The sequence below is a fragment of the Mytilus edulis genome, chromosome 8, assembly GCF_963676685.1.
Source record: "Mytilus edulis chromosome 8, xbMytEdul2.2, whole genome shotgun sequence".
In the NCBI taxonomy this organism is placed as follows: Eukaryota; Metazoa; Mollusca; class Bivalvia; order Mytilida; family Mytilidae; genus Mytilus; species Mytilus edulis.
Window position 1 is genome coordinate 70,711,057 of NC_092351.1, and position 271,195 is coordinate 70,982,251.

The 271,195-nt window shown below is 33.1% G+C and overlaps 6 protein-coding genes and 1 long non-coding RNA gene across 12 annotated transcripts in view; 3 read left to right on the forward strand and 4 right to left on the reverse strand.

The window, feature by feature from the left end:
• The first annotated feature begins 12,003 nt into the window (after positions 1–12,003).
• Positions 12,004–20,548, forward strand: LOC139486168 (uncharacterized). Its single transcript, XM_071270954.1, has 2 exons — positions 12,004–13,745; positions 20,178–20,548. The coding sequence occupies exons 1-2, from the start codon at positions 12,206–12,208 to the stop codon at positions 20,465–20,467; spliced, it is 1,830 nt and encodes a 609-aa protein (XP_071127055.1). The 5' UTR covers positions 12,004–12,205; the 3' UTR covers positions 20,468–20,548.
• Positions 20,549–23,902: 3,354 nt separating this feature from the next.
• Positions 23,903–74,602, reverse strand: LOC139486170 (uncharacterized). Its single transcript, XM_071270955.1, has 16 exons — positions 74,480–74,602; positions 73,197–73,244; positions 72,163–72,245; positions 69,542–69,613; positions 68,793–68,922; positions 67,564–67,646; positions 66,846–66,917; positions 65,956–66,085; positions 65,047–65,169; positions 64,534–64,653; positions 63,608–63,733; positions 60,121–60,240; positions 59,265–59,383; positions 57,439–57,535; positions 56,609–56,773; positions 23,903–24,180 (listed from the first exon to the last, which is right to left on the reverse strand). The coding sequence occupies exons 1-16, from the start codon at positions 74,496–74,498 to the stop codon at positions 23,963–23,965; spliced, it is 1,725 nt and encodes a 574-aa protein (XP_071127056.1). The 5' UTR covers positions 74,499–74,602; the 3' UTR covers positions 23,903–23,962.
• LOC139487095 (uncharacterized) lies at positions 24,631–38,727 on the forward strand. 2 transcript variants are annotated; one of them, XR_011655744.1, is made up of 3 exons: positions 24,631–24,899; positions 25,990–26,097; positions 38,568–38,727. It is a non-coding gene; the product is annotated as an uncharacterized lncRNA (long non-coding RNA). The 2 variants fall into 2 exon arrangements; XR_011655745.1 differs by having other exon boundaries at positions 24,631–24,760.
• Positions 74,603–78,031: 3,429 nt separating the features above from the next.
• Positions 78,032–182,000, reverse strand: LOC139486171 (muscle M-line assembly protein unc-89-like). 5 transcript variants are annotated; one of them, XM_071270961.1, is made up of 42 exons: positions 181,893–182,000; positions 173,159–173,244; positions 171,248–171,529; positions 170,311–170,622; positions 160,004–160,288; positions 158,775–159,086; positions 157,681–157,959; positions 154,015–154,290; positions 153,051–153,335; positions 151,856–152,167; positions 150,377–150,652; positions 149,693–149,977; positions 147,468–147,779; positions 146,038–146,313; positions 144,394–144,705; positions 142,621–142,947; positions 141,931–142,206; positions 138,610–138,885; positions 137,186–137,461; positions 133,628–133,903; positions 127,421–127,696; positions 125,655–125,930; positions 123,899–124,174; positions 122,919–123,194; positions 119,498–119,773; positions 117,434–117,709; positions 111,252–111,527; positions 109,003–109,278; positions 108,271–108,546; positions 106,754–107,731; positions 105,462–105,737; positions 102,081–102,353; positions 101,052–101,189; positions 94,968–95,248; positions 94,541–94,628; positions 91,455–91,907; positions 87,568–87,716; positions 86,396–86,470; positions 84,849–84,987; positions 82,054–82,553; positions 81,102–81,411; positions 78,032–78,217 (listed from the first exon to the last, which is right to left on the reverse strand). In XM_071270961.1, the coding sequence occupies exons 2-41, from the start codon at positions 173,238–173,240 to the stop codon at positions 81,139–81,141; spliced, it is 11,424 nt and encodes a 3,807-aa protein (XP_071127062.1). In that variant the 5' UTR covers positions 173,241–173,244; positions 181,893–182,000; the 3' UTR covers positions 78,032–78,217; positions 81,102–81,138. The 5 variants fall into 5 exon arrangements, with proteins under 5 accessions (XP_071127062.1, XP_071127058.1, XP_071127059.1 ...); XM_071270957.1 differs by having other exon boundaries at positions 81,102–82,553; positions 106,754–107,309; positions 107,355–107,731; positions 181,893–181,998; XM_071270958.1 differs by having other exon boundaries at positions 81,102–82,553; positions 106,754–107,195; positions 107,256–107,731; positions 181,893–181,998.
• Positions 182,001–189,764: 7,764 nt separating this feature from the next.
• Positions 189,765–238,153, forward strand: LOC139486172 (adhesion G protein-coupled receptor L4-like). The gene is made up of 26 exons (XM_071270962.1): positions 189,765–189,964; positions 194,494–194,738; positions 197,264–197,445; positions 198,602–198,708; positions 207,096–207,367; positions 208,899–209,060; positions 215,529–215,569; positions 215,970–216,169; positions 218,023–218,211; positions 218,471–218,542; positions 218,823–218,931; positions 219,063–219,182; positions 220,294–220,372; positions 221,100–221,202; positions 222,464–222,510; positions 222,854–222,977; positions 224,480–224,583; positions 225,379–225,481; positions 225,907–226,057; positions 226,844–226,913; positions 227,823–227,889; positions 229,351–229,436; positions 233,117–233,243; positions 235,552–235,593; positions 236,414–236,491; positions 237,883–238,153. Exons 1-26 carry the CDS (start codon positions 189,857–189,859, stop codon positions 238,033–238,035), a joined length of 3,141 nt encoding a protein of 1,046 aa, XP_071127063.1. The 5' UTR covers positions 189,765–189,856; the 3' UTR covers positions 238,036–238,153.
• Positions 238,154–241,285: 3,132 nt separating this feature from the next.
• On the reverse strand, positions 241,286–249,420 carry LOC139484305 (S-antigen protein-like). Its single transcript, XM_071268041.1, has 4 exons — positions 249,231–249,420; positions 245,584–245,751; positions 241,936–242,103; positions 241,286–241,290 (listed from the first exon to the last, which is right to left on the reverse strand). The coding sequence occupies exons 1-4, from the start codon at positions 249,418–249,420 to the stop codon at positions 241,286–241,288; spliced, it is 531 nt and encodes a 176-aa protein (XP_071124142.1).
• Positions 249,421–253,914: 4,494 nt separating this feature from the next.
• LOC139486173 (uncharacterized) overlaps positions 253,915–271,195 on the reverse strand; it is a 34,159-nt gene continuing 16,878 nt past the window's right edge. The window contains exons 5-7 of the mRNA XM_071270963.1: positions 269,862–270,189; positions 268,626–268,652; positions 253,915–267,178 (exon numbers count right to left, since the gene is read on the reverse strand). Of these exons, the coding sequence (XP_071127064.1) occupies positions 260,154–267,178; positions 268,626–268,652; positions 269,862–270,189 (7,380 nt within the window). The 3' untranslated portion in view covers positions 253,915–260,153. The remainder of the gene's footprint in view (positions 267,179–268,625; positions 268,653–269,861; positions 270,190–271,195) is intronic.

Consider the following 271,195-nt stretch of genomic DNA (forward strand, 5'->3'; position numbering starts at 1 on the left):
AAAAAAGGCAGGTTATTGCCATGGATACACCAAAAAGAAATATATTCAACTACTGGGTATCAGATCAATGGAAAATACTGATTACATGTACATACATATGCACATATGTGACACAAACAGTAGGCTTAATTTGTAATAAAGCAAGGAAAGGGGAGTTATATTTATGCATATTACAATCTAACATCAGTACTAATCTAGTTACAAATCTTATTTGTAGAAAAGAGCAGTAAAACTCACATAACAAATCAGCGTTATACTTTACTCGCAGGAAGTTTTTATTACCATTGGAGTCCTCTTTGTTCAGCTCCTGTGAGTCGCTCATACTTTTGATTATGCCATTTTATTTGGGACTTTCCGTTTTAAATTTTCCTCGCAGTTCAGTATTTTTGTGATTACTATTTATACTGCCCATACAGTGGTCGCCTTTTTAGCCACTGCATTATCTAGATTTATCGGCACCCTTTGCTGTCTACTCCTTTTTGTTTGTGTTGTACGCTCTCTTCATGCTCAGTCACAGCTATCAACCTGTCTATCTAATTTATAACCACCTTGCCAAACAATCCAACGGCTTTATTTCATGAAGATACTTTAAATGTATAATTTTACTCAGACATTATGTAAATTACTGAATTTAACCAAATAAACGGGGATCGTGTCCTTTGGACACAGATAATGCCAAGCTTGCATATAACGTTAAAAAGAGTGATTTCTCGAGAACGGCAAAGTGACACTACCCAAATTACCACTTGATCTGTGTTTTATGGTATTGCGTTTTATAAAATCTGGTTGAGGCGAAATACAATTAGAGAACGGAAACTAATTGCTTGGACGTACGTATACGTACTTACTTAAGGGAAACACTTAGTGCCTCCCCCGTTGCAGCGGGTGATATAAAAAAAATCAGATGTTTTTTATACTGAAATTGTACATATCCGACCAATGCCCGACTATCCCTACGACTCTATACGATCAAGTTGATCTGGTCTGGCAGAGATCAGGCTGAGATCGAGTATAGTTGATTTGGTCTTTCAAGTTGATCGTGTAGAGATCGTGAATTGGTCGGAATTATCGAATATGTATTCAATTAGTGGTCGGGTTTAAGTCGTAATGGAGTCATGAATGGTCGGGTTAAGGTCGTGTACAGTCGGAGAGCAGTCGGGTAGAAGTCATAGACATGCCCTGTCAAGAATTTGGTCACGCTTGGTCATGGAAATTGGAACAATCGGGATCATCGAGTTGATCTGATCGGCAGTGATAATCGTGTATGGTCGAATAGAAATCGAAGAGTGGTCAGCAGTGGTCGCCGCGTAGAGATCATGAATTGGTCTCGGATAAACAAAATACAGAAGTCTCGGCGGTGATCATAAGGCAATCTGACATGGGTCGAGTTAGTCTAAACCACATGTCAAACAGGTTGGCTTTGATCGGGAAATGATCGGATATTAGTATAGCAAAGGTCGAGATTTGGTCGAATACTGATCTGTAAAATATTTGTATTCCGAACAAACTCGATCTCTACACGACCCTTTCCCTATCAATTCGACCTCTACTCCACGGATTATCGATCTCTTCTCGAGTGACTGGCTTCTCGATCCTCACTCGATTTTTTTTTACATGTCAAAAACTCTCGGGTGTCAGATCGATGACGACCAAGGTAGACCAAGCCTAAAATTCTTGTCGATTGAGTCAGCCTGATTTCTTAATCTGAGAGTGATCGAGTTGGTCTGATCGGCACTGTGAACCTAGTAGCTAAAGCTAGGTTCACACTCTCGATCAGATCAACTCGATCAAGACAAATTACGTGATCGGGAGACTGGTCTGGCTCAATCGACAAGGATGTTCGGGATAGTCTACCTTACTCGTCATCGATCTGACTTTCTACCCGAGAGTTTTTGACATGCCAAAAACGATCGAGTAAGGACCGAGATGCAAGTCAATCGAGAAGAGATCGAGAATTCGTCGAGTAGCAGTCGAATTGATCGGAATACCAAAATTTTACCGATCAGTTCTCGCTCATTTCGACCTTTGCTCGACTAATGTCCAATCATTTCCAGATTAATTCGACCAATGTCCGATCGCTTCCAGATCACTGCGACTTCTGTATTTATTTTATCCCAGATCAACTCGACCAATACCCGATCTTTGCGACCACAATCGACCACTTTTCGATGTCTGCTCGCCCATACACGAGAACACAAGACTGCGTCACGATTCTCTAAAAGTGTGTGCAGATCTGATTAACTCCCATTACTCTGCCTCCGCAAAAATATGTTGGCAACATCATTTATAACTGTATAAAAATTCCTCTTTACTTTTGCAAGGTGAGGTAACATTTTAAAAGAGAGGCAAAAGACACCAAAGAAACAATCAAACTCAATGGTCGAACACAAAGCGACACAGCCATAGCAAAAACCGAAAACCGACGAGAAGACAAACAGCTGTCCACAAAACATAGATACTAACACATAACCCCTTATACAACACATAACCGAACAAAAACCTGAGATGAACTCATGTGTTCCGGAAGGGAAGAATATCTGGCGAATTTTTCAAATATGAAAGTAATTGTGCAATAACATTTATTATTTAACTGCTGAATACTAAGTTATCGTTCGTAGTTGGTTTATAAGAACATCGATCAAGTTTATATTGACCTGTTTTAGGGGCTATTTTCTGTTTTGTCTGTCCGTATTTTTCGTTTGTCAAGAAATGTTTGTTCTAGTATAAAAAAAAGTAGATGTAGTACAATTGCCAACGAGACAGCTCTGCACAGAAAACCAAATCATTGAATGACATTGAAATGATTAATAACAACTATAGTTCACATTGCTGCCTATTTTGTTATTCGAACTTTTTTACGTAATTTCACACAAAAAGGAGACGAAAGGCAAATATTGTTTTATTTGGAGCGAATTTCGTTCTTACACTAGCAATACAAACAGTTCAGCGTGCACACGTTTTGATCATTTGTTTCTAATATGCATACTTTTGCAAAGTTTGCATAAACTTTGACAAACTATATACACTCGCTGCTAAAGCGTCTTCTGTTTGTCGTTTTTCGTTTTGTTAGTTCAAACGATGCATTTCTTTCTATTTGTAACATTAAATCAATTATCTAACCGTCTTCTTGCTTGTCATAACTCACAATATTGTCTAAAATTACTCAAATTTAGGTACTATCCTCCTTTCTTTCATAAAATAACAGCTATGAAAAAAAGGAGGATAAATACACGTATCTAAATTTGAGTAATTTCAGACAATATTTTGAGTTATAAAGTTTTTTTTTTAAAAGGCTTTATCATCACTTTCTTCATACATTCATCTCATTCATCTGATTAAGATGAAAAACTGCAATAAAATTAAATATGCATAGATGAGCGATGTCTTCTGTGTCTATAACATTTTCATCGTTAGCTTTTTCCCCGCGTAAAAAGTTCAAATAACAACAAAATGTGCATGCGTTTTTGACAATTCAAACAGGGTCAGCAAACACATTTGTTTCTTCTACTGTAACGTTAAATAAGCTATAACAAATGGCACACAGCGTTTACTTAACTTTGGTTATAAATAAATGCACTCTTGATCTCTTGATAGATAAATTTGTAAACAGTTTCAGAAAAGGTATCACTCCAGGGGATTGAAATTCTACTTTGGGTCAAATTTTGGGGAAATATGTGACATCTTTGCCTCTTTTTGCAATATTTTTAAGCAAATACATGCAGGTTGTTACCATACAGCAAAAAGGAAATAAGTATCTTTAACCATTCAACTACTGGATATCAAATCTATGAAAAATACTGATAACATACTTATGAACATATATTACACAAACAGTATGCTTTATTTGTAAGAAAGCAAGGAAAAGGGGGATGGTAAAGTTTATGTATATTGCTATCTAACGTAAGTACTAATCCAGTGACAAGTCTCTTTCCAAAAAAGAGCAATACAACTACCATTACATATCAGTAAAATTGAGAATGGAAATGGGGAATGTGTCAAAGAGACAACAACCCGCCCAAATAAAAAACAACAGCAGAGGGTCACCAACAGGTCCCGGAGGCGTCCTTCAGCTGGCCCCTAAACAAATATATACTAGTCCAGGGATAATGAACGCCATACTAATTTCCAAATTGTACACAAGAAACTAAAATTAAAATAATACAAGACTAACAAAGGCCAGAGGCTCCTGACTTGGGACAGGCGCAAAAATGCGGCGGGGTTAAACATGTTTGTGAGATCTATGAGGAAGTTTTCATAAGCATTGGGTTTCTTTGTTAAGTTAATGTAAGTCTCTCATACTGCCCACATGTGGTCGGCGTGTCAGCCACTTCCTCACCTAGATTTCTCGGCACCCGTTGCTGTCTACACCTTCTTGTTCGTCTTCTTTTTGAGGCAAAATAAAATTGGAGAACGGAAACTAATATTGTTAGGACGTACGCACATACGTACGGACGGACAAGGGTAACACGTAATGCCCACTCCAAAGCGGATTGGTAATAAAAGTTTCGGACGTTTTTATACCAAAATTGTACATACCCGACCAATTCCTGATTATCCCTACGATCCATATACAATTAGGTCGATCTGGTCTGGTCGAGATCAGACTGAGATCGTGAAATAGTTGCTTTGGTCTAGCTAGTCGATTAAAGATCGTGTAAAGATCGTGAATTGATCGGAATTATCGAAAAAGTGTTCATTTTGTTGTCGTGATGGAGTCCTGATGGTGTCGCGAATTGTCGAGTTAAGGTCGTGTACAATCGGATGGCGGTCGGGTAGAAGTCGTAAACAGGCCCGATCAAGAATTTGATTGAGCTTGGTCGTAGAAATTTTGACAATTGGGTTCATCGAGTTGATCTGATCGGCAGTGTGAACCTAAGCTTTAAATTCGAGACCAAAGTTGAGTATAGTCAAGTTATGTTAAACCTGATAGAACAAGAGTATTATATTAAACTTTCTAGGGAGTGTATTTATTTTATTATAAGGTAATATTTTAATTTTGGATGTAACGTGTCTTCTGATTGGCTGACGTCGTTTTCTTTATCAGCCCATAGACATAATTTTGTCATGTGACCGTGACGTCATCAACGTTTTTTCATGATTTACTCCTGTTTAAAATGGAATTAAGAAATAAATTATAAGAAATTACTGCAATATTTTTTCTGCCTATTTGAAATAATATAAAAAAATGTGTTGCACACTTTAAACAACCTACGCGCGTCATTCAGTCTTCAACACATTTTTTATGTTATTTCTTCATAGACAGAAAAATTATAACAGTCATTCCTTAAAAACAGAGTTTAATTTCGTACCCAATGCGTAATTTGTATTAGTCACCTTAGATCTTCTTAAACATTAGAAACTAGAACACTGTTTAACAGCCAAGCAGATGCCTTGATAAAAGTATACTTCACTCTATAACTTTTCTTATATCGACAATACTTATTTACTCTGATTAACAATGTGGCCATTATTAGTTTAGTGCTTATTTGATGTCTTCTGTTTACAAATATCATGATCGTGTTGAGAAGTAAGTAACCAGTTAAAGTTAGTTATCTGCATTTTTTTATTCACGTTTTGCTTTTTGAATTGATAGAACTACTCCTAGAAGACTTGTTTGCAGTTGTATCAATTTTCAACCATGAGCACACAAAGATTATTTGAACTAAATTAGAATAGTATCTATTTATTCATACAAATCTTCAATGTTGAACAATGAACACGGTCATCTGCAATGAAACATAAAACAGTGAAAATATTTATAATCATAATTGGATAAATTGAATACAAGAGTGCACACGCTGAAATGTCTCTCCTTCTTTAATAATCATTGATATTATGTTGATAGTCCTAAATATAAAGCTTTACAACTTTAGACAATCAAACAAACTTAACATGATCCATGAAAATGAGTTTAAGGCTAGGTCATCATTTAAACCAAACAAGAAATACATGTACATCTTACAATCATTCAATACACTAAATATAGTTGACCTATTGCTTATAGTTTTTAAGAAACAAACTTAACCAAGAAAACTAAACATTGACCAATGAACCATAAAAAAAGGTCAAGGTCAGATGAACCAGGCTAGACATGTACAGCATACAATTCTTCCATACAACAAATATAGTTGACCTATTGCTTATAGTTTAAAAAAAACCAGACCAAACACAACCACTTAACACTGAGCAATGAACTGTGAAAATGAGGTCACGGTCAAATAGAACATGTGAGACTGACATGCACATCATAAAATATTTCCATAAACCAAACATAGTTAACTTATTGCATACAGTATAAGAAAAACTGACCAAAACACAAAAACTTAACTATAATCACTAAACCATAAAAATTAAGTCAAAGTCAGATGACATCTGCCAGTTGGACATGTACTCCTTTCAATCATTCCATACACCGAATATACTAAACCTATTGCTTATAGTATCTGAGATATGGACCACCAAAACTTTATCTTGTTCACTGATCAATGAAATGAGGTAAAGGTCAAGCGATAACCGTCTGACTGCCATAAGGACCTTGCAAGGTACGCACATACCAAATATAGTTATCCTATTACTAAAATCAACATAACAAAAAAAAATCAAGTAGTCACTGCACCATGAAAATGAAGAACACTGGACATATGACAGACAGAAACTTCGTAACATGAGGCATTTATATACAAATTATGAAGCATCTAGGTCTTCCACCTTTTAAATTTGAATCTTTTAAAAAGTTAGCCACCGCCGCCGGATCACTATCCTTATGTCGAGCTTTCCGCGACAATAGTCGCAGGCTCGATGAAAATGAAATAAATGTACAAACACTATGAATCTTAAACAAAATATAAAAATTTCCCATTGAAACCAATGGTTTCGTAATATATATCTAATGCAGGCTAAATTCAATTATCAGTTTATTGTCAACTGAATAAACCGTATATGCACGCGTACATAATATATTTGTTATAATTTGTATAGAAAATTTACTTGCAATATATAATATAACATATTGTATTTATATGACAAATATATGCTGTTCACGACCAATAATACCTTTTCGAACTCCCAGTCAGCTATTTAGTATTGTTTCGGTAAATTTATAATTACTATTCATTGAGACGAAAACTTTTTTCAACTATCTCCTATATGATTAGATATTTAAACATTATTACCAAGTGTAATTAGTGAAGGTATTTATTCTGACCCTATTCAGAAAATTACCAATAATTACTGAAATTATATTTCTCAATTTCTTTGCTTTGATCAGGTAGAAAAACAATAGCTATTCTACTTTGTGGTTTGAGCATGTGCTTCTTTATTAATACCACTGTACATGTGTAGGATAACAATAATAAACCAAATTTACTACCCAAGGAACTATTCTTACATATCTCTGTAACATTATCATTAACTCTACGATTTCGTGCCCTGCTAGGATTCTAACAATGGAGCAAACGGGAGCAGCAGGTGATTCGATCCTTAATGTAAGATCTCGGAAGCGAATATCTCAATTAAATGGAGATTATCTTATTAAGTTCAAAGATTTAAGAAAAACAGACATCACTCCAATAATGAAACACCGCAATAGATTTCACAAAGAATGTTGTGAAAGACAGGTTGTATTGTGGCGAAAAGAACGGAATATGAAAGTCAGGGATATAAATAAGACACAGGAATGTTTTAAGCAAAACTATTTTCGTCTCCAATCGGATAAACAAAAAATTCAACAAGAAAAACAGAAAGATGATATTGTTATAACGGAAAAGGAACAATTTGATGATTCAAAAAAGAAAGAAAAAGACAAACATTTGGATATTATAAGAATGATGAAACTATTGATGAAACAAGATAATGAAAATACTGAAAGCAAACCTGAAGAAGTAGTAGAAAAGGTTGTGAAAATTGATAGACGGAATGAAATACCATTAATACATTTCATGTGATATCGTGATACATTTTATGCGATATAGTGCATGAAACAAAATAAGTAAAGTAAAGTAAAAACGATTTCACTCCAAGCTTAATGTATGACTGACTTTGTTGAAACCGATTGTTAAATTGAAGAATCTATAAAATTAATGTTTTTACTTATTAATTTTGCTTAATTTGAGAAATAATGAGACTTTAATTAAAATTTGAATTTCAAAGTAGAATTTGATTGTTACTTCATTTATGCAAACCTTGGATTATTTAAATTACATCATTTTGATTAATATTCAAAATAACACATTTACATTTAAGGTAAATAAATGCACGACAAAGTGAAATTTTTGTTATCTCTTAAAAAATGAATGTAAATAATTGTCCTGTTTGTGTGTCACGTGGGGCCCTCATTGGCTGAGTGGTCTTCGTAATCAGAACTGCTGTGTCACTTGCCTGTCAATACTGTTTGTGTGTCACGTGGAGCCCTCATTGGTTGAGTGGTCTTCGTAATCAGAACTGTTGTGTCACTAGCCTATCAATACTGTTTGTGTGTCACGTGGGGCCCTCATTGGCTGAGTGGTCTTCGTAATCAGAACTGCTGTGTCACTAGCCTGTCAATACATAGGTTATGAGTTTGAATCCTGGTAAATTTTTTAAAAAATCCGATCTTTCATTTACGCCACAAGGTTATATTTCATTTGCGCCAAATTATGAAAACTTCATTTACGCCACTTCACAGATTATACAGGTAACATATAACACGGAAAAGTTAAATATTCATTGCTGTAACGTGGATACGATTTGTGTCTACAGTATTTCTCCTGGATATTTGGTCATACTCATTTCTTATACAAAACTGAGGTTTAGAATTATAAAGTGTTCAAATGTTTGAGGTGTAAAGGTGGACATTGTCAGTTCAGAGACAAACAGAGGAACTAAGTCTATTTTTGTATGACCCCACATAGCTTATCGTATTCATCATATTAAAAATCGTTAAGTGTACCATAAAACTTGCAAAGCCAGAATAACAACTGATATGGACAGCATTATAACGTATAATGCTTAGAACTTTCTTGCAATTTTACTCCTTTTTAGATATGTTCAAAGTAACAGAAGTTTTAACATACCTTTTTTTAGGTTGTATGATGACTGATTTTTTAGGAATATGTTTTATTATGCAAACAAAAACTGTTTTTTTTTTTTATTAAAACTCTTTTTTTGAAAGTCAATTTTTTATACTATTTACCTGTATTTCCTTGTATTATTGGAGCAAATGAAAGTTTTATTTATGGCGCAAATGAAAGATTGTTTGTGGCGCAAATGAAATGCCAATTGGCGCAAAAGCAAATCACCGAATCCCGCGCGTGGCAGGTGCGCTAAACTCCAATTAAAATTGACTATGATTGTTAGTTTCCCTATCAAAAGTCGGTGGTTTTCCCCGATCATTCCGATATTCTTCACCAATAAAAACTGACAGCTTGGTGAACGCTATAACTCCAGGAAATTTTGATGAAGCATAAGTCCGTTTCTGTGTGTGTGTGTGTGTGTGTGTGTGTGTGTGTGTGTGTGTGTGTGTGTGTGTTTGTGTGTTACATTTTAATGTTGTGTCGTTGTTCTCTTATATTTAATGCGTTTCCCTCAGTTTCAGTTTGTTACCCCGATTTTGTTTTTTGTCCATGGATTTATGAGTTTTGAACAGCGGTATACTACTGTTGCCTTTATTCATCCGGCTCAAGTGTTTCTCTAGCGTATACCTGTACGTTACACGCACGTAATATATACGCTACATGTACAAGCGCGTTGAAAATGCTACAGATAATTTGAGACACGTTTAGGGCACGTTGTTTACGCTTCAACATCGTTCGAATTTAACTAAAACGTATGTGGGTGTGTTTGTAACAAACATCCCATAATAAAACGTCCCAGACACGCCGGATTATCGTCCAAGATACGACCGGGACGCTTCTCAAATACGTTCAAGAGAATTTTGTTTCCTTCGTAGCGTGCATTCCATCAACGTTAGACAAACGCCAGGCATACGCCAACAAACGTTACTTGAATGTTTGATAAAAAAAAGTTTATTGTGGTCAAGCAGATGAAAAAAAAACCACCTTGATTTTGAATACCCAAACTGTCTTAAAAAAAAGATATCCAACATTAAAGATACTTGGAGCATGATCTGTCAATTTGACAACAGTAACAGTGGCGGATCCAGAAATTTTCATAAGTGGGGGACCACTGACTGACCTAAGAGGGGGCCCGCTCCAGTCACGGTTCAGTGATTCCCTATATAAGCAACCAAATTTTTTCTCAAAAAGGGGGAGGGGGCCGGGCCCCCTGCCCCCCCTAAATCCGCCTATGAGTAATCAATAAAAGTAAATATAAGATAAGATTAATTATTTTGTAGTTTTACAAAGAAAAGGGAGAACAGAACTTGAAGAGAATGTAATTAACTAGAAAAACAAGAAAAGCATATAAATGAAGCTTTCATATAGTATTGTGTGAAACTGTTACTAAACAATACAAAAAAAGGACTAAAAACTCTGAATCAAAAAGAAAATATTGGCATCAAAACGCTGCGGAAAATAAACAAGATAATTTATTAGCACTTGCCAATTGTATACTATGTTAGTATCGCGAGGACGCGTTAAAAAACAGAGCTTGTCATTTAAGATCCACAACGAAAATTTAGTGATTATTCTTAGTAACATATTATAAATATAATTGGGAGTTTAAAGCACTCAAGTTCATGCGTAATCGTTCATGTAGAATTTTTCAAATGCGGTTTCCACCACATAATAACTAAGCAAAGTCATAAAATATTGAAGGACATCTAGAGATCAACATACGATCTTCAATAACAAAGTATTAAAAAGGGGTTTTAAAAAAATCTTCTGTACGCCTATAAGTTTGAATAAATATATAAGGAATTATCAAAGATCTTATAAATGATAATTTTATTAAATACAAAATATATGTAACACAAATCAGATAAAAAAAGCACTACATGATCTCTACAATACCAATGATTTCGTACCAAAAGAAGGCAGGTATTACTGATAGCATAGACAAAAGCAACGACTGCTAATATATGATAAAAAAAAAACAACAAAAAAAAAACAAAAAAAAACATGCTGTCCCACATTCTGATATTAGCGACTGTACCATACTGCAAAGATATTACATTCATCATTTAAAATCTAAAATTGATTATACCGAAATGTTTATGACTTATGAATATTTTTTCTCATAAGATTTGTTAATAAAATGAGTCGATGAAGTGTTACTGCAAACACGAGCATAACGAACACACTGAAAAGGGGAATTTCATAACAGGGGGCAATTAGAATGCATAAGGGAAGTTGAACGGTATGGGCATGCATGTCCATAAAACACTTACTGGTCTTTGTTTTCGTTATTGACTGTGTTTGATCCATAGCCGAGTAATCGCAATTCATATTGCTTCCTTAGGACTAGTGGTTCAGTGGCCAGAAATATTCATTAAAAAAGGGGGAGGGTGGCACTTGACAGCCTAAGAGGTGACCTGCTTAAGCCATACTTCAGTGATTCCCTATATAATTTTCCCCACATTAGGGGAGGCCAGGGCACCCTGCTTCCACCTATATCCATCTCTGTGGTCGCTTTACTATTCTCCCATATCGATATTGAAAATTTATTTCAAATGATAATCTCACTTTACTTGCCCGTGATGTTGTTATTTACAAAAGAAGAGTGCATGTCCCTTTTACATTGTATAATAAAAATGTGATCATGGTGATGTTTACGCTTCATATTTATCCTTATTATTTAATTTCTTATAAATTAAAAATAACATTTTAACTTAAATTGATAATCTGGATGTTTATCTTACAAAGTGACGATATTTAATTTTCATAAAAAGTAAAAGATATCCACTTAACCTTTTAAATTGTACAGTAATGAAATATAACACCGTTTTAATTTTGAATTTAATGGCTGTTCCCTTCACTTGGAACTATTGTTTATATAGTTAAAAGTCTAAATGCTTTAATTAAATAGAATCACTCTTCCGAAGACGACAGGTGGAATATATTTTCCTTATAGTTAAAGATTATTAAATGTTGTCAAGTTTGTGTTTCACAGTTATCTTATTATTAACTCTATGAATACGTTTATTATTCAAAATAGAAATTGATCTTTCCGTTATCGATTTCAAGATTCTAAAGTTATCTTTTAATTAATATGTGATTTATAATATGTCGAGATTTATATCTGGAAAATTAATTTGAATAAGATAAAAAGCATGAGCAAAATGTCCCCAAATGAATCAATAATCCACAACTTAGACTTGGGTCATTCTAAAACCGGTAATTCTAAAACCGCAGATGATGATGATGACCAATTGATAATTATTATCGGAGATAAAAAGAAATCGAAAATTGTGACTGAAAGAAAACACCGAAAGAAGAAAAAGGTCAAGGACATGTGGGAGAATGAAGATTTCATACAAATAAAAGGAATACAAAAGGCACAGGAAGTAGTAAATAAAAATTTACGACAATTACAATTGGATAAAATGAGGATAAGCCGTAAAGAAGCGTCGGAGAATATTCGACGGCGTCGGGAGATGACTCAGCAAAAACAAGTTTTAAGAGAAGTCCTTCAAAAAATGAAAGGTAGGGGAGATTTGTTTAATTACGAGCGAAATTTAAATGAAGAAATCAGTTGCGACTCTGACAAAGAAAATAAATTAATAACTAACAAAAACACAACTAGCACGCAATCGAAAGAAAATAATAATGTTAGTTATTTGGACAAAAGATTTATTCATAACGACAACAATAAGACAAATATTTTACCGCCATTGGTCAGGACGACAGGAAAACCTAATTTGTCGATGGCTACAGAAAGGAAAAGTCCAGTTTCACCGTCGTCTGCAGATGAAATCATTCCATCAGATACTAAACAGAAGAATACCGTTTACGGTGCGTATAAACGTTCAATAGTTGTAACGATACCGGATGTGAATACCGACGCTAGTCTGTACACTCAAAGATCTGCAAGACGTTTTACCAAGAGTGCGAGCTCAGACAGGCGCAGTGTAAAATCAGATAGTGCAACTCAGTGTGATAAGGAAGAGGAGATAACTCTAAATAGAACAAATCATCCGTCATCTGCACGTTCAAGGTTAACGGATTTACCTCCCATAAAATTCACTCTTCAAGGACTTAACGGACCCCCGGTATCTTACTACGTGGAAAAGGGAAATATGGTAAGCTATCGACCTAGTTATGGTGTTCCAACATCAAAATTACCCGAAGAGAAAACGACTAACCCAACCATGGTTGTGTCTCCTCGGAACTCCTCGGTCAGTATTCCACTTGTCCGAAAAGAAGCTTGTCGACCAAAGGATAACCTATCAATCGTTGGTAAAAATCCTCAAATACCTCTATCACAGCATTTCTTCGATACGGAAGCACATCCAGCATTTGTAGGGAGGGTCTCGAGTTACGATATTAGGTCAAGCGTTTCTCCTGATTCTTCTGGTGGAAGTTCGAGAACCTCTCCACGACACAGTATGAGAGGATCAAAATTGCTTCGGAAAAAAACAAAAGAAACAGGTGTGAAAAAAGAACTTCAATACACTACTGCAACTGGATTTGTTATAAGTGAATTTTCAATGCAAGATCGTGTTCCAAAGAAACCGAGTGTTAAAGTAGAAAAACAGTCAGTCCACGAATTTCCCGTTCATGTCCGTGAACGCTATATTAAAAAGAAACTGTTGATAGCCCAAAGTGACAGACAAGATGCTGTTTCGTGGAAAGTACGAAAATATATAACAGGTGAGTGGCAATGGATCTTTTATAGGGTAGTTATGGCTCAGTATATTAACATAATGGTACACAGCTACTTTTGCATAGGTACTATTTCTGTACTAAAAATGTGTAGTACTGGAAACCTACTTTTAATATTCAGCACTATTTTGTTACTCTAAAATTATTGTAATATTCAGGTACCTGTATTTTACAGTACTTTATTTATACTTGAAATTTAGGTACCTGTATTTTAAAGTACTTAATTTGTACTTGAAATTTAGGTACTACAAATTTTTGGTTACTACTGTTACATTTTCAGCATTTTTAAAGTTTTTCGATTTCGAATCTCTTAAAGTTATGATTTTCAAACATGGAATATTGTATTATTTCTGTACCAAATATTTAGTACAAATCAAGTACTGTAAAATACAAGTACCTAAATAATACAATAGTTTTAAAGTAAAGAAATAGTACTAAATATTAAAAGTAAATTTCCAGTACTGCATTTTTTTAGTACAGACATAATACCTATGCAAAAGTAGCTGTGTAAATACTGAATTCGCCGGAATTTACCTAATAAATAAATATGAGACAGCAACCCATTGAAAGAACTTGAAAGCAAACAAATAACGAAACAACCAAACACACAGACCTAATCCCCCCTAAGAAACAAAGACATACACCTTCCATGTGCGTGGTTTGAATGTATAATAACCTCTGTGTTGACATGCCAGTGATACCTGTAGTGATTCATTGCATTTGCGACAATTTTTACAAAATCAAATCTAACATTTGCGTCATTTACAGGTAATAAATAACGGAACAGCTTACAATATTTATTGCTATATACATCGCGAATAAGATTTTAGTTTTAGAGTATTCACCATCGGGAACTATGTACATGTAGGTATATACTCATTTCTAATTTCAATTTTGAATTCTAGATTTATTTGATTTCACCCAAATACATTCTTGGAGTTATTATTAAACGTCTCTCTTTTGAATACAACTATTTTTATTATACTATAGTATTTATCTGTAATATTAACGCTATTGAAATGTTTTATTTTGGCGCGAAACAAGAAATATGTGTGTCGCTAATGAAAAAATATTCTGGCGTGAATGAAATGCCAATTGGTGCAAACGCAAAGCACTGAACTATCAAGTAGACAAACTGCTTAATTAGCTCGACTACCATCAGCATTGGTAACGTCATATACTTAATCCACTGGGTGTGTACTAATTGATACGTTGTCTTGGATGCATTATTTATTTAATTTGTTTTTGCTTCGAGTTAGCTTTAAGGAAATGCGAGTACGCTCAAGTCGTTAATCAGTGTCTATTTGTTGTGCCCCATTTATGGGCATTATGTTTTCTGATTTGTGCGTTCGTTCGTCCGTCTGTCTCGCTTCACGTTAAAGTTTTTGGTTGGGGGTAGTTTTTTGCCGTATATCATATTTTGGTTTTTTGTTTGTTTGTTGTTCTGTACATATATCAGACTTTTGGATTTCTCATTCAAATTGTATTACCTTTTGTTAGGATGGGGCTTTTCAGGGTTTGATAAGCGGTGTAGGTTTTGCTCATTGTTAAAGGTCGTACTGTGACTTTTAATCGTTGCTTACATTTACGTCATTTCGTTTCTAGTAGAAATTGGTCTCGTTGGCAATCATGTCGCATCTCCATATTTTATTATAGAACAATTAGAATAAATGCATATTGTCCAAACATATACCGGTATGTTGTGACCTTATCAAATTAGCATACCTGATCACAATTTCTGTGTCATATAATAGTATTCGTCTTAACCTACTACTTCTTAACATAAATTCAATAGATAGTCCTAGGTTTTTTTCGAAATATAAAATGTAAATGATAAAGAAACAAGACCAAGAAGGCTAAACTTAACTATATAAACTAAGATAAGTTCAATGTAAATTTTCTAACGAGCTTAGATGGAATTTACTGACGATTTATAAGCTTATAAAACTAACTGTAAATATTTTCTTTTCTTTTTATATTTATATAATATTGTTGACCTAATCGCCCATAATTATTGTCAACATTATTTGTATTTACTATGAAAATCTTACCATAATTAATAAAAAGTTTAAAATAAGTTTTCTTTGTTAAAATTTATACAACCCCAGATATATATTTTTCAATAGAACCGTTACATATTTGCATGAACAATAACCTCGACATTTTATTTTTAAATATTTTCTATAGAAGTGTAACAAAATACTTTTTTCATAATGAACTAATTTACTTTATTTAAGATATATATGATTGTATTCACAATCATATAGAACCATACTACTAAAAGAACAATGGTATTGTTGACGCGCTGTACAGTGTTTCAAATAATGAAATATGAGATGTAAAAGATATGTTTATCTGAAATAGGAGAAATTACAAAACCATGATATTATCTGTTGAAAATGACACTGTTACATGCCTGTATGAAAAAGTATTTGGAGACAGCAATCGAATAACTTATATGTTTGTGTTTTTCATTTTTAGCCATGGCATTTTCAGTTTATTTTCGATTTATGAGTATAACAATAAACGGAGATACTCACATATAAATAACGGAGAAACATATACCAATTAAAGAAACTAATTAATAGAGACAAAATTTCTGATAAAAGGAGCATGTTTCATGTAAAACAAAATGTCAAAGGAGAAATATGTTTAAACAATAATAATGTTAATCGCAATTTGCGACAGTCCCTTTGGTACAAAATGTATCTTTCGTCCTTCTTTTTTAATATCAAATCAAAAGACATAATAGTCCACAGACAAGTAGACAAGTTTATATGCAATATACTTCAAACTTGTATGTGTATCTAGTTTCAGAAAAAAATAGTTGTGCGATCGATGATGATCCTCCCTATAAAAAAAAGGCATTGGCATTAGAGTTATTACAACCATTGGCAATATTAAACTTATGAAACTTACTAACCCCATACGGTCTCATAGGGGGTCACCACGTGACGGCATTAAACCAATCACAACGTGATAATTCATCTGTGGTCCGATAATTGGCACTATTGAATACCATGGTACCTACTTTGTACATGTGCTGTCAACATTGATCAATTAAAATAATGTTCTGTCATTTCATAGAAATCAAAATATTGATAATAAAACAAGCTACATTCATTCACCATAAAACTTTCGGTATTTACACGGGTGCTGAGATTAGATTTGTGTTTGTACATGCGGGCAAAGGAGGAGGAGTTAAATTGAAATAGCACATTATGAAAATCAGTATATATAGTATATTACGTAATTACACCTTATGTAAGAATCCGGGGTTTTGATTGGTTAATAGCCAGTGTATTTTTCACCAATTTGCTGTTATCAAATGAATATCGTTCATTTTTAACGCCGCCGGGGTATTTGCTAAAAGGATATGCCTTTTTTACCCTCTCTGCCGTGGTATTTGCCAAAAAATACTCTATCCGACTGGACGCTTGTAATGTCACGATCATCAATGCGTTTTAGTACATTAACATTCGGTGTAATTAAACAGATATATCATGTTATTGAGGGGTATTTGCGAAAAATACCAGTCTTGAGAATGAATTTCCCTCGCCTTACGGCTCGTGAAATTTAACATTCTCTCGACTGGTATTTTTCGCAAATACCCCTCCTTAACATGATATATCTGTTCAGAAGTGTATTAGGGACATAGTCAAAATTTCGAATTTCGAAATTTCAAAATTTTAAAAAGTAGAAATTTCAAGTTTTAGTCAAAATATCGAGATTTGAAAAGTAGAAATTTCAAGTTTTAATCATAATATCGAGATTTGAAAAGTTAAAATATCGTCTTTGAAAAATAAGTTCACTGTCAATTTTATTTTTACTATGTCTCTAATACGCCTCCATAGTATACTGAAATGAAACAGAATTGGACTTGAAGGAGATAAGGTGTTTAAATGTTCGACGATGGATTTTTCTTTTAACTTCATTAAATTTAAAGACCTCTGGATAAATTTACTTGTCAAATTTCAATATAAAAACTGGAGGTACGTGACGGACCTTTTTTTCCGTTAAAACCGTGAAATTAATGAAATTACAGTTATGTTACATATGAGTTATATAACGTTAACGTGTTTTTTTTCCTAATTGAGGAAACATTACACGATAATTGGTTGAATTCATTGAGATATTTGTTTTTAATCAATACTTCCGAAACGAATGTAAACGGGGTTACGGACATTCTTTAAAAAAAAAAACCCACACAAGTTGTCCTTTCAACTGAATTCGTTATAATTATCTGCCCTTGATTAAAAATAATAATACCCACAGCGACACTTCATTTTTGACAATTCATCTTTAGAATTCAAAATCTTATCTTTTTGTATAAATATTTATTATATGTGTAAAATTGGTTTTAAAAAAAGAATTGTTTGCAACATGAACGAAAGGAATGCTCAGAATAAGGCACCTGATCTACCTTATATGTAACACCGACAGAAGTCAAAACAGCCTTAACAATTCTTAACCTAATTAAAATAAAATATAAAGTGATCATGAAACATGAAATTTCTTTTAAAGACATGCCATAAATATTAAGATACTTTATTTGGTTTTCGAGTTTGCTAACAGCAGTGAAATCGAAGATTAACGTCACTGCGGGCTCACGGTTTCTTTTAAAAGAATCTACGCTTATCCATTGTATCTATATCACGGATGTTATATATTGTTTATGCAGAACGTATAAACAGTTTTAAAACTGTCAATTATGGATTGTAGACATCTTGTGAGAAAAAAAAGAATCGTAATGGAACACTGACTCTGATATCTTTTTTTTTTAAGTACTATACAAGGTCAATAGGCTTATACAGTGTATATTGTAATGTCATTGAACTCGGTATGAAGGATTTACTGTTACAGAGAATTTTAATAATAAAAAAGATGCAAGCAACCATTTGATGACAATAAATTCGACGTCGAGCTTTCCTCACAAATTTTGAACTGTTTAATGTTTTCTGATGATGAAGTACTTATAAACTCCGCCCAGTCAAGTGAAATAAATTGAGTAATATTCGTCCTACGATAAAATACAAATATTGATTAGTGATTATTTTTATCAGGTTGATCCCTATATCAGTAAAACTATGGTAAAAAAAATGTTGAGTGAAAAATACTCTAAGAGATCATTGGTTTTGGAACCTAAACTTTAAATTTTATTTGTTTATGTAATAGTTTTTACGTTACTTTTAGTTTAGTTCATATTTTTATATTGTACATAATGGTTATTTCTCTTATGTAAGATGATGTCTTATTTTACAATAAATAAATTTGGTGTTTTTACTGTCTTCTGATTGGTTAAAATTATTAGTTTTATTCTCTACGCCTACTCTGACGTTGTGTATTCATACGCCAACATGTGTGTACGTTGTTATTGTTAATATAAATAATATAAAAAAAGTTCTTTGAGCCTTATTTTTGATAGAACTTTATTTATAATGAATGGCAATAATTTATTTTGAATTTATTGAACCATAAAACTAATTTTTGACTCTTCACATTTTACATAATCCGCTTCGCGGATTATTCAATGTGAAGAGTCAAAAATTAGTTTTATGGTTCAATAAATTCAAAATAGATAATAGCCATTCATTAAATGTACCAATTTTGAGTATGCAAATCTTATATGAATTATTGCCTGTATATATTCATAGCATATCTTAGGCCCGAGAACACAGTCATTTCGTAGTGAATTTCTTTTAGACAATAAATTCAAATTAAAAAAATCGAACCTGCTCTTTCTCGAAAAGATTTTTACAGTGTAGTGTACTTCTAGTGAGACAAATGATATCAAAATTATAGAAACTTCTGCCAGCTCTAACTCAAAATATATAATGCTTTTTCCTGGGTAGGAGCTCTGTTGTTTCGCTGCTTTCTGTAAGCAATGTGGTTTTCTAGCTGGATTCCTGACTGAATGCTCCGTGGTTACCTTACTGTGTTTTCCTTGCATGATTTGTGGTTTCCTAACTGCTTTTCTTACTACGGTCTCAGTGATTCTACTGCTGTGATCATCTTTATGACTCTCTTTTTGTAAGCTATGTAGTTTCAATACTGGATTCCCTTATGCGACCTGCATGATTTTTAAACAATGAAATATTTTAAAAACATGTACATGTATTTCTTAATTGCTGTGAGTTAAATGGTTTGCATCCTCTTAAAGTAATATCACATAAGGACATAAATTGAATTTATATCGAATTTATTTGCGTTTAAGAATTATTTTCTCCATAACACTAGTTTCCATACCATCGTACTTATGAAATAACCACTTTCAATTTACATACACTATCATACTATAGCGAGTTCTGCTGCTTTAAGAAATATGTTCATTGTCTATGTTTATGATGGTTTTGTCTATTGAATTGATGTTACATTTTTAATATTAAAATGCTGAATTCATATATTTTATTTCTATTTTAGACCCGGGATCGTTTTCTAGTTCCATATCTAAAGATTTTTCATCTCCAGCTGCCTTGCCTACTGAAAGTTACAGATCCTCAGTAGACAATGCAAATTCTGTACCTCAAAATAAGAGAGACATTTCAGACTTATTGTTGCGTTTGCTATTGAAACAGAATCCTCACAACCATGTACAAAGGGAGCGAACTGTGCCGTCCGATGACAAAATTTTATCAACGTTCAATTCAACGAAATCGAAACACGAACGAAGCCACGACAGAGTATCCGAAAAGATAAAGAAAACAAACTAAGCTAGTTGTTAAAATTAAACTTTTATTTTTTTGTTGATTATTTATTTAATTTAAGTTTATTAAAAAACCAACATCTTACAACGCTGTATTTTATAGACACTACGCCAACTATTATCATGAAACTATTGTTAATAACACTCTATAAATTGCGTGAGTCATTTGGTTCTTCTCTGGGTTTATCTTTATCAGGAATACTCAAACCCAATCGTTTGATTACTAGAGGCTCTTAAGGATGTTCGCTGCTCAGTTTCAAAATAAATAACTTTTCATAAAACTAGTATGTATTGATAGGATATAAATTGAGGAATCAAAAAAGCAAAAAAAATATTGGGGTCAATGTGCTTGTTTTCGAGATATTAGCCATTGGAAGTTTGGCGGGAAAATGTTCTCTCTTGATTTTTCATAGCTTTATCATTGACTAGTTAAGGTTCTCAAATACTATTAAAAAATGAATAAAATTTTATAAGACTTTTACAAATGGCTTATAATTATACATATAAAAGATTTATAAAAAGAAAAATGGGGGTTCATGGGGAAAATTTGTTAAGGCATTCAAATGGATAACACCAGAGGATTCCGAAAATCTTACAAAAATTCCAAAACATGACAAGTAGACATCCTTAAGAGCCTGTGTCGCTCACCTTGGTCTATGTGCATATTAAACAAAGGACACAGATGGATTCATAACAAAATTATCTCAATTTATAATGAACTTGACCCATTAGATACAGAGGAAAATATTTTGTTAAAATTTACAAAAATTTACAAAATTTACAAAATTATTAAAAATTTACTATAAAGGGCAATAACTCCTTAAGGGGTCAACTGACCTTTTTGGTATGTTGACTTATTTGTGGATCTTACTTTGCTGAACATTATTGCTGTTTACAGTTTATCTCTATCTATAATAATATTTAAGATAAAAACCAAAAAACAGCAAAATTTCCTTTAAAATTTCCAATTCATTGACAACAACCCAACAACCAGTTGTCGGATTCATCTGAAAATGTCAGGGCAGATAAATCTTGACTTGCAAAAAAAAAAAAAAAAAAAATTTACCCCCATGTTTGAATTACTCTTAATGCTTTGGTTTCAGAGTTATAAGCCAAAATCTACATTTTACCCCTATGTTCTATTTTTAGCCATGGCGGCCATCTTGGTTGGTTGGCAGGGTCACCGCACACATTTTTTAAACTAGATACCCCAATGATAATTATGGCCAAGTATGGTTAAATTTAAACCAGTAGTGTTAGAGGAGAAGATTTTTGTAAAAGCTAACGACGGACGACGACGACGACGGACGACGGACGACGAACGCAAAGTGATGAGAAAAGCTCACTTGACCCTTTGGGCAAGGTAAGCTAATAAAGGTGCAGAAACGTTCGGAGCTATATGACCAAAAGGAACATACAGAGTATAGCCAAATCATCTCGGAATTAACTTTGATTTAAAAAGTTTGAACCTTTGTATTCAGTTCCGTTTTCATATCATACACGTATCAGTGCAAATTTTGTTCTAGACATTTTATGTAATAGATTTAAGAAAGAAACAACTCGATTCAATCATTAATATATCGAGTGAATGTAATAGATTCAGATACAACTGTATGTAAATCAGGGATGTTGGAATTGTGTCGATGAAACGGTACAGAAAAAAACGAAACGCAATTAGTGGTTAATACATGTTCATAATAACGCCCTCTGAAAAGAGGATATTCAAAAGTGGAAACCCTGCTAATAGAGTTAATAGGGATGCCATTTTTGGATGTCTTAGAATTCAAAGGACCGTTACTATATCATTATATTGAAAAACAATTGGCGAAAAATAACAGAATTATTCGCCCACGGTGAATAATAGGATTCTACACGGGACGGGCACACTTTGTTTCAAGGGAATATTTTTTTATGCAATTTTCTTTATAAAGTATTTTGCCTTATTTGTGAGATTTAAAGCTTTCACGAACTTTGTCAAGCTTCGTCAGAAACTTCAGATCCTATACTAGAACGATATCTTTATTGAATTTTTTTTATATATCAACGGCAATCATTTTGTGTTTTGTGTCAATTGGCAAGAGAGTCAACAATGTTGTCGTTGTATGACGAAAGTAGTTCAGATAACGAAGGAGGTATCAAAAAGATTAGTTTTTCTTAAGACTGGTTCTTTTATTCATAATACTTTCATCAAACAGAATAAAGCTTATAAATAATTGTCAACAAAGACAACCTAAAAGCTTAGTAGTCGTACTTAACATTTCTTTATCATCAACTTGAATATTTGATGTAGGTCCAATGTTCAGAAATTCAGTACACAATTTCATGTCAAAACCATTCTTCATTTGTGCTGGATGTTGTTGGCACCATTACGAAACAATTCTTTAAAGGTGATTAAAATTAATGTTAGCCTGAATTATCAAATAACAAGAATGTGCCCAAAGTACACAGATGCCCCACTCGCACTATCATTTTCTATGTTCAGTGGACCGTGAAAGTTGGGTAAAAAAATTATTTTGGCATTAAAATTAGAAAGATTATATCATAGGAAACATGTGTATTAAGTTTCAAGTTCATTGGACTTCAAATTCTTCAAAATCTACCTTGACCAAAAACTTTAACCTGAAACTCGCACTATCATTTTCTATGTTCAGCACTCAACAGACCGTGAAATTGGGTCAAAAATCTAATTTAGCATTAAAATAAGAAAGATCATATCATAGGGAACATGTGTACTAAATTTCAAGTTTATTGGACTTCAACTTCATCAAAAAGTTAAACTACCTTGACCAAAAAACTCCAACCTGAAGCGGGACAGACGGACGGACGGACGAACGAACGGACGCACATACTAGAAAACATAATGCCCCGCTAATATCATAGGTGGGGCATAAAAATTCATTTGGAAGTGCAGGGGTACACTTTGTCATGGTACCATTTATTCATGTTCTGTGTGTCTGTCTGTCTGTCCGTCCATCCGCGGTGTATTACAAATAAAATGCGGGTTTATTTAAGACAAATTATTGTTGTCAAGTGATATGAGGCAGTGAGTCACTAGTTTTATGTTAGTATTGTAATCTTTTCGTCGGAAAAAAGCGAGCATTATTTCGTTTTGTTAATTTGATAGAATGCTTTTACTAATGATGTGTTAGCTGAGTATTATGCCGATATAAATGGAGTTTAATGTCTTCATGTACCTGTCCAAAGTCGGGAATAACTTTACCTCGTTAGTAAATGGCCTTTTTTAATTTTTACTTGAAAGTCGTTTAAATATAATGTTGACGGAAGACATTTTATAGTCTTAGATTTAATAATGCAATTTTTGTGTAGACTTTATTGCAAAAAGACGCTCGCCTATTTAAAAAAAATCCTATATTGACGATATTTCATTATACATGTTAACGTGTATCTGTTTTAATCCATTAATTTATGAAAAACTGTTAAATAAATCATATTTTTTCATATATCAAACGATGAATTCCTTGTACATTTGAACAGGATTTTACTATTTTCTTCTTATCATCATTGTAGTTTTCCGTATGTAATTTGAATATGTTCTCCAATTGATTAAGTTGTTGTCCTCCCTATTCAGGTTGGCATAGTAACAGTTTTTGTACCACCATCCACCTTTATATCGTGCTGCACAGTTGCGTCCTGCATCGACGTCATGGTCAGAATCCTTTGTACTAAACATAAGGCCGTTGTGATAGGTCATTGAATCACCTGCAAATATAAAACTATATTAAGTACAAGCTAGTATTTTGAAATAATAAAATCTTTTCCTCATTTGCAAAAGATGCTTAGCAAATCTGTGTTGTGTCATCCCCCCAAAAAAATAACAAAAAAACCCCCCAAAACCACACACATAAAATAAAAAACACAAAATAATAGTTAATAAAACAACGAAACATATTATTTGGACAGAGCTAGTAGGTGATTTCACGTAAGATTACTGAAAGTAATACGACGGTTGCCATATAACGAGGGTAGGCACTTAAAGTTAACCATCGAGAGACGTTAACCACCGAGAGTCGGTTTTTAGACCCGCCCAGTGCACCTAAGCATGCCTACTTTTGGAGCTCTTTAGTATGAAGATAAGAAAAATATACGAAATTACGGAACTGTATACTCTGTTTTATCCTTGTTGTTGGTGTTTCTTGTGCATGCGCACAAAGCACGGTGATAGTTACGGTTACTGACTCAGGAACCTTGTATATTATATACGTTTAATAAACTGGATCCTTGTTGTGTTCAGTTATCGATACACTACGATGGAATTACGGACCAGTTTAACATAAACATGGTAAATAGATAGACAGCTGATAATCATAATTGATTAAGAAATAACCTGGAAGAAGAAATGAGTTAACTATTGATTACAACAGAGACGAGAATGCTATCGTGTTTGTTTGCTAAAAAAAGCAGGAACATTGGAGTTTATGGTTAGATTTTAAATATTTATTGTCTCCAAACTGGGTAAATTTGATATAGTAACAACCCCCCCCTTTTTTTTTTAAATAACTCGAGAACCACATATCTCGCTCGCTTAACAAAGTAACAATAAGAAATAATTATTGTTAGTTTCAAGAATAATTAATCGTCAAAACTTATCCCCTCCCCGACATCAAAGATAAATGTATTATCCCAAAATTAGACCAAATTTTTATGATATAAGGACGTCTTGACAGGCTATTATTTTATTTTGTTTTGTTGGTTGTTTTTTTTTTTTGCTTTGACGCCCCCCCCCTTTTCCCCCATAATATAGCTTTTTAAGAAGTCATAATTATTTGGGCTACCCCTGAATATATTTCAGACAGACTCTTCTCTAAAAAAATGTAAACATGATTTGAGAGAAATCTTTGGAATAGTTTTTTAAATGATTTAATTATTATGTCATGTATATAATTGACATTACCATAGTTATAAACTGAGACTACTAGTATAACACATAAATGTAGTGTTATAGTAGTCTCAGCTATAAACTTTCCATTGTATTGACCAATATGACTAACTCATATGCTCTTTCCCATAAATGTCACAATATCAATATATTACAGTAAAACTGATAGTTTGATGACATTGTTTAAGACTATTGACCTCAGGTCAGCCTAAACTGAGTTTAAAACTGTAATTTATTCATTAAAACAGTTCAAGACATGTACCTTCTGAAATGTGATTGCATCAAAATTAAACCTAAGGCATAACATACTTAGTGTGCAGGAAGTGCCACCAAATAAATACTGATTTGTAAAATTAGATGATGATATTTGTGAAGTCAAAGATATTATAGCTAGTTATAACTGGTTTTAGATATAAATCTGAGTAAAAGGTTGATTTATATGTGCTCTTTCATGTTTAGATTATAATTTAAATTTAATCTTTTGAAGTTTTTTTTATAATATTAAGACATTAAAATCACAATTATTTATTTATACACAAAACAATAATTTTTGTCCTTTTTTAGTTGAATGACTGTACACAAACATTATACACACATAATTTTGATAATTCTGTAATGTTTTTTTTCTATAGCCCCAGAATGTGACAAAAGACTTATTAATCCTGATTTACAAAAAATAGAAATAGTTCAGCTACCATAAGACTGCTATGACAAAAATTTTGCAGTTTCCAGAATTTGAGGTAGAGTATAGTTAGGAATAGTTTGATTATGCAGATGCTTAGTTTGCCATAAACAATTATGCCCTTGATACAAAAGCAGAGGAAACAAAAAAGTATGAAAATAGTTGAAAAAAGTAATCATTATTACCTAGTCATATACTGTAAATAGAAGAAGAGAAAAGCACTGGTTATGATTTGGTATTTTTAATAGCATTATCATTTGTCCATAACTTGGAATATATACTGGATTGAGCTTGACATTTATTTAATATCATTGACACATGGTTGCAAGAAATGAAAGATGGTAATTTAAACCTAGCAATTTTATTAAGATTTAAAAAAAAGCTTTTGATTTGGTAGAATATGACTTTCTTTGTTTAAAGCTCGACATGTATGGATTTAGTGAGACTACTGTTAGTTTTTTTAAGTCGTACCTGAATAACAAAAGGTATACATTTGTAATGTTAACTCTGAACAACAACATGTAAAATTTGGTGTTCCCCAATGTTCTATACCTTGTCCTCTATTGTTTGTGCTATTTATAAATGACCTTCCCTTATGCATTAAAAATTGTGAAACAGACCCATATCGTTGTATATGCTGATGACACCACTATTCATAAACCAGGGGGAAACATCTAGAAAATATAAATGATGATGTTCAAGAAGATTTATACAGGGTTGAAGAGTGGTGTAAAATGAATAACATGTTCATAGATGCAAATGAAACAAAATGTTTGATTACTGGAACAAAGCAGAAACTATTCAGACTTTTCAACCAAACTTGATAATAAATTAAAGTATTACAAAATTCTTCATGTGAAAAAATATTAGTTTCAAAATTGGCAGCCCACTAAGTAACTGGAGAAATCAAATTGACCAAGGTTGTGCTAATATATATCATCCAGAATATACTGTTAAGAATTGCGCTAATATTAACGTACCTTTTTGCGGTACGGCCGCTATCTTTGTGACGTCGCGTAATTGTTATACTTTATGTTGTATTGAATAGAAACGTATAATGGCAGACGTAGTTATATCTTTATCGCCTTAGACTTAGTTAACTTACGATCAAATACACAACGCAACGCAATAATCTACATTGGTGCCGTGACTTCAAACGGAGAGAATGGACATCAGCCGACTAAAATCCTTGAGAGCGGGGAACAAAGCAGCAGTAACAAAAGTTTTTAAAAAACTGGAGGAAGCCATCGGAGATTCAGAAATAGACACGGAGGAAGTATCAACATTGCTCGAAGCAATTGAGAAGAAAAAGAAGACGTTAGCCTCAATAGACGAACAGATATTAAATGCAGTCGAATCAGAAGATATAACAAATGAAATTCTTGAAACAGATGAGTATTATTTAGATTTAGAGGGTAAAATTCGAAAATTTAAAAAGTTCTTAAAACCCGTACCAAAAGCAGCATCTTCGATACTAGATTCAAGCGCACCAGAGTTTGTTCCGTACACAAACCCATTTACTCACACAAGTCAGCAGTTATCTCAGTCAAGTTCGACCTCAAGTAATAACCATCGCCTACCAAAGCTATCTCTTCCCAATTTTAATGGAGACATTTTACAATGGCAATATTTCTGGGATTCATACGAAACCACGATTCATCACAATCACACATTAACTGACATTCAGAAATTTTCGTACTTGAACTCATTGCTTCAATTTGAAGCTGCAAACGTAATTTCAGGATTGACCATGACAAATCCAAACTATCACAAAGCAATTGAATTATTGAGAAACCGCTATGGACAACCACATAAAATCATTAATGCATATATGAGAGCACTACTTGATATACCCGCACCACATGATACACTAGAAAGTTTGAGAACATTTCATGACAAATCAGAAGCTTACATACGGGGTCTAGAGTCTCTCGGACAATGTCAGGACATGTACGGATCGCTATTGATACCAGTGATTCTCGGGAAGCTACCGCATGAAGTACGAAAAAATATAACACGAGAAAACGGGAGCGACAGTTGGAATATTCAATCGCTTAGAATCGCGATAGGTAAAGAGATTTCTATTCAAGAGTCCGGATACGCAGATTATACACAGACGTATGGCAGGTAATAGCTTTAGATATCGAGGAGGCTACCAAAATAGTATTTCCACGAATGTTAACGGAAGGAGTAATTAACGAGAAAACGTCGCTACATATTTTCACAGACGCCAGTCAGTTAGCATACGGAGCTTGTGCTTACTTAGTTACAGCAAATTCATCGGTCATCGTCATGGCTAAAAACAGAGTAGTACCCGTAAAACCGATTTCATTACCACGTTTAGAACTTATGGGCGCGCTTATCGGCGCCAGATTAGCAACGCATCTCCTTAAAGTCATAACAACAGAACATGTGTATATGTGGAGCGATAGTCAAATTGTTTTGAGTTGGATTAAATCGTCAAAAAACTTAAAACCGTTCGTAGCAAATCGACTTAAAGAAATAAGAAAATTAACAGAGAATGCTGAATGGAATTATTGTCCAACAGATGACAATCCAGCTGATTACCTAACTCGCGGAATTTACGCTAAACAACTTTATAACAACAGCTTATGGATGAACGGTCCACAATGGATTTTAAATCGTGAGAATTGGCCGACATGGACGAGGAAAATTGAAGAATGCAGCACGATGATAACTGTTAGCGATGAAAAAACAGACGATAAAAGTACAAATGCTTTAACACAGACAATTTCATGTATAGATATACAACGATACAGCTCTTTAGAAAAAGCAATTAGAGTAACAACATACGTCTTGCGTTTTATACAGAATTTACGGAATTTAAAAGATAAACGGTCAATCGGATTTATCAGTGTTGAGGAGCGATGTAAAGCATTAAAAGTTCTAATAGTAACAGTACAACAGGAAACTTTTAAGGATGAAATTGAAAGCTTGAATTCATCTTCACAGAAAAAAGTGCCACTTGTTCGACAACTTAAACTATATACAGACAAAAATGGATTACTACGTTGTACCGGGAGAATACAAAACGCACCTGTGAAGGAGAGTACTAAATATCCGTTGTTATTGCCAACACACCACAGTCTTACGTCCTTAATCGTAATGGATGCACACACAAAGACTTTACATGCCGGACTTAACAGTACAATCGCATATATTCAACAGAAATATTGGATACCGAGAATAAGGCAGTGCGTAAAATCACAAATTCGTAAATGCGTCCAATGCATTAAAATATCAGGAATGCCTTACAGCGCACCCGATCCGCCACCGCTACCTAAAGATCGAGTCAACTACGATTATCCTTTTTCAGTAACCGGCGTTGATTTCACAGGAGCTTTGTATACAAAAGGAAAACACAACGAATTAAGCAAAACATATATTTGTTTATTCACTTGCGCCGCTACACGAGCTTTACACTTGGAGATAGTCACAGATTTAACCGAGGAGTCTTTCATGCTTGCTTTTAAAAGATTTGTCGCTAGGAGATCTACACCAAGGATTATGTTGTCCGATAATGCAACAACCTTCAAGGCAGCCACCGAAAAGATTACAAGATCAAGCAAAGACAACCGAATACAAGAAAAACTTGCCGATCAAGGAACGGAGTGGAAATTCATACCCAACCGAGCACCGTGGTTTGGAGGCTTTTGGGAACGCCTAATTGGACTCACGAAAAAGTCAATTAAAGCAATACTAGGAAAGTCATGTGTCACTACGGAAATGTTGAATACAATTGTAATCGAAATCGAGGGAACTCTAAACAATCGTCCGATAACTCACATTTCTACTGATATTAAAGATCTCGAACCGCTGACGCCAGCGCACCTTTTATATGGTCGTCGACTTGACAACCAATCGGAACAGAATATTGACAGTGCTACTTCCGAAGATTTGCACGTGAAACTCAATAAAAATTTACAGAGAAATAATGAACTAATCAACCATTTTCGCTCAAGATGGAAACACGAATATCTGACGTCACTCCGTGAATTTCACCGTACATCTGGAAGAAACGAACAAACAATACAAATAGGTGACATTGTACAAGTACACAATGACACAAATCGTATAATGTGGAAATTAGCAGTTGTACAAGATTTAGTTCGTGGAAAGGATGGACTCATTCGATCAGCTGTTATCAAGACCGACACAGGAATCACCAACCGTCCGATTGTGAAGCTCTATCCGTTGGAAATACGCAGTACACATGATGACAGTGAATGAACTTTTCTGCCCTGGAGAACTTTTCTGCCCTGGAGAACTTTTCTGCCCTGGAGAAATTAGTGGATGTATAGACTGTTCAATTAACTCCAGTTATTATATAGACTTGTAAAAGTGTTAAATTATTCAGACGTGAACAGTTAAAATACTATTGAGAGACTTTAAATATGATTTTATTTCTTTTTATGTCACAATTTACGAATTTTTCATATTGTATTTCAAATTTAAGTTAAATATCATTTTCTGCGGCCCCAGAATGTTAAGAATTGCGCTAATATTAACGTACCTTTTTGCGGTACGGCCGCTATCTTTGTGACGTCGCGTAATTGTTATACTTTATGTTGTATTGAATAGAAACGTATAATGGCAGACGTAGTTATATCTTTATCGCCTTAGACTTAGTTAACTTACGATCAAATACACAACGCAACGCAATAATCTACATATACCATCTTTCTTAAATACATTTTTTTTATATAACTGCAAGAAAACATAATACAATGGGTGGTCTGCCCCTAATTGACTACTGTTGTATTATTTGGGATGAATGTAAAAATTGAGGGATAACAAGAATTTTAAAAATCCAAAAAAAGGGCAGCATGATAAATTCTAGATGCAGATCCATTATCCCTCTTGGTATATAGGAGCACTATATTCTATGTTAACCTCCGCCAGTAGGTATAAACAAATACTGTTGATAGACGGTATATAGGAGCACTATATTCCATGTTAACCACCGACGGTAGGTATAGACAAATACTGGTGATAGACGGTATATAGGAGCACTAAATTGTATGTTAACCACCGACGGTAGGTATAGACTAATACTGTTGATAGACGGTATATAGGAGCACTATATTGTATGTTAACTACCGACGGTAGGTATAGACAAATACTGTTGATAGACGGTATATAGGAGCACTATATTGTATGTTAACTACCGACACTAGGTATAGACAAATACTGTTGATAGATGGTATATGGGAGCACTATATTGTATGTTAACCACCGACGGTAGGTATAGACAAATACTGTTGATAGACGGTATATAGGAGCATTATATTGTATGTTAACCACCGACGGTAGGTATAGACAAATACTGTTGATAGACGGTATATAGAAGCATTATATTGTATGTTAACCACCGACGGTAGGTATAGACATATACTGTTGATAGATGGTATATAGGAGCACTATATTGTATGTTAACTACCGACAGTAGGTATAGACAAATACTGTTGATAGACGGTATATGGGAGCACTACATGTATATTGTATGTTAACCACCGACGGTAGGTATAGACAAATACTGGTGATAGACGGTATATAGGAGCACTATATTGTATGTTAACCACTGACGGTAGGTATAGCCAAATACTGTTGATAGACGGTATATAGGAGCACTATATCTTATGTTAACCACTGACGGTAGGTATATACAAATACTGGTGATAGACGGTATATAGGAGCCACTACCGACGGTAGGTATAGACAAATACTGTTGATAGACGGTATCAAAGAGCACTATATTGTATGTTAACCAGCGACGGTAGGTATAGACAAATACTGTTGATAAACGGTATATAGGAGCACTATATTGTATTTTAACTACCGACATTAGGTAAAGACAAATACTGTTGATAGACGGTTTATGGGAGCACTATATTGTATGTTAACCATCGACGGTAGATATAGACAAATACTGTTGATAGATAGTATATAGGAGCACTAAATTGTATGTAGGCTACCAACGGTAGGTATAGACAAATACTGTTGATAGACAGTATATAGGAGCACTATATTATATGTTAACTACCGACAGTAGGTATAGACACATACTGTTGATACACGGTATATAGGAGCACTATATTGTATGTTAACTACCGACGGTAGGTATAGACAAATACTGTTGATAGACGGTATATTGGAGCACTATATTGTATGTTAACCACCGACGGTAGGTATAGACATATACTGTTGATAGATGGTATATAGGAGCACTATATTGTATGTTAACTACGTACAGTAGGTATAGACAAATACTGTTGATAGACGGTTTATGGGAGCACTATATTGTATGTTAACCACCGACGGTAGGTATAGACAAATTCTGTTGATAGACGGTATATAGGAGCACTATATTGTATGTTAACCACCGACGGTAGGTATAGACAAATACTGTTGATAGACGGTATAAAGGAGCACTATATTGTATATTAACTACCGACGGTAGGTATAGACAAATACTGTTGATAGACAATATATAGGAACACTATATTGTATGTTAACTACCGACGGCAGGTATAGACAAATACTGTTGATAGACGGTATATAGGAGCACTATATTGTATGTTAACTACCGACAGTAGGTATAGACAAATACTGTTGATAGACTATATATAGGAGCACAATTGTATGTTAACTACCGACGGTAGGTATAGACAAATACTGTTGATAGACAGTATATAGGAGCACTATATTGTATGTTATCTACCGACAGTAGGTATAGACAAATACTGTTGATAGACGGTATATAGGAGCACTAAATTGTATGTTAACTACCGACGGTAGGTATAGACAAATACTGTTGATAGACAGTATATAGGAGCACAATATTGTATGTTAACCACCGACGGTAGGTATACACATACTGTTGATACACGGTATATAGGAGCACTATATTGTATGTTAACCACCGACGGTAGGTATAGACAAATACTGTTGATAGACGGTATATAGGAGCACTATATTGTATGTTAACTACCGACGGTAGGTATAGACAAATACTGTTGATAGACGGTATATAGGAGCACTATATTGTATGTTAACTACCGACGGTAGGTATAGACAAATACTGTTGATAGACGGTATATAGGAGCACTATATTGTATGTTAACTACCGACGGTAGGTATAGACAAATACTGTTGAAAGACGGTATATAGGAGCACTATATTGTATGTTAACTACCGACAGTAGGTATAGACAAATACTGTTGATAGACGGTATATAGGAGCACTATATTGTATGTTAACTACCGACAGTAGGTATAGACTAAAACTGTTGATAGACGGTATATAGGAGCACTATATTGTATGTTAACTACCGACGGTAGGTATAGACAAATACTGTTGATAGACGGTATATAGGAGCACTATATTGTATGTTAACTACCGACGGTAGGTATAGACACATACTGTTGATATACGGTATATAGGAGCACTATATTGTATGTTAACTACGGACGGTAGGTATAGACAAATACTGTTGATAGACGGTATATAGGAGCACTATATTGTATGTTAACTACCGACAGTAGGTATAGACTAAAACTGTTGATAGACGGTATATAGGAGCACTATATTGTATGTTAACTACCGACGGTAGGTATAGACAAATACTGTTGATAGACGGTATATAGGAGCACTATATTCTATGTTAACTACCGACGGTAGGTATAGACACATACTGTTGATATACGGTATATAGGAGCACTATATTGTATGTTAACTACGGACGGTAGGTATAGACAAATACTGTTGATAGACGGTATATAGGAGCACAATATTGTATGTTAACTACCGACAGTAGGTATAGACAAATACTGTTGATAGACGGTATATAGGAGCACTATATTGTATGTTAACTACCGACAGTAGGTATAGACAAATACTGTTGATAGACGGTATATAGGAGCACTATATTGTATGTTAACTACCGACAGTAGGTATAGACTAAAACTCTTGATAGACGGTATATAGGAGCACTATATTGTATGTTAACCACCGACGGTAGGTATAGACAAATACTGTCGATAGACGGTATATTGGAGCACTATATTGTATGTTAACCACCGACGGTAGGTATAGACATATACTGTTGAAAGATGGTATATAGGAGCACTATATTGTATGTTAACTACCGACAGTAGGTATAGACAAATACTGTTGATAGACGGTTTATGGGAGCACTATATTGTATGTTAACCACCGACGGTAAGTATAGACAAATTCTGTTGATAGACGGTATATAGGAGCACTATATTGTATGTTAACCACCGACGGTAGGTATAGACAAATACTGTTGATAGACGGTATATAAAAGCACTATATTGTATGTTAACCACCGACGGTAGGTATAGACAACTTCTGTTGATAGACGGTATATAGGAGCACTATATTGTATGTTAACCACCGACGGTAGGTATAATAAATACTGTTGATAGACGGTATATAGGAGCACTATATTGTATGTTAACTACCGACGGTAGGTATAGACAAATACTGTTGATAGACGGTATATAGGAGCACTATATTGTATGTTACCTACCGACGGTAGGTATAGACAAATACTGTTGATAGACGGTATATAGGAGCACTATATTGTAGGTTAACTACCAACAGTAGGTAAAGACTAAAACTCTTGATAGACGGTATATGTAATAGCACTATATCGTATGTTAATCACCGACGGTAGGTATAGACAAATACTGGCGATAGACGGTATATAGGAGCACTATATTGTATGTTAACTACCGACAGTAGGTATAGACAAATACTGTTGATAGACGGTATATAGGAGCACTATATTGTAGGTTAACTACCAACAGTAGGTAAAGACTAAAACTCTTGAAAGACGGTATATGTAATAGCACTATATCGTATGTTAATCACCGACGGTAGGTATAGACAAATACTGGCGATAGACGGTATATAGGAGCACTATATTGTATGTTAACTACCGACAGTAGGTATAGACAAATACTGTTGATAGACGGTATATAGGAGCACTATATTGTATGTTAACTACCGACGGTAGGTATAGACAAATACTGTTGATAGACGGTATATAGGAGCACTATATTGTATGTTAACCACTGACGGTAGATATAGACAAATACTGTTGATAGATAGTATATAGGAGCACTAAATTGTATGTTAGCTACCAACGGTAGGTATAGACAAATACTGTTGATAGACAGTATATAGGAGCACTATATTATATGTTAACTACCGACAGTAGGTATAGACACATACTGTTGATACACGGTATATAGGAGCACTATATTGTATGTTAACTACCGACGGTAGGTATAGACAAATACTGTTGATAGACGGTATATTGGAGCACTATATTGTATGTTAACCACCGACGGTAGGTATAGACATATACTGTTGATAGATGGTATATAGGAGCACTATATTGTATGTTAACTACCGACAGTAGGTATAGACAAATACTGTTGATAGACGGTTTATGGGAGCACTATAATGTATGTTAACCACCGACGGTAGGTATAGACAAATTCTGTTGATAGACGGTATATAGGAGCACTATATTGTATGTTAACCACCGACGGTAGGTATAGACAAATACTGTTGATAGACGGTATAAAGGAGCACTATATTGTATATTAACTACCGACGGTAGGTATAGACAAATACTGTTGATAGACAATATATAGGAACACTATATTGTATGTTAACTACCGACGGCAGGTATAGACAAATACTGTTGATAGACGGTATATAGGAGCACTATATTGTATGTTAACTACCGACGGTAGGTATAGACAAATACTGTTGATAGACGGTATATAGGAGCACTATATTGTATGTTAACTACCGACAGTAGGTATAGACAAATACTGTTGATAGACTGTATATAGGAGCACTAAATTGTATGTTAACTACCGACGGTAGGTATAGACGAATACTGTTGATAGACAGTATATAGGAGCACTATATTGTATGTTATCTACCGACAGTAGGTATAGACACATACTGTTAATACACGGTATATAGGAGCACTATATTGTATGTTAACCACCGACGGTAGGTATAGACAAATACTGTTGATAGACGGTATATAGGACCACTATATTGTATGTTAACTACCGACGGTAGGTATAGACAAATACTGTTGATAGACGGTATATAGGAGCACTATATTGTATGTTAACTACCGACAGTAGGTATAGACAAATACTGTTGATAGACAGTATATAGGAGCACTAAATTGTATGTTAACTACCGACGGTAGGTATAGACAAATACTGTTGATAGACAGTATATAGGAGCACAATATTGTATGTTAACTACCGACAGTAGGTATACACATACTGTTGATACACGGTATATAGGAGCACTATATTGTATGTTAACCACCGACGGTAGGTATAGACAAATACTGTTGATAGACGGTATATAGGAGCACTATATTGTATGTTAACTACCGACGGTAGGTATAGACAAATACTGTTGATAGACGGTATATAGGAGCACTATATTGTATGTTAACTACCGACGGTAGGTATAGACAAATACTGTTGATAGACGGTATATAGGAGCACTATATTGTATGTTAACTACCGACGGTAGGTATAGACAAATACTGTTGAAAGACGGTATATAGGAGCACTATATTGTATGTTAACTACCGACAGTAGGTATAGACAAATACTGTTGATAGACGGTATATAGGAGCACTATATTGTATGTTAACTACCGACAGTAGGTATAGACCAAAACTGTTGATAGACGGTATATAGGAGCACTATATTGTATGTTAACTACCGACAGTAGGTATAGACAAATACTGTTGATAGACGGTATATAGGAGCACTATATTGTAGGTTAACTACCAACAGTAGGTAAAGACTAAAACTCTTGATAGACGGTATATGTAATAGCACTATATCGTATGTTAATCACCGACGGTAGGTATAGACAAATACTGGCGATAGACGGTATATAGGAGCACTATATTGTATGTTAACTACCGACAGTAGGTATAGACAAATACTGTTGATAGACGGTATATAGGAGCACTATATTGTAGGTTAACTACCAACAGTAGGTAAAGACTAAAACTCTTGATAGACGGTATATGTAATAGCACTATATCGTATGTTAATCACCGACGGTAGGTATAGACAAATACTGGCGATAGACGGTATATAGGAGCACTATATTGTATGTTAACTACCGACAGTAGGTATAGACAAATACTGTTGATAGACGGTATATAGGAGCACTATATTGTATGTTAACTACCGACGGTAGGTATAGACAAATACTGTTGATAGACGGTATATAGGAGCACTATATTGTATGTTAACCACCGACGGTAGGTATAGACAAATACTGGTGATATACGGTGAATAGGAGTACTGTATTGCATGTTAGCCACCGACAGTAGGTATAGATAAATACTGTTGGTAGACGGTATATAGGAGCACTATATTGTATGTTAACTACCGACGGTAGGTATAGACAAATCCTGTGATAGACGGTATATAGGAGCACTATATTGTATGTTAACCACCGACGGTAGGTATAGACAAATACTGGTGATATACGGTGAATAGGAGTACTGTATTGCATGTTAGCCACCGACAGTAGGTATAGACACATACTGTTGATAGACGGTATATAGGAGCACTATATTGTATGTTAACTACCGACAGTAGGTATAGCCAAATACTGTTGATAGACGTTATATAGGAGCACTATATTGTATGTTAACCACCGACGTTTGGTATAGACAAATACTGTTGATAGATGGTATATAGGAGCACTATATTGTATGTTAACTACCAACGGTAGGTATAGACAAATACTGTTGATAGACAGTATATAGGAGCACTATATTGTATGTTAACTACCGACAGTAGGTATAGACAAATACTGTTGATAGACAGTTTATGGGAGCACTATATTGTATGTTAACCACCGACGGTAGGTATAGACAAATACTGTTGATAGACGGTATATAGGAACACTTTATTGCATGTTAACCACCGACGGTAGGTATAGACAAATACTGTTGATGGACGGTGCAAAGGAGTACTATATCGTATGTTAACCACTGACGGTAGGTATAGACAAATACTGTTGATAGACGGTATATAGGAGGACTGTATTGTATGTTAACCACCGACGGTAGGTATAGACAAATACTGTTGATATACGGTATATAGGAGTATTGTATTTTATGTCAAACATCGACGATAGGTATGGTCAAAATCCGACAAATACTGTATACAGACAGTGTATAGAAGTACTGTATTGTATGGTAAACACTGACGGTTGGTATGGACAATTTCTGTACTATGCATCAATTGTAAATAAAAGTATCATGTGAGTGACACAGGCTCATTGAAGCCTCTAGTTTTGATATTATTAATGTGGAGATCTGGTCTAATTTATCATTTTCTCTATTACATGCATGATAACTGCAACAATTGAATTGAAATAAAAGTGATAATATTTCTGTTGTAGGTTATCAAGATTTAGTGTTTCCATACAAGTGACAAAGATTGAACAACAAAAACATCTCAAACTTTACAGGACAGAGTAGACTTTTTTCACTGTGCTTAGTTTTGTCTTTATGTCTAAATTATGATACCTTTGAAAAAAACCAATAAAATATGGAATAACATTTATTTCTATCTTATAAAGTGGAGTGAAGAAATAAGGGGTCATTGAAAACATAAGAATATATTGCTATCATATATGCAGATCAGCAGCCCATACATTTGCTATAGCACATAAATATGGGACCAATAATTTCAAGTTGCCTTTTAAAAAAGACCTTATTAATGTTATGCGAGATACCACCAAAGACCACTAGGTGTTGATCAAATGATATTGTAAATAAGAGGGTTGTCCAAAATATTTCCAACAGCTGTTTGATATACACTACCATAATCAAACCACAATGGTAAAAAAACAGTTTTGGTCAGTCTTAAAAGAAGCAAATATAATTTAGAAAAAGTGCAAGCTGTTGATAAAAACTACAAATAACTGCCAGTCCTAAATGTGGGTGGAGATTACCATTTAGCACAAATGAGTTTCTGGACTAAAGAAAGTAATTTCGGCACAAACCGATTATACCCTTTCAAAAACTATGTGTAGTCCCTTTTATAAAAGTGCCAGATTATCTTTCTATCTAGAGTATCTATGACAACTAACTGCTGCTCCTAGTGACGTTAGTCTTTGGTTTTTAAAAAAGATTGGATATATTGTCACAATTCTTTTCTAAGGTACCGGTCTGATAAACAGGAAGTAGCCAGATTAGCTACTAAATATATGCACACTGAAATATAGTCCCTTAAAATTCCCATGGCTGTGTACATGTTCAGATACGAACTATGAAAATTTTGTTTATATCTTTAGAAAAGTAAAATCAAGTATGTATGTCTTTAGTTTTGTCAAATTGCTGTCTTGTTTTGTCCTGTTATTAGGTAACAGTACTGATACAATACTGTAAAAATACGGAGATGTGGTATGATTGCCAATGAGACGCCTACATGTATCCACTCAAGTTCAAATAGTGGATGTAAGCAGTTATATGCAACCATACAGCCTTCAACAATGAGAAAAATCATATCAAATAGACCCTTGTAAATAGGTGTTGATCAAATGATATTGTAAATAAGAGGGTTGTATATTTCATGACGGTATAATACTAAACCCCTAACAGGAGGGATTGTGCCTGATATTCATATGATGAAGACATAATCTTTCAATCAGTTTAATTAAGGTCTGGTTCTGGCATGTCAATAACTGCTAGTAGTCTGTTGTTATTTATGTATTATTGTCATTTTGTTTATTTTCTTTTGTTTCATATTCTGACATCGGACTCGGACTTCTCTTAAACTGGGATTTACTGTGCGTATTGTTTCGCGTTTGTTTTTTCTACATTGGCTACAGGTATAGGGGAGGGTTGAGATCTCAAAAAACATGTTTAATCCCGCCGCAATTTTGCGCCTGTCCCAAGTTAGGAGCCTCTGACCTTTGTTAGTCTTGTATGATTTATAATGTTAGTTTCTTGTGTATAATTCGGAGCTTAGTATGACGTCCATTATCACTGAACTAGTATACATATTTGTTTAGGGGCCAGCTGACGGACACCTCCGTGTGCGGGAGTTTCTCGCTACATTGAAGATCTATCGGTGGCCCTCGGCTGTTGTCTGCTCTATGGTCGGGTTGTTGTCTCCTTGACACATTCCCCATTTCCATACTCAATTTTATAGTATGATTTACATCTGCAATAATCACGAAACAATCAGAGACAAGTTTGGGTCTAAATCTGTATGTCCCACATAATCAAATTGACCGAAGAGAGAGGCGAAAGATACTAAAGGCTTATTCAAACACATAAGTCAATAATAAACTGACAAAACCACGGCAAAAAAAAAAAGAGAAAGATTAAAAAACAAACAACAGAATGCAAAACACAACAAAGAACATCACAGACTGAACAAAACGAACCTCGCCAAAAAACTGGTGTGACCAAATGACTAATTTATCTCAGCCTTACATTATTTAGCAGACCCTTTATTATACCAAACCAAACAAAGTTCTTTATGGTACAATGTTGTTGATCCATCCGTCTGTCAGTCCTGTTCTCGTTATTGCAACTCCTCTGAAACCACATAACAGAGTTTTATAAATCTTTGTAGATAATGAGGAAATTATGAAATTATCAATTCATTGATTTCCTATATACTCCTACAAAAGTTTGTCATAAAATCTGTCTAAAGACCACAACAGAGTTTCATGAATTTTTTAGATAGTTAGGACATGCTATGTAAATGTGCATATTGGCAGAAAATCATGATTAATTTTTTTATGCCCCACCTACGATAGTAAATGGGCATTAGTTTTCCGGTCTATGCGTCTGCTCCTTCGTCCGTTTTCTCGCTTTAGGTTAAATGTTTGGGTCAAGGTAGTTTTTGTTGAAGGTCAGGTCCAATAAACTTGAAACTTAGTACATGTTTCCAATAATATGTTTTTTTCTAAGCTTAATGCCAAAGAAGGTTTTTCTCCCCTATTTCACGGTCCACTGAACAAAGAAAATGATAGGGCAAGTGGGGAACGGTGTACGATGGACACATTCTTGCTTTTGTCGAGCCTGCGACTTTTGTCGCAGAAAGCTCGACATAGGAATGGTGATGCGGCGGCGACAGCGTTAGTTCACTTCTTAAAAGCTTTATATTTTAGACGGCGAACGACCTGGATGCTCCATACTTTAAATACAGATGCCTTAAGTTTGGAAGTTTCCGTCTGTCACATGTCCATTGTCCTTGAACTCATTTTCATGGTTCAGTGACTACTTGAAAAAAAGTTAAAAGTTTTTGTAATTTCTCTCATATTATGGGTAACTATTTTTAGTATTTGCGTACCTTGGTCAGCATGCCCACCAGACAGTTTGTACTTGACCTCGCCATCATTTCATGGATCAATGAAAAGGGTTAAGTTTTTGGTGGTCAAGTCTATATCTCAGATATTATATGAAATATGTCTTGTATATTTGGTGTATGGAAGGATTGTAAGGTGTACATGTCCAACTGACAGGTGTCATCTGATCTTGACCTCATTTCCTTGGTTCAATGGTCAAAGTGAAGCTTTTGAGTTTTGTTCGTTTTTTCAAATACTATATGCAATAGGTCAACTTTATTTGGTGTCTGGAAATATCTTATGATGTCAGCCTCGCAAGTCTCATTTGACCTTGACCTCATTTTCGAGGTTCATTGTTCAGTGTTTAGTTTTTGTGCCAAGTGTCATCTGACCTTGACCTGATTTGTATTGAATGATTGTAAGGTGTAAATGTATTCCTCATTTTGGTCATATGACCTTGATCTCATTTTCTTTGGTAATGTTATTAATAAGTTTATGTGATAATTGTAGTAAAACTTTATATTTAGGTCTATCAACATAAATAAGGCGAGAAATTTCAACGTGTGTACTCTTGTTAGGAATTAGGAACTATGCCTTCTGAACTTAGAATTTCGGCCTTAATATACTTCTGCATATCTTCTGAAATTACACAACAGAATTTCATGCGTGTTTGAACTAAATAATCACAAAGGTTCTTTGATTACACACAGTCAATGCATTGTCTGTGCTTCCCAGATACAGTCTGTATGCATTTTCTTTGTTGTAAATTAAATTAAGTTTATGTATTGTACGTCGTTCTTAGTCTTTATACATTGTTTATATGCTTTGACTATGAGTCTAAGATACTTTTATTGTCGGTATATCTTAGATTTAGTCGGTTAACACTGTCTATGGATCAGAGACACAGTATGTATGCATTGTAAGTTGTTCCAAGTTGAAATAAAAGTCTGTATGTTTTGCCTGTTACTGCAAGATAAAGTGTGTGCACTGCCTGTGGCTCTTATATACAGTCTGTATGCATTTTCTGTATGCTTTATCTATGGGTCTAATTTTTAGATACAGTCTGTATACAAACTGTATCTCTGACCCATATACAGTGTCCAAAAAAACTCTGTTTTAAGATCTCTAACCCATATACAGTGTGAAAATGATCTTTGGTTCTAAGATGCATTTTGTTTGATTGGCTGAATGCTTAGTATATATTGGTTTCGATATATGGTCTGTATGTATTGTATGGATCTTATATATTTGTATTTTTTTCCATCTGATTAGTAAGCCTTTTTCAACTGATTTTTATAGTTCGTTCTTATGTTGTACTGTTACACCAAAGTCCCAGGTTTTTGGAGGTTTGGGATCCCGCTAACATGTTTAACCCCGCCACATTCTGTATGTATGTGCCTGTCCCAAGTTAGGAGACTGTAATTCAGTGGTTGTCGTTTGTTTATATGTTACATATTTGTTTTTCGTTCATTTTTTGTATATAAATTAGGTCGTTAGTTTTTTCGTTTAAATTGTTTCACATTGTCATTTCGGGACTTGTTATAGGTGACTATGCGGTATGGGCTGTGCTCATTGTTGAAGGCCGTACGGTGACCTATAGTTGTTAATTTCTGTGCCATTTTGGTCTCTTGTGGAGAGTTGTCAGTAGTGTTTGTGGGACAGAATGAACCCATAAAGGTGGACGTCGGACGCTGACGCTATATTTGGACCTGGGTGTGAACGCCGACGCCATATTTGGGCCTTAACGCGGACGCCATGGTCGACCATGAAATCGGGACGCGAATTTGAGGTTGGACCGTATGATTCGGACATCGAGACACCGACGCCATATTTGGGCTTTAAACTTGGACGCTATACCTTAATGTTGCATCAGACTACCCTTTAAAGTGACGTCATACTCTTAAAAGTGGACGGTATATTCTCGAAAATGGACGAGAATTTGTCTTTGATAAACGCTTACCCAACCCCTAGGTAATAAGTCTGTGATAATTCTGAAAAGAATCTTCTACCTCTTAAATAATTAACTGCTTATACATGTTTATAACAACTGTAAGAATTATCCAAGATATACTATTTATATTAATCAGAAAAACTGTCACTCAATGCAGTAGGCGGAACTATTCCTGTGTAAAGAGAATTGGATTAAAATGTTTGATATCAATACATAAAATATTTGTCTTTATCTTTTTAATTTTTGGATTTCTTATCTTATTAACATGACAATCGTGAAACATTCAGTAGTATTGCTTTCTACGGAAGCCCATTTAGGACCTCCCAAAAATATAAAATTATTTGAATTCGAAATCACGAATTTAAATTGTTATCTCGAATTTTATAATTCGTTTTAACAGATTAAATTTGTGATAATGAATTGGTGAAAATCGTTATAACCTGATAACAGATCTTGTAATTCGTTATTAAGAATTAAATTCCTTATCACGATTTTTTGTAATTTGTGATAACGATAAATTCGTTATAACGATTTTATCGTTAAAACGAATTGTAGAATTTGTTTAAACTGATTAAATTTGTGATAACGTTTGTGGAATTCGTTACCACAGTTTTTATTGTAATTGGTAATTTCAGATTAAAATTCATTATCACAGATTTTTAGCTCACATGGCACACAGAATAAAGAGAGCTTTCTTCCTCACTCTGCACCCATCGCTGTTTATTACTTTTACAAAAATCTTCTTCATTAAAACCTTTTTGACAAAGTGAAACAAACTTGACCGCAATCAATTTAGTTTTAACGCATTTTACACTATACCTAGAAATTTTTGTCGTGTAAACGGGTGGGTTTATTAGCCAGTGACCCAGTTTACACACCGAAACTCTCCGGGGGAAAAATATGTCTAATTCTCATATTTCTTGACCGAAATATTTTTATTTTTTTATTTTCTACCAAAGTTTTTTTAAGCGGTGAATATCATTAGTGTGTGTACCTGGATACATTTTACACAGATGCAACGGAAATAGTTTCGCCAACATGGTTTATCGAAATGTAAACCTAGGGATGAAAATCTTAGGTTTTACACTTCGATTAACCATGTTGCCGAAACTAATTCTTTTGCTTCTGTGTAAAATATATTAATTGGCGATACACAAGCGCCTGTCTAAGAAGACTTTAAATTAAGAAAAAGGAATACAAATGTTACTGTCACGAATTATGGGTATCAAACACATTTTTTATGCCCCCGCCGCTAGGCGTGGGAGAAGTTTAGTCTAGCCCTTGTCCGTCAGTCCAGTCCGTTTGTCGGGTACGTTCCCAGAAATGGTTTCCGTTTGCCTCAACCAAATGTTATAAATTCAACTTATACACTATGCCAATTACTAAAACACACAGATAAAATTTGAAATTGAAGGGCGTCACTTTTATAGTTCGTGAGTTATGCCCCTTTACAAATGGTCAAAGACGTAGTGTTTATTCAGTAATTTCCGCTCTCTACATTTAGTTTGCCTCAACCAAATGTTATTGAATTAATACACAATGTTTATTAACACAAAACACAGAGTCTGATGATCAAGTTTGAAATTGGGTGACGTCACTTTTACCGTTCTGAACTTGTGCCCATTCAGCGCTAATTTACAAAAACAAAACAAAACCAACAAACAACCAAATTAAGTGTCCAATCAATTTTGCTAATTTTTAAAATAGAAATCGTTAAAACTAAATTGCTCGTGGTCAAGTTTGTTTAACTTTGACCAAAAGGTTTCAGTAAAGAGAAAAAAGCTAACTTAACCCTGTGTGCCAGGTGAGGTAGTTCAAATTTAGGTGAAAATGTTTTTAATCTGGAATCACAAATTACATTAAAATAAAATGTGATAACAAATTCCACAAATTCGTTATCACGAATTTAATCCGTAATAACCATTTATACAATTCGTTATAACGATTTTAATTCGGTATCACACATTACAAAAAATTGTGTTAACGAATTTAATTCGTAATAATTCGAATCGAATTACAAAATCTGATATAACGATTTCCAACAATTCGTTCTCACAAATTTAAGCTGTTATAACGAATTATAAAATTCGTAATAACGATTTAAATTCGTGATTTCGAATTCAAATTATATTTGTGGAAGGTCCTATGGGCGTCCGTAGCTTTCCGACTTATTTGAACCACTTAATTAATATCCTATGGTCCTGTTTAACATGACATCTCAAATAATTAGATTAAGAGATAAAGCACATCTGGTGATTAAAAATAAGTATCTTTATACACTTTCTTTCAATAACATGTTTACAGGTGTACACTTTTTTATTTGGTTCTAATTAACGGACACCAATTATAAAAATATAGTCTGTGACATTAAATAATTATCTTTATCTTTTAGATAAGCATGACAACCGTAAACATTGAGTAGTATTGCATTCCAACTCATTTCAACCACATATAATTACTATCATATGATTAGGATTTCAACCCAAATGATTAACTAAAACCACGTCTGGTCATTTAAAATTGTTTCTCATTTAACATAATCTTAACTATATATTTGAAAATTCCACGGTCGTAGTTGGTTTTTATCTTCAAAAATACACGGATAATATATTTAATCAATCAATATTTATATACAAGGAGTTTGGATTGCGTTTACAGAATAGAGAATAATGGACGAAAAAATAAATAAAGAATGATATGGGCGAAAAAAATAAAGAATAAAGAAATATGACCAAAATAAATATAAAGAATAGTGAAATAGGGACTGGTAAAATATATCGAATAGAGAAATATACGGCTGCTTAAATATAAGGAATTAAGAATTATGGGATGTTAAACTATAAAAAAAATTATAAAGGAATACAAACAAATACGACTGTTACAGTATATAATTGCAGTAGCATTTTTTGTTTGTTTGTGCACGTGCAAGAATTATGTCCGTGCAGAGAAACAAGAACCGGTTTGAACCGGTATAAATGAGATGATTCTGGCTCTGTAGGTGGCCGGCTCTTAGCATACGGTCCAATCAAACAAGTTGTATGTCTATATAGTCCTTAACATAAAATTATGATGAAGATTACTAAATGCTTAAGGAAGAAAGATGATCAGGAGGATTCATTAATTATACAGAAACACAAAAAATTGTATTGACTATAAAAATTATTTCAACCGTATAGAAGATAAATTAGTCTATTGTACTTATACACAACACATTTTAGCCTATTGCAAGGCAAAATTTATGTTCCTATCCAATATACTCTTTATCCCGCGGGGTGGCCTCTTTTACAAGACCTATACCTATTGTATTTATGGTTAACGTGTTCTAAACATTCATGAATTATTTGCCACTGGACGTTAAGCAATCAATTACTATTTCCGTTTATTTCCTTAAATACGGCTTTGAGTATAACAAAGCTGTAAGAGAGATACTAAAGGTTTCACTGGAATCAACGTTAACACTATGGACGAGTTTTGTTTATTTATTAATAGCGAAAACTCGCTTTCATCCATCGTTTGAAAATAACGTACGTGGCAATTTCAAAGTGCGCCTTGCAAAACGCTAAACCTTGGATGGATCGTGGGAATGTGCGGTCGTTCATACCGGAATTAGAAGCCTAAACGAGACGTATGTACTTCTGTTCCGATTTCGTGCACCAGTCGTACGTTAGGGAAAATCTCTCCATATTCTCCAGTCGATACGATTAAATGAAGATATCACGGGCGTGACGTTTGGGAAACCAGTCTATGGCCGACAGATGTATCCTTCTCGAGGGGACTTCTTTCTCCGGAAATTTGAAGAGGCAAAGAGGACACCTTTCGGGTACTTTCTTGTTAACCTAAAAGCTAGAACCCCAGAAGCCTCCAGATTGCACAGAGAGGGCTTGCAGGTCGGTCAAGGAGAGACACCAGACGGACAGAGGGATGACGACCGTCTCTCGAATACTTTTGAAGACGATAGTTCGGTCTCATCAGACGAAGATATTGCCGACGAGACAACACATATTTCGTCAGAGGATGCTGAAACACGGAAAGATCTCATCGCCTGTCAGGATTGCGGAGTACTTAGTGTTTGCTCACCTACGTGGATGAGAAGCCCAACGTCAGCAAGGTTGTGGGAATAAAAACGGCATTGCCCTTAACGATGACCGGGAAAGATGTAGAGGATGCTTTGAGTGGATTGCCCGTGACCGTTTGCTGTGCAGAAGACTTGTCTAGATATGTGAGCGACAGGCGTAGAAGGTTTGTGGTCAATACGGACAACTGTGATCAAAAGGGGAGTCATTGGGTTGCATTTCATTTCCCCGCATCGGGTCCATCAGAATTTTTCGACTCCTTAGGACGATTACCGGAAAAGTACCAAGTTGACGCTATTTCAGAAATGTACTCATCGTCAATGGACCGAAATACTGCGTGGTTTGCAATCAAATCCAACCCGATGATTCAGATACATGCGGCCTGTATTGCATTTATTACGTCAAATTGAGATGTCGGGACTCGAGATGAAGGACATTATCAACAACTTTTCATCCACTGACACGATTCAGAATGACAGTAAACTCGTAGCTCTATTTGGTTAAATGAAAAATAATGATACAAAAAAAAATAATGAAAAAAGAAAGAAAAAAAACAGAAGAAAAGAAAAAAAAATCTTAAAACACCTACATGGATGTATAGCAGGTCTCAAGTCTTGAAAAACTTTTTCTAGGGTCACTAAAAGTATTCACCCTGGAGGGTAGCCTGGTCAAACATTAAGATATAGCGTCCAGGATTTAAGCCCAAATATGGCGTCGGCGTCTCGATGTCCGAGTAACATGGTCCAACCCGAAGTTTGCGTCTTGATTTCAGGGTCGACTATGGCGTCCGCTTTAAGGCCCAATTATGGCGTCGGCGTCTGCGCCAACTTTCGAATATGGCGTCAGCGTCCGACGTCCACCTTAATGGGGGTCATTCTGTCCCACGAACACTACTGTTGTCTCATTGACAATCATACAACATCTACTTTTTTATATTATATATGTATTATCTATACGTATATATTTTCTATATACGAATTTTACATGTTTAGCTGATGCAATGAAAATTCAGAAGATATGTGGTAATATTGCCAATGGGAAACTTATCCACCAAAGACAAACGAATGTGAATCAGCCATGAGTTACACATATGTATTCATGTAAAATGCTATTAAAACCCATTCCTGACTAGATGTGACGAAAAACGAAAACTAACAGCCCGATTAATGCTGAAACGATAAACGTAAAACTAATATCAAAGACAGCAACCAATAACAATACAGTGCTCCTATATATCGTCTACCAACAGTATTTATCTATAACTACCGTCGGTGGTTAACATGCAATACAGTACTCCTATTTACCGTTTATCAACAGTATTTGTCTATACCTACCGTCAGTGGTTAACATACAATATAGTGCTCCTATATACCGTCTATCAACAGTATTAGTCTATACCTACCGTCGGTAGTTAAAATACAATATAGTGCTCCTATATACCGTCTATCAACAGTATTTGTTTATACCTACTGTCGGTAGTTAACATACAGTATAGTGCTCCTATACACCGTATATCAACAGTATTTGTCTGTACCTACCGTCGGTGGTTAACATACAATACAGTGCTCCATTACACAGTCTATTGGCAGTTGTCTATACTTACCGTCGGTGATTAACATGCAATATAGTGCTCCTATATACCGTCTATCAACATAATTTATCTATACCTACCGTCGGTGATTAACATGCAATAAAATGCTCCTATATACCGTCTATTATTATTTTTCTTCTAAATCTACCGTCGGTAGTTAACATGCGATATAGTGCTCCTATATTCCGTCTACCAACAGTATTTATCCATATCTATCGTCGGTGGTTAACATGCAATACAGTACTCCTATTCACCGTATATCAACAGTATTTGTCTATACCTACTGTCGGTGGTTAACATACAATATAATGCTCCTATATAACGTCTATCAACAGTATTTGTCTATACCTACTGTCGGTAGTTAACATACAATATAGTGCTCCTATATACCGTCCATCAACAGTATGTGTCTATACCTACTGTCGGTAGTTAACATACAATATAGTGCTCCTCTATACCGTCTATCAACAGTATTTGTCTATACCTACTGTAGGTAGTTAACATACAATATAGTGCTCCTATATACCGTGTATCAACAGTATTTGTCTATACCTACCGTCGGTGATTAACATACGATATAGTGCTATTACAAATACAGTCCATCAAAAGTTTTAGTCTTTACCTACTGTTGGTAGTTAACATACAATATAGTGCTCCTATATACCGTCTATCAACAGTATTTGTCTATACCTACTGTCGGTAGTTAACATGCGATATGGTGCTCCTATATACCGTCTACCAACAGTATTTATCTATACCTACTGTCGGTGGCTAACATACAATACAGTACTCCTATTCACCGTATATCAACAGTATTTGTCTATACCTACCGTCGGTGGTTAACATACAATATAGTGTTCCTATATAACGTCTATCAACAGGTTTTGTCTATACCTACTGTCGGTAGTTAACATACAATATAGTGCTCCTATATACCGTCTATGAACAGTATGTGTCTATACCTACTGTCTGTAGTTAACATACAATATACTGCGCCTATATACCGTCTATCAATAGTATTTGTCTATACTTACTGTAGGTAGTTAACATACAATATAGTGCTCCTATATACCGTCTATCAACAGTATTTGTCTATACCTACTGTCGGTAGTTAACGTACAATATAGCGCTCCTATATACCGTCTATCACCAGTATTTGTCTATACCTACCGTCGGTAGTTAACATACAATATAGTGCTCCTATATACAGTCTATCAACAGTATTTGTTTATACCTACTGTCGGTAGTTAACATACAATATAGTGCTCCTATATACCGTCTATCACCAGTATTTGTCTATATCTACTGTCGGTAGTTAACATACAATATAGTGCTCCTATATACCGTCTATCAACAGTATTTGTCTATACCTACCGTCGATGATTAACATACGATATAGTGCTATTATATATACCGTCTATCAAGAGTTTTAGTCAATACCTACTGTTGGTAGTTAACATACAATATAGTGCTCCTATATACCGTCTATCAACAGTATGTGTCTATACCTACTGTCGGTAGTTAAAATACAATATAGTGCTCCTATATACCGTCTATCAACAGTATTTGCTTATACCTACCGTCGGTGGTTAACATACAATATAGTGCTCCTATATACCGTCTATCAAGAGTTTTAGTCTATACCTACTGTTGGTAGTTAACGTACAATGTAGTGCTCCTATATACCGTCTATCAACAGTATTAGTCTATACCTACTGTCGGTAGTTAACATACAATATAGTGCTCCTATATACCGTCTATCAACAGTAATTGTCTATACCTACTGTTGGTGGTTAACATACAATATAGTGCTCCTATATACCGTCTATCAAGAGTTTTAGTCTATACCTACTGTTGGTAGTTAACGTACAATGTAGTGCTCCTATATACCGTCTATCAACAGTATTAGTCTATACCTACTGTCGGTAGTTAACATACAATATAGTGCTCCTATATACAGTCTATCAACAGTATTTGTCTATACCTACCGTCGGTGGTTAACATACAATATAGTGCTCCTATATACCGTCTATCAAGAGTTTTAGTCTATACCTACTGTCGGTAGTTAACATACAATATAGTGCTCCTATATACAGTCTATCACCAGTATTTGTCTATACATACTGTCGGTAGTTAACATACAATATTTTGTTCCTATATACCGTCTATCAACAGTATTTGTCTATACCTACTGTCGGAAGGTAACATACAATATAGTGCACCTTTATACTGTCTATCAACAGTATTTGTCTATACCTACCGTCGGTGGTTAACATACAATATAGTGCTCCTATATACCGTCTATCAAGAGTTTTAGTCTATACCTACTGTTGGTAGTTAACATACAATATAGTGCTCCTATATACCGTCATCAACAGTATTTGTCTATACCTACCGTCGGTGGTTAACATGCAATATAGTCCTCCTATATACTGTCTATCAACAGTATTTGTCTATACCTACCGTTGGTGGTTAACATGCCATACAGTACTCCTATATATCGTCTATCAACAGTATTTGTCTATACCTACCGTCGGTGGTTAACATGCCATACAGTACTCCTATATACCGTATATCAACAGTAATTGTCTATACCTACTGTCGGTGGTTAACATACAATATAGTGCTCCTATATACCGTCTATCAAGAGTTTTAGTCTATACCTACTGTTGGTAGTTAACGTACAATGTAGTGCTCCTATATACCGTCTATCAACAGTATTAGTCTATACCTACTGTCGGTAGTTAACATACAATATAGTGCTCCTATATACAGTCTATCAACAGTATTTGTCTATACCTACCGTCGGTGGTTAACATACAATATAGTGCTCCTATATACCGTCTATCAAGAGTTTTAGTCTATACCTACTGTCGGTAGTTAACATACAATATAGTGCTCCTATATACAGTCTATCACCAGTATTTGTCTATACATACAGTCGGTAGTTAACATACAATATTTTGTTCCTTTATACCGTCTATCAACAGTATTTGTCTATACCTACCTACTGTCGGAAGGTAACATACAATATAGTGCACCTTTATACTGTCTATCAACAGTATTTGTCTTTACCTACCGTCGGTGGTTAACATACAATATAGTGCTCCTATATACCGTCTATCAAGAGTTTTAGTCTATACCTACTGTTGGTAGTTAACATACAATATAGTGCTCCTATATACCGTCATTAACAGTATTTGTCTATACCTACCATCGGTGGTTAACAAGCATTACAGTACTCCTATATACCGTCTATCAATACTATTTTTCTCTACCTACCGTCGGTGGTTAACATATAATACAGTGCACCTATATACCGTCTATTATCAGTATTTTTCTAAACCTACCATAGATGGTTAATATGCAATATAGTGCTCCTATATACCGTCTATCAACACTATGTTTCTAACCTGTTTCTATACCCACCGTCGGTGGCTAGCATGCAATACAGTGCATCTATATACCGTATATCAACAGTATTTGTCTATACCTATCGTCGGTGGTTAACATGCAATATAGTCCTCCTATATACTGTCTATCAACAGTATTTAGTCTATACCTACCGTCGGTGGTTAACATGACATATAGTACTCCTATATACCGTATATCAACAGTACCTGTTTATACCTACCATCGGTGGTTAACAAGCAATACAGTACTCCTATATACCGTATATCAAAAGTATTGTCTATACCTACCGTCGGTGGTTAACGTAAAATATAGTGCTGTCTATTAAAATTATGTGTCTATACATACTGTCGGTGGTTAACATACAATAAAGTGCTCCTATAAACCGTCTATCAACAGTTTTCATTTATACCTACCGTCGATGGTCAATATAACGTATTATATGGTCCGTATATAGTGCTCATATATACCGTCTGTCAAAAGTATCTGAATTTACCTACCGTCGGTGGTTAACATACAATATAGTGCTCCTATATACCGTCTATTAACAGTATTTCTTTATACCTACCGTCGGTGGTTAACGTAAAATATAGTGCTCCTTTATATACCGTCTTTCAATAGTATTTCTTTATACCTACTGTCGGTGGTTAACATAGAATTTAGTGCTCCTATATACCGTCTATCAACCGTATTTGTCTATACCTACCAACGGTTGTTATCAAAACAAACTATTTTCAATCGACAGTCCAAAGTTTCGTATCTATACTTCACTCTGAATGACTGATGACATTTATTTGACCAGTAACATTCCCAATTGTATTCATTATTTAGTTTTCTCCCTGAACTTGTCTGAAATATTTGCGGCTGTACTGATGGCAAACAACAATCAATCAATTTCTTAAAGTACTTCTTAATCTAAATAATATATTATTTTTTAATCTAACCAGTAATATGTGATCGGTGAATGTACGTATGACAATTACGCCAATTTTGAAAAAGCATATTTTTTTTTCATTTGCGCACATTGACATTTTTTAATTTGCGCCAAATTGATTCGAAAGGTTAGGTCTGATAAATTTAGATGATAAAATTAAACTTGTTTAATCAAACGCAGCAATTCAATGAACACAAGCTACAATATAGATAAATGTGTGTATAGACACATGTTGAGCTCATGGGTATCATCATTTAATCACACTTCTGGTACCCGAACATTTACTTTCATATATGGAACCGATGCCATAAAGAAAAAAAACAGGCTTTAACTTATAAAAATTTTGATAAAAAAGGGGATGCTTTATTGTAGGGAAGATATCACAAGGTTGCAGTTCAACAGAAGTGTTGCATGACAATACTCAGTTAAAAAAGATTTGTGCATATGCAAATGTGCTTTTTATGTCAAACTGTTACAATCTTCTTTTATAAAGTGCTACTTCAAGTGTGATGTACACTTGCAATAAACTTATCCTGCTTTCAATCCCCCTCCTCCTCCTCGTCACGTGTGAGCAAGTGGCAGGTGGCAAAAGGCCAGAAGGAATATTTTTGTTATTATATAAATAAATTCTATACATCTTATATGCCTCATGACTTGTGTTTACCTGTTAATTTGTGCAAATGAAGAAAATAAATTTGGCGCAAAGAAATAAAAAAAATAGGCGCTAATTAAGTGCAGATTGGCGCAAATGGAAAAAGCCGAAGCAAATATAATCTTTTCTCGTATCAAGATTTCAAGATTTTATTCATAACCTCAGACACATACTTGTGTACAAGAGGACAATAATATATACAACCATATTAAGATAATACATAGCGAGACAGGACAAACGAAACACAAATACATAGTATATTTTAAAAGACAATTGGTATAATTAGATTAAGTATTTTATGATTTTCTTCACGAAAATTGATAATTTCCTTTGAACTTGTACGTTACATATAGACAACAAGCCAGTGAATTTCTTCTTGCTTGGATTCATTACATAGTAATTTGGTACAAACTTTGATCTAAGAGCAGAAACATCAGCATTTTTACAGGTGAACAATATATGAAACTCATCCCCTATTCCCTCATTACATAATGTACATATTCTATTTTCCCTCGCGATCCCCGCCCATCTACCCGTCTCAATAGGTAACTTCAAATTCGAGCATCGAAGTTTAGATATGTAATATCTGTCCTTGGGTAATAATCGCAATAGATACGGTTCCAAACCAAACTTGAGTTTGAATTAATAAAGAATAGAATTCACCCCTATCAGATCAAATTGGTGTTTTCTTTCTTTTTTTCGTTCAGTTTCATCTAGTCCATTTGTTCATCTGACTCTGTCTCCATCACGACTAGGATGCATTTTAATTTATAATGTAAAGTCGTTCAGGTTTTTGTTTTATTATATAAAAAAAAAGAAGATATAGCATGATTGCCAATGAGACAACTCTCTGAAAGAGACAAAGTGACACCGGAATTAACTATTAAAAAAAACCTTCAACAGATCACGGTACGCTGACGGTACAGATGTCTGTAAATTCAGAAATTAATGCGAGGTTTTTATTATTGCGACAATAATTAAGACTCGCATTTTGAAGTATGGCGTTTGAAGTAATCAGCATTTTTTCTTAATCGTTGTAATCAAAATCACATTTCAGGCTATAATGTCACTCATCGCATTGAATATTTAACAATTACACGCAACAAATTTACATTCAAAGACTATGAATTTGATGCATATTTGACAAGATTAGTTCGTTTAAGTAGCTAAAAATTCTATAATTAGTGTATTATTCTCCCAAGTTTATTTGAAAAGGTATAATTCCTCTATACAAATGGCAAAATCTTTCATAAAATATCCAGTAAGTTGGATAAACGTTTACCAAATCATCCCAATACAGTTTGATTTATATATTCACTTTGCTATTCCGTTCTTGCACAGTGATATAGTTCATTTTGCGTCATCACATATTCTAGCAAAGGGAGATTATCTCAGCATCACCGTTACATTAGTAATAGCTCTCGTACATAAAATAGTTAGCTCGAACTGTATGATCCTGTGTGAATCTGATCTTTATATTAAAAGTGCATAAATGGTTCACATATGGGTCTTATTTTTACATTAAACAGTATCAAAACAATTAGTGCATTATAATATAACCAAATAGGCATGCAAAAAAGAATCAATAGGCAAAATATGCTTGTCTACCGTCTAATTCTAATTGCTAATATTTACTGTATTGTACATAGCTCAATTCCATTCCATTCCATTCAATTTTATTTATTTTTTAATTTTCAGCAGAAAACAGTATTTCTAACAATTAAATTGAATTAATTTGATATGACGTTGACACACGGTAATCACTCTCATGTTTTTATTTACATCGCTGTCAATCATCCGGTAAATATGAATATTCATTACTACCCTCGGTAGTTAACGTCCCTCGATGGTTAACTTTAAGTGCCTACCTATAACGAGCAGGATGTACCTACCTTGATCACTTAATTCCAGGTTTTTGGTGGGGTTCGTTTGTTAAATCAGTAGTTTTCTATGTAGTGTGTGTTTTCGTAGTTTTCTTTTTCTTTTTTTTGTCATGGCGTTATATGTTTAGTTTTCGACTAATGAGTCTTAAATGTTTATTTTTGTACGTTCAACCTCTTTTGTGAGAAGTATTGAAGTAGCAGACAGCTAAAGAGTTCGGAGAATGAAACCCCGATGTTAACATATATTCTAGATTTCATTAAATATTTACGAAGACACCAGTATATTTTTTATTGGAATCCTGCCGAATATTGTATCAACCCTGCTGCAATTGTTACATAGTTTTTACGTACATGTATGAGTATGTTTTGACTAATATAGGTTAATAAATATATAACACATACATGAGACTTCGGATGGGATCAACATAGTAGGACATATAATTGGGAAAAGATGGTGAGGAAGGAATTGAGAAAATGGACAATAATATAATTACGGAACAATACGGTTTAAACAAGAACTACAAAAATGACCTAAAAATTAAAAAAAATTAAAAATACAAAAATAAAGACTACCCAATTCCCTATCCAGACCCTCAGCATACATATGCTGCATACTAAATTATAGTTCACCAATAGACTTACCTGCATTACCTCTATAACCTCCTATAGCTAAACTATATTTACTGCTTTCATCACCAAGTCTGAAGGTTGAATAGTTCGCATATCTGTAATTGCTAGGGGAGACTTCCAAATATATACTGATCTCATGCTGGGCCTCAGTTGACATGATATGGATATTCTCATTACCTGCAGGTGATAAGATTATAAAATAAAAAAAAAATATATATATCCAGGTCATATTGAAAATTTCTGAATTGAGGATGAAGTAAACTGCACAAAGTTACAACTAGGGACATATATGATTTATTAAAAAAGAGGGATGCATGTAAAAAATTGTAAGTCATGAGGAGCCTTCATCTCCAATCCCCCCCCCCCCCCCCCAAAAAAAAAAAAAAATAACTAAAAAAGAGCGAGGAGAAAAAGAATTATTGTTGCCTTCTGGCAAATTATATGATTAAATTGCAATCATGAAATACATCGTCCAATCATAAGCTTCTGAAGGAGAACTACATTGAAAACAGTAAATGGTAATGTACTATAATATTAACTAAGATCAATGTCAACGTGCCATTCTTAAAAATCTACTATTGAGGATAACAATTTTAGCATTGTTGATGTTCAATTAGCATATAGATTCCATTTGTTTCTTTCAAACGATTGGTCGGTTGATATTTGGTGTTATAAGTCGCTTTCAACACGCTTGGTTACATTGTAACATTTTAGAGGAGTAAGCAGGGAAATTCCCAATTTACCAATTTTTGGTTCATTTAAAACGAAACACGAACGTAACCTTATTGAAGTCAAGTGTGTACTCTAAAGTGTTGCTACTAACTGTGACACTATTAACTAACCTAACCAATAATCTCCACTAGCTATTCCGAATCCATATTTATATTCATTCCATCCTCTATCAAAATCTACAGAACCACTCTCTCGTCTTTGTATAACCTAAATATATAAAATATTCAGTATGGTCTAATGTTAAGGTGGTACCCAACACCTTGACTAAAATTAATTTGGCTCGTTTAATTTTTATAAATTTTTTACAAAATACTTACTTTGACCCTCAGATAAAAATATAGAAATTTCAAATATCTGAACCAAGCACTTTCTTGGAAATTTTTTATTTGATATATAGCAGTTTGACAAACTCTAATTTTGATCATTGAGAAGCTTAATATTTCCTTAACAATACAATGTGATTAAAACGTTTAGCGGATTTTATAGAGTTATCTCCCTGTAGTGTTAAGCACTACCTTAATTGGTCATTTACTGTTGAGTCAAGACGTTGAGTGTAAGGAATATTCTACATCTCTAAATCATGTCATAATAAAAGTGGATCATTGTTTTCTGAAATGTATTGATTGTACGAGTGTGATAGTTATATTTCTACATGCTTTTTACGTAACTGTAAATGTACATATCATTGTATAAGCCGTTCCCGCCACATTTTGTATGTGGCTGTCCCAGTCAGCAGCCTGTAGTTCAGTGGTTGTTGTATGCTGCAGTGTTACATATTTGTATTTCGTTCATTATTTTGTACATAAATTATGCCGTACGTTTTCCGTTTGCATTGTTTTACATTTATCAAATCGCGATCCTTTATACAGTAGCTGTCTATGCGGTATGGTCTGTGCTCATTGTTGAAAGCCCAATGATGACCTATAGTTGTTAATGTCTGTGTCTTTTTGGTGTTGTGGGGAGTTGTCTCATTGTCTCGTTGCTTCTTTTTATTATACTAGAACACACCCGTGATATCTCGGGTCCGTGACTGAATTAAAGTATATAACTATGCGCAAGCCTTATTTTAATATTAGTATTGTCATCTGATAAAGTCATGCCGATTATAAGATACGCAGTTTTCTCTGCTTTCAAATCTTTCTGTTTGAATCCGTCGAACTGGAACTTGTCAATTATTGGTAGTATTAATTAGTTGGAAAACAAAAGGTCCTGGAATGGAATATTTTTTAATCAACAGCATTGTCCTATATTAGTTATAAACTAAGTTGAATTCTTTGATTCGCTGTTTTACGTCATGCCCGCTAACAAAATTGAAAACTGGACTGCCTTATTTTAGTCCAGATTTTTAGTATTCGTATTGTTATCTTAGAAAGTTTTACTGATTAAAATGCTACAATAGGTAACAATTTGACAATCTAGTAGTGTCAACCCTGTGTATATGACCTGTGTATATAGCATATTAATCCTGAATACACCGTTTGGTGGTGCGCCTGTCAGATGCGGAACGTACAAGTAAAGTAATAGGTAACAGGTGAATATACTATTAGTATCGGTATCGGACTCAACCCGGAACTTCTTAATTATTGGCAATATTAATTACGTGGAAAACAAAAGGGCGTGGAGTGGTGTAATTTTTAATCTACACCTTTGAACTATATAAGTTATATATAAAGTTGAATTCTTTGATTCGTCGTTTTTACGTGATGACGGCTGACAAATTGGACCTCGTAATTTTAGTATTATAGATTATTTGTATGCTTTTTCATTATCTTCACGTAAATGTAAAGTTCGACGTAGTACAGCAGAAATACAATTGCTACGAACTGACACAAATGTAACAAAATGCAATATAATAAACTGTGCTTAAAATATACAATCGCCAAAGCTTTAATGAATCAAACGGGAGATGCATATTGTCTAAATATACTATACAAACCGTCCATATTTTGTTTGCTTCAACAACACAGTACACTTGAACTGCAAGGTTACCACCGCCGGGATAAATAGTATAAATTCCAGATATTGAAATGATTAAGTCTTCACACTCTCTGGGGCCTGAAACGATACTTTGATATATATATAAAAAAAAACATGCATAAATATAGTATGCATATGGCAAATTAAAGTCTTTCTACTATACATACAAAAGTCATACTTCTCATCAAATGCCTATACAGACTCTATATTACATGATTGTCGATTGTTGAATGTCCAGTGGCAAATTTTGCATACACGATTTTGTTATACTAATAGTTATTTTGAGTATTGCATATATTTACTGTACATAACAAAAATGAATGTTCCAAATGAATGCAGTCTGTAGTCATTGATGATAACTGTTAAGCATATACATTGTAGAGTGTTTTGATTCGAGCGTCACAAATTAGTAGTTTGAAGACGAACGCGCGTCTACCGTACACATGTATTTGAGGCCTATTAGAATATCGGTCATAGAACATTACTCAGTACTTTGAGTACACAATTTTTGCCCGAAACACCAAATACAGTATTCTGATTGGTTGATTTATAAGTCTGAGGAATTCTAATTGGTTGATGTCTTAGTCGGAGGAATTCTGATTGGTTGATGTCTAAGTCTGAGTACGGAAATTGTGTTGTTTTTTTTCTTGTTTAAAATTACTTTTTATGGTTTCACTACTGTGGGTGATATTTGGTTGTTTTTATGTAACAATATCTTTTTATACAAACTTTGTAAAGAAATAATGTTGATGCTCTTCCCTCCCCTCCCCCTCCCCGAGTTGATAAACTGTACAATTGAGTAACACCAGACCTACTGGGAACACATGCATGGCCATTCCATGATTCACTTGAGTTACATGTGCATTTTCCAAATGCACAAGATAAAGTAGTTCTGCAATCTGCTGCTGTTGTACAAGAACCGTTAAAAGAATGTCCTGGAAAATAAAAAATGATTTCATGGCTAGGAAAATTACATCTTTGAAGAAAGCGCAAGAAGGTATGATTGTATATATGTAGGACTCAAATCTATGGTGGGTTCCAAATCTATGGCAGATTCCTAATCTATGGCAAATGTGACGCCATGCCATTCCAAATCTATGGCAGATGTTTTACAATCCTAATCTATGGCAAGTTTTGTAATTTCCTAATATGGCGGATTTTTGTTGTTTCCAAATCTATGGCAAATGTTGTGCACAAAAAAAAAGTAAAATCACCAACATACTGCACTCAGAGGAAAATTTAATCGGAAAGTCCCTAATCACATGGCAAAATCAAATGACAAAACACATCAAACGAATGGACAACAACTGCCGTATTCCTGACTTGGTACAGGTATTTTCAAGTGTACAAAATGGTGGATTGAACCTGATGTTATAGCGCTAAGTTACCTCTCACTTTTACGACAGTCAAATGGAAAACAATGCAGTATATATACGACCATTGACTTGTCTTAAACAAGTGAACATGTACGACAACGGGAGCATGTTTTTACACATTTGTGAAATAAACATTCAACAATGGTCAACAAAATCGTGATGGCAACAAAAAACCATAAATGATGAATTCATATACCTTGATACAGACTTCAAGATTAAAATGATGTGCCCCGTAAAAATAAACATTTTCTAATCTGTGCATGGTACCTGTTTAACCAATTAATTAAACTAACTAGTAAGAAGGTAGTTTTTTTTTATAAAATAAAAATGATAAATAAAAATAAACGGTTTAAATTTTCAAATAATATTTATTTCAAAGCTAATACATTGTTTTTATTTGATGACGATTTATATCAAATGGAAATCTGGTAATTTTATCTTTCACTTTATAAACGTTGTCAGCCGTAGGCAGTAAACAATTACTATAATAGCTCCTAAAATATCCGGTACTGAAAAAATCGAACACACATTATGTCCCTCTTCTGGATAATAGGTCACATGTTGTTGTAAACCATCCGCAAATTGTTGTCGAGGGAAATTCCTATCTATCGGTTCTGCCATTGTTTGCGGCGGCGAAGATGTGATATGGCGTTGCTTAATTGTGACGTTATATGTTAGATCTGCCATAGATTTGGAGAAAACAAAAATCTGGCATAGATTTGACTTGTTCGACGTTTGTAACGTCACATTTTCCATAGATTAGGAATCTGCCATATATTTGGAACCCGTCATAGATTTGAGTCCTACATATATGATGAAAAGTATTTCTCCACATGTATTACAAGGTGGAAACGTTTAAAGGGTATTATTTTTAAAATGTAAGTTTCAACTATAAAACAGTTGATAAGATACATAGAGAAACAAGAGAAAAAACAACTTTTCTCTGCAGTCTTTACATTTTACCCGTTGAATATATGCTGACTCGTTTTAGTGTTGGAAATTAAAACCCTGGGATGACCTAGACTTTGCCGATGACATTGCATTGCTATCCCACAACCACCAACAAATGCAGGACAAACTAGAGCAGGTTGAAAAGAGAGCAGCAGAAACGGGCCTTTCCATCAATCATAACAAGACCAAAGTGTTAAAGTCAAACACAAAATCCCAAGCAGGTCTGATGGTTAACACCCAAGCATTAGAAGAAGTGGAATCCTTTACATACCTTGGAAGCGTAGTGGATAATCTTGGCGGATAAGATAAAGATGTAAAGATCAGAATTGGCAAAGCCAGAACTGCATTTAACATGATAGGGTCAATCTGGAAAGCACGAAATATCACGCTTAAGACCAAAATACGCCTGTTCAATTCAAACGTAAAAACCATACTCTTATATGAAGCTGAGGCTTGGAAAACAACAAAAAAACCTGCTTCATAAACTGTAAGTCTTCATTAACAAGTGCCTCAGGCGCATCCTTAACATCAGATGGCCTGAGAAGATACCAAACAAAGATAGCCAAAAACTAACATTACAAGGTAAGCTTTACAGTGGAACCCACAAGGAAAGCGTAGCAGGGGCAGACCAAGATACACCTGGCGAAGGAATGTTGCAGCCGAGATGGAGAAAGAAGGATACAAGTGGCACGATCTGGAGAGGCTAGAAAAGAACAGAAAACAGTGGAAAAATATCGTTAGTTGCTCAACCAAAGGGCAACAAGATTAAGCACGCAAGTAAACATAGCTAACAGTTATAAATCGGTGCCTTGTGTTCTGTTTTTTTAACACCACTATACATGGTCAGGGAAATGATTGGTTGCCCTAAGACTTTAAACTCTCTCGACCCAATAGCAAGTCTGGAGTCTGCAATGCATTGGTTGTCGTAGTCAGACCGAAAATCTTGGTTTATCTTTTAAACTGTTACAGAATTTGTCATGCCGAGATCTTTATAGAGAACAGGCGAAAGATACAAAAATAATTGAAAACTCACAAGTCGAAAATAAAGTGACAAAGCTATGGCAAAAATGACAAAGATACATGCAACCTTATACAAAACACAACATAGACACTAAAGACTGAGCAACACGAACCCCATAGGCGTAATCTCAGGTGCTTTGGGGTGGCAAACAGATTCTGCCCGATGTGTCGCACCCGTCATGTTGCTCGTGACAGTAAAAACCCGAGGATAATACTTATTTTGTAGACTTCGATTCGAGGAAAAAAGAAGATGTTTGTTGATACGACGATTAGAACACATCCGTCGTCATCTGTGAAACAGATATTCCATAACGGTCAACAAAGCAGTGACAGCATCCGTACAATTTTCGAAGGGATGATTTCAAATTTTACCATTTGCTCGGAATTTTGTGTTTGATTGGTTCCTTGTAAGCAACATTCCTCTATTTAGAAATAGTGATAGGAAACGCATGACCTGGAATAGGGTTTCAACTCGAAGACTTTAACTCCATATGAATGCGCTGATTACCACACATGTTGCTACACAGAAATTGTGAAGCTGGTTTTTCATGGAAATTCCCTAAAGTACATCCTCATTATTTGGTATAGGTATATATGTCACTAGTACTACATCTCCACATTAAAATATTTTACTTATGACATACATAAAGTAAATAAGAACAAATTATAGATCAAACAATCCAATAACGATACATTTAAAGTCACTATTCATTAAGCGCGATTCATGAAGAATTACATTAATTAATTGTCAATGCAGTACTGTATAGTAAGATGACTTACATATACATGTATCATTATGTTATTATATGAGCTGTGTAATAGTCTTTGTTTTCATTGACAACTGGTTTATATATCTTAAAAAAAGTTAAGACACCAACATGTCTCTTGGTTTATTTGTGTAAAAATATTGCTATCTTATTGGCGTATTAACCCTGCAGTATTTCTTCATATTTACCTGTTCCACATGAATACCCATCCCATGTTTCTCCAATATAGTAGTCACATCTACATATTGAGTGGACACAAAACAATGTGTCTCTACACTCCATAAGTGTGGCACAAGTACCATTCAACGATTTCCCTACATAATTAATAAAATATTTATTATTGCAAACAGGCTTTGAAATAATAAACCAAGTTTTTGAAATTGCATTGGAACATTTTTATAACCATGGTCTTTACTTTCTGTTCCACTTTGCACCGTTTGCAATTTACTTGTACACCCAAGGGTGACTGGGGTATAGAAATATGGTCACTTGGTCTTCTCCCGGCCGGCAGTAAAACACTTGCTGAAGTGGGGCGTCCGTTTGGCTGTGCGAGATGTATCAAGTTCGCAGTCACGTCCGGTCAGAAGGGGGACGTTAAATCCGATGCCTCGTGTAAAGAGAGTGCCACTCTTTTTGCACGTTAAGACCCCTTGCAACAACTCTTTGAGGGGTCCGTAGGTGGCCTGTTGCAAGGCAAAATTTCTGTCCCTATCCAATATACCTTCATTTTCCAGTGGCAGTCCAAATTTCCCCCGACCATTATCCTAGATGGCCTCTATTGCAACAACCTACCTATTGTATTTATTGTGAACTTGTTCTTCTCCTGAAAATGCATGACATATTTACCACTGGACGTTAAGCAACCAACAATCAATCAATCAATTTACTTGTCGAAAAACATCAATTGACAACTTGATTAAGGCATAATACGTGTCAATTAAAAAACTTTAAGTTACTTATGAAAAAAACTGTTAGCTCACGACAGGATGAAAGCAGCCTAACCACATTTGTGTTTGTACATGAACAAGTACAATAAGGCAAATATTTCAAGTATAATTATTTCCACAATAGTTGGCTGATTTCAAGTTAAACAAATAAAATTTGAATAACGTACGTTTAGCGCATGTGGATCCAGTCCAGTAGTTTGACTCTATACACTGGCACTTTTTGTTTCTGCATTGTAAGGACAATTTACATTGTCTCGATTCCTCGCATTCCTCATTTATGGATTTTCCTGTATTAAAAAACACAAAAAATATAACTAAATATATAAAGTTGAATGAAGAGTTGTGGTTAATCTGAAAACGAATGTCATGCATACATGTATGGATAAATATACACCAACGAGACTTCAATCAGACAACAATAGGAAGGACAACTTATTATCAACATATTGGCTTAGATTCTAAATCTAAACCAATTGATATAAATGGAGTTATCATTTTCAGAGCCTGTAATTAAAATTTCTATTTCAATATTTCAAATAATTTGAAACGCGTTATTTTTTAATTAAGACATATATACGATTTTTAAATGATTTATATGAATAATAGTATTTGGTATAAAGGCAGCAAAAACATAATGCAATATAATAGTAATATTGTTATCATAATTATTTATATAATACTTGTCATGCAAACAAATCCATTCCAGAAGTAGTCACTAGAGAGACACTGACATCGACCGGACAGACAGACAAGGTTGCTTTCACACTCGCTGTTCATGGTACACGCAGAGTTTGGTCCTTCTTCTGTAATATATTAAAGATGGAGCATTTACCATTGTATAAAAGTCATCTGGTTTTAGAGTACACATACCACATACTCACACTAGAGTATCAATGTAAGTTGGTAATGCGTGATATAAAAGATAGAAAATATAACAGAATTACCAACTCCTCAGACCTGCGTAAACAATCACTATGGCACAAAATCTTGTTCTATAAAGTTATATATATATCATACTCATGAAAGCTAACAAATGCTGTTAAATGCAGGAGAAAGATAGTTTTCAAGTTAAAAAGATGAATATAAACGAAGTCAGTGGTTGTCATTGGTCCGTGTCTGTCACATTTGTTTTCGAAAATAGTTTTGTTCTAACATAGGCCGTAAGTTTTCTCAATTGCATTGTTTTATATTTTTTCACATAAGAGCCTAGACGACTCGACAGTATGGGTTGTTTTTATTGTTGAAGGTTGAACGGTTGCCAATGGTGATGGAAGTTTTTAAAGAGCTTGACTTGCTATACAGCCCTCACACGGTTGCCTGTTATTGATTACATCCGCTTCATTTGATTTATGATGGGTAATTGTCTCACTCATTGGCAATCATACCACATCTTCTTTCTCTATATTAATTTAACATGAAGGAGTGTAAGCCTACATCACTTTCTCTATATGAGCCTTTGAATCAGCGACATACAAAAGGTACTTCGTACTTTTGGAATAATTGTACCCATTTCTGTCTTCTTAATGTTCTTTTTTCTTTTTTTTTCAATTTTTTCAATCAAACTCAACCGATACAATAGTATTACATACGCATATGATGTCCACACAGAAGATTTCGATTACACGAGTCTGAACCGCTACAACAGTTTTCACATACTAAATGTCGGCCAGGGCTTGATCGTCGGCCAAATCCATTACTAGTTGAAGCATGAAGACAAAGCTGTAACAAAATTGGCTCCATAAAGCTGTATTTAATGAATGGCTATTTTTTATTTTGAATTTATTGAACCATAAAATTAATTTTTGACTCTTCACATTGAATAATCCGCCATTCATTATAAATAAATTTCTATCAAAAATAACGCTCTAAGAACTTTCTATATTATTTATATTAACAATAACAACGTACACAGATGTTGGCGTATGAATACACAACGTCAGAGTGGGCGTGTCGCCATAAAAATTGACAACATTGAAAATAAAACTAATACTTTTAACCAATCAGAAAACAGTAAATACACCAAATTTATTTATTAAACAATCAACAGAGAAAAAGAAGCACCCAAAATTATCTCCTATTTTTAGACCCAATTTTATCTTTATATCAACAATAAGGATACTTATAGAGAAGCATGCAATATGTTATAGAAAATCAAGACTCATTTCATGAAAACATGCAGTATCATGTTCATGTAAGGTATACCACGACTGAAAGTAAGGCATACACCAACTAATCTTAAACCATATACTTGTTCTGTTGTCTTTGATGGATAGCATTCTCATTTGTTATTTTGCCACATCGCCTCATTCTGTTACAAATTCATTTGTAGACAGATGTAATTGGTACATATTAGCGCGACCACACGTCAGATTCGATGGCTCTGGTTCGCGATTTGCCTTTTGTCCGCTTTTGCTGACGATCGTTGCAATGATTTGTCTCTTAAAAATGTGTAAATTTGAATTTTCTTTAATATACTTACAGATTTGTCTTTGCAACCAAGATCAAAGTTTTCTTGATTATCTTCCGTCTTAAATTTATGGAGAAAACAAGCCTTTCAACAACAAAATATATAAAATTATAAAATTTGACTATTATACTGTAATTAATTTTTCACCTTACTGTTTATAGAAAGATAAGAAAAATGAATAGTACATTCAACATATTGTTATGATCTTCAGCAATGACTATAACACGTACAAGCTCGCACATTTTGTACAAACGAAAGGAATTGACAATCTGTAATTAAAATACGTCGTTTAGTCCTCATGGAGTCCAGTTTTATTAAATATACTTTTAATACTATTTTTTGTGCTGCAAGAAAGTGTTTATTATTATCCTTTATGTTGTTGTCGCAGTCCTCTGTCATACCAAATAATAGAAAAATACAATGAATGCTTTTAGTTTAGTGGAGCTGGATTGTTTACTCTTTCGGAGCACCGGATCAGATCGACCATACGTATTGGAATTGTTTTATGATCGGGTTATGATTTAGAGTAAGGGCTTGTGTATGGGTTATGTATTGATTTTGGGTTAAACATATATGAGTAGCGTCCCCTTGAGTAAAGGAAGTCCCAATCTTCAGTGATGAACAGGCCCAGAAAATATTATTTTATATGCGTGTATTCCTACAGTCATTCTATCACCATTGTAGATGTACATGTATGCTTAAAAGATGTGAAGTGTAAAATGAAAACTACCTCATGTTCATGGCAGACTGATATGTTTGTGCACAATGCTGGACTTTTGACCTCACTACAGCTCAAACAATTCTGCTTTGGAACTGTTGATAAATTAAAACGAAGTCACCTTAATATATGAACCTTTGAAAAAGCAAAGGCCAAACACGTACACATGTTTATATTTATCATTTGATATACCAATGTGTATGTATGAATATATAAAAAAAATAATAATAAATAGAACTTGATACAAATGTGTTCAAAAAGTCATAATAATAATCCTACCTATAAAAATAAGAAGATGTGGTACGATTGCCAATGAAACAACTCTCCGCAAGAAGCAAAATGACACAGAAACAAATAAAGTGTACCGTACGGCCTTCGACAATGAGTTAAACCCATACCACATAGTCAACTATAAAAGGCTTCGAAATGCTAGTATGACGTGGCTTAAAATGCTGAAAACGGTATTCACATTTAATAGCCGACCATATACCAATATATGTTTTACTCATTGTTGAAGACCTTACAATTGTACATAATTTCTTACATCCACCTTATTTGAACTTCAGTGGATAGTTGTTTCATTGGCAACAATACCATAATTCTGCAGTGACTCTTCGGAAAATTTTCAATTTTATTCTTGAACTTCATTCCATTAATTCGCATATTCCCTACAAGTTTCAATAAATATGATAAACACTCTATTTCTTTTGCAAGAAACGTGGACGGATGGTCGGATAGACAACGGCATTCCATACTACATCTTGTCTATACATTTTTTTGTACGACGAGCTTACATTTTGTATTCTAGTACTATTGATATAGTATTTCACAGTCTCTGGTCTCTATGATTTTAAGAGGACACAAATAACACAACTTTAACTGACCAATCAAGATTTAGTGTGCTTTGTATTAAATAGTGAATGCATGGATACTTTATTCTCTTAAACAATTGTTACAGAGAACATATACATATAACATAGTCACTGTGATTGAACATTTGAAATACAATTAAATGTTATCAAAAAAATATAGTAAAATAAAAACATATTTGGAACACTTGTACATAAGATTTTATGAAATGAAGTGGGTGTCACCCTCTCCTACTTTCTTATTATTGTTTTAAGTCTTAAAACAACTATAAAAGACGAACAAGTCATATTTGAAACGCTTGTAATTATGATTTTATGAAATGAAGTGAGTGTCACCCCTCCTACTTTCTTATTATTTCTTTAAAGTCTTACCTATTAAGCTATTGTCACACGTTAAATCGTCATTACAGACATGAGAACCATTACAACATTTCTGACACATCATATGAGAATGGTCACTTCTACGTCCTACCAGATTCCCAGTCAAATCCTTACGACATATCTGTAAAATAACTGAAATACTACCATAAGCTTAACTAAAAAGCAACACAGGTAGATTGAATATTTTCTTATATTTAAGTTATATGTTGACAAGAGAATTTGGAAAGGCACGTGTTTTTCTCTTAGACCAATTATTTTTGCCTACATCTTAAATAAACTAAATTTACGTCAAAAAAAAAAAAAAAAAAAAAAAAACAACCCAAAAACTTTTCTTTCAGTATTAAATAGGAAAACGTTTTCTTTGTGCAACTCAATGTTGACTTGTTTTTCAACTTCATGGGAACCTGCTATTTTTCACTTCTGGTCTGAAACAATCTTTTAAAAAGAAATTTATAAGTAAGATTATATCTTTACTAAAAATTACCCGCTCTCCCACCCAATTAGGTATGATGGATCGGTGCTTTAGCTGTTATTATGAAATTACAGAAAGTATAACTAAATTGCAGATAAACTACAAAAACTTAATCAACGGTAATTTACCGGTATTGGCTCAAACTAAACACAAAATAAAGAGATTTGAAAATGATGGATATTTTTTTTATCGTTTGAAGTCATTTCAGTGGCAAATTAATTTCATATTTAGAAGATGGAAGATGGAAGACAGCTAAACATATTATTACCTCAGGATAAGTACAACCAACATCATAGCGAATAACATTTTCACTTGTCTGATATTTTTGTGTGAAACACACCTGAAATAAATACTTTTGTTTATTTAATAGTTTATAAACTAACTAGAACACACCCGCGAAATCGCGGGCATATACAGCTTGTAAATTGGTGTAGGATGAATTTTTGTAAAAGATATTATGACTGGAGAGTTTCATATAAGGTATCAAAAGCCCTCTCCTTTTTTTCCAAAGTCCGTTATGTGTTTCTTTTCTGTTAAATTCAATTATTTTTCGTGTTTCTGGCCTTATACCACAATTATTCTTCCCCTTTGCTACAATGCATTTTTTGGTAAAAGTCAAATTAAATAAAAAATTTGCACCGCTTCAAACATGAATGAAATAAATGAAACTGCTTATAGACCATTATTATTCTAATAAAATGTGCTTCTAGGACAATCCATCAGTTCTTTTCCGTTTGTGAGCCCTATTAACATGCCAATGGTATGATTTGAATCTCGTATAAATGACTAAGGCTCATTTGAGGGGTGTTCTGAGGGGCCCTGATCCCGAAATTCCGGGCTTAAAAACATGATATCCCGAGGTGCGTATTTTAACGAAATTCATATCCCGACATCCCGAAATTTAAAAAAAAATATTCCTGCATCCCGTAAAGTTCAATCCCGTAATCCCGAGCTTAAAAACACCCGATCCCGACGTCCCGAATAAGTCCTGCCTCCCTCTAATATGTATCCTACTTCATTTTGGCCAAATCACTTTCAACAATAAATTTTTATGCCCCATTTATGGGAATTATGTTTTCTAGTCAGTTCGTCCGTTCGTTCGTTCGTCCGTCCTTCTGTCCGGCTTCAGGTTAAAGTTTTCACTTTCAACAATAAATTTGTATGCCCCATTTATGGGTAATATGTTTTCTAGTCTGTTCGTCCGTTCGTTCGTTTGTCCGTCCGTCTGTCCCGCTTCAGGTTAAAGTTTTTGTCGAGGTAGTTTTTGATGAAGTTAAAGTCCAACCCATTGGCGGATCCAGGGTTTGGGGGGGGGGGGGTTCCGGGGGTTGGAACCCCCTTTTTTTGGCCGATCAATGCATTTGAATGGGAGCATATACTTGGAATTCCCCCTTTTACTCTGGGTTGGGAAACCCCCTTTTTAAATGGCTGGATCCGCGCCTGCAACCAACTCGAAACATAGTAAATATGTTCCCTATATATATATGATATGATCTTTCTAATTTTAATGCCAAATTAGAGATTTTACCCATTTTTACTGTCCACTAAACATAGTAAATGATAGTGCCGATATGGCATCCGTATACTATGGACACATTCTTGTTTCCATGTTTTACTTATTTCAATATATATGCAACTGGTATGACCCCTTAGATAGTAAATATTTCAGAAAAAAGTAGACAGAATACAGAGAGTCTCTGTATATTGTAGTTTACAGGTGGATAAACGCGAAAACATAATTGTCTCTATGTAGGTAGAAGAACATAGTTGTGGTTCAAGCGATCTAAACACCATGATATGGAGAACGCTTTGATTTGCTTATTTATTTTTCATTTTTGTAATCTATCATACGATTGGTTGTTCTTGTGCATGTTTAAAACCGGAAGTCTTATCTATGACTAAAGGTCAGTCTGATAACGGAAACAATATCCGGACACCTATTTTGTCGTTTTTCTCCCAAAATAACTCAATCTGAATAATCATTAAGAATGGATGACAAATGCGACTATGCATGTTACTTCAAGAACACAGAGGCATGATGATTAATTTATTGTGGAAGGAAGAGAAGCGACACACAAAATGAGGTCTTTTCGTTTAATAGTATAGATTCTAAGTGAGATTTGTAGAGTATCCAGCTTCAACATTTGTTATGCCTAAAAAAAGTCATGAAAACAAATTCGATAATGCAGTTTCAGGTAAACAAGATAAGATGTAACTCGAGTCTACTATTTCCAATAGATGGATACCGATGGAAACGTTCACGGTCGAATAATCGTATAGTCAAAACTGTGCATGAACCAACCATGAAGCAATCCAGTCATCGCCTGGACCAACATTATATGTTGATATGCTGTCCAAAGTCAGGAACTTGTAATTCAGTGGTTGTCGTTTGTTGCTGTGTCACTTATTTATTTTCGTTCATTATTTTAACGTTATTAGGCCGTTAGTTTTTCTCATTTGACTTGTTTTTCATTTGACATTTCGGGGTATGGCAAGCCGTTTTCGTCAAAACTATGTTTAAACCCTTTTTTCGAAAAAAAAACACACTGAGATTTAAAAACCTAAAATAACACACTGAGAAATCGAAATTACACACTAAGATTTAAAAAAATAAAAAAAAAAACACACACACTGGGAATTCAAAATTACACACTGATATTTCAAAAATACACATTGAGATTAATATGGAAATTATACTAATGAATTATTTTTTAAAATTTTTAAAATTTCTTTATTACCAACGAAAGAACTCGAACAATGATACAACGCAAACAAGTGGACAAGATCAATTCACAATCTAGCAATGTTGTCTTAAGCCAGATATTGAACTTTCAACTGTATTTTAGGAACATGTTGTATATGTTGTAGTAAAGGTGGTTTTAGTCTTACCTCGTCGTTCTGACACTGAACTACTTGCAAACATTTTTCATTTTCTTGCAAATTAGTGCATGAATAGCAAATCCGTGTGCAATCTACAAAATTTAGTAAATTTAACAAATCGTTTATATCTGTAATATGGAATTATATTGCGCTTGTTTATTTTTTCATTTGTAATCCACTGACCAACATGACTATTAATGGGGATATATAGTATTTTTCGTTCAAAAATTGAAAAAAAATGTGAACATTCAATTTGTATCGCTAGAATTTAAGGAAAATGTTTGATTCTTTGAATTATGAGAAAATGTTGTCTGTACTAATAAGGTTTAAAAGGTGTGCACATACCCATTTATTTATTTAACTTTTACTGTTAAATTTTTATTCTTAATTATTGTCTTTGATTTTTGAACTCATTTGCGTTGCTTAAAAAATGGTGACGAAAGATACCAAAGGGACAGTCAAACTCAGAAATCTAAAATAAACTGACAACGCCATGGCTAAAAATGAAAAAGACAGACAGACAAACAATAGACACAACATAGAAAACTAAAGAATAAACGCGGACTACGGTAAGAGTTCCGTCAAGTCTGGAGCTACTGACCCTTTGTTAGTCTTGTATGGTTTTACTTCATTGACATGTTTTGGAGTTTTGTGTCCATTTTTATTGAAATAGTACAGTCTGTTTAGGGGTCAGCTGAGGACCATCTCCCGGGTTGCGGGATTTTCTCCGGCGCTGCGTTGAAGACCCATTTGTGGCCTTTGGTTGTTGTCTGCTCTTTGTCGGGCTGTTGTCTCTTTGATATATTCCCCATTTTCGTTCTCAATTTAATTGTAAAATAAAAAAAAAATGAAAAGGAATAAATACATTAACCAGAGTTACATTATATAACCATTTGACTAAAGTTGGTACTGTTAGTGATACTATTGCTTTTCATGGCTCGGTAACTTTCGTTTTAGGCGCTTCGTTTGGTTCTTTAAATGTGCAGTCCAATTTATGTATTCATGTATACGAACATTTCTTAGTAATGCTTGAAAATACTTACGAATTGTCGAGAAAAAACATATTAGGACAATCAATACCAGTATCGAATCTGAAAGAAACTAACTAAAGGTGGTCAAAAAGCTCTTCACTTTATAAAGTGGTTATATGATAACTGATGACTTTTAAACTATTGGGGGTTTCAACGTTAAAACTTTGTTGAGATTGAAATATCAAGAAATGGGATTAAAAAAATCATTAGATTTATAAAATATCATTTATTTCTTATTATGGTATTACTGATAGTATCAAGAACATGCCTTAAGTTCTGGCAAGTGATTGGACTTTTTCCTGTGCTGATGTTCATGGTACAGGTGGCTCTCCTTTGTTGTGATGTTGCGATGCGTTTCCTTGACTGTTTTTTTTTTATAAATGTCTTGGCATTGTTTATTGTATATATAGTCACGACCTGACCAATTAACTATGCATGTACTGTTTTAACCTTCATTTACATATCTTCTTACAACACTTGCTGTTTATTGAAGCTGCTTCATAAAACTTTTGTGTTGCATGCATGCTATGAATGCTTACTTTCTATGATTAATTACATTTTTGCATGACTATGTCTATGTCTATGTTTTATGTCATATAAATTAGTCTGCGGGTAAATTTTAAGGTGGTACCTAACACTACAGGGAGATAACTCTGAAAGTCAGCTAAACGTATTAATTACGTTGTGTTGTAAAAGGCTTCTTATTGATAAAAATTGGTGTTTGCCAAACTGCTATATAATCAGTGTAATTTTTCTGACAAAACGGTTGGTTCAAAATTTTTGAAATTTTTATATTTTCGTTAAAGGATTTACTTTGACAAAATGTCATGAAAATTAAACGAGACAAATAAATTTGAGTGAAAGTGTTGGGTACCACCTTAATTCCGTATAAACCATGAAATATAAAACATCCTAATGACAAGAACAAGTAGAGATATTGGTTTTCCGTAAAGCTGTTGTTCTAGGATGACATGTATTTTTTTTAAATATATTATCTGGTTAATTCTTGACCTGTTTCAATTTTTCTATCCTTTTGATACGGAGTAACAACAACAGTCTGTCTTAAAGGAGAAACTCTCCGTATAATAATTCCTGAAGAAAAATGTGTGATTTGTTTTGTTCATGTTTCACCGAGAGAGCTTGTTATGTTTGCAGTTGAAGCATACACTTCTAGTTTACATATGCGCATCTTGTTGAAAATATCGACTGTCTGTTTAAATCGAAATTCATTCGAGTCGAAATATAAACAAACTAACAAACAAACACACAAGCAAAAGTAATGAATGATTATTTACCCTTTGATGTAATTGACATTGAAATGATATCAATCCCTTATCGTGACACATATGGACATGTACTGGCATTCAGAACCACAGATTCAGATAACAGCCCACAGTATCGCTAATAGTCTGATAAGTGAATCACACTTTTCACGTTTTTCTTATGAACTATTATTAGGCCAAATTACACACAACATCGCAGAACCACTTAAATCAGTACGTGTTTTATCATATGGTCCGAGTACACAGTTATTTCGTAGTGCATTTCCTTTAGACAATAAATGAAAATAAAAAAAATCCCACCTGCGCTTTCTCCATAATATTTTTACAGTGTGTTGTACTACTTTTGGGACAAATTATATCAAAATTATAGAAAACTTCATCAGCTGTAACTCAAAATATGGACAATTTTATGTGAAGGGGGTCTTGAAATCTTTTGACAGCTTCCGAAATGCTAATTTTTGACCTTTTTCAACTGGACCAAATCACTACTTTACATTATAATTCATGAATCAAATTTATTTACAGTGTAATTTTATCCCCCTTCTTGCTACTAGAGGCATAAAACATGAATAAATAAATTTGGAAGGGGTATAAACAAAATTGACAAGTAACACACTGTCCACACTAGGGACTATATTACGAAAATCAAGGGACGATAACGTAATCAAGGGACGATAACTGTGTACTCGGACAATATATACATGCCATCATTAAAATATTGTAAATTTAAAAACAGAAAATGTTGAATAATGTTAGGGCAGTTTGTAGAGTTATGGCTAACGAAACAACTACATGTTTTCACTAAACAAAAACAATAGCTGTAAATTGGGATGGTATATACCACATGCATGAATTACATTTCACTGCACCAGACAGCATGAAAAAAATAACCCCGGCTATTTGTATAAATAATAAATATAGTCCCTTTTTTAATAACAGGAAAGAAATGTTCCATTTTACGACAATAAAACAAATAGGTAATTAAAACTGCAAAAATATCGGTCCCTATACAATCTGCCTACGCTGAAGACTAAAGCTGGTAGCCACGGTGACTTTTAGCAGACAATCAAGTTACCAACCACTTTTTCCAGCCGTCAATTTTAATGATTTGTCTAAAAACCAAGAAAACTTGAAATGGCTCAAATGTTTAAAAACTTTTAAAATCTGACATTATAGAATCTCTTTTGACAGCGAAATTCAACATTCTCACTTCTTGTATTAATTCTTAAATGTGGCAATCCGTTTTATATACCAATGATATAAGCAGCCACATGTTTCAGAATATGTGTAATCTGGGTACAAATGGTGTACCTGTTGGTATGTATCCAGTCGATATATTTAATCTGTGTACCTGTTGATATGTATCCAGTCGATATGTTTAATCTGTGTACCTGTTGCTATGTATCCAGTCGATATGCTTAATCTGTGTACCTGTTGCTATGCATCCAGTCGATATGTTGGTTTTTTCTGCAATTATCAAGATATCGTATCTTAGCCAAATATAGTATCTTACGATAAAATTCAAGAATGATTTCTAGGTTGGAAGCTCTTTAGCTGATTAAAAGTATTTGAAGAGATAAAATTCTAGAATTTTGCGGCTCTTTCTCAAGACAGAATAAACACATATAAAGACAATGATACCTTACGGATAATAAAATAGAACAAGAATGTGTCCGCCCCTTATCCTCACTATCATTTCTATATTCAGTGGAACGAAAAATTGGGGGGGGGGGAGGGGAACTCTAAGTTGGCATTACAATTAGAAAGATCATACCATAGGGAACATGTGTGCTAAGTTTAAATTTGATTTGACTTCATATTCATCAAAAACTACTTCGAACAAAACTTTAACCCGAAGCGGGACAGACGGACGAACGAACGCACAGACCAGAAAACATAATGCCCATAGATGGGCATAAAACTCTCCAAAAGACAGTTGATAAGAATGACCAACAGGATACGACGAACAGGTAAACATCAGACTGTGTGTTTGTACGAATTTCTATTGTCCTTACAAAATGACATTGTACCTAACGACAATTTAGAATATCATACATAATACAACAACGGGGGTTTGCCTTGGGTTATGTCAAAATATGCTAAGTAGATATGAGGGTAAAAATGCCCTCTTCCGTCAAGCCAGAACCGTCGTATTTTTGATACGTAAACCGTCAAGTGAGCCTTATTATTTTGTTGTCATTCGTCCAATCTCTTTTCAACGAATATTTTTTCGTCATTCGTCATGTGTGATACCCCATTCCTGACCTTATTATTAAAATAAGGAGATGTGGTATGACTGCCATTGAGACAACTATTCACCAAAGTTCAAATAAAGTGGAAGCAATTATAGGCAACTGCACGACCTTCACAAAATGAGGAAAAACCCATCCCGTATTGTCAGATATAAAAGACCCCGAATTAAAAGTATTAAACCATTCAAACGGCCTCATTGTTACAGAAAAAATTACAAAAAAAAAAAGCACGGACAAGAACTTACTGTAACGACCGAACTTCATGCTCCCAACTTATGAAGGTTCAGGTATAGTTCAGCATCGGTTCAGACTCGGCTAGCCTCGTGGTACTTTAAGCAAATACTTTTAACGAATTTCAATGGTATATTTTTATGACTTGTTCTATTTAGCTTACACGTATCTGAAGTTGTACTTCAATCTGATCTTTTCCTATGTGTAATAAAATTGAGAAAGGAAATGGTGAATATGTCAAAGCGACAACCACCCGACCATAGAGCAAACAACAGCCGAAGGCAACCAATGGGTCTTCAATGTAGCGAGAATTCCCGCACCCGTATGTGTCCTTCAGCTGGCCCCTAAAATATGCATAATAGTACAGTGATAATCGACGTCATACTAAACTCCGAATTATACACAAGAAACTAAAATTTAAAATCATACAAGACTAACAAAGGCCAGAGGCTCCTGACTTGTGACAGGCGCAAAATTGCGGCGGGGTTAAACATGTTTATGAGATCTCAACCCTCCCCCTATACCTCTAGCCAATGTAGAAAAGTAAAAGAATAACAATACGCACATTAAAATTCAGTTCAAGAGAAGTCCGAGTCTGATGTCAAAAGATGTAACAAAAGAAAATAAATAAAATGACAATAATACATAAATAACAACAGACTACTAGCAGTATACCTTTCGTTATTATGGTAAACTTTGGTCATTCGTCTAAACATGTATTCATTTACGTAACTTTGTTTTACTATTTGTAGGTTCTACTGGGTTTGGGGTTTAAACGTTGGCAATTTGTGACAATTCATGAAGGAAAAACCACATTAGCCTTTATAACTGAAAAACCTTAAGTGTTTTTTTCATTCTGCAAATTATGTTAAACATTTGAAAGGCTAACACAGCTAAGTCTTTATTTTTTTTATTTTGTGTTTCGTGTACTATTGTTTGTGACCTGTATGTCTTTTTTTTTAGCCATGGCGTTTTCAATTTATTCTCGATTTATTTATTAGTGTGAATGTCCCTCTGGTATTTTTCGCCTCTCTTTTAAAGTTGCTTTTGTTTTTGCAAGACAAAAAATAAATATAAAGAATATTCTTTCACCGTTTAATTTGAAAACAATAACACTGCATGAATTGATGACAAAACTGTTCATTGCTGTTGTTCTGATTTACAATAGACAAAAAGCATTCGTATTTTAGACATTTTCTTGTCTGACGTATTTACAACAGTTGACCACCAATGTACAAATTTCTGTCATCACATTGAGGCAAGACACCTACAAAAGAAAGACATAAAAGCAAAGAATTAAAATTCATACTTCTCTTCTCTGAAACTGAGTTGAAAGATTCAAATAAACATTTCTAAATTTCGATACACTTTTATAGGGTACAATGAAGCACGTTTCTAATGTATGTACTGTGTCTTGAAAGCAATACTGATACAAACAATACAATACACCTTATCGCTATTTGTCCAATCCTGGAAAAACAGTCATTTACACAACTTCCTGTTTGGGTCATGCCGCCGAAAATAGAGGTCATCAGTAGTGAGCTGAGAGAGGAAAAACTTTAGAAAGCGACCATTAAAAAACTTTGATAGAGTATGATCCACTTTTTTCGAAATTAAAATTGAAGTAAAAAAATATTTTGTATGAAGTATTTACGGTAGTTTAAACAGTTCTCATTAAAAAGTATCTTGCATGGTGCATTGTTTAAACAGGGTCCCAAATAGTTTCAACTGGATGAAAAAGTTGAGTAATTTTAGAACTTATCCGGAACCGATAGCGATTAGGTGTATAGACAAAGGACATCAATAACTTTTTTTTCAAACAATCTTACTCGCAAAAAGAGCGAGTAGGTACATGTTTCATGGGGGCTAGGATGAAATTTGAAAAAAAAAAAGGCAGGACAGGAGTTTTGAGTAAAAAAAAGGCAGGATGAGACACTTGCAAAAAAAAAAAGTCAGGATGACAATTTAAGTAAAAAAAAAGTCAGGATAAACTAAAAAAAAGGCAGGACCGAACAGAGTGAAAAATAAAAAGGCAGGACAGAGATTACTGCTAAAAAAAAGGCAGGACAAAATTTTTCATCCTAGCCCCCCCATAAAAATCAAATGGTAGCTCCCTAAGTCAATTAATTCACGTTCATAACTTTCATAACTTCTCGAAAAATAATTTTAAAAGCAGTTTAGAAGAACTAAGGCGATAAGTTTCTAATGGGCAGTGAATTTTAATTATAAACTAAACTAAGTTTTACCACGTTCGCCGTTATGCTTTTTACAACATGGACGCCCTTTATGGAAGCGATTTTATGATAAAATATGATATTCCATACTTGATGAATCTCCAATCTAAGGTAACTGTAACTTTATAAAATCAATGTACGATTTTTTTGAGATATTATTATGTCTGGGAAACATAAATGATGCCCCGCAGCTGCAATTTTTAAAAGCCTGGTAGCACATTGGTATAAAGTTCCCTGTAGGAGGAGTTATTCCTAAACACTATGCACCTCCTACATGTATATACATGCACGTTTATACTCCACAAATTACAAAGTTAACTGTCAGGACATGGAGCCTGTAATTCAGTGGTTGTCGTTTGTTTATATGTTACATATTTGTTTTTCGTTCATTATTTTATACATAAATAAGGCTGTTAGTTTTCCTCGTTTGAATTGTTTCACATTGTCATTTCGTGGCCTTTTATAGCTTATGAGCTTTTCCCATTATTACAGACAGTACGGTGAACTATAGTAGCTAATTTCTGTGAAATTTTGGTCTCTTGTGGAGAGTTGTCTCATTGGCAATCATATCACATCTTCTTTTTTTATATATCTCTCAAAAGCGAATATTGATAAAAATCCAAACTCAATGCAAACCTTCAATATAAGTACAAACAGCCAGTAAAGTGACAATTTCCCAATATTCAAACGGTAGGAGGAGTTGTGTTGAATAGATATATATCCCAAAACAGGACGAACTGACAGAAAGACGGACGGACGGACAGGGTAAAACAATTTGTTCCCAATTTTCAGTTGAGGGGCATAAAAAGTAAGAAGGTATCTTTTCAAAAATTATGCCATATACAATTGTATAAATGACTATTTGTATTTGATTTCAAAATTTGATATATATAATATATATATATATATATTTATAAATGTATATTCTTTTGCTATCCATATGTATGTTTATTATTGATACTGCATTTTAAATTCATGTTTATTTTTCGCTGGTATAACCTCATGTAACGATCATGTATGCATGTCTGCAGGCTGAGAGAATTAAGTTTAACAATTGCAATCAATAGATAGGTGGGGCTTCAGCTTGTTGAACGTTATTGGAAGATAAGAGTATTTAGAACATTTAAAGGGACACTAGCTGCCAAATTCGTGTTCACCGATTTGACTCAAATTCTCATATTTTATTTATAAATGTAAAACATTTTCCCAAACTATCAAAAGTATAAAATAAACAATTTACAGGACATGGTCTCAATAAGATGTAGCTTCGTTTCGTGTGAATTTTAGCCAAGACGCTATATAATTAACTATCGAGTTGACCTTCTTTGACCATATAAGAGATGTAAACATAAACATAGAAATGAATAGATTTAGCAACTCGTGTAATTGTATTTTTATAGGTACGTTAAATTTTGTATTGTTACGTAGATCAAAAATTTATGTTTATCGTCGATTTTACCTTTATAAGAATGATTTTGTTTGTATCGAATCAGTTAATCAAATCATTTACCTAGTTTCACTTTCAATGTTGACATTCTTTTCCTTTCAATACCCGTACACGGACAATGCATGCGTTATTCTATCTCTTTCAATGGGGTTAAATTGGAGTTCACATGAATACAGATTTAATGAGGTCGAATTATTCACTTGCAAGTGAATAAGTCATTATCAGTGTTTATTATCATAATTTGGACAAAATTGAACCATTTTAGCTGATAAAAGCAAATTATTATTTCACTATTTCACTTTCATTAATGATTGAACAAAAAAATCATACTTTTGATTTTTTATATATCTCGTAGCTAGTGCCCCTTTAAGCTAACAAAGCAAGCAAGTCATCCGAACCTTTAATCTACATGCATAAGAAAAATAGCTGTTAATCATGCGAATAATCTTTAATATTTCAATTATAATTACCTTTTTACAGTGATTTGGTAACTGTGGTTTTCACCCGTTAACCAAGTTTCCCAACTGTATTGCTGCAACCTGGGCATGCGTCCAAGCCTTTAAATCCAGTATCTACATGGACATGTACATCAACATCAACTGCTGGTCTTTTATGCTTTTTACAACATGGACGTCCTTTATGGAAGTGGCATGAATGACGATTCCTATGATATTCTGTACTTGACGAATCTCCTTGCACGGACGAACTCCCACCACGTTTTCTTGAATTTCGACTTTTATGTTTTCTGAAAAACTTTCTGCCCGAGCTTGATCCTGATGACCGTCTACCTGACCTTTGTTCAGATGATGTACTGTCCGACTGCGACTCGGTTGAACTTATAGCTACATTTGGTTTTGTAGAATTGTCGTCTGACTTTGATAACCTGATACCTAACCTTAAATTGTGTGACCTGTTGCGGAACCTTGGATTCTGTGACTTGCTGCCCGACATTGGATTCTGTGACGTGTTATTCGACCTTGGATTCTGTGACGTGCTACCCGACCTTGGATTATGTGACTTGCTGCCCTTCCTTGGATTATGAGACTTGCTGCCTGACCCTGGATTCTGTGACTGTGACTTGCTTCCCGACCTTGGATTCTGTGACTTGCTACCCGATCTATGATTCCGTGACTTGCTACCCGACCCGTGATTCTGCGACTTGCTGCCAGACCTTGGATTCTGAGACTTGCTGCCTGATTTTTGATTCTGTGACTGTGACTTGCTTCCCGACCTTGCATTCTGTGACTTGCTACCCGATCTATGATCCTGTGACTTGCTACCCGACCTGTGATTCTGCGACTTGCTGCCAGATCTTGGATTCTGTGACTTGCTGCCTGACCTTTGTATGTGATTCTGTGACTTGCTGCCAGATCTTGGATTCCGTGACTTGCGACCATTTAGTTTTACGATCGATTTGTCATTTGCTTTTATAGAATCATTGCCTTTTTGTATTCCGTTCGATATGTCACCTGTATTTTTGGAATCATCGCCATTTTGTTTTCCTTTCGATTTGCCACCTGCTTTTATAGAAACATCGCCGTTTTGTTTTCCATTCGATTTACCACCTGATTCTTTAGAATCATCGCCATTTTGTTTTCCTTTCAATTTGCCACCTTCTTTTTTAGAATCATCGCCTTTATTTTTTCTTCTGTTAGTTGCTTTTTTTACCCTACTTTTAATTGGTGCTATTTCACTACTTTTAGTATTTTTTTTTACATTATTTCTTGAAAGTTGATTTTCTGATTTATCAATAAACCTTTCATTTGACTTCATTCCTCTTGATTTTGATTTAAACATCGGTGGTTGTATTGAGGGTAAATCTCTTTTATTCCTTGATGCTACGATTGGTGATTTTGAGTTATCTATTGTTGTGGATCTTGTAAAATTGATCTTATCACATTTTCCCGTGCTATCATCATTGTCTGTAAAATATAAAAAAAAAAGATGTGGTATGATTGCCAATGAGACAACTCTCCGAAAGCGACCAAAATGACACAGAAATTAACAACTATAGGTCACCGTACGGCCTTCAACAATGATCAAAACCCTTCCCGCATAGTCAGCTATAAAAGGCCCCGAAAATTAATGTAAAACAATTCAAATGAGAACAATCTTATTACAGGTAATCTAGTTACATTATTATACATACTGTTACAATTTAAGGGGTGAGACCTTGGTTCAGGGTGATAACTCTATAAACCAGTTACGTGTTTGTAAAAGTCAGATTGCATCTACGTATTTTTTATTTAAAGTATTTACCTGAAACAGATTGGAATACATCTGTTTAACATAAAGCTTAGAATATGTTTATGAAAATGGTTGACACAAACGTACAGATGATTTTGAGAGTTATTTCCTTGACCTTGGGTCTACCTTCTAAAAGCCATCACAACGCTTATGCATCTTATATTGCCTCTTATAAATGACTCGCCTTTTTTCCTAAAACTAATGATAGTATAAACAGAAGGTGAAGGTACAAATTTCAAGCGGTGTTTTTGTCACTGTTTTAACAACATAAACACTACAGTTCAATTATCATGATTATACAGATCAATACAAAACAAATTTTTGTACGACTAGCCATTCTTAAGTATATTCACATTTCTTGTAAATAATAGGTCTGCATAAGTATCGAATATACCCTTCCGATTATGTACATTACTTAGTGAGTACACTCTGAATAATGCGTAGTCTATTCAACTTGAAGATAAGCTATCATTTACCATGGTTTTGATTTGAGCATGAATTCAGAAATTTTTGCCATGTTTTATAATATTGCGAAAAATACGACGAGGTTGGGGTCTTAAAAACTGGATTAAAACAGATACATTCTTTATGTGGCTGTTACAAGCAAGACACATTACAATAGGTGTTCCCATTGTTAACGTCTGTGATACTTTTTTGTTTTTTTTGTTCATCCCTTGGACGTTATATACTGGTATTATGTACATATTTGGTTTCTTCTATTTCAAATAAAACCGATCTCACTGACAGTCATACTACATCTCATTTTTTTTCAAAAATGAAATTCTGTACATATAATTTTGTTTTAAAGCTGTTATCCTTAAGCAAGCAAGTTAAAGGTTTGGTTGGTAAGTTGCTTTGTTTGTATAAATATTTGCTTAATCGTTGTAGTTAATATTGACATCTACAATCAATAGACAGACATGGCTTCAATTTGTATACAGTGCTTAACTTCCAATAACACTAATCAGTATAATGTTCAAAATCTGAAGCCCCGCCTATCACTTGAAAGATGTCAATCTTAATTACATGTTTGAGCAAACATTTATACAAACAAAACAAGAGGTATGTTTTTGTTTTTCGTGAAAGCACAAAACAGAATTCACAGTTTAAACATGTGATAGCCTCTGACTTGCACGAATAAACCAATAAAAATATCAATTACAGCTAATTTCCTAATGCACGTAAAGTAAAACTTTGGTTAGCTTGCTTGCTTTGTTTGTATATAGTACAATTGTAATTGGAATAACGTCAATTCAAAATTTATCGTCATAATAAACGAGTGACCGGTGAAAAATAATGTTATGCCAATTCTTGAACCAATGCATATAAACATGATAAACTTAGTCTTCTGTGCACGATTTTATCATTTTTTTCGCATAAATTTCGTATAATCGTCAATTTTTTTTCAATCGTTCAGTGTTGTTGTGAAAATATGGCAGGTAATTAAAGTTCGTGTTTTAAAGCCGAAGTTTAACTATTGTCACCTGTTTTTCAACAATAACAAAAAAGCATGGATATTGACAACGTGTTTAACATGTTCAATCAGATAAAAGTTTATTTTAAGGACATCTATGCGTATTGCGATCACCGGATTGTTACGAGATGGGTCACACTGAGGTAACTTTGCATACGGTAAATATGTCGGGGAATTAGAAAGGAAGCAATTAAAGTAAAGTAAACTTCTTCTAAATATGAACAAATTAAAGAATTTTCTTCAGACAAAAGTATATGTACAAAAGTTTAATAATGAAATCTATCCATTGAGCTATAAAAAAACATATATGCATTATTTTTTTTAATTTGAGGTTTCTTATAACTTTAATAAATGTATACTATATACAGGTTGAAATATGACTATATTATAATATATTGTTGGAAGATGTTAATTACAAAGCTTGAATTAATCTTAAAACAAACAGAACAAGCAAGCCTACCAAAGTTTTATTCTACAAGCATTAGACAATATTTACCACAATCGTTGTCCACATGTGATGATGTTACTGCATTACATTGGTTTTCTGAACAGCAGTAGGTACAGGACCCTTCAAAATTACCCTTGTCGTCCCAATAACATTCATCTGCATTATTTTCTTCTCTGTTCATGCAAATCTGTCAACATTGGAATAAACTACGTGTAGAAACACATCAAATATGTTAAGTAGGTAGACCTAGGTTAAGGAAAATAACTCTTAAAATCATCAGTACGTTTGTGTCAACAATTTTCAAAAAAATATGCTAAGCTTCTAGGTTACATAGATTATTTTCAATCTGTTTCAGGTAAATGCTTAAAATACATTGATGAACTTGACTTTTACAAACGCTTAACTGATTTTAAGAGTTATCTCCCTGAACCAAGATCTACCCCCTTAAATGAGACTCATCCGATTGAAAAAACAAACATCAATAGTGTACTTATGTTCCCTTGTGTTGATGGGCAAGCCATATGCGTTTATATTGTAAATTATTGATTGATTATATTGTTCAAATTGCGTGAAACAGATTGAAATTTTGAGAGGTTTAAAATTAGTTTAGCTATAAAACCAAGTTCAATCCACCATTTTCTACAAAAGAAAATGCATGAACCAAGTCAGGGATATGACAGTTGTTATTCATTAATTTGATGTGTTGGCTCTTTAGATTTGCCATTTGATTAGGGAATTTCCGTTTTGACTTTTTCTCGCGAGTTCAGTTTTTTTACTATAACAAATTGGAATCTATAATAGTAGAATTTTTGGGTAAATTCGCTTTTACGGAGATCGAGTCGGGTCCATTCCAGCTTTGGGTTGTTGTTTAATTGTTAAATGTAGCATGGCTGCGTCCAGGCCTTATTTTTTGGATGGCTAAATTCAAAGCAATTTTTATAACCCTCCCACCCACACCAATAGTATTATTGGCTGGTAGCTTGCTTTGCTTCTTCTTAGCTTTAATAGTGCGTTTTGACCAGTTCTGAGCTGAATTAGCTCATGCTTTATATTTTGGAAGCTTCAATTTTCTTTTTAGTTATATTATATTGCTTAACGTATTTTTTAAACAGTAATGTTTTCATGTGATTATTTTCTAAGCAGAGCTCTATAACAGCTCATATGGGGTAGTAGTTTTCATATTCTACTTATAGCAGTTAGCTTATATTATGTCTTTTTGCTTTTTAAGACATGCTTTATATTCATTGCTCTAATGTTATATGTGTAATTGTGTTTATTTGATACTTGTAATAAATTGTTGCACCCAGTACTCGTTTTATATGAAGTTCATAGTAAATATATCAAACAATTTTTGTGAACGTAGTGTACTGAACTCAGTTTGCACTATCATTATTCAATGTTCAGGGAACGTAAACCTTAGTAAAAACTTGGCATATATATTAAATAGTTCGATCACTTCTTAATTAATATGTGCACTTAGTTTCAAGTTAATGTGACCACAAACTATCTTAAGGAAAATAAAAGAACATAGATTATTTGTAATGCCCATTAATAAGGATGTAAGAAATAATTTTAAACATAAATATGGTACTTGCATGCATGTGACTACATCTGGTCGTTGTTGACACCAATCCGTGCTCCCGGAAGTTATACTGTGTCATGCAGTGTCCCTGAAATTTGAATACATTATATTAAATACAGATTAAAAGCATCACATTCAATCGGCAGTGTACTCTTCATTTCATTCTTTGGTGGACAGTAAAAAAGTAGACCGTCTCTACTTTTCTAACGGACACTACACTTATATCATAATGACCAACACAAAAATTTACTTATATTGGAATTTAAATATTCACAACTAGACAACATTGAGATAGGATCCATCTCTGTGGGCCCAGCTGTGAATAACGTGTCATAAAACATTTGTATCTTTACTACAGGACATAGGGTGGTCAACAGAAACCAGTTATTTACCTTGACCTTTGACCTAGGAAGTTGCACATACATTAAGACACACCCTTTTGTGTTGGTTAATATACACGTCGAGTATAAACTTTGGAATCATAAAGGGTCTTAAGATGTAGAGCGGACACGCTTTTACCATGTTCATGAGGTTGTATACTTAATTCAAAGTGTTTGACCTTGACCTTTGATATAGCAAGTTGTACATACATTATGAAACCCCCTCTGGTTTTGGTTTATATACATGTCAAGTATAAATTTTAAAATCCTTGTCAGTGATGATTTCTTGACAATTGTTTTTAATTAGTAGATACATATTTATTGTTATTAGGATCCCACCGAATGGCGGTCATCCTAAAGTGACCAGTGTGCCCGTCCATCCGTAACAAATTGTGTCTGCCCTTTATCTAGAGTCTCTCTCGAAAATCTCTGAACTTTGATTTGAAAATTTTCATAACATGACTATGCGCTCACCTCCATCTCAATATATTAGATACTTTCCACTGATGAAAAAAATTAGCAACGTACTTACATTCTCTTTCAACACACTGAAGAATATCATGTGTACAATATACAATTCTCGTAAACACAGGTTGTATGAGCAATAATTTATAAGGGAGCCACCAGTTAACTCAAGTTTTTTTCAACACTTAGTATCAAATTAGAAATTGAATAATTTGGTTCAAAATTTAACACTATAAGGCAAGGGGGTAATCTTGATTTAGAATATTTTTTTTGTATCAATTTGGGAATTGAAATAATTGTTCAACATCGTGATTATACTGGTGAATTATACGATACGTACATGTCCTGAATGACAGTGGTTAATCTTGGCACATGTTTCGCCATACGGCAAATCAACACAGGAGAAACAGCTAAAATCGTTTTTCTGAGCAGATCTCTTTCGTTTTTTCAAGAAATCATAGGCATCAGATGGGACATTGATGGGCTCGCCTGAAAAAAATAAACAAGACTATTAAAAACTCAGTAGCTAATGCTCATGAGGAAATAGCGAGCAAATAAAACCTTTATTACTCGAGAGTAGGTTCTTGATACAGCTGAAGTTTAACACAAAATGTAATGACGGAAGGAAAAGGATGAATTCATTCCAACCATATTTGTAATGACGGAAGGAAAAGGATGAATTCACTCCAACCATATTTGTAATGACGGAAGGAAAAGGATGAATTCACTCCAACCATATTTGTAATGACGGAAGGAAAAGGATGAATTCACTTCAACCATATTTGTAATGACGGAAGGAAAAGGATGAATTCACTCCAACCATATTTGTAATGACGGATGGAAAATGTGAATTCACTACTACCATATGCATATTTGTAAAACGAATGAAAAAATTGACTTCGGATCACTGTTTCCATATTTGTAATGACGGATGAAAAAATTGACTTCTTTCCTATCGTATTTGAAATGAACAGCAAGCTATTAAGTTTATAATGACGGATGATGTAAATGACTTCACTGCTATCAAGTTTATGACGATCGAAACAGAACGCTGTACGATTTACCTGTGCGACGGTGTCAAGTCGAATGGAAAATCGAAAAGAAATCGTATCGTGTAAATGAACCTTTAATGTAACTTCTTTATGCCGCGTGCTTAGAGGAGAAGCAGCAAAAACAAATGTTAAAGTCTTTGATGGATGACAATGTGACGCCAATGCTGCAATGTTCAATGTATAATTTGTATGATAGGTATTCGCGAGTATATTACATTGAAAAACCAAAAGTCAGACAACACTGATTTAACAACCCATTGTGGTAACTTAATTAAAGTCATATGAAACTTCAAGTTAAAAAAAAGAATATGTTCCATATACTTGAATGGCCAAGTTTATCTCTTAAAGAAGTGAACGTGAAAGGTTTTTCAAAATAAAATCCTTTAAATTATCAAAATTTTCGTCATTGTACCGATATCATATTGCATATTTGGCTTCTCAGACACTTATCGCCGATCTTTTCTCGTATGCAGTGACCTTAACTATGGTTCCTCTCGTTATAACTTTGGCCACCGCACAGCACAAGTGCGATTGGAAAACGTGGTTAGAGAATGTAAACGCACGTGCTCCTTGATTTTAAATAGCAATTTTGGATGCTTAAAGAACGAATATAATACAACAAATCAATGAACAACTGTTAAGGAATATAATCATATTCAAAACAGTGTAGCTGTGGCCATTGATTGACAACCTTAAATTATCCCATTGACTAGGGCAGATTAGGTGAACGTGTGTCTGTAACGACAACTGCTCACTACTTACTTATTATAGAATTTAAACTGTGGGGTTACCAAAGGTTCTTAACGCCTTTACTATTAAAATAGTTCGAAAAATTAGTCAGGAATAACTTTATGTTTTGATTTATATTATTGATATAAATCAAAACATCGTGTTATTCGTGATTAGTTTTTCTAATTTCTTTATTTAGGTGTTGAGAACCTTTTGTGACCCCACAGTTTAAGTGCCTTTAACAAGTTCATAGTGAGCAGCGGTTGTTACAGACAAACGTTCACATAATCTGCCCCAGTCAATGGGATAATTTAAGGTTGTCAATCAATGGCCACAGCTACACTGTTTTGAATATGATTCTAGTTTGATTTCCATATTTGAACGCATGGAAAATATATAAAACATGTCAAGGCTCTTTCAATTCATTTATCTGTCACGTTTTACACGTGCTTTGTTTTTATTGTTAACTGAATGCCATAACATTTGTCGATGATACGTTATATAATTGTAATAAATATAAACTAGAGGCTCTAAAGAGCCTTTGTCGCTCACCTTGGTCTATGTGAATATTAAACAATGGACACAGATGGATTCATGACAAAATTGTGTTTTGGTGATGGTGATGTGTTTGTAGATCTTACTTTACTAAACATTCTTGCTGCTTACAATTATCTCTATCTATAACAGTACTTTCTGTGGAAAATGTTATTGAAAATCTTCAAATTTTAAGAAAATTGTTAAAAATTGACTATGAAGGGCAATAACTCCTTAGGAGGTCAATTGACTATTTTGGTATACTGACTTATTTTTAGTTCTTACTTTGCTGTACATTATTGCTGTTTACAGTTTATCTCTATCTATAATAATATTCAAGATAATAACAAAAAAACAGCAAAATTTCCTCAAAATAACCAATTCAGGGGCAGCAACCTAACAACCGATTATCCAATTCATCTGAAAATTCCAGGGCAGATAGATCGTGATCTGATCAACAATTTTACTTCCTGTCAGATTTGCTCTTAATGCTTTTGTTTTTGAGTTATAAGCCAAAAACTGCATTTTACCCCCATGTTCTATTTTTAGCCTTTGCGGCCATCTTGGTTTGTTGGCCGAGTTACCGGTCACATTTTTTTTAAACTAGATACCCCAATGATGATTATGGCTAAGTTTGGTTAAATTTGGCCCAGTAGTTTCAGAGGAGAAGATTTTTCTAAAAGATTACTAAGATTTACGAAAAATGGTTAAAAATTGACTATAAAGGGCAATAACTCCTAAAGTGGTCAACTGACCATTTTGGTCATGTTGACTTATTTGTAGATCTTACTTTGCTGAACATTATTGCTGTTTATAGTTTATCTCTATCTATAATAATATTCAAGATAATAACCAAAAACAGCAAAATTTCATTAAAATTACCATTTCAGGGGCAGCAACCCAACAACGGAATGTCCGATTCATCTGAAAATTTCAGGGCAGATAGATCTTGACCTGATGAACAATTTCACTCCCATGGCAGATTTGCTCTAAATGCTTTGGTTTTTGAGTTATAAGCCAAAAACTGCATTTTACCCCTATGTTCTATTTTTAGCCATGGCGGCCATCTTGGTTGTTTGGCCGGGTCACCAGACACATTTTTTAAACTAGATACCCCAATGAAGATTATGGCCAAGTTTGGTTAAATTTGGCCCAGTAGTTTTAGAGGAGAAGATTTTTCTAAAAGTTAACGCAGGACGACGACGGACGACGACGACGGACGCCGGACGCCAAGTGATGAGAAAAGCTCACTTGGCCTTTTGGCCAGGTGAGCTAAAAAACTGCTTGCAAGGCTAAGTTCAGAATAGATGCAAGCATTGGTCCAATAATTTCAATAACATTAAAATTTAATAACTGGTTTCATATGACTTTAAAATTATAGTGCACAGGACAGACGTGTCTAGAACTTTATCAACAGTTACTTCAGATTAGTTTTGGAACCCTTTTCAGTCGAAATATGTAATTAAGTGATCACAGATACCCCTACCCGTAATAACTACACGTTGTATAAACTCAAATTGACCTGAATGCAATGTATTGAGATTAATTGACTTGTTAAACACTTTAACCATGTATTGTATATTTTTTGTCACTTGAGTTTTATTTTATTTTTGCATTTTAACCCGTTAGGGTTTCACTTTTTGGCAATACAGATATTAATGACTTATTATATAATTATCTTGTAAGTTGAAGTTTGAAGATTCGTAAAATAACCGTTAAAATCGATCTTGTAATTTATAAGTCAAGTCTTTGCCATACAATGAATGAGTGTACTATAATTTTTGAACTACTAGTATTACCCAATAAACCAAATGATTTTTCCAAAAAGTCAAAATGCAAGCATAACCACAATATCATAGAACTGACTTCATAGCTAATATTTTCCTTTGATATAATAAAAAGTAAACATCACCTGAGTTTGAACTGCTACCAGATGGTTGCTTCGTAGTTCGAAACAGTTTTTTGTCAGATGGTTGGTTCGTAGTAAGCAACACGTTACTGCTGGTTGGTTGTTTCGTAGTAAGCAACACTTTATTGCTAGATGGTTGTTTCGTAGTTGTATACAATTTGCTTACAGAGCTATAAGACAAAGGCTTTGGCGGTGTAGTATTAGGTCGAGATGGTTTGTTTTGTGGTGTAATAGTTACATCTGGTTTCGGAAATTCTGTTGTTGTTATTACGAATTTTGGTGTAGGGCTTCTACTTGGCAATTCAGTGGTGAGCAGTAGGGTTGTTGGTGCTCTAGTAACTACTGTTGAAGGTTCTATCGTTAGTGGGAAATCAGTTGGAGATATTTTGAATTCCTCTTTTGGTGCTGGACGAGTAGTTAATGTTGCGGGTTGAACTCTCGGTCGTTTTGTATCACCTGAAAATATTTACATCATCTAAATTTTTCAACATTATTCATTTTATTTGACAGTTTCAAAATATTTAAAAAAAGACATTGTTATTATATTCATTCAAAAAGTGATCATTTCATCTACAAATTCACATTTGAGAATAATTGCTTAGAACTCACCTTTATCAAATTCATAACGCTTTTAGTTTAGATGCAGGAGAAATTTCCAAAACCGTATATTGAAATTAAAAGCAAACAGTTCAATGTCGAAAAAAAATAAATAACAATTAAAAACCAATTGTCCAGAGAATATTTAATTGAAAATCTTTCCACCAAGAATTATACAGTTTGATACAAAAATATTGAAATTCATTTTAAAATGTCATTCCAAGCGTCAAATGATAGCTTATTGTACGATGGCTTAAAACATATATGATTTAGAGACATTTTTTAAAATAAGGAGGTAATTCGTTACTTCTTGTTTGAAAAATGTCACTTCTGGTATTATTTGATATTTTACGGAAATCATATGGTTGTATATACTTGCACACTATAAAAAATACAAAAATAGCTTCTTCCGGTTATCAAAAGTCACTTCCAGTTATCTTTCTAAGGTCATAAAGCTTGCAACCTAATACAAAAAGTCCCATGGCTTTATTATGTACACATACGGAATAAAAACAACTATCAAAATTACAATGTCAAATTTACCTATATCCTTTAGCTCAATTTGAAGGTCATAACTCAAGGACCTCAAATCAAAAGACACTTGGTCTTTATTATATATTCTGAATGATTTATATTACCATACGCCTAATTTTAAATATAAGTGGAGAGAAAACTCCAATTTAATGTTAGCGTACCTTTTTCAGCCAAAATGTATGTGTTACTAGTCAACTTACGACATGTCACAGCAAACAGTTTAGAAATATTTGTTGTCGATATCTTATAAAGCTTTTGAATAGAAGTGAAAATAAGCCTAAAACTAAAGTTAGAATATGACTTTGACCTTTGACCTTCACTTATTTTTTCTTTTTTGGACCAGGGACCTCAAATCAAAAGACCTCCAGTCTCTATCACTTATTGTTTACCAGTTAGAAATGCAAATCACTCATATCAAAGGCACTAGAACACACCCGCGAAATCGCGGGCATATACAGCTTGTGAACTGTTGTAGCATGGTTTTTTGTAAAAGATATTATGTATGGAGAATTTCATAAAAGGTATCAAAAGCCCTCTCCCTGTTTCCAAAGTCCGATATTTGTTTCCTTTCTGTTAAATTCAATTATTTTCGTGTTTCTGGCCTCAGACCATAATTATTCTTTCCCGAGCTTAAAAACACCCGATCCCGACGTCCATAAAAAGGTTTTCCCTCCCTCTAATCTCTACCCTACTTTCATTTTTGTCAAAACACTACTTCTACTTTAAACAGTATTTTTTATGCCCCACCATGTTATCTTATCTGTGCATTCATGCGTGCGTTCGTTCGTTCGTTCGTCCGTCCGTCTATCCCGCTTCAGGTTAAACATTTTGATCGAGGTAGTTTTTGATGAAGTTGAAGCTCAATCAACTCGAAATTTAATAAATATAGTGTCGATGTGACATCCGTGTACTATGGACTCTTGTTTCCACATGTTTTGCTTTAAAAAAAATTAAATATATATGCAACTGGTATGACCCTTTAAAAAGTAAATATTTCAAAGAAAACAGTAGACAGAATACAGAGAGTCTCTATATATTAAAGTGTGACGGGATTGCTTCCCTTAGAACATTTGGTAGATACTTAGTCAGCCGTAAGCGATTGAGCTAAGGAAGTACTTCTTTAGCTCAGTCGGTTAGCGCGCTGCCTTGTAACACAGAGGTCCCGGGTTCGAGTCCCGGTGGAGACGACCAATTTTGTGATGAAATTCGTGCTCTCCGGTTACAAAAGTAGTAAAATCGTAGTTTACATGTAGATTAACGCGAAAAATAATTGTCCTCTCTAAGGAGGTATAATAGTTGTGGTTCTTGCGATCTAAACACAATGATGTGGAGAACGCTCTTATTGGCTTATTTTTCAGCGCAAGAAAAAATTAAGTTAAAGAAAAAATTAAGTGGAAGAAATTGTTTTAGAAATCAGACAAAATGAATAGGTTTCTTCACGGTTAGACTGAAAGCCATCAGAAAATGACAAAATCAAAAGCTAAAACACGTCAAACCAAATGATAAAAAGAGTCATATTACTGATTTTGAACAGGCATTTTCTTGTGTAGATTTCAGGGTGGATCAAACCGGGATTTATGGCTAACTTAACCTTCCATATGTTACATTCCATTACATTGACAACAATGTGTTTAGAAAACAAACAGACACAAAAGTTAAAAATACCAAATGCAGTTCAGAGATTTTGTAAAAAGTTTACGACTGACGGTGGACGACAACGGACGACAGACGTATAATGATGATAAAAAGATCTGTTGGCCCGTTTTGGCAAGGGGGGCTAAAAAAATAATGAACTTGTACATCATTATTCCTTAGAAATAAAATCTTAATAGAATTCATTATCAAATCAGTTCATCACATTGTTATATAACCATAAATGTTTTACAGTAAATATTATAAATTTGATGGAATATTTGTTTATGCTATAAGATAAAAAAGATCAATGGTAAATAACAAACCTTGTTTACAACTTCCAGACATCAGGAAAATATCGTCAATGGCAATATCTCCTGAATAAGTAGGTCCCCTAACACCCTCAATTACCACCTGCAATAAAATAAGATGTAATACATTGAAACAAATGTTGAATGAAGTTAAACGATGTTTAATTGCTTAATGCCAATTAGAGCTGTTTTCCTAATGCATGTAATTAAAAGGTTTGTTTGGCTTTCTTGCTTCATTTGTATAACTGTTTGCTCAAGCATTGTTATTAAGTACCACGATTGCAAGTAATAGATAGGTGGGACTTCAGCTTGTATAATGCCTTTGGATGCTTGAGCAAACCTTTATAAAAACAAGCAAGCAAGCCAACAAAACCTTTAAACTACATGCATTAGACATACAGCTCTTAATCAAGAACAAATGTTAACCCTATTGTTAACTTACATTTGTAACAGACTGTGTGGTTTCGTCTCCAGGAATCTCGAACTGTCCCATTTTCCATTGTTTTCCTTGTTTTCCTTTTCGGGACCAGATAGGTAAAGAGAAGTTACTGTTGTCCCCAGTAGATAGGTAACAATTCAAAGCATTGATATCATCACCATGCATGTAGTAGAAGAAAGTGACACACTGAGGGACATTACCATCAATGATAGAACTAACCAAACGGGCCTTATCACCTGGCTGTTTATCTGAGGCTTCCATTAATGTGTAATATCCTTTTTTAGCTACAAAAGAAATAAATAGTTTTTGTTAAATCAAATTAACTTTTAAATGAAGATTACAGCTAACAATTTATTGACAGAGTGAAACCTGACTAAACCGAATCCTGTATAAACAAAAAATCTGTTTAAATCAAACATTTTCGTAAGCACCGTCATATGTGCTGTGCGAACTTGATAAAACTCGACATCGGCCAAAACTGAACAAAATCTTAAGTCAATAACTGGTTCTGTTTAAAAATGTTTCACTATAGTAAAACTAAAACACCACAGAATGTTTATCAATTTGAATTTCAATTATTATGATTATGATATGAGCTGCGTCGGAAATCGACCTTATGCAAGTGTTCGTAAATATTTACATGTATAAGACCAATTGATTTTGGAACATTCATATACGAAATACAATGAAGTAAAAGACGAAGTTTTGTCCGTTTTGTAGCATTCGATTAATAAATAAATGCAACTTGCAAACAGTCCCAGACTTTCCATTGAATATTTTATCAGAACCGAAATAGGTTAAAAGGTGTATTTGTGTTAATTTGCATAAGGTCGATTTCTTGACGCATCTCATATGTCTGCATGAACTAAGAATAGAAACCAAACTTATTTTTACGGATTGAGCAAAGCATTTTTTACATGGATATTTGCTTTCGTGGTTATGACTGATTCTGCATACTAAGTTATAGAAAATAAGTATATATACATGTAGGACTCTAATTTGCGCAATTAGTCATCCATGAATATTACCGGACCAAGAGTCAGTTAATATACTGTTGATACATTTTTTTTTCGTGACATATAAAGGCAACAGTAGTATACCGCTGTTCAAACTCATAAATCCATGGACAAAAAACAAAATCGGGGTAACAAACTAAAACTGACGGAAACGCATAAATATAAGAGGAGAACAACGACACAACACTACAATGTAACTAACACACAGAGAAACGGACCAAGCATCAGACAAAATCCCACGAAAATAACATATATAACACCAACACCAAATACATGAATTTGGGATAGACAAGTACCGTGACACGTCTTATCGCAATGTCAATTTACACTCAAAAATAAGAGAAAACAAACGACGCAACGTTAAACTGTAACACACACAGAAACGAACTATAATATAACAATGACCATATTCCTGACTTGATACAGGACATTTTTAAAGGAAAAAATGGTGGGTTGAACCTGGTTTTGTGGCATGCCAAACCTCGCACTTTAATGGCAATGTTAAATATAACATAGAAATGACAACATAATATTACAGGACTACAATACAAATAAATAGGAAAACGTATTAGAAAAAGAAACACATGATAAATGAATAACAAAAAGCATCAGGTTTAAAATTTAATACGCCAAAAACGCGCCTCGTCCACACAAGACTCACCAATGACGCCCAGATATAAAAGATTGAAAGCGAAAAAAAGTACAAAGTTGTACAGCACTGAAGATCAAAAGTTGAAAAAGGTTGTGTCAAATACGGCTAAGTTTGTATGCTTGGGATAAGAACATCCTAATTATTTAGAACAATTAATGCTATTGCAAACAGTAAATTTTATCAAATGAATATAACAGATATACATAATGAAACTGAAGTATTACGTCACATATGAAAAACTATATCTCAAAAGTAAGATAGAATTAGGATTGATTAAAGATTAAAATAGAACTAAATACTGATATTGCATTTAAGCACGATGCATATTGCAATACTTATTAATAGCAATTAACTATAATATGTCTATGTGCAGTTTGTTATGAATCCAACTTCAAACTTAAATTATCGTACAGATTATGTTGACCAAAAATTAAATCTAATAAATGACGGCGGTGATTAATTTTTGTTTCCATAACACATAAATATAATAGAAAAGACGTCAACACATTTGACAAAATCCGATGAGAATTACAAATATAACATTAAACATTTAAACTAAATACATGAGTTTGGGATAGACAAGTACCGTAACACGTCTTATAGTAATGCGAATTCACACTCAGCAAAACAGTCACAATCGGGAATAAGTCACGTTTGGTAATTAAAAGATTAGACGACATAATGACAAACCACAATCTACCATGTGGTAAAAATGTCCTTAGCTAGTTTGGTTAAACACACACCGTATGGATCAACCGATTCGTGATGGTGTCCATAAAATTTACGGAGTGTCAATTTTAATCTGTCCTCCTCATAACTTTGTTGGAGAAGTTTCTGCGTAAGTAGCACACTCCTGTATATGAAGTCCGTATAGTGTGAACAAGCACGTGAATAACGTATCAATTGTGATATGTAAACACCATACGAAGGGGCAGATGGTATGTTACTGCTGAGAAATGGGAAATTGATAATTGGGAAATTGATAATTGGGAAATTGAAATCGTCCCGTTTGTCATAGATTTTCGTGTGAAGTCGTCCATCTACGTCAATATTGAGGAAAAGATCAAGGTATGAAGCAGTCCTTCTAGTATCAGTAGTATCCTTAATTTCAAGTTCACTGGGATGTATGAGATGTAAGTATTGGCTGAAGTATGGGTTATTCAATGATAGAACATCATCAATATATCGGAAAGTAAAATTAAAGAATTTCGCAAGGTGCTTTTTCTTTTTGTCTCTTAGAAGGTTTTGAATGAACTCTGCTTCATACGAGTACAAAAACAAATCAGCCAGCAGGGTGCACAATTAGTACCCATTGGAATACCGATTGTCTGTTGAAATATAAATCCTCCAAACTCAACAAATATATTGTCGATCAAAAAGTCCAGTATTTTGATAATATCCTCTTCAGTATATTACTGGAAGATTCAGTGTTATTCTTCACAAAATATGAATTATTGTAACCCAAAACAAGAAATTTGTATCTACGATTCCCATTTTTATAGAAAAAGCTCTGTTTTATGAGATGGTGAAGTCGATCTTTCAACTGAGCATGGGGAATAGTAGTATATAGCGTAGAAAAATCAAAAGTTTTTATGTTGCTGCAAAATTGCAAAGATTGTGATCGAAGGTTAAGCAGTAGATCTTTGGAATTTTTGAGAATCCACATCTTGTTAACACCACTGGTAGAATATATCTCCTCACAATATTTTTGAAGCCCATCTTTAACTGTAAAAAGAATAGTAGTCAGTACTTTAGAAAGATGTTTAGTCGAACATTTTGAAGAACCAGCTATGTATCGTTCTTTATATGGAGTTTTGTGTAATTTAGGTATCCAGTATAATGAGGGCAAGTTTTCTTCGTTTTCTTTGATGTTGATACCAAAAGAAAGAAGGACAGATTTATGATTTTGTAAAATTCCGTCCTTGGTAAATGATGTTAAAGAATATGTAGAATTACCAGTAGCTTTATCAATTCCAAGCTCTGTAGTGAGACATTGCAAATAATGTTTTTTACATATGAAGACAATATTATTGGAGGCTTTATCTGCTGGAACAACGACATATTTGTCATGCAAAGAGGATACAGCATCCACAACCTCCGGATTCATGAAAGGGTTAGAAACTCTAGTACTCATATTACATCGTAGTTTATGTATGCGCCTCTGAATGCATGATCGAATAGCTTTGATCCATTCAGACAAAGTGTCCAGTTCTGGTTCGTCTGGTTCGCGCTTTACCCATTTTCTTGCATAGTCCTCAACTGCATCCATCAGTAATTTGAAATTCTTTTTCCAGTTGATGGGCTGGGGGATTCTATATTTTGGTCCCTTGGCTAACAACTCTCTTAGTTGTTCATTGGTAATGATGTCAAGGTCACCAGTAATGATATGACCAGCTGGACTGTAATTGTATTGTGACGATGTACATGAGCAATCCGGAAATATATCAATTTCATGGGGGTAATGTCGAAAAAAACAATTTATGGATTAAACAAAGTACTTATTTCCTAAAGTATTTAAGAAGTGACTGTAATATTTTTTCTGTCTATGAAGAAATAACATAAAAAATGTGGTGCACACTGAATAACGCGCGTAGTGGGTTATTTAACAGTGTGTACCACATTTGTTATGTTATTTCAAATAGACAGAAAAAGTATTACAGTCATTTCTAATAATTTAATTCTAAATACCATTTTAAACCGTAGAAAACCACAAAAAAACATTGATGACGTCACGATCACATGACTAAATTATGTCCTTTGACTGATAACAAAATAACGTTAGCCAATCAGAAGACGCGTTACATACAAAATTAAATTATTTCGAGTTAACTTTTAAAAAAATCATGAAATCAAGTATCCACAAAAGTACAGTATTTCTACAATCCACAAAACGTAGTAACAATAGAAATATTAGAATCACCAGTATATAGCCTTTTCAATAGTCGTCTGGCGCGAAAAGGACGATAACTCAATTTTAGAATTTAAGATTTTTAGAGTCGGTCAATTTCCGGAATTCCATGCTTGATCATCCCGATTCTTTCTTTGGCCGTTGACAACAGAAATATTGCTGCATTCTTTGACAATAAGGTATAGTTAACAAGGCAGTATTATCAATGTATTATCGTGGTATCAATATATGTTAGAAATAGAAATGTTAGATACCTGAATTATTTGTACTGAGTATATAAATATTAAATGAGGTAAGACAGTAGAACAATTACTGGTGTAAAGCTTGGGTCACACATTCACGATTTTTACTGCCGTCCTTGACAGGACCATTCCCGATTAAAATTTATCAAAGTCTGATCAAGATCCTATGAATCGTGGATGTAAATTCAAACTTTAAAAATTTAATCACGACAACAATCAGATATTGTTCAGGAAGCGTAGATATTCAACCGTTTCCAAGCGAATTTATCCCGATAATCCCGTTCTAAATCCGCTTCTAATCCGATTTTTATCTTTCGCCAGGTAAAATTCGACCGAGTCTGTCACGACTGCGTCCCGATTCTACCGAATGTAACCCGACAGAGATCAGATAGTGACAAGACAGTGAACCGACGCTGACGGAAGTTATCCGTTCGAACAAATTTCTCCAGATCATTCCCGTTCCACAGGACACCGTCCCGAATACACAGAACATTGTTAGGAATTCGATCCGATACAGCAGAATCTGTCACGACATAGGCACGATTGTAATACGACTAGTCAAAATCGGCTAAGTTTCCCCGAATGTTACGGGACGCACCTAACTGTCGGGGTGCTTTGCCGAACTATTCGGACCCGTCCCGACCAGAAGGAATCTGTTACGAACTAAAACGACTGCGTTCAGACAATAATAGGACATTCCAGATAATTGAGGATACTAATCCGACTTTTTCAATTTTCGTGTCGTATCGCTGTCTGATCTCAAACGGGAGTAAAAATCGGCAATGTGTGAACCCCGCATTAAACATTTAATAAACGCGAACTGAATCTTTTTTACACCAGAGCATAAAAGAAATCAATGAAGGATAAAAAAAACTTAATTGCAGTAGTTTAGGGTTGGGGTAAAAACTGCTACAAGTTAGGTTATCGATTTTATATATAATCATATTGGTCAATCGATTTTCAACAAATCAAGTTAAAAGGGGTCCGCGGGGGGGGGGGGGGGGGGGGGGGGGGGGCGGGGGGGGGGAGTTGTTAATGAAAAATCTATGTGAAATAATTTGTTTTTATCCTACATTGAACTTTTGATGTCGTCCCTTCCTATCCTTCTACTCCCTGTTCTGATGGAGCTAAAGCCTTAAACCTTGATCAACAGAACTATTTTCTCCATAGTCAGTCAAAACCCAGCTTCACTTTCAATATTAGACTGTTTAAATGTAATTAAAATCAAATACTGCGCATCATAAATTAAAAATATTAGAAAATACTTACTCCTAGTAGTATGGTCCACAGCTGGACCTGTGGTAGGTGATGTGGTAGGGCCACGATACCTTTTCCAATCAAAATTGTCAGTATTGTTATCCTGATTCCAACCACAGAAATCAGTGTCAAAATCACAGTTGAAAGGTGCTAAAAAGGAAAATAAATTTCTTTCAACATCTAACAATAGTCAAAGCCTTGTCACAAATTCATCGCTAATTATACCTTTTCATATAAATATTCTTATAAATCAGATGTTCCTGTATCAGATATACATGTTTTTGTGCACGTCATCTGCAGAGGGACCTGTTTATGTAGACGAAGTTGTACGAATCATTTGCTTCACGTCCATGTAAGTTACTCGAGGAGCATAAATCTAATTCAAAGTTACCACTACTGTTAATTAAAGGCATTTAAAGGCAAACAATATTAGAATGGAGAGCAAAATCATCAATGCCTTCACAACTTTTGAACGAACTAAAGTCACAATTATCAACTCGAGGCTTTCAAGAGTATATGTCGCTCTAAAGGATCATTCATGTCGTGATTTAGTTCATTCGAATAGATTACGTTTGTATGTATTTCCCATTGGTCCTTTTTTAAACTAAGTTCCCCTCTGGTGGCCATCTTGAATGCTTGATCGGTTTCAAAGTGACAAAACCTGGTCAGCATCTCATTAGAAACATTCAGGCATTCTTTTGTTTTATTCTATTCAGTGTTTTCTAAGATAAAAAGACATTTGCATATTTTGTTCACAGGGTCCTATGTTAAACTAAGTTCCCCACTGGCGTCCGTTTTGGTTGATTGATCACCTACAAATTACAACACTTGTTCAGCTTCGCATCAGATTCATTCACCCATGTTCAGTTTCATTCCGTTCAGTAGTCGTCCGAAAAAAGACAAGTGTATGTATTATCCATAGGATTCTATATTAAACTAAGTCCCCCGATGGCGACCAATTTTGATGATTGATTGCCTACAAATTACAACACTTGCATTGGTTAGGCGAGACAATAAAAATAAATAAGATGGACAACTTACATGATGGAATCAACTTGATTATGCTGGTTCGAAATGTTTTTTTTCCAATTATTATTTCGCACTCATATGCACCACCATCACTTTGTTTGAAGTTTGTTATAGTCAGTGCAGGAAAGGACACAGTTCCATCAGAATATCTATCCGATAATGTTAATAGTTGATCGTCTTTGTACCAGTTGATCTTAGAAGGTGTACCTACAACAGTCACTCGCAATGTGACAGATTGTGTCTCTTTTCTGATATACAGTACCTTTACAGCTACAATTGGCAATGCTACAAAAATGTATATATACAAATTATTTACTTATATGTTAAAAAAGATTCAGGAAATTCTTATTTGATTAAAATCATTAGGGTAAATCTGTAACAAAACGTAATGCGTGCTCAGTCTTACAAAAACAAAGGCTTCAGACTGTATCGCTTATCTGGCAAACAAAAACATATGGCAAAATCAAGGGTACTTTAATCATATGATTTGTACCACGTGACTTTGGTCCTTTTGATTAAATTACTTCCCTTTGATTAGGATTGAAAATAAAAATTAAGCCCGTCCCTCTCCGTCATGGACCTAAAACTAATGTGTCTTTGAAAACTTGGTTGATATTTACTAAAATGAAATGTTGTGTAATTCTTAGAGAAAAAGCAGAAAAATTGACTTTTTTACATAATGGAAAGGTTGAAATCATTATGTTTTTAAAATAATTTGGCCGTAAACTTAAGAAAGCAGGTAAGTAAAAAGTTAATTAACTTAAAAGTTCAAACTACAAGGTGTTTCCCTACATTGGGACAAATCATGTACAATATCTTGAAGATATCATGATTTCTGCTTTGAAACTTGCTTTACCACGATTTTCTACGATTGTTTGCTGTTTTATATAGCAATTATACAACGGTTACGATTCCGTTATTCAAACTTAAAATGCCGAAAGTTTTCAAAGTGGACAATGGTTTTGTACACGAACAGAACCATAAAAACATTTAGATTGACCTATATGCGGACAAGCACAAATTGTCGATAAAGCATAGAAATAGGAATATTGGCATTTTTATTCAAGGGCATATAAAAAAAAAAGTAAAGATCACAAAAATACTGAACTTAAAGGAAAATCAATTCGGAAAGTCCATAATCACATGTCAAAATCAAATAACAAAACGCATCAAAAACGAATGGACAAGAACTGTCATATTCCTGACTTGGTACAGGCATTTTCAAATGAAGAAAATGGTGGATAATACTTATGTAATGGCTGTTGTCATGATAATTCAGAATGGCCGCTATGCAAATTAGCAAAGTACCTTTAGTTTTGCCATATGTACATCCATTTTCAAATACAATAACAAAAATACTGAATTCAGAGGAAAATTCAAAAACGGAAAATCCGTAATCAAATGTCAAAATACAATGATAAAACACTTTAAACGACAGGACATCAACTGTCATATTCCTGACTTGGTACAGGAGTCCTCAAATGTAGAAAAATGGTTTTATAACGCTAAACCTCTCACTTTATTTCAGAAAATATGGTTTTGTCATGGCTTTATCAATCTTCAGTCAGAGATTTGTTTTACAAAGTCCATAAATATAATTAAACCGTTTTGATTTGCCATCAGACAATATCAATAAAGACCAAAGATAAAACTTTCTATCTTTAATGAGAACAATTCATTTAAAATAATTGTTACAAAGATAACAGGAAGTCAGAACAAACGTTTTGCAATGACATTTTCTCTCAATCTAGTAAATTGCATAAATTGTTACTCAGGGAATATAACTCCTATCATTGGACCATATCATTTTGCTTTTCTTGGACGGCTTATACTTGTTATAATTGTAACCGTTTAAAATTTTATGTATCTTATAGTTGTCAAAACGTTAATCAGAAACACGCACGCTGTGAACATGCATAATTTCAAGGACAATAACTCTATTATCACGTTCGTTGAATCATCTGAGTTATTGGACTTTTGTTAAGTTTAATATTTTGGTAGTGTTGCCATTTAACGTTTCTTCATGTACTTGTATCCAAATTCACAGATTCTGAATTAAAAACAAAAGTTCAAATATCACTTAAGAACAAACATGTTCTTTTAAAGTCAACTGGCAATTTCGAATGAACAGAAGTATTGATAATGTGCATTATGGTATTATATCATCTTTCGGTTCAGAAAATTTTACCCTTTTTAAAACATATCAATATTTTATATGTGAAAAAGAAAATAATCACTACACCAAATGTTTAATGGCAAAGAGACAATTTTTTTTATGTTTGAAACCTCACGATATCACCAACAAGCTTAATACGTTTGGAATCTTTACAAATAATAGCGGATATGTGCCTTATGTCGTGACTACAATCCCGTAACCCTGAATGTGACACACCGAAAACTTATTACAAGATTTGTATTGACATGAACATGATAAACAGTACTACGGGTGCCACATGCTGAACAGGATCTGTCTACCCTTCTGGAGAACATGCAATCCACTGTTGTGTTTTTTTGTGAGGTTCAACTTGTTTTGTTTTTATTTATAAGATATGTTTTATGTACTATGGTTTTATATGTTGCGTTGCTAGTGTATTTCGCGATATTGGTTTGAATATCACTCCGGTATCTTTTGTCTCTCTGTTATAGTTAATTTTGCAAATTTCGGTGTATTTGTGTATAAAGATATCAAATTAAAAAAAATTTCACCGAACCACGGTTCTAAAGATCTAAATAAGCAAGAGTTATGACGGAACTCGAACGTTAGGGTTAATTTCTTTTTAGTCCTGTTGTGTTCAATGTAAGGAGGAGTGATCGTTTTACGAGTTTTGAACAGCGGTATACTACTGTTGCCTTTATTTGTGGACATAAAGTACCTAAGCAAACGACAAAATCAAAAGATCAACCACATCAAACTAATGAAAATCAACTGTGATATTCCTGAATTGGATACTAATTAGAACAATCCGTTCTTTTGTAATACACATTCTAATGCAACAACGTTTGTAACGTTCATTTTGATTGGTTAACGTCATTTTCTTACATGGCATCAATTGACAATTGATGCTATGTGACGCAAGCGCGCAGACGGCATATGACAGATTTTAAATACATGTTTTAACGTTGTTTTCTGTAAGTTTCATTAGAATGGAGATAAGGTTACGAGATTTTTAAATTTTGTAATACATGTTTTCGACGATATGGACAAGTTGTAATGACAAAAGATAATATCCCCCACACATTTGTACACCTTATTCATCCAACTATTTTTGTTCTCCAATACTAAAATGCAACTTTTATGTACAAGAGAGCACATTTCAGATATTTTTTGGTTATGATTCTATAATCATCTCACCCCTCCAAACAAAACATGAGGTTTTTAAATGTAAAACTCACATCTTGGAGACACTTTGATTATGCTGGTCCGAGTTGTTTCATTCCCATTTGTTATTTCGCACACATATTCCCCACCATCGCTCAGCTCAACCTTGGATAAAGTTAAATCAGGAGTTGCCACATCGCCACCAGAATATCTGTTTATCATTGTTAAAGGTTTATTATTTTTATACCAAGTGACCTGTGAAGTTTTTCCTACGACATTCACTTTCAATGTGACGGTTTTGGTAAGTCTAGGCATATACAATGTCCTTATAGGTGTGACTGACAGAACAACTACAAAAAATATAAATCAAAAGTCATTTGACCATTTATCTCAATCTCAGCCATTCCTAGATATAAGAAGATGTAGTATGAATGTCAATGAGACAACTATCCATCCAAATCACAATTTGTAAAAGTGAACCAGAATACAAGTAGGTCAAGTTTTCTATGTCGCGTCATGTGTACTATTGTTTGTCTGTCTTTTTCATTTTTAGCCATGGCGTTGTCAGTTTATTTTCGAATTATGAGTTTGACTGTCCCCCTGGTATCTTTCGTCCCTCTTTTAAATGCGTTTAAAAGATTTATGTTATACACTTATATACAATTATGATGCAAATTATCCAAACTGCCCAACAAATAAGTACGGAATAAAGTTTTTTGTGTCCATTTTTGAAAATACTACCCAGAATGCATAAGATTCTGAAACGGCGACTTCAGCAGATTATTTCCGACACATTTGCTTTGTTTCCATACTTCCATAAAATGGAATATGCGTTTTACAGAAGATAGTAGATGTGTTCCTAATGCCGTACTATAACCCTGTCCTATTTCCCCTGAATTTGACCACCAAACAAGACTTCATATGAGGTTTGTACTAACATTAGCAACACGACATGCGACACATATTTGAATCAGGATATGCTTACACTTCCGGATAATCCATAAGTTTTGATGGTGTTCGCCTTTCTCGGTCTTTTGGTTTCTATGTTGGGTTTTGTGTACTATTGTTTGTCTGGTAGTTTTCCGTTTTAGCCGTGGCTTTGTCATTTTATTTTCGACTTATGGGTTTGAATGTCCCTCTTGTATCTTTTGCCTATTTTTTAAAGTTAACTTGGCAATTTTCGGTCTAAAAGTGTCAAAATACGCAAAATAAAAAAAAATCTAGCCGAAACGTAGTGCAAAATAGTTATGACAAAGCACATCTAGTTCTGGTGATGTCAATGTGAGGGGAAAAAACTTTGAACTGTTTTTTTCTTTCAAATGGGTTGATAAATACATGCACGCACATATTCATGATATGCTCTTACTTGATTTTGAAGTTGCAGACACATTATTGTCACAGAGGCTCATGTTTCCAAGGTTTCTTTCATAAATGCTAGTGTCAACTAGGCTACTATCAGGGAGACTTGTATTATCAATACTACTGCCATTACAAACTCTGCCAACTAGGCTACTTCCCCCAAGGCTGCTGTCATCAATGATAGGGTCATCTAAACTACGGTTACGGTGACTAGTGTCATTAATGCTTCTATCATCTAGGCTATTGTCACTAAGGCTGCTGTCATCAATGCTACTGTCATCTAGACTACTGTCAGCACGGCCACTGTCATCTAGGCTACTGTCACTCCGGCTACTGTCATCTAGGCTACTGTCACTCCGGCTACTGTCATGATGACTGCTGTCACTAAGGCTACTGTCATCATTGCTATTGTGATATAGGCTACTGTCATGATGACTGCTGTCATCTAGGCTACTGTCAGCATTGCTACTGTGATATAGGCTACTATCGTAAATGCTGCTGTAATCTAGGCTACTGTCATCAAGTATACTGTCGTAAAAGCTACTATCGTAAATGCTGCTGTAATCTAGGCTACTGTCATCAAATATACTGTCGTAAAAGCTACTGTCATCATAGCTGCTGCTATCACGGCCTTTGCCCTCAACTCGAACGTTTACATTAACGTTAACAACTGATCCGTGATTTTGCTTACAACATGGACGTCCATCGTGAAAATGACATTGCGAACTTGACGAATCAGTACTGAAAGATGAACTTCCACTATTGCTACTTGATGTTGTGCTATGAGATGAAGGTTTCGGTGGTGGAGTATTAGGTCGAGGTGAATCGGTTTGTGGTGCAATAGTTACATCTGGTTTCGATCTGTCTGCAGTTGTTACAGAGAGATTTAAAGTAGGTGTTGTACTTGGCAATTCAGTGGTGAGAAGTATAGTTGTTGGTGCTCTAGTAACTAACGTTGGGACTATTTTGAATTCCTCTGTACTACCTGAAAATATTTATTAACTCATTTAAAATTTTTAACCTTATTCATTCATTTGACAGTTTCAAAATACATTCAAAAACATTGTTATAATATTCATTCATACAGTAAATATTTCATCTACAATTCCACATTTGAGAATAGATGCTTAGAACGAACCTACTTACATCAAGTATTTATAATTTTCAGTTTAAGTGCAGAAAAAATTCTATATTAAAATTAAAGAAAAACAGATCAATGTCACAGCGAATTTTATATACAATTCATTTATAATTTCATAAAGTTATTGTATTTAAAAATGGTTAAGATAAATATCACAATTCCAAGTGAGCAATAAAGTAGTCCAATAATTAAAACATACACCATCATGACCATAACACAAATATTTTGTTTTACAGTTCAAATTATGAAATATATCATTTATATAGTTAGAAACAAATATTATCTTCAGAGCGTCTAAGAATAACAATTTAAAAAAAATTCTATTGTTGGGCAACTTATTTGAAACTAGCACTTTAACTATGGTAATAAAATGTCCAACTTACTTGTAAGAGACAGATATATAGTGTTCGTATTTACTGTCACAGTTCCATCTGTGGCTTCGCAAACATAGTCACCGACATCACTTTTGACTACTTTTCTTATGGTCAATGCAGGGACAGATAAATCACCCCCAGAGTATTTATCAGATCGTGTGAGTGGTTGCTTGTCTTTGTACCAAGTTATTTGAGAAGGTGTTCCGACAACTTTTACTGCTAGTGTAACAATTGCGTCCTGCTTAAGCCTATATAATGTTTTTATGGCTATCACTGACAGAAGGGCTACAAAATAAAGATAAGACCTTGACAATTCAATTAAAATTATTATTAACACTGCTGAAGTTATGTATTGGATTTCTCTTTTCTTGCTATATAAAAGAATGCGATGTTGAACGATTGCAAATGGGATAACTATTCACCAGAGAAAAACAATGGTTTAGACGTTAGCCGTATGGACTGCAAGAACGAGCACACCCCATACAGTATAGTAAGTCCCCGACATTATACAGTGTTGAACAGTTCAAAAGGGAAGTTAGACCAACTGTAGTAACGGAATTACAATCCACAAAGGACGAACCCTTACTTTAAACGGTATGAAAAAAGCCGTATAAATAATGGAATTAAAAAACAGCAAATAACGCCATAAAAGTCAATCAAAAAAGATTCAAAGCAAATAAATTGTTTAAAGGTTCTAAAATAAAAAGAATAACATGAAGAATGATAAAACAGACAACTCACATAATGGAGACAACTGGATTATACTGGTTCGAGCTGTATCTATTCCATTTGTTATTTCGCACACATATGCACCACCATCACCAAGTTGGACGTTCGTTATGGTCAGTGAAGGAGAGGACACAGTTCCATCGGAATATCTATTCGATATTCTTATAAGCTGATCGTCCTTATACCAGTTTATCTTAGAGGGTGTACCTAAAACAGTCACTTGCAATGTGACGGATTCTTTCTCCTTTGGGTTATAAAGTGTCTTTCCAGCTATTACTGCCAGCATTGCTACAAAATGTATACACATAAGATTTAAGACAAATTATTGTTTTGTGCATATGAGGATTAAATATTTACTAATTTGATTCAAAGGATGAAGTTGTCTCAGAAAAGACTGCTGTATCATGTATATATATCACTTCATTCTTGTTTTTGTCACATTAATACTCATTAATCAGAATTATAGCCTTAAAGAAACCACTGTTTATAAGTTTTTTTTACTGAACATTTTATTCCCCTCTATTTCAATTTTTAAGAGAATTTGAAAACAAGACTTTCATTATTGCCAGATTATCCTATTTGCATATTTCATGATATAAAATGCCTAGAACCTTTTTAAAACTGTTTTAATAAAATATTGAAAGCATATCAGAAAACTATAACTGTCATGTTTAGCAGTCAACAATTACAACATTCAAGATTATATAAAGTATCCAATCCTGCCTCTGTCTCCAGTCCATATCGTACTGTATGCCTATTTTTCAAGTTCACATTTTCTACCTCAAATGGTCAATTTAGAATTCTTGTCACAACAGTATCATCTGTTACCAGACTTTACTAAAATTGTCCGTTTATAAATTTTGAAATTATTATGAAACTAAGGTTTCAACTCCCTCAGGCAAAGTTGGCTTTAGATGAATTTGGCTATTTATTTTAGGTATTTTTAACATATAGCTCTTCAACGATTTTCGGTACTTATATATCTTTGGATTTCAAATGTTTGGCTTTGAGCGTTCATGATGAAGGTAAATCCAGAAAAGCGCTTCGGACGCAATAAATTATTAAACGTGTTGTTTTATATTTTTACATCACTGGGTCGATACCTCTGCTGGTGGACTATCAGTCCCCGAGGGTATCATCAGCTCAGTAGTCAGTGCTTCGGTACTGACATGATTAAACAAACTTTACTAAAATTGTCCGTTTATAAATTTTGAAATTATTATGAAACTAAGGTTTCAACTCCCTCAGGCAAAGTTGGCTTTAGATGAATTTGGCTATTTATTTTAGGTATTTTTAACATATAGCTCTTCAACGATTTTCGGTACTTATACATCTTTGGATTTCAAATGTTTGGCTTTGAGCGTTCCTGATGAAGGTAAATCCAGAAAAGCGCTTCGGACGCAATAAATTATTAAACGTGTTGTTTTATATTTTTACCATATATCTGACACAATTTACCTAATAAATATTCTAGAAGTGTTCAAACAAAGCCATATTTGCAATAGTTGTGTGTATGCAGATACCAGTCTGAGATATAAATTCATTTAAAATGTTATAGAGATGACTGCTAACATCTGATTTTTACATAACTTCCAAGCATAGTTATTGTTTTCTATATCAAGAAGTTAAAAATCATAAAATCATAGCATTTACAAGTTTAATTTTTTGTTTAATGACCCAGGGGGTAGACAATTTTCTATGTTTTTTGCCCGTGGGGCCTCAAATTTCTTAAATTATTCTGCTGTTTCTAGCAATTTAGAATATTCATAACATATATATATATATATTCAGGATAGAACACACTATTGTAAGATTTGTTGAGATATTTTTGTATTTCTAGCTCGTGTTTTTTATGCCGTGGTGACACAAAAGCAGATTTAGGTGTTACGGTTTACTTTTGGGTTATCGACAGGACACAAAAACAAAATTAATTTTCTATACATATTCTTAATCTCCCCAAAAGTGGCATTGTTTGAGAATCAGCTGTATATACAAAGTGCAACCTATAACGAGTTGTTATCATGTCATTTCCAGATAGTCCAATAATATAAAGACACAGCCATGACCATAAATAAAGATTTTTTTTTCATAATTCAAATTGTGAAATATTATAAAATTCATTGTTATTAGCAATATAGGCAGAAACAAACTTTGTTGTCATAAAAACCTCAGAGGTACACTATATAAAACACGTATTATATATTTTTGGGCAAGTTATTCAATCTAGCAATTTAAATAAGGGAATAAGATGTTACACCTACGTGTAAGAGACAGACTGATAGTTTTTGTGTTTACTGTGACAGTTCCATCTGTGGCTTCACAAACGTAGTCACCGACATCACTTTTGTCTACTTTGCTTATGGTCAATGCAGGGACAGATACATTTCCACCAGAGTATTTATCAGATCGTATGATTGGCTGCTTGTCTTTGTACCAAGTTATTCGAAGAGGTTTTCCAACAATTTTTACTTTTAGTGTAACAATTGCGTCCTGCTTTAGCATGTATAAAGTTTTTTTGGCTACCACTGACAAAAGGGCTACAATTAAAGATAAGATATTGACATAGGAAATTATCTTCTACATTTCCATTTAAAATGTTTACACTGATATAATGTTCAGTATTGGATATATATTTACTTGTTAAAGACAACGTGGAACGATTTCAAATGAAACAACTATCCACAAGAAAAAAAATACATAGATATAAATAAAGGCAACAGTAGTATACCGCTGCTCGAAATTCATAAATCGACTGAGAATAAAAAAATCTGGGTTACAAACTTAAACTGAGGGAAACGCATCATATATAAGAGGAGAACTACGATCCGTACAACAGAAACGAACTATCATTTAACAATGATCATTGTCCTGACTTAGTACAAGACATTTTAAGAAAGACATGATGGGTTGAACCTGGTTATGTGGCTAGCCACACCTCCCGCTTTTATGGTAATATTAAATATAACACTAAAAGGACAACATTACATGACAGGACTACAATTCAAATAAATGTAAAAACATACGGGACGGAGAAATACACAAATTAACCAAAACGACAATGCAACACTCAGAGAAACAAACTGTACGATAACAATTGTCATTTTCCTGACATGGTACAGGATATGTTTTTTAGAAAAAAATAGTGGGTTGAACCACCGTTTGTGGCTAGCCAAACTTCCCGCTTTATGGCAATGTTAAATATTACATTGAAATGACGTAATTACATGACAGGACTATGGTGCAAATAAATGGGAGAACATATAGGACAGAGAAAGACACACATAATAGCTATCAAAAGGTACAAGGTTTATAATTTAATATGCCAGACGCGCGTTTCGTTTACAGAAGACTATGAAGTGACGCTCAGATAAAAACAAGAATGTGTCCATAGTACACGGATGCCCCACTCACATTACATTTTCTATGTTTAATGGACCGTCAAATTGGGGTAAAATCTCTAATTTAGCATTTAACTATCGTAGGTGGGGCATAAAAAGTTCGAAAGCCAAAGCAAGTAAAAAGTTAAGGACCAGAAGTTCCAAAAGGTTTTGCCTAATAATGCGGCTAATGTTTTCTGTCTGGGATAAGAATATCCTTAATATTTAGAATTATTCATACTTTTGCAAGCAGTAAATTTACAAAAAATACTATAAAATAGATATACATAATAACATAATAACACTGAAGTGTTGACTAACTACAGAATAAAAACAACATAAACCAGTACATGAAATGTTACAGCCGAGTGAGCCGAAGAGATCGACGCACAAAGTGACGTCACATTTAAATTTCCAAAAGATAGGATAGAATTAGGATATAATTACACAGTATGGAACAGTTCAAAAGCGAAAACCAATTGCCAGATTAGTGTACAAAACAATAAAATAAAAAAAAGCCAAACAAACGTATATGATCTACGGTGACAAATGTCAACCACTGGGTATGCTAAAAATGACAGGGAATACGTTCTTCACATAAAATGTTGTCATAAATTTTAAAGAGTGCATATAAAAACTTCTTGGATGATTTTGGAAATATATAGTTTCAATACTCATTACTGTATTTTAGTGGAACTAGTCCCATTCTCTTATTTAACCTGTTCCCCACACAATATTGAATGTACAGATATTGATAGATTTAATGGCAGAGAAAACTAATAACAAATTGTGACAGAATATAAGTCCCCCATAAATGAGTTCTAAATAGCTTTTAGCATACAACAAAAGTTCCAGGAATATTTGTTATACTATAACAATTCCAGGATTTGTTTTTCATATTATAACAAGAATGTGTTCCTAGTACACAGATGCCCATCCGCACTATCATTTTCTATGTTCACTGGACCGTGAAAATGGGGAAAAATTTCTAATTTGGCATTAAAATAGAAAGATCATATCATAAGGAACATGTGTACTAAGACGAACAACCGAACGGACAGACTGACCAGAAAACACAATGCCCATTTATGGGGCATAAAAAGTTTTAGGAATATTTGTTTGACATAAAAGTTCTAGGAATATTCGAATAGTTTGCACTGCAGCGGCCTTTTTCACATGAATTGTATAGGTATTGGAAATAAAATACCATTCTTGTTCTGAATTTCTTCTTCTTCTTTAGTTACGGAATACCATCAACTTTTTGAGGATTACTTTCCGGCGCATGCCTGTATGAGGTCGCTTTAAGTTAATTTCATTTTTTTTTTATTACTTTTATTTATTTATGAAATTTACAATTTTTTAGTTTCAATTGTTACATTTTTTATATATATATATTTTTTTATAACTATAAGATAAAATCAATAAGCACATTTAGTTCAGATGAGAGTATGATTTAAGGAGCACCTCATGAGTGAGTGCATCCTTAAAGTTGTCTGTAGAGGTTTGGTTTGAGATATCGGGTGGTAATTTGTTCCAATCTTTGATTGTTTGGCTGAAAAAAGAAAATTTAAAGGTGTCTTTATTACACTGAAGTTGTCTGTATGTCTGTTGATGGGTAGTTCTTGTTTTAGACTGGCTTTTTATGAGTATATCTTGCGATGGTATTGCAATTTCATTGTTGATGACTTTGTGTAACATTTGGAGTCTGGTTTTTAGTCTGCGTTCTTGTAAGGATTGCCACTTTAGATGTTCTATCATTTCAGATACACTGCTGGTACTGTGGTATCTGTTGCAAGTATATCTTGCAGCTCTTCTTTGTACTTGTTCCAACTTATATATATTTTCTGAGGTGTATGGATCCCAAACTGTACAGCAGTATTCTAAATTTGGTCTAACTATTGTTTGGTATGCTCTTTCCTTAACTAATTTAGAATTTATTTTTAGATTACGTCTGATGAATGCTAATGATTGGTTTGCTTTTGCTGCTGATTGTTGAATATGTTTGTAATTCCATTTGAGGTCCGAAGAATGTGTAATGCCTAAATATTTTGCAGATTGAACTTGTTCTAAGATATGACCATGCATGTTGTAATAAAAATGTATTTGTTTTTTCTTTGTTGATACTCTAAGGATGTTACATTTGTCCGGGTGAAAAGACATGAGCCAGTCTTTCTCCCATTTTATAGCTGCTTCTATGTCTTCTTGAAGCTTTATGCAATCATTTTGGCAGGTTATAGGCCGATAGATTATGCTGTCGTCTGCAAAGAGTCTTATTTGGCTGTGTTTTAGATAGTCCGGTAGGTCGTTTATATATATATGAGAAAGAGTATTGGACCTAGTACAGTCCCCTGAGGAACACCTGATGTTACTGGAATTATGTTAGAAGTTGTGTTTTCGAGGAGTACTGTTTGGGTTCTATTGGAGAGGAATGAATCGATCCAATGAATTGCTTGATCAGAGATGCCATAGTGTTTTAATTTGTAAAGTAGGCGTTTGTGTGGCACTTTATCAAACGCTTTCGCAAAGTCAATGATTACTAGATCAGTTTGAATATTTTTGTCGTTGTTTTGAGCAAGTTGGTGCACAAGAGAAATTACTTGTGATTCACATGATCTTTTAGATCTGAAGCCATGTTGTAGTTCATACCATATTTTGTTTGTTTCTAGGTGTTTCATCATGTTACTTGCTAATATATGTTCTAATAATTTACATGAGGTGCAGGTAAGTGATATTGGTCTGTAATTTCCAGGATGATGTTGGTCTCCTTTTTTAAATACTGGTGTAACGTTGGCATGGTTCCAGTCTGAAGGTACTTTGCCTGTCTCCAGAGATTTGTTGAAGATGATAGTAAGAATGTATGAAGTTATTTCAATGTTTTCTTTAAGTATTTTGCCAGCGATAGTATCTGGTCCTGTAGCTTTGTTAGTGTTTATATTTTTTATTAGTTTATATACTCCTTCTCTACTGATATTTATTTTTTCCATTATAGGGTGTGAACTAGGTTCTTTCGTTGGTATTTCTATATTTTTTTCAGATGTGAAAGCTGATTGGAATTGCTTATTAAGGATGTTTGCTTTCTCAGAGGGGTTTGTATGAAGGGTACCTTCACTTCGTAATGGTGCAATGCCGGTGTTCTCATTTCTTTGGCTTTTAATATACGAGTATAATTTTTTGGGTTGCTTGTTGAAACATTGTTGGTCTGGTTCTTTTATGTCAATATCGAAGATCATATTTTCAATATATGCCCAGTATGCTTTTCTCATCTCTTTTTGGAGTTTAGTCTTTATCTCTTTGTATTTGCTGTTGTAGGATGAGTCATGTTTTTTCTTTTTGTAAAGTTTTTTTTCTTTCTGATGAGTCTTTTGAGGTCTCTATTTACCCATGGTAGCTTTGATTTTTTTTCAATTTCTTTGGTAGGTATGTTTTTGTTGATGGTTTCTGTCGTTTTGGTTTTGAAGGTGTTCCACTGATCGTCGACAGTCATATTTTTCTTGTTCACTTTTAAGTTATCATGAATTATTTCAAGATCTTTCTTTATGTTCTCCCAGTTTGCTTTTTTGTAAATAAGTACTTTATGCGGGTGTTGTTTTGGTGATGGTAAAGCAAAATTAATCTCACAGAAGACAATGTCGTGGTCACTTCCTCCTATAGGTGGGAGGGTCTCAATTCAGAATTGTTGACAAAGGATGGGTTTGTCATGCACATTAAGTCTAATGTTCTATCATTTCTGGTTTTTTTGTTTATTACTTGTGCTAAATTGTTATCGTCCAGAATATTAAGCAGTTGTTGGTGTAATGCTGAGTCTGGTTTATTAGGTACTATCAAGTTTTTCTCCCAGTTTATGTGGCCGAGATTGAAGTCACCACTTAGCCAGATGTTTGCATTTGCTTTCTTGCATGCAGTATTAAGAGAGATACCCATGTTCTCTAAAGATTCCCCTTTATCTGAAGGTGGTCTATAGTACGCACCTAAGTATAATGTTTTATTGTTTGGAGTTGCATTATCCATGTATATATTTTCATTCCTGTTGGGTCTTTCAATTATCTAGCTTGTAGTCCGTAAATACTTCATATTTTAGATGCAGCTGATATTTTACAGACTGTGCATTCTACATATTTCTTATACCTTTGTATCAATTGTACAAAGTGTTTTTTTCCGGTTTTGAATTACACTTTCAGTTCTCAAACATAACAAGCGATAGCTAAAACGGAATATTTGTTTGTTTCTCACAAACAATCAACATACTTATCGATCGGATCCGGTCTTTTATGCGACAAAACGTTGATATATGTTTTGATACATCTGTTTAGGAATGGAAGTATAATTGTAGAAACAAGCGGTCTAAAATGGGGTTGGCTTTGGTTACCAATGCTTGTTAAATTAATTTTCATTTAACGGTCGTACCTGTAGTTTAGCAATGCAACCATTTGATTTCCATTCCTCTCCTATCATTGATGTTTTCACCCTTAGCTATTGATAGGTTAGGACTCTATTAATGGTTTATTATTAACTTAACTTGATAAGAGTCTCACCAGCACAGCAGTCATTACTATTCTGTCATTCAATATAGTCCAGTTTGTTTTGTAAATTTGGTGTTTGGAAAACCATTTTGTCAGATTTTAAACAATGTTTTAAATAATTAGTTTTCAATGCTCTTTAATTTCCAATTGCTTTGCCCGTCACACTTTGTGATTCCGGCGACACTGACAAGTCCTTTGTTGACGAAACGCCTGTCTGGCGTACATACTCACAGGCCTAATACAAGAGTTTTTAGAATGTCTTTCCCAGATGGGAATTACAATAATATTTTCAAACGTAGAACTTTGTATTTACTTTTTATGTGGTCAATATTTAATGCATGAAGTGGACAAATACGTAAGCATTATCAGTTGCAGCAGAATAACACATTTCAAAGGAGTAACCTTTACTTTAAACGGTCTGCAAATAGACGTGTAAACCAAGGATAAGAAATAGGAAATAACGCTATAAAAGTCAACCATAACGATTCAAACCAAGCAAATTGCAAAAGGTTCTTAAAACGAAAAATGATAGGACGGATAACTTACGCAATGGAGACAACTGGATTATCCTGGTTCGAGCTGTGTCCTTTCCATTTGTTATTTCGCACACATATGCACCACCATCACTAAGTTTGACATTTTTTATCGTCAGTGCAGGAGAGGACACTGTTCCATCGGAATATCTGTTCGATATTGTTATTAGTTGATCGTCCTTATACCAGCTGATCTTAGAAGGTTTACCCACGACAATAACTTGCAATGTGACGGATTCTTTCTTCTTTGGGCTGTACAGTGTATTTACAGCTTTTACTGACAATATTGCTACAAAATAAATATAATTTACAATTAAGACAAATCTTGTATTTATGCATATGTTCAGTTTTAGTCTTCAAATAAAGCACACGCTATAGCTGAAAGGGAAATATTTGTTTATTATTAGAAATGAATAGATGTTATCAAAATAAGCGGTTTAGAAACGGATGGTCTTCGACATATAAAGTATAAATATTTGTTTTAATAATGTGTTCAGAATTGAATAACGTTTATAACAAGAGGTCACACGCAAAATTGTCTCGCCTTTTTCACTGACCATTGATATCATGTTGATAGTCCTAAATATAAAGCTTTACTACAACTATCCCACAAACTCAACATGATCCAAGACAATAATGTCAAGGTCAGATAAACCAAACGAGAAATACATGTTCATCGTACAATCATGACATAAAATAAATATTAAGGCCTATTGCTTAGTTTCTAAGAAACAGACTCAACCAAGAAAACAAAACATTGACCAATGAACCATGAAAATAAGGTCACGGTCAGATGAACCATGCCAGGCAAACATATACACCTTACAATCAAGCTATGCATTACATATAGTTGACCTTATGCCTATAGAATCTAAAAGAAGCAAACTTAACCATGAAAATATAACTTTGACCAAGGAACCACCAAAATGAGGTCACGGTTAAATGGTACCTTTCAGACTGAAGACCGGTTGTCTGTTCTATAGTCGGGTTGTTGTCTCTTTGACACATTCCCCATTTCTATTTTCAATTTTATGACATAAACAGCTTACAATTCTTCAATACAACAAATAAATATTTGACCTATTGCCGATCATTTGAATAACAGATCAAAATACAAAAACTTACTTTATGCAATGAATCACGAAAATGAGGTCGAGTGCAAATAAAAACTGTGAGGCTGACATGTACATCATAAAATATTCCCATACCCCAAATATATAGTTGACCTTTTGCATAAATTATTAGAAATAAAAAGACCAAAACGCAAAAACTAAACTTTGACCACAGAGTTACCTTAAAAATAAGGCCAAGGTCAGATGACACCTGCGAATTGGACATGTACACCTTACAATCATTCCATACACCAAATACAGTAGACCTGTTGCATCATAAGTACAAAAAACAGACCAAAACACAAAATTTAAAATTAGCCACTGAACCAAGAAAATAAGCTCAAGGTCAGATTACATCTGCCAGTTGGACATGTACACCTTACAATCCTTCAAGACACCAAATATACTAGATCTATTGCTTATAGTATCTGAGATAATGTCATAACCACAAAAACGTGACCTTGTGCATTGATTCATGAAAATGAGGTCGATGTCAAGGGAAAACAGTGTGACGGGTATGCAAGGTACGCACATACCAGATATACTTATGCTGTTACTCATAATAAAAGAGAATTTAACATAACAACTTTTCTTCAAGTAGTCACTGAACCATGAAAATAAAGTCAAGGTTGATGGTCATGTAACTGATGGACATTTTGTAACATAAGGCATCTATATACAAAGTATGAAGCATCCAGGTATTCTCAAGTCTAAAATATAAAGCTTTTAAGAAGTTAGTTAACGCCGCCATCGCTGCCGCCGCCAGATCACTATCCCTTTGTCGAGCTTTCTCCGACAAGAGTCGCAGGCTCGGGAAAAACAAAAGATCGTCCTTAATATTATTATTTTCAAAAAAAGCCATGTGAACGAATGTATAAAAACAGCAAATAATACCATAAAAGTCAATCAAACGATTCAAAGCCAAACAATTGCCAAAGGTTTTAAAAAAAAGACGAATTACTCACATAATGGAGACAACTTGATTGTGCCTGTTCGAGCTGTATCTTTTCCATTTGTTATTTCACACACATATGCACCACCATCACTAGGTTTGACGTTTGTTATAGTCAGTGCAGGTGAAGACACAGTTCCATCAGAATATCTATTCGATAATGTTATAAGTTGATTGTCTTTATACCAGTTGACCTTAGAAGGTGTGCCTACGACAGTAACTTGTAATGTGACAGATTCTCTCTCTTTTGGGCTATAACGTGTCTTTCCAGCTATTATTGACAGCATTGCTACAAAATGTTCAAAGATAACATAAAAAACGATTTTTTTTATTAATACTTATCAGGATTAAGGATTTACTATTTTGATTTAATGGGTGAAGCTGTCACAGAAACGATTGCATGTTCTGTTTACACTATTTTCGTTTTAAATACGGGCTCCAAGTACATGTAAACTGTATCGCTGATAAAGCAAACAAAAATATACTCCAAGTTTGTTTTTATCAATCCACATTCACTTGAAGGATGTTTAAAAAGATCAATAAGATATTGTCAAATTTAGTATTATTTGCAATAAGACAATATCAATTAGGATAAAAAAAAAATATTTTAACAACTGTTAGTCATTGTTCTATCTTCAATGAATTAAAAACTATTTCAAATTAAAAAGTCACACAAGGATAATAGGAAGATAAATAAAAGACAATTCTAATATCAAAAACCCAAAGCTATGTTTTTAATACATCTTTTTTGTAGAAAAAAAATAATACGCGAATAGGTGCCTTACATCTTAAAACTTAGCCTTCTTCCCTAAAGACCAGTGACCTAGCTACAAAATAATGTAGGAAACTGTAGTTGACTACATCTATTATTTACAAGACGTTGTCTTGTTGAAACCTTTTGCTGTGTCGTTGTTCTCATCTTATATTTAATGCGTTTCCCTAAGTTTAAGTTTGCAACCCGGATTTATTATTTTTCTATCGATTTCGAAGTTTCGGACAGCGTTATACTACTGTTGATTTTATATTGCAATGACAATTTCTCACAATTTATATAACTGTCTTGATCACTGCAAAAAAGAAAATTCGTTATGAAGAGGAAAGACCCCCTATCAGAATTTGTTTAAAACATCTATCTGTAAATATTAATTGGTGATTATGTGTTTACTGATTGCAAATTCATAAATAAACCAAAAAATTTCATATAAACAATAACAATTTCAAAACAATAACAACAAAAAATCATCGAATGAAAAGTGTCACTTTAGGGAAATAAGCTGTCAAATTCATGCTCACCTATTTGACTCAAATTTTCATATTTGATTTATAACATTTAACAACGTAAATCTAAAGTATAAATTTCTGAAACAAACAATTAACCATTCACTAGCTCGATGATATGACTCAGCAATTCGTGCGTATAAAAGTCTAGGTGCTGTCTAATTAATTATTGATGCGACTACCGAAGACTGTCGATAGGCATTTAACCCGATATAAACATAAACAAAAATATAAATAGACAGCGCACTCGTTGAAATTGATTTTTTAAGGTCTGTTTGATTTCATATATTAAAAGGTTGAAAATTAGTAGTAATTATCGGTTTACCTGTATACAAAGGAGTTTTTATGTATTAAATCGGTCAATTAAATCAATGTTTAACCCGTGTTCTATTTCGAATATTTAATTATTTCCATTTGATAACTGAAAACGCCTAATTCATGCAAAACCCATCCCTTGATTAGTGGTTTAATTGAAGATCACATGCATACTGATTCAATCTGGTCGAATTATTCACCTATATGGTAATAATTCATCAGTGATGTAAGGGCCTCGGTGGCCGAGTGGTTTAAGGTTTTACTACAGTACTGTTATCATTAGCCAGTCAACACTAAGGTTGTGAAATCGAACTACGCTCGTACAGGTGCACTCCAATCCAATCTTAATTGACTAGGATTGTGAATTTTTCTATTAAAGGTTTGTTTCCTCCATCAAAACTGTCTGCCACGAAATAGCCCGAAAGCGGGGCATACAAGTGGCGTTAACTAGAAAAATCAAATCATCAGCGATGTTTGTTTACTTTTACACAATTTCCCCGCTGCATTGAAGACCCACTGATTAACTGTTTTCTGCTCTTTGGTTAGGATTTTGTGTCTATTACACTTTCCCAGTTTTCATTCACAGTTTTATCCCATGGTCCCATTGAATAAGGAAAATAATATGTATGTCTTCTTAAAGAGGCACTAGCTACGAGATAAACAAAAAATCCAAAGTAAGATTTTTTTGTTCAATCAATAATGAAAGTGAAATAGTGAAATAATAATTCGCTTTTAGCAGCCAAAATGGTTCAATTTTGTCAAATTAAGCGAAGAAACATTGATAATTACTTATTCACTTGCAAGTGAATAACTCGACCTCATTAAATCCGTATTCATGTGAACTTTAATTTAACCCATAGATAGAGATTGCAAACGCATGCATTGTACGTGAACTTGTTATTTAAAAAACAAGAATGTGTCCAAAGTACACGGATGCCCCACTCGCACTATCATTTTTCATGTTCAATGGACCGTGAAATTGGGTAAAAAATCTAATTTGGCATTAAAATTATAAAGATCATATCATAAGCAACAAGTGTACTAAGTTTCAAGTTGATTGAACTTCAGCTTCATCAAAAACTTCCTGACCAAAAACTTAAATCTGAAACTCCCACTTTCATTTTCTATGTTCAGTGGACCGTGAAATTGGGTTCAAAAGTCTAATTGGCTTTAAAATTAGCAAGATCATATCATAAGCAACAAGTGTACTAAGTTTCAAGTTGATTGGACTTCAGCCTCATCAAAAACTACCTTGACCAAAAACATTAACCTGAACGGACGGACGGACGCACAGACGGACGCACAGACGAACGGAGTCACAGACCAGAAAACATAATGCCCCTCTACTATTGTAAGTTGGACATAAAAAGAAAGTCAACAATGAAAGTTAAACTACGATAAATCATTTGATTACCGATTCGATCCATATAAAATCATTCTTATACGGTTTAAAACAATGAGTAGCATATATTTTTAATCTATAAAATAAAATCAAACAGACCTATAAAAATCCAATTGCACGTGTTGGCTTAATCTATTCACATCATTATTTATGTTTACATCGCTTATATGGTCATCTGAGGTCAAATCGATAGTTAAGTAGATGGCGTCTGGACTCGAAACGAACCTACATATTATCTACCCCATGCTCTGTAGACTATTTATTTTAAACTTTTGGTAGTTTGGATAAATGTTTTACATTGTTATCAATCAAATATAAGAATTTGAGTCAAATCGGTGATCATGGATTTGACAGCCCCTTTAAATGCTTTAAATACCTACATTGTTTGAGGTTTTTCCTAAAAATTCTAAAAATTGAAAAAAATATATGGGTTACTTACATGCTGGAGACAACTGCATTGTACCGCTTCGAGCTGTATCCTTTCCATTTGTTACTTCGCACACATACTCGCCACCATCACTTAGATGAATATTAGTTATAGTCAAAGCAGGAGCTGACACTTTGCCACCGGCATATCTGTTCATTATTGTAATAGGCTGATTGTTTTTATACCACGTGACCTTTGAAGGTTTGCCCTCCACATTGACTTTCAAGGTTATTGATTCCGTCTCCCTTGGATTATAATATATCTTTTCGGCTATAACTGAAAGCATGGCTACAAAAATACACAAATACAGTTTAATATTTATTATTTGTCAATCTTTTGTGTATAAACATTGTAATAATATAATAAGGAATTCAGTGTTTAAAAGGATAAAGATCAACCATTTAAAAACAGTCTTGTGAAACTTAACTTAGTGTTTTTAATGGCATTTGCATGGCGGGTGCGTGCATAGCAGTAGATTTGCTAGATTTCAACATCGAAAATCCACTGTAGCCTTTATCCATTAGAAAAAGTTTTCGAAACATGTCTTTATCAAGGTCACTAAATATAATTAACTGTTCAGTATACAAGATTTAAAGCCAATATTTAGTTAAGTTCGTCGTAGGCTGATACATATATTGCATCCACTTTCAATCATTTGTTTTTGTTTTGAAGCATTTGAATTTATAACAACATTTAATAAAGTTAAAAAATGTTTAATCAAAGGACCAGAGTACTTTATGACAAGGGAAAGAACTTACATATTTGCCACTGAAATGTTAACAAAATCGTATGTGAGTATATTATAGTTGACTGTCCCTTTGGTATCTTTCGTCCCTCTTTTATCATGCTGTGATGTAGTAACGAGATACCGATATGTCTTAATCAGGTTTTTTTTACAGGTAACAACAGCCAATTATGTGATGTAATGCGACTTTCCCCTTGACAATGCCAGAATATGGGGTAATAAATGAAACTAAGATAGAATAACTCACATATTGGAGACAATTGTATGGTACTACTTTGAATTATATCCTTTCCTTTTGTTACTTCACACACATATTCCCCACCATCACTTAGTCTGACGTCTGTTATGGTCAAGGCAGGTGCTGCCAAACTACCACCTGAATATCTGTTCAATATTTTTATCAGTTGATTGTTTTTATACCATCTGATATTCGATGGTATTCCTACAACATTCACGTTCAATGTAACTGTGTCGGTCTCCTTTGGGTTATAAAATATCTTACCAACTACAATTGAAATGTTTGCTGAAAAAAAAAAAAACTTTTATTTGTATAAGTTTCTAACACAAATGTTAATACGATTCTTAAGAGGAGGCTTGTCAATTAACATTTCTTAATTAAGTTTTATTTAATTCTGCATTAAATCATCACAATGATACATTGTATGTGTTTTTTTAAGATGCTTGGTTTGAAACAAGAATGCAGATTCATAATATTTTACATCTCAATTGATACATTTGTGTTTAAAGATATGCAAGAAGAATGTGTAAATTAAGTACCCGATGCCCCTCTTGCACTATCACTGTCTATATCCAGTAAAACTTTAAATGGCATACAATTAAGAAATATCGTTTTATAAGGAACCTGTGTAAACTGTTTCAGCTTCATAAAGACACTACATTAATCGAAAGCTTTAACATAAAGCTAAACAGACAACCAATATCAGTTTGTAAATATTCATTTTTATCAAAAGTGTTGCAAAACGCCTTTGGATATAATAATCGGATGCCTTTGTATAAATAGTCCGGCTGGGTACAGCAGGAATACGCTATTTGGTTTCCATCTTGAACAGATTGTATATTCAAATACGAAAGAACGTCAAGAACACATTTTTTATTACTTTGGTTGTTGTCTCTTCGACACATTCCACATTTCCATTCCCAATTTTACAATATTATATGTTGCTAAGACGTAATAGATTGATAGATTATTGATTTTAACGGAAATTTTAAGCGCCATTCGTGAACTATTTTGTGGCGTTTAGGTTTAAATTCATTGGTGGAAGAAGCGGGAGAGCCCGGAGAAAATCACCGACCTTCGATAGGATAACTGACAATCCTGGACAATAAAGATTGATGTCGAGTGCACCCGCACGATCGGGGTTCTAACTAACAACCTCAAGGGTTGACTTTATAGTGATTACAGTAGTAGAACTACTTAGACCACTTGGCAACCGAGCCGTAACCACAATCCAGTTCCCTTTTCACAAATGTGACATACCAAATTAGACTATTTACCGGCTTTGCAATCACATAAGCAACATGACGGGTGTCACGTGTGAGCAGGACCTGTTTACCCTTACAGAACACCTGAAATCACCCCCAGTTTGTAGTGGGGTTCGTATTGTTGTTTCACCTATTTGTGAAGTTTTGTTAACGCATCGTTGTTAATATAATGCAATTTGATGCGACTGTAGTACACGTGAAAAGAAGTTTAGCGCTATGAAACCAGGTTCAATTCACCATTTTCTACAATTGAAAATGCCTGCACCAAGTCAGAAATATGACAGTTGTCCATTCGTTTGATGTGTTTTATCGTTTGATTAGAGACTTTGCGTTTTGAATTTATTTTCCTCGGAGTTCAGTATTTCTGCTTGCATTGTGAAAAATATGAAAGTTGAGTTGTTTCTTTGAATATATTTGTATTATGAAAGTTGTTGAATGTCGACCATAATATACATAATGCTTTATACACTAAAACTGTTTATTGGTTGTTTTAAACTCACATGATGGGAACAACCGGATTGTAGATGTTTTTGCTGTATCCGTTCCATCTATAACTTCGCACACATATTCACCTCCATCACTATGTTTGACGTTAGTTATTGTCAAAGCAGCATCTGTCACATTGCCACCGGAATATCTGCCCAATATTTTAACTAGTTGGTCATTTTTATACCATCTGATCTGAGAAGGTGTGCCGATGACTTTTACATTCAAAGTAACGGATTCTGTCTCTTTAGGGGTATATAAAGTATCTCCTGCCATAACTTTCAGCATCGCTACAAAGAATATATATGTATATACTATTTAAGACCCATAACCTGAGTACTATAAGATAAAAGATTGAATTCCATTTGAACAAATGGATACTACACATGAACTGTGTGGAATAATTCTTCCCATGTACAATACACAAATAAAGTTACAGAATTTATAAATGAAATTTTTAAATAATGTTTTTTTACGATAGCATTAATTTGTTAGAATGTTCAAATAAAAACACAAAAGTAAGAAATACCGTATATAGAGGTACAGCTTTTTCATCCAAATATTCTGTTCCACAATACTTAAATTCAATAGAAGAATATACACATATCACAAAATAGACATAGATATATGTAGTTACACTGTATGCAACTAATATGAAGTAGCAGCTAAAATCATTTTCATAATGCTTTATGATATATTTCCCGTTTAAAACTGAGAAAATAGCAATCAATTATGTTTTTAAGGACATGCAGTTAAAGGAACGTCTAAAGATAGCCCTAAATAACCATTTCTGTAGCAGCAATAACCAATGATTTTGTATAAAAAAGGTATGATGTTTTTTTACAAATATATTATGTAAGGCCAACGTTTTCTATGTTAGTGACTTACATAAGGATTTAGATATAAAAAATTTACTGCTTGTGCAGAGTAATAAAACTTGGCTTTCGTGTTTTGTTTGCATAAACGTTTACTTAAACTTTGTTATGCAGATTGACATCTCCAAACAATATATACATATAGGCATGGCTAAAGTTATATGAAACGAGTGACTGGTGAAAAATAATGTTTATCCAAATCTTGAACCAATGCATGTACATGTATACATCAAAAACTTTTATCAATTTTTACGCAAACATATCGTATTATCGTCATTTTTTCTTTCTTATGATGTGAAAATATGGCCGCTCATTTATTATCGTGTTTTAAAGACGTAGTGTACCGATTGTCACCTTATAGTAAACAATCAACAAAGAAGCATGGATATTGAGCACATGTATAAAATGTATAATCAGATAATATTTTTTTAGTAACAGATCCATGCGTATTGCGATCAACGGATTTTTACGAGTAGGGTCACTTTGATAACGGAAAATATGCCGGCTTCCTGCAAGCAAGCAATTAAAAAAAAGTAAACTTGTTTTAAATGTGGACAAAAAAATCGTTATAAAAAGGATATTTACATAAGTTTAATAATCTGATAATGAAAACTAAACATTTTCTTATAAAAAACATATGCATAATATTTTTTTTAATTTGAGGTTTCATATACTTTAACCCTGTATATATGTTACAATGAATTTTTATAATGACGAATTATATAGGATCACTAATATATCTATAAATTTTATTGGACTTTAAACCAAGAAAAATTGAAAAATATACAAACAAAACAAGCAAGTCAGCCAAGATCTTGCTCTACATGCATTAGGAATATATCACATCGAATTTTGCAATTGTTACATCAGAAGATAAATAATAATTTTTCTAATGACAAACTCACATCTTGGAGACAATTGTATAATACTTGTACGAGTTGTTTCTTTTCCATTTGTTATTTCGCATACATATTCCCCACCATCGCTAAGCTCAACGTTTGTAATAGTTAAATCAGGAGCTGCCACATTGCCACCAGAATATCTGTTTGTTATTGTAATAGGTCGTTTGTTTTTATACCAGGTGACATGAGAAGGTGTTCCTACGACGTCCACTTTCAATTTGACGGTTTTGGTCTCTTTAGGTTCATATAACGTCTTTCGAGCTGTAACTGACAGAACAGCTGCAAATATACATGAATTGATTAAAGGACGACTAATAAAAAACACCTTCAAGCTTGAAGAAGTATTTACATCTGAAATTGTCACATGAAAACGAAAATCCAATAAAGAATCGTCGTACAAATGAGACAATTTACGATGTACAGTAACAATAAAAAATAATACAATTAACTAAAACAAGAATGTGTCCCTAGTACACGGATGACCCACTCGCACTATCATTTTCTATGTTCAGTGGACCGTGAAATCATATCATAGTGAACATGTGTACTAAGTTTCAAGTGGATTGGACTTCAACTTCATAAAAACCAACCTTGACCAAAAACTTTAACCTGACGCGGGACTAACGGATGTACGAACAAACAAACAAACGAACGAACGAACGAACGAACGGACGAACGGACGAACAAACAGACCCACAGACCAGAAAAGATAAGGCCCCTCTACTATCGTAGGTGGGCATAAAAATACATTACGGTGACTTGAGTAACACCGGTATCACTTAGATTACAATTCTACCTTGACAGGTTAGTTTGTATTTAGCCTATAAAATACTTATTTAACCTTGAGAATTGAAAGGTCAGTTTATCCCATTCATACAATAAAAGTTTATATATTTGGCTTCATTCCATTTACCTTGTCCAAAATTAAGGTCACTTTATTGTTATTGTGATATTGTTAAAGTACAACAGAACCCTATATTCTGACCAATACTCACTTGGGTAAAGCTGATGACCGTAACTGCATTCACGGTCATCCCAAGATGTCGGATGAAAAATTAGGTCAGTTTCTGTATTGTCTGTTAAAGTGTTTCTATATCATTTTCTTTACAAATCATCCATTGAAACGATGAAAATTTATAAAAGATTCACACGGAAATTACTAATTACTACAGAGAAATGTGCATGAAACAGGAATTTCGATTTAAAAAATCGTGAAGATGACCGTAAATCACAATCGAGATGACCGTAACAGAAACAGCGATTCATAACAAGGGTGACCGTAATTGGTTTTAAGATGACCGTAATTTGTAAATGATGACCGTAACTTTTAAAGGATGACCCTCAATTCTAAGAAATATCCGTATTTATATAACTACCTTTTTGTATCAAATGATAAATCGTGTTGGTATAAACATATTAATATGAGGGCATTATCCTATAGGTAGAAGAAAATAAGACGTGCTTCAAACGAAAGTTTACCATATGTAGCTTTTGTACGGTAGAGGGTTTAATTTTAAAAATGAATTTGCAAAAAGACATGCAACTACACAGGTAGGGAAAACATGCTACAAAAGCGCGATAAAATGACATCTTACAAGTATAATGAAAAAAATGCGGTGCACAGCCTCCAACTGCACGACAAAAGATTTTTTTTTATCTCTGGGATTCCTTTTAATGCATTATAATAAATACACATTTTTAAAAATGCCAATGCATGTACACCCATTGATATAATATCGTCTTCCATTTTGTCGTGCAAATAAAATCACAGAAAATATTTTGAAAATATCATACTACTAAACTAGTGATGGTGAGCTCCAGCAAAGTAGATCCTTAAAATAGTCTTGTACGAATAGCGTATCACAAGGCGGAACGTTGTCAATTTGTATATATACAGAAATGTTATTCATACAATCAGGATTATACTTCGTCAAAATTATCTCCACATTACGCCAGATCATGCTCACAATCGTAGAAATGGAAGCCATTGTAGGGATGACGCTCTGCCAATTTTGCTCTTGAAAACTGACAAAGTTATCCACGTAGCACCATTATGATCCTTATATGTCAGTTGTAATTTAAAAGACAAATGTATCTACTAGCTAATGAGCATTAGTTAATGATCTTGTCTGCATTGATTCAACTTAAAATTATTGTCTGATCGGATGGCAGGTGGAATTTTCGAAAATTCTTAAGCATTTAGAAAAAAAAATTCTAAATAAATATTTCGTGGAAGGGCAGACTAAATATTTTCAGTGGTTGAAGATTATAAACCCTAGTTATCACACACAAGAAAATCATATTTTTTCGAAGATATTCATTTTCATCATCCAAATTAAAAGACTGTCGTCAAGAACTTTTAGAAAAAATAGCTATTCGAACACACCTACTGTTTTTGTGATTCATTAGATAGGTATTTCACTTGACCCATATATTCAATTTTCATCTTTTCGTACTGTCATTTGTTTACGTTATTAAGTCAACCTGTAGCTTTGATATATAAAAATGATAGAATCTGAAGCGAGACGCTATATCAAATACTCGTGCTTTGTACGTTTTAAAGACAAAATATACACCTCAAACATGCCCTAACATAAAAAGGTGCACTCGATTTTTCTCTTTTCGATACAATCGTTACCTATTTTGGGGAATTTTTTCTTGATTCACATTAGGGAAGGGCAGACACGAAATTTTCTGAACTAAAGATTAATATGTTCTCCGTCCCTCGTTAAAAAAATTAAATAAATCGGAAGTTAAGCATTTTCTACATCCAACTTATAGATACCCATGTCGTCGACTTGATATCTTATTGTTTTGCATTACTATGTAATAAATAAATTGAAAACTTATGCAAAAGGTGTTTTTAAAATAAAACACTTCGTAATTGAGAAAAAATTGTCGTTGTATTTGTTTCTATTAAATTTAAAAAATTTTGTCACTATAGAAAACATTACAGTAAACATTTATCGCCTTCTCTAACAAAGAGCTTCGATTCTTTTGTTCTATTTCAAAAGTGTCAAGTTCCGCCTGCATATATCAAGACAAATTAAGATTTTAATCTGCTTGCTCTGGAACACATGGGCTCGATTATCGAATATCCATATGTATTACTAATGTTTTTTATGCTCCATTAATTGGCATAATGTTTTTCTGGTCTGTGCGTACGTTCGTCTGTTTGTTTGTCCGTTTGTCCAGCTTCAAGTTAAATCAACTTGAAACTTATTACACATTTTCCCTATGGTATGATCTTTTTAATTCTAATGCCAAATAACAGTTTTACTCATTTTCACAGTCCACTAAACATAGAAAATGATAGTGTAGATGAGGCATCCGTGTACCAGGGACACATTCATGTTTCTTCAAATTTTCGTCGTATCGCTGTCAATTTGTGTTAAAATGTTAACGTCGTTATAAATAAATATTTCATTGTTTACGAGAAATATGCAATTTACTATCATTGTCATAAATCCCAAATACGGCCACTTATATTATAGTTAAAAATAAGAAATTTATGAAACATATTTATATCCGCCAACCGAGCCCCTGTTGAGATCGACAAACGCAACAAAAAGCTTTCAATACAAATACGGATATTTCTTAGAATTGACGGTCATCCTATAAAAGTTACGGTCGTCCTATATAAATTACAGTCAGTCTTTACAAATTACGGTCATCCTTTACAAGTTACGGTCATCTTTTTACCAATCACGGTCATCCTTGTTATATGTTACGATCATCTTGAAAATATTTTGATTATGATTTACGGTCATCTTCACGATTTTTTCAAATCGAATTACCCGTTTCATGCACATTTCTCGGAAGTAATTAGTGATTTCTGAGTGATTCTTTTATTAATTTTCATCGTTTCAATGGATGATTTGTAAAGAAAATGATATAGAAATACTTTAACAGACAATACAGAAACTGACCTAATTTTTCATCCGACATCTTGGGATGACCGTGAATGCAGCTACGGTCATCAGCTTTACCCCAATGAATACTTAAACACCTGATTGTTCAAAATCTGTTAATGTTGACTTTTTGGGGTTATTTTCGGCCTTTAATTGCATATTTCTTTACATGGTGGTTTTTTTTCAGTATATAACAAAAATCTGCTTGACTTTATAGAAATGGGCTATGGTTGCAGGTCATCTATTACACTGTCTTGTTTTTTGTTTGCACCAAATCTGACAGATTATTATTTAGTTGCAAAATATTTTAAATGAGAGCTGATATTTTTTTTTATTTTTTAATGTGCATTGAAGGTTAAAATAATCTTAATGTGAACAAGAATGAAGAAAACATCTTGGTCCCAAAAAAAACCCATCATCAACCAGGATATATAATTCAAAATATTAATTTATTATACTAATAACAATGTAGGTAATGGCCCAACAGAAAATCAATAAATATGACAGTACAATGTACCCTTAGCACAAACACATACGGTCACTGTGAAATAGACATCTAGGGCGAGAAACAGTCAGTTATACCAAACCAGTTTGACTAGATGTCTTGTTTAAAACCAGTTTGACTAGATGTCTAGTATAGTCTTGGAATAACAATAGTGTGTCCTATATTTTGACAAAGTAAAATGACCTGAGGACCTGGATTGGGTTTTTTTAATATCTGTATTCTTTGAATTTTTAGGGAATTTTTCTTTTAATAGCCTTAAATAACTCTCATTCTGTAAAATTCTCATGAAAATGATTTTACTTTTTAGTCTTTCTGTTACAAGATTATTTATCAATTCTGTACATTGACCGTTATATTATCAGTATTGCATTACAGTTACCTTTTCACTTATTTTGCACAGTTATTCTTTATAATTTTGCACCGCATTATTCTCTATTCTTTATTTTGTTGTTCATTTTCTCTATTCTCTATTTTTTGTTGCTATTACTTGTATTCTCTATTCTGTAAACCCCATTCAGACCCTCATAGGTAAACTTCTATTGTATGAATGGGATAAACTGACCTTTCAATTCTCAAGGCTAAATACAAACTTACCTGTCAAGGTAGAATTGTAATCTGAGTGATACCGTTGTTACTCAAGTCACCATAATCGTTAAGGAAAGTGGAAAGGTAAAATAATACCACTGTTAGCAGTCAGTTTAGTTCAATTTTTTGTCAAAATAAGCTTAGAATTCGCCTATATGGCAATCAGAGGTCAACTCGACAGTTGATAAGATGGCGTCTAAACTCAATTACACCCGACACAAGGCTACATATTTTCGAGTCCATGCCCAGTACATTGTGTATTTTAGACTTTGTATAATCTGGACAAATGTTTAACATTTTATAAATCAAATTTGAGAATTTTAGTCATATCGATGAACACGAATTTGACAGCTAGTGCCCATTCAAAATAGCAGAATACATGCATATCCATAGTTTTTTTTATGTGTTTTGTCATTTGATTTTGCCATGTGATTATGGACTTTCCGATTGGATTTTCCTCTGAGTTCGGTATTTTTGTGATTTTATTTTTAATCCAATATCCAGATAAAAGGTTAGAATTAATTGTCACATGAATACAGATTCATTGAGGTCAAAACAATTACTTGCAATTGAATAGTTCATTAATTATGTTTCCTATCTTATTATTTTTTTGACAACTTAGAACCAAATTGGCTGTTTAAAGCGAATGAGTATTTCACTATACCACTTTCATTTCTGATTCAATAAAAATAAAATCAGATTTCATATTTTTTCATATTTTGAAGATGGTGCCCATTCATTATTAATTGAAAAAGGAAGGCATTTTAAAATTCCTCGCGAAGAGAGACTTTGCAAAAAATGCAAAGTACTAGATGAGGAGAAACATTTCTTAATAAATTGTTCTCATAATTCAAATATTAGATTAACATATTTTAATTGCATTAACAGAGAAAGTAATTCATTTGCTATCTCACTGACAATGACAAAGTTATATATATACTTAACCCATCAACACCAACCCAAGTGAATAAACATGGATCCTTTATAAAAAAAGTCAATGGAACTGAGGACAGAGGACCCTTTAATATTTACCTGAATTTGTGTATATATATTGAGTTACTTAGTTATTGTCTTTATTTGTTTTTGTTGTTGTTATATGTCACAAACTGTACGGTTTATATGGCAATAAAACTTTGATTTGAATTGAAAAATTAAATGCAAGCAACCATATGTTAAACAGAAAAACAAAAATGAATATGGATTACTCACATGCTGGAGACAATTGGATTATGCTGGTTCGAGCTGTATACTTTCCATTGGTTATTTCGCACACAAATTCACCACCATCATTAAGTTCTATGTTAGTAATAGTTAAAGCTGGAACTGACACATTGCCACCAGAATATCTATTTGACATCGTAATTAGTTGATTGTTCTTATACCATCTGATCCGAGACGGTTTTCCATCGACCTTGACATTTAATGTTACAGATTCAGTCTCATGCGGGTTATAAAATCTCTTTCCAGCTAAAACTGATAGTGCAGCTAAACAAAAAAAGCATAAATAATATTAATACAATTCCTTGACCTATCTTTAACACAAATATTTTATTTGAAGACGTAAAATATTTTTAAGGCATATAAGGGTAGTTCTACGCCGCCTTGGAAAGTTGAAGGCGCTGATATGCAAAAAATGAATTCTTCTATCTTTTAAGTACCATTATAATAAATTCATGTTTAGAGAGGGGAAATCGTCAATACAATGTTTTTTTTCAGAAGATACAGATGGATAAACATTTTTGTAAACTATATTGTTCACACTATTTATTTACATTTTTTCTACACTTATGGTGACTTGAGTAACACTGGTATCACTCAGATTACAATTCTTTCTTGACAAGTAAGTTTGAATTTAACCTATAAAAAACTTATTTAGCCTTGATAATTGAAAGGTCAGTCTGTCCCATTCATACAATAGAAGTTTACCTATGAGGGTCTGAATGGGGTTTACAGAATAGACAATATATGTAATAGCAATAAAAAAAATATTGAATAGAGAAAATGAACAACAAAATAAAGAATAGAGAATAATGCAGTGCAAATGTATAAAGAATAACTTTGCAAAATAAAAGGTAACTTGGATAACTGTAATGCAATACTGACAATATAATGATCAATGTACAGAATTGATAAATAATCTTGTTAGAAAGACTAAATAGTAAAATCATTTTCATGAGACTTTTACAGGATGAGAGTTATTTTTAAGGCTATAAAAAGAAAAATGCCCTACAAATTTAAAGAATACAGATATTGAAAAAACCCATCCAGGTCCTCATGTCAATTACATTGTCAAAATGTAGGACACACCATTTCTATTCCAAAACTAAACTAGATATCTATTCAAACTGGTTTAAACTAGACATCTAGTCAAACTGGTTTTAAACTAGACATCTAGTCAAACTGGTTTTAAACTAGACATCTAGTCAAACTGGTTTCAAACTAGACATCTAGTCAAACTGGTTTGGTATAACTGACTGAATGCTCCTGCCCTAGATGTCTATTTCACAGTGACCTTATGTGTTTGTGCTTATAGTACATTGTACTGTCATATTTAATGGTTTTTCTGTTGGGGCATGACCTAAACATGCAAAACAGTGGCTTGAGATTTCAATTCAATAGGAATCAATATAATCTTTAAAAGTTTATTCTATATGAACTGATATTAGTATAATAAATTAATATTTGGAATTTTATATCATGGTTGATGATTTTTTTGGGGGACCAAAAGTTTTTTCTTCATTCTGGTTCACATTATGATTATTTTAACCTTTAATGCACATTTAATGATAAAAAAAAAATTCAGCTCTCATTTTAAATATTTTTCAACTACATAATTATCTGTCAGATTTTGGTGTAAACAAGACAGTGTAATAGAAAACCTGCAAGCATAGTGTATTTCTATAATGTCAAGCAGATAGTTTTTTTATATCCGAAAAAAAACCTACTATGTAAAGAATTATGCAATTAAAGGGCTGAAAATAACCCCAAAAAATTCAACATTAACAGAGTTTGAACAATTAAATCAAGATGCACAAAGTTTAAGTATTTGTAAGAATATAGGGTTCTTTTGTTCTTTAACAATATCACAATAACAATAAAGTGACCTTAATTTTGGACAAGGTAAATGGCATGAAGCCAAAATTATCAACTCCTATTATATGAATGGGATAAACTGACCTTTCAATTCTAAAGGCTAAATAAGTATTTCATAGGATAAATACAAACTTACCTGTCAAGGTAGAATTGTAATCTGAGTGATACCAGTGTTACTCAAGTCACCATAAATACATATATATATATTATAATAACAGGGGTTAAGAAATTTTGTTGTAGCTCACTAGCCCAGGGCTAATTGGTAGGAGGATTTTACTAGCCCTGTTGGAAAAACTACTTGCCCAGCAAAACTGACCTGCTAGCCCTAGTATGACTTACAAATTCAGAGTTTGCTGCAATAACAATGACTTCTATAAAGTTAACGTTTTTTCCATTGTACAGTAGATTTTTTCAAATTGGATACCCAAAACTTATGTTAGCAAAAACTATCGGATTACTGACATTAGCAGATATATTCAATTAATTGATAATTGAATATTCACTGAATATTCTGTAATAATGAGCTGACCAAATCCCAAGATGATACATTTCTTGACCACTGCTATACATGGGTATTTTAAGAATTGGAGGGGTTTTATCAGATACATCATCACGTTTGTGTAAAAGAATTATCAGCTGCTGAATTATGTAATGCTCATATTTGTTTTTAGTTTTAAAATTCTTTTTATTAAAATAAACTAAATGACCTCAAATATTTATGTGAATAAATATCACCATCAATAAATTTGGTCTTTTATAATTGTTTTATAAACGATGTACAGTAATGTCTATATTTACTTTTATCACAGGTAAGCTAATTATTGGCTATCAATAAATAGATTACAACCTGAGCACAATCTCTAAACTAATATTGTATTTGTTATAAATTTTATTTCTTTAAAACTCGAATTCATTTGAATATCAATGAAGATTATCATGATTGATGAATATTATTGCATAAAGTTTAAGTTTTCTGAAGACTGTTAATGTTTAGATCATGGTCTGGAGTCTTTTTCACAGTATGTAAACAAAAACAAAATGGCGTCCATAACATGTGCACGTGTTTCAAATGTTATATCTAACAAAAGTCAGGTTCTTGTCAAAAAGGATTCACATTTATATTGCAAAAAATCATTCAGAAGGAGGTACGGTACAATCAGGTTGCATAAGCAATCTACAATACTCCCTGTACTGATACATCGATATTGAAAGTACGGGATCCATCCAGAGTTATTTGTTCTATTTAAAAACTTGTACAAAATCAGTTCAAATTCTGGGAATCTCTGATGACGTAGTCAAATCTAATTGGCTAAGATAGAAAAGTGATGAGGGGAGTTTCCCCTTTCTATTTTAGAAACGCCAAGAATTTTTTGTCACTAGTCCGTCGGGCATATTGGGTTACAAGTTTGCTTGCCCGATGCCTAAATACTTTAGTCCCGGGCGTCGGGCTAGTGGATTTTTTAACCCCTGATTAAATTTATATATATTTGAACCCTTCTCATGGACAAATTTAAAGTTATGTAGCAATAACTATAGATATGTGTTTTACATTGAGAACAATTTTGAAACAACATTAAAATGTAATCATTATATCATGTATATCTTAAACTGAGAAAGTATAACCTAAAAGGAAAATAACTTAAACAAACGTAGTTTCAAACAAGAATGACTCACATAATGGAGACAACTGAATGATACTGGTTCGAACCGTATCCTTTCCATTGGTTATTTCGCATACATAATCACCACCATCAGTAACTTTTACGTTTGATATAGTCAATGCCGGAACGGAAACGTTGCCACCAGAATACCTATTTGATATTGAAATTAGTTGATCGTTCTTATACCATGTGATCTGAGAAGCTGTTCCAACGACATTAACATTCAATGTTACAGATTCTGTCTCCATTGGTGCATAAACTGTAACTCCTGCAACAACTGACAGTATTGCTACAAACAATGCAAAAATATATGACCGATCATGTAAGTTTATAACAGAGATGATTAATTTGTTTAAATTGTTTGCAATGAACTCAGATTGATTTCCATCTAACAAAGAAACCGCTAATATCACATGTGAAATAAACAAGGTTGTTTTACTCCACTGACGACTTACAAAAATGTCATGTGCACTAGTCTAATTCTCCACACTGTTAAAACAAAATAAAGTTCTGGAACTTGTGAACAATTACAAGTTGAAGCATGTTTACCCATTTTGAAAGTTGTTAAGAAAAAATGGTGATCTTTCGTCATCAATTTTCGTAACTAATAAAAATTTAAAAAAAATCCAGATCCGTTGAATACCGAATGGTGGCTCGCAGCTGTTGTCTGCTCTTTGGTCGGGTTGTTGTCTCCTTGACATATTCTCAATTTCCATCCTCAATTTTACTTGCTTCATCCATTCATATCAATTAAAAATTATATTTTTATCTCCAGAATTCATGTTTAACAAGAATACCCCCCTCGCACTATCATTTTCTATGTTCAGTGGACCGGTAAAAACTCTAATTTGACATTGAAATTAGAAGAATCATATCAAAGGGAGCATGTGTACTAACTGTCAAGTTGATTGGACTTTATCAAAAACTACCTTGACCAAAAACTTTTACCTGAAGCGGGACAGACGGACGAACGAACGAACGGACGGACGCAATAATGCCCCTCTACTATCGTAGGTGGGGCATTACATACAATTGGTTAAATTATCTTATCGCCATGACCTTTCATAACCTCACGGTACATATAATGTACATGGTATTAAAAAAAAGAATAACAAATTGTATTTTATGTCCCATCTACAATAGTAGAGGGGCATTATCTTTTCTGACAAATATTATAGCGAATCAGTTCATTATGACAAACATAAATGACGTATTTGCCACAAGACGCAAGTAAAACTGCATTTCATATACACAGTTTTAGAATCGTGTATTGACAACTCAAGTCTGAGTAAAATTGCTTCGAGTTATAACGGGCATTTTTTTCCGAAATGATTAAGACCAAATCAGCATATTATGTCATATAATTCTTATTATATAAGCATGCACGCTTTAATCAATTAAAACGATGAAAATTGAGAGATAAGAAAGAACACTCACATATTGGTGAGAGTTGGATCATACTGGTCCGAGCTGTATCTTTTCCATTTGTTATTTCGCATACATATTCGCCAACATCACTGAGTTGGACGTTTGTTATGGTTAATGCAGGAACTGACACACTTCCACCGGAATATCTATTCGATATTGTTATAAGTAGATTATTTTTATACCACCTAATCTGTGAAGGTGTGCCCACGACATTCACGTTCAATGTTATGGATTCCGTCTCCTTTGGATTGTATAATGTCTTTCCAGCTTTAACTATTAGCACAGCTGCAATAACGAAAACAATATATTGAAGACCAATCGTATATTAAATAACAAAGAATAAGTTGCTGATTGATTTATTTTCATTTCAATCAATCTGACATACGTTTACTGCTTAACAAATATTTAGTAGTCCATATTCTATATCTGGACAATCGAAGAAACATGAATAATACTATGTAGAAAATAACAACCTTTAACTGTACATGCTGTACACACGATAACAAAATCTTGCCTTTTTACTGATCACTATTATATACAAATTATATCACATGTATCAACGATCCATGAAAATGATGTTAATGTCATTAGAAACTTGCCAAAATGATAGTATACAATACACTCATTCCAAACATTATATATGTTACAGGCATTTTCTAAATTTAGGCATTTTGTAAAATGACTGAACTTTCAAGCAATTTGTAAAATGTCTAACCTTGACAGGCATTATACAAAATGACTAAAAATATCTAGTCATTTTGTAAAATGACTGAAATTTTAAAGTAAAATTCAACAAATTGCCTGTTCAGTTTTAGGCAATTTGTAGAAGAAGTTTATCATTGACAAAAGTGGACAAAATCCCGATATCTTGAAAGAAAATAACTTATGTTTAATTTTGGTAGAATAAATGTATTTTCCAAAAAGCAGCAGGGAAGGGTTGACTGTCGTATGTTTCCTGTGAAACTACATAAAGTACATACTCACTCTGTATTTCAGATACCAGTAGTGAATTTGTGATTATTTTGTCAAAATGGCGGAAGGACAAATTATTCTGTCAATAGAACAAAATTTACAATAGAAATTTTAAAAATTCTGGATTCAAAAAAGATTCAAAACAGTAAACTAAAATAAAACATAAGAAGCAGAGAAAAAGATTTTTTTTATTGATTGATTGTTTTCTGTTTGCTTTCAGTCGCAAATATGTCAATCATTGTTTAGCCATGAACATTTTGGTTATAATCCATAATGTTATTTCAATAGGTGATTGACCCTGGTAAAGGACAGACGCTTTCAATTAAAATGAAGGTATTCTGGACAGAAAATTCCACCTGCAGAACAGTCATAAATAGAAATAAAAAAAAATGTAGAGTTCTTAACGTGAAGAAATTATTGCATTTCACTAACATATGACACTATTTAACATTCCCACATCGAAACAAATTCTCCTCTGCAATATGGGTTTTGTCATACAAGACTGTGTTTTGATGTGATGAAAAGATATGATTGGTAGCTATATATATAGTGTCATTAGATACAGTTTTCAATCAAGATATATTATTGGAAATTGTGGCTAGATTTATCAAAATAAAATAAAACAATTACTATGAAGGGCAATAACTCCAAAAGGGTTCAATTGACAATTGCTTATTACAAAACTCAATTCTGTCGAACGTTAAGTGTTTTGTCAGTAAAGGGTTATGAAAGAGCTAAATGTGTGATGATTCTGGTTTTTCCAAATGTTGTTGAAGTGCTTAAACCAGATTTTACGCCAAACAATTATGTATTTACAAAAGTTTAAAAAAATATTATGTAACAGTTCTGTCATCCAAACATTTTAAGAAATGCTAAATAATTGTTGAGGTTTTTTTTTACATGTTTTAAGAATAATTCAGTAAAATTTATTATTGATTGTTATAACTCTTCTTTTTCATTCAGTAAATAATTATTATAAATAAAACTGTTCTGGTGTTCAAAGCTTTCATTTGTTTTTTTTTATTTTTAATTCTTCTTTCTTGAAATAATTTCAGGCATTTTGTAAAATGCCTTTCAATTTTATAGGCATTTTGTAAAATGCCTATAAAATTAGTCATTATATTAAATGACTGAATCTTGCAGGCATTTCAGAGAATGCCTAAAATTTTCAAGCATTTTACAAAATGCCTAAATTTAAAAATGCCTGTAACATATATAAACGTCATTTTGGTCGAGTTAAACCATAAGTAGAAAGCAAAAGATGTAGAGTATTCATTCTTGACATTAAAACAGCTCATGAACAAAAAATACCCCAAACCCACACAGAAACAAAAGAACATAGTTTTATTGCTGTTTTTCATCTTTTTATGATGTAAAGTTACACTACTGTGTCAGAGCTAGAGTGAGGGTTTTCGCATGTTAAAACGTTTAAACCCGCTGCATTTTTATACATTTGTTCCAAGTAAGAAGTCTGTGTTTCAGCTTGCTGTTTGGTACCAGTCAAGGCGCCGTGTTGAAGGCATATTTGATCTATAAATGTTTATGTTTTATACATTGTGATTTGGATGGAGAGCTGTCCTATTGGCATCCATGCCACATCGTCCAACTTATAGTATATATAATTGATTAATTTCTTAATTACAACAATTAATTAATGTTGAGACTCATTAGCATAGCACATGTATAAGGCTTTTTGTTTAGCCTTCATTTCTCTGTATCGCCAAAATCTTAAGGCATCGTTAGACCGAATATTAAAAGCACTGAAAGCAATGTTTGTCTACACCATATCAGCAATCTTTCTTGATTTCGCTGGTCTCCTAGTGTTTATATTATCTAAGAAATGCATATCTGGAATAAAATCGCAACTGTAACCATGAAAAATGAAGCCAATGTGTGTTTAACCTTGCTACATTGAGACATGTTTAAATAACTATACCATCCAACCCACCAAACACAACTGACTTATAGTTGATTATTGTATCTCAGAAAAGTAACTTTTAAATGAATTTAAGCAATAAATTAAATAATCACAAAACCAAAAACAAAAGTAACCTACTTGGATATTTTAAAGAAATTTGTTTCTAAAGAAAGAGCGTTTACAGTCCGGTTTTTTACTGTTGGTAAAACTGTCAGACTATGATCTAAAGTAGCCATGTTCTAAAATTCTACGGTAGAACAGCTTCTATCCGAAACAGTTATATGTGTGTTATTATATCCTAAATACTTTTTTCGACATGATTTAACATCATATGTATATTATGTTATAAATGTATACAATGTTCTCCATATGGGTTACAGTAATTGAAATTATCTGAAAAGTGTATAAAATAAAAATGAAAATAAAGATGTATTACTCACGTGTTGGGGTCAATTTGATTTCACTGCTTCGAGCTGTATATTTTTCATTTATTACTTCACATACAAATATACCCCCATCGCTAAGTTTGATGTTTCTTATAGTCAATGCGGGAACTGTCACATTGCCACCAGAATACCTATTTGATATTGTTATTAGTTGATTATCTTTGTACCATCGGATCTCAGTAGGTGTGCCCTCGATATTCACTTGTAATGTTACGGATTTTGTCTCCTCTGTGCTATACAACATCTTTCCAACAATCACTAACAGCGCAGCTACAAACAATAGAATCATTAATTGAAATGTTTAATTTGTAGTATTTTTCCATTATATATTCTTATATTTACTGGTTTCAAAATCATAGGATTAAGCACAAGTACGTTTACTTATATTATATAACATTGTTTACCAATTTGTTAAATGTTAAACACTAAAAAAATGATAAATAGAAAAAGACACTCATTGTTTTACAAACCAAATAAATGTACACCAATCAATCAATGTAAAATAACAATTATTCTTTCCACATAACTCTATTGTAGGACATGTTAAATAAGCATGGAACAGAAATGTATCGTGTGAAAAACATGCATCATATGGATGTAATACAATCACTTTAATCAAGTTTGAAAATAATGTAGTACAAGATAACCTGATAACACCGTACTTGCTTAATATATTGATCTTACGTTTCACGGTCAATGTAATGCTGGCGATCTGCGAACTGCTTCGTTTTCTTCTAGTCGGTTGCGTTGGCGGTACAATATCACAGTATAGCGTTTGTCCATCATTACTAATGTCAGGAGCCCATACAAGTATGCCTGTAATTCTATAGGACATTCTGCTTGGATCAAATTGAGAGTTGATCAACAAATGCTTGCTGCTAAAAACTTGGTCATCGATCCTCATTTCCATTTTGTAGAGAGGGACACCACCAATAGATATACATGTCCATGTACCAAATATTCCTTCTGTCACGGTTGTTGGACCAGACAGACTTGGTTGTTCAGGAGTTACTACAATTTAAAAATAATTACCCGTTGAAACATTCACTTACGTTTGTTTAAGTTTAAAAAACTAAACTCTGAGGAAAATTCTAAACGGAAAGTCCCTAATCAAATGGCAATATCAAATGCTCAAACACATCAAATTAGGATGATAGGTAAAAATTTCAAACTTGCCGAACCGAAATAATCTTAGTCAATGTAAAACAAAACAAGTTAGAGTTAATAGGCTATTTCAGATTTTGGAAATCAAAAGAAACAACCGTACGGCTTCCATGGCTTCCCTTTTAGACGATTTAAAAAAAATCTGAAATGATAAATTCCCCCAACCTTAGCAGCATTATACCAGCTTCACCTTATATGTGATACACATTTCAAATTTTATTGCTTGAAGCTGCTACTCAAGACTTTATAAAACTCAACCATTGTTCGAGCGGAGAGTTGATTAACCAGGGTTATGTCAAAGAACGTCTCGTCCTTTTCTTAAATTGTTCATAAGTTGCTAAGACCTTGTTGATAAATATTGTATTAATGTCACAAATGGTACATAATTTTCTTGAAGAATATATTCTAGGTACTGACGTTGTTGATCCTCTTAATTGTGCGTTATGGTGTTCTTTTTATTCTTTTTGTATATTTTCAATCTTTCGTGCTTAATTCATTTTTGGTAATATTCTTTTGACGTTGCTCTGTATTCAAAACTATTGTTTTCTTCATTTTTGCTTATTAGCTTTTTCTATAAAGTGTCTAAATGCCATTTGTTTTCTTTCTTGACATAGTTGTTTTGTTTTTACAGTGACTAAGTATATATACAAATGTTGACCGGGAACCCCACGTTTGACATCTTTACCTATTATGTCAGTTTATTTTGCTCACATATTGTTGTCAATATAATAATATTAAACTGAAGTGAAAGGTTTAGCTAGCCATACAACCAGATTTAATTTACAACTGGTTTACATAAGGAAATGCCTTGACAGTTGTTATCCATTCGTTTGACATGATTGATGTGTTTGATGTGTTCTAGCTCTTGATTTTGTCATTTCTCTACGGAAAATTAATTCCGAGTTCTCTTTGAAGTTCAGATTTTTGTAATTTTAGTGCTTCTATTTAGCATAGATTTTTCCTAAAATTTGTATTTTGTTGATACATTTATTCAGGTTTTAATAATTGAGAAAAGACAAAAGACAATATTATCAATGACTTTGTGTTGACAGTATAGATCATTTACACAGGTGTCTGAGTTAAGAATACATCACTAAATCGTCAAATTTAGACGTTTTCCTATACCAATTAAGTAACAGATTAGAGGATAAATAATACATACAACTCGCCCTCTATGAATGTTAAACCCATTCATACATGTAATAAAAGTGACGAAATTAATATACAATGGTGTGTCAGACAGTGTTTCAGGGGGATACTTACGAGATTAAAATAAGATGTTCACAATCATACCTGTTGGGGATACCTGGATTATAGCTGTTCGAAATGTACCCATTTCATTCGTTGCTTCACAAACATAGCTACCTGCGTCACTTCTGGTTACGTTATTAATAGTCAATGAAGGAACTGTGACAGTACCACCAGAATGTCTTCCTGATTTTATTATTAGTTCACCGTTCTGATACCACACGACCTGAGAAGGTGTACCATCGATTTGTACTCTTAATGTAACGGATGTTGACTGTTTCGGATTGTAAAAAGTCTTTGAAGCTTTTACTTCGAGTTTGGATACAACTGTCTTTGGAGTTGTTACTGGCGGTTTGGCTACAACATACATATTCAAGATTCAGCAGAAATCAGCAAGACTTCATACATTATCATATTACAACAAATACATTCCAATAACGTAGGATAATCGAACCATAATCGAACCATAATCGTAATAAATATGTGTTGTACATTTAATAGTTACAATATTACTGTCGAATTTATCAGTATTCGGCAAATTTCTTTACTTACATGAAATACTTCTGGGCCGAGATATATTGAGTAATCCGTTTTTGTCACATTTTTCGTAGTTATTTTTTTATGTTTGATACTCTTAAACTTTGTATTTAATAACAATCAAATGTTAATGATAGACAAGTCGTATATCAATGGAACGCACTTTTGTAAAATTTGTATTAGTATTGACGTAACGTTACGGAAAAAGAAACTTATTGAGTGTATCATTATATATTGTGTATATATGATTATGAAGATGTTAATTATTATATTAAGAATAAATAAACTCAGAGCAAAAAAAAGCAATTGAATTACTACTGTATATGTATTGGTTAATGATATACATAAATATTATTAATTCGTATATTTTAACAAATTTGATTCGTTAAGGGATTGTCACATGTTAAACTATATTTTCGAAGGTAGAGAGAAACGGCGGATAGCAAAAAGCATATTGACCGGCAAAAAGCATATCGCACGGTTATTTTTAGAATATCTAAAAACCGATATACTTTGTGACGTCATGTAATGAATTTCAGGATATTGTTTAACGTTTTGAAACACATGATATCTGTGATCTATTATTTGACGAACAAAAATCTTAAAATACATAGATGTCAAAAAATAAGTAAATGAAATAACAACTAATATGTTGTTATTGTCAAGGAAACAATGTAATATCTATAAAATTCCAACAAACCTATATATATAGCTAAATGACGATTTTGATACAAATATGGTCGGAAATTAATAATATAACAAATATAGCCTTTGTGTGAGGTCAATACAGAATATATCGACCCAAAGAAGTATATCGACCTCGGACTTCGTCCTCAGTCAATATACTTCTTTCAGGTCAATATATCCTTGTATCGACCTCATACAAAGGCTATATTTGTATATCATCCATCACAATTTGTATATTTGAGGACAGATAACAATTAGAAATTATTGTAAAATTGCCAATAAGACCAATATCCATCTCAAATAATATGTCAAATCCTCTACTGATCTAAGAATTAACGTTAAGGTAGCGAGCCAATGGCTGGCTTCAAGATGATTTTGATAAGCAAACGATCAGCCAATTTTGTACTAAAAGATGATAATGCATGTTTTATATATTGCACAATATAATAAGAAAAAGACGCATACGTTTTATAGATAACTGGATTGTGCTTGTCCTTATTGTGGTCTTTCCATCTGTAACTTCACAAACATAACTACCAGCATCAATGATAGAAACATCCCGTATCACCAGTGCGGGAAATGAAACATTACCACCAGAATACCTTCCTGATATTGTAATCAATTGGCCATTTTTGTACCAATTAATGGCCGTAGGTGTTCCTTGAAGTACTACGTTCAACGTAACAGTTGTAGCTTCCAGGGGCCTATATATGACCGTTGATACTCTAGCCAACAATGGCCCTATAAAATATCATATGTATTTGATGTATCAATTAAGAAGTATGGAAAATATGTTTCTTAATAATGTAGTACTGTATTTTTAAAATAATATAAAAAACCAAATAAGAATTTATTGCCGTGTTTGTTAGATTTATCAGATAAAATGAACGACAGACATAAAAACGGTAAAAAAAATATAGTCTCATTTTTATATGAAAAAAAAAAAAAAACGTGTGAAAATGTAAAACAAATTGATATTAATATACTAAGATATTAAGAACTTGAACAATAAAAGTTAAAAAAAAAACCCACGCAAAAACAACAACAATTTCGTATCTCTAAAAAATGGAAAGGATTTAATAAATCAAAAACAACACATATGTTTGTCGTGCTTTTGATCGGAACAAACCTACATTGGTCAAAAGCATTTCGGAATTAAAGTCATATGATACCCCAAATTAAAAAAAAATATGCATATGTTTTTTATAACTAGATGGATAGTTTTCATTATAAAATTTATTTGCAAATACTTTTTTCTGAAGAAAATTCTTTAATTTGACGACATTTAGAAAACGTTTACTTTTTTTAATTGGTTACTTACAGGAAGCAATACGCATGGATATGTCATTTGAATAAACTATTATCTGATTGTTTATGTTATACACGTGTTCGATATTCATGCTTCTTTGTTGATTGTTTACTATAAGGTGACAATCGGTAAACTACAGCTGAAAAGCACATCAATTTAGTAGCTGCCATATTTGTACATCATAACAGAAAGAGAGAAAAATATTGACGATTATGCGATATGTTTGCGTAAAAAAAATGATAAAATCGTGCACGGAAGACTACGTTTATGATATATACATGCATTGGTTCAAGAATTGGATAAACATTATTTTTCACCTGTCACTCGTTTCATATGACTTCAACCTTCATCCCATGCAGTCAATTCCAAATGTTTAAAATGTAAAAAGGTATATATGTAAGAAATACATGCCAATTTACAGTTGATTATCATCTTTTTTAGAATGGCGATAAAATTGCATAACAGAGGCGAAACAAGCGTAAGGTGTGGAAAACCAAACACATAAACAAAGTTGAGCAACACCAGGTAAAATGTCTTGTTTATGACAAATAACAATTTGGTTGAGTAAAATAAGTATAACCCTTACGTGTAACTGTCAATCGTAAGCTAGTGGTCTGAGACCTGCTGAGTGTTTGTGTATGGGTAACATCACAGTACAGCGTTTGTCCATCATCTCTTATATTTGGTGCCCATAACAGTACACCTACGACACGGAAAGACATGTTGTCTGAATCATACTGTGAGTTTACCAACAGCTGATGATCATCGAAAACCTGCCCACCGATCCTCATTGACATAGTTTGGAGAGGGAAACCGCCAACAGATGTACACGTCCAGGTACCAAATGTGTCCGCTGTTAGGGATGTCGGTCCAGAAAGCGTTGGTATTGCAGGCGTTGCTATGAAATATAATCATAAAATTCATATAAATTTGCTCTATAAATGTATATCATGTATTACATGTAACACTCAGAAACAGGATCATTCCACCAAAAGTGATCGATTACCTCAAACATGCCATATAAAGTTAATGAACTGCAAAACATAAATATTCGCCCAAACGTATCACACCCAACAAACAAATCTATATAAGGTAAAATGTTGCTTTTTCATTAACCATCAATTGTATTTATAAAACACACACACACACACACTTGCCCACTGTTATAAAGTTAGTTTACACATATTTATTTATAGTGGATTGGTAAATAAGTTATTGCAACTTATATTAATCACTTTGTGGGTGAGATTTCTGCCTTGTAGTGGCACAAGCCTGCTTTTTTTCAAATTCTACAAGGATGTCTATTACGTGCTAGAGATGTGGTTCTCTCTTAACACGGGTTAGTCATTTAACTTCCCCATCTGACGGATTATCACTGTTTCTCAAGACCGTACTTGCAAATGGTATCCAGGCAGAGCCGAAAATTCAGTCCTGTTGGAAAGATTGACAATGGCTCTTTGAAATTTCAGACACATCTTCTGAGCTAAGCAGGCCGTGAGATACCCTTATATATTATATAAAAGTAAACAATGAATTTAACTGTATAAAACTTATTTGTTGCATGCAAATTTTATGTTTTGTTTCGAAATATGCATGACATATTTTCCAAAGAACATTCAGGAAACAACAGTCGTGGTGTAGTGGTTAGTGCATCGGACTACTAACACAAAGGTTCCTTGTTCGATTCCCGTTCCAGGATGTAAAATCAGGGACTTAAATTTCGGCTCTCCCTTGACATCATTTGCGAGTATCTCTTGCACGTTAAGACACCCATGTAGATTTCTAAAAAGAGCAGGCTAATGCCGGTACAAGGCAGCACTTGCACCCGCAAAGTGGAAAGGGATTAATATAAGTTGTAAAACTTGTTTCCCAATCCACTTTAAATAAATATGTTTAGACTAAACAACAGTCAGGAGATAGTTTGTGTTGAAAATTAACTTGTAATCACGCTAAATATTCACAACAACCGTTGCACACACTAATGCTTATAAATGACCGCTTAATCAATAGCTGAAGCACTGAGAAAACGTCTTTGATTTCTTAAATGATAAGTACATCCATTTGAAATCTTAAACAACAAAAATAATATTGATAAAAACAACAAAACACAACGTAAAATACATTTCAATAGTACTTTTTCTTATCTGGTGTCTGTTTATTTGAAAAAAACGTTCTTGCGTTTGAAGATTGACACGTTTTGATGAATAACAATTATAGGTCACATTTTGAGATCTGAAATCAGACACACTTGGGCGATTTTGGATTTTAAGGACACGTTTGAGGGATACATTTTGGGGATTGAAACGTTTTGGGGTGTTACATAGATACTCAAGAAGTATTTTTTATGTATTTTTGATGATATAAATTATCACAATTGTACATAAATAAAAAAAGAATTATTCTTGTATTAGACAGAGAAATTCTTTCAACACCAGAATATTTTTAAAAGGTCCCCTTTAATCATTTCACCCTGAACGACACATGACCCTATTTGAAACTTTAGGTAACAAAAAACGCAAGGGTCAGATTCCAAAACGTTGCAATGCAATATCTTCATCAATTGACAAAATTGGTCAAAGCTTTCAAAGGTTATGTATTTTTAAATGCGATTCTTTATAGTGATCAAGCAAAATACAAAAGAAGTAAATGTTTATATAGGTTAGTAACGTGTGCCATCTTTTTTTTCTTCAAATTGTTGAGTGAAAATTTAAATCCGCTAAATCAGTTTTAACAATTTCATCATATGTTTACTTTAAGTGACTAATTGAGAAAGAGGGATTAACGCTCCATTTACATATATAAGACACACACCTTTTGGGGCTAGAATAATAGTACTGGTATTTCTTATGTCAACACCATCTGTAAGGGAACTGACGTAGTTTCCTGCATCAGTCAGCAGCACATTTTGTATGTTCAGTGAAGGATATCGTGTATTTCCACCTGACAGTCTAGAGTTTGAAGCAACATCTATCTCCTGGTTGTTTTTAAACCATCTGACACCGGTCACATTTACAGAGTTTACTTCGACCGCTAAAACAACAGACTCTCCAACCACAGGCTCATATAACGTCTTTTTAACCCTGACTGCCAGTAATGCTAAACAAAAGGTAGAACATTTGTTGCAACATCGTCAATATATTTAATGAGAATTAATGATCAAATTCAAAAATTTAGGAAGGCAGGGTTTTGGTTGATCCTTTTATTTTATTTCAAGGTAATTAATAATGAATGCTTCAAAACTTATCGCGTTCTTTAAGCTTAGAAATAAAGTCAATGCTTTGACGACACAATTGACTGAACTGATATATCATGACGGCGTGAGGAAGGGGTGTTTCAGATATTTCATCAAATAAGCTATATTTTTTTCTTAACGGTAAAAATCAAGCCGAAGCGACGCACTAAAGATAGTTTTACCAATTACGAGATAGATACACAAATAGTATTTTAGAATACAAAATTAATGAACGATCGTTGAGGGAATACTTATTAGAATACCTCTGACAGACAGTACTATTGTAATTGTCTGAACTGTAGTAGCGCCATCTGTTGCTTCAAAAATATATCGTCCAGCATCACTAGTACTGATGTTTGTGATGGTTAGAGAGGGAACAGAGACAGTACCGCCTGAAAATCTTCCAGATAGAATGATAAGATTTCCATTATGGTACCAACTAACTCTATTCGGATTTCCTTTAAGTTTTACGTCGAGTGTAACGATGGATGACTCTGTCTGGCTATACATAACTTTTGAAGCTATTGCTGTCAATGAAGCTATAATAGAAATTTATTATTTAAGTAATAATATCGATATTTGCTTCTCACTTTTCCATTTTAATTTTAGCCCTTTCATAAACTGCAAAGTTCAAACATATATTCTAATATCTTTTAAGGAATATCTTTTTAAATATTTATACTATTTTGTGTTACCCAAAACATATATTCTTTTATTTAGTTCAACTTTTCTAATTTCTCGGTGTTATTACTCTTGTGTTTGTTTTTGGTCATCAAACATGTCAAACTGTTTGGATGTTGAGAACTATGTAGACGAAACCTGAGTCTGAAGTATCACAATTATAAGCCTGGGAACTGTGAGGAGCTGTTATTAAATAACTGTTTACTATTTCTAGATACTGAACAAATTGTTTTGTAGTCTATGATTATCACTGTCCTTTGAGGGCAGTTATGCAGGATATTTTGGGATGGCATATTTGAAATCGTCTTTCTAGTCGTACATGTATTAAGTTTCTCTTTGTTTAGTACCAATTCATTTCATTCTTGATATGATTGATACTTCTAGCTTTTTAAAACTGCAATTTGGCTGTAATAATTCCCCAAAACTGCAACTTAATTATTATTACATAACATATTTTGAAATTGATATGAAAGAAGAGAGCAAGCAACTTAAGCGTATTCATGGATTTTTATTCTTGCTAATAGGCCAGAACTCAACAATTAATTCAAGATTTGTTTGACAGCTTACCGGTATTAGAGCCGAATAGAATTTAAAATAACGAGCCATTCATAATAAAACTAAAATCAATTAAAAAAAATCAGCTCCGGTCTGCTTTCAATACAAACAAAACCCCGACAATTATAATTGTAAGGACCCATTTTGTGTCCATTAGACGTAATTCAGTAAAAATCTGTCAACTGTATTGAAATTCAACCTGATCTGTAAATCATCAATATATACTGCTTGCAAAAACTTAGCTACAGTTTTTCATATTTTATAAAGCCGCGTTAGAAGATGCTCGAGAAATCTCAGTAAAGTTGGGCAAGTGTCAAAACAAAGAGTTGTTTTTAATTTCGTGGGCAGTACGTAGATTGAGTATGCGCTAAAGCGAATAAGACACGGGTCGATAACGGTCTCCGAATTTGGATATTTTCAAAAGAAAATGGCGTTTTCTGGGGAAAAAAGTAACTATTGTTGTGATAACATGGCTTTTTGTTGTTTCTATATATGCTAACACTTACGCTCTACTGTCAACTGCAAACTAACGGTCTGTGGACTAATAGATGTTTCAGGATGTTTTACGTCACAGGAAATCTGTTGTCCATCGTGACCTAGCTTTGGTGTCCAAGTTAGTATCCCTATAACTGTGTAGGACTTGTGAACTACGTCATGCTGAGAAAACGTCCCCAATTCGTTACTGTTGAAAACCTGGTCACCAATTCTCATAGACAAACTTTGAAGAGGGAAACCACCAACTGAAATACATGTCCAGGTACCAGTTGTTCCTGCTGTTAGAGACGTTGGACCGGACAGAGTTGGAATCTCTGGAGATGCTATCAAAAAGATTTCAAACATTAAAATAATAAAGGCATTGTTACAGCTGGAGACGCTTTAGGCAATTCTGTTAAAGAATTCCTATCTTATTAAAGAAGATCATCAAATATTTGTTTAATAATAATTTCATTACTTACAGTTCTAATTTAAAATTTGCGCTTGAATAGTCGAATATATAGGTGCGACTAAAATAATTATATTCAAAATGCTGTCGAACAGAAAACCAGGGTATTTTGCCGTGCAACGGGTCATCTATAGACCAATTGGGTTGTAGCAAGATTTCTGTACCGCAAAATCAACTCATGATGGTGTATTTGTCTATGTTACAGCACTTTAGGGTAGCAAAATTTCCACTGATTTCGAAGAGAGTACACAAAATTTTCAGATTTTCCAACGATGTAAGAATGTTTTTCTACCTCAGAATTTAGTATATACGATAATAAAAATTAAAAAAAGTCCGTGTCCCTAGTACACGTATTAAAATTAGTTAATTACTAAGTTTCAAGTTGATTGGACTTCAACTTCATCAAAAGCTACCTCGACCAAAGTCTTCAACCTGAAGCGGGACAGACGGACGGACAAACGGTTGTTTTACCCCCGTATAATTGAATGTGTTTTAAATGAAATAGACAGGACTACCATAAATTGATTTAATATATGACCGTTCGCTCGCAACATAAGTTAATCTATACCAGTAGACTACAAACATAGTAAATTTTACTCATCAAGTATCATGGTATCTGTATATATATCTGGTTTTGTTTACAGAAAGGTCGATTGAATAAATTAAATTTGATTACTTTATAAAACAAATTGTATCATTACTTCAAGAATTTCTACAACTATTTGATATCGAAGTCGGATCAGGAAAAAAACTCCAACCTTTTGGTGATACAGTAATGTAACTGGTATTTCTCATCACAAATCCGTCTGTTACTGAACAGCTGTAATTCCCTGCATCGCTTAGTTTCACGGTTTTGATGGTCAAAGGGACAGTTTGTGGATTTCCTCCAAAAAATCGGGAGTCTGAGTCGACATAAATCTGTGTGTTGTCCTTGTACCATCGGACTTCTTTTATATTAGAAGGAGTGACATCGATATACAAAGTAATGGACTCCCCAATAGTAGGCTCATATAATCTCTTCCGTGCAATTACTTTAAGTTGAGCTGAAAAAGAATTTGATTGATTATCTAGTCATGGAAACATTTTTTATATACAATATATGTAAATGGTGTTCTTTATTTATTAAAAAAAAAATTCATATTAGTTCAATGTTCAAACCTCTAAGATCCATTCACCGAAACACGGTGATTTCATTTCAGAATAACTGTATGAAAAATCTGGTTTTTTTTTAATTGATACGCCTCGGGGAAAAGTAAGCTACCAAAGGAATAGTAAAAAATAGTGTCTATCTATTGTTGGTTTCCTACTTAACGTCCAGTCGCATATATTATTCTTGCATCCCCCCCCCCACAAAAAAAAAAATAACAGATATATGTAGTTTTTTCAGGGTGGATCAACCGTGATAAATGACAGAAAATGTGAAATTGACACTTGAAAATGAGCAAATGATGGATAGGTGACGACACTTTGACTTAGAACCATCATTAGTCATAATCATCGCATCGAAGTATATGTAATGTATGTTCAGGATGTTTAATGTTTTACCATGGCGTTGTCGAATCTTTTTTAATCCATGCATGGACTTTAATTTATTTGTTTGCGATGTTGTTTGTCCTACTAAGACTATAGCTTTGGATTGCTTTCGATCTATATTTGAAAATTTGAACAATGGTAAAATACAAAGAAAACGACGAAGCACGATCATAGCAATGATGAGCATACCTATTGGAGACAGAAATATTGGTCTGGTTTTAACGGTAACAGTGCCGTCTGTTGCTTCCAATACATATTGGCCTGCATCACTCATACTGACGTTTTGGATGGTCAGCGCAGGCATAGAGATTGTTCCTCCAGAGAATCGACCAGATGTAACAACCAAATCATTGTTTTTGAACCAGAAGATGTTAGTAGGTGTCCCGGAAATTACTACGTTCAATGTAACGGTACGTGTCTCAGTTGTGTTGTAAAAGGTCTTTGTAGTTCTCACTGACAATGGAACTACAATAAAGATAACAATACTAAATATTTGAGACAAGCATTCAACTTTGACATACATGAAAGTTTAAGTAAACATGATAAACAAGAACGTGTCCCTAGTGAACGGTTTCCCCATCTGCACTATCATTTTCTATGTTCAGTGGACCGTGAAAATGGGATAAAAACTATAATTTGGCATTAAAATTAGAAAGATCATATAGTTTCAAGTTGATTGAACTTCAACTTCATCAACAAGAGTGCACACGTTGAAATATCTCGGCTTCTCGACTAATCATTGATATCATGTTTAAAGTCCTGAAGCTTTACTTCAACTATCACATAAAATTAACATGCTCCAAGAAAATGAAGTCAAGGTTATATAAACCAAACGAGAAATACATATACACCTTTCAATCATTCAATACACTAAATATAGTTGACCTATTGCTTATAGTTCCTAAGAAACAAGACTTCACCAAGAAAAATAACCAATGAACCATGAAATTAAGGTCAAGGATAGATGAACCATGCCAAGCAGACATGTACAGCTTACACTCCTTCCATACAACAAAGATAGTTGACCTCTTGCTAAAAGATTAAGAGACTGATATGTACTTCATAAAATATTTCCTTACACCAAACAAGTTGACCTTTTGCATAAAGTATTAGAAAAATAAACCAAAAAGTCAAAAACTTAACTTTGACTACTGTACCATGAAAACGAGGTCAAGGTCAGATGACACTTGCCAGTTGGACTTGAACACCTTACAATCATTCCCTACACCAAATATAGTAGACCTAATGCATACAGTAATAGAAAAACAGACCAAAACACAAAAACTTAAATATAGCCACTGAACCATGAAAATGGAGTCAAGGTCAGTTTATACCTGCCTGTTAGACATGTGCACCTTACAATGCCGCCATACACCAAATATACTAGACCTATTGCTTATAGTATCTGAGATATGGACTTAACCACAAAAACTTAACCTTGTTCACTGATCCATGAAATGAGGTCAAGGTCAAGTGAAAACTGTCTGACAGACATGAGGACCTTGCAATGTACGCACATACCAAATATAGTTTCCCTATTACTCAAAGTAAGAGAGATATTAACATTACACAAAGTAGTCACTAAACCATTAAAATGAGGTCCAGGACAATTTTCGTGTGACAGACGGAAACTTCGTAACATGAGGCATCTAAATACAAAAGTCGCAGGCTCGACAAAAACTACCTTGACCGATAACTTTAACCTGACGCGGGGCAAACGGACGAACGAACTAACCGACAGACGAACGAACGAACGGACGGACGGACGAACGGACGGACGAACAGACCAGAAAACATATATTGGCAATAAAAATAAATAAAGGCAACTGTAATAAACTGCTGTTCAAAAGTCATAAATCGACTTAGCGAAAACAAATCCAGGTCACAAACCAAAACCGAGGGAAACACATCAACTATAAATGGAGAAAAAAAAAAACACAACAGAAATACTTTTAAAAAAGCTGTTTGCAGAACAGGTGCAAAACAAACCCCCCAATATATCTAGTTAAAAACATGACATCATAGACATAATAAATATGTGAATACCTTCCGGAAAATAATTGTTCAGATTATTGGTCAGGTGTGGCTTGGCCGCTTCGGATGTTTTTGAAGGAGAAGGATGATTTTAATATTGCTAAAATAGATGATCACAACAACACTTCTGTGTCAAAATTTAATTTGTATGTTTTCCCTTAATTCATGCACACAAAAACTCCAAAATAAACATGATATATCTGAAATTTAGACTTTATATAAAAATAAGAAGATGCGGTATGATCATTGCTAAAGGAGACAACTACATTGTATCAAGGAATTTCAAATGTAGTCGTTAAACAAGTTCATACGCTTAGCGGTTGCTCAAAAGTAAATCCCCACACTTTTGAAGTGATTGAAATAAATTTGTAGCGATAGTCACAAGACAGATGTTATTTTAAGAACAGACGGTAGATTATGGTGGTCCAAATGAGCAAACATAATAATCTATATATAAGTTTGAAAGTTTAAAAAATTACATATTTTATTTAGTACGTTTGTGTGAATGACACATATTATTTTGAAACGAAAGTATTTAGTTTTTTCTTATATATACAAAGATATATGGGAATATTTATCATATGTTTTAATTAGTAGTAAATACAGTAGTTTTGCATATTTGATATTAAATAGCCTGCTGTTTAATCCATATCGCACAACTTTGATGCGCACCCTTTATCGCATACCCTTTATCACACCCCTATTTTTTTTTTTTTTTTTTACATAAAGTCAGTTTTTATTTATGTAAACAGGTCCAATAGAACGGTCATTCGGGACACGTAATTTATGACGTCATTGTTTGGTATGTGACGTCGCGAACGTCAAGTTTTCATATTTTTTGGCACACTTAATGCAACTATAAAAAAATACAAAACACACAAAAAATACAATAATAAAAAAATATTTTTAAAACAACAGCACGCAAATTGTAAGGTAACCCAGGAGGTTCAGATAAGTAATTGAGCAGCACTCAAGGTAACCCAGTACTATGGATCAGAAAACAGTTCATATAATATAATACTCTCCTGTTGAAATATATGATAAAGCGTATAAAACATGGCAAAATCCGTATCACATGCCGTATCACCCTCGACCAATATCATCCCTCGGGCCTAAAGGCCCTTGGGCTGATATTGTTTTTTTTTTTAAATTTTATATAGATTAGACCGTTGGTTTTCCCGTTTGAATGGTTTTACACTAGTAATTGTGGGGCCCTTTATAAGCTTGTTGTTCGGTGTGAGCCAAGGCTCTGTGTTGAAGGCCGTACATTGACCTATAATGGTTTACTTTTTTAAATTGTTATTTGGATGGAGAGTTGTCTCATTGACACTCACACCACATCTTCCTATATCTATATATGATACGGATTTTGCCATGTATTATTCTCTATATACAATATGATGAGGGCTATGTCAGTTAAACAGAAAATCTGTCTTAAGACGGAGGAATAAAAAACTCCTGAGGGCTTTGTCAATAAAGCAGAAAACAAGGAAAAGGCAAAAAAAAAAACCAACACAATATTCAGAAGTCCTAGAGTTCTTTGAAATATAACAGCAATACGACTTTGAGGAGATCACCTTGTAGGAATGAGTGGCAACTTTTGAAATGCTGATGACAATGGCTTTCTTTAAAACCTTACTTTTACAGAATGTAAATATGTTTTTTGGATTAACATTGGATTTTAATCTTTTTTTTTCAAAATGCACATTTTATGATTTTTAAAACTTAGGTACAAAAATCTGACTCAAATGATTAATCGATATATAATATAGAAATATCTTGACAAATATTAGATCAAAAATAAATGCTAATCTAACATACTTTTCGCAGATAATTGAATAATACTCGATCTAACTGTATCCGTGCCATCCGTTGCTTCACACACATAGATACCAGCATCACTCACGGAGATATTTTTAATGGTCAGTCCTGGAACGAATGAAGTTCCACCAGAATATTTATTTGATGTTGTGATAAGCAGCTCATTGTTTTTGTACCACCTGATCTCAGTTGGGTTTCCTTTGATATCAACGGCAATTGTGATCTTTTTTGTCACTTCGGTATTATATGAAGTCTTTGGAGTTGTCATTGATAATGGGGCTACAAAAAGAAAACATTTATTTTAATTATACGGCTGTTTTAAACAAGGATTAGTATCGTTAGTGACAAGTTGAAGTGGCAAGTAGCTTGAATTACGTCGCGTAAGATATTTTACTACAAAACAAGAAATTAAAAGCCTTTTTACGATACAAATACAGTGTATTAATTTAATGCAATCGGTATTCTCCTTGACACAAAATTTCACACTCTCGAAAAATATTAGATTTAGTAATTACCGATCCAAGGCAGGTTGATGTGATATGCATGCAGAATATATATATATATATATATATATATATATATATGAGTGTCTAAGAATGTAACTTTAACACACTAATGAGTGTTATAAAATTAGTTGTTATATTTTATGTACACTCAGTAACTATTCACGCAATATTTCACTAAACAAATTAGCTTCATCGGGTGTGTGCAACTATCTAGGTGAAATCGGATGCATGAAAAACATATATATATATATATATATATATATATATACCATAGCTTGATTGCTAGCTGTACCATGAATTCGTCACAAGGTAAGATGTACAACCCTCCTTTCGAAGCAGCCTAATCTTACAGATAGATTAGTTATCTGTCGGACTTGTCTACTCTTAAAGCGATGTAGTTTACATGACTAAAAGTGATTTCACATTTCAGCTAGGAAGCAAGCTAAGCAACGATATTACCTTTACCTACACACTCAATGCAATCAGATGTAAATGTTTAATACTTCAGGTGCCCGACTGATTACAAAATGTTTCTACTTATATAGATATAACGTTTTGGGATATCATCTTCATTAATTGTAAACTCACTTTTCACTGTAAGCTGTAAACTAACTGTCTGTGGATTATTTAAAGTTTCAGGGTGGGTAACATCACAGAAAAGAGTTTGTCCATCGTGATTTATGTAAGGCGTCAAGGACAGCATCCCAACAACCCGGAATGACATGACGGCTGGTTCATATTGTGAATAAAAAGACATATCATTACTGCCGAAAATCTGGTTACCGATTCTCATCGACATAGTTTGGAGAGGGAAAGCTCCATGTGAAATACATGTCCAGGAACCAGTCGTTCCTGCTGTTATAGATGTTGGACCAGTCAACGTTGGTTGTGCAGGTGTTGCTACCAAAAGAAAATACGAACGATATAATAATGACTTTTGTCGTGGTTGTAGGAAATGCATGCCGAAAGTAGTTTAATCCTATTTAAAGGTATTCTAATCTTGCTTCTGCATTATAGACAACTTCCGATGTTCAACATGTAAATAGTCATCATGCGCTACAGTACATGTAGTAACTTAAAAGTTTCAAATACTTTAAGCGACACATGACCATAGATACATATGTAATTGAGCAGATTGTCTGAAAATATGAGATCTGCTTGAATGAGCTGTATAAATATTAAGAATAGCTTGGCTTGCCGAGAATTCCCCTTGTTTAAGTTGTAAATACAAACAGGTTTTAGATTCTTTCAAAACGGTCAACCTAATACACATTGTATGTAGCTGTCAATATACATGCATTGCACACTGGAATTTCATAAATGTGATATGAACATGTACCTTTACGATTTTGGTTTTTTAACTAAATATCAAAATCATAGAGGTTTCAGAAATAAATCAAATTAGAATTAGTATCTTTCCATTTGATCAAACTTCGTTTACGATAAATTAAAAGATTTGAATAACGTTTTCTTAAATTTGATGTAAAATAATTTTCAACTATATATAATGAAAAATGATAACCTTTTCGGTAATTGTTCAAGATAAATTATCTTCCTTTACGGTTAAGAAGGTTACTTTTTTTAATTTGGTTTGTTCATGAATGTTAATTTAAAACATCAAGTATCAACACATATGAAATGAAAAGACCGAGAGAACAATTGTTTTTTTTAAATATCATAAACAAACCTTTCACAGAGAAAACCGAATTGCACTGGTGTTGTATACTAACTAACATTTCGAAAATTTAAGTTGTTTACATCTGTTAACCAATTTTTCGGAGATACAATTATGATACAGGCGTTATTTATTAACCAACCTTTCGGAGATACAGTGATTATAGATGTGTTTCTTTTGTCTCTGCCTTCGGTTACTGAAGCCATATAACTTCCGGCATCGTCCAGATCAACCCTATTGATGGTCAAAGAAGGAGTCTGGTAGTTTCCTCCGGAGTATCTGGAGTTTGATGCTGTGTCAATAAGATTGTTATTCTTGTACCAACTGACTTTCGTAGCTTTACCAATGATAACCTCAACCACCAGAGTGGCGGATTGCCCAGTGATAGGCTCATACTTTAGTCTTGGTGTTTTTATTGTAAAATTTGCTGAAAAAGTTAAATAATTTTGGGTTATCTATCATGCATACATTACCAGATACTAAATTAATTTTGCGAATCAAAGGCGAGTCCTGATTATTCGTCCGCCATTTTTCTCCCCATAACATTTCTTAAAAAATGTAAATATTGGTTCAAACTCAAATTAAGTACAACTATTTATTGGTCTTCTTAAAGAATAAATCAATTGCCTTTAGTTTAAATATATTCATTTATTTATTATTTATATTAATCTTTTCCAATTTGCGGGTGCGAGTGCTTCTTATAGCTGCATTCATTAGCCTGTTCTTTTTCAAAATCTACAAGGATGTCTTTCACGTGGAAGATATATTGCTCTCTTACATGTAACATGGGTCAACCATAATGATTTATCGCCCCCTTCCGACCGGACTATCATCGTTTCGTCAACAACATACTCGCAAATGGTGTCAAGAGATAGCCTAAAATTAAGTCCCTTAAATTTTTACCCCGGATCGGGTTTCGAACCAGGAACTTTTGTCTTTGTGTTTGTAGTCCGATGCGCTGACCACTTACACCACGGCACTCAATTGCCTTTAATATAAGAGTCATTCTCAAAATCAGTCAAAATCTGTGTTTCCAAGCTATTAATTTATTAGATTGAATGTTAGCATTTCCAATTAAGATTTTTTATGAAGTTGATAGTGAAAACTGTATATATTAGAGTTTTTTTTTTATGTCACTTCTTGCATGAATAAAAAAAATAACAAAAAGTACATCCATTTCTGTAGCTTAGAACGTGTTCCCACAAACAAATCCATTAATGATAAGTATTTTGAATAGATATTTGAATGTTTTTTTTCACAAAATTGTTGCAAATTATATCAAACTAATCTAAAAGAAACCAAATATAGCATACAATTACACACATTAAATTAATTTCTGTTACTAAAAACTACATTTATGACTGTCGCTGAACAAACGGTCATTCCAGTAACATTTGCTAAATTTATGAAATAATGAAGGATCCTTACTGTTGATGAGGCTGCAACTTCCTGTTAGAGCCTCACTATCATAACTCTTTGAATACAGCATGCTGCTGCCAGAAGTTGAAAACAAAAAGTTTTGAAAGAAAACAGATTTGTAAGTAGCCCATTAAAATATATTACGCATATGTCAATACCGTAACAGTGTTTTGAAAAACAAAATTAAAATTTCATGATTTGATCTTTTAACAGAGATAAGACAGAATGTTCATCTCTTTTTTTAGCAGAAGGGAAATTCCCCTGAGGGAGCGGTTATTTATATATTTACCAAATTTTATAAATATGTCATTCCAGTAACAGTCATTACAGTAACATTGAAATATGTTACAGTAAGGACATGTTTTGTTATTGGATTGAACATTTCTTGCAAAATTATACTCTAAATGCCTTCAAATGATATTTTATTTTGTTAAGTTATGTTATTTAATACTTAGATGTGAAGTATGAAATAGATGTATTAAGAAATAACAGAAATGTTTAACTTTAAGTTTACGGAGCACACATTTCCATATTATTGTTACAGTAAAGACATAAATTTGTTACTGGATAGAACATTTCTTGCAATATTGTACTCTAAATGCCTTCAATGATAATTTATTATGTTAAGTTATGTTATTTAATACTTAGATGTGAAGTATGAAATAGATGTATTCAGAAATAACAGAAATTTTTAACTTTAAGTTTACGGAGCACACATTTCCATATTATTGTTACAGTAAAGACATAAATTTGTTACTGGATAGAACATTTCTTGCAATATTGTACTCTAAATGCCTTCAATGATAATTTATTATGTTAAGTTATGTTATGTTATACTTAGATGTGAAGTATGAAATAGATGTATTCAGAAATAACAGAAATTTTTAACCATGAGCAAAAGGAGCAAACATTTTCATATTCTGTTACAGGAAAGACATATTTTGTTACTTGAAAAGACATTTTTTAATATTTTTAATTTCAAACAATGATTAAGAATAAGACATAATTTCTTATAATGTTCTTTTCACTTTGTAAATAAAAATGTTTAATAAAAAGATAAAAAAAAAGCAATACAAATCTCGCAGCACAAAAAAAAAGCTTAAACTTATATTGTTGTTACGGGAAAGACATTAGTTTGTAACTTGAAAGAACTTATTTAGCACTTTTGTACTCCCGATGCTTTAAAATGCTAAAATATTTTTTCTGTAATGGTACTCCAATTTCAGAGACCATTAAAGAAAATAAGGAAATTTATCTCAAGGAATGAAAGAAATACACATGATAATATTATTGTTACAGGAAAGACATATTCCTTTCATGGCATGAATATTCTAGCAATTTTAATCCGAATTGCCTTTTTTTCACAATACTTCTACACAATATGTTTTAGAGATTAATATTTCACATGATAAATAGATAAAAAATTGAAAAGATTTCAGCCAGGAAAATGGGGAACTACAGATATTTTTTTTTATTGTTACAGGAAAGACGTGCTTTGTTACTGGATGGAATACTGTACATAAACTACAAGTCAACAGTTTATAATAGATCTCCCTTGTATTCAACAGTAGAGAAACATCAAATTTTAAGTATGTATACAATAATTCATATATACAATCTTGTTTGATGGCCAATATATTTGAAAATACTATCTTTTATTATTCTATAATGTTGTTGGACAGACATATTTCACATTTTGATATATTTATACCAAAAGCAATCCGTTTAACCATTTTCTACTGTATTCTATAATCTGATAGTTATATTAACTTCAATTAAAACCAACCTCACTGATCAAACTTAGCTTTCCTTTTAAGAAACCTATGATAGAGCTAGTGCAATACAAATATTAAATGATAATTTAAAACAACCAGAACATTCTCTATAAACAAGGGTCTCTATTTCATATATTCTTTATTTACAGATATGGGTATGTCTAACGCTGAAAGACAAAGAAAATTCAGAGAAAATCGAAATAAAGATCTTGAAAAGAGAGAGGCCTATCTGAATAAAGAAAAAGAAAGATATCAAAAAGAAAAGAGAACTGGAAAAAAGAAAAGTGTAAAAGATATGACAGAACGGGAAAAGAGATCTGCAAGGAAAAGATGGAGAACAGCAAAACATAAAGAGAGATCAGCCAAAAAGACACTACTCAAATTAATGACTCCGCCTAACACTCCAGAGTCATCTCCAAATTTGCAACCTGGTCCTTCTCGTCAGAAAGTACAGAGTGTAAAAAAAAGAAATAGAGATCAGGCAAAATGTTACAGGGACAACAAAATCTTGGAAGACAAATTGGCTAAACAAAATAGAAAAATGCAAATGTATAAACAAAGATATCTGAGAGAAAAAAGGAAGGGGGCAAACCTTGATAAGCTTTGTCCGGACACTCCTAGAACAAAAACAAAAAAGTTACTGAGAAATTTCTCACAAAAGGTAGTACGGAAAACCCTAATTTATCATTATGCAATGGAGGGACAGATCAAACAATCCTATCAGAACATAAAGGACAACTCGCAAAAAAGAAGTATGGCAGCCATTTTAAGGGGTTCACTGCTGAGAAAATATCAGTTGAAAACACTTGCTCTTCGAAACTGTGGTATAGATGTGAGAAATACCTTAAAGGTAAAAACAAGCCTTTCAAGAAGAATGTGTAAACCAGTTAGAGAATTTTACGAACGTAATGATGTATCAAGACTATCAACTGGGATGAAACAAACTGTTACATTTAAGAAAATTAAGAAGCAGCGACGGATTTTACTTGATACTTTACAAAATATTCATTTAAAATTCTTGTCTGAGTCAAACACAAAAGTGAGCTATTCAACATTCTGTAGATTGCGGCCATTTTGGGTGGTATTTCCAAATGAAAGTGACAGAAGCACTTGTCTGTGCAAGCTATGTGAGAATACTAAGTATATTGCTCATGCCTTAAAAAGATCAAATATAATTGAAACAGATGACTTAGAAAAAATTATTGATGGACTGACTTGTGATCAAGATACATATTTGCTGAAAAGAAGATGCATGTTTGGAACATGTGAAGTCTGTAAAGACAACAGGATATCTTATGATACATCTAAAGGAAATGACAAAGTTGAATTTAGTCAGTGGGCATCAAAGATCGAAAAAAGACTGGTAAAAGAAGAAGAAAAGAACATCACCCTTACTGTCAAGGAGACAATGGAAATGTCTGCTTCAGATCTGGTTAATAAATTTGAAGATGAGCTGGTCAGGTTTAAAAAACATGTATTTACAATAAGAGCACAGTATGGATACTTCAAGAACAGAAAACAATCTCTAAAAAAGGATGAGTGCTTGTTGCACATTGACTTTTCAGAAAATTATGTTTGTAAAATGAGTGAAGAAATTCAAAGCATGCATTTTGGCGCCTCAAAGAAACAGCTATCCCTACATACTGGAGTTTACTATGTTTCCAACTATCAAAAAACCTTTTGCACAGTTTCTGAGAATTTACAACATGGTCCTGCAGGGATTTGGGCACATTTAAAACCAATTCTAAAAAGAATAAAACAGGAGAGCCCTGATGTTACCTCCCTTGAAATATTCAGTGACGGTCCAACAACCCAGTATCGCCAGAAGGGAAACTTTTATCTAGCTTGTACAAACCTTCCAAAATACGGCTTTCAAAACTTTTGCTGGAACTTTTTTGAAGCTGGTCATGGCAAAGGGATACCAGATGCTGTAGGTGGTGCTTTAAAGAGACATGCTGACACAGAAGTTAAATTTGGTAAGGATATTACGAATGCAGATATATTTTTAGACTGTATGTCTAACAGTGAGAGTGTTGGTTATTTAGTAACTGACAGAGATATACAAAAGGAACAAAAATTACTACAAGCTGCACAGTTAAAGCCAATTCCAGGTACAATGAAGTTACACCAACTGATCTTTCAGACAGAGTATGAGATTGCTTACAGAAATATAAGTTGTACTTGCCAGGAACCAAGTGACTGCTCATCGTGTACTGGACAAGAAATCAAGTTTTCAAGGATAGTGGCAGATAAAAAACAGCAAGAAGTCAAAACAAAATTGAAACCACAATCGTTAGAATCTCCTTATGCTGTTGACTTGACTGAAGAAAATAGACCCAGTAAACCAAAAAAAGCAAAAACAGAGGAACAGACAAATATTGAATTGCCATTTGACATGAATGAAACAATATACTGCCTTAAGAATGTGAAATCACACAGACAGTTAAAGAGTAGATGTAGCCAACTTATAAAAGACCTTGGGACCTTGGAAAGTAACCCACTGATGATTAATATCATGGACCAAAGAATGGAAGTTGATGCAAAAGCAATGGATAATTATCCAGATGATGTTCCAGATACAAGGGCATTATTTCCCTGTAAAGTAAGCAGTGATGGCAATTGTCTCCCATCATGCGGAAGTGTCTTTGCACATAAATCAGAATTTAAAGCATCAGAAATAAGACTAAGAATTGTAATAGAACTTGTTCAAAATGAACATCTGTACTTGGATAATAACTTTCTACTAAAAGGAACAACAAACACAAAATCATCAAAGAACCTACCCGCAATATATGCACAGTATTCAGACATGTATTTGCCTGGAATTCATCTCACCGAAAATATTATTAAAAGCATTTACCAAAAAGAAATAATGAAGATCAGATTGGATAAAACCTATATGGGAATTTGGCAAATACATGCTCTTTCAAGTGTGTTATGCACTCCAATATATTCAGTTTATCCAAAATTAGGAAATCCAAATGTACGCCAGGACCTTAATCGCCTCATTTTACCTAGAGAACACAAACATAAACAACCTATTTACATTTTTTGGACAAGTACAAGGAGTGCGGATATGAACAATGAGCACTGGGTACCAAATCATTTTGTTCCTATCCTTCCTATAGACAACATCATGATAGAAAACAATGGATGTAAAGAGTTGGATGAAGAACCTGGTAAAGTTGAGAATGCAAAGCAGATAGATGAAGAACCTGGTAAAGTTGAGAATGAAAAGCAGATAGATGAAGAACCTGGTAAAGTTGAGAATGCAAAGCAGATAGATGAAGAACCTAGTCAAGTTGAGAATGCAAAGCAGATAGATGAAGAACCTGGTAAAGTTGAGAATGAAAAGCAGATAGATGAAGAACCTGGTAAAGTTGAGAATGAAAAGCAGATAGATGAAGAACCTGGTAAAGTTGAGAATGCAAAGCAGATAGATGAAGAACCTAGTCAAGTTGAGAATGCAAAGCAGATAGATGAAGAACCTGGTAAAGTTGAGAATGCAAAGCAGATAGATGAAGAACCTGGTAAAGTTGAGAATGAAAAGCAGATAGATGAAGAACCTGGTAAAGTTGTAAATGCAAAGCAGATAGATGAAGAACCTGGTATAGTTGAGAATGAAAAGCAGATAGATGAAGAACCTGGTAAAGTTGAGAATGCAAAACAGATAGATGAAGAACCTGGTAAAGTTGTAAATGCAAATCAGATAGATGAAGAACCTTGTAAAGTTGAGAATGAAAAGCAGATAGATGAAGAACCTGGTAAAGTTGAGAATGAAAAGCAGATAGATGAAGAACCTGGTAAAGTTGAGAATGAAAAGCAGATAGATGAAGAACCTGGTAAAGTTGAGAATACAAAGCAGATAGATGAAGAACCTGGTAAAGTTGAGAATGAAAAGCAGATAGATGAAGAACCTGGTAAAGTTGAGAATGAAAAGCAGATAGATGAAGAACCTGGTAAAGTTGAGAATGCAAAGCAGATAGATGAAGAACCTGGTAAATTTGAGAATGAAAAGCAGATAGATGAAGAACCTGGTAAAGTTGAGAATGAAAAGCAGATAGATGAAGAACCTGGTATAGTTGAGAATGAAAAGCAGATAGATGAAGAACCTGGTAAAGTTGAGAATGCAAAGCAGATAGATGAAGAACCTGGTAAAGTTGAGAATGCAAATGAAGTTGGAGAAACTTTTGGCAATTCTTCTGAAATTGAGAGTCAGGACTGTAGTGACACAAGTTGGAAAGATGTCCCAGATCCGTCTGAATGTGTGGGAAAATATGTAGTCATCAAGTATGACAAGAAACCATACCCAGGTGTTGTAGAGGATGCTGGAGAGAGCGACATCTATGTACAATGTATGCATAGAGTGGGTAAAAAAGATAATAACTGCTTTTTCTGGCCTAGAACAATCAAAGACAAGTGTTGGTATGAGTTTGATGATGTATTAGCAGTTATCCCGGAACCAACAAAAATAGAGGGATCATATTCACACTACAAAATTGACCAAGACATATGGAATCAAATAACAGATGAACTGAAATAAAAGAAATTAATTTCCCATGGGATTGTGTGACCTTTTTAAGAATAACATGTCGAAAACAAATCTTTTTACAGTATTGTGTAGAGTAGTTTTGTAAATAAATAGACTGAAATAACATTGTAAGACACTTTAAGACAATCAATTGTCCGTCCTGTAACAAGTTGATGTCCGTCCTGTAACAAGCTGATTTCCCATGGGATTGCGTGACTACAACGACCCGTTTTAAGTCTCATATATAAAACATATCTTTTACAGTATTGTGTAGTGTAGTTTGGAAACAATTATACTGAAACAACATTGAAAGACACTTTAAGACAATCAGATGTCCGTCCTGTAACAAAACAGTCCATCCAATAACAATGATGTCCTTCCTGTAACAAGCTTTCTTTTACAATCTTGGTGAAATTATATATATTATAAGATGAAATTATTTATATCACATACCACAGTTAATCATTTTCAAACTTCAAATAACTAAATTAGCTATGAAATTTCCATTTTATACTCGTATCAATCCTTTTTTGAAATATAATATTGAAATGTAAAATTTCAATGCATCAAATGAAAAAAAACCAAGCATAATCTAATGTAAATGATGTTTTTTTTAGTTTCAGTGTGTAAAATGTGTATAAAAGAATTACACACATAAAAATATTTAGCTCTAAAGTATAAAACAAATATTTTATAAACCTACATATATGTTGTTACGGGAAGGACATTTTTCGTTGTCCATACCATTTCGATCACATTTTTTTATATGTTTAACATTTGATTAAGGTTGCATATTTTGTTTGTTGACTTCTTATATGTCATAGTTTTATAGAACATAATAAAAAGTTTGGTTCCTTTTACTTGTATTTATTTTAATTGTCTGTTCTGCATTTTGACGGATTTTGAGAATGACTCATAATTGTATATCATGCAAGATGTGGTTAGTATTAAATTAGACATTCACTTTGGAAATAAAAAGTACAAAATTTAATGTTCAATACAATGATTACGTTGATATATATGAATATGAACCCTGTTTAAACAACAACAAAACAAGACGGTCTCTGATTGACAGCCAATCGGATTTTTCTCCATAAAAAAGCTATTTGCAAATTTCAAATTTGAATCCCCGAACAGCATAACATCGGAAATAAAGAGACTATAAAGTACACACACGCGTACATTTGTTCAACAATAGTAAATAATAACGAAAGAAATAGGCTTATTAAATAACAACTTTAAAATGAAACCACTGAAGTATGTGATCATCCAAATAACTTTCCAGAAACGTACTTTCAAACGGTTTTTGTCTTGCAATATATGAATGGTCGATGGAAAAATGATTGTGAAATTCACACTTAATCTGCATTCAATTACAGGAAAACGAAGCATAACTAATTTTGAAAAGATTTCGTCAAATCGTTTTAAGTTTAATATTGCATGGACACTGTTTGGCAGTCTCCCGCCCGAAAACTGTACGTCACCAAATTAATAACCAACATTTTCCTTTTGGAATTCCGATTGATAGCACTCTATTTAGCACTCCACAGTTATGTGACTCCAGAGAAGAGATTGAACCATGTTTTGTTCAGTACAAGTGTAAATTTCGGGTTCAAATTAGTGTCCATTCCAGCAATGATTCTGAAATTATATCAGCATTTTTTTGACTACTTTGGTTAGGTGTTAATTTAGCATGAACTTTTGGAAGTTAGTTTGCAAGAAAATGAGGCGAAAGACCCCCATTTGTTTCTTCTATATTTTGATAAGGCTATACACCAGTGTTGAAGTAATGTATGTCTTATATAGATATAGGAAGATGTGGTATGAGTGCCAATGAGACAACTCTCCATCCAAATACAAAATTTAATTTATAAAAGTAAAACCAGTATAGGTCATGTACGGCCTTCAACACGGAGCCTTATATGCATTGAAATTGAGGTTTATAGGTATTTTTAGCCTGAATGCAATTTTTAAAGAAAAAAAAGAAAACAAACACCTTTTGTTTCAATGGATACTGAACTTGTACATTATTTTGTTACATATTTGGAATTGTCTGAAAAGAAAAGGATCCTAAATATGTCTCGCATGTTTGGGTATCAAAATGTAACGGTTGCTTTATCCATTTCCAAATGCATGCTCATATTACTGCATTTAAGATTCAATTTCACCTTTAAGACGCCAACTGTGGAGTGCTACCACAGTGATATTCGGGGAATGATAACGGGATTGAAGTAACGATATTTGGAACATATCAGCCTTTATCTGTGAAAAGAATTAACATTCCATAACAATCAACTAGTGATGGCGTCCGTAAAATTTACGAAGGGGTGATTTCAGCTTCAACACTTGGAAGTCTTTGTATGATAACTTGGTTGTGAGCAGCATGCAACCCTCTATCAAGAAAATCACGATTGGAAGTGCAAGCCTTGTAATATCGTTACGTATCAACTCCGTGTGCAGACGATTCGGTTTAGTTGCTAAATAGAAATGGAAAGTACACAATACATTCAGTCAGACGGCAACCCGACAAGACACAACAAAATACAGATAGGGGTTAAGATATGGTTGTAAAGAATATGTGGATGTCTATATTCTATATTTCAATCTCTTAATTTGCTCCTAGCTAGAAAAGCTGTCTCTAACAGAAACTTTCCAGCAATCAAACAGTCGCCCAAACCCTAAGGTATGATAAGTTCACAATTTTTAAATTGTTAAATAACTTACATTTTACTGACAAAAGCAATCCAACTGTTTGAGCATTGTTTGGTCCTAATGTTTCCTTGTGATAAACATCACAATAAAGCATAAGTTTGTCATTGAGAGTAGATGGGGCCCAATATAGGGTTCCGATTACAGTGTACGATTTCCGTCCTACAAGTCGGGTATTAGTGGTAAATCCTTTGCCAAACGAGGCACTCCCTAATCTCATAGACATATTCTGTGCTGGGTAACCTTCCTCTGATACACACGTCCATTTTGATAATGTTCCTGTTGTGATAGTTGTTGGTCCAGTTAGGGTGGGCGGATTCGGGGATCCTAGCAAAAATATAAAATTAAAGCCAGTTAAAAAGGAAAAAAGGTTTAAAATTTTAAGCTTTAACATGTATATGTAAGAGCTGTGTGCAGCAGATCTAAATCGACATGTAAGTAAAACACCTTGAAATTCTTTGTAATGATAAGTTCGTGAGGACATGCCCTGTCATGAGCCCGGTCAATGTATATCCCCGAAATTAGAGCGAAGAAAAGTTGAGTAACCCATAAAAGATAACATCTGAATTATTACTGTAAATACGGTATACCATATACAAATAAGATGTGGTATTATTTCTAATGAGACAACTCTTAACCAGAGACCAAATGACAAACGTTAAAGGTCAGCGTATAGCCTTCAACAATGAGTAAAACACATACTGCATATAGTCAGCCACACAAGACTTGATATATCTACTATATGTTTACATGCAACTAACACACCATGTAACTAATACTATATATATATGTGCCGGACCATAATACAACTAAAGAAACACATTTGAAAGTAAATCAGTGAACACTCGCATTTTAACAATTAAATATGAAAAATATGAACTGAAAAAATGTTGGAACTCTATCTGTACAGAAATGAATGGCTTATAATTGAAACAATTTATTAATGACTTACTATATACCCGTATGAACTGAGTTCTAGATAACGGGTTCTGTAAGACACCATTTGCAGTCTGACATTCGAACACTTTATGATGATCTGTTTCTACTGCCGTAAATGTATAAGAATTGTGTGTTGTGCCACCTGTATATGTCGACGTATCATCTATGACAGCATCATTTACGAACCATTTGACCGTTGGTGGTGGAGACCCTCCGTATACAGTACAGGTCAAGGTTACAATGTCACCCATCATTATAATGTCGGGTCCGGTAATAACGGGCGAACCTGGGGGCACTGGAAAGGAGAGCAGACGAAAAATAATTAATCTATAATGTATATCAAATTGTTTCCACGATCGACATATTTTTGCGATTTTAGCAAGTTGAAATATAATGCGCTGATCAAAAGCCGCGATTATGTAAATTTTCGATATGTTACATAAATGTGAAAATCGCGAAATTAAATCGTCGTGAATTGGGATAGAAAGGGAAGAACATGAAGAAAATCAAAGTACTAAAGTACTGAACATCGGATGACCGCAAGTTCTTGTGGATGGTCCGACAAGCACTTGTCTCAGAAAAAAAATCACATCTCTATACCAATTTTTTTTCTAGGACAAATTTGTGCCAGTGATAAATTAATGACAGGGAATTCATCTTCACCGTAATGACTATTATATTGTAGCGATACCAATCAGTATACTCTGTTTTATTGTTATATATTATATTTTTTGTATATTACAGTTACATGTAACTATATATAATTTTAATGCATTTGTATATATCATTCTATTCGACTAAATTAATAATAGTGCAGTGCAAGTGCACTGTGGACACGTCACTCTTCTGTAATAATTCGATTTTTCTAATAGAATGGATTTAAGTAGGCGTTCGTATTTTCCCGCCAAAAATGTTTAATCATCCATGCAGAGTTATCGTTCCTTGAGATTGCAAACGTTTTGAGATATTCTTCCGCATTCGTGTGAATATATATTAATGATTTTTTACTTATATGTTATAACAAAACATTTTGATTTTATCAATTTATCAATTTAAAAAGTATTTGATGAGTATTTATTGAAGAAAGGATTTATAACAAGCGATATGGAATGCTAGTTTGCACTTAATGATTTCTACGTATTCATCATGTTTATATATCGGTTAAAAACCAAAAACGAATATTACGTAATGGAAATCTAGGCGATAGCAATACAACAGAATTCCCTCAAGGTCATCCGCTGTAAAAATCCGCGAAAATAAGTTGGGTTATTTAATTACAGTTTAGAAAATAAGATGTGGTAGGGTTGCCAATAAGGCAACTATCCACCAAAGTTCAAATAAAGAAGAAAACATGAACATAATATAATTCAAAACCTTAATTATATCTACAAAACAACGATTATCACTGTTCTTAATATTTTCTTAATATGTTCATAAAACAAGAAAATGTCACCAGCTACAATAGCATGTACATGTACCACGCCGCCAGCATTTTCTTAAACAATCTTCAAAATCGTACTGAGTCAATTTACCAAACCACAAATGCAACTTGCACACTATAAATGCTTTTTCTGATCAGAATGTCAAAAAGTGTAGTCTAGGGCTATTAAACGACTTTGAGGGGTAAAGATGTTAAGTGAATAAATAAAAACAGAAATATCAAGCTAAAAAGAGTTCTACTGATACTATAAGTGCATGTACGATGGATATTCGTTTATAAATGCATTTTTTTGTAGATTTCATTCAAAATTTACAGGAAACGACATATATTTAAAACTGTATAGTATACTGTATTCCTGTCATGAAATCCTGCTACTGGCGAGAACATTCCATTGGAAGCAGAAACAGAATACACAGTATACAGCAATATCCAGTGTACCAGATCACAAAGAAACAATTTGCGTTCGATGCATTACATTCTTACCTTGGGTCAACACTGCAATTGGTCTTTGTAACAACAGAAAAATACATAGCAGATTGAGGCTTCGATGTACATTGCCAATCATTTTGCTAAAATAAATAAAACGAATAAAATCAAATATGAGCCGATAAACAACATTTATTGACAAATATTACTGGTTTACTTGAAACCTGTTTTATTGTGCAAAACGATAAACGGATAAGACTCGTTTTGGTTGGTTTGTACAGAAAATGAAATTTTATTCATTTGGAAATCAATGACATGCTCACATATTATTATACTAGTAGTTTATTTATAATTTGAAACCGTATCATTGTAAATCTCTTGTAATAACATTAACAGTACCAATTTTCCTGCACCAGATGCGCATTTCGACAATACATGTCTCTTCAGTGATGCTCGTGGCCAAAATATTTGAATTCCATAGCTTATATAAAAGATGAAGAGCTATAATCCAAAAGGTCTAAAAAGTATAGCCAAATCCGTGAAAGGAATCAGAGCTTTGCATGAGGGAGATACATTCCTTAATTTATAATAATTTCTAACATTTTGTAACAGTAAATTTTGATAACACAAAAAAATCCGTATTTTCATGCCAGTACCGAAGTACTGGCTACTGGGCTAGTGATACCCTCTGGGAATAACAGTCCACCAGCAGAGGCATCGACCCAGTGGTAGTAATAACATTAACGGCACCAATGTTCCTGCACCTGTAACGTTTGGTTGTTTGTGTATACAGTAACTGGTCTGGGTTGATTTCAATTCTGTTTTAAACCAACTGACAAATTTTGCGCGTTCATTGAAATAACTTTAGAATGAAATTCAAAACAGTGTAGCTGTGGCCATTGATTGACACATTAAAATCATCCATTGACTGGGACAATTTACGTGAACGTTTGTCTGTAACGACCACTGTTCACGACGTACCTACGATAGACATTTAAACTGTGGGGTCACCAAAGGTTTCTTAACGCCTTTAATTATAAAATAATTCGAAAAATTAATCAGGAATAACCTTTGTGTTTTGATTTATATAATTGATATAAATTAAAATATCGTGTTATTTCTGATTAATTTTTCGAATTACTTTATTTAGGTGTTGAGAACCTTTGGTGACCCCATAGTTTAAGTGTCTTTAAAAAGTACAAAGTGAGCATTGGTCGTTACATACAAACGTTCACGTAAATTGTCCCAGTCAATGGATGATTTTAATGTGTCAATCAATGGCCACAGCTACACGAATGGTCACGGAGGTGGCTAATGTCTTTTAATCCAGACAAAACAGAAATAATGATTTTTTCAAATAAAGATGCACCCGTTTTAAAATTCTGCTTAAATGATAAAGAAATCCCTATAACAAAATGTCACAAACACCTTGGGGTAACGTTTTGCTCTGATGCTCGGTGGAACAGTCATATAGACAATCTGATTATCAGTATTACGAAACATTTAAATATCTTGAGAAAACTCAAGTATCAACTTTGTAGGAAAAACTTAGAAAAACTCTATTTAGTATTTATAAGACCAATCTTTGAATATGCAACTGAAGTTTGGGATAATTGCGGGATAGGATATGTTAATAAACTTGAAAGTTTGCAGCTAGAAGCTGCTAGAATAGTTACTGGTTTGCCTATATTTACAAAATCTGAAATTCTGTATGAGGAAATTGGGTGGGAAACTTTAGCTGACAGGAGGAAAAGACGAAAATTACAAATGTTTTATAACATTCAACATAACCAAGCTCCGGATTATCTATGCAAACTTGTTCCACCTAGTGTACAGAGCACAACTACATATCCCTTGAGAAATGGCAATGACATCATTGTTCCTTTTTGTAGATTATCTCTTACTAAAGAATCTTTTATACCATCAACTATTAACCTATGGAATCATACCGATTTGTCCCTTCGAACATCAGACTCTATAGCAAAGTTTAAAATCCATTTAAAAAGGTTAAATACCACAAATAAAGATGTACCAAAGCACTTTCTATATGGACCGAGGAAACTAAATATGATTTTAACACAATTCAGATGCTACTCATCTTTCTTGAACTATGACTTGTTTAGAGTCAATATAATTGCTGATCCATCTTGCTTTTGTGGATGTAACATTGAGACTGTACACCATTTCCTTTTCGACTGCTCTTTATATATACACCAGAGAGAAATTCTGATGAATAATCTAAGATGGCTTCCTGATGACCTTATATTAAATGTTAAGTTACTTACATCTGGTAATCCGAATCTCTCGTATGAACAAAATGTGAATATATTCAAACACGTATTCGAATTTATCAAAAGGTCTGAGAGATTTCTTGTTATGTAGAAAATGTATATATTACGGTACATCCACGTCATCATCATCATCATCATCATCATCATCAACGTTTTCAATGTTTACATCTATTTCTGTTTCATTTTTTTTTCTCAATTGATAGACTCGTAAAATATTGTTTATTTTGATATTGCATGCTCATATTAATATTGTATTGTAAATTATTGTCATTCGGAGCGGACTTCATAAGTATGGCTTACTTGTGTCCAATCCATTTTACTTTGAGTAAATAAAATATGTTTAAACTAAACAGCTACACTGTTTTGAATTTCATTCTATATTACCCTACTATCGGGATCATTTCTTCACGGGATATGATACTCGGTTATATCCAATCTTTAAGTAATAATTCAAATTCAAATTCAAATATATTTTATTGCTAATCAAAGCACCCACAAGGAGCAGAACAATCAACATTAATTACATACAAATGATTACAAGTGATACAATATGATTAACACACAATGTTATAAAAAAAAACAAAAAATAATCAAACCAAAAAATATTTATTAAGACAAGTACAAGAATACAACAAGCACAGTGTTTAATAACATAAGGGGGTGACTGGGCATTTTTATATCTATATATCATTTAAGGAAACTTTCCTATATGAGGATAAATTTTCCAATAATTCTCCGAGTTTCTGGAGTATGAAAGTATCTTCAGAGGACACAGGCCTCGACAATAACGCTTGTCCGATTGTCCGGTACCAGAGGGAAAGGTCGGACAAGTAAAAGCTGGATCAAGCTTGTCCGTCAGGACAAGTACAATTATTCTGCAGAAAATAAATTTAATCCAACTTTGATGAACAAAGTAATTTATCATAAACAAAAACAAGAAAACAAATATTAATTTGACATGTTTCTGTATTCTGCTTATTCAAATGCAGAACCTTTCTCTTCAACATGTTTACTTGCAATCGATAATTTTTAACTGGTTCTTTGTCAGGTACTTTTTAACAGGTAAAAGGTATACTATTCTCAGAAAACAGTCTTACTGATCGGAATCAATGATGCGCTTTGTAGATAAGGTAACTTTACAGGACAGTTTGTCACCTCGAAAGATTCAGCTCCAATTGTTTAAGAGACAGTTTGACACCGTAGAAGACATATTTAGTAGACATGATTGATAGACAGTTTGACAAGGCAGGAGACATTTTGGGACCAAGACAAATCTGTACCTCATTTTGCTACCTTATTCTGTTCCTTATAATAATTACCATTACAGTAATTTTTTCACAAAAATATTTTTTTTTATTTACCATAAAATTCACAAAATCATATTTGATCATAAGTAGAAAAAAACATTACTTGCAATATGGTGACCTATAGTTGTTAATTTCTGTGTCATTTGGTCTTTTGCAGAGAGTTGTCTCATTGGCAATCAGAGCTTATGATGGCTTATCTTCTTTTTATTGATTGCATTTGAATAAACTTTTTTTTTAACTTAAAAAAAATTAAACAGAATACAAATCCAATGAGTGTACAGGCCTATCAGATGGTGCCTCATTATTAAGCGTCTGATGAGACTAGCATTGATGGAAACTAGAACCCAATTCCTGTGATATGACTAGTTTCGCAGTTGTACATTTGTACTTGACTCATATTTTTGAAAAGTATTTAAAAAAAAATACATCAAATTCTGTTATATTGTTTAAATTCGTTTCGTTCCTTTAATCAACTAAAAATGTTTTTAATAGAAAATTTTTGGACAAGTAACAATTTCATTCGGACAAGTAAATTTTGGTATGTGCTTGTCCTACAGGACAAGTTGAAAAAAAAGTTATTGTAGAGGCCTGGGACATTAGCCAAATAAATTGTGATTTAATATCTAAACCACTAAAATTTTTAAACCGTTGTTTTATTTCATTTAAAAAGTTGAAACGAATATTTGAAAGTTTGTGGCACTGAAGAAGAAAATGAATTTCATCCTCAACCTCAGTACCGCACAATTTACAGATACGTTCTGACACTGTCAGATTTTTGTACCTTCCCCTCTCAATCTCTAAATCGTGAACACTGATACGGAATTTTGTTAAATAATGTCTATATCTAAAATTTTCCTGCAAAAGGTAATTTTCTAAGCAAAATCTGCTTTTAAAAAGTCTATAAGTTCTGAGCTTGTTACCATATAGTTTATTGCCTCTGAAATCATTATTAAGCTCAGTTTGCCATATTAAATCATATTTTGATTGCATCTTTTTGCATAAATAGTTTTTTAACTTCGTCTTTAAATTAAGTGCATAATTTTCATTGATGCTAAAGTATTTAAATAAAGTTTGAATACTGGTATACCAGCTCCTTTTCTGCTCATCATGTAGAGATTTTGAGAGGTTGAAAGCCTCTTTTAATAATAAGTCATCAGATTTTTTTAAACGTATATAATATTTAAACATATTTAACAAAACCTCCAAAAATAGAGGATATCTGCCCAGTTCACCCATAACTGCAATATTTGTTGCTTTTTTACTTACTCCAAGTATAAATTTACAAAAGCTTAAATGAGCCTTCTCTACTGCCAGGTCTCCACATAGTTTTTTGAAATAGTTATCCCCTTGAGTGTTTAGTTTGTGAAAGTTAATGTCACCCCATATTTCACTGCCATACATTAAGACGGATTTAACTGTATGGTCAAAAACATGAATGAGAGTTTTTATTTTTGGTTTATGACCTGAGAAACATTTTTTTAGTTTAAATAAGGCCTTTAACCCTTTATTATACATTTCATGTTGGGCATCTGTAAATTTGCCATTAATATTAAATTTGACACCCAAGTAGGTATAATTTTTTGTTTTCGTTAGGGGGGTATTATTTAAATGAAATTGAGTAGAAAGAAGTCTACCAGAATTGCTAAAAATCATGACTTTGGATTTAGTAATGTTAACTTCCAGTCCCCAATTATTGCAATAGATCTGTAGTTTATCAAGACATTCTTGTAGACCCCTAGGAGTTTCAGAAAGCAAAATTAGATCATCTGCATACATCAGACAATTAAGTTTTGTATTATTTAGTTTAACTGGAAAGCAATCCTCATCAAATATTTCTGGAATATCATTAACAAAAATGTTGTATAAGATGGGACTTAAATTATCTCCCTGTCTCACTCCTATAAAAGATGAAAAAGTGTCAGTTACATGATTAGGGTCAATTTTCACTGACAATAAAGTTTTACTATATATATCTTTAACAACATTATAAAATAGATCACTAACACCAAGTTTTCTTAATTTATAAAATAAGCCTTCATGCCAAACTTTATCAAAGGCTTTTTTGAAATCAATAAAGCAGGTATACAAATGTTTTAAACCTGTTTGAGTATATTTATCAATAAGACATTTCATGACAAACATATGATCTGAAGTACGCTTGCCTTTGCAGAAACCAATTTGCTCAGGACAAATGATATTTCTTTTAATACAAAATTTTTCTAATCTTTTAGTAAGAATTTTTGTAAATACTTTACTGAGACAACTAGTCACAGTTAGTCTACGATAATTTGATGGATCATCCTTTGAACCATTTTTAAATAAGGCAGTTATAAAACCATCAGCCCATATCTGAGGATAGTTTCCAGTTGAAAGTATTTTATTAAAAACATGATTTAAACTTTTAATTAGAAAACTTTGACTGTTTTTTATCATTTCATTTGAAATACTGTCTGGGCCACATGATTTTTTATTCTTAAAAGTATGAATTGCATCAGAAATTTCTTTATCTGTGATAAGGATGTCTAATTCAGTAAAAACTTTAGCATTTTCTAAATTACGTAAAAATTCTATTATATTAGGAGAAGGAGTTAATATGATTAGGTTCATTTAGTCACCAGCAGAAAACTTCTGTTAAAGTGAGAAGTCCGTCAAACTGGTTGTGCGAATTGTATGAATACACACCACGTCCCGTCATAATGCGGACGTTAAATTCTCAACTTTGAGTAGGGAAACTGAAACACTCTGTGCACATTGAGAAGCTGCAATAACTGTTTGATGTGCGCAAATGGTTTTTTGCATGGCACATTTTCTGTCCCGATCCATTATACTCTCATTTTCCAATGAAGTATTTCCGACTCATCATCACGATCGATATATACATGTATAACATAACCGACCTATGTATTTTTAATGTTCTTTTCCTGAACATGTATGAACTATTTGCCACTGAACGTAGAGCATGACGTTCGTGCGGAATGGGGCTTTACATTTTTCTTTTCTTTATAGATGTGCCTAGCTCCATGTACGCTACAAAAATGTATCATTTCTTTGACGGATATGTGACCTTCCCAACATACCCTCATTTTCTAGACACTTGTTGCACTTATAACGGGACATACCTAGTGCATTTATTGTTGTTTTGTTCATGAAACATTTGACATAATTAAAGAAAAATGTCTTCTTGTACTAAGTTTCGTTGCCATCATCAACATTTGTAAAAAACTTGAGTTCATAATAAACGCTTCTCATATTTCTGTAATGTTAGTGACTGGACAGAATGGAATGTGTGATTTGTGGGTTTTTAAAAATCTAGTGTAAATATTTTATGCATATTAAATACAATTGACATGGTATGCTCATGGACCTGGCTGGACAGACTCTGATGTGTGTTAACGCTCATAAGGTGATAATTCGCTTGAAGACATTCAAACTAATGATCGAGATACAACATTCTGACTGCGATTTTACGTCTTTGAATTTTCTCCTAAATTTCTATTTTTTGGCTTTTTGCCTTGCTGCATTACGTTTGCGCGCAAAATTATTACGTTTGCGCGGAGCTTTTGATTACAATTGCGCGCATTTTTTGACAGGTAAACTCAGGTAAAATACAGGTAATAATACTTATTTATTTATAATTTGTTCAATTATTTACAAGTATAAGTACTCATTCCGTTAGTTCGTTAGTTGGATTTCGAGCAAGATAAGTCCATTTTATTATGCACAAGCACTAAATCCTAGAAATAAATATATATACAGATGTAACTGTTAAAATGTTAAAACAGCAAATATTTAATAAAGGTAAAAGGATAAATTTATTACGTTATATTACATGTCGGTACGTGCCGAAACTCCATGTTTGTACCTTGGTGTAACTTTACAAACTAACTTAAATTATTTACTTATTTAAAAAACGAAGACTATAAGTTGAAACACTTTTCATCCTGAAATATTCACAATGAAGTTACATGTATGCTTTAAGCTATACTACTTTATAATGATCGCTTTATAATTGGTTTACTCTGAATTTAATGTGAACAATATATAATCTGAATTGAGGAATATTTTCATAATTAATAATTGATAGTCAGATATTATTATGAAAATGAAAAAAAATATATAGTCAATTACAATTTGATTTAATTTTTATTTATATTTTTACCTAAGTTTACCTGTAAAATGAATGCGCGCAAATGTAATCGAAAGCTGCGCGCAAACGTAGTGCGCACGCATTGGGTCTATCTGTCCTTGACTAATGGGTTTTCGAACATTTATATAATAGTTCTATTTTCTTTATTTTTCACCAAACTAAGCGGAAACTTAGTTTATTTTTAAGTAGCTATGTAGTACCTACGATGTTGAATTGTTTCACAAATACATTGGCTGTTATAAAATAGTCAGGTCAATTGATTGACAGTTCTGATTTGTTTGTAAATTTCTGAATCTGCTTACATTGTACATGTAAAGTGTGTATTGTATATAAAAAAAAAGAAGATGTGGTATGATTGCCAATGAGACAACTGTCCACAAGAGACCAAAATGACACACATTAACAACTTTAGGTCCCCGTACGGCCTTCAACAATGAGCAAAGCCCATACCGCATAGTCAGCTATAAAAGGCCCCAATATGACAATGTAAAACAATTCAAACGAGAAAATTAACGGCCTTATTTATATAAAAAAATGAACGAAAAACAAATTTGTAACACATGAACAAAAGACAACCACCGAATTACAGGCTCCTGACTTGGGACAGGCACATACATATATAATGTGGCGGGGTTAAACATGTAAGCGGAATCCCAACCCTCCCCTAACCTGGGATTTTTTTCACCTTTGCAACATAAAAAAGCATAACGGGTTATGGCGAGAAGGGACAGTCCGGAGGAGATTCTGCCTCATTTTTTTTGATTTTTTTTAATTTGTTTTAAAATATGCAAAATATGCTAAAATTCTATATGCATTCTCAATCAAATTCACCTAAACCAGGAGTTATGAGATTGACTACAAATACCGAGAAAAAACGAATAATTCAAAAGAACGGATATGTTTCGAGTACACCGAAAGTTATATGTATGCAATGTAAAACGTTATCTAGTTACAGGCTCTGTGTAATTTATATTAATTAGTATCAACACAAACAGTAATTTTAAGAAAAATTATAGAAATGGTTACAAATTTAAAACTGAACTTACATGCCTTGTTCACAGCGTGCTCATGCTGTAAATGTAGTGAGTTTAGGGGAAGTTTTCAGGTAATTCCCCTAACTTCAGGTAATATCTTGTAACATCCACATAACATGGGGCATGCTACGGGGTTTACATTTGTCTATTGTTTTTAATTCTACAATAAATATTGCATGTTCAGGGGCGGATCCATCCATTTTAAAAAGGGGGGTTCCAACTATATGTCCTCATTCAAATGCATTGATCGGCCAAAAAAGGGGGGTTCTAACCCCCGGACCCCTCCCCCTGGATCCGCCAATGATATTCTACTCATGACTGTAAAGCAAATCACACTAAACATTCATGTTAGTGTCTTTTTTTCATAATTGAAAACTGAAACCCAAATGTAATAGGACACATTGGAGAGCCTCTATATTTCCCAATGAAAGCTAGTTCTTGTTATTTTATAAAGTGTACATTTTTTTAAGGCCATGCATGTGTATATGTTCGGACTTAAAAAAAGTCTTCAAATTTTAACTTTCTTTATACTATCTCAAAGCATTTATAATAGATATCTTCCCAAGTACGACTTCAATCATTTAGTTTGCATTCTGTGTACGAAAAAGACATTTTTTATTGTTTAGACCCCTGTACTTTCCTTTTCAAACTACCTAAAAATTAACACATAGAAAAATGATTAGAATAGCAGTTGTCCCGTTTAAGTTTCACTTCAGTGTTTTCACAATTTCCATTTTGGTACCAGTGTTCAACATATTTTTATATATTTTATTATAAAAGAGGGACGAAAGATACCAAAGGGACAGTCAAACTCATAAATCGAAAATAAACCGACAACGCCTGGCTAAAAATGATAAAGACAAATCGTTAATCGTACCGATAAATTAAAAAAAAACTGAATAAAAGTCTTATGTATTTTTCTGTAAAAAAAGTCAGCGGCCTAGTCCCATAGAAAAACATGTAATCCTCATAGTTCTAAAACCAAACATGTGTTGATTTTTCTTTCCATTTAAACATTCTTTTATTTACATTTTACATTCATATTAATCTTGCATAAGGTTAAAGTGAAGCAATTATTTGCATAGGCGACAATGGTATACTTTAAGGGCTTTGCATTTTCGCTATAAAAGATCCGGTGAAAAAATGCCAAAATCTGAATTTTCCACAGCTTTGGATGGGGTGTTGCTAAACGGCGGAAACGGAAAACGGAACGGAAACGGAAAGAACAAAAATATATGGACGGAATTTAAGGGGGAAATGGAAAGAACTACGAAAACCAGTAACGAAATCACACAAAAATATGTTGACAATAGGATATATGAGTAGATATCAAAGGCAAAAGCGAACAGTTTTAGAAATACATAACAGCTAAAAAAAAAAAAAGTCATGAGGCTACGATAAAGAGCACGTTCCATTCATCTAGGTCTATATGCACCTTTTAAAAACAATGGGAACTTTCAAACATTATATACTTGAATAGTTCATGACAAAAATATCTCTGTCTTCGTTAGTTTTTTTACACAAAACACAAGAGAGGAAAAAAAGTTGTCATTTATGGCATTCATTACTTTAAAAAGTATACTTACTATAACGGAAATGTTGACTTGTATGTAGATCTGATATTGCTGATCCTTTTTGTTTTGATAGTTTCCAGCTATCGCTTATAGTTTTCAAATAATTGACAAAGACACCAGAGATTGGTAAAATCATCAAGAGCGAAGACTCCAATGACAAGTCGATTAACGATTTCGCCGGGCATTATGACCTCCTTGTAGATTTTGTCTTGATAATAATTTTTGCTATAAAAATTTTCTACCTATTTATTATATATTTCAATATACATGTAATAGCAAAATATGGAAAGTGGTAAATTCGTCATATAAGGGCGATGGCTCATACATGTATTAGAAATCATTTGATCGTTTTGACGTGAATGGATATTAGGTAGAGCTCAACATTCTTAACAAGTTTTCACATCAGGTTTTCGCTATAATTCATAGCGGTTTTCAATAGACAGCACTTGCATTTTATTCCTATGTTTTCATTTTAACCATGCTGGCTGTCTTGGCTGGCAGGCAGGGTTATCCAACATACTTTTTAAACTAGATAAACCAATGATAAGTGTTGCCAAGTTGAACAAAAACTGTCAGACGATTTTCTAAAAGACATGTGTTTGGTAACATTTGGCCCAGTAGTTTCAGAGAAGATATTTGCAAAAGTTCATAATGACGAAAACGAACGACGGACGCCAAATGAAAAGCTCGATAAGTATCTGAAACATGCATTCTCTGCAAGATGCTCTAACATATATAGTATGAACCAAGATAGTGCGTAACCGGCTTGATTATTATAATATCATCAATGCTTTTCGTAAATATTGCAGTTGCAACTATGACAATGTGCTGTCATCAATGATTGCGCAAACACATCGATAAGGATATATTTTATTTACCGGTATGTTATATTTTGAAAAAGCCACATGCATACTACTTAATTTAAAATTAAACAGTTACAGGAAACCAGGTAAACTACATGCATGTAGGATTCACTAATTCCTATGCTTCCGCAAGCAAAGAGTCGTGGTAAATTGGACAACATCAAACAGGTCAAACAGGCCGTTGATTCTGTGGTATATCAAGAAACTGTTATGGGTCCACTGTGTATCACCGCCACCGGATTGATCTCATGATAAGGTTAAAGTTGAGAGATCAAGGACAAATCCTTATGGATAAAATATTTTCTAAAATATAGTAATAATATATATAAAGCTTTTTGTAACCGTTATTGAATCGCACCAACAAAATACAATATCATAATATTTCATATTAGTTCAAAACATTTGCACGTCTATTTTGCAATTTTGAAATATGCTCTCAAATTTATTCACAATGTAATGTATTTACTCTAGAATCCGATTTTCATTTTGCTAACTTGAACAAGTCCTATATAAGTTTGACTGAGTATATAAAGATCTTTTGAAAACACCGTTTAATTACAAAAAATGAAGAGTTTCATATAACAAGATAATATTCACGGTGGGTATGGTTGTCCTGCGAGAGAACGTTCTGTGCTGGTGATTCGGTCCTGACGGGTGCTGGTTATCAATGAAAAAATGCAAACAAAGACGAAAATGATGATTTTTGACGTTTTCTCTCATAAAAATGGAAGGAAACAGTTGAAATTTTTCAATTTTGTTTCTTATGGGTTCATAGGCAAACCATTAAAAAGTTTTTCCTCTAAACTGTTTCAGTAAGCGTAACACAAAAGTGTTAATTTTCAGAAAATCTAGAACTGAAAAACTAAAACAAAAATGCTCATGGAGTCCGCTTTCTATACCCAAATCCAAATGACAAAATTATTTTGTGAAAAAACAGTGCAATTTAGTAAAATTTTGCATTTTCTCAGTTTGTTCGTGTCCTGATACTGTGCTGGTGGGTCCTGTCATTGTGCTGGTGGGTCCTGATACGGTGCTGGTGATTTTGGATAAAAGTTTGTCATATTTGAAACAAATGTTTCAAAATCAATAAAATTTAACTGATAATTGTATTCAATCGGATCTGTGACTCCTATTTTTACTCCATTTGACTGTTTTATATGATAAATCGTAATTATATTACATGAATGGGCAACATCTTCCGTCCAATATCAGATGAAAATATATCTAATTAGAATAGTTTTATTTAAGATATTAAATGCCCTTGAATTGATGATTCTCTACAAAATATGTTAACTTAAACAGTTTTAAAAGGTGCTTAAAATAAAGCGACATTTATAAGAGGGGGTCTTATATTGACATTAAGGTTTGACTGGTTTATTTCAGTTAAATATGCGTTTCACACACCTCTCGCAACTCCATCCAACCAACCTCCTTCTCTCCTTCTTCATTGGTACAGTGGTGTAACAACACAACAATTTATCACATGAATTAATAACATTATTATAAGACACAAATTATTGAACAACGCATACTCGCAGCTACTGAAAGCTAGTTCAAAGAAGCATTTTCAACTAATAACGGTAGATAAACCAAATTCTCTCAGATAAAAATCTCAATCGTACCGATCATAAAGTTCATATTTTAATGTTTGATAATTTAGAACTTTAAAAGTGTGCAGTGACACATGTTCCACAACTATGTATAAATCAGACATTATAAAGGCATTTGGAAGATACCAAGAAGTCTTTTACAGTTAATGATCATGAGAGGATGGACATTGCATGGAATTTTACATAGGATAAGAAGAAATTGATAGTTTGTTTTGGCGCGAAGGACTTTAAAACTTCTTTGCATTAAATTCTAAACAGTTTTCTTCTTGTCGTAACGGTAAATGTTTAAATGTTCAACAAAATCTTAATAACTTTGTTGGAACGAACAGAACAAAGGTGACATGTAAATCTTAATTTCTGTGTCATGTTGGTCTCTTGCGGAGAGCTGTATCATATGCAATCATAAGCGCATCTTCTTTTTTATATTTTAATCAATTTTTCATGGAGTTTGATCTACTTTGTAGCTTCAACCCTGGTGAGCCATGTTAATCGTCGGTATGCTGTTGCACCCAGCGCATGTACATGTAAATTGTCATATTACCATCTTTTTTTCTGATTTAGTTTACCCAATTCATACGTGACAGGATTATTACCCTAGTAACCGGTGTTACCAATGTATATATTGAACATATTAAGTTATAAAAATTCAACAATACTTAATTTATTGTGTCCGTTTGTTTAGGCAAAACAAAACTAAAGAAACTTCGAGAGACTTTTTTTTTTAAATGTCATGATTGTCTGTCTATTTCTAGAGCTTTGCTTAGTATTAACTTCAGATGATAGGGACTTCACACCCTGGTGACTCTGCTGTCTTTCATAATTATATTCATGTTCTATAGAGATAGCAGCTAAGTGTTGAATGGGGGGCAATCATTTTATCGCATTTTACTTCCAAGGCGTTTTTTTTAGTTTTTTTAGTCCTGAAAACACGTATGAAATGGGAAAAAAATGTTTGATATATCTGGCTTTAGATTCGATTTTTTACAAATATATATATATATATATACAAAGGCTACATGTTAATGTAATAATACAAAGAATTCACTGTATCAAAAAATGAAATAAATGCGTGAAGTGAAATACCTCAGTAACGAGTCATTACTACAGCGAAGGTGTGTTTGGCATGCAAAAAGCCTCTTGATATTACCAATATTAAAAGTGTATTTCTGAGTCTGGTATTTTTTCCGTTCACTCATTTTCAATTAAAAATATGGCATATTTTTATTTTCGTTCAAGAAATATATTTAAATATATAAATATCATTCACTCCCCTCTTAATTCTTTATCAAAAATCTTTGACAACAGACTTTATTTTGGAATTATAAAATGCAAAACTTTATTTCTGTATGTGTAATTTAGGTTATCTCATCTTCATTCTCCGACAAATTCTATTCTGGCCTTCCATAGAATAGTCCTATATTTTTTTTAAGTGTTCTATCGAACTTTCGAAAATAACTGTTTAGAAAAAAATTTAGAATTTCAAAACTACCCCAAGCCACTGTTCCCTCCCTCTTCCTACCCCATCACCCCCACCCCAATAGAAAAGGTAAAAAAAAACCGCAAAACTATAGTCATCCTTTTAATCAGCACTAAATTGCTTACAAAGAAATCTGATTTAAGCTGCTGAAGACACATGATTCAAACGAACAGAAACAAGGCTGAGATTCATTTGGTTGAATAAAAAGAAAAGTATCTACAGTATCGTACAAATTTGTCAGAGAAAAATTATTCAGGATGCTTAGATTACACTGAATTTATTATTAAAACTCATCTAAGAGGTGTTCAGGCTCACCTGAATCCGATTGTTTGCCTTGATCAACTTTGATTGTGTCTGATTCGTATACGAAACATGTTAAATCCTCAAGCATTTTAGCGCCCGGCTCAAGTCAGGAGACTCTTGGCTTTGTAAGTCTTGTACATGTTTTTATTTAAATTTCAGTTCATTGAAATATTGATAACCGATTACAGCTTTATAATCATTTTAAATGAGAAAACAGAAAACAATAAATTAAAAAAATTATGGGTTATTTTTTTCATAATAACAGGAAACATAGTCACAATAATGTCTATTTTAAGAAAACAGATAACAGCTAGATATAGTCAATTACAGTTAAGCATCAATGATCTGGAATATTTGCCACTTTTGACTTAAATATAAAGGCACAGAACCAGGACATAGCACAGAACCAGGACCAGTTTTTTAAATCACCAGCACAGCGTCAGGACAATTTCGTTTAGCGAACTTGCACGACTTTTGCAATACAATATTGTTGTAATATGCTTTTTATGGTACTTATGACGTATCAGAGAAAAATTAAGCAACAGAACGGTTGTTTTATTGCCATTCTGATACAATGTAAACAAACCCACCAGCACAGAATCAGGACCCACCAGCACCCGTCAGGACCGAATCACCAGCACAGAACGTTCTCTCGCAGGACAACCATACCCACCGTGAATATTGTGTAAATGAATACATGGTAAAGTTTTCTTCTATTTAAATGAATAATTGATTTACATGAAAATCAATGATCAATATTGTTCACACTTTACCACTCGCTTTGTTACATTTGTAATTTAAAAGAAGTTTAAAGAAATTAGATAAAAAAAGTTTAATAAATTGAATGGACGTGGTTACGTTTATTTCATAACAAGTTATTATTACAGTGACTGTCGTCGTATTTGTAATCAACACCACCGTAAATACGTTTGTCCGGAACAAAATTAACTAGGTTTTTAAATGAATATACATGAATTTCCAAAATTGATTGACATGCATTCCAAATATCTTCTACAGTTTGAATTATCAACACGCATTCGATAACAACAAAAGTAAAATAAAGTTCTTTGTTCAGAAAAAAACATAAACGAATCTGTTATTCAAATTTTAATAAATGCCACAACGTAATCAAATATGCTATGCCAGCCACATTGCATGTAATTGAGGGATGTTTTGGTTAATATAGGGACAATGTAGAGCTCACTTAATTATCCATTCCATAAATGGGAAAATATGATGAGGCTTTCGTCACCTTGGAAATCGAAATTTAAAAATAATATGTACATGTAGCACACGCCCATCTTAGTCCGTAAGATATTAGTATTTATTTTATATTTTCTAACTTTTGTCTTACATATCTGTGACCTTTCAACTCGATGAATGTAATAAAACAAATTAAAAATGTCAAATTATTCTCGCATTGCTATCTTTATATTGGTATATAGATATAGGAAGATGTGGTGTAAGTGCCAATGAGACAACTCTCCATCCAAATAACAATTTGAAAAAAGTAAACCATTATAGGTATATGCACGGCTTTCAACACGGAGCCTTAGCTCACACCGAACAACAAGCTTGGTATATGTTTATAATCAACAGGCCCGTAGCCAGGAATTTCCAAGGGGTGAAAGTTGGACTCATGAACTCGACTTTAACAGTCACAATTTGAACAAAACGTTGACTTTAACAGTGCTTATTTAATTTCAAGAGGGGGGGTTAGGTATAATCAACATTAAAAACCTCTGAAACATATTTGAGTACAAAAGTTCAGATATCATAGAATTGTTGAGAATAAATATCTGACTGCATGCACATTAAATAACTGTACATAGTTTACATAATATGCACAGTGATTGAATTTAAAGGGACTGTTCATGTATGCATACATACATTTGTAGTTGTAGGACAACACGTAAGAATGTGTTAATTGTTGTGTCCTGCATTTAAAAATACATGCAAGGCATAACCGTGTTAATCAATTCAAGGACTCAATTATCTTGATAAAATATTTAAATGACCTTACAAGAAATGACGCTTAAAATAGCACAAACGGAACATAATATTAGGCTGAATAGATAGACGATTCATGAAAACGATTGACATGAATAAAAGGTAGTCAGTAGACAATCAAAGTTGTTGAAATAAGGATATGGAGCTTTTTTGGTTGGTTTCATATTTGTTTCTTATTAAGAACATGGAATCATATCATTTTAGAGGTGGCGTAATAACATGGAAATACATTTACAGCGAACATAAGGTAATCAAATGTCTTTATTCAAATACACATACTTTAGGTTTAGTTTGGTTTATTTTACAATTTCTTGTGTCAATTTTTCTTTTGGACCATTTTGCTGTAGCTAGAAGTTTAGTCCGTAATACAAAATGACAATTACGCTTAGTTTGTGCTCACAACCCATGGCAAATGAAAATGTATACAAACATGACTCTTTGTGGATCAAACAGTTCAGTTAACGTGGAACAAGGCAAAGGAACCAGAGGCATCTTCCAGTAAACCCAAGCCGCCCATGACATAGAGCAAACCACTTTCCACCAGGTGTTACAACCAGTGGATGCAGGCCGGGTGCTCTTCTGTAACCACTGCTGAAGATGTACCATTCACCAACAGCGTAGACCAGAACCATCAGACAGATACCAGAATATCGCTAGAGGTAATCAGCGAGATAACACCTACCAAATACCAAGGTGAACCTGAGGGGATCGTAATTAGAATGGACACTGTTATCAGTCCATTAAATCACAGGAAACCATGCCATCGCCATTATTGTCTCCATCCATCCAACCACAGAGGCAATCGATGTCGGATTGACTTTGACGAGGGATTTGATTTAGATAATCCCAAGTTACTTTGCACACCACCACGCTAGTCGCCATCAATAATGTCATCGCCAGAGGCAGTTACTGCAGCTATGTCAATCTTGGAACGGCCAGACACACCATACCAGTCTTCTCAACGTAGACGATGCAAGAAGAAAGCAAAACGCACAACTGACCAACCCGATCTGTAACCAATACAACGGTTGATGAAAGCCCGCGATATCCTCTCAGATAGTCGGACTATGAAACCAAAGATACATGTAGATGGAAAGATAGATGAAACATCAATATGATGGTTTGACGAACGAAACTATGTGCGTAATATTTTTATTCTTTTAAAAACACCTGTTCGACATACATGTAACTTCTCCATTATGTCAATCGCTCTTCTCCTCTCCAGTGGCTTAAAAATCAGCATTTCAGTATTGCCATTAATAATTGTTGATATGATCATATTATATAATTTCTAACCAGTGAAAATATAAACCTTATATGCACTTATAGAATTTTGAATCCTCAATGATCTTCAAACTCGTACTTTCTTAACTGTTTCATTCGAGCTTCAAACTCTGCTGAGTCTTTTGTAGACGAAAGGCGAATCTGGCAAACAATATAATAAGCCTGGATTATCGAGGAGCTTGTATATACTAGGCACATATTTAACGAGCTAGTCCTCAGAATGTTCGGATTTACCAAGTATCGAACATACGTCCTTCGGTACTTAATGCGCATATGCTGTTGTAGCATATACGATCCAATTTACTGAATTCATTTGCATGTCACAAAATAAAGATATATGATGCAAAACAAACAATAAGATTTTTTTATGGCATTATGGTTTTTAATCTGAATGACTTGTCTGTTTCTGTAGTCTACATTTGTATTAGTTCACATCGGGATAAGGTCCGTTTTAATTGGCCTAGTAATTTACCTTCAAAAGTCTTAATCTTTTCTGCATATTAATCTCTTCCTTTTGAACATTTCCCCTGAACGTCTCTGACCTCAAAGCAGGCATATATACCCATTATAAAATATGCCTACTACACTCATTGTTTGCTACAAAAGTAGAGAAATTGTGAAATTGTAAGAACATTTCGTTTTTAAACAGATATATCATGTTAAGGAGGGGTATTTACGAAAACTACCAGTCGAGAGAATGTTAAATTACGCGAGCCGTAAGGCGAGGGAAAGTCATTCTCAAGACTGGTATTTTTCGCAAATACCCCTCAAGAACATGCTATATCTGTTTAAGTACACCGAATGTTAATGTTCAAAAACGTATTGATGATCGTTACGTTACAAGCGTCCAGTCGGATAGAGTAGTTTTTGGCAAATAACACGACAGAGAGAGTAAAAAGGCATATCCTTCTTGCAAATACCCCGGCGACGTTAAAAAATGAACGATATTCATTTGATTACAGTAAATTGGTGAAAAATACACTGGCTATCAACCGATCAAAACCCAGGATTCTTACATTAGGTTTAGTATTCTTCAAATTATGTGTATCGTTGCTATTTACGAGAACGTTTACTTATCTACTGCTAACAAGCTTGATATAACCAAAGTGATTTTCTGAAATATAGTGTATTTACAAACGTATTGATTCAAATAGACCATCTAGTATATTTATTACAACCCCATGTTAATATGTCGTTACAAGTGACCTAAATAATTCAAGACTTGAAGATTATAAACTGTCTGAAGAAAAAGACCAAAATAATGTCCACCATTGAAAATAGATTTTAAAAGAGTTTTGCTAGGTATAATGATGCTTTTTGCCACAAATAATAAAACATTGGAGAAAACAAGCGATGTGCAATAAAACCCTCTTGCTTTATATTAGGGTTTTCTACCCCTAGGAATGATTCAGGAATAGATTGGTTTAGTCGTATTGGTTTTTTTAAGTTTTTAAAATTTTCTGTTTTAAATGCTCTTCGAAATCGTACTTTTTTTATTTTCCATTTTTGTGTTATTCGAATAACACCAATAAGCCATAAGAAGCCGAAATGAGGGTTTGATGCCTGGAATTATTTATGATTAATCAGTTTTGTTTTGCCAGATGAGTTTTGATTCTATTTCCAAAGATGTCGTGCATATTATAGATATTCGCTTATCACATAATGCATGTTATTCCGAGAACATTTTCTATAAATAAAAGGATTAACACATACTGAAAAAAAATTTATGCGCGTACTACATTTGTACCATCCTACCAAGCAGCCAACTATTTTCTTATTTATGCAAATTATGCGACAGGATGAGTATCGCAATAACAAAAAATAGCATTTTTATATTCGGACGAAATATCTGTATGCATATTTCCCTAAAGGTGCTATAAATAATTATAGATTATCGTTAATCATCTCAACGTGAATGATTTTCTCGCTTGAGCCGGTAAGGCGAAAGCGAGAAAAGCAATCGAGTTGAGATGCCCAATGATAATCTGTTTATCGCTATTTTACATATGACGACGTTGTCAATTTCATGTCAATTTCATTAGCAACACCACGTGTCTCCTTAGTTTCTAGCGATAATTTTTCTCAAGCCAGTAGCGAGCATAATATTAAAAATTATCACAAAAAAAAAAGATCAAAGAAAAAATACACAAAATAGCGATAGTCTTGCATATGTTTTAATTCTTCAAAATTTTTAACAATAAATGCACGCAATAATTTCTGAATTTACATTATTTAGTGAAGGTATAATATAAATATTATCCAAAAGTTTTTAAGAATGATACTATAGATTTTTATACCTTCAAGGCCATACGGACATTCTGCCCATGTAGAGTCTAATGAAAATAAAAAATATCATAACCATATCTAAGCTGAATATATCATTTGAAGGTTAGTAGTTATGACGGTCACATTTACTACAGAAACAAATAATTAATTATGATTTCCTACCGGCTGCAAGATACGAGGTTCAATTCGAAAAGGTGCTGTTGTAAATCAAAATTGAAACAAATCGAATTATAGTATAGATAAAGAAATTTAAACGTTTAACTTACTTTATATCGACAATGTAAAACGGTGGTGTTTGTGATGTCCTATATTTTTAAAAATTAATACGACCATTAACATACTATTTTAATTATGAAATTCTATATATGTTGTGGTAATATGCCAACTTAGAAAAAACTTAAAACGCAACATTATAAAATTAAAAAAATCCAAACTTAGCTGAAGAAAGAAACAGTAATTGAATATATCAAGACCATGCAGATCGAACATTCATGTGGTATAATTGTATTCATATATAACAAATACAAATACCATCTGGAAATAAAAGCAGTGATAATATTATTATATGATTAATATTTTGTCAAGCAGCATGTGATTTAATCTGGAGACCTTGTCAAAATAATTATTCGACAATATACGCTTAAATATAGACAGTAAAACCGAGTTACAAAATAAAAATAGAAGTAAAAACAAGGTGCTCATATGCGCCACATTCTACCTACCTGTATGCATTTCCGAGCCTGTAATCTAGTGGTTGCAGTTTGTTCATATTTTTTTTGTCTATCATAACTGCTTTTGGTGTATTATAATTGTACAATATCTCTATTCACATTCTAAAAACCCGGTTATATACTTTATCAAATGGAAGGGTTTTTACTCATTTTTTATTTGGTTAAAATTTGCCTGCCGGTTTTTAAACGAAACATAGAATAGTACCTGTGACGGGCAACTAACCTTACTGATTTCATAAAGCTGTCAGAGTTACGTATGTTATAGAATTCATATCATTTCATTAACGTTTACTATTACACAGTTGTTCTGTTTTTTGTTTTTGTTTTGTCTTTTTAACATAGAACAACAGTTAATGGTTCTGCTATCTTATGTGGTCACAACATATCGTTAATGAACTCAATTTGGAACTTTCAAATCGCCAAAAAAATTATATTAAAATTTTTCTGAACTAACACTTGTTATCTCTTCCCATAGGTGGCCGTAACATACAAAGTATCCTACCGTCCTATCTATAGGTATCATGAATGCACTGAACAACAACTGTTGAACGGAAATCTGATAGAAGGAGAAGGACACCTGACATGCTACTCTGGTTGCAACAGTACAATTCCGATGTCGTACTTTTGTACTGATTATAGCATTGATGAAGATTACACAATCGGAGAAAGAACAGTATACATCCCGTCAAACGAAACTTATGACAAAATACTGTTATTTGGGTACGTTATATTATAAACGATTTATTAACTTCCTATTTAATGGTGGTTCTCTCTGAGTACTTCGGCTTCCTCCACCATAATAACAGACTAACCGGTGTCCTACACGCTCCCTTGGTGGTGTTGGGTGGGGATTGTTCTGGTGGTGGGATAATATTATAAAGGACACATCTCCATTAATCCTTAGGGAGTGTACATGGATCCGCTGTACCCATGCAGTCAATCAAGGGGTGCGTCTCAACTGGCGGAATCTCGAAGTACATACAATGGCAAGCTTAACTTCAAACTATTATTTGGAAAATTTAACTTGAAATGAACAAAATTAAATACCTAAACATTGAATAGATATATACATCAAACATAATTTTAAATTAATCGTAATTTATTTTCAAATTAAATTGATGAACCATGCATATAGGAACGCAAACCATTTATTTTTTCTACATGGTTCACCAATTTTATTTAAAAAAAAATTAACATTAATTGCAAAATGTATAATCTAATAAGTTAAAGTTAATTTTAAAAAAAGAATTAAAAAAAAAAACGATGTTAAATACACATTTACTTAAAATCACCTTCCATGAAACGTGGCAGGCTTATAATTCTCGATTCAATGTGCATGCATACTAGTAATTGATCAATTATATCACCAATTAATCACTCAACAGAAATTTGTTTATGACACCCAGGTGATCAATAGAGCATTAACAGAATTATTTAGTCTGATGTTTTGAGAGATAATAGATTTGAATATGGACCGAAATGATCTGTAATGTTATGGTTTTTAAATATATATTTATTTGATAATCTATAGCATTAATATGTTGCCTTGGATATTAAATACAATTGAAAGTAACCCGTCTATCAGATATGTATAACGCTTGGAAATGGGTTGTCAAATTGTAAATATGTTTTCATTGATTTAACGTCTAGATAAACATGCTAAAAGTATTTCATGCATATTCAGAACGAAAAAAAAAATTAGACAAATCTTGTAATTACTAAAAGACTGGTTAGTTTTTACCGGAATGAAGAATGGATAATTTTGACTTCCAAATTTGAGCATGGGGAAAGAGAGGGCGTAACACTTTCTCTTCACTAGCCATTATAAACATGTTATATAGACTGGTTCGCCTGTCTAGATCAATGTGCATATTACATATTTCATATATCAAGACAGGTAGGGTCCAACGCCATCTTTTTATTTGAAATGGAGGTTGTTCTATTTATAGAACAAGGTGATTATATATAGCGGGATCCCAGTCTACATGTTATATTTATCGTCTCCATTTGCTTTCCGACAAGATGTGGCTGCGTATTTTTCAAACGTAACTCTCCTTGTATGGCTGTTTGTCAAATCAAAAGGAGATTAAATACATTTTCCTATACACCGGAATCCCTTAGTTGGAAAATATTTAAAAGTGCATCTTTGCCTCAGGATGCTTCTCTTTACCCTTTTTTGTTTGTCACCCATCCCAACTACGAAAGGGATTCTTGATCCGACCCGTATTTGATGAGGACTGGTAATCACTTTTTGGAGAATGACCTGATGAGAGTATTTTATCAAACTTGACAAACACATTTTGCCCTAGTAACACAACAACTACTCATCTGGTTATTCCAAGCAACGATAACTTAATTAAGGGTTGCCGTTATAGGATGCTATTTACTATAATTGTTTTTCGTTTATTGTTCTAGCCGTTGGTGTTTTCTCTTTTGAATTCGATAATTTTTTTTTTGTTCAGTGACATTTCATACATGTAGCTTACTAAATGATGCTAATCGGTTTTGCTCATAATTGACGTGTTCAAATCATGCTCCTGTTGTATTTGTGAATAGTTCTTTCATTTACAATTTCACCCCATCTCATCACATCTAATTCTTCTATAAAGATAACATTTCCTCAACTTTGGTTTAAGTCTTGATTTTTTTTCATACAACGTTTTCAATACATCTTCAAAACTTTCTAAACATGTATCACAATTGCAATTTGATCAAATTATATACGGGCCCTCATTAGGCAATCAACATATTCCAAAATGATGTTTCAACCTTCGGAACAGACATGATGTTTCAACCTTCGGAACAGACATGATCAGCTTTGTTATTATTTTGGGTCCTCAACGCTCTTCAACTTTGTACTTGTTTGGCTTAATATTTATTTTGATCTGAGCGTCACTGATGAGACTTATGTACACGAAACGCCCGTCTGGCGTATAAAATTATAAGCATGGCATCTTTGATAACTATTTATTAAAAATTCATAGTTTTCGAAAAGGGTCCAAATAGTAAAATTCAACGTTCCTTCAATTGTCACATCTGTACAATGTATAACAATGAGTATGCTTTCTCTTATAAAAAAATCAATATATTTTCAAACTGGTTGATTTGAATAGTGTTTGCCTATATGTGTTTGACTGACCAAATCAATATCGCATATACATTCACCATGATTGATTAAGGTTTTGTAGCTTACGAAGACATGGGCTAGGGTGTTACACGATAATGTTTCATGTTTTCTTATATAGGTATGAAGATTGTTGCTGGATAGACCTGGTCGAAAGTGGTAGTTCAAATGCTATTTTCATGCTAACGGAAGCAGATTTAACTATTCGCTCGGATACAGGGATGATTAACACGTCACCAATATCTGCAATGCAGCCTGTTGTTAGAGTAAAACAAGGTTGTTCATACTCAATTCATATCCAAGGTATATTCATAAGAGAAAATAAATCACTGTTCTTCATGAACACAATCTTTGGAAATGTGTTCAAGTGTAAAGAATTCTGCAAACAAAGGAATCGAAGTCACCAAAACAACTGACTAAAAAGATAGACCGAAAAATCTTTCTCATAGTTAAATCAATTATACAGGAATGTGTCTGTTTTTACATTTTTACCATACATTTAAAAAAACTGCAAAACCTGTAAATTGAAGCTTTAATAAATACATAGATTGGTACATTTAAGTCTATGCTGTCCAGAGCTGTGTGTCTATCCAATATTTATTTGGTATTTCTATTTTTATAAGTGTCGTAGAAATAAAGAAAAACAACTGTTTATCATATCACTTATTCTTGAACAACACAAAACAAACCTTTAATATTTATACAGATACTTGCATTACCAGACGAAAGGTAGCAATAATAAGAGGTTTCTCGATGTTAAAAACAGAAGAAGTGTCAATTACCAACGGAACGTATTAAATATATCAATCGAAAAATAAAACGAACCCCACCACCATTTTGGTTGATTTCAAGTGCACCGGAATAAGCAGATGATGCTTCACTCGTGACGTACACTACTAATCATGATAATAAGAACGAAAATCATTCCATTGTACTGAGGGAAAATGACAAAAAAAATATATATTATCCTGACCTTTTTTGTTGATATGCTATACATGTGAAAAATTCTTTCCACGTGATGCGGCAACTAAAAAGTATAACCCATTAATTAACAGTATGTAAATTCATTATACAACTACCTTAAAAATGTGGATACATATATTACCCAAGAGGTACGACTGGAAGAAGAGAAATGTATATTATAACCTGACAAAAGCAAACCAAACTAATAATATTTGATTAGACATGATTTAAATGATTATTAACAGTCTTTATGGACCACTACAAGTGGTGACAAATTTTGTTTACATTATAGCATTCAAAAATAAATTCGCGCGACAAGTCATAGCAACATATATATTGTCATTTGAATTAATAGATACACATAATTTTCTGTAATGCTCTCTGTCAACTACAAAAATCAAATAAATGTCGCCTTTGATAATTTTTGATCTTAGGATGAAAAGCATGAAAGCATAAAACTTTATATATAATATAACACATCATTCTTTTAATACAGTTGACGACGAGGATGGAGACATGGTTAAATGCAGATGGGCGAATGATGATATAGTAGATGAATGTGGAGGGGTGTGCAACGGCTTAAACGGTTCTGTTCTCAATACAGTATGTTACTCATAGTTAAACCATTGCCGTTACGTCAGTTTATTTATAAACCGTGTTTACTTATTTCTAGAATCAACGCTTTTAACATTGGTGGTTGACATTGACTCATCAAATTATGTTCAATTGTTTTCTTTGTGAGCTTAATTTAATTAAGGAATGACTGTAATATTTTTTCTGTCTGTGAAGAAATAACATAAAAAATGTGGTGCACACTGAATAACGCGCGTAGCGGGTTATTTAACAGTGTGCACCACATTTTTTATGTTATTTCGAATAGACAGAAAAAAATATTTGTCATTTCTTATAATTTAATTCTAAATCCCATTTTAAACCGTAGAAAACCATGAAAAAACGTTGATGACGTCACGGTCACATGACTAAATTATGTCTATGGGCTCATATCAAAATAACATCAGCCAATCAGAAGACGCGTTACATCCAAAAATTAAATTATTGAAATATAAAAAAGAAAATGTGGTATGATTACCCATGAGACACCACTCCAAAACACATCAGTTTGAATTGGCTTATTTTCTATTATCTGTTTACGAAGCTGTTGTATAGAGTATTGATTTGAGCCCTTACACACTGGTGTAAGTCAAATATTCAAGACTCAACGCCAACTAGTTTCATGAAAACTTAGCCTGTCGGTTCAAGAGTACCAATAGGAACATGAAAGGATTAAGATAATAAGGTGGTTATTTGTTGAGAGATTTAATAATCGACACAATGGATAAGCGTTAGATCGTTAACAATAAATAATTCAGTCTTTTTTAAACGAACCAACGCTTTGATTTGAACCGTCATTTTGTTTTGATTTTAACGTCACGATGGAGGTATTTTAAAATCAGGAAAAGATCTGTCGACGCACCAAATTTATAGACTCTTATTGGGTCTAAATAATCTTAAATAGTTTCAATACATCCCATTTTTATTAATCGTTTACATCCTCATAGATCGTCATAGTTCTACAAGCAACAGTCAGAACAAAAGGAGAGGCCAAACAAAATCACATTAAAATGTTTAAAATGTTTTAATACAGAATTAACACTACCAATAAACAATTTGCCATACATTTGATAGATGAGTACTCAATCTGTATCCTCGATGAAGCGTCTCGTTAATTATATCGTGATGGAAAGCAAGTGAAAAACTATAAATATTTGAACTAGATCTTACAAAGATTTATATTTTTATTAAAATAATTGTTTCTCCAATAACTCTTTGCATCCATGACAGCTGTTTATTCGGGACAATTATATAATCTTTAATGTTTACTTTGTTGTACGAACGTACATGACTTTTAGAACGCACCTACGTATGTGAGATTTCCGCGGGGTTTTGTTGAATGTAAACAGAAAGATACGAGGACCGAGAATACTGAACAAAAACAGAGAACACGTTATTTAAATGGTAAATCACTTATTTAAATATAATCGGAATATTCACAAAACAATTTGTAATGTTCTTTTGTTGGTAATTCATTGATAGTTAGAGCATTGTTGTTCACAAGATGAAAGTAGTGAACGGGCATTGCCACTAAGGACAAATTGTGTCAAACTATGCAGGTTTTCAGTGCACTGCAATCGCCTTCTTGTAGTTACATTTAGAGTGAGATTTGATTAAAGAGGTCCTGCATCATTAAGTCATTGTGCTTCTGAAGGTTATCGAAATGATAGTTTTAAACATATACTCAAATTTAAATACGTCGGATATCTTTTTTAAAGATAGTTCTTGTTTAAAAGTAACTGAAGTACTAAAACGTCTTTAAAATTACTAATATATGGCCACAAATACATGTTTATTCACAATCACCGCCACAAGCACACGAGTCAGTGTACGGAGACCCGGTTTTCCACATTTACTACGACTGCGGCATCCTTTCGTTCATTCATAATGTACAAACTCCTGACAAGATGATGAGGCCTCACCAAGGATTGATTAAAAGGGTTCCTATTGATCATCTTTGTCCTTTCGCTATCTATAAGCGTCTGAACTAGTTAGCATAGGAACCAATTCCAAGCTTGTTTCCAATAAACAACCAACTTGGTATACTAGTATTGCACGTTTACATGCTGAAAAAGACTAAATAGAGTCGGGGTATAGCCTTAACATATCTTTCTTTTGGGCCAAAAGTTTGCGTGCTTCGTTAAACCCATCTTATGAGTTCGTTCGATCGTTCATCAAAACCACGTATTGTTTTATAAATGAAATTATCAAATCCATATCTGGTGAGGTAGGCTGATCAATCATCATTATAAATGTTAATGTGACATCTTCAAATGCCACGCATGTCTCCAACGCAGTCTTTTTTCCCTTTTCGAGTAAACGAAGATACCGTATTACAACCGGTAAAAGGCAGGTAACACAAAAAGTGGATGTGATCACTCAATACCTAGTGCATTTGAAAGGTCATGAATAGATAAATATCTAAAGCTTTTTCCACTCTCAAACGCACACCATAATGCATAGTTCGTCTGCACCTATGTCACGGAGAAGCGAAACAGGAATGACAGCAACACCAGTACCAACTGTTCGAGTTATGATTCGTTTAAGTCCGTGTCGCACTGCATCAAACACATACACCCATATGTCTTTTCCAGCATGTTAGAAGTTCAATATACTGAAGCAGGTGTTTGATGAATTGGAATTTGTTCTTATGCAACCTAGTCTAGGCTCTAATGGATGGCGAAGGAACAAACATGATCAATGGGAACCATTTTGGGCTACTCTTTATGAATCTTCATTATCTTTTCAGGAGCTTTTACTTCATTTTTGTGAATTGTGAATGTAAGAAAGCTAGGATGCCGAGGTCGTTGTAAATTTGGAAAATCGGCTCTCCCGTACACTGTTTGATTTGCTTATGGTGGGGATTGTGTATTTTCTACCAAATATTATCAATTTTAAAATTGTTTAAGTGTCTTTATTTTGTTTTTATCTATCTATCAAAATCTCTTTATCGAGGATACATATTGAGTACTCATCTCTAAAATTTACAGCATATTGTTTACAGGAAGTGTTAACTTGTTATTAAACACATTTTAAACATTATAGATAATAAGTGGTTTGAGGCTAACGTATAATTAAACGTTTAATGCACAAAAACCACTTGTTTTATATTTTAAAAATGTAGAAAATTAAAACTATACATTGATATTTATTTGTTCGCCATATTGAATATTACCGGAAGTAGGGGTTTAAAGACATTAGGTCTAAAGATTGTGTCCATGAGAAGGACCAAAGAAAGGTTCCTACACAATATAATGACAGTACGAATACATTAAAACATATTTCAATTAACTTATCGGTAATTTGTACATTTTTCATTTAATGTGTACTCGCTGATAATGACAGTATCAGTGGACTAGCCGTGATATAAAAATTATTGGGTCAGTACGCAAATGCCATGCGCGAATGCAACGCGTAAGGATCTACTTTTCCTTTCATTCACAAAATTGCGCGTAATTCTTTTCGCAGAAACGCACGAGATTTTTGGCGAATGAAACTTTCAAAAAGTTAGTTTAGCAATTTTGAACGATGGTTGTGAAAATGTAAACAGAAAATGTATGAAAAACCCGATAAACTTGCGTTAATCTATAATTGATATATGAAGCTTTCCTTGCTTTTCACTTGGAAGTACAACTAACATATCGTCCATGCTGATCCAATTTTTATTCATACAAAACCTGTTCCAAGAATTTTTTCTTTTTCTGTTTCTTGAGAAGTATTTGTTTAACCTGTTCAGTCACTATAAAGTGTTACAATTCATATTTAAACACAACATATATATACAATGTAGTGACCAAAAAGGTACCGCTATCGCATGAGAGAAGCTAGAAAGAAATGAAATTTAAGCATTTTCGACATTTTTGTGGGACCATCATATACAATTTTAAAAGATGTGGTTTCATTATCAATATAAAGACAGATATTCATAGAATAAAGAACAAAAAAGTTAACATATTCAAATGCGGATCTATAACTATAAAAGTCTGCATTGACCAGAATTGTAGCTTTTATAAGGGGTGACTGTGCCCCGGGTCGTGTTCCCCTAAATTCGCGTCTTAAATGGAAGGGGACTGCAGGGCCTTTAAACTTTCATTTTTCTGGTCCGTGTTGAAAATAATATAACTTTGAAAAAAGCAATAATTATAAGCTGAAAGCTTAATGACGTCTATTAAAATTTATCTACTAAACTAAGTAAAATGTAATTATAACTTATCATTGAACTTAAAAATGATGATCGATGAGAAATCTGCTGATTCATATCGTATCATTCTAGAGGGGGGGTGGTTAGGACCTTTATAGGGACTCTAGGATCGGGTGTTTTTTAGCTCGGGATTGCCTGATTGGTCCTTTCGGGATCCTGGAATTCTTTTTTCGAATTTCGGGACCTCGGAATTTTGCGTTTTTAAGTCCGGGATCTCGGGATCAGCTAGGACCCCTCCTCCCCTGACTATGCTGATGCGTTGTGGAAAATAAAGAAAATTGACTTACCGGTATGCTACCATTATGGCATTTGGTATTGTTAGAGTCATGCCCAAAGCAGAATATTAATGAAACGCATGCAATAATTCCGTTTCAATACTTTGTGTGCAATAGAACGCCATGTTACCTACACTGCGACAAAATTTCAAATGTCGTTATGCAGCCTGTGACGTCAAGTGTGATTCGCCGTGATTCGACGCGAAAAAGAAGTTCGTTTGTAATTTTCTCTATTATTGTAGTGATTTTTATTTTTTTTTAAATTACCGATAAACAGAATAAAGGACTTTTTGTTTTTGATACTGACTTTATCACAGAAAATATTTACCGTGATAAAGTCAGTATCAAAAACAAAACGTCCTTTATTTCATATATATTAATTAAATCAGAACGTGCATGAATGTGTAAAGTATCTTAAATGACATTCAAGCTGGACACTGGACGAGTCCACATTATGTTTAATCAATGAAACTCAATGTATGAAAGGTAAGAATTGCCACATCTAATATTTTTTCTGAGAAAAAAGAGAAAGTTATAAATAGGATTTTTTATTCCATTAAACAAGTCATTTTTCGAAGAGGAATGCCTAAATACACTGTACGCAAGGCTAACCCAGGTAAATTTTTTGTTGATCTGAACAAAAACAATATTCCTGTCTCATTTTTAGCTCACCTGGCCCGGAGGGCCAAGTGAGCTATTCCCATCACTTTGCGTCCGGCGTCCGGCGTCGTCCGTCGTCGTCCGTCGTCCGTCGTCGTCCGTCGTCCGTCGTCGTCCGTCGTCCGTCGTCCGTCGTCGTCCGTCGTCCGTCGTCGTTAACTTTTACAAAAATCTTCTCCTCTGAAACTACTGGGCCAAATCAAACCAAACTTGGCCACAATCATCATTGGGGTATCTAGTTTAAAAAATGTGTGGCGTGACCCGGTCAACCAACCAAGATGGCCGCCACAGCTAAAAATAGAACATAGGGGTAAAATGCAGTTTTTGGCTTATAACTCAAAAACCAAAGCATTTAGAGCAAATCTGACAGGGGTAAAAATGTTTATCAGGTCAAGATCTATCTGCCCTGAAATTTTCAGATGAATCGGTCAATCGGTTGTTGGGTTGCTGCCCCTGAATTGGTAATTTTGAGGAAATTTTGCTGTTTTTGGTTATTATCTTGAATATTATTATAGATAGAGGTAAACTGTAAACAGCAATAATGTTCAGCAAAGTAAGATCTACAAATAAGTCAACATGACCAAAATGGTCAGTTGACCCGTTTAGGAGTTATTGCCCTTTATAGTCAATTTTTAACCATTTTTCGTTAATTAAAGTAATCTTTTACAAAAATCTTCTCCTCTGAAACTACTGGGCCAAATTAAACCAAACTTGGCCACAATCATCTTTGGGGTATCTAGTTTAAAAAATGTGTGGCATGAATTGGTCAACCAACCAAGATGGCCGCCACGGCTAAAAATAGAACAAAGGGGTAAAATGCAGTTTTTGGCTTATAACTCAAAAACCAAAGCATTTTGAGGAAATCTGACAGGGGTAAAAATGTTTATCAGGTCAAGATCTATCTGCCCTGAAATTTTCAGATGAATCGGTCAATCGGTTGTTGGGTTGCTGCCCCTGAATTGGTAATTTTGAGGAAATTTTGCTGTTTTTGGTTATTATCTTGAATATTATTATAGATAGAGGTAAACTGTAAACAGCAATAATGTTCAGCAAAGTAAGATCTACAAATAAGTCAACATGACCAAAATGGTCAGTTGACCCGTTTAGGAGTTATTGCCCTTTATAGTCAATTTTTAACCATTTTTCGTTAATTAAAGTAATCTTTTACAAAAATCTTCTCCTCTGAAACTACTGGGCCAAATTAAACCAAACTTGGCCACAATCATCTTTGGGGTATCTAGTTTAAAAAATGTGTGGCATGAATTGGTCAACCAACCAAGAAGGCCGCCACGGCTAAAAATAGAACAAAGGGGTAAAATGCAGTTTTTGGCTTATAACTCAAAAACCAAAGCATTTTGAGGAAATCTGACATGGAATAAACATGTTTATCAGGTCAAGATCTATCTGCCCTGAAATTTTCAGATGAATCGGTCAATCGGTTGTTGGGTTGCTGCCCCTGAATTGGTAATTTTGAGGAAATTTTGCTGTTTTTGGTTATTATCTTGAATATTATTATAGATAGAGATAAACTGTAAACAGCAATAATGTTCAGCAAAGTAAGATCTACAAATAAGTCAACATGACCAAAATGGTCAGTTGACCCGTTTAGGAGTTATTGCCCTTTATAGTCAATTTTTAACCATTTTTCGTAAATTAAAGTAATCTTTTACAAAAATCTTCTCCTCTGAAACTACTGGGCCAAATTAATCCAAACTTGGCCACAATCATCTTTGGGGTATCTAGTTTAAAAAATGTGTGGCATGACCTGGTCAACCAACCAAGATGGCCGCCACCGCTAAAAATAGAACATAGGGGTAAAATGCAGTTTTTGGCTTATAACTCAAAAACCAAAGCATTTTGAAGAAATCTGACATGGAATAAAAATGTTTATCAGGTCAAGATCTATCTGCCCTGAAATTTTCAGATGAATCGGTCAATAGGTTGTTGGGTTGCTGCCCCTGAGTTGGTAATTTTGAGGAAATTTTGCTGTTTTTGGTTATTATCTTGAATATTATTATAGATAGAGATAAATTGTAAACAGCAATAATGTTCAGCAAAGTAAGATCTACAAATAAGTCAACATGACCAAAATGGTCAGTTGACCCCTTAAGGAGTTATTGCTCTTTATAGTCAATTTTTAACAATTTTCATTAATTTGGTAAATTTATGTAAATTTTTACCAAATATAGTTCTCTGTTACTAATGGGCAAAGTTCATTATAGATATAATTGTAAGAAGCAAAATCGTTCAGTTAAGAAAGAACTTCAAACACATCACCATCACCAAAATGCAATTTTGTCATGAATCCATTTGTGTCCTTTGTTTAATATGCACATAGACCAAGGTGAGCGACACAGGCTCTTTAGAGCCTCTAGTTATTATTACGATAAATCCCAAACTATAGAAGTCAATAAATGAAGTAAAAATACGTCCGATCTGCCTATTTTTGACAACACAAATCAATGTGATCGTTTTAAGGTCAATTGTGTACCAAGTAAGGAAAATGGCCGTTGTTCTATTATAGTTCGTTTCTAAGTGTGTTACATTTTGGTGTTGTTTATCTGTTGTGTCTTAGTTATCCTCTTATATTTGATGGGTTTCCCTCTATTTTTCTTTCTTAATCGTTTTATAAATTTCGACCAGCGGTATACATGGTATACTGCTGTTGTCTTTATTGCTGCTTACAAGGAAGCTATTGAACCAAGAGTTTTAAATGGTGAAGTTGAAATTATTCCTTCGTACATTTTACAGACGCCATCACGAGTTGGTTGATCGTTATCGGATATGTTTCTTACGTCGTAAATACCACCCCTTCCCTTTTCATTAATGTGACCTACCGAATTATACTATTAACCGGGTTTGTAATTACACGAGCAACACGACGGGTTCCACATCTGGAGCAGGATCTGATTACCCTTCCGGAGCACATGAGAATACCCCAGTTTTTGGTGGGGTTCGTGTTGATCAGTCTTTAGTTTTCCATATTGTCTTTTGTGTACTATCATTTGTCTGTTTGATTTTTCATGTTTAGCCATGGTGTTGTGAGTTTATTTTTAGATTTATGAAATTGACTGTTCCTTTGGTTTGTTTCGCACCTCTTTTATTTTAGAAAATTACGAGTATTTACGGAAAGACCAAACAAAGATTCAAACTAGTGAGTTACATGTAGTTTGATCAAAACCTACAATTTGATTGATTTCTCAAAGTATTAACTGAAGCAAACATCCATAATTATGTTTTAGGAAACTTGTATCCTCTCATATAATGCAACTGGTAGTACAGGTTGGTATGCCGTTGCTCTTCAAATTGAAGATTTCGCCTTTCAAATAGGAACATATCCTCTCAGCAGCGTATCGTTGCAGTTCCTCATTTTTGTTTATTCATCTACTGAAATGTGTGACAACAAACCTTTGATAGATACATCTACAGACCAGGATGGCGCAGTTATATTTATTTTACCGAATACAACATATTACAAGACAATTATAGCAAGCACAACTTCCAACAATTCCAAGTGAGTTAGATTAAGTATTTGAAAGTCTTGAAAGACATACTTTTGCGTACACTAAACGTTGATAAACTTTTTCAATATACGAAGAGGAGGTGAATAATACAAAACAAATCGTTTGCAGTCTTCGATTTGTCAATGACTAATTAGTAAAAGCAGATTGATATGCATGATTGATTAAGAAAATGCAACTTCATTATTACAAAAGAGGGACGAAATATACCAGAGGGACAGTCAAACTCATAAATCGAAAATAAACTGACAACGCCATGGCTAAAAATGAAAAGGGCAAACAGACAAACAATAGTACACATGACACAACATAGAAAACTAAAGAATAAACAACACGAACCCAACCAAAAACTTGGGGTGATCTCATTATTACAATTATACAGTCAGTCAATATTATTTTATGAAGATGAGGGATTTCGTCAATGAGACAGCGTTCCATCGACAAAATAGTCATATAAATTTGAACTCTTTATGAACACTTCAGATTTAACATTCTGTTATGCAACAGTTGGGTACCTAAAAATAATTCGTGAAGTATTGAGTGTTTCCTAAATTATCTGGAAATATTGAAGATTGCAAGCCTGCAGCATGTTTAACATCAACACATAATATATCTGCTTTTCCTAAATCAAGGAACTGCATTTCAGTAGTTGTCATGTATTGTTGTACATTATGTTATATATGATATTGCATATGACAATCATATTGCGTAACAAAGGTTACCGTAAACTGATATATGATATTGCTTTAGTACCAATTTAACTTTAATCTAGTGACACAAATATATTCTACAAAGTTTTAACATGCTTTACTTTTATAGAATATACAAGTATTTTTGCATAATTTGGTGAATATGTCACTCTTATCATTTTTGAAAAAAACTAATGCTTTTCTACCTCAGGAATAGATCACCCTAGCTGTATTTGGCAAAACGTTTAGAATATTTTTGGTTTTTATTTGGCTTTTTAAACATTTTTTGATTCCAGCGTCACTAATGAGTCTTTTGTAGACGAAACGCTCGTCTGGCATAAATAAAAAAAAAATATTCTGGTATCTATGATGAGTTTATATAGTACATATTGCACTTACACACTCAATGCTAATAATTTAATCAATGTTCATCAATATTGAGTCAACAACCCTGCATTATACTTCCTGTATTTATAGATTATCGTTGATCATCTCAACGAGATTGATTTTCTCGCTTGAGACGGTACGTTGGGATGACCAATGGTAATCTGTTTATCGCTATTTTACCTATGACGACGTTGTCAATTTCATGTCAATTTCGTTAGCAACGCCACGTGCCTTTTTAGTTTTTAGCGATAATCTCAAGCGAGAAGCATGAAATGAAAAATCATCACAAAAAAAGATCAAAGAAAAATGCACAAAATAACGATAACATGTCATATCTATATGGGATAAGTACAAGTGTTCATTCAAAATATTATCGAACAAACCCATCAATACAAAGGAAAATTGTCACTTTCAAAAGCTGAATTTATTGTACTTTCTATCTCCCTAGGATTTCAGAAATAAACACGGTGTCACCAATTGGAATGGTTAAATCATCTTTATTAAAGTATGGTTCATTTGAAGACAAATGGTATGTTAATGTAACATGGACCACCAAGGAAACAGACATCGGCAGTCACATTTTCTGTTATACGGCTTTTGATTCTACCAGGTACCTTTCTTAACTTGAGGTTTATAAGGAAACTGCATCATTCATCTTGAATTTCTGTTGTGAATATGATAGAATACATATTAGGGTTTTAACTGCCTGGGTGCGGTAATTGATTTATAAATATCCATTTCAAAATAATGATTTGACATGTAACCAAAACAAATAAACAGATAAAAACTTTTAAGCAAGAGATTGTCCATTTTAATGAAAAATGGTATAATTTGATAATTAGTAATTATTTAGAAACATCTTTCCTTCATATTTGAAAACATACTGCAGCTAAAAAAAACCAGATATATATTATGTAACAATATTAATATTATTTAGAACGTTACAATAGTAAGTTATACATATAAAAAATAGGAGATTTGGTATGATTGCCATTTAGACAACTCTCAACAAGAGACCAAAATAAAACAGAAATTAACAACTAGAGATCATCGTACGGCCTCCAACAATGAGCAAAACCCATACCGCATAGTCAGTTATAAAAGGCCTCAAATGAAAATGTAAAATAATTCAATTGAGAAACGGTCTTATTTATGTAAAAACATACGATTACTCGACTACTGACATTTTCAATTGACACAATTGAAATGAGAAAAAGTAAATAGATAAATGCGTAATGGTTGTGTAACGATCAAGAGAAAGGGTCTCTTACGGATGTATCTAGTATGTATATAAAAATGAAATAAAAGAAGATAAGGTACGATAAAAAAAACCACAAGACCACGAAAGATAGACAATACTCTTTGGGTTTTATTGGTATTGATATTGACTTTTTATCAGTATATCACAATCAAACTTAATACATTTTTCATATACATGTACATATAAACTATAACAAACATTCGTGGCTCTACTTGAATCTCTCCATTACTCAAAGTAATGGTTTTCTATAACGGTTGGTAACGTCTTTTCACTCAATCCATTGAATGTTGGATGTTTGTTGATATTTAAGTTTTACATGCGGGTGTTTGTTTTAGTTGTCATTGGGTTTCAGCAAGCTGTCACTAAATGTCAGTACTAGGGATGTTGCCAATGCGATTATCGTAGCGTAATCATTTCCTTTCGATGGCAAACATGTCAAATTTTATCCAACTTCAGTTACTTCGAAAAAGGGGGAACATATATTGTATGAGCAAAAAATTAAATTAATTAAAATTTAGACATTTATCTTTCTAAATATATAAGTTTTATGGGTATTGCAGTGATTTCGTACGATAAAAAAACCCATTTGAAGTGGAGAAGTTTTGAAAAAAGTAGCCGCCGTAAAAACTAGTTGTCAAAAGAACTACTGATTTTGAAATTAATTCCGCAAGCTGTTTCTCGTTCAATTTTCTTCAATGATGGCTTAACATTTTGAAAATATATTCAAGTTTCATTATCCGGTTGTCAGTTGTACATAGGTGTCGATTTTCAATACAGAAAAAAAATCGTTTACGACTTTGTAAACAACACTGACACTCGGATTCATAAATTCCAGAACTTTCTCCTTCCACGTGTATCCATGGTTTATTAAGGAAAACTATAACAGCTTGCGGAATTGATTGGATATTTGTATGTGCAAGGCGTGGTTATCATGCAAAAAATCTGCGAAAAAAGTTATCAGTTCTTGACTTCCGGAAGTGACGTATCCGCCATTCAGACAGACATGAAACTTGAAACGTGTAACAACATGACTTTTCCTGACTATTTTTTTGACGGACTGCTCACTGAGACAACAGACAACGTTGGAAATAGGCCATGGAGGCCAATCACTTATGGTAAGTACCTTTATTATATCTTTTATAAGCTAATTTGCCCCATTTCAGGAAGGGGAATTCCTTTTTTCACAAAAGTCAACAAAAAGAACTTTGAATTATTTCGAAGGTAATTTTTTTTTGTTTAAATATTTCAAACTTATAAAATAAAAGGCACTTTCTACCAGCAATTTTTTTTAAACGCTCCCCATAGCCTTTTTATTTATCCGTGAATATGTAATGAGGTAAGTTCTCCTAAAGTTGGAATGTGATCCGTTCGGAATTTTTCGGGTTTTATTTATTGATAATACTCGGAATAGTTCGGTGCTTATCATTGCATTTGATGATAGTTGGTATAATTTGAACACATTACATTTCTATTTTAATTTAGAGACAGAAATATGTTGTTTAAAACACAGTTTAGTATTTTACCAACTTTATAGTTATTACAAACTTATAGGTAAAGGTAAAATTAACTAAAATTTCTTTTTTAAAACATGCTTGCTGTCAAAAATGAATGTGGCAGTTTGGGAGAGGAGAAAATTTGCATACTTTTAATACATGTTCATGTACATTTATATTTATAATTTTTTAACAGTATGTTATTTAATTTAATTGGTCAAATCAAACAATACTGTATATATTTTCTTAAATATGCACAGTTGAAAAAGAATTTTAGTAGATATTTGCATATTTTATTCTTATTTATATTCAAACTTTTGATTTTATTTCTGGACTTTTGATTTACTAAAGTATATGTCACTTTCACTGTATTATATAATTTAATATTGATGCCTATTAACTGACAGTTATATTTAAACAGAATTGTAGATGCTGTGTTTACTTATAACACATGCACCTTCTGGCTATCTTAATATATCATCAGGATTATAAAAAAAATCTTTTGAACAATTTTTGTATTAAAAATTCAGATTATTTGAAATTTGATTGAATTTGTTAGTCTATTATACAATAATATTTTGTGTTTATAGGAATAATACTGTCTGTTCATCCATCTTCCTGAAATTATCTTCTCCCAGTTTGAAAGCCTCATCAGAGTCAAGCAGAAAGTCACTTCATGTACCAATGTCATGGAGGGGAATACCAATTGGACTCAAAACCCATACAGTGAATTGGTTCGGAAGTTTGAATGAAGCAAATCCTGAACATGTATGTGTAGGATTTGAATTTAATATTGCATAATTCTACCACTCAACTGAATAAATTTCTTCTGAAAAATGTTTTGAATTTTAAAACAAAACAATTTATATAATTCTTAAAGATAGTGCTATTACACAACATTCACAACGAGCCAAAGCATTTAGATTTTAATAGAAGTAATATAAACATGATAAAGGGTTCTCTATAAGTAATCACAGTTAAAAAAAATTGTAATATGTTCCTGATGAAATTAAATCCAGCAAAGTCTTTCGACTTACACAATTTGCAACATGTTGTTCTAATTTTTTTTTTTCAAACTGCAAAACATAAGAAATCTTTCGACGAAGGATAGAAAACAGTTTCAGAAATATAATATGATACAAATAAAAAAGAATTGAATACAGTGTCAATATTAGCAACCCTTCTCCACAAAAAAAGTTATTATTGAGTCACAAATGGATAGGAGTTTACTTAGATAAATTTCTTCATTTTGTTTAAGATTTTTAAAAACATACTTTTAACAGTCTAGATTTGTTTTGATTAAGTTACAGTTTTCCACTTAGACCGGGAACACTCTAGATATGACATGGCGAGAAACTTGTTGCGATTGCCCCGGCCCCCTTATCCAGCTTTTATTGTAGTTGGACAAGTGGACCACAGATTTTGTCGAGACTCAGAGGCTGATGGGAAGGTTTTTTAGTACACAGGATATGATGCGGATACATTGCTTTCTTCTATTGCATACACTTTGAAAACGGTGACGTGGTCAATGACAGCAACATCAATGCTTTCAATGCAAGGAGCCTACTATACATGCTATATATAGAGGAATACCAGAATGGAGATGTGTGGATTTTATTGTAGACCAACTTTCCTTCAGCAAAATTAATGATTGTTTTCATTTCTTTAAGCACTAATTCTTTTAGTTTTCTTTGAGGTTCTTCACCTTTTCCTTCTTTTGGAGAAACTTAATTACTTATCCAGGGACTCTTTTCTTCTTTTTGTTTAGACTAATTATTATTATAATGATTTATTTGTTAAAACGGTTGCAGCAAATAGATTTGACCTATAATGAGTTTATTTGTTTATTTTGATATCAAGCATCCCTGATAACGGAGCATCCCTGATGACGGAGCATGATGGCGGAGGATCCCTGATGATGGAGTATCCCTGATGACGGAACTTAATAACTTAATTGTTAGCAGCCAATCTAAAAAAAAGTCTTTTTCTTCAGATTGCATGTAAACTAGATTTGATATAATGATTTGTAAGAAACTGCAGGTACATGCACAATAAAACTTATCGCTAATCCCGGCTGACCCGGCCGCTTGAACTTTTGACGCATACAACAATCACTGTTCCATTGTGGCGTCAGATATTTGGTATTGTGACGTCAATATTTTACGGGAACCTGTGTGATATCCAGTAATGGCGGACAAATAGCGATAAGGTGTATGTACTACCAAATTAATTGAACAAATGCAAAATATTGAATTTGTAAATGTACATATTCTTTTGCAGATATGGTAAATTCTGGTGAAGAAACAGCTCCGACCTGAAAATACAAACTTTTGAACATTCAATAAATTTAGTCAAATGATGAATAAGTTATGGTTCATTATAATGGATACAAAAACAGTTCAGATTGTCACTATTGCCATTTTCAATGGATTATTAAACTTAAAGACTACATTGGTCTTGATCGTTATATATGTTATGATCTCGACATATCCTTTTTTTTATTGGAAAAACAGGTTTTTTGTAAAATATATACCAAATTTTGGGTTAGTGAGACTATTTAAGTGTACATTATACATTTTCCAAGAGAAAACATCACTATTAATAGCAATGTCTGACTATGTAATTACCTAACTCTTTGAGTTTAAATGGATAATGTTTATGTTCTCGGTCAAAATTTGGTTTATTCAAAATCATAGATTTATTTTCATGCAGTAAAAATTTGAAAAAGTCTGCGATTTCCAAAATTGTCAATACATTTCTTATTTTTAACCATTTTTACCATTTTTATTGCATTAGCACTATTAATATGTGACAAAAAGGTGCTTCAACATGTAAAGTCACAGTAACAGTGATTGAATTCTCTGAAAATTTACTGTCAACTTCAAAATTTAAGATTTCGCGTTAATTTTAGTGTATTTTTGTTGAAAAATAGCTAAAAAATCAACTTCAAAATGCTGGTTTACTTATTCAATATTTTTTTTCAGCTTAAAGAGTTTATTTTATGTGTGAAACAACTTAATATCAATACAAAACAAGTAGTAGAAAAATTAGGGATTTTTTTTACCAGCAATGTCTCACCAAAAATGTACATTTTTGCCAAAAAAAGCTACCTAGAAAAGGAGGGGGGGGGGGGCCTGCCGTCATGGTTTTGATTCGTAGAAAAAAAAATATCAGAAATGTTGGCAATATGACTATTGATATATTTCTGTTGACCGTTTGGGTCTTTACATTACTGCATATAACCAGACCTCTGCCTGCTTTACATTTGAAGATATGAATAGCAGTTTATTCAAAGATACCCTGGACACAGCAAAAATAAACCCGAATTTTTCTTTTAACAACTTTGAGATATTGTAACTTCCTTAATATTGATGTTCCAAAAGACTTTAGTGGCTTAAATCAAAGCATAAAAGAGTCTCATTGCAATTATGCAGATATATTGCTTGCAGTTTCTTACCCTTTTGATATATTTGGCCTGACAAATAGCCCAAAGTATGATATTTTTGCCTTCGCCAAAAAAAAAGGCCAATTTTTTATATCTAAATGGCCATACCTTTTGAACCGCTTGACCGATTTCAAAAATTTTTGAACCAATGAATTTCTTTTTTTGTACTCTTTTCGAATAATGTATCTCTATACTTCATACTTTGATGACCTCCCTATCGGTACTCTCAGATCCTGTTCTTATATTCTCTTTTTTTGTGTGGGGATGTAAGAATACCCTGTAACGTCAAGTCTGTGTTTTTGTTATTATATGTGTTTTTGCTTTGTATTGATCTAAAGAGTGAAGCCCTTTTATGTATTCTTATGTTATACTTTTACACCATTGTGCCAGTTTGGGGAGGGTTTGCGTCTACTTACTGGTTAAACTGTCTTATTTTTTAAGTGTCTTTCACGAGTTTCGAGCCTGCAATTAAGTGATTGTCATCTGTTTCTTGAAATCATATTTGTTTTTCGTTCATTATTTTGCGTGAGTATTCTCGTTTAACAATTAGAGGCCTATTATAGCTGACCATGTGTTATTAGTATTGCGTTAACTTCAATATCATTATTGAGATTGATATGAATTTAAATTTACGTGTGATTCTCTTAAATTATTAATTTTCATGTGAGTAAAAATTTGTCTATGTTCACGTACGAGAGGTATCATTTGGCCACCACGATAATTTAAATTAGTGAATGTATTAAATATCAGTACTAGTTCGATGTATGTTTCTCGAAGTCTTCAGTTTTTGTGTCATAGAATTATTGTCGCGAGATATACCTACCTTATCTGCTATAATTAAGGTGTCACTCTGTCATATAACTACACTTTTTTTTTTAGACAGGCATCTGACCAGATATGTTTAACATTGAAAGTAAATAGTAAGTAGTTTATAGTTATAATATGAATTGGCGCATATGCTTCTGTAGCTGATGAAAATCACTTGCAAACGATATTTGTTGCCGGTCATACACTCTTCCTTATTATGTAAATATTTAAATAAAAAGGGATGTACCGAAGGTTCTTAAATGCACAGAGCCTGTAAGCGGCAGAATAAACTCATACATTAGGTTTGACAATTGAAAGGTAACCATAAAAAAAAAAAATGAACATGATAAGTGCTTAATAAACAGCTATAAACTGAATTAAACACTTGTTATATATATGTAGAGGTGTATTTCTTGCAATGACCCGACATGAATAAAATAAATAGAAAAACCCTACAAAAAATGATAAAAAACACAATTCATGTTATTCAAAACATATTTACTTTTTTTATAGACCCATCAAACTTCTGCCAAATTGTTGTGGATTCTTTTAACACTGTATGGAACCTAGCTAGAATTAACACTAATGTGTCTGCTCAATGTAGTGGCGACTATACTGGCACAGTTTCAAGATACTGTAACACAGAAGGACGATGGGAAGAACCGGATTACAGTGAATGTACACATATAGCTATCAAAAACTTACAAGAACAGGTCAGTTGTATGACATTTATAGACTTTATATATCACAGTTCCGATCGTCGTCGTCATCGTCGTCGTCATCATCATCATCATCATCATCATCATCATCATCATCATCATCATCATCATCATCATCATCATCATCATCATCATCATCATCATCATCATCATCATCATCATCATCATCATCATCATCATCATCATCATCATCATCATCATCATCATCATCATCATCATCATCATCATCATCATCATCATCATCATCATCATCATCATCATCATCATCATCACCACCACCATCACCATCATCATCATCATCAGCAGCAGCCAAATTTTAATTAACATACATTTAACAAAGAGAATTAAATACACTAGGAATTGCATACCTTATGCCTTACGATCACTAATGATAGTCTTAAAGTCTTCTTTTAAATACAACATGTACACAATTCAAATTTGAACCTGCCATGAATCAATAAGATTATCAATTTTAACAAATAGTTCAAACTTATAACTAGGATTTTTCTGACAGTTAGGACCACTTTAATTTTGACTGTCTTTGTTTAGCAGATAAAGTTTATGCATTTGTGTTTGTTTCTAGAATATTTTGCGCTTTACTTACATTATATATTTGTGCATGCATACTACTAAATAATGAGGTCCGATTGTTAGTCATATTCGAGGCCCATTTGTTTTAGTCATAAATAATATTACTAAAAATAGAAAAATTCTGGGTCACATTCAATACCTATGCCAAAAGTTCATGTCACATTTAGCTTCCGGTTGTCATTACCTGATACCTTGTGTACATGCCTTCTCTATCAGGAGAAAATGGAATTCTTTTAGTAGTTTTATATCTATGTTACTATTAAACAAGTCTGTTTTCCTCAACCTCAGTACCAATATTGATTTTAGTTAGAAATTTAGATACCATAAACTCACCATGATCTTAGTTACATTGTCTAATCAACTAATTAACCAAAATAAAAAATGATGTTAAGGTGGGAGTAAACAGACGGGTTCAAACAGAAAGATTTTAAAAGCAGAAAAAAAACTGTGCACGGTTAAATCAGCAGTTGACTAAAAATCCAAGCTAAAAATAAAGTATACATATTTTAATTTTCTCAAGAACATACTATGGCTATTTTCTAGTAATATACTAAGAATCCAGACCCCACTCCATTGTTGAAAAATAGTATTATAAATTGAGTTCGGACAACGATGTAAATGAATTAAATTTTACAGGATTACTCTTCTTAATGATAAGTATTGCAGATTTGGTATTTGCATATATGTACATGTCTATGAAAGGCATAGGTGATTCAGTCTTTTCTTGTGTGCGATCAAAGTGGACGTGCTATAACTTTATCACTGGTGTCAATGTTGCTGTAACAAAAATTTCAGTTATTTTATACGTATTTTAATTTAGATAAACCATTTTGAAAACCTGTATTGTGTTCGAACTATGTAGAAAGGAATTTAGAGATTGTTTTTGTTATACTTATAGGTTATTCTTAATTATTGTTGAATTAATAATCATTGAATAAGAGTTCTCATAGACAATCATACATCACCTCATTCATTATACATAATTAAAATCAAAACTATGCAAATAAAGAGCATTCATATATAATGTTGAGAAAAGTTGAAGCTAAAATGATAAAAAAAAACGACACAAAGAGACAAAACAAATGGAAACTGGTCGGTTGACACGATTCACATCCTACTCAATTCAGTTGCCATTATTGGTACTCCGTTTTATCATTACGTTAACAGTGTAGATGGAGTTAGATACGTGTTCAATAGAAATAATTTTTACAAGGAATATAATATCTTAATAAATTTTGAAAAATCTATTTTTGTAGTCAAGTAATTTAGTTAAAGAAAACAGTACAGCTACAGTAGTCAATACAATTCTCGAAGATTTGAACGTTCTAACGAGAAAGAGTAATAACGTAACGAGTGGGGATTTAGTTACATCTTCCAATATACTGACTGATATAGCTGGACATGTTGCAGGAAACACAGATGCACTGTCTAGCAGTCAAATAGAGGTTTGTCAGTTTACTGTTTCTTAATTAAATGTTTGGAAATTAGATAACATATTATTAATAATTATATCTTTAACAAACGGCTCATTTTTCTTTATTTACAATACACATGCATATAACCGATCAGACTTTTTAGAAGCGGCAAAACAAAATCTTAAATATAAGAGGTTTAATCTAGCCATACATTGAATTCGATGATGGTAAATATAGGAAATCAATATGTATTCACCACGTTTTTTATTTGATTTATTTACTTCTTTAGATATTTGGATCTCTTTGCAATAATCTCCTTGATGACAGCAATGGTAGAAATTGGGAACAGCTAAAACAAAAGGTATGGTGAAAATGGTGTTTCTTGTTTACTTTATTGCCTTTGCCTTTATTTACTATCAGCCTTTTAGACGTATACGTTATATCCAAAGAAAACATATTCTGCAAAATATAAGTTGTACATGTAGTGCAAATTTTGTGGAGGTCTTTCAATAATGGAAATATACAGTAGATATAACTTAAAGGAATGTGGGGGCATATGTCGAGTGATAAATAATTATGTCGTCACTGTTCGATATGTATTTCGTTACATGCACTTGTATTCATGTTACTTTTATTTGAAGGATTCAAGTAGCCTTACTAGTTTAGTGAAAGCTGTTACAGATTACAGCAAGAGTTTTACCAATGTTTTAAATAGCGAATTAAGCAAGACAATACAGAAGCAAAATTTAGGTAAGTTTTCGAGGTACATTTTGTATATAACATTGTATAACTAGAACTTCATTTCTTTTTTTTTAAATACGGTATCATTCATTATATCTGTGCATCTGATATTTTACAAAATACGTGACGTATTTTTTCAGTTATACAGTTAGGAAAAATTCAATCAACAGACATTGTTATTCCTGACAGAACGAAGGCATTGGAATCTTGGATTTTAGATTCGATCAATCAAATTAGCATGAACCGGAAGTATTTCGATGGTATGTTAAACGTAAATTTAATATCTGTAAATTGCTTCTGGCTTTTGTTAGTTTTGTATGATTTTTAATTTTAGTTTCTTTTTGTATATTTCGTAGTTAAGTTTGACGTCCATTATCACCGAACAAGTATACATGTTTGTGTAGGGGCCAGCTGAAGCACGCCTCAGGGTGCTGGAGTTTCTTGCTGCATTGAAGACCCATTGGTGGCCTTCGGCTGCTGTCTGCTCTTTGGTCGGGTCGTTGTCTCTTTGACACATTTTCAATTTTATTGTTGAGGCCAATCATGTAAAGCAGAGTTTTGCATTGTTCTTGTCCCCTCCCAATCTAAACAAAAATGCGTTATTGTGTTGACGAATACCACACCCTTCATTTCATATTCGGAAGTATGGTTAAATGGATTGAGTGCGTTGGAGGGCAAGCAAAAAGCTTTGATATCGTGAATAATAGGAACGAATCAAGTGTTTTATGTACAGAATGCTGCTAGTGAATTGAAGTAAAAGTTAGAAGTTTATTTGATCATGTTTTTGAAATGAATACATGGAAATGGTCACAACTTAAACTTGTTTGATGTACAACTGTTATCATTTTCATGCCACAACTACAATATTGGAGGGGCTGTGTTTCCACCCGTTCAATCGTTCGTTCATCCGTCCGTCTGTCACGCTTTATCTTAAAGTTTTGGGTCAAGAATGTTTTTGATGTAGTTTGAAGTCCAATCAACTTGAAAAGTAGTACACATGTTCACTATGATACGATCTTCCTGATTTTAACGCCAAATTATATGTTTTACCCCAATGTTACGGTTTACTGAACAAAGAAAATGAAAGTGCGAGTTTTAGATTAAAGTTTTTGGTCAAGGTAGTTTTTGATAAAGTTGAAGTCCAATCAATTTGAAACTTAGAACACATGTTCCGTATCATATGATCTTTTCAATCTAATTGACAAATAAGATGTTTGACCCCAATTTCATGGTCCACAGAACATAGACAATGGTAGTGCGAGTGGGGAATCATCGTACTTGGACACATTCTTGTTATCATATGCATACCCCAGTTCATTTTAATAAAGTGTATTGTAAATTTGTAAAGTAAATGATTTATTTGTTTTTCAGGTTTACCAATCACTGGATATAGCAGTGTTTTTTACAGAAATATTTCAAAATTACTACCAGAGTCACTTAAATCACACACGTAAATAAATTTAAAACTTTTTAAGTAGCCTTACTTGAAGGTGACAGGATAATCAGTTACGAGAATCGTTATATTCGAGCCTTTACATACTTTATGGCATTTCATTAACGTTATCGTTATTATTTAATACACTTCGTCTAGTGGTAAGAAAACTATTTGATTTGTTTTACCAAAGAAAGTGCAGTTGATATCGTCTCGTCTTATCCTATTTGAATATCAAAGAGAGAAAAAAGTGTAACTATTTGAATAAAAAGCTCAATACTCTTACCTCCTTGCCTTTCTCATGCACTGTAATTTTGACCTTCAATCGGAATTGAACAATATACGATATAAAACGTCAAGGAAAATTAAATATATATTGCTGATGAGTGAAATATTTAAGAATTATGGTATGGGGTTATGGTTTGTGGTTTTCAATATTGTTTTATGGTATTTGTTTTTAAATTATAAAATGAGTTGTGCGTATAGTTTATAAGACAGACACCTAAATTACAATGTATGTGACTTACAGTGAATAAGGGCAACAGTAGTTTAACAATGATCAAATCTTAAAAATCAATTTAGAAGATTTCAAATCAAGATAGAATTGTTTATTGTGGATATTTTAACGGTTTTTTTTTGGTTTTGATTGACCGTAACGGCAAATGAACGCTATCACTACATATATCGTAATGACGGCTGATTTTCAAGTTTTCTTGATTCAATGTAACTGTATATTGTTTTGTAGTAGCTATAAGTACGACGTTAATTCTATCATTGCCGACTTCTCCGTTGAGCCAACGCCAACTAAGATGGAGTATCATGTAGAAGTTAAATTCCAACATATTTCGGTAAGTATACTAGTGAAACTAAACTCAACAAATACAAATCAACAAATCAATACCTAACTAACAGCTATAATGTCCAACAAAATGGACTCTAACAATTCACGAACTTATATACTTTAAGAGTGTATAGCAATAACGCAAATTGAAATGGTATTTAATTCACCTCCAGGTTGATAATATCCTTGCACACTTTTCTTTTTCTTAGAAAGTAAATCGGATGGCACCAAGACCATATAAGTTACTATTTTGTGTCAACATCGAAATTAATACATGATGGCCTTGAGTTATATTATCTAGAAACCGACGTTGCGTACCCTGTGATATAATTGTTACTTTTGTTGGAGTCTTCGTCAGATTTATATGCAGTCTCTTACGATTTTTTTTAATGTGTTTGTCTTTATCATTAAATTCGATTTTTATTGAGGATATCTGCATGATCTACGATGTATGGTTGCACTTTTTGATGCAGGATCCAAACATTTGCCACGTTAACCAATTAGGTCTATTTTGGTTGTTCACAAAACGTGTTCATCAATATAACGGAGCTATCAGTAAATGTCATACAAGTAGGAGGTTTAAATATATCTCAAACTATGTTTAAACCATCATTTTCGATACATGTAACACGTCGGGGATATTACATTTGTTTTCGAGTCGTTCATACTCTTGTTTAGTCGAGCGTTTGGTTTTCTCACTTATTATGCATGGACTCCCCCTTTTTTAATTTACCATGAGAAGTTTTCGATTTTGATACTCACATTATATTTCTCAGACAACATAAAAACGAAACGAAACAAAACAAAACAGAACACACCAATGTCAACAAAATATTTCTCAGAAAACTACTGTTTGAGCAAAATGGACCATATATCAACGACCATGACCAAAATAAAAAAGGATTCAAAATAATAGCTAAAACCATTTGAGGTCAACTCTACTTAAAGGAAAGAGTATTCTCCAAAGGTCTTAAATAATTAATGGAATATGTTTATCAATATATTCATGACTTTTTTGCATGTAATGAATCATGTCAAACGCAGAACATTGATTACATGCATGGCTGATGATACCTGTGGGAACACATTAAAAATCTAGGTCACTTTTAACATAAGAATAAATAGATTATATAAGGTAGAGAAGATCGATCTCTAAATAACTTAGACACTGCATGTATTGCAGAATAAGGGTAAATAATCTCAATTGAAGGACGCAGAGTAGAAGCAAAATGCATTTATTATACATATTATATTGTTTGCTTTGACAGGAGGACTATTCTAATCCATTTTGTGGATTCCTTGATTTTAATATGCCGTAAGTATATACAAAGATCTCTACCTGATTACTGTGATCGCTTAATTATATGATTTTTTTTTTATGAAATACGAAAAAAAAGACCTTATTTAAACTCGCTCGTTGTCGTCCCATAAGGAATATACCGACCATGTATGAGGTTCCTTACACACTGTGTTACTTATATTTATATCTGTGTTACTTATATTATATAAATATTTAACACTATTCGTATATTACTTAAAACATGTTTCTTCATATTTCTGCACGTATGAACATATTGTTAACTTGATTATCCAAATTATTTTTAACCAATGTAAAATAATTGAATCTTTTAAAAACGAAATTACAAACTGTTTTACAGAGGTTATCCAAATGGAGTATGGTCTACAGTTGGTTCAAGAGTAGTTGAATCTACATATACCTATACAATTTGTGAATATAACCACACAACTAATTTTGCGATACTTATGAGTCCGGGAAAGACAGTAAGCTATTTGCATTACATGTACACAATAGTATCTTAATTCGGTATCTTATTCAATTACATGAAATACATACGTCATTGTTTTCTTACAATCGTCATTAATAGTCGAAATCAAAATTTTAACATGTTGAGAATCAAAATATATAATACTTCTAAAATTGAGTTAAACCTGAATTCCCAAATTCATTTCAATTTATTTCAATTTTGTAATGGGGCTTTGAAGCGTAAGTTTTATTACTATAACCTAATTTAATCCTTTTCTCTATTGCAACATTTGGCAAAGTCTAACCTTCATTACGGTTGGCGTGTGCATAACATGAAATGTCACCGTATCGACGGAAGTATTTGCGCTTCTTTTAAAGTCTTTGCGATTTCAACAGAGTTTTAGTTTTGGCTTGTACTATCGATAAAGAAGTTGTGAACATCTGTATGCTATTGCTACCTTTTGTATTTGATGAGTATGTATTATTCAACTGAACATTGAGTAGCAGTAGTATACTTTTTATTATGGTAGTACCGACATGTTTCTCCTTGTTGATCGTATCTGTGATATACATTACGAACTAAGTAATATATATATAAAAGCAATTGAAATTCGCACGACACATTTGTCAACTATAACCGTTAGCCAGTACTTCTAAAAATAATTGAAAGCCAAGTTTATGTTTATGAAGCTAAATTAATTCAAGAGGACATCAAACAGAACGTCAAAATTTGACTAAGACTAATTTTGAAAGAATTTTTATAGAACTTTCGTTTAAATACCTGTTACCTAGTTTTTTAAATGCATAAGGAGCGCCACCAAGACAGGCCTTGGACACCAAGGATTTTTTGTTCAATGATATAAATATATATATTTATTAACGGATCAAAGATACAGAAATCCTCAGTATCTAAAAGTCAAGATCGATTTATTCATATGTCGTTCAGAATGATTGTTACACTTTTTAAGTATCGTTAGGATACACAAAAAAATCGGTTGCAGAAAGTAACTTTTTATATCAATCAAGAACGCCTTTTTTAAGTTTCACTTGATGCATACACAAAACAATTACTATAAAAGTGTGTAAACATAGTCTTGTCTATGACTTAAAAGTCATGACGGAAACAATATTCGCACGCCTTTTTTTCATAGACACAGAAAATTCGAAGCGACACACAGAATGAAGTCTTTTCGTTTAAGGTGGTACCACTACAGGGAGATTACTGTGTAAAATCTTCTAAACGTTTTAATTACGTTATGTTTCAAGAGAATATTAAGCTTCTCAATGATCAAAATAAGTGTTTGTCAAACTGCTATATAACCAGTGTATTTTTTTCTGATAAAATGGCTGGTTCAATTATTTTGAAATTTTTATATTTTTTTGTCAAAGGGTCAAAGTAAATACTTTGTAAAAATTTTATGAAAATTAAACGAGCTAAATTAATTTTAGTGAAAGTGTTGGGTACCACCTTAATAGTATAGATGTATGCATATTCTGAATATGACTTGTTTTCTTTAAGCCACGTTCTCACAGCTTCCCTCTAAGTGTGATATCAGCAGTTGGTTGCAGCATTTCAATTCTTTGTCTGACCGTAACAATTATTATTCATTATATCCTTTGGAGGTAAGTATTTGCAATTCATATTTTAATTAGTTTATGTCGTAATCAACAAATTTCCTCTGGCGACTAAAATACGGCAATATTTCTCTAAGTACCAATTACTTGGTAACCAGATATGTGAAAAATAAATAGATAGCTATAGCGCCTGTATCGCTATTCTTCTTCTTCTATAATAAAATACGAGGCCTTGAACACTGAACTAAATCTTACACCTCACAGTTTAAGACAAATCAAGCTCCTGTTTGGGAAACTTTAATTTATAAATGTTCAGATAAAAACATATTTCATGAATTACGAATAAAAACTGAATTATCTTCAGTAACACAATTATCAGAGCAAAGATGAAAATTACGGGCATGATAATTTTATCCTTAGTAACGTTTTAAAATTATGATAGCATTATTTGATGCCAGTAGTTTGAATTAAATAAATTGGGAATATGATACACTAAGCATTTTAGCGGTATTTTTAACATTACCATATAAGCGAGAGGTTTGGCTAGCCATGAATATGGCAGATGTTATCTAAAGTCCGTGTCTGTGCATGTTGCAATTGGCGTTTACTTTTGTTGTACTTTAGTGTTTCTGTTGTTCTGTTGTTGTTTTCCTCTTATTGTTGATGTGATTCTCTCGGTTTTAGTTTGTTACCAATAATTCTTTGTGCTTTATCGAATCATGACTATTAAACAGCAACATAATACTGTTGCCTTTAGTGATACCATAGATAAATAATGGATATATGCATTTATACGACATTTTATTTGCGTACTAAGTAACTTTTTTTAAAATATACTTGCAGGCATGTCAGAAGTGATCGATCAAAGATTCTTATAAATTTGTGTGTTGCGTTAATTACGTCATACATTCTGTTCTTGGCAGGTGTTACAAAAACTTCAAATAAGGTGAGACTATACAGTTAAGGGAATTGAACAACGAACCATTTAATTTAACTAGCGTAATCGTCTTTGTTTAATGACGTTAATACTAACCATAAGAGAATAATATAAAGGTCAGTTTCTATTGTAGTTAAGTTTAAATTAAACAGGTTTTCCTGATAGTAGTTGTATATGGTTACACCTTGTTACTGAAATGAAAAGCAATAAAGGCAAAGTTACATGTGACTGTCGTTAAAATATAACTCTTTATTTCTATTGAAATCGTACATCGAAAATAAATTCGTTTTGATATACGTTTAGTAAAGAATTTGATTAAATATAAGAAAAATCAAGTACGTATGAAATAAGTCCGTATGGTTTTATAACAAAATTTGAGGTCTTATGTCACTTGTCTTTTAGTTTCAATTTAATGTAGTTTCTACTTTGTTTAGGTTGTCTGTACTGCTATTGCAATCACACTGCATTACCTGTTCCTGCTAGACTTTGCCTTGATGTTAGCAGAAGGCATTCAAGTGGCCATTATGGTTGTTATTATTTTTCGAACGAAATCAATACTTCAGTGGCTGCTTCCATTGTGCTATAGTAAGTGTTGAAGATGGAAAGTTAATGCTGACAAAAATTATTTGTTAAAATCCTCAACAGTCTTTAAATTAATCATAACTTCAATTTGTGTATATTGAAATTGGTAAGTTAGTTATTTTAACCTATTAGATAAAACAGAAATGATGTATCAAGTTAATACCAGCTAATCTGAAATTAGTATAACTACTTAACAAGTGTCATCTATTTGTAAATAATTAAAACTTGAATATGTATCATAGACATGTATTGATAGTGGACAGACGTAGATTGTGTATTACATATTATCTTACCTTCGCTCTCACCCCATATGGAATTTACTGACCTCATACATACCGTTTTAAGTCACTAGCACACTATGTAACTAATATTATCCTATTCAGAGCTAGTTGAAACACCGATAAGGTGTCCTGAATTATACATGTTATATGTATCTAAATATTTAAAAATATGCAAAATCCTGTACTTGCAATCACATAAAATCAAGTAATCATCCCTCAAACAGATGCAGTTTTTGTCTATATGTTGCTTTGACTCATTTACTTATACCTCAATATATGTGTTTTAAAATAGTCAGATATGTCGATCTCAGTTAAAAAAAAAGTTTTTATATCCAAACGGGAGTAACTCAAACGCATCACTTTGTATGGACAAGTGTAAACTTAAAAAAACATGTTCACATACGACACGTTTGTGTCGTTAAGTAGCTCTCGAATTGACTCATGACCGACAGCAGGTATTTTATTTCAATTATTGTATATTGATGTGCGTTTACACTTTATATTTCAGTTATACCTGCTGTAATTGTGAGCACTTCTGCAGGAGTTACAAAGTTAGAAGGATATGGTAACAGTCAATTGTACGTGCATACGTACTTTACGATTATTCTTTTCCTCGTTATTTCATGAGGGCATTGTATTTTGATAATTAAACGAGGGTTAAACAGATTTTTATTCCTCAACCTATTTGTATTAACAAAGACGGAAGAGAATATAATCATTATATCATTTACGTTCGAAAGTCATACGAAACGTCAAATTAAAAAAAAAGGAATATATTTTATATACTTCAATTGCTCAGTTTACCATGAACATTATTGTAAACGAAAATTCTTCATTTTATCACAATTTTCCGAAAAATCTGCTTTTAATCGTTGTCTTCCCGAATACTCATTAGTCAAAAGTTTTTCTGTATGAAGTGACATTAACCACAAAACACGTAATCAGACCTTCGGCAACAGCACAGCATGGGTAAAACCCATGATTAAAAGAGTGTTTACACACGTTCACTGGTAGGTAAATAGCGTGAATTTATGAACAATAAAATTCATGAACAGTTTGTAATAATTAAACAATTGTTAGGGCAAAGTTTAATTAACCAACAGAATAGATTGAAAAATATAAAACAATACCATCGCTCTATCAACCCACTTATTTTTTTTTACCTGCATCAAGATTCTGTGTTGGTTAACTGTAAGCATAGACAACAAAACAGAAAATTTATAAGTTTGTGATCAACAATCACTGAATGAACTATTTTTCTGTCTATCATACGTTATGTGTTCGAAACAATGTTAATAACGTACAAACAGGGTCAAGGAGAACGTAGTTTATTATCTAATATTTCATTTACAAGAAAAACATGATTTTAAGTTAGATAGTATCGTAGAATTGACCTCGGTCCCTGCAAAAGCAAAAATCATAGATTATCTTATTTCCATTTACAATATCCTGTATTCAATATTGTCGACTATTTAATTTTCTTTAAGCTGCTGGCTGACCATCGAATCCAAACTTATATGGGCGTTTGTAGCACCGGCACTCTTCGTTGTCGTGGTAAGTTTACGAATATCATACATCACACACTGGGATTCTGTTTGTTAAGCCTCGGTCACCTTACCGGATAGCTCGAACGGACGCCTAACGGATAACTTTTTTTCAATCCGTTCATGTCCGTTAGACGTCCGTCCATATCCGTTGCATGTCCGTTAAGCGTACGTTTTATCCGTCGACGTCCGTTCTGTCCGGTGGAAAATTTTGAGCATGTTCAAAACTTTGAACGGACGTCCAACGGATAAAATGTCCGTTGAACGTCCGTTAAGCGTCCGTTCTGTACGGTACTCGTCCGTTTCGTTTCCGTTTTGTATCCGTTACGTGTCCGTTATACATCCGTTGGAGGTCTGGAAGAAAAATTCACTAACGGACTTCTACCGGACGTTTAACGGATAAAACGGATGTTGAACGGACGAGAAATGGACTTCTATCGGACGTATAACGGATAAAACGGATGATGAACGGATTTGAAACGGATAAATGCCAATTGAAAATTTCGCGTCAGAAATGCCAATTATTGGTATGTCAGATTTCTTAAGGTTCATGCATTCTTATAATTCATAATCGATCTTAGAGTATAGGCACGTCAACACAATCAAGCAGTTCTTATTCAGGCCGGTAATTGCCCTTTGGCGGAAATTTGAAGAACAAACCAAAACCAGTTACACAGAAACATTTTGAATATTTATGCGATTTACATGTATTATTATTGTCGCCTTTGATTTTTCCGTATATCTTGTTCATCCGTTTTATCCGGTACGCTTCCGTTATGTGTCCGTTTTATGCGGTACTCGTCCGTTGGATGTACGTTCGACATCCGTTCTGTCCGGTACGTGTCCGTTTCTCGTACGTTACATATCCGGTGTGTGTCCGTTATGCATCCGTTACACGTCCGTTTTAATCGGTCAGTACAACAACGGACTCCCAACGGATAACAATTTTGTCATCGGACAACTTTTATTTTCATCCGTTAGACGTCCGTTCGTGCTATCCGGTAAGGTGTGACCGAGGCTTTAGAAAATAATTTAATTATAATAATAGCTATGTCTTTTTAAAAGTATTTTACAGTACTTGATTTGTACAAAAAAAATTGGTACAGAAATAATACCAACAGTGATCATTATGTTCCATGTTTGGAAATCATAACGTTAAGAGATTTGAAATATACACGCCTTCAAAATGCTGAAAATGTAACGATGTAACCAAAAATCTGTAGTACCTAAATTTAAAGTACAAATCAAGTACTGTAAAATACAGGTACCTAAATATTACAATAAGTTTAAAGTAACAAAATAGTACTGAATATTAAAAGTAGATTCCCAGTACTACATATTTTTGATACATAAATAGTACCTATTCAAAAGTAACTGTGTATCATTTATTTGAGATTCAATAAGATAAATAGACTTTTAAACTGTTTGCTATTTTTCTTTTGATTTATCATCTATTTGTTCTTTTTTGTAGACTAACATAACTATCCTGATAATAATGATATATAAAATTATGACAACCAGAGGACTTGCTGCAAAAACACTTAAAGAAAAATCAAAGTAAGTACATAATCAATTGTCTAAACATTTAGTAACCAGACTGCTATTGAGACTAATGTAGATAGCTATCTCCTATAGCTATACGTTTAAATAATTATACCTTTTAGTCTAAATAAATTCAGAATGTGTTTCGTTGATGTAAACTAAATCTATGTATGTATATGTATACGCGTCCTATATCGGCTTTCTTGAAACGAATATGTGTCAACACTCCACAAGACACCTAATGACTTAGAATTTAACAACTATACTTCACCTAAAAGCTTTAAAAAATGAGTTGAACTCATTCAACATAGTAAACTCTAAAACGACGCAAAATGACAAATGTCAAACATTCAAAAGATACAACTAATGGCATGGGTTATGCACGAAACAATAAACAAAAACTAATATGAAACTAATACAGCAATAAACGACAACCACTGCATTACAGGTTCCTGAAATGGGACTTGCACGTAAAGAATGTGGCAGAGCTAAATATGTTTGAAGGCGCTTATTCATCCCGGAAAAACCGATAGCACAAACATATCTTTTTTAGTAATGAGTTAGAGCAGATGATACGTATAGGTCAAAATTGGTATTAATGTCGTCATTTAACAATCTCATCTTTTGCGACGTTACAAATTAAACAGTGTATCAAGGAAATTTTAAGAAACAAACACGAATGTTAAAGTAGACTATATATTGATAATCACATCAATACAAGAATATTATCCTAATAGTGCCACATGTGGAGCAGGATCTGCTTACCCTTCCGGAGCACCTGAGATCACCCCTAGTTTTTGGTGGGTTCGTGTTGTTTATTCTTGAGTTTTCTATGTTGTGTCATGTGTTCTATTGTTTTTCTGTTTGTCTTTTTCATTTTTAGCCATGGCGTTGTCAGTTTGTTTTAGATTTATGAGTTTGACTGTCCCTTTGGTATCTTTCGTCCCTCTTTGATGTTATTAAAATGTAATATCCGCTTTAACGCGAATATGTAAACGACTAGTACCCCTTTTAAGAATGTCAAATACGTACTTGATTTATAACTTTCATGCAAATAATTTCGAGACCCATTGCCCTAGAAGCCATTAAGCTATTAATTGTAATAGAAAACATTTAGTGTCATTATTAAAATAAAGGACTCAAAACGAGCTTTCAAATGTTTCGGTTTGGGCGTTCCTAATATGGATAATGTATGAAATTAGTGAAGTGTTATTTTATCAAAAACAGTTCGCCTTCCTTTTTACCTTAAGGAGTTGGAAACTATAGAATTTCAAAGTCTTAAAATTTAAAATAAATTGTTAAGTTTGGTTTTTATTTATTTCAAAAGGAAACCATGTGTATATTGATATGGTCATAATTATAGATTGACTGTTTACAAAGCTTTTAATTTTTGAAATACGAAAGCTTTTCTACCTAAAGAATAGATTACCTTTAAATGTATTTGGCAAAACGTTATGGTCCGAATGGTCCTTTATGCTCTTTAACTTAGTATTTTTTTTTGGCCTTGTAACTTTGTAGATTTGAGCGTCACTGATGAGTCTTTTGTAGACGATATGTGCGTCTGGTGCAAATATAAAATTTCAATCCTTGTATCCTCTGGGTTAATAATTTTTTTCGCCACCTCTTTCGCCAAAACAATATATTTTTCGCAACTTTATCATTTTCTCCGCCAAGTAACATACATATATTTTTCGTTTAACAATTCCCCTTTTTACGACCCCCCCCCTTTTCTAAGACGAGTTTGCCCCATTGTTGTCTATGATTATTCTCTCAAACTTATCTAAGAGTCTGCATTGTAATGAATAAACACTTAACATTTACTTTTTAAAAAGACAAACTTTTCTTTGAACAACTTTCCTAAAAGAGGGGCTACTTACTTTTAATAATGGAGAATATATAAGTTCCGGAATATAACAAAATTCTAGGACATGTTTTGACCATATAATACCAGAAAGATGTACAGTTCTTTGGAAATTAGTTTCTTCAAAAGAAAAATATTTGCCCTTTTGTACTAAAGAGTAGTGTTTACTTGAAATCACTTGAAATTGATCCCTTATTTAAGTTGTAGTCATTACATTGAAGGGTTACTCTCATTCGAGTGGTTGTTACCTTTTGCATAGATTTCTTCATAATGACAGTTTTCTTTTCTAGAACATCGTAAATGAAAAAGTTGAGACGTAAAGCTATGCTTGAAACACGTGGTGTCACTCAAATTACTTTGAAGTAATCTCTCAACTCAATTATCTATATTAAAGTCATAGGATAAAGTTTTAAATCGGAGATTTTTCTTGCTTTTGAACATTTTTCGTCATAACAGTTTTTTTTCTGGACTAAGGTTGGCTATACTCTAGCAAAGCAAAAGAGACAAAAAGACACCCAAAATATATATATGAAAAAGTACAATATAAAGTGCTAGTTAAGATAGAATGCAGAATTATATACAATATTAGGTCAATATCAGAAAAATATAAACTTTATTGAATGAGGCTGAGAAACAGGGTAACTTCAAATTTTATTACAAAGTAAGTGTTCGTTGTCAATAAAGCAGGAAGTGAAGCGAAGTGATAATACTAAACATTTTGTGTTCTTTCAAAAAAGTTTCTGTATAAAGATTGGTCCATATTATAAAAAGGTACTCGTCGGAATGTGGAAGGTCTCAGTTAGTTCTGATCCGAATGTTAATGGTTTGTTTTAAAACAGGTCCTCATAACGTAACAAATACGTCATGAATCAAACAAATTCAGCACCTTGTAGCTGTCTAATTAGTTATCAAAGGTACCAGGATTATAATTTAGTACGCCAGACGCGTATCTAATTCAGATAATTTTTTTTTGGAATCAAACACTATACATGTGTCATAGGTGTAAAAAAAAAGAGGTTTATTTCAACTTATTTTCAAAACAAGTTAGTTGTATCTCAATACATTGACCATTCTAAATGATAATATTTATCAATCCGTCTAAAATGAGAAGTACAAGAAAGATGAAGAGAAGCCAAATTATGTTTTTGAACGAGGAAAGCAACTTATCTGTGAAAACGTTTATTATCACCTTCTGAATAACTGAGTAACTCTTACACAGTTACTTTGGAGACCTTTCCGATTGCTGATTGAAAAGATGTTAATATTTGAGAAGAAGTTTTGTAAACCATGTGATGGGCTCGGCGATCAAACTTTATTTGTATGCTTATTTGATATTCAGTGAAGTAAGGACATTTTTTGTTCTTTTGGTATTTTTATATATACATATATCTGATTGAAATTCTAATAGAAAACAGAATCTACCTATGATTGTTCAAGAGTTCCTCTAATAGATTTTTGGTAAGTCATGTGTTGAAAATGATTTTGTTGAATATGTTTTGTCTTCAAGTGAAATATAAATAGCTTATATCTGGTAATACGTTCATAATTTTCAGGTAATGTTTTCAAACAAAACGATAGTGTTGGGAGTTCTGTCTTATAAAAAGCAACGTATTTGTCTTGAAGAAGAATATATATGGGTCATATATCCTTTAAGTTTTCTATTTTCCTTTTTAACTTAGTCCTGACTAGTAACAATTATATTTGATGTATGGTGAAGCGAATTGTGTATAATTATTATGTATCAAGGTATATACAATCGTCTATGCAATATTGAAATTTAGACTAGACTATGTTCTGGAGTTAAAAACCAAGTATTTCTGTTTTAATCTTTCAGAGCAGGAATTAAAAGTATTTGCGTAATTTTTCCACTGTTCGGAATAACATGGATACTTGGCGCATTTTCAGTAAATGAAGATCTAGTTGTATTTCAATACCTATTTGCAGTATGTAACTCACTTCAGGTATATATAAATGATAAAAAATCAATGTTGCAACATCATTGAAAGATAGGATGATTTTGTATATTAACGTTTAATTTTATCTATATGTATTCATAAATTTTCCGCAAAAAATCGGACCAGTCTTATTCAATTTGTCACTGTCACCAAGTCATGCATCTAAGTGCTAGGAATATGACCTTAATGATATCCGAAACACCAAATCATAAAAAGTTCTTGTAGATAATTTGATTACCACAGATAATAACTTTGAGAAAGTCCCTCCAAATATATAGATGTGCACTCTGTTTAATTAATTACTGAAAAATCTACCGACGAAAGGTCAAATCAGGTTTTAACAGGTTGAGAAAATATGGTGAATATATGTACTTCAAGCGAAACATGCTATATATTCTATTGATTACCAAATCGTGCATTAGTAAAACAATAATAGAATAATCCTGTTATTGTAGGCAAACATATAAATGCATATAACTTATACACAGCAACACTTGGAAAGTTTTTAAATATACAAGGACAATAAATAAAATCACCTATAGACAATATTTTTGCTCGGATTGGTTCCTGGACACGACTATTTATAAACTTCTTCCTACGATTTTGGTTTGATGCATTGATATAAAAGCAACAGTAGTATATAGCACTGTTCAAAAGTTATAAATCGTTTAAAAGAAAAAAATACGGGCTACAAACTAAAACCAAGGGAAACACATCAACTATAAGAGGAAAACAACGGAAACAGAAACACTGATATATTTATTGTTAATTATTTGATAAACCTTCTACTGAACTTTGTGAACTCACTGTAATACGAACTTTGTTACTCACTGTGATAATTTTTTAAACATTTTTCGTTAAATGTGTTTTTGAATTTTTGTTGAAAATATCAAAGATAATTTGGTATATGCTATCTTTTTTCTCTTGCTTGAAAATATGTGATAAATAGATTATTACATGTCATTTTCCATATTGTCCGTGGTATCAGCCCACGACCCATATGAAGCCCTCGGGCTTAATCCATCTGGCTTCATATGGAGTCTAGGGCTGATACCATGGACAATATGGACAATGCCATGTAATAATCTATAAGTATATGAACGCTCTATAAATACACAGCCACCTCTGATTTTAATAGAGAAGTTCATCCAATGTCTCGTGTAAGGTGAAATCCTTGCTGTGTTTTACTGAAATTAGTTCAACTATTCGACAATTTTAATTTGGGCCAGTAGGTGAACGTTTCTATGTAGACCTTTGGCAACGTTTAACTCTTCTCCCTTTTCAATATACCCATAGTTTACAGCAGAAACTACATAAATACAATTATCTTACCTCCTATACATTTCCAGGAATATGATTGGTTAAAAGCGTCCGCGTGCAAACCGTGTATATTTGATATTAGGTTAGTAGGGAGGCGGGGCTTATCTCATACACGGTTAGTAGTGGAGTTACGTCCCTTTATATTCCTTATTAGGTAAGAAGGGGGCGGGGCTTATTTCATACACGGTTAGTAATGGTGTTATGTCCCTTTGTAAAAAACAAAACGGTACTGAGAAAAAATCTTAAAAGTTCCAACAGACGAAGAAATTGATGATTAAGCCTTACAAGTCGTTTTTGTTGGCATGTGTTTTATTTTTTATCAATAGAAGTATTTTCTTAGCGCTAACAGTATTGAAGACTTGCTCGTTTTTAGAATCACTAGTCTTAATTTCACACGTTAAGATAGTCGGTAAGATAAATTCGTTACATAGTGTGCTAGTGACGTAATACGGTATATATGGGGTCAGTAAATTCCATATGGGGTGAGAGCGAAGCTCCCAACTAACCTAATATTAAGCTTGCTGTTCGATGTGAGTAAAGGCTCCGTGTTTAGGACCGTACTTTGACCTATATTCGTTTACTTTTATAAGTTGTTACTTGGATGGAGAGTTGTCTCATATGCAGTCATACCACATCTACATTTATCTTACCTCCTATACATTTCTAGGAATATGATTGGTTAAAAGCGTCATCGTGGAAACCGTGTATATTTAATATTAGGTTAGTTGGGAGCTTCGCTCTCACCCCATATGGAATTTACTGACCCCATATATACCGTATTAGGTCACTAGCACACTATGTAACTAATAATCTATCGCCCGGTCTACATATCTAAAGTAACTTAACCACTGTATCTATTATTAATTCGTTCTCGTTATGAATATGCAAATGCTATTGTTCAATGGATATAAAACAAGTAACAATTATTATTCAATCAACTATCTTTGGCACTATATATTATAAATAAATAAAATCTAATATTAATTCATTTCAGGGATTTTTCATATGTTTGTTTCATTGCTTTTTGAATAAACAGGTCAGTAGAAATGATGATAGAATGAAATTGAAATTTGTTGCTGCTGTGAATCATTGAGAACATTTATTTTGTTCATTGAATAACTTTTTTCGTTGGATATTAGTTTGATCCGAAGCATTTCTAAAATGGCTTGTACAATTTATTTTAAGGTATACCATTTATTAGTTGTTGGAAGTATTAAAGCATTAAAGCAGCACATGTTAACGAATCTTAATTTTATTTCAAACTCAACAATTAAATCCGCTTTGGGGCGACCGTTTCATTGGTTTAGTGGAAGTTAATTTGCCATGACTTCAGGATATCATTGGTTCGATTCCCGGTCAGGATAATTTAAAAACTAATCATTTCTCTTTTTGCTGCTCCTCATCTAAGCAATAAAAGTGCCAGAACTGACCACAGTAGTTATTTTTTTTTATTCTTTAAGACTGGGCATGATTTAAATCTCCAGGTTAAGAATAACATGAACGTTTCTGTCCAACCTTTTTTTCTGATCATTATTATAAGTGTAAGAGTAATAATCACAAGTGCGATACAATATGCCGAAATAAATAGATTTATTAGAATGAAACACTCGAAGCTGTATAACAGATGTACAGTCGGACATGCAGAGTTTACAAACAATAATTATATTTATTTAAAAAAGATCTGCACATACATATTGGATGTACTTGGAGAGATAAACATCGCAAAACATACCAAAAGGATATGATTTTTCCATGCACTGCGGACGTTGCCACTTGAACATGCATGTTGAGTGGTTGAATGTATTTCTGTATAGATTGAAAAGCTTAGTACATTTATACCTCAAATGTTATTTTAGGTTAGACAAGGATATGCACATTATCAAAGACGGAGAAAGGCCAGTCAGTTGCTGGAGTCAAAATCATTTAGTAGTTCAGTAAGTCATTATGTTTAAAAAAAAAACAAAAAAACAGACAGTATTCGGTATGGGCTTACATACAAATTTAAATTTCGAGTTTTCCTCTTAGCCTATTTACAGATTTGCTAGAAAAAAATACGAATGTATTGCCTTGAATTTCTATAGTTTCTAATTTTATTATTCTTTAATTTTATACCTTAATGTATGATATAAAAAAGAAGATGTGGTATGATTGCCAATGAGACAACTCTCCAGAAGAGACCAACATGACACAGAAATTAACAACTATAGGTCACAGTACGACCTTCAACAATGAGCAAAAGCCCATACCACATAGTCAGCTATAAAAGGCCCCGAAATGACAATGTAAAACAATTAAAAAGAGAAAACTAACGGCCTTATTTATGTAAAAAATTAACGAAAAACAAATATGTAACATATAAACAAACAACAACCACTGAATTAATTACAGGCTCCTAATGCTTGTTTAATCAAAGGATATGAGTTATACATAACTTTACTAGCTGTGAATTTTCTTGACAATTAAGAATTGTGGGGAGCTCGGGAAAGAGTATTTTACGACGATTCAAATAGATAATTAAACAAAATATAGATATGGAACGTGAATGGCACTGCAAAACAATCACAAAACAATTAACAAAAATACAGTGGTGATTTATACGTGTTTCTCGTTTCTCGCTTTTTATATAGATTAGACCGTTGGTTTTCCCGTTTGAATGGTTTTGCACTAGTAATTTTGAGGCCCTTTATAGCTTTTTTTTCGGTGTGCGCCAAGGCTCCGTGTTGAAGGCCGTATATTGACCTATAATGGTTTACTTTTATAAATTGTTATTTCGATGGAGAGTTGTATCATTGGCACTTCACCACATCTTTCTATATCTAGTAAATAAAAGTTCATACATTTGTTTAAGCTCTAAATTATCCGATTCTATTAAAATTATAAAAAGATTAGAACCACGGAATCAGCCTCAATAAAGAAATAAAAAAGGACAACTTCAGAGAAGGTTCCTGACTTGGACTAGGTAAAGTTAAATGTTATGAGGTCAAAATAATTTTTTTTAAATCACAATCCTCCATATTTTATCTAGATCAGGTTTAATGTATTTTATGTACAATTAGGTTTTAACGAAACCACCGCAATTTTCAGATAAAGTATCATTTACAAATAGGAAACAAATATGAGGGTTTATTTGTTTTATGTTTTGCCTTTTACCTTTCCACTGCTATTTCTTCATGATTCTTGTAAAATTGTATAGTTTTCTATACGGATACAGGTAGTGGACATAAACTTGATAAACAAAAAAATATATGGCGATATTTTGTGATATTTTAGGAAATATAACTAATACTTGTTACTATTCATCGAAGATATATCTCTTCATTTTCAGGATTTTCCAACAAGGAGGACACGTGATAACACTGAATACACCACTGAAAATCGACAATGGTCAGATGAAGACGAAATATTAAAAGGTCGAAATCATCATGCTAATACTTTTTATACTCAGTCCAAATTCTATAATCCTACTTTTGCTCATTAATTTCAATAATAGATTGTATGTAAACAGAAATGGATATTAAAGAATGTGACTGTAACAATTATCATGGTTGTCTTATTATTTGTTTAACATGGGAAAGACTGTCGCAACATTTATCATATGTTGTTGAGTTTCATTAAAATTTAATAAAGAATATGTATGTGTTGATGTTGTTGTTATATATGCAGATTATAGTGGTCAACAAAGGATACGTGTTTTGAATATTGTTTTTGATTAAATAGAAATAGTTTTGATGTGTTTATACACTGTGTTTGTTTTAAATAGAAAAAAAACCATCAGTTTACCAAAATTGTAAAATTCAGTTTTTAAAAAAAAAAACCCCAATACATTCCATAATTAAATAATCTAAACTGAAGAAGGGTATATAAAAAACCCACTGTAAGTCAGACAAATAGTAATTGTTGTGAAACATTTTCTGAGTAGCCGTAGGGTCGTATTAAGTTCCTTTTAAAAATTCCGTTTGAATTATCTCCCTTCTAGGAACCTATTTATATGTGGCGCTGCAAACAACACGGATCATCCTGTTCTGTGTCTGTGTTTGCAGACACAGAGTGTAATTTTGTAACGTTTGTGGGTCATCGTAAATTCCCCTTTTCTATTTTTAGATACTATATATAACTATAGTTGTCCGGTCACTTTTTCGCGGGGATCGTTTATCTCGTGCTTGAACTCAATGTCCAGACTTGGATATTTAAACCTCGTCAGGGCAGTATTTCTTTAGATTGGGGAAAACTTTCGTACTGGTAAGTTGTACTTTAAAATTTCATTTTATTTTGTATTTTGATGTTTGACTTAAATATTTATTTCTTCTCATTTGATATATTTCTTTTCGGTCTTGTAGTCAAACAGTTCTAAAATATTAAATTACGTTTCCGTTCCAGAATAAATAGAGGGAATTGTACACTAGCTAGTGATTTTATGATTTCGGGTTCATAAAGAGATGGAGTTCATTTTGATAGCGATATTTAGACAGATGGTTAATCCGAGGGGTATTTTGGAGTAACGGTCGTCAATCTACGGAATTGTTCGTGCCTTACTCTGAAATAGAATTTTGTATTATCGCATGTTTTGGTTTTGGATCTTGAACTGGTCAATGATATTGGAAAACGTTTTCAGACATTGCTCTGGTTGGATTGAAAATTAAACAGGTATAGAGAAATGCGAGGTTTTTTTTTACTGGATCGATTTTTGTTCCCTAGTCATAGAATAATGAGGTTCATGATCTAGTCTAACAAAGTCGGTGGGAACCAGTGGGTATATTTTTTTTTGTCTCGGAAGGTTGACGTCACAACTTGATTGATTGGATAATATTTTAGTTAAAGACGACTAGTGTACAGCTCTCAATATTTTAAGAAAACGGACACCTCAAAATTCTAGTATCATATTATTTTATTCCATTAGATAGCACTAAGGCCAAACGCTTCTTTGAATTGGTAAACTTGTAATGGGTATTTTTCACCGCATCGTTTGTTAAAAAAAAAGGGAAGTTCGAAAATGTATTGAAATTCTGAATTGATATTTGCACATGGAGATACCGCGATATTTATGTATTTATATTGTCTTTGTCTATTAAATATGAAACTGTTTTATGAATTTTGGTCATTTGTTATATGAGCAAATACATGGCTTGGCAAATCGTCATCACTGTCATATTTTAGGTTTCATATACCTGTCACTTATTGAATTTATTGTTTCGTTGTATTGTCAGTATGCTGTCAGAAGTCCTGGAGCGAAAGCACAGGCCGAACCCTCTCTACCAGTAACGTAAACGGCTGAGCTAGCGGGGTATAATGTCATGAGACAGATTATGAATGAAAAATACGTTTACACACGAAAACCCATTTACGTTGCATTGGCGCCCACGTAGGGACCCCCCTCTTTACTAGAGTCCCCCGATTTACTAGATTTTGGACCTTTCATTTCATTTTAGAGCTTCCGCACTTCATTACTTTGATTTTATTTTAATCTCGAGAAAAATTGGTAGCGACAGTGGAAGGCTGAGCTTGTAATATAAATTGTATAGCTTGTCAGATTTTTCACCGGCTGTGTAACATAATGTTGTTATCATTCATTTCATGTTCATAAAAATAAAATAAAAAAAAAGTTTATTTCGTAATGGTTTTTTTTTTTACCTTGCCGACAGTGTATGTATTTGTCGTGCCTCCTTATCTGCGAAGTATAACTATAGTCGAACGTTTATATTGATGGATTTATTTCTATGGACAATCTGTATGTTGAAAGGTTGGTTCTGACACCTGACCAAGGTCAGAACCAACGTATGTGAATAATATTCTTGACTGCAACAAGGATGCGTTATGCTGAAGAACTATTTTATATATGTGCGGAATAACGGAATTTGGACTATTTACAGTCATTGTGTGTCATGAACTGATACTTCGTTAAGATAAGGGGTACGAAACCTTTGTTTTTGTATGTTGGCAAATTTGATTATTTGTGGATTGTTTTTATAAAAAGTCATATTCATTGATAGGTTGTTTTATGTTGTAAATTTACGTATTAGTTATTTTTTATTACAAGTCCGTGCATAGACTTGTTGTGAATAAGGGATCGTTTCTACACAGTCGGTGCCTTCATACTCGAATATATCTATTATATATTATTTGCTATTAAGGGGTTTAGTATACGTTTTTTCAGGGTTATTCTATTTATTCAGATATTCATTTATTTATTAATTGACTTCAGATTTGCGTCTTGCGTGAATGGTCAATTTTGCCTGCGCATGGACGTTAATCTTAGTCAAACGTATTCATTGGGAGGAATTTAAACTTAACTCAAGTAATTCGGGAAGGTAATAACCTGATATGTTGTGTAAAAATTATTGAGTTTGGTGATGAAAGTTGACCTTCCACTGGTGCTCTTTTTAATAATAATAATAGATTTACGGTGTCTTGTGATGGAATAAGTTTATTCATATATTGGGTAAAAGATTAATGCAGTGAAGATTGCATGTGATGATGATATATAGAAAAAGTGTGTTGAATCCAATTTTAAAGGTGCATAAAAAAAAATAATACACGAATATATTATTTTTAATCTTATTCATGTTAATCGTATACATGACAATAAATACATGATTTTATGATTCACCCATGCACATGACCAGTTGAACACTAGTATACAGTTGAAACTGCCTGGATATAATAGGCACATAGAAAGTATTAGCTTTGCTCTGGCCATACATCGCTACCATTAGCTTTGGTGGTGCAGTAGTTTAAGCTGAATATAGATGATTTATGAATAATATTGATACGTGAACTACGATTCACAGTATGACAGTATACATATAGATATATATAGAGTCATGGGTGGAAAAAAAAATGCACTCTGAAATAAAAGAATAGCATTTGCACGTGATTGTTATCTTTCTTATGCTTTAATAGTTTGCTTACTGTACTTCTGAAGTTGGGTTTAGTACACACATCATACGCACTTATTTAACTTCATTGCATTTGATATATTGATTTATAGTATATTTTATATTGGTCATACTGTTTAATTTCATGATTGTTTTGTTCTGGTAGCACAATCATGTAATCGGTACTGATTTTCTCGAAAATAATTGCTTGGCCTTAGTTCATTTCAGATTACATGTTATCAAAATTACGTTAATTTAGTATTTTTACCTTCCCCAATCTCCGTGCTCTGCACGTAAAATGTTAATATATGTGGTTGTCGGTATCTCCAAAAACATAAAGATTTTTTAAATTTTTTTTATACTTGATTTGATTCTATTTTTTGTCAGTTATTATTTTTCAGTGTTTGTGCATTGTTGGAGTAAAAGAATATTAAAGACGTATATGGATTCAATTCTTAATTCGCATGGAAATATCTGTTGAACGCGTACGTGTATGATGAAATTGCCTTTAACAATGGAAATGTTTGGACCTTCGTCACCATTTGAACCTTCATCACTATTTGGACCTTCATCACTATTTGGACTTTCATCACTATTTGGACCTTCGTCACCATTTGTACCTTCATCACTATTTGGACCTTCGACACCATTTAGACCTTCATCACTGTTTGGACCTTTTTGGACATTTATCAACATTTAGACTTTGAAATTTTAAATTATATACACAATACAATGCACATTTCAACTGTTTAAAGACAACCGTGTCTAGTCCTTTAAATTGTCTTACTATGTTGTCAAATCGTGGACGATTTGTTTTTCTGGGTAGGGGGTATTGTAACGTTTGTGGGTCATCGTAAATTCCCCTTTTTCTATTTTTAGATATTATATATAACTATAGTTGTCCGGTCACTTTTTCGCGGGGATCGTTTATCTCGTGCTTGAACTCAATGTCCAGACTTGGATATTTAAACCTCGTCAGGGCAGTATTTCTTTAGATTGGGGAAAACTTTCGTACTGGTAACTTGTACTTTAAAATTTCATTTTATTTTGTATTTTGATGTTTGACTTAAATATTTATTTCTTCTCATTTGATATATTTCTTTTCGGTTTTGTAGTCAAACAGTTCTAAAATATTAAAATACGTTTCCGTTCCAGAATAAATAGAGGGAATTGTACACTAGCTAGTGATTTTATGATTTCGGGTTCATAAAGAGATGGAGTTCATTTTGATAGCGATATTTAGACAGATGGTTAATCCGAGGGGTATTTTGGAGTAACGGTCGTCAATCTACGGAATTGTTCGTGCCTTACTCTGAAATAGAATTTTGTATTATCGCATGTTTTGGTTTTGGATCTTGAACTGGTCAATGATATTGAAAAACGTTTTCAGACATTGCTCTGGTTGGATTGAAAATTAAACAGGTATAGAGAAATGCGAGGTTTTTTTTTACTGGATCGATTTTTGTTCCCTAGTCATAGAATGATGAGGTTCATGATCTAGTCTAACAAAGTCGGTGGGAACCAGTGGGTATATTTTTTTTTGTCTCGGAAGGTTGACGTCACAACTTGATTGATTGAATAATATTTTAGTTAAAGACGACTAGTGTACAGCTCTCAATATTTTAAGAAAACGGACACCTCAAAATTCTAGTATCATATTATTTTATTCCATTAGATAGCACTAAGGCCAAACGCTTCTTTGAATTGGTAAACTTGTAATGGGTATTTTTCACCGCATCGTTTGTTAAAAAAAAAGGGAAGTTCGAAAATGTATTGAAATTCTGAATTGATATTTGCACATGGAGATACCGCGATATTTATGTATTTATATTGTCTTTGTCTATTAAATATGAAACTGTTTGATGAATTTTGGTCATTTGTTATATGAGCAAATACATGGCTTGGCAAATCGTCATCACTGTCATATTTTAGGTTTCATATACCTGTCACTTATTGAATTTATTGTTTCGTTGTATTGTCAGTATGCTGTCAGAAGTCCTGGAGCGAAAGCACAGGCCGAACCCTCTCTACCAGTAACGTAAACGGCTGAGCTAGCGGGTATAATGTCATGAGACAGATTATGAATGAAAAATACGTTTACACACGAAAACCCATTTACGTTGCATTGGCGCCACGTAGGGACCCCCCTCTTTACTAGAGTCCCCCGATTTACTAGATTTTGGACCTCTCATTTCATTTTCGAGCTTCCGCACTTCATTACTTTGATTTTATTTTAATCTCGAGAAAAATTGGTAGCGACAGTGGAAGGCTGAGCTTGTAATATAAATTGTATAGCTTGTCAGATTTTTCACCGGCTGTGTAACATAATGTTGTTATCATTCATTTCATGTTCATAAAAATAAAATAAAAAAAAAGTTTATTTCGTAATGGTTTTTTTTTTTACCTTGCCGACAGTGTATGTATTTGTCGTGCCTCCTTATCTGCGAAGTATAACTATAGTCGAACGTTTATATTGATGGATTTATTTCTATGGACAATCTGTATGTTGAAAGGTTGGTTCTGACACCTGACCAAGGTCAGAACCAACGTATGTGAATAATATTCTTGACTGCAACAAGGATGCGTTATGCTGAAGAACTATTTTATATATGTGCGGAATAACGGAATTTGGACTATTTACAGTCATTGTGTGTCATGAACTGATACTTCGTTAAGATAAGGGGTACGAAACCTTTGTTTTTGTATGTTGGCAAATTTGATTATTTGTGGATTGTTTTTATAAAAAGTCATATTCATTGATAGGTTGTTTTATGTTGTAAATTTACGTATTAGTTATTTTTTATTACAAGTCCGTGCATAGACTTGTTGTGAATAAGGGATCGTTTCTACACAGTCGGTGCCTTCATACTCGAATATATCTATTATATATTATTTGCTATTAAGGGGTTTAGTATACGTTTTTTCAGGGTTATTCTATTTATTCAGATATTCATTTATTTATTAATTGACTTCAGATTTGCGTCTTGCGTGAATGGTCAATTTTGCCTGCGCATGGACGTTAATCTTAGTCAAACGTATTCATTGGGAGGAATTTAAACTTAACTCAAGTAATTCGGGAAGGTAATAACCTGATATGTTGTGTAAAAATTATTGAGTTTGGTGATGAAAGTTGGCCTTCCACTGGTGCTCTTTTTAATAATAATAATAGATTTACGGTGTCTTGTGATGGAATAAGTTTATTCATATATTGGGTAAAAGATTAATGCAGTGAAGATTGCATGTGATGATCATATATAGAAAAAGTGTGTTGAATCCAATTTTAAAGGTGCATAAAAAAAAATAACACACGAATATATTATTTTTAATCTTATTCATGTTAATCGTATACATGACAATAAATACATGATTTTATGATTCACCCATGCACATGACCAGTTGAACACTAGTATACAGTTGAAACTGCCTGGATATAATAGGCACATAGAAAGTATTAGCTTTGCTCTGGCCATACATCGCTACCATTAGCTTTGGTGGTGCAGTAGTTTAAGCTGAATATAGATGATTTATGAATAATATTGATACGTGAACTACGATTCACAGTATGACAGTATACATATAGATATATATAGAGTCATGGGTGGAAAAAAAAATGCACTCTGAAATAAAAGAATAGCATTTGCACGTGATTGTTATCTTTCTTATGCTTTAATAGTTTGCTTACTGTACTTCTGAAGTTGGGTTTAGTACACACATCATACGCACTTATTTAACTTCATTGCATTTGATATATTGATTTATAGTATATTTTATATTGGTCATACTGTTTAATTTCATGATTGTTTTGTTCTGGTAGCACAATCATGTAATCGGTACTGATTTTCTCGAAAATAATTGCTTGGCCTTAGTTCATTTCAGATTACATGTTATCAAAATTACGTTAATTTAGTATTTTTACCTTCCCCAATCTCCGTGCTCTGCACGTAAAATGTTAATATATGTGGTTGTCGGTATCTCCAAAAACATAAAGATTTTTTAAATTTTTTTTATACTTGATTTGATTCTATTTTTTGTCAGTTATTATTTTTCAGTGTTTGTGCATTGTTGGAGTAAAAGAATATTAAAGACGTATATGGATTCAATTCTTAATTCGCATGGAAATATCTGTTGAACGCGTACGTGTATGATGAAATTGCCTTTAACAATGGAAATGTTTGGACCTTCGTCACCATTTGAACCTTCATCACTATTTGGACCTTCATCACTATTTGGACTTTCATCACTATTTGGACCTTCGTCACCATTTGTACCTTCATCACTATTTGGACCTTCGACACCATTTAGACCTTCATCACTGTTTGGACCTTCTTGGACATTTATCAACATTTAGACTTTGAAATTTTAAATTATATACACAATACAATGCACATTTCAACTGTTTAAAGACAACCGTGTCTAGTCCTTTAAATTGTCTTACTATGTTGTCAAATCGCGGACGATTTGTTTTTCTGGGTAGGGGGTATTGTAACGTTTGTGGGTCATCGTAAATTCCCCTTTTTCTATTTTTAGATATTATATATAACTATAGTTGTCCGGTCACTTTTTCGCGGGGATCGTTTATCTCGTGCTTGAACTCAATGTCCAGACTTGGATATTTAAACCTCGTCAGGGCAGTATTTCTTTAGATTGGGGAAAACTTTCGTACTGGTAACTTGTACTTTAAAATTTCATTTTATTTTGTATTTTGATGTTTGACTTAAATATTTATTTCTTCTCATTTGATATATTTCTTTTCGGTTTTGTAGTCAAACAGTTCTAAAATATTAAAATACGTTTCCGTTCCAGAATAAATAGAGGGAATTGTACACTAGCTAGTGATTTTATGATTTCGGGTTCATAAAGAGATGGAGTTCATTTTGATAGCGATATTTAGACAGATGGTTAATCCGAGGGGTATTTTGGAGTAACGGTCGTCAATCTACGGAATTGTTCGTGCCTTACTCTGAAATAGAATTTTGTATTATCGCATGTTTTGGTTTTGGATCTTGAACTGGTCAATGATATTGAAAAACGTTTTCAGACATTGCTCTGGTTGGATTGAAAATTAAACAGGTATAGAGAAATGCGAGGTTTTTTTTTACTGGATCGATTTTTGTTCCCTAGTCATAGAATGATGAGGTTCATGATCTAGTCTAACAAAGTCGGTGGGAACCAGTGGGTATATTTTTTTTTGTCTCGGAAGGTTGACGTCACAACTTGATTGATTGAATAATATTTTAGTTAAAGACGACTAGTGTACAGCTCTCAATATTTTAAGAAAACGGACACCTCAAAATTCTAGTATCATATTATTTTATTCCATTAGATAGCACTAAGGCCAAACGCTTCTTTGAATTGGTAAACTTGTAATGGGTATTTTTCACCGCATCGTTTGTTAAAAAAAAAGGGAAGTTCGAAAATGTATTGAAATTCTGAATTGATATTTGCACATGGAGATACCGCGATATTTATGTATTTATATTGTCTTTGTCTATTAAATATGAAACTGTTTTATGAATTTTGGTCATTTGTTATATGAGCAAATACATGGCTTGGCAAATCGTCATCACTGTCATATTTTAGGTTTCATATACCTGTCACTTATTGAATTTATTGTTTCGTTGTATTGTCAGTATGCTGTCAGAAGTCCTGGAGCGAAAGCACAGGCCGAACCCTCTCTACCAGTAACGTAAACGGCTGAGCTAGCGGGTATAATGTCATGAGACAGATTATGAATGAAAAATACGTTTACACACGAAAACCCATTTACGTTGCATTGGCGCCACGTAGGGACCCCCCTCTTTACTAGAGTCCCCCGATTTACTAGATTTTGGACCTCTCATTTCATTTTCGAGCTTCCGCACTTCATTACTTTGATTTTATTTTAATCTCGAGAAAAATTGGTAGCGACAGTGGAAGGCTGAGCTTGTAATATAAATTGTATAGCTTGTCAGATTTTTCACCGGCTGTGTAACATAATGTTGTTATCATTCATTTCATGTTCATAAAAATAAAATAAAAAAAAAGTTTATTTCGTAATGTTTTTTTTTTTACCTTGCCGACAGTGTATGTATTTGTCGTGCCTCCTTATCTGCGAAGTATAACTATAGTCGAACGTTTATATTGATGGATTTATTTCTATGGACAATCTGTATGTTGAAAGGTTGGTTCTGACACCTGACCAAGGTCAGAACCAACGTATGTGAATAATATTCTTGACTGCAGCAAGGATGCGTTATGCTGAAGAACTATTTTATATATGTGCGGAATAACGGAATTTGGACTATTTACAGTCATTGTGTGTCATGAACTGATACTTCGTTAAGATAAGGGGTACGAAACCTTTGTTTTTGTATGTTGGCAAATTTGATTATTTGTGGATTGTTTTTATAAAAAGTCATATTCATTGATAGGTTGTTTTATGTTGTAAATTTACGTATTAGTTATTTTTTATTACAAGTCCGTGCATAGACTTGTTGTGAATAAGGGATTGTTTTCTACACAGTCGGTGCCTTCATACTCGAATATATCTATTATATATTATTTGCTATTAAGGGGTTTAGTATACGTTTTTTCAGGGTTATTCTATTTATTCAGATATTCATTTATTTATTAATTGACTTCAGATTTGCGTCTTGCGTGAATGGTCAATTTTGCCTGCGCATGGACGTTAATCTTAGTCAAACGTATTCATTGGGAGGAATTTAAACTTAACTCAAGTAATTCGGGAAGGTAATAACCTGATATGTTGTGTAAAAATTATTGAGTTTGGTGATGAAAGTTGGCCTTCCACTGGTGCTCTTTTTAATAATAATAATAGATTTACGGTGTCTTGTGATAGAATAAGTTTATTCATATATATGGTAAAAGATTAATGCAGTGAAGATTGCATGTGATGATATATAGAAAAAGTGTGTTGAATCCAATTTTAAAGGTGCATAAAAAAATAATAATACACGAATACAGTATTTTTAATCTTATTCATGTTAATCGTATACATGACAATAAATACATGATTTTATGATTCACCCATGCACATGACCAGTTGAACACTAGTATACAGTTGAAACTGCCTGGATATAATAGGCACATAGAAAGTATTAGCTTTGCTCTGGCCATACATCGCTACCATTAGCTTTGGTGGTGCAGTAGTTTAAGCTGAATATAGATGATTTATGAATAATATTGATACGTGAACTACGATTCACAGTATGGCAGTATACATATAGATATATATAGAGTCATGGGTGGAAAAAACAATGCACTCTGAAATAAAAGAATAGCATTTGCACGTGATTGTTATCTTTCTTATGCTTTAATAGTTTGCTTACTGTACTTCTGAAGTTGGGTTTAGTACACACATCATACACACTTATTTAACTTCATTGCATTTGATATATTGATTTATAGTATATTTTATATTGGTCATACTGTTTAATTTCATGATTGTTTTGTTCTGGTAGCACAATCATGTAATCGGTACTGATTTTCTCGAAAATAATTGCTTGGCCTTAGTTCATTTCAGATTACATGTTATCAAAATTACGTTAATTTAGTATTTTTACCTTCCCCAATCTCCGTGCTCTGCACGTAAAATGTTAATATATGTGGTTGTCGGTATCTCCAAAAACATAAAGATTTTTAAAATTTTTTTTTATACTTGATTTGATTCTATTTTTTGTCAGTTATTATTTTTCAGTGTTTGTGCATTGTTGGAGTAAAAGAATATTAAAGACGTATATGGATTCAATTCTTAATTCGCATGGAAATATCTGTTGAACGCGTACGTGTATGATGAAATTGCCTTTAACAATGGAAATGTTTCGACCTTCGTCACCATTTGAACCTTCATCACTATTTGGACCTTCATCACTATTTGGACTTTCATCACTATTTGGACCTTCGTCACCATTTGTACCTTCATCACTATTTGGACCTTCGACACCATTTAGACCTTCATCACTGTTTGGACCTTCTTGGACATTTATCAACATTTAGACTTTGAAATTTTAAATTATATACACAATACAATGCACATTTCAACTGTTTAAAGACAACCGTGTCTAGTCCTTTAAATTGTCTTACTATGTTGTCAAATCGCGGACGATTTGTTTTTCTGGGTAGGGGGTATTGTGACGTTTGTGGGTCATCGTAAATTCCCCTTTTTCTATTTTTAGATATTATATATAACTATAGTTGTCCGGTCACTTTTTCGCGGGGATCGTTTATCTCGTGCTTGAACTCAATGTCCAGACTTGGATATTTAAACCTCGTCAGGGCAGTATTTCTTTAGATTGGGGAAAACTTTCGTACTGGTAAGTTGTACTTTAAAATTTCATTTTATTTTGTATTTTGATGTTTGACTTAAATATTTATTTCTTCTCATTTGATATATTTCTTTTCGGTCTTGTAGTCAAACAGTTCTAAAATATTAAAATACGTTTCCGTTCCAGAATAAATAGAGGGAATTGTACACTAGCTAGTGATTTTATGATTTCGGGTTCATAAAGAGATGGAGTTCATTTTGATAGCGATATTTAGACAGATGGTTAATCCGAGGGGTATTTTGGAGTAACGGTCGTCAATCTACGGAATTGTTCGTGCCTTACTCTGAAATAGAATTTTATTATCGCATGTTTTGGTTTTGGATCTTGAACTGGTCAATGAAATTGAAAATATTGTATTTATATTGTCTTTGTCTATTAAATATGAAACTGTTTTATGAATTTTGGTCATTTGTTATATGAGCAAATACATGGCTTGGCAAATCGTCATCACTGTCATATTTTAGGTTTCATATACCTGTCACTTATTGAATTTATTGTTTCGTTGTATTGTCAGTATGCTGTCAGAAGTCCTGGAGCAAAAGCACAGGCCGAACCCTCTCTACCAGTAACGTAAACGGCTGAGCTAGCGGGGTATAATGTCATGAGACAGATTATGAATGAAAAATACGTTTACACACGAAAACCCATTTACGTTGCAATTTTAGCAAATGACATCAACAGGACCCAAATTTAATAAAGATGTTTGATTGTCAGAGGGATATAAAATCACATCTCGAATAGTAACGACTGAAATGTGGACAGCGACTAGATTGTACAGCCGATATTCTGTCGGAAGGCCATGTCATCGCTATGTGGATTGGGTACTTTTTGTTAAATAGCAAACTCAGTGTGAGTTCGCTGCATCTTGACAAGTTAGGCATACACTGGGTCCCTTCACAAACATGTCAACATCCAGACCAAAAAAAGTTCTTTAATAACTATAGTTTAATTCGATTTTATATTAAACTATCTACAAACCGGACCATCATTACCTAAACCGTACGCAAGTTGATATTTCTGTCCGCATGTCATAAACTGTGGATACAAGGAAAATATTTCTGCATACTTTACACTGTAAATAAAGCACACATGGATTTTATTTTTATTAATACGTGGATTTATTGCGGTTATTTCAATTGGTATCGGATTCATGCTCGTAGATTGGCGTCTGTCATATTTCTTTTTCGTTTATTGTTTAATAATAAGTTAGGCCATTGGGATTCTCGTTTGAGTATTTTTATTATTCAAGTCAGGCCCGTATTTTTTAGCATTGTACATCACTAGATTTTATTATTGTTGAAGGCCGCTTGGCAACATATTGTTGCTTACACCTATGTCCTTTTATCTGTGGTCCTGGTGGATAGCTACATTGTATCATTGGTAATTATAGATATTTTATAATTTTATAGGAATCCCTGATTCAAGCTTAAGCAATCATAGTTGAACTATAATATAGCCCTAGTCTGTTTTTGAAATAACAAGATAATTTGTATCACTTGCATCATTTCCTTTTAACAGTATCACAAATATTCTATCAGTATATTCATATTCTGGAACTATTGCTTGCACCACGTATTTTCAAAACCCCTTTCAGCTAATGTTATGGAATGATTTTGGGTCGGGAAGCTTCGAAAGTATATTGTAATCAATCTACTAGTACATAAATAAGAAGCTGTTTGTTGATTTTCAATGAGACAATATTAAATCCAAGTCACAATGTGTTCAAAGTAAACAATAATAGTTTTATAACATGTGGCTGTTGTGAACGTTAATCAATATAGAACAGATAGGACATCAATATTAAAACATATCCTACATTGACTGCCTTATACGTTTTCAAAAACCTGAGTACCAAGTTCAGCAAAACAACAATAGCCAACACGTGAGAGATGATACTAAAGGGCAATCGAAATAACATAAAATAAAAACAGACATCATCATGGGAAAAGATAAAAGACGAGATAGCAAAGACCTACAACTTAACAACTCATAAAAAACAAAAACAAAAATTGAACAACACAACCCTTACCTATAATCGTGATAGAAAACGTGTTCCAGAAGGACCGGTATTACTTGCTGTATATTTAACATTCGTCGTGTATCATTTTAAACAAAAGTGGTAAGTGTATTTTATTGACTGAATACATTGCTCTTGTGTAAAAATCAGACATCAGCAGAAACAAATTGTGTTTACATGTTAATCCCCTACTTACCTGAATGAGAAGATTCGAAATGAACACACGGCCTCTAATAACAAAGCTATTTTTTTTCGAATAAGTCCTCTTATTTGTTCATGTGTTCTTTTATTTCTCTCTTTTTTTTTGTTACGGTATATAATGAAGTCAAGCGGTTATTTTTGTTCTAACACAGCACCCTCTCCCGCACGTCTTTCAGTTTGAACTGATTTAAATGTTTTATATAAGGGCCTTTAGTAGAATATACCCTGCTTATGCTGTTTGCTCATTCTTGAAGGCAGTACTATCACCTTTGGTGGATTCCTTATACGTCATTTGATTTCTGGTGGAAAGCATCTTCGCTAGCCAAGGGTTACGACCCACTTCCCTCTTCTCCACACATGGCGGATTGAGATAGAATTTCGGAGACACAAGATAATGATTTTCATTGGTTGCAGTCGAAACTCGCTGCATTCAATCAAAAAGCGCCTATAACATGATCACGTGTAAATTTAGAAAGTGAATGTAAACAATTGTCACTGGCTTTTTGTGCAACAAGTCGTTACATCCCTAAACATACGACTATATTATTGACAATTTGAACGTTTTAATCAACTAATAGAAGTGCCTGTGTATGTTTCTTGCACAAATGCATGAATGTCAACGTATATTTTCGTTTCCTGTTTTACCAAGTGTGTAGAATCTAGACGCTATCGTATTTTTACCTCCAAATTGAAGAGTTCAAGTAGTGCTACCATTGGTCAAGAATTATGTATTCGGAATGAGTGTGATTTCAATTTTGCGGTAAATGACGCAACCTTGTTATCACAAATGTTGGCTTAATCTGCCAAGGGTGGAGAGGAGGGAAGTGGATCGTAACCCTTGGCCAGCGAAGATGGGTGGAAAGTTGTCTTATTCCTATTCAATTTAGATACTGAATTTTCATACGCGTATCTTTGTGGATTGTTGTGGAACTAAATGTAGACACGATGGGTGTCACATGAGGAGCAGGATCTGCTTACTCTTCCGGAACACCTGATATCACCCCTAGTTTTTGGTGGGGTTCGTGTTGCTTATTCTTTAGTTTTCGATGTTGCGTCATGTGAACTTTTGTTTGTCTGTTTGTCTTTTTCCTTTCTAGCCATGGCGTTGTCAGTTTATTTTCGATTTATGAGTTTGACTGTCCCTCTGGTATCTTTCGTCCCTCTTTTGTGGATCAATGTTTTGCCAAGGTTAAGTCTTGCGATGGATTCAAGTTCATGGTATAGCAAAATCGCTTAGTCTAAGATATATGTCGCGTTACCTTTTTTTATGCATAAACAGGTTCTGACATAGTTCTAGGTATTATTTTTCGTAAGGTGAAAAGTAAGAATCTTGAATTATGTTAAAAAAGCTACTGAAAATTTCCATTAATTCAGGGATCCTGTTTTTAATGTAACAAATGATTTTAATACGATAGAAGATTATAAGGATGTATTTTAATGTATAAACGGAGAATTTTATAAAGGAATGTTACACATTCTTCATATCCGAAGCACTGACTAGTGGTCTAATGATACCTACGCAGACTAGCAGTCAATCTTCAGCGATATCGACCCATTTCTATGAAATAAAAAAAAAACACCTAACGCATTGTATGCGTCCGAAGCGCTATCATCGTTTGTCCGTTCATAGGAAAGCCTATGATAAGAATTATACCTAGTATTTTCACTAAATTCCAAAAACTAAGCCGAACGTGTGTAAACTACATAAAAACCTTTAACGAATTTGATTCTGTTTTAGTCATGGATGACAGATCAAAAGAAATGTTACCGTTTCTATCTTGACCATAGCTAAACAGGAACTTTGTAAAGGTCGTTGTTTTGTCAAATAAGAAAACACTAAAAAGTATGTATAAAATTCTTTATATCATTAATTACAAATTTAGTTAGTAAACTCTTATATACATATAAAAAATGTTACATCATAATATACAATGTTAAATAACAACAAACTTGAACAAATATTAATGATATGAGGACGAAGAGCTCATATATACATAGTGTACATATACATATATATACTATAATTACGTGCATTTAACTTGATCAATTGTATAATGCTTTCATAAAATGTAAGTTTCAAAGCTGTAACTTATGAAGGAAACATATCTGCTGAACATGAAATAGTTTTAAAAAAAACAATTGTAAAGATACATTGTTAATAAAGCACAAGCGGACAACTTATAGAAAAAAACATGTTAATGATGTATTTTTTAAAGTTTGTAATGGAATGTTTTTCTTTATATACTTGAAAGGCTATGTTTTAGAATAAAACACATGACAATGTATATGTTAGCGGCAATAAGTGAAATAAGGCATTAAGCTTAAATCCTAGGCAATAAGCTAACGCCTAGGCATTAAGTCTAATGCCTAAATCATGTTAGGCATTAGTCTTAAATCCTAGGATTTAAGCTTAAATCCTGAAAAATGTGTCCAGGCATTAAGCTTATTGCCTAAAAATTAAATGCGAGTAAATAAAAGACATTTATTCAATTAAATAAAAAATTATACATTTGTTACATAATAGCATTACGAGAACTGAAGTTTAAATTTTTTATATTAAAACTTATCAAATATTACTTATAAAATATGAAAATTGATAGAAATTTGTGTTAAAATCAAGTTGTTGAACTGCGACACCGACTATTGCACTGTCTCTCGTTTTTCTCGCATTTGCACCGGTTACTTAAACATTTAGATTTACATGAACATTTGAAAAATCCTTAACCTGATGACTGATGGGTTGCTGCCTAGCGAACGCAGAACTGACCAAATTTGCACTTTATTATGTGCATGATGTACATCTTAATAGCCGCAAAGTTTTTATATCAGGATGGATTGTTTAATATAAATGATAGTAATATTGAAAAACAATGTCTACAAAATTATGCTCGCATCAGTTTAAGTACATCACTTATATTTTTATATCAGGATGGATTGTTTAATATAAATGAAAGCAATATTGAAAAACAATGACTATAAAATTATGCTCGCATCAGTTTATAGTGCCAGCATGTCCTCTTTATATTCAAAATTTTGAATCGTAAACTCATTTCAGTAGTTTTGATATCTAAGACTGACTCATAACAAAATTATTTGTCCGCATCAACCAAAACTCACCATATTTGACAGAATCAACCAAAACTAACCATATGTGACAGCATCAACCAAAACTCACCATATGTGACAGCATCAACCAAAACTCACCATATGTGACAGCATCAACCAAAACTCACCATATTTGATTTAGTCAGTTCTACCTAGAACTGATTCTGACAGTTCTAGGGTAGAACTATTCTAGGTAGAACTGTTCTAGGACAGGTCAGAACAGTTCTATGACAGATTATTCTGACAGTTCTAATGAGAGGTTAGAAGTGATCTCCACTGTAGTTTTATCATGCGATCTCTGCTGCCATGACCTGTTTCTTTATGTGCCTTTTCCAAAATACCATAGAGATCCTCATAAATTTTGAAATTTCCCTCGTCATTCTCGCTGACTTTAGTTATCAACCTCTCAAAAACCACCAATGTTAAAAATGTCATACCTTCTTAAATTATAGTAATCTTTTGTCGCTTTCTTTTCTGACTATTCCAAAAGTTTAATCTTTGCTAAAAGATCATGGTAATTTACTCTAGGGTATATGCTCCTTGTTTTCCCTAATTCAAATTTAGACCTCAAAGATTCAAGAAATTTTTCCTCTATAGATATGGTGTCACTTAATGAGAATAATCCAGTTAAAGAAGTGAAAAAGACCAGATGGTCTGGGGGTATTTAACACAAATTTAAACAAGAATATTTACTTATCCAATAAAATGGTGTGCGCAAAAAATTATACTAAATATATATCTTAATTTTTGTCTACTTTTTACTAGTTCAAACCAGCTTGACCAGTGAAGTGTAAACATTTTCAAATAAATATTATAAAGATTATAAAGAGTCTCCCCCTTTTTTATTGGATTTTTTTAAAATCTTTTGTTTTTATTGTTTGTATACTTCCACAAAAAAGTATGAGTTAATTCTGTTTTGAATAAAAAAAATACTAATATTTGAAGACTTGTCAGATAAATGTATATTAATTTTAGAAATATAATTAAGAAACTACTTTATTTCAAGAAAAAAATCACTATATATACATAAATTCCAGATTTTACTTATTGCCTAAAATCATGTTCGGCAATAGGATGAATAATCATCATCAGATTTCAGGTAATAAGCTTAATGCCTGAAAATTTCAGGCAATAACTTAATGCCTAGGCGTTAGCTTATTGCCTAGGATTTAAGCTTAATGCCTAATTTCACTTATTGCCGCTAACATATACATACTTGTATTTAAAACTCATTTATTCATTTCCTTAAAATCTTCAATACTTAGCTGCTATATGATGAATTTCTTCCGATACTCTAGTTCGCCAAAAGTTTTTCAGTGATCTTAGTCATAAAGGATTTTGGCAATTTCACAGAGCACGTTATAGGAGATATCGTTATTAAAGAAAATATAAACAAAAGTTGAAGGTATATAAAGTTTCAACAGATGTTGGAAAATAATAATGATATATCAATTTCATTTTACATCTGTTATCACAAAGAACATTTAACTGTGAGAGATATATGAAAACACCCAGATGATATTGATGTATTGAATATATTTTGTACGTGCTCCATGCTTGTCTGTTGATGTCACAAACTGTTAAGTTGATATGGCAATAACATATTGACTTGAATTGAATTGAATTGAACTGACTTGACTTGAATTGAATTGAATTGAATTGAATTAACCAAAGCCATAACTTGGGCATCGATTAAATATTTGTTACCTATTATATGGTATGAATGCATGATAAAATAATAAAAAAAAACCATATGAACAGAGGACATAGTGTACAATGTATGCATGCATTGGTTCAATATTTGTCTTATTAGAAAAATGTTTTCATATGACCTAACAGTGTGGATTTTGTGTGTTTTCATTGAGCAAATTGTAGATATATTTAGAAAACATTTTCTCTTTGCGAGGGGCTTGTAAACATATTTTTCGTTGAGCCATATCAATGAATACAGTTCAAATTGAACATGATAACACTATCAACAATTGTTATTACAAGCAAACTTAGTAAATAAAAAAAAAACATACAAAAAGGTACTTAAAAATATATATTAAAATACATTATTTAATATATATTAATACAAATATTAAGAAACATATGAAAAAACACTAATAAAATTTTAATTCTAAGAATATTTTAATTTATCAAGATGTATTGAACTTTTGAATCAAATAGCACGAATTAATCGCTAAAACATGATTGAATCAATGAACACAAAATAAACTGTATTATAAATTTAAACAAAGAGGCGTAATATCATTCTCCTATAACGCATAATTCACATTTATATATTTATATATACAGATCACCTAAATATCAATACAAATAAATCAGTATTTACAATTTAAATCCCAATTTTACAAACTATGGGTTCATGTTAACCAGGGTGCAATTCTGTTTTTAGTCCTTTCTAAAACTTATGAGGAAATGTTCATATATTAAAATAAATTTTTCATAACCGCATATAGATTAAATTAATCTTTATGGTGACTTGAGAAACACCAGTATAACTCAGATTACAATTCTACCTTGACAGGTAAGTTTGTATATAGCCTATAAAATACTTATTTAGCCTTGAAAATTGAAAGGTCACTATATCCCATTCATACAATAGAAGTTTACCTATGAGGGTCTGAATGGGGTTTACAGAATAGAGAATACATGTACATGTAATATTTTTGGAGAATAGGGAAAATAAACAAAAAAAAAAAGAATAGAGAATAATGGGTTGCAAAAGTCTAAAGAATATCTGTGCAAAATAAAAAGGTAACTTAGGTAACTGTAATAAAATACTGATAATATAATGATCAATGTACAGAATTGATAATTAATCTTGTAACAGAAAGAATAAATAGTAATATCATTTTTATGAGAATTTTACAGAATGAGAGTTATTGTTAAGGCTATTAAAAGAAAAATGCCCTAAAAATTTAAAGAATACAGATATTAAAAAAACATATCCAGGTCCTCATGTCATTTACATTGTCAAAATATAGGACACACCATCTAGTCAAACTGGTTTTAAACTAGACATCTAGTCAAACTGGTTTGGTATAACTGACTGTTTCTTGCCCTAGATGTCTATTTCACAGTGACCTTATGTGTTTGTGCTTAGAGTGCATTGTACTGTCATATTTATTGAATTTCTGTTTGGACATGACCTATACATGCAAAACAATGGCTTGAGATTCCAATTTTATAGGAATCAATATAATCTTTAAAAGTTTATTCTATATGAACTGATATTCATGATATTAGTATAATAAATTAATATTTGGAATTTTATATCCTGGTTGATGATGTTTTTTTGGGACCAAGATGTTTTCTTCATTCTTGTTCACATTATAATTATTTTTACCTTCAATGTACATTTAAAGATAGAAAAATATCAGCTCTCATTTAAAATATTTTGCAAGTAAATAATCTTTCAGATTTTGGTGTAAACAAAAAACAAGACAGTGTAATAGATGAGCTGCAAGCATAGTCTACTTCTATAAAGTCAAGGAGATAGTTTTTTTTTTTATATCTGAAAAAAATCTACCATGTAAAGAAATATACAATTAAAAGGCCAAAAATAACCCCAAAAATTCAACATTAACATATTTTGAACAATTTAATCAAGATGCATAAAATATAAGTATTGGTCAGAATATGTTTTTTTTCTCTTTAACAGTAGCACAATAACAATAAAGTGACCTTAATTTTGGACAAGGTAAATGGCATGAAGCCAAATTCATCAACTCCTATTGTATGAATGGGATAAACTGACCTTTCAATTCTCAAGGCTAAATAAGTATTTTATAGGCTAAAAACAAACTTACCTGTCAAAGTAAAATTGTAATCTGAGTGATACCGGTGTTATTCAAGTCACCATAACATAAAGGTATTTTGTGTTTCAGATTAGAATTATAGTAATAAAAAATGGCAAAGTAATGCATTAATGCAAGTAGCAGCTGATTTGTCACACACTCTATCAAAATATTATTTACATAAAAATACCGATTTTTAAACAATTAACCGAACATTCCTATCCTAATTAAGGGAATATAACACATAAGGGCGTTAACTCCGAAAATCAGCTGAGTGTTTTAATCACATACTATTAGTAAAAGGAAATCAAGCCTTTAAACAATCAAAATAATTGCTAGTCAAACTGATATATAGCCAACCAATTTACGCCTGTAAATTGAGCGGTTCAAAATTCTAGAAATTTCCATATTTTTGTAACCAGTTCAAAGAAAATATTTTGATACAACTTTATGAAAATTAACCGAGCAAAATCTATTTAGTCAAAGTGTTGGATACCCCCTTAACCACATTGATCACAATCATAGAAAATTTTGTACATTCAATATCATAAAACATGTAAAAGTAATACAAAGAATTACACAATTTACGTTATAGTACATTTTGATTAATTTAATCCTTAGTAGATAAAATCACATGCCACTTGAGTTTTGGATTACACTTGCATACAAATCGCAAATTTTATGAGTGTACGTGTTCCTATTTTCAAGATTTCAACAATGCGTTTGATTATCACAAAATCAAATTAAATAAACAAGCCTTACTTGATTTGTTATAGTCATCAGTCCTTATTTATATGCATACGGAAACGATTTTAAAAACCAATAAAAAAACAGATTAAAATTTCGACAGTTAATGTTTTTTTAAATAATCCTGAGACAAATATTCAAATTTATATGTTTCAGAGGCAAAACAGTTTGAACTAAAAGTATGCTGAATGTACAATTATAAGTTGAGACAATCATGACCACATAAATGCACATATTTGAATGTGTTCTTAAAAGGTTTGAATATGATTTATATATGACCATTCATTTATTTTAGTATAACGCAATTTATTAATTTTTTTTTTTATTCAACTTTATTTCTGCTACCTAGAAGAGTTAATATTTTCTTTTTGAAGTGCAATCTAACTATTCTGTCAAAAATCTAAATAAAATTTTGATTATAAGAGTCAATTTCAAGGACTTCGATTATTATACAATGGCAATCTTTCAAGTATGTTTTTTTTCGATTCAATTTGAGCATTATGTTGAATGATATGGTTTTTTTATTACGACATCCTTTTGAGTTGCATCAATACCTTAGTCCATCTATACTTGCGTGCATTTTCACTGACGACCTCATTATCGAAATCATTATTTTGCAAGTCTTTTATCAAGAAATGCACCAAATCTTCGGGTAATTCGCTTTTGCACGCTTCGTTGATGGCAGCTCGCTTGTCAAACAATGCGTTATCAACTTTTTTAAGCAACACTTCTACAACGGTTTGTGCTCCACGCCGACAGGCTTCATTAAGTAATATTGCAATGTCAAGATGTTCATGATTTAGACTATCTAACAATACCTCTACTATTTCCTCAAAGCCGTAATGGCATGCAGTCAACAGCCCCGTTTGAATATTGTCTCGGCTGATTTTATCTTGTAGACATTTAACAATGTCTATCTCACAACTTTCACAAGCATTTTCGAATGCTGCTCCAACGGTATTGATATCCGGTCCGTTTTCCATTATCCAGCTGACGACGTCCAACCAACCAAATCCACTAGCTTTGATTAAAATGTTATCCATTTGAAAACCAGCTGCATTAAGATTTTTAAGTAGGAATAAAACAACGTTCTCATTGCCACTTTTATCACATATTCTTGTTGATAATTTTTGTTGGTCAAAAAGTTCTTTGTCAAACGTGGAGAACAATAACCGAACAATGCTGATATTACCAGCTGCACATGCTTCGATTATAGCACAATCAATGTTAAGCAACATATAGTCTGCGTTCTTAAGAACCCAATTTAAAGTTTCCATCCATCCATTTCTGCAAGCTGCACTCATAACCATTGATAAATCAAACATATTATGTGTTTTATTTTTTAAAAGCCATGTCACTACCTCAGATCGATTGAATTCACAGGCGTCATTCATTGCATTACCAAAGTTAAGTTCATTTTTAAATGGACGACTTGATATGCTCTGGACAACTTCAATAAATCCAAACCCACTTGCTTCTACGAGGAGTGTATTGGCATCGATTTTATCAGGGTTAAGATTTGAGAGAGACCAAATAATAAGGTCACATCTTCCATTTTGGGACGCTTTATTTACTGCATCAGTAATATTTATTTCGGTATTATCAATGTTCGTTATGATCCATTTGAAGATGTCGACCCAGCCTTCCGAACATGCTCTGCTTAATATAGAATTGTAATCACAAGAAAGATATGTGTTGTTCTTTAAAATATTCAATATAAGATTCTGCTTTTTCGAATCATGTTCAGACTTATCATTTCTGTCTGCTATAGAAGTTTCCAGATCTTTATCATTACTTACCAGCGAAGAAAGTAGATCTAAAATCCTGAAGGAGTCTTTGCTACAATGTTTAAGTATCCATTCTATTACATCTGTTCTTTCGTATGTGCAAGCCTCTTTAACTAGAATATTTAAGTCTAAATTAGTTTTCACTCTACTCTTAACAAAAAATTTGATAATAGACAAATCATCTGAATTGTTTCCGCATGCATATTTGATTGCTGTTTGAACATTAAATTTTTCTGTAGGTATATTACTTATGATCCATTTGACCACTGAACTTTTGTCACACTGGCATGCACAACAGAGAGCCTCTGACATGTCAAATACATCGATATTATTCCTCTCAAAAAGCCATTCAGCTATCCCTAGATTGCCATACCTACATGCGTTGTTCATGGCTTTTAATTTATCAAATAAATCATGATTGAACTTTTCCCAAATGCAATTGCCGATTTCTACACTTTTTGCTGACTGGCTTCGGCACGCTTTTATCATTGCAGTGGTCAAGTCAAAGTGTTGAATATCAAATCTTTCTATAATATATTGGACAGTGGACAAATGGCCGTTAAGGCAAGATACATTCAAGGCTGTCTTCGCGTCAAAACTTTGACGTCCACATGTTTCTAATAACCACTTGAGTAAATCATGATTGCCGTTTGAACAAGCATTGATAAATGATGTGTTCATGTCAATCTCTTTGTCATCAATATTTGCTAATAACCACATTGCTAAATCTAAACCATCTAATCTAGAACAGACGTTACTCATTGCAGTGTTGAAGTTCAAAAATGTATTATCGACATGTTCCACTAACCATTTGACTACATAATCCTCACCTTCTGAACACGCTTCATTCATTACTGTATCTACACAAAGCAAAGAATTATCTACTTTTTCTAATAACAATTGGATTATTTCCTTTTTAAAATTGAAGCATGAAGCTCTCATTAACCCTTTTAAATTTGTTATATATGGCAAAACGTCTTTATCAATACAACTTTGTAATAAAGATTCGATTGTTTCAAAAATAAAATTATCATCGCCTTGATCAAAAACATAATCTTTCACTCCACCTATAGCACAATCTAATGCTGTTGTTACGTCAAACAACGTATTGTCAACCATTTCTAATAGCCATTGGATAACTGCAAAGCTACCATGTGAACACGCTCGATTCATTACTGTGTCTATACCAAGCAAAGAACTATCTACTTTTTCTATTAACAATTGGATTATATCCTCTTCAAAGTTGAAGCATGTCACTCTCATTAACCTTTTTAAATTTGTTATATGTGACAAGACATCTTCATCTTTAAATCTTTGTAATAAAAGGTCGATTATTTTAAAATCAAAATCAAAATCATCATCGTCATCATCATCATCATCGTCATCACCATCGTCATCATCATCGTCATCATCCTCTTTATCCTCACCAATAGCGCAATCTAAAGCTGTTTTTACGTCAAACAACGTATTGTCAACATTTTCTAATAGCCATTTGACAACTTCCAAGCGACCATGTGAACACGCTTCATTCATTACTGTATCTACACCAAGCAAAGAATTATCTACTTTTTCTATTAACAATTGGTTTATATCCTTATTAAAGTGGAAGCATGAAACTCTCATTAACCCTTTTAAATTTGCTATATATGGCAAAACGTCTTTATCAATACAACTTTGTAATAAAAATTCGATTGTTTCAAAAATAAAATTATCATCGCCTTGATCAAAAACATAATCTTTCACTCCACCTATAGCGCAATCTAATGCTGTTTTTACGTCAAACAACGTATTGTCAACCATTTCTAATAGCCATTCGACAACTACAAAGCGACTATGTGAACACGCTCGATTCATTACTGTGTCTATACCAAGCAAAGAACTATCTACTTTTGCTATTAACAATTGTATTATATCCTCTTTAAAGTTGAAGCATGACACTCTCATTAACTTTTTTAAATTTGTTATATATGACAAGACATCTTCATCTTTAAATCTTTGTAATAAAAGGTCGATTATTTTAAAATCAAAATCATCATCGTCATCATCAACATAATCGTCATCACCATCGTCATCATCATCGTCATCAGCCTCTTCATCCTCCCCAATAGCGCAATCTAAAGCTGTTTTTACGTCAAACAACGTATTGTCAACATTTTCAACTAGCCATTCGACAACATCCAAGCGACCAATTGAACACGCTCGATTCATTACTGTGTCTATACCAAGCAAAGAATTATCTACGTTTTCTATCAACAATTGGTTTATATCCTTATTAAAGTGGAAGCATGCCACTCTCATTAGCCTATGTATTTTTGTTATATATGGCAAAACGTCTTCAGTAACTAATCTTTTTAATAAAAAGTCGATGATTTCAAAATTAAAAAACTCACTGTCATCATCATCCTCTTTATCCTCGCCAATAGCGCAATCTAAAGCTGTTTTTACGTCAAACAACGTATTGTCAACGTTTTCTACTAGCCATTGGACAACAAGCAGGTTTTCATCTCTGCATGCATCGTTCATTAGCGAATCAATACCGAGCAAAGTATTATCCACTGCACCTGTCAAAAATTCCATTATTCTCAAGTCTTCGTTTTTATAAGAAAACAAACTTTTTTTAGAACAGAAATAGCGATAAGCGTTATTCATAGCTGTTTTCATGTCAAGTGTCAAATTATCAAAATGTGCTACCAAATTTTTAATTTTATTGATTTCATTATTGCGACATGCACGATGAAGAATTTCCCGAATAGTCGCCATATCAAGTGATGAGTGATCAATGTGCGTTACTAATAACTCAATAACTTGCAATGATATGTTTGGAGACTTATCGAATGCTGCATATATTGCCTTATTCATGTCAAGCAGTTTATGATCAACTAATGATATCAAGGACCCCAATATTTCAAATTTACCATTATAGCAAGCTTCAGTGAATATCCCTTTCATGTCAAATAGAGAATGATCGTACTTGTCTAACACATGCTTTGCTATGTCTGGTCTATTAAATTCAATCCCCTTGTTCAATACATATGTCACCGTTGGAATGTTAATGGGAGTACTACCTAAACTTTGTAGTAGGACTTTTATTATGTCAATTCTGTTAAAGCGGCACGCGTCTTGCAATGCAGTATTGATATGTATCGATAGATGAGTATCACTTTCTAACAACATCTGAACACTTTTGATTTTATTTTCCCTTATTGCCGTTTCAATTCCTGTTTTTATATCGAATTGTTTATGCACAACATTGTGTAACAAAAATTCTAAAATATGTATTTCATCTTCGCCTTGACATGCTATGTTTAACGCCATTTTCATATCAAAAAGAGAATTTGATTTAAGGTAGTTATTTGAATTCAGAGCTTTTATCAACCACTGAACTATCTCTAATTTTTCCTGTTCACACGCTTTTCTAGCACAGTCTATGACTTCAGGTAATGTGAAATGCCTAATGATTCGTAATAATTGGTTTACAATACCACTCTGACCTTTTCTACACATCCTTAGCAAAATGCTCATATCAAACGATAAAGGATCCAAGCTGTCTACTAAAAGTGTAATTAAATCATTTCTCTTACTGAGACAAGCTGCTAAAATTGCCTGGTTAAGGTCAAATAAAGATTTATCTGTGCTTTTGATCAACCATGTTACAACACAGATGTTTCCAGCACGACAGGCTTCATTCAGAACAGTTTGCATATCAAGAACTGAAACTGATTTGTAATTTTGCATGAACCACTGAACAATTTGTACGGTTCCTGATGTACAAAGTTCATTTATTGCCGTTTGCATATTGAACGTTGATTTGTCAACATTTCCTAATAGCCAATGAATATTTTCATCCTTTTTTCCATTAATGTTTGTGTCCATAGATATAAGGGAACAATTTATTTTCTCTACTAACCATTTCACAATGTCATATTTTCCTGAACTGCATAACTCTTTTATTAGATATGTTAAGTCAATTCCAGAAGTGCTAGGATCTTTCGTCAATAAGTGCAAAAGGTTTGTCCAGGTTCTAAAGCATATTTCAAAACATAAGGCTTTTCGGTCTAAATATTCCATGCCAATATTTTCTAGCAGCCATATCATTAGTTTTTTGTTTGTCGTTGGTGTTGAACAAACAACTTTTGTGAAATACTCGTCGTTATCACGCGTAAGTTTGAAATCCTTTATCATACTCAAAATCCGACTGAGAATATCTTCCGAATGCTCTTGGACTACAGCAGATACAAATACTGACAAAACAGATGCTTTACAACTCTGAATTATTTCATTCTTACTGTCGTTTTGGAAGATAGAGCGAGTATGCTCTAACAACGGAAAGAGCGATTTAGTCATATTTTTCTGTTTGATAACATGTTCAAGTAAAGCGACTGGAAGATAGAAATTCACCGATTCTGATTCGTCTTGGAATGCAATTATAATTTTCAATTCTTGCAACGGCAAAACTCTATGGGCCTCATCAATCAAATGTTCAACAAAGGTTACGTCATTTTCTCTCATTATTTCTGAATCACATAAAAGCTGAATCAAACTTTGAGATTTCAGACAATATTCATTTTGGAGAATTTGAATAATGCGTTTACAAAGATTTGGATAGTATCTGACAGGAATCTTCATGACTATTTCTCCCTCCTTTTCTTGAAAGCCTTCAAGGCGCACCATTTCTCTGATAAAATCAAACGCTAATTTAGACAAAATTAGCACTGGATTAATTCTACTGTATGAAATTAGAACACTTTCAAATACTGTCTGATGCTGAAATTGGTAAAAATTGTTGTCATATCCTTTTATTAGATATTGACCAATCATCTCACCAATTGCATCGGAGAGATAATGTTCCGAAATGGTATCTGCAGTATTATGGTAGCATGAAATTATAATTTCGCTCATTTGGTTAGAGTTTATTTGATTTTTATCTAAATGATCTCCATTCAAGAGAACGTATACAAGCAGAGAGTATTTTATTTTGTCAGAAAAAATTTCTTTGCCAGATTTCCGCAAATTTTCGATCTCTTCTGTCAGACAACTGGACGGGTGTTTGAAGAACGCTTCCCCTAATCTAGTAAATTTTCTATTTCCTGTGAAAAGGCAACATGTTTGGGGGAAACCGAGTATTGGGTCAGTTTTTATAACCTGATTTAAAGTAATTAGATTCAATTTAACTGTAACTTTGTCATCTAAAATAACTTCGTCTTTAAAATTTTCTTGTTCATTCAGTCCAACTATCTTGAAATTATTTACATGACAATATCCGACAAACAATGCTTTCCTTTCCTCTAATTTTAATTCTAATTCCTTTGAGCAAAGATCTACTTCAACACTTTTATAAAATAACCTATACGATGAGAATACCCATTTACAAGACCGTTTAACGATATCTCTAATGGTAAACATTACTTTTGTTTTACCCAAATTGACACAGGCATGTACCCTATCGAGTATTTCAATATCTGAATTTTGAGTAAATACATTATTAGTCCTACCAAATATGTCTTCACACAAAATAAGGGTCTCAACGTCTCCTTTAAAAGAATCTTCAAAATCTTTTAAGTTTGTTAATTTAATGACATCATACCCTTCAACGTTATACTGCCGTAGAATTTCTAAACTGTTTCTGCTTTTTCCAGATCCAGCTCGTCCTGTCAGTACTAATACATCGTTCTCTTTCAGTAACTGTACACAGGAGGAAACCACAGATGTTGTTACGAATGTATTTTCCTTGCTGTGATGTTCAATTTCTAACATGGTTAAACCTTTAAAAAAGGAGATTTCACGTTTAAATGCCAAATTTTGATTGACTAAAACGAGAAAAGAAATTTCTCTATCTTAAGACAAATAGGTTAATTTTAAGGCATTCAAATGGTTAAAACCTGAGGATTCCGAAAAATCTGACAAAAATTTCCAAAACATGACAAGAGATCATCCTTCACAACGATGTTCTTGCTATCAGTTTTGTTCAACTAGCAAACAAACTAATATTGATTCACTTATAGGGTCTTTGCATCGGAACTAAACACATTTAATTAAAAACCAGTTGTTGGCATGACACGGGTTATGTTCTTCTCATATATGTTATGATGGTATGATGCTTAACCTCTAACAGGAAGGATTGTGCTTTATATTCATATGATAAAGACATAATCTTTCAATCAGTTTAATTGAAGTCTGGAGCTGGCATGTCAGTTTACTGCTAGTAGTCTGTTATTATTTATGTAATATTGTCAGTTTGTTTACTTTCTTTGGTTACATTTTCTGTCATGAGACTCGGACTTCTCTTGAACTGAATTTTAATGTGCGTATTGTTATGCGTTTACTTTTCTACATTGGCTAGAGGTATAGGGGGAGGGTTAAGATCTCATAAACATGTTTAACCCCACGGCATTTTTTTGCGTCTGTCCCAAATCAGGAGCCTCTGGCCTTTTTTAATCTTGTATTATTTTAAATTTTTCTTTCTTGTGTACAATTTGGAGTTTAGTATGGCGTTCATTATCACTGAACTAGTATATATATTTGTTTAGGGGCCAGCTGAAGGACGCCACCGGGTGCGGGAATTTCTCGCTGCCTTGAAGACCTGTTGGTGACCTTCTGCTGTTGTCTGTTATATGGTCGGGTTGTTGTCTCTTTGGCACATTCCCGATTTCCATTCTCAATTTTAATGTTTTATAGTTTGTAAAAACATTGGGCTATTATTTTTTTTATCAACAAACACAATATTCCATGTAACAGGGGTTTGAAACAGCGACATTTGGGTACACGTCAAGAGTTCAGATATCCGAATTGTATATGAAGTAGGAAATACCTAACAGAGAATCATTACTGATTGTATTTCATGACAATATGAATCCCTTACGTGTTATAAAAGTAATGATGTTGTATAATATAATGCCTATTTTTCATTCAAATTAAGCACTAGTAGTAGTTTTCCGAATAAAATCTAACTAGACATTTTTGTGCTCAGAATATATCTGTAAATTATACAATAACAAATTTCCAGTCTGCTTAACACAACTGTCCGTTAAATGTCTATTTTACTACTTTACTTCAAGCTGCATTGGCTGTTTCCTATTCTTATATTCTTCGTATTTATATTAACAGAAGAATAATAACTTTGTAACATGTTCCACTAAAACTAATGATAATACGTCGACTCTGATAGTCCTTAATTATAAACAGATAATAAATCAGGAATGAAATACATACCAATAAGCTTTGATCTCTTGGAAACACCTAAATGAGAATAGTAAACTGAATAAATTTAGAAAAAAAAACCCAACACCAACGGTTACCTAAACAAGAAGATAAGCAACATCGGAAAAGCACTTTGATATATTCTGTTGGAAAAATATACTCAAGGATTGTACTGCAGATAGCTATAGGATAGCGACAAGATGTGACCATATTGATATTCCCCAGCTCATCTTGGATTCATTTTGTGCCATGAAATTATGTGTAAGCATAGCCGCTATGTTGAGCACCGTAAAAACAATCTACTGGTCCTTTTTGATTCATTTTTTTAAAATCTTTTTGTTAATTATGTTTTTGCGCTCGAAAATCTCCCTATCTTGGGGTAATGATGTCCTAGTACAACATAAATGAGCAAACAGTAAAATAAAATCCGAAAGGAGTCATTTTTTTAGATTGATATTTATTCGATTAACAAGAAGACATCATGTAATAATTCTTATATGATTTGCATATTAGGGAAAACGTTGATATGATTGGTCGAGAGAACTTCCGGTAGTTGATCTTGACGTTGGTTATCTTTCGATAGAACGAAGTTGACCGAACTGCTTTTCGTTACCAATGTAAACAAGATGGCGGCGATAATAACAACGACGTAAACAAAATTAGTTTCACTGCAAGTTAATCGGTCAATAAAATAATACACAAAACATTCGTTTGAATGATAATTAGAGTTTTTGCAGTTGACTTTTTATCAGATAGCAAATTTCGTTGCGTACATATGTTGGCGTTAACCAGCAAATATATTCATGCACCAGGCCTATTCAGGGAAATAACTATACAATTTACGTGTGATAGAGGTAACGAGTGTGGAAAAATATCTTCCCTTTCTCCAATTTGAAAGAATTTTGTGAGTGAATTGGTCGATTTATACACCAATAAGTTCCTTTAAAAAGGCGTGTAATCCTATACTAATCCAATAGTACTGGAAGCTATATGAATTTTTCAAACCTTATTTCAACTGAGCTTTAAACGTGTATTCCATGACAAAAATAATATAAACGATTCCTACAGCAGATCAATTGTAAACATGTTTTGGAAAGCAGCTTGTTAACTTTTTTGCTATACCCCAAAGTACTCTGATTTGATCATGTGTCTCGAATATAAGTTTTTGAAAAATATGTTGAAAAGTTTTGCTGGAAAAGAATTACTATAAAAACAACAATAATGTGTGTTGATAAAAGATATAAATACCTTTTTCATGAATGCATTTCTCTACTATTTCTGGCATGCGTATTGCAAGTTCTTCAATTGACTCTACTACGGAATCAATTTGCTGTTCTATTTCTTTTGATTTATCATAACATTGTCTTGCTAATTTAGCTACAGAATGCTGGACATTTCTTTGTTGTCTGCGATTTTGCATGTAGTACTTGTCAAGTTTACGGGGAATTCGAATTTTGACTTCAGTGGCAACTGCTTCAACTGTTTTTTCATTTGCCAGCTTAGAAATTTTCTTTGAAAAATCTTTTTTAAGTTTTCCTTCAGATGTCTTTACCTCTTTACAGCAGATATCAATACTCTATGAGATACAAAGTGGATAGATGGTTCAAGTTATATTTGTCGATATTTCGAATTTTCGCATGAATTAGTTTTCCAGTAAAAGTACTGGCATGAACATTAGGATTTCGTTTTATTAAAATATGTTGTTACAAAATTTTGGATTTTTTTTTAAATTAAGGAATATATCTTCCTTGTGCAAAGAGATGACTTTCAGCCCGGCTTTTGTTATACTCTTTTTTGTCCTTCTTGGTTAATGGTTCTTTATCTTTTGAATAAGCTTTGGATTTTCAAATATTTGGGTCTCGAGCATCACTGAAGAGTCATTAATTGTCTAAATGCTCATCTGGTCACAAAAAAGTATTCCGTTTATTATATTTACTTTTTATGTAAAAACAGAATACATTGAAGGAACCTTTCTCACTTTGTTATGGTGGATAGTCACTGACTTTGTTATGTTTAAAATATAAATGAATGACACATTTCTTTTTATTATTTGTCGAAATTACGTTAGTTTAACATGTTTAATGCAACAACAACTAATCATATATTATTATCGCATTTTACAAAAAATGTATAATTGTTGTATTTTGTTATTTAGAACATTTGGTGTTGATGTCTGATATTTGAGGGTTTCTTTTCAATTTGATTAAAAAATAATAACACTTGTGACGATTTTAAGCTTAATATGTTTGTATAGTCACATACTGCTGTTCAAACGTTTTATTACCTCCCAGATTGACGTATACGTATCAATTCCATATATTCATATCATTATAGAACAACTAATTAAAGAAATAAAACATAGAAAACTGTTCAACGAAAGACCAAAATCAAATTAATTTACAAATTATCGTAGTACATGAGGTAAGTGTGTTCGTTCACGAGTTGAATATTTTTTCAATATTTTAATTTTTGGATCAGTTATTGTTGTTTTATTAAATTCAATTGACCAGGAACTTTAAAATGAAGACAAAAAAAACTCAATTTTTTTAATGGAACGTTATCGACAACGTCTCGGAAACCTT

Bases quoted from the DNA above. Each gene is read 5' to 3' on its own strand.
- LOC139486168 (XM_071270954.1), top strand. From the start codon at position 12,206: ATGAGCAAAATGTCCCCAAATGAATCAATAATCCACAACTTAGACTTG. The intron at 13,746-20,177 runs GTGAGTGGCAAT...TTTCTATTTTAG, and splicing joins AGTACGAAAATATATAACAG to ACCCGGGATCGTTTTCTAGT.
- LOC139484305 (XM_071268041.1), bottom strand. From the start codon at position 249,420: ATGTTGATAAATGTCCAAGAAGGTCCAAACAGTGATGAAGGTCTAAAT. The intron at 245,752-249,230 runs GCAATTTCATCA...ATGTCCAAGAAG, and splicing joins AAACATTTCCATTGTTAAAG to GTCCAAACAGTGATGAAGGT. The intron at 242,104-245,583 runs GCAATTTCATCA...ATGTCCAAAAAG, and splicing joins AAACATTTCCATTGTTAAAG to GTCCAAACAGTGATGAAGGT.
- LOC139486171 (XM_071270956.1), bottom strand. From the start codon at position 173,240: ATGATTGGCAATGTACATCGAAGCCTCAATCTGCTATGTATTTTTCTG. The intron at 146,314-147,467 runs GTAAGGGTTATA...GATATTTTATAG, and splicing joins CTTACGATTGACAGTTACAC to GGCCATTGTTGGCTAGAGTA. The intron at 117,710-119,497 runs GTGAGTAATTCG...TTTATTTTGTAG, and splicing joins AATCAAGTTGTCTCCATTAT to CAATATTGTCAGTAAAAGCT.
- LOC139486172 (XM_071270962.1), top strand. From the start codon at position 189,857: ATGGAGCTTTTTTGGTTGGTTTCATATTTGTTTCTTATTAAGAACATG. The intron at 209,061-215,528 runs GTACCTTTCTTA...TTTTTTTTTTAG, and splicing joins ACGGCTTTTGATTCTACCAG to ACAGGCATCTGACCAGATAT. The intron at 224,584-225,378 runs GTAAGTATTTGC...ATATACTTGCAG, and splicing joins ATTCATTATATCCTTTGGAG to GCATGTCAGAAGTGATCGAT.
- LOC139486170 (XM_071270955.1), bottom strand. The intron at 67,647-68,792 runs GTAAGACTTTAA...ATTTATCAACAG, and splicing joins GTGTGACAATAGCTTAATAG to TTCCAAAGCAGAATTGTTTG. The intron at 57,536-59,264 runs GTTTGTATAGTA...TTATATATTTAG, and splicing joins AAGCAAACAAAATATGGACG to GTTATACAAAGACGAGAGAG.